The sequence below is a fragment of the Zootoca vivipara genome, chromosome 1 (genome assembly GCF_965207765.1).
Source record: "Zootoca vivipara chromosome 1, rZooViv2.hap1.1, whole genome shotgun sequence".
Taxonomy (NCBI): Eukaryota; Metazoa; Chordata; class Lepidosauria; order Squamata; family Lacertidae; genus Zootoca; species Zootoca vivipara.
Window position 1 is genome coordinate 130,442,505 of NC_142582.1, and position 257,908 is coordinate 130,700,412.

At 47.8% G+C, this 257,908-nt stretch overlaps 5 protein-coding genes, 2 long non-coding RNA genes and 1 other non-coding gene across 11 annotated transcripts; 6 read left to right on the forward strand and 2 right to left on the reverse strand.

Moving 5' to 3' along the window:
- The first annotated feature begins 1,895 nt into the window (after positions 1 to 1,895).
- GNG2 (G protein subunit gamma 2) lies at positions 1,896 to 60,962 on the forward strand. 3 transcript variants are annotated; one of them, XM_035100568.3, is made up of 4 exons: positions 1,943 to 2,136; positions 53,080 to 53,160; positions 53,922 to 54,054; positions 60,057 to 60,962. In XM_035100568.3, exons 3-4 carry the CDS (start codon positions 53,968 to 53,970, stop codon positions 60,183 to 60,185), a joined length of 216 nt encoding a protein of 71 aa, XP_034956459.1. In that variant the 5' UTR covers positions 1,943 to 2,136; positions 53,080 to 53,160; positions 53,922 to 53,967; the 3' UTR covers positions 60,186 to 60,962. The 3 variants fall into 3 exon arrangements, with proteins under 3 accessions (XP_088512032.1, XP_034956459.1, XP_088512027.1); XM_088655901.1 differs by lacking the exon at positions 1,943 to 2,136 and adding an exon at positions 12,461 to 12,498; XM_088655906.1 differs by lacking the exon at positions 53,080 to 53,160 and having other exon boundaries at positions 1,896 to 2,136.
- Positions 33,000 to 33,072, forward strand: TRNAK-UUU (transfer RNA lysine (anticodon UUU)). Its single transcript has one exon. It is a non-coding gene; the product is annotated as a tRNA-Lys (tRNA).
- Positions 60,963 to 64,845: 3,883 nt separating the features above from the next.
- RTRAF (RNA transcription, translation and transport factor) lies at positions 64,846 to 76,907 on the forward strand. Of its 2 annotated transcripts, none has more exons than XM_088655884.1 (8): positions 64,846 to 65,005; positions 67,778 to 67,905; positions 69,329 to 69,428; positions 70,752 to 70,838; positions 71,284 to 71,372; positions 73,219 to 73,287; positions 74,841 to 74,889; positions 76,552 to 76,907. In XM_088655884.1, exons 1-8 carry the CDS (start codon positions 64,936 to 64,938, stop codon positions 76,704 to 76,706), a joined length of 747 nt encoding a protein of 248 aa, XP_088512010.1. In that variant the 5' UTR covers positions 64,846 to 64,935; the 3' UTR covers positions 76,707 to 76,907. The 2 variants fall into 2 exon arrangements, with proteins under 2 accessions (XP_088512010.1, XP_034956319.2); XM_035100428.3 differs by having other exon boundaries at positions 64,846 to 64,996.
- On the reverse strand, positions 66,091 to 66,543 carry LOC148687763 (uncharacterized). Its single transcript, XR_015946648.1, has 2 exons — positions 66,418 to 66,543; positions 66,091 to 66,258 (listed from the first exon to the last, which is right to left on the reverse strand). It is a non-coding gene; the product is annotated as an uncharacterized LOC148687763 (long non-coding RNA).
- Positions 76,908 to 77,156: 249 nt separating the features above from the next.
- On the reverse strand, positions 77,157 to 138,587 carry NID2 (nidogen 2). The gene is given in 22 exon segments (XM_060270836.2): positions 77,157 to 77,954; positions 78,575 to 78,687; positions 79,133 to 79,256; positions 80,766 to 80,923; positions 83,009 to 83,180; positions 84,985 to 85,114; positions 87,446 to 87,615; positions 89,208 to 89,429; positions 91,197 to 91,427; positions 92,955 to 93,074; positions 95,989 to 96,132; positions 101,388 to 101,516; positions 102,478 to 102,621; positions 106,757 to 106,950; positions 106,952 to 106,988; positions 108,901 to 109,101; positions 111,103 to 111,348; positions 112,077 to 112,226; positions 114,740 to 115,449; positions 124,676 to 124,902; positions 134,713 to 135,018; positions 138,241 to 138,587. Coding segments are annotated over 22 exon segments (4,149 nt in total). The 5' UTR covers positions 138,451 to 138,587; the 3' UTR covers positions 77,157 to 77,943.
- A 32,372-nt stretch (positions 138,588 to 170,959) lies between these two features.
- On the forward strand, positions 170,960 to 209,643 carry LOC148687764 (uncharacterized). Its single transcript, XR_015946649.1, has 2 exons — positions 170,960 to 171,211; positions 205,611 to 209,643. It is a non-coding gene; the product is annotated as an uncharacterized LOC148687764 (long non-coding RNA).
- PTGDR (prostaglandin D2 receptor) lies at positions 187,111 to 209,643 on the forward strand. Its single transcript, XM_035140985.3, has 2 exons — positions 187,111 to 188,108; positions 203,837 to 209,643. The coding sequence occupies exons 1-2, from the start codon at positions 187,197 to 187,199 to the stop codon at positions 204,068 to 204,070; spliced, it is 1,146 nt and encodes a 381-aa protein (XP_034996876.3). The 5' UTR covers positions 187,111 to 187,196; the 3' UTR covers positions 204,071 to 209,643.
- A 10,782-nt stretch (positions 209,644 to 220,425) lies between these two features.
- LOC118076958 (prostaglandin E2 receptor EP2 subtype) lies at positions 220,426 to 241,378 on the forward strand. Its single transcript, XM_035100235.3, has 2 exons — positions 220,426 to 223,229; positions 238,167 to 241,378. The coding sequence occupies exons 1-2, from the start codon at positions 221,748 to 221,750 to the stop codon at positions 238,413 to 238,415; spliced, it is 1,731 nt and encodes a 576-aa protein (XP_034956126.2). The 5' UTR covers positions 220,426 to 221,747; the 3' UTR covers positions 238,416 to 241,378.
- The last annotated feature ends 16,530 nt before the right edge of the window (positions 241,379 to 257,908 follow it).

Genomic DNA, 257,908 nt, shown 5'->3' on the forward strand with positions numbered 1-257,908 from the left:
AGCAAGTGAATATGCACATATATGAGCTCATTGCTACAACTACCAATTAATTGTGGGGTTATCTCGAATACCAAGATGGTGTTTGCAGAGCTTCAAGAACTGTTCGCCTTTGTTTCACTGCCAGATTTACTAAACATGCTATAGCTTAGGTCCCCACTCTCTTAGGGGCCCCTAAAAAAAATTTAAAGGAAAAAACAAACCTGGATGTACATTTCCAAAATGTAAGATAAGTTTAACAATTACTTTGATAAAATACATATTTTGTTGTGTGCGAATTGCTTTAGTACCTATTGGGTCCATCAATTACCATATAGCATATATTCAACACAAAAAAGAGTGACAATTTGTTGTTGACAAAGGACAGCTGGACATATAAAGGGCCCCATTACCTTCAGTAGCTTAGGGCCTCATCAAAGCTAAATCTGGCCCTGGTTCAATGCACAACCTCACACACACACACACCCCGACTACTGAGCCAGGGCATCTCCCCCAATTTCTTGTTTTCTAAAAGTTGTGCCCCGCAGTTTCTGCATTCAAGCTATATTTAGCCCCACTTCCTCTTTATTTACATAAGACGTCTTGTGCTGAGCCAGACCATTGTGTCCACCTAGCTCTGTGCTGTCGGCACGGGCTGGCAGCAGCTTTCCCAGTCTTACCCGGTAATGCTGAGGATTGCACCGGAGGAGCCCAGAGCCACTGCCCGGTCTACTCCAGCTTAGCATAAAATCATAGAGCTGGAAGAGACCACAAGGGCCATCCAGTCCAACCCCCTGCCAAGCAGGAAACACCATCAAAGCATTCCTGACAGATGGCTGTCAAGCCTCCACTTAAAGACCTCCAAAGAAGGAGACTCCACCACACTCCTTGGCAGCAAATTCCACTGCCGAACAGCTCTTACTGTCAGGAAGTTCTTCCTAAGGTTTAGGTGGAATCTTCTTTCTTGTAGCTTGAATCCATTGCTCCGTGTGTCCGCTTCTCTGGAGCAGCAGAAAACAACCTTTCACCCTCTTCTATATGACATACTTTTATATATTTGAACATGGCTATCATATCACCCCTTAACCTTCTCTTCTCCAGGCTAAACGTACCCAGCTCCCTAAGCCATTCCTCATAAGGCATTGTTTCCAGGCCTTTGACCATTTTGGTTGCCCTCTTCTGGACACGTTCCAGCTTGTCAGTATCCTTCTTGAACTGTGGTGCCAAGAACTGGACACAGTACTCCAGGTGAGGTCTGACCAGAGCAGAATACAGTGGTACTATTACTTCCCTATTACAAAATAAAAAAATTCCTTCAGTAGCACCTTAAAGACCAACTAAATTTTTATTTTGGTATGAGCTTTCGTGTGCATGCACACTTCATCAGATACGAAAGCTCATACCAAAATAAAAACTTTGTTGGTCTTTAAGGTGCTACTGAAGGAATTTTTTATTTTGTTTCGACTCGGACCAACACGGCTACCTACCTGTAACTTCCCTATTACAGATAGCTCAGTCGATAGAGCAGCAACCTCTTAATCTCAGGGTCATGGGTTCAAGTCCCAAGTTGGGCAAAAAGATGGGGGGGTTGGACTAGATCACCCTTGTGGGGGGAGGACCCTTCCAACTCTACGATTCTAATCTCAAGAAGCATCCATTTGCAAGGAACCCAGCGAGATGCCTTCTACTGAGTGAGTGAGTCAGGGCATGGAGTCCACCCGGCTCAGTGCTGCCTGCACGGGCTGGCAGCAGCTCTCCAGGATTTCAGGCGCGGAAGAGCTCACGGCCGAACAGAGAACGAGGCTGCGAGGGAGAATTCAGAAGCATCAGCCAGCAGCTCGAGGAGGAAGCGGTAGTTGCCGTGTTTCCTGTACAACGGGGAGCTGATTTCACACACACACACACACACACACACACACACACACACACACACACACACACACACACACACACACACACCCCGAGCAGACTGGGTGGGGACTCGCATCTGAGGCTCAGCTCAGCTCAGCTCAGATCTCTGGCGATCCAGCTGTTGCTGCTACTCCCGGCTCTGGGGGACTCAGGAAAGGAGGGGGGCATTTTGCTTCTGACCACATCTGGATCCAGGAGGGAAGGAGAGGGACTCCGCTGTGTGCTCCAGTTTGTGAAATCTTCGTCCAGGTAAAGGAGAGGGGGAAAGCCCACTAAACGTGCTCGGGGGGGGGTCTTTATCCCTTTTCTTCCTGGGCTGTAGGTTTTGTTCCTTTTTCTCCAACGCGATGGTCAACGGGCACCCTCGTTTCCTATGCTGCATGCCTCTGATCGATCGATCGATCTATCTATCTATCTATCTATCTATCTAATCTATCTAATTTTCCACCTTTGGGTTTGTGGCGCCTCTGGGGTGGGCTGACAAACCCTGCCCGGATTTCTTGCAAGCAAAATATGACCCTCTGTTTGGGGGAAGGAATCTTGCAACCGGGGAATGTGTCGAGGGAGGGAGTCTTAATAACATGTCTCTCCCCCGCCAGTGCAAGAGAAATTGATGGGAATGTGTGTGGTGGTGTGTTTTTCTTTTCTTTTCTTCATTCAGCCCGAGAACAAAACACACACACACACACACACACACACTTTACGCCTCATGGCTCTTTGCAAAAACTGCATTAAATTTAATTTGGTGTCACACCGGAGTTGATGCATCCCCAGCGCTCTGCCTAATTTGTAATGCACGTGAATTTTTATATAATATTTTTTAATTAAAAAAACCCCCACCCTCCCCTCCTTTCTGCTCGGGATCTTCCTGGGTGGGCGAGGGATCCCTTCCCACCTGGATCCGTTTGCAATCTCTTTGTTCGGAGCAAGTAGCATTTGCTGGCGTGCCTCCCATGTCTCATGCCGGGAGTGATGTTGATCAGGAGAGTCTTGTCTGTCTGATTCAGATACTAAAACTCACGGCAAGCATATTGGGATCCCACCCAATATGTGTATATATTAAATCCTTCTGCTCGGCTTTGTTTCCTCCTTCTCCAGCTGGAGAAGCTGTCTTTTTTAAATTCTTTTAAGTTGGGGCGGGGTGGGGGGGGGAGAGAGGAAAATCTGCGCATTGGCTCCTTCTTCTGGAAATATTTCTCTGGTGTTAGCAGATTTTTAAATTTTATTTTAAGGCAGTGGTAGGTGGTATTACTGCTCTGATGGCAAGGGGGTGGGCAGGAAATCTGGCGAGGGTGGGAAGCTGTGTTCTGCTGGCGGCGGTGCATGAATGCAAGATTGCCAAACTGCCCAGAGAAGGAGTCTGGTGTTTATTTTTTAAGGTGGGTGGGTGCGGGTGGACAGATAAGCTTTAAAACTGGGTGGTGGGCAGATTGAATGGGCAGTCTGACTCAGGGCAAACCAGCCCAGCCTTCTCTTTTACCCCCACACCCACTTCCACACCGCCAGCCCATTCATAAAATGACCTGGGATGGGGACTCTACACAGGATGTTGACATTGTGGAAGAAGCCCAAGCCTCGCCAAAGGGTGAGTGGCCATTGACAAAGCAGGTCATGCCACAGAGTCCAGCCTCTGGGAACAAAGACTGAATTTAGAAGACTTTGGCTGGCCTGCTAATCCTGGATGAATGAGAGCTGGCTCTCCTGCCTTTCATTTTTTTAAAAATCATTTTTTAAAAAAAGAACGAAAACTGGAGATCAGCTTTTCAACCAGCTCCACCACAAAATATATGCGCGTGCGTGCGTGTGCACACACACACACACACACACACACACACACCTACCACTATCCTACAGTACAAGGCAGAACAGTCCAAACTTCGCATTTCTACTCCTTTTTCTTTAAAAGGAGGGGGGGGAGAGATTAATTCTTAGGTGGGTGTAAAGAGGAAGATGGTTGAACCCAGGTCTCTGAGATGGGGAAACGCTTTGAATTCTGATTTCGTAAGGGGCAGATATCTAAGAAGGAAGAAGGGATTGCAGGGGAAACGAGAAGTGAACTCTAGCAAAATAAGCATCTTTTGTTTTGAATGCCGAGAACTCAGCTTTGCAGAGGTGAGGCGGCAGGGTGGGAAGAGAGGAGGCAGAGATTGTGACTCTCGAGATCAGCGGCAGAGATGGGAGTGGGAGGGAAGAAACTTGGGTGGGGATTCAACACCCCCCACGTTTATGAGGCAATTAAAAATGGCACTCCCCTCCGCCTCGTTTGCCGCCTCCCATTAATTTTGCGCTAATCGACTATTACAACCTATAAAGCTCAATGGGCCTTAGCCTCTCCGCTCACAAGTCATCCCAAGACAAAGATACCTGTTGCCTCTTAGGAGGAGAGTTTTGTTAGGGCCTTATTTAAAAAGAGCCTGGGAACATTTTTGCTTCTCCGCAAGGATTGCCTGGCCAGGTTCTCAAACTTGCTGGTCCCTTAAGACAAGAAGAGGTCACCTGCTTTGATTGGTGCTTCCTGCTTGGCAGGGGGTTGGACTGGATGGCCTGTAATAAGCAAAAATCTGCTCTTATTCCCTTATGGGGTACACAAGAGCCCTTATTGGGTTCTCCATCAGTCGGAGAATATAACAGAGGCCAACCAGAGAATTTTGAGAAGCAAAGCCTTTATTTTTGCTGTTGCAACAGGGTCCTTCCCCTCACGCAGGAGAACAAGGAAGGAACCCAGAACAAAAGAGAACCTCCACTTTTATCAGTTTTCCCATCACCAAGAAACACCCCCAAAATACATCATTCCTACATCACAGCTACGTAATCAATACCTCACGAAAAGGGAGGGTTCAAGGTAGAAATCTGAGCACCTTTGACACCTCTCCTAGTCCTCCTCTCACCCCACCCAGGTGTGAATTCCTAAACACAAAGAGAAATTAACAGTTTCTTAAAAGTTGATCACTATCTTTTGTTCTGGGGAGTCTTCCATTGTGAATGAGATGGCTAGTAGTCTGGCACCATTGATGGGGAAATGTCCAGTTGGCAGAGCCTCCGGCTTACAGGATTATTATGGCTCCCAAGTTGATAGTCATGTGGAAATGTGCGTGTGATTCTGATCAGAGAGAGTCAAAATGGTGTCAGTCAGGCCTGTCTTCCTGTGCTGTTTCAGACATGTGCCTGTACATTCATGTACATGTTTATGAACAATTATTATTATTATTATTATATATAACCTTAACATTTACAACAGGCCCTTGTGGTCCCTTCCAACTCTATGATTCTATGAATCTACCTCTCCTTCATTCCAGCCACCATCCGAAAAGAACCCATCAGCTGGGCGGAAAGACCAGCCTGTATTTCAGGGTACATGCTCTCTGTAGGGTGGCTTGGCAACATCTCCCTCTTGATTTCTGGCTCCGCGATGGGGATCCTATACCATACCCACTCGACTGCTCCTTCATATTAACTGGATTTCATGGAATCCTCCAGATTCCAATCCTCTTTTCTGCCATATGGCCGTGCATGGAATTGAAATGCAATTGGCTTAAAGATGAGGTAGAAAGCCACTTGTCCTCTCTCTCTCTCTCTCTCTCTCTCTCTCTCTCTCTCTCTCTCTCTCTCTCTCTCCCTCCTCCCCTTTCTGCTTTTCAGTGGGCTTTTTGCATCACCTTGGTGGGTGTGGCATGATCTGAAAGCCTCCATAATGGAGACAGTGCTAGAGGGGGTTTTTGGTGGGGGGGGGCGACAGCTAAAGAAGGCTTGATAAATGTTTGTAAAATATAACTGCTCTGGAGAAAGTAATATCTCTCCCCACACCTCTGCTGGTTGCTTCTCATAATAAAAAAAGGTAAAGGACCCCTGGACGGTTAAATCCAGTCAAAGGTGACTATGGGGTTGCAGCGCTCATCTCGCTTTCAGGCCGAGGGAGCCGGCGTTTGTCTGCAGACAGCTTTCCGGGTCATGTGGCCAGCAGGACTAAACCGCTTCTGATTCACAGAGGAACATTAGGAAGAACTTCCTGACAGTAAGAGCTGTTCGGCAGTGGAATTTGCTGCCAAGGAGTGTGGTGGAGTCTCCTTCTTTGGAGGTCTTTAAGCAGAGGCTTGACAGGCATATGTCAAGAATGCTTTGATGGTGTTTCCTGCTTGGCAGGGGGTTGGACTGGATGGCCCTTGTGGTCTCTTCCAATTCTATGATTCTAGGACCGTAACAAGTGCCAGAGCGCATGGAAACACCGTTTACCTTCCCGCCGCAGCAGTACCTAGTTATCTACTTGCACTGGTGTGCTTTCGAACTGCTAGGTTGGCAGGAGCTGGGACAGAGCAACGGGAGCTCACTCCATCTCAGGGATTCGAACCGCCGACCTTCCGATCGGCAAGCCTAAGAGGCTGTGGTTTAGACCGCAGCGCCACCCGCATCCCTGCTTCTCATAAAAATTCTTGTTGAGATGGCCCGATTGATGGGGCCCAAAAGGCCCAAAGAAACATGTGCCCGCAAGACGGGGTGATGACAAGGAAAATTTGAAAAGCCGTAGCTCAGTGACAGAGCATTGCCCTTGGAGGCAGGGAGTCCCGAGTTCAATTCCTGACTTCTTCAGATTCTGCTGGGAGAAAAAACCAAGGAAAACCAGTGCAGACAGTGCTGGTTAAGATGGGTCAGTGATATAAGGCAGTATCCTAGTTTCCAAGAATCACAGAGTTGGAAGGGATCCTGAGGATCATCTAGTCCAACCCCCTTGCAATGCTGGAATATGCAGATGTCCCTTACAGGAATCGAACCTGCAACCTTGGGCGTTACCAGCACCAGGTTCTAACCAACTGAGCCAATTTTATTCTAATCCTAAAAGAGGGTTAGCTCTGAATCCATGGAAGTGGGAAAGTCTACCGAGAAAAACAAATTTCCCGAACTGAGTGAGGGTAAGCCTATGTTTGGCTGGATTGATTCACTGAGATCACCTGATTTCCAGGACCAGGAGGATTCTGAGTTGTGGTGGCAGAGCCCCAACTTGAGGTCCCCAACAGGTGGCCTTGCGGACATCTGGAATAGAGGAGTGGTCTTGGGTTGACTACAACTCCCATCATCCACATCCAGTTTAGCCAGTGGTCAGGAATGATGGGTGTTGTAGTCCCAACATTATTTGGAGGGCACCAGGTTGGAGAGCGATTGGAGAGAGCTTGGCACGTAGCTTCCAGGGCTTCTGATCGGATCTTCCCCTGGGCAGATGCTGGAACAGATTTTCTAACTAGCGGCTTGCTAATTTACTGATATGTGTCTTGTGGAAGTCCTATAGTGAGCCTGTTTTGCGGGCAGAAGGTCCCGGGGTCAATCGCTTGCGTCTCCCGTTAAAAGCATCTGCAGCTGAGGAGGGGGGGGAATGTCTACTCCTCTGCCCGAGGCCCTGGAGACCTGCTGCTGACAGTCAGAGTGGGCAATAGTGGGCTCGTCTGACCTAATGTAAAGCAGCTTTTTATGTGAATCACCATGTTAGAAGCTAAAATGGGAACTAGCTCCTGCCTGTAGCCCCTGATTGATTCAACGCTGTTTCTGCGTACAGTATTGTTTCCATAGCTCTCCTCCTTTGCAAAGCGCTGTGTCGTCTTGATTCTATGGGCCTTATAGTTTCATGGGGTGGTCCAGTGGTCTGACTCGGTATAATAATAATAATAATAATAATAATAATAATAATAATAATAATTGTACCCCGCCCACACCCTCCAATATTTCTCCTGTGAAAATAGAGACATCGTAAGGAGAAGTGGGACATTCCAGGATGAAATCAGAAACTGGGATAGCTTCTCTAAATCTGGGACTGTCCCTGGAACATAGGGACACCAGGAGCATCTCTTGGCTGCAAGGGAGATGATGGCTGAGGCTCTGGTGCGGTTTTGCCCTGCTGAAACGGTTGTGTGCATCTGCGTGCGCCATTCAGTTGCAGTCCTGAGAGCTTGGCTGAAGCCAGCCTGTTCAGAGACTGACAGGCGAGCGAAGGGATTTCCTTCAGACGCTGCTCAAAAGGCCACACCTGCTCTGGTGCCCAACGCACTCTTGGCGGAGAGTCTTGACGTGCACAGAATGGAGAGGGACCCACAAAGAGAGCTGTGGCTCCGGCAGGGAAGCACAAAGCAGAGGGAAATTGCAGAGCTGGTCAGAGGGTCACACGCTTGACGTCTTGGAGGAGGCTGAGACGGGGAAGTCAGGATTAGGCTTCTGATATTAAAAGAGAAAGTCGGTTTACATCGGAAGCCCTAGAAATTCACACCCCGGCGACGAGGCACTGTTGCACCTGGATAATAAAGAGTTGTGCCATATGATGTTTCTCTTCTTCTGCCCGCACAGTGGGACTTTGTCTCCCCCATAAAGGTAAAGGGACCCCTGACCATTAGGTCCAGTCGTGACCAACTCTGGGGTTGTGGCGCTCATCTCACTCTATTGGCCGAGGGAGCCAGCGTACAGCTTCCAGGTCATGTAGCCAGCATGACTAAGCCGCTTCTGGCGAACCAGAGCAGCACACGGAAACGCCGTTTACCTTCCCACCAGAGTGGTACCTATTTATCTACTTGCACTTTTGACGTGGCTTTTGAACTGCTAGGTTGGCAGGAGGAGGGACCAAGCAACAGGAGCTCACCCCGTTGCGGGGATTCAAACCGCCAACCTTCTGATCGGCAAGCCCTAGGCTCTGTGGTTTAACCCACAGCGCCACCCAGGTCCCGCTCCTCTCCCCCATGCCTCCCCCCAAATGTGTACTGGGGTTCCCCCAACCCTTTGGAGCAAATTGGGAAAGGGGGGGGGTAAAGCAAAGAGAAGTCCTATTACTCTATGCAGAACATCCTTTTGCTAATGGGGTGACTTTGATGCATCCAGCTGTACTCTGAGTAGGAAATTAATGAACCTATAAAAATAAAAAATCCTTCCAGTAGCACCTTAGAGACCAACTAAGTTTGTCATAGGTATGAGCTTTCGTGTGCATGCACACTTCTTCAGAGGAACCTATGTTTTTGAATCCTGGTGCTGGGGGAGACTCTTGAGAGTCCCATGGACTGCAGGAAGATCAAACCTATCCATTCTGAAGGAAATCAGGCCCTGAGTGCTCACCAGAAGGACAGATCCTGAAGCTGAGGCTCCAATACTTTGGCCACCTCAGGAGAAGAGAAGACTCGCTGGAAAAGACCCTGGTGTTGGGAAAGATGGAGGGCACAAGGAGAAGGGGACGACAGAGGATGAGATGGTTGGACAGCTGCCAGCATGAGTCTGACCAAACTGCAGGAGGCAATGGAAGACAGGAGTGCCTGGCGTGCTCTGGTCCATGGGGTCACGAAGAGTCTGACACAACTAAATGACTAAACAAATGTTAGTCCTGTGCGTTAAGAATATAAGAGGAGCCAGCAGGATCAGGCCAGTGTCCCATCTAGTCCAGCATTCTGTTCTCACAGTGGCCAAACAGTGGGAAATTGGGAAGCAGGATTCGAACACAAGAGCAACTCTATCCTCCAGTGGTTTCCAGCAACTGGGAGTTAGAATTATTGCTGCCCCCAACTGTGGAGGCAGAACATAGCCATTGACTTCAGTGGGTCTACTCTGAGTAGGACTAGCGTTGCATACCACCCGATATCTCTAGAAAGTATCACCACCATGACTTAAGAACTAATCACCTTCTATGCACATCCCAAGGCGATTGACGAACTCGCAATCTAAAACCCCACTAAAAATAGTTTTGAAAACAGGACAAAGCAACAACTAAACTATAGGTTTAAAGCCGTGCAAAATGAACACCTTAAGTCGGAGACCTTTTCATCCTGGGAAAGCTTGTCAAAGCAAAAAAAGGTCCTTCATTGTTTCCGGAAAATGCAGAGAGCACCCGGCTGGCTGTCGTAGCTCAACAGGGTTAGATGAGCGAGATCGGAACTCACGACAGCAATTCTTTGTGTGGGTCGCAGGGAAGGAAATTATCCACAGGTGCTCGGAAGACACAATGCGACATGAAAATGCCCAGTTTTCAGATGTCCATGTCAGTGTCCGCCCCGAAAATAGCCTGCAAATTGTGCAACTGCCGTCTTTCCAGTCTTCCACTAAGTCCGTAGTTCTCGAACTTTTTTGGTGCCATGAACTCAACTCTACACTATAAAAAGCATTATTTTAGAATAAATAACTATGGTAGTAGACCAGGGGTCAGCCAACTTTTTCAGCAGGGGGCCGGTCCACTGTCCCTCAGACCTTGTGGGGGGGGCAGACTATATTTTGAAAAATAATAATAATGAATTCCTATGATGCCCCCAATAACCCAGAGATGCATTTTAAATAAAAACACACATTCTACTCATGTAAAAACACACGGATTCCCGGACCGTCCGTGGGCCGGATTTAGAAGGCAATTGGGCCGGATCCAGCCGCTTAGTTTGCCTACCCATGTACAGTACTAGACTAATCAATAAAAATACAGTGGTACCTCTACTTACGAATTTAATGCGTTCCAAACACACATTTGTAAGTCGAAAAATTTTTTAAGTCGAATCCCATAGGAATGCATTGGGAGAAACAATTCGTAAGTCGAAGCAACCCTATCTAAAAATTCGTAAGTAGAAAAAATCCCATCTAAACCGCATCCAAGATGGCGGACAGAGCTCCATTCGTAAGTAGAAACATTCGTAAGTAGAGTTATTTGTAAGTAGAGATACCACTGTAACAGGAAAGTGACAATGCATAAAACACCACAATATATAAAAGACCATGCAAAAAGACTGAACTGGGCAACAAAGTCACGTAGCAGAATATAATATCTGGATTTTCAATTTTGTATCTCCCCCCCCCCCCCATCTCTGTTCCAAAAGAGTGTGTGTCACTGAGTGCTGGCACTATTTCCCCCCCAAGGCTGGTTATAATGGGATCTTTCTAACAGCACACATATTTCTGTATCATAAAGTTCCTCCGTGCCAGGGCTGGTGCTGCTGGATCTCTGCTCCATTGTTCCTTGTGAAATCAGCGTCATTTAAGGAGGGGGGGAAATCTCATTTCTGTTGCTGCAAGTGGTGACTCTCTTCAGAGGGACAGGGAGTTGGCAATCAGATGCTATTCAAAGTATGTTTGCTTGGGTCTAAGAAAGCAAAAACGCAAATGAATTTTGTGGCACTCGATGGGTCATTGGCCTGATCCGGCGGGCTCTTCTTCAATTTATTGTCGTTGTAGTTATGTGAACCACCCGATAGTGTGTGTTGCAGATAGGGTTGCCAGACTCAATAGTGGCCAGGACTTCTGTGCCTTTAATTGCCCTGCTCTCTTTTGAGTGCTTGAAACCTTAAAGAGAAACCAGCAGACCCTTTGCTTGGAAATTAAACAAAGGGTCTGCTGGTTTCTTTTTAAGGTTTCCAGATTCAAAAGAGAGCAGGGCAATTAAAGGCACAGAAGTCCTGGCCACTATTGAGTCTGGCAACCCTAGTTGCAGATCACTCTTAGAGAATCACCTGTGATTTATTTATTTTTTATCACAAGTGCAGACCCTCCTAGTGTCCCTATTTTCCAGGGACAGACGCCATCCCGGTTTCTGATTTGATCCTGGAATGTCCCGCTTTTCCTTAGGACATCCCTATTTTCATCGGAGAAATGTTGGAGGGTATGGAGTTATGTGACCCCCAAGATACACCCTTTAGAAGACACCTGAAGGCAGCCCTGGATAGGGAAGTTTTTTTAATGTTTAATGTTTTATTATGTTTTTATCCATTTTGGAAGCTGCCCAGAGTGGCTGGGGCAACCCAGTCAGATGGGTGGGGTATAAATAACAAAATAATAGTTATTATTATTTGTTTGTTTATTTATTATTAATAATAACATCCCTATTTTCATCGAAGAAATGTTGCAGGGTATGCAAGTGCAGCTAAGTTTAAGGCTTATGCACAATTTCTTCCGTTTACCTTTGCCTGCAAAGAGCGGTGCAAAAGTTAAGTTTGGATAAGCCCTTAGTTTCAACTTTCTAGATAAATAACTATGCTAGAGCAGTAGATGATGGAACTGATCAGAGGGGAGCTGAAACTGGATTCAATCTATCATATTCAATATATAGAAGCATAGAATTGTAGAGGTGGAAGGGATCACAAGGGTCATCTAGTCCAACCCGTGTGGGACTCGAACCCACAACCCTGAGATTAAGAGTCTCATGCTCTGTTTATGCAAATAGACAGTTGCCAAGAAAGACCAGCAGAGTCACATTTGACGTCAGGAGGAGAAACTTCCCAGAAATGAAGGGACTGGGAAAGAAGAAGTTGAAAAGAAAAGATGAAAGTAGTTAAATCTCTCCGGAGAGCTGGAGGGCTATTCAGTTAATTGAATTAATTATTTCCATCTGTCTACACAATGGAAGATGCAGGGCAGATTCCTGTATCTGAGCAAACTTTCGCAGGAAGCAAGTCTGAGCAACTGAGGTCATGATATCAGGCAAAGTTCTGGGCCTTATTGACGAATGAAAAACAATCAGGTTCTGTTGGTGTCAATCCGACAAGTCACAAAGAACTCAGAAGTGAAATTGCTTCCAAAAAAAGGAACTTTCCCCTAATTTCACTCTCCGTATCTGAGCGATGGAGAACATAGAACACCAGTTATTTAAACGGGATTCAGGAGGTATCCGGGAAATTACAGGTTGGTGAGCTTAATGTCTGTTGCAGGAAAACCCGTGAAAAGCATAATTAAAGATAAGATTCCCAAGTATATAGAAGAAGAAGTCTTGCTGAAGCAGAATCAGCATGGCTTCTGTAAGGTTAAGACCTGTTGCACTAAGCATTAGGAAAGGGATTAGAAATAAAAATCGTTGCCATAACAACGCCGTTATACAAATCTGTGGTGCAGCTGCATTTGGAATACCTCACTTCAAAAAGGATATTGTAGAGTTGGAAAAGGTTCAGAAAATGACAGCTCAAATGTTCAAAGGGATGGAGAGACTCCTATGAGGAAAGCTTGCAGCATTTGGGTTTTTTTAGAACAGGCAAGGAAGAAGGGCCAGGATAGAAATTTATTCCCCTCCCTTTCTCAAAACACTAGGGCTGAATCTAGACACATATTTGTTGTTAAAAATATGTGTTGAATTTGCCATTAGCTCACCATCGCCATCTAGTGTCACGTTTGTATAATGCACTTAAAACATTAGATTTGCAGCTGCAGAGCTGAGCGATAGGAATCGTGGTGAAAGTGAATGTTGGAAGATGCAGGACAGACAAAAGGAAGTACAGGCAACCCCCGTTTTGTGCAGGGGTTACGACGTCCTGGGTCATTGCACCTGCCGGTGGAGAGCACATGAATCTGCCCCACCCCCTTATGCCCTGTCACACCCCCTTCCGCCTCCGAAAAAGGCCCACGCATGTACGGTTGCACATTCTTTGAACGCACGCGAAACAGCTGTTGCCTGTACATCTTCACACATAGCAGGGAGTTAAATTATAGAATTCGCTCCCGCAGGAGGCAATGAGGGCCACCAACTTGGACGGCTTTAAAAGGAGACAAAGTAATAAGGCTACATGGTTCTACCTCAATAGAAGGCCCACCGCATCTTCAGAGGTGTGTTATGCCTTTGAAAACCTTTTCTGGAAGGAACCACAAGCCGTGAGAGAGCAGGATGCAGGATCTGAGGGGCCTTGGGTCTAATCCAGCCCGACTCTTCTTTTGTTCCTGTTCAGGATGATGTCCTTCTGCACCTGGTTGCATGCACACATTCCATTCCTGTTGGGACAGGGCTTCTTCCCCTCCTCCTCCTCCTCCTCCTCCTCCTCCTCCTCCTCCTCCTCCTCCTCCTTCTCCTTCAATAGGCAATAGGAGTATAGCATCTAGATCTAGGGAAGTAATAGTACCTCTGTATTCTGCTCTGGTCAGACCTCACCTGGAGTACTGTGTCCAGTTCTGGGCACCACAGTTCAAGAAGGATACTGACAAGCTGGAACGTGTCCAGAAGAGGGCAACCAAAATGGTCAAAGGCCTGGAAATGATGCCTTATGAGGAACGGCTTAGGGAGCTGGGTATGTTTAGCCTGGAGAAGAAAAGGTTAAGGGGTGATATGATTGTTGTTGTTGTTGTTTAGTCATTTAGTCGTGTCCGACTCTTCGTGACCCCATGGACCATAGCATGCCAGGCACTCCTGTCTTGCACTGCCTCCCGCAGTTTGGTCAAACTCATGTTCGTAGCTTCGAGAACACTGTCCAACCATCTTGTCTTCTGACGTCCCCTTCTCCTAGTGCCCTCAATGATATGATAGCCATGTTCAAATATAGGATGTCATATGGAGGAGGGAGAAAGATTGTTTTCTGCTGCTCCAGAGAAGCGGACACGGAGCAATGGATTCAAACTTCAAGAAAGAACCTTCCACCTAAACATTAGGAAGAACTTCCTGACAGTAAGAGCTGTTCGGCAGTGGAATTTGCTACCAAGGAGTGTGGTGGAGTCTCCTTCTTTGGAGGTCTTTAAGCAGAGGCTTGACAGGCATATGTCAAGAATGCTTTGATGGTTTTTCCTGCTTGGCAGGGGGTTGGACTGGATGGCCCTTGTGGTCTCTTCCAACTCTATGATTCTATGATTCAGAAGGATGACGTCCTTCTGCACCTGGTTGCATGCACATATTCCATTCCTGTTGGGACAGGGCTTCTTCCCCTCCTCCTCCTCCTTCTTTGGCAGTCATTCGTAGCTGAGTAAGATTGTCTTCCATAAACACAGTCTTAACAATGAGCAGGACCAATGGCCAAGGCTGTTGGGAGCTGGAGTCCAACAAGATGGGGAATTCACCATGCCAGCCAGCCACCCCTGGGGTGGAGGAAAAAGAAAGTCCATAACTGCCACGCTGAAAAGCAAGGAGGCCATCTGTCATGTATGCTTTAGTTTAGATTCCTGCATTGCAGGGGGTTGGACTAGATGACTCTTGGAGGTCCCTTCCAACTCTACAGTTCTATGGTTCTCTTATTCTGTCCATCTGAAACCAGATTTTTCCACTTAACAGGAAACAAAGGAGAGGGGGGAGGGAATGTGGCAAAAGGTCTTCATGGGTAGCATCCTTTATTTTATTTTTTTAGTCATCGCAGACTCAACAAAAGTGTTGCACCTTCCCTCAGGAGGATTCCCTCCGGCGATGCAGCCTCTCTGTGCGAAATCTCCGAGGGCTCCAGCAATTGTTGATAATTGTGTTGCGTCTGCATCGCTAGACGCAGAACGCAGCCTGGTCTCCGGAGAGCCCAGGTGGAGACTGCCATGAGACATTGCCCTGGCGGCCTCACCCTGTCAGGAGAAGCTGAGCTCTCTGGATTAATAATTTTCTGCACTCTTTCTCTAATTTGATTTCAGTGTTTCCCCAGTGTCCAAGAGCGCTTACAATATATCCACCGCTGTGTGAGTTTCATCATCGTACTGCATGCATCACAGAAAGTTGGACATAATATTGAACTTGCCGAAATGCCCAGCTTTAGTTTTAACCGAATATGCCAGTTTCTAGTCCTTAAGGTACTCGCTAACTTATGGGATACAGTGGTACCTTGGTTCTCAAACTTAATCCGTTCCGGAGGTCCATTCGAAAACCAAAGCGTTCCAAAAATGCAAGGCACACTTTCCCATAGAAAGTAATGCAAAATGGATGAATCCATTCCAGACTTTTAAAAAACAACCCCTAAAATGGCAATTTATCATCTAATGAGGCCATTGATCCATAAAATGAAAGCAATAATCAATGTACTGTACTATAAAATAAATAAGACAGTATTGTAGATGATTAAAAAAAATAGTTTTTATCTTACCTACACTGATCACAGTCATTGTTTGGATGGGGGCCTTTTATCCATTTCCGCAGCCACACAATCAATCAGTAGCTGAATTGGGTTCCACACAGTCATAAAAACAAATTAAACCGAGAAAGCCTCAAAAACAAAAACGCGAAATAAATAGTAAAAACAAAAGCTCCAAACTTAATGTGTTCCGGAACTCCGTTTGACTTCCGAAATGTTCGAAAACCAAGGCGCAGGGGCCCCGGAAATAATAGCCGGCAGCCGCATTGGGCGTCTGAAAAACATTCGAAATCCGGAAACTTACTTTCCGGGTTTTTGGCATTTGAGAACCAAGGTCTTTGAGAACCAAGGTACCTCTGTATCTTCAAGAGAACAAAACAAAGGCGTAAACTCTACACAAATCCAGAGCGGAGTCCCTGAGATGGTTGGATGGCGTCTTGTACACCTCCTTTTGGCAACACCTGCACCTGTGACAAACGTCTTGCTCTGCTTTCCTTTGGACCACATCTGTGAGGCTGAGAGGAGGGTCTTGTCACAGCAATTTGCCTTCACCTCCAGAGGTGCACTCCATTGTCTCTCGGGACAGACGGATGTCAGCAACAGTTCTTGACTGCAATGATAGGCTTGTGTTTAGTGCCGGGTGCTAGCCCAGAAGCTAGAGAGGGGCAGAGCAGTGAGAAGGGGGGGGGGGGCTTCAGAGACTAGTTAGGAACATGGGAGCCCAAGTCAGACCATTGGTCCATCTAGCTCAATACTGCTGGCATTGACAGGCAGCAGCTGTCCAGGATTTCAGACAGCCTACCAAGAGATGCTGGGGATTGCCCCCCCCCCTCCAGGAAACATTCATTTGCAAGGCATTTGGAGCACTGGAAACTGCCTTATATTGAATCAACCCTGGATCCATCTAGCTCGCTACTGCCCGCACTCTCTCCAGGATTTCAGGAACGGCTTTCCAGAGTTGTAGGCAACCATCTTTGATGACCCAAACTTGAGATGTCCACAAGTGAACACAGGGCCTTCTGCACCCAAAACAGATGCTCTGTGCCCGACCTGAATTGGAATTCTTTTTTAAAAAATGCAAAATAATCAAGAGCCTCGTGAAAGATGGGCAGAGCAGGCGGAAGCAGCTGGGATCAGATCAGGATCCACTCGATCCCCAGCAGGCTCAGTGGGACCAGATCAGGATCCACTCGATCCCCAGCAGGCTCAGCCTGCCCCTGGAATGCCCCCATTTGGGGGCGTTCCTGCAGGTGGAAATTCCTCCAGCGATTCTTCTGCCCCCCCCCGCCCTTTGGGTGGGTGGGTGGGGAATTCGGTGCCGGATACCTGCGTCGTTCTGCAGGTGGAAGCCAGTGGGGGTGCTCTGGCCTCGAGTGCAAGGCCACCCCAAAGGATCCAGGGTTTGCAGCCGAACAAATTTATTATGGCAGAAGCAGCCCGCTCCCTTCGGCTAGTGGAGACAGGAAGGGCGCAAAGGCTCGGGGCAGTTGCTGCCAGTCTGTGTAGGCAATGCTGAACTAGATGGCCCAATGTTCTGGTTCTGTATATGGCAGTTTCCTGGTACTTATTCTCCATATCCTCCAAGTGTTCCTATTTTCCAGGGACAGTCCCAGAATTACGAAAGCCATCCCAGCTTCTGATTTGATCCCGGACTGTCCCTACTTCCCCTGCCTCCACCAAGCTTAAGGAGGAGGATGAGCCGACGCTTGTCCCGAGCGGCAGCGGCTGTGAGAGAGCACCCCATTGCGTCTCCCTGGCCGCTGCTGCCCGCCTCTTCCCTCTCTTCTCGTACCGGCTTCTGGAGAGCAGACAGGGAGGTGGAGAGGCTGCTTAGGCCCAGCCTCCTGTGACGCGCCAGCCCTAAGGTGCAGGCAAAGGGCAGGGCTGCCCTGGGTGGGAAGAAAGAGGGAGCAGAGCGGAACACAGGGAGGCTTGATTTTTTAGAAAAATTAAAAAACGCTTTGTGTGTTTGCATCTAATCTCGACCCTTTCTAAAATACACATATTGGTGTTTGTTTTTCTTTTTGTAAATCTGCCAAGGAATAAAATGAAATAAAATAGCAATTAAGGGGTTTTTTTTCCAGGACGGTGGAGAGCTTGGTGTGTTGTGCCCCGCTGGTATTGTGAGGTTGGCATTTGCCCTTCTTCTAATAGGAAATACTGTGAGGGGCACAAAAATGGGGGGGGGGGACTAAGAGGGTCAGTTTGGGGGGGGGGAGGAATGAGAAATGTCCCTTTATTCATCTGAGGAATGTTGGAGAGTATTTGGCTTAGGGAGCTGGGTATGTTTAGCCTGGAGAAGAGAAGGTTAAGGGGTGATATGATAGCCATGTTCAAATATATAAAAGGATGTCATATAGAGGAGGGAGAAAGGTTGTTTTCTGCTGCTCCAGAGAAGCGGACACGGAGCAATTCATTCAAACTTCAAGAAAGAAGATTCCACCTAAACATTAGGAAGAACTTCCTGACAGTAAGAGCTGTTCGGCAGTGGAATTTGCTGCCAAGGAGTGTGGTGGAGTCTCCTTCTTTGGAGGTCTTTAAGCAGAGGCTTGGCAGGCATATGTCAGGAATGCTTTGATGGTGTTTCCTGCTCGGCAGGGGGTTGGACTGGATGGCCCTTGGGGTCTCTTCCAACTCTATGATTCTATGACTCCTTTGTTCTTTTGGTCGTAGCAGGCAGGCAGGCAGGCAGGGCTCTTGGTTTGCGAAATTTGCAGGCTTGGAGAGTGCAGCGTGTTGTCTTACGAACGACACTCGGGCCCTGCCCTATATCCTCCCGGCAACTTGTGGGCGAGTCAGTTAATTCATGGTGCAGTCGGTATTATTTCCTGCGCTTGTTTATGAGAATGCACACGCCCAGATCGTGGGGAGGGGGGGGAGCGCAGCTTAACGCGACCACAGCTGTTTATAACGGGAGATGATATCTCGCTTCTAAACTGTTTGGAAAGCCTTCTATTAATTGGATTACAGAGCTCAGATCAGCAGTTTTATTATCGCGTGATGCCTCCGCATCTGCCCTACCAGCTACACAACACATTCATAGCGGAGATGTTTAGGCAGAAGCCAAGTCCTCCAAGATGATCACCCTTATTTTTCAGCGTTCGCAGGGAATCAGTTTGGCGTCTTTTGGGTTTCTATTTTTAAGTAATTCAGCCTTTTATTTAAAAGGAAAAATGTAAAAGATGGTGATGGGAGCCATCACTCAAAAAAATAATAATGAGTCATTTTTAAAAAACCACACACACAAGACATCCACCCACTCGGCTCGTGCTGTTGCTATGGCAATTTGGCTCTGCCATGCAAGATGGTCTTCGAACTTCTCCCCCAAAATCACCCGGGGCTGATTGACACAACTGCAATATGGGCTCTCTCTCCCCCCCCCCCCCGCCTTTACAATTCCATGTGGAGGCTTCTGCCAGGAACGCGGCGTTTGTGGCTAGCTGGTTGCACCTGAACAGAACTTCACGCTTGGCAACCAACTCCCGGCTGCCACCGAAAAGAATAATTAGCGTTGCTATTCAGCTTTTCAGCCCCGACATATTTAAATAGGCAATTGTCAATCAATCAAGAGACAAAAAATATGGGGCGAGCTGTGTTGTTGGCAACTTATATCAGCCTTTCCTGGGGAAGGCAGGTGTGGGGGACTCCTTGGTCCTGAATGGGGCAACTGTGACCCTGAAGGACCAGGTGTGCAGCCTGGGAGTCATTTTGGACTCACAGCTGTCCATGGAGGCGCAGGTCAATTCTGTGTCCAGGGCGGCTGTCTACCAGCTCCATCTGGTACGCAGGCTGAGACCCTACCTGTCCCGCCAGAGTGGTGCATGCTCTGGTTATCTCCCGCTTGGACTACTGCAATGCGCTCTATGTGGGGCTACCTTGGAAGGTGACCCGGAAACTGCAACTAATCCAGAATGTGGCAGCTGGACTGGTGACTGGGAGCGGCCACCGAGACCATTCATGATTTTATAAACTCCTACCATGCAACCCTATTACTTGCCTTTTTCCTGAAGCCAAAACGTCCCAGGCTTAAAGCAACCTTTCCTGGCAGAGGCAGCTAAATCTGCTCTTTGGTGTTACGGTAGCAGGTGGCAGTGCAAGGAAACAGGTGCTGACTCTGCAACGGCTGCTTCCACGTCACCGTGCGGTTGGGCTGCTGCTTCCTCCTTTGGCGACTTCCTCCCTCCATTCATCAGAGCAGCTAGACAGGAACCAAATACTTGCTCTTGACAGTATCTCATGGTGGGGGTGGAGGTCCACCAGAGGTGGTCCTCTGGGATCTCACTGAATGGCCTGGTGCCTTAAGGGAGGAGGAGGAGGAGGAGGAGGAGGAGGAGGAGGAGGAGGAGGAGGAGGAGGAGGAGGAGGAGGAGGAAGAAGAAGAAGAAGAAGAAGAAGAAGAAGAAGAAGAAGAAGAAGAAGAAGAAGAAGAAGAAGAAGAAGAAGAAGAAGACCGTGCTCATCTGGCTGAGTTTCCCAAGCCATTCTGGGCGGTTTCCAGACAAATAAATACTGTATTCTTCCGTGTATAACACGCCCCTGTGTATAAGATGCCCCCTATTTTGGGGGACTCCAAATTAGGAAAATGGGGTGTGGCCCCCAGATTTGTTGAACTCTTTTAGGGGGGATTGCGCCTACCCAATTAGCACAACAACAGCAAATCAACACCAGCCCTCACCGCAGCAACCAATAACATGCTAAATAGCCGCTGGCAATCTTAGGCTCGCAGCAGCAACCAATCCCACGTCTTATACATGGAAAAGTACGGTACATTTCTAAAAAAAAAAAAAATCAAGCCTAGAGCTGCCTTCAGATGTCTTCTAAAAGTTGTATAGTTCTTCTATCTCCTTGACATCTGAAGGCCCTTTGCCTGGTTTCCTGTAACTTCGCTTCTCGCTGTGAGAAAACCACCAGAAGATCCTCGGAGGTGCACCACCCCAGGTTCAAATATTTCTGCTCAGGGAAGCCTCTGGCCTTTAAAGGCTGGGGGAGAGTTTTATCATATCTTTTTGCTACTGTCCTGTTTTTAAATATTTTGGTCCTGTGCGGTTCTGATTTTCAACGCTGCTGCTTTTGATTTTGGTTTCGTAGCTCTTGTTTGGGAACCACCATGAACTTTTGTAAGGAAAGTAGAAATATTTTAAACACGAAAATACCCAAGTCGTCAGGATAAGGATGCTTTGGCTGAGATCCCTGCATTGCCCTTGGGGTCCCTGCCGGCTCTGCAATTCTATGATTCCAGGTTCCCCCTCCCCTTCCCGAATGCACCTGCTTCCTTTCCCAGAAAGGAGGATGTGCTTTGCTTTGGAAATAAAAAAGAAGCATAGCCATAGAAAGCATTCTTGGTCCATGTAGCTCAGTAGTATTGCCTACCCTGACTGGCAGCAGCTTTCTAGGACAGTGGTAGAGAAGAAGAAGAAGAAGAAGAAGAAGAAGAAGAAGAAGAAGAAGAAGAAGAAGAAGAAGAAGAAGAAGAAGAAGAGGAGGAGGAGGAGGAGGAGGAGGAGGAGGAGGAGGAGGAGGAGGAGGAGGAGGAGGAGGAGGAGGAGGAGGAGGAGGAGGAGGAGTTGGAGTTTGGATTTGATATCCCGCTTTATCACTACCCGAAGGAATCTCAAAGCGGCTAACATTCTCCTTTCCCTTCCTCCCCCACAACAAACACTCTGTGAGGTGAGTGGGGCTGAGAGACTTCAGAGAAGTGTGACTAGCCCAAGGTCACCCAGCAGCTGCATGTGGAGGAGCGGAGACGCTCTTAACCACTACATCATACTGGCTCTCAGGTAAAGGTACCCATGACAGTTAGGTCCAGTCGCAGACGACTCTGGGGTTGCGGCACTCATCTCGCTTTATTGGCCGAAGGATCCAGCGTACAGCTTCCGGGTCATGTGGCCAGCATGACAAAGCCACTTCAGGCGAACCAGAGCAGTGCATGGAAATGCTGTTTACCTTTCCGCCAGAGCGGTCCCTATTTATCTACTTGCACTTTAACGTGCTTTCAAACTGCTAGGTTGGCAGGAGCTGGGACCAAGCAACAGGAGCTCACCCCGTCATGGGGATTTGAACTGCTGACCTTCTGATCGGCAAGCCCTAGGCTCTGTGGTTTAGACCCAGGACAGTGGTAGCCAGTGGTTTTTTTTTTCTTTAAAAAAATGTTTAGGGGTACTCTCATTTTCCTACTCATATTGACATACTGCCCCTCAATGAGGCCAAAACACTGGTTGTAGCCAACATGATGTAAATTATGTAGTTTTTTTCTCCTCATATTGTAAGCCACTTTGAGCATGGCTTTAACTAGGCTTTCCATATTTCAAAAAGTGAAAACCCAGACACAAAAGTTGTTGAGCATTATTATTATTATTATTTTGCAAAGTTGTTGGCTATGTCTGGGAAATTTTGGACGTAGGGCAACTCTACTTTCGCTATGCAAAGGTTGTGGGTTCGAGTCCCTGTCCCCCCCCCCGGCATTACAGGGGGTTGCACCCGATTAATCTCATGGTCCCTTCCAACTCTATGATTCACTGATACTCCTGTGAATTTTGGATAAAATGCACATATTTGCAAGCAATGTTCTCCTCACCTAATGCGTTTTCCCATTATTTCCACTCCTGCACACATTATTTGGCTGGAGAACCGAAGCACAAAATTCGGAGGTGTGTCCATGTCATCAGGGCAGCTGTGTTTCGGTTTGCCTCCCATTTGGGGAAGTGCAAACTAGGGATGTGAGCACACAGAAATGTGAACAGGACCAAATTTCTCCCTCATATCACTAGTGGCCAGCGCCACCCCGAGGGAGCAAATACCACAATTCATGCTTCCAACCCCGAATATTCAGCTTCCCGGGGGGGGGGGGATCCCACTGGGCTCTAGCATTATGAAAGAGGGAGAAAGGACCTTGTCTGCATCCATTTTCCCTTGGTAATTTTGGCTGTCCTTTTCTGCAGTAGACTTGTGGAGATGTGGAGGCCGGAAATGTGTGGGTTGGTTGCTTCGTTTTGGTAAACCGTCCCCGTCGTTTGACATGTTCTTCGGATGTACATATTTCCTGCAATATACTGCCGATTATAACCAAGAGAAGGTCTTTGAACCCTGTCGTGCAGCCTGTCCACCCCCCAGCCGCCTGATAAGAGACACATAGACATGCCAGTTCCCTTTTAAAAATAAATAAATAGAAAAGCAATATAATTACACCATATTTCATTTCATCTTTTCTTCTGGTTGACTTCCCTTCCTCCTCAAAGCGGTTTCATTTACATCCTTTTATAAACTGTTTCCTTCTTCTTCTTGAGTTCCAATTCTCCCCTTATCTCTTTCATTTCAATTTCAATTTTTACACAGACATGCCAGTTCCGATGGGTTGGCCCCACATTCGAGAGACTGGGTGAGGAGGGACCCAACACGTCAGCCACAAAAAACACACACACACACACACACAAAACGAAGAGGAAGGAGATGTGGAGCGCGGGTTATAATCAGAGAGTCATTTCCAGCGTTTGCAAAAACGAACTTACAGATAAGCCCTTAATCTTCTCAAGCGCTACAGCTAACTCTCTGCCACAGGCTGCCCCCGTTTTCAACCTTCCTCGTTACAGTTAGATTTGTTGTGGGAAATCTCGCTGTGCCTGCCTTCTTGCATTCCTGCAGGTGGAATCTGTGCCCGGACTTGGTACTGGCGACACTAAGATCATTGTGACCTACAAAATGGGGCAGAGTGGGGCGGCTCGCCTCAGGCAGACAATTTGGGGGTACCTTTGGATGGTGCCAGGGGGCAGGAGCAGCAACCACTACCCCCCGAGAGGAGCTCATCCCCCTGCCCACTTGCCCTGCATTAATGGGTTACACTACATAACAGATACATTGGCTCCCAGGACATTTCCGAGTACAATTCAAAGTGATGGTGCTGACCTTGAAAGCCCTAAACGGCCTCAGCCCAGTATACCTGAAGGAGCGTCTCCAATCCCATCGTTCAGCCCGGACACTGAGGTCCAGCTCTGAGGGCCTTCTGGCGGTTCCCTCGCTGTGAGAAGCAAAGCTACAGGGAACCAGGCAGAGGGCCTTCTCGGTAGTGGCTCCCGCCCTGTGGAACACCCTCTCATCAGATGCCAAGGAAATAAACAACTACAGTATCTGACTTTTAGAAGACATCTGAAGGCAATCCTGTATGCGGAAAATTTTAATGTTTGATCGTGGTTTTAGTATTCTGTTGGGAGCTTCCCAGAGTGGCTGGGGAAACCCAGCCAGATGGGCAGGGTATAAATATATTATTATTATTATTATTATTATTATTATTATTATTATTATTATTATTACCTGTTTTCTCCCAGCTTAGAAAAATGCTTCACCCCTTCTGTGCCCCACCATAATTCCCACACCCCGGTGCCAACGCTATTTGAGTGGCAGGGTCCATGCAGAGTTTCAGGTGGAGAAGAGTCACAGTTTGGCTGTAGAGCGTCTGCTTTGCATTCAGAAGGTCCCAGATTCAGTACCCAAGAGTACCCCCTGCCTGAAACCCTGGACAGACCCTTGCAGGCAGGCCAGGCCAAAGGTGGGCAACCCACGGCCCATGCCAACCCTCAGAGGCTTTGTGAGATTGTGCCCAAGGCACCAGCCCCGCTGCTGGGTCAGCCTCAGCGCCCAATTTAACATGCTAATTGTGCTCCACTCAGCCTGCAAAACAGCTGACGGGACAATTGAGAAACCAGGGGAGAATGATAAGATTGTTGTTGTTGTTGTTTACTCGTGTCTGACTCTTCGTGACCCCATGGACCAGAGCACGCCAGGCACTCCTGTCTTCCACTGCCTCCCGCAGTTTGGTCAAACTCATGTTAGAATCATAGAGTTGGAAGAGACCACAAGGGCCATCCAGTCCAACCCCCTGCCAAGTAGGAAACACCATCAAAGCATTACTGACATATGTCTGTCAAGCCTCTTCTTAAAGACCTCCAAAGAAGGAGACTCCACCACACTCCTTGGCAGCAAATTCCACTGTCAAACAGCTCTTACTGTTGGTTGCTTTGAGAACACTGCCCAACCATCTCGTCCTCTGTTGTCCCCTTCTCCTTGTGCCCTCCATCTTTCCCAATATCAGCGTCTTTTCCAGGGAGTCTTCTCTTCTCATGAGGTGGCCAAAGTATTGGAGCCTCAGCTTCACGATCTGTCCTTCCAGTGAGCACTCAGGGGTGATTTCCTTAAGACTGGATAGGTTTGATCTTCTTGCAGTCCATGGGACTCTCAAGAGTCTCCTCCAGCACCATAGTTCAAAAGCATCAATTCTTCGGCGATCAGCCTTCTTTATGGTCCAGCTCTCACTTCCATACATCACTACTGGGAAAACCATAGCTTTAACTATAGGGACCTTTGTCAGCAAGGTGATGTCTCTGCTTTTTAAGAGGCTGTCTAGGTTTGTCATTGCTTTTCTCCCAAGAAGCAGATATAAGAAGATATTACCCTAATAATATCAAAGGTATTTACTTCCCTTGTGCTTCCCTATTAGGGCCCTTGTGCTCGGATCCTGCTTGCAGGCTTCTCATTTGCGTATCTGGTTGACCACTGTGACAACAGGGTTCTGGATGAGATGGGCCATTGTCCTGACCCAGCAGTACTTGTCTTATGTTCTTAAGACGTGATCCATTGCGGCTTACGGTTCCATGGTTCTCTGATGCCACGAAGACCCCAAGCCGCCTTCTGCTCCAACCCAAGTCCGCTTCAATTCCCCGGTGGCTCAGTCCCAAGGTGTGAATAATCCTATAATTCTGAGAAACAGGGCTGTGAGCAGCGATGGGACCTTTGCTGCTGACAGCGAGAGCTGCTCTTTTTGAAAGCTTGCTGTTGCTCGGGCAACGCCTAGCACTATTCTGTGGGTGTCTAGCAGGTAAAGGGGGTGGGGAACCCAGCCAGCTATGAGACTGTGAAATGTTGTGGTGTGTGAAATGCTGCATGTGTGGCACATTTTCGAGCGTGTAGCGTTCGTAGCAAGGTGACACAAGCCGGAATCCAAAGCAGAAGTGCCTGGATTCGGCGGTCGGTACACAATCCAGATCGCACACCAGCGATAACAAAACTCACGGTTAGAGAAAGGAAAAGAGAGGCACGGGTTTTTTGTTCTGCTTAGTTTAGAGCTGGGGTCTCGGTGGCTTAGCCCCAGAATCTATTTTCACAGGTTCCACAGGGGATCTAGTGAAGTAATATCAAAGAGGCTTTTTTCTTCCTTTCTTAGAAAAACTAGTAACTAGAAAACCCAATGTAGGTTTGGTGGTGGTTGTTGTTTTTAATATAATGTTGGCAGCTAGATAAAAAATAAAAAAACCCTCATCCTCTGAACATGTGCAGAGTGCGGTTTGAGAGGAATTGACTCCCAGGGATCCTTGAGGTCACATTTCTGAGTCTAACCTGAACTGAGGGTGATGTTTACCCTACCTGGAAACCCTATTTATGTTGTCTTCGCCTCGATAAGAACCCTCTTGGTGACTGTGGCCACCATCGCCCATCAATTTGATCACCCCCTTCCTACCAAGAAGCAGTGACTTGTTCTTTTTTCTGCTCTAAGTCCAAGAAGAAACAATGCCTTGCTGAGAGGGAGAACGAGTAGGTTGGCAGTGGTGATGCAGAAGGACTAGCTGCCACAGGCACCCGGAGGCTTCCCATCATGTGAAGCCTTGTTAGGCGAATCGAAACACAGCCCAGAGTGAAATATATATCATACACAATCTTCCCTGGGCAACATACAAGACCCATCAAAACTTTTTTTGATTTTGATTACGATCGGTTTCAGCATTGCTGAAACAAAGGCATGGCAAGCATGCAAACTGAATTACCAGAGTGTTGGATTATTCCAAGTTAACATTAAGGCTTTATTGAGTTGCAAACCAGATGGCTCTAATTGTTACAGTAGCCTCTTTGCATACACAAATCTTGATCAGGGAATGCATGAATTACAAAATGGGAAACTTGATTTGTATCAGTTATTCAATTTGCTCCCTCTCTCTTTTTCCACTTGGTTATTTAAATCACGCCGGCAGCCCGCGCCAAATTCAGGTGGGCCAAGTTTTCTTGTTGTCGTTGTTTAGTCGTGTCCGACTCTTCGTGACCCCATGGACCAGAGCACGCCAGGCACTCCTGTCTTGCACTGCCTCCCGCAGTTTGGTCAAACTCATGTTCGTAGCTTCGAGAACACTGTCCAACCATCTCGTCTTCTGTCATCCCCTTCTCCTAGTGCCCTCAATCTTTCCCAACATCAGGGTCTTTTCCAAGGAGTCTTCTCTTCTCGTGAGGTGGCCAAAGTATTGGAGCCTCAGCTTCAGGATCTGTCCTTCCAGGGAGCACTCAGGGCTCTTACTTACTTTTGCATAATTCAGGTTCTGCACAGGAAAGAGTTCCACTGGATTTTGGGGGTCTTGCCAGCTTTTCATTGCATGCCCTACTTATTTTTATGTCTGCGGTCATCAGCGCTAGAACGGGTTTGCAAATAACAATTCACCTGGTGTAGCCAGCTAGTCAAAGCCATTTCCCAGGTGTGACTGCTGTCTCCTTCCTTGTCGTTTGAAACCACTGGTTCAGATCCTGCCCTCTGGAGCAGCAGAAAACAAGCTTGCTCCATTTTCCTCCAGGTATTTGAACCATGGAATCATATCTGCTGGTTATTTACAACAGAGGGATTTTTCAGATGGAAAGCAAGATACCACATTCCTGGATGGAAAGTTAAGAAACTCCAGCTTCGTTGGCGTAGATCCCACCCAAGGTTCCTTGCAAATGCTTTAATTATCCTCCACCAAGTTAATCACAAACACACACAGACACACACAGAGGCTTCTCTTGTTCAGAAGTGGAGTTCCTGCGTCGAGGCAACAGGAGGTTCCGCTTCTGGCTGCCAGAGTGGAAGCGGCGCTGGGATCTCGTGGGTCTTGTCTGCGCTGCTAAACCACTTCCAAGAGAAGGGAAACTCTCTTCCATTTGATCTATGGCTTCCTTCCAGCTGTGCAGCCTGCAATTCCCACCGAACGCTCACTAAAGAGAGATGCAAAGAGGATCAGTGTTAATATGTTGCGGATAGTATTTTCGATGCTGGGGATCCTGCCTGTCTTTGGGGCGAAAGGAATGTTTTAACAAGCAACCGGGGGGGGGGGGGGTTGGCCTCCACTGAGCTTGTTTCCTCCTGCTCTGGAAGGTAGGACTCGAACTCATGGCTTCGAGTTACAAGAAAGGCGATTCCGACTAAACATCAGGAAGAACTTTGGGACAGTAAGAGCCAGTGCCGGATTTATGTATAAGCTGAACAAGCTATAGCTTAGGGCCCCACTCTCTTGGGGGGGGGGGCAAAAAAAATTAAAGGAAAAAATAAAGATAAAAAACAAATAAAACAAAACCTACATACAGCAACAGTGTTTTGTGTTGTGTAGGCTGCTATGATGTAAGTCATGGGCCCCGCCTGCTAGCCTGCTCCCTCAAATATCCCTGGTTTGCTCATTTCTATATACAGTACAGTGGTGCCTCACAAGACGAATTTAATTCATTCTGTGAGTCAGTTCATTTTGCGAAAAATTCGTCTTGCGAATCCCATAGGAATGCATTGAATGTTTTTTTCCCCATAGGAACGCATTAATTGAATTTCAATGCATTCCTATGGAAAACTGCGATTCGCTAGATGAATTTTTCACAAAACAAATTCGTCTTGCGAGGCAACCTCCGATCGCAAAACCGGTTCGTCTAGCGAAAAATTCGTCTAGCAGGGCATTCGTCTAGCGAGGTACCACTGTATAGGGTGCCTCCATTCTGCATGGACTGGTTGCATGGCAACATGTGCAAATGGCTTTAGATACCCATTAGGTCCATAAATTACCATACAGCATATATTCAACACAAAAAACAGCGACACTTTGTTGTCAGCTGGACATATAAAGGGCCCCATTGCCTTCGGTAGCTTAGGGCCTCATCAAACCTAAATCCGGCCCTCGTAAGAGCTGTACGGCAGAGTTTTCTTATATAGAGCTGCTCTTGGTCCCAGAGCTTGGCATTTTTGCGCTGCACAGTCATCATTTCCAGGGCTACACGCTGGGGCTACTTCCATGGGGCACAGGGAGGATAACTGGACCCTTCTCTGTGGGCCCCAATGTTGATAGCGCCTGTCCCCATTTGCGGCTCGGTCTCAGTCCCATCCCCAGCCTTATTAATTAAACCCTGAAGCACCCAGGAAGATTGGCTGTAACCTGGAATGTGGCTTCCCTCTTCCAAGCCGAGACGGGTTGTGTTTCTCAATTCGAAAGACAGCCGGAGGCTGCAGTAGTACAATTTAGTTCCGTTTAATTGGCATTATGTGGGTCATCACCCCTACAGGCACAGAATTAGCAGAGGGACATCCTCAAGAAACCTACTTCTCCAGCCCGTCAAATTTTAGCAGCTTTAAAAGTTAACCATAACAAACGCTGCCAGTATTTGCTTAAAGTTCATAGAATCATAGAGTTGGAAGAGACCACAAGGGTCATCCAGTCCAACCCCCTGCCAAGCAGGAAACACCATCAAAGCATTCTTGACATATGCCTGTCAAGCCTCTGCTTAAAGACCTCCAAAGAAGGAGACTCCACCACACTCCTTGGTAGCAAATTCCACTGCCGAACAGCTCTTACTGTCAGGAAGTTCTTCCTAATGTTTAGGTGGAATCTTCTTTCTTGAAGTTGGAATCCATTGCTCCGTGTCCGCTTCTCTGGAGCAGCAGAAAACAACCTTTCTCCCTCCTCCATATGACATCCTTTCATATATTTGAACATGGCTATCATATCACCCCTTAACCTTCTCTTCTCCAGGCTAAACATACCCAGCTCCCTAAGTTTCCATAACCTGTTGTGCTTTTTTAAAAACAAACAAACAAACAAACTTGGGCTTCTTTAAAAGAGGATTATTGCCATCAAAGGATCCTAAACCTCGTGGCTGGGCTCTGCGTCAGCTTCTGGAGGCCTCTGAATCAGTGGCGTAGCAAGGGGGGTGTAGGGGGCAGTTCGCCCCGGGTGCCACCCTGGAGGGGAGGGTGACACTCGGCGCTCCCCCCCACGAGTGAGCAGCCAGCCGTCGCTCGGTGGCTGGCTGCTCGCTCACTTGCTCGACTGGCACGCTTTGCTTCTTTCTGCTGGGGCGGAGGCGAGGGGAAGGCCAGAGAGGGACGCCCCTCCATGGCCCGCCCCTTGCCTCCACCCCAGCAGGAAGAAGCAAAGCGCATGCTGAGCAGGTGAGCAAGCAAGCTGCAGAGCGAGGCTTTTAAAAAAAATGCTCCGCAGCTTGCTCGCAGTTTGCCCGCGGCGCCACTCCAGCGCCGGGATCCTCTGTGATTCCGGTGCTGGAGCGGCGGCGCCGGCAACCCGCTCCGTAGCGCACTTTGCTTCTTCCGCCGCTGACACCCCTCCCTGGCCCACCCCTCGCCTCCGCTTGAGCGTGCCTGGCAGGTGAGCGAGCAAGCTGCAGAGCGAGGCTTTTTTAAAAAACTTCGCTCCGCGGCTTGCTCACGGTTTGCCAACACCGGCGCTCCAACGCCGGGATCCTCAGCTGTGAGCAGGGGATCACAACGCTTGAGCGCTGCTGCCAGCAACCAGCTCCGTACGGCGCATGCGCAGCATCACTCCATACGGCGTACATGCCGCCCAGAGCGGCGCTGCCCATGCGCCGTGCGGAGTGGGTTGCCACTCCGAGTGCCCCAGCGGCTAGCTACGCTGCTGCTCTGAATACCAATTGCTGGGAATCACACAAGTTTAAAAGGCTGTGCGCTCAGATCCTGCTTTCGAGCTTCCTATACGTATAGCCACCTGGTTGGCCACTGTAAGAACAGGATGCTGAGCTAGATGGGCCTTTGGCCTGATCCGGCAGGGCCCTTCTTATGGAGCTCTACTGCAATAGCAGAACCTACATGCCCAGGCACAGTCTACCCATACCTGCCAAGTTGCTGTCGGAGAAATAAGGGACCGGGCGGAAGTAGCAGGCCGAAAGTAGTGCTGCCGCCATTTTGGAACTGGGCGGAGCATGTTCAGAAGTGACTTTTGATGCTGCTTTGCCCAGTTCCAAAATGGCCGCCACGCCAGAAGTCGCACTGCAGCCATTTTGGAACTGGGCAGAGCAGCATCAAAAGTCGCTTCTAAGCATGCTCTGCCCAGTTCCAAAATGGCCATCGCGCCAGAATAAACCAGGGAAAAACAAAAAAATCCGTTTTTTCAGCTAGGAACAGCTGGGAAAACGGGGATTTCCCGGGGAATACAGGAGACTTGGCAGCTATGAGTCTACCTCTGAATACCAGATGGTACACTGTGGAATTTGCTCCCCGGTTCACAAAGTTATGGAGATCAATGTGCAGTAGATTCTGGATATGGAAAATAAGAGCCTGAGGCTGCCTGCCCCATGCATCTCTCTCCTACAGCTCCCTGCCCCTCAGCACCTTCCGCCCGAGGCAGCTTCCACATTTAGCCTAATGGCAGGGCCGGCCCCTTGTGTGTCCATCTCTGTAATAGCAGGGCGTGCGACGTGTTTGCTGTATTTGAAGCCGTGATGGGGCCCCTGCGGCTGCCGTGCTCCAGGTGCCGCGTGCCAATTAATTAATTCGCCTTTGGAGCAGATACCTAATTAAAGCAGTCCGAAAGGCTTCACGCCAAGGGGACACTCATTCAGGCAGCCTCTTTTGTCGCCGCTGATGTCATCACTGGAACGAATCCCACAGGCCTCTGGGCCAGGTGCGAGTTGCCTTTGTCTGGAGACTACTAAAAATACAGCGTCAATAGAGAGTCGAAGGCGTCCTCCGAGAAGATGATGCAATTTGGCCGAGGGAAGAGAAAGTTCAGGCTACGTTTCCGACAAGGAGGCAACCCCCCTGGCTGCCAGGAGTTGGGTTAGGACCAGAAAGCAGGGAAGAAGTCGACACTTGTTTGGCATGTCTGCCTGAAGTCATTCTCTTTTTATATCTATATTTAATTTTAATTTAATTTTACATTTTAGTTTTACATCCAAACACAGAAGACAATCATAAAATGTAGAATTCTCGGACTTCCTTCCTCCCCTGCGTGGAGTCTGCAAATAATCACATTCCACTGCATATCATATCGTCCTCTATTTGTCCACAAAACTCAACTTTTCCCATTTTTTTTGCACAGTGCAAAAGTTATTGCAGCCCTGTTAATATTTTTAATTGTTTACGGTGTTCTTTCAAGTAGATTACAAATTTTCCCCAGTCCTTACCGAAGTTTTTATCATCCTGGTTTCTGATTCTTTTCCAGCCATTTTGGCTTAGTCCATTGGGTCCTTGGGTCATTCTCAATTGCACAGAATCCTAGAGTCAGTAGGGACACCAAGGGTCATCTAGTCTAACCCCCTCCAAGGCAGGAATCCTGAAGAAGCATCCTCACCCCCATCGTTCTGCCCGGACACTGAGGTCCAGCTCCGAGGGCCTTCTGGCGGTTCCCTCATTGTGAGAAGCGAAGTTACAGGGAACCAGGCAGAGGGCCTTCTCGGTGGTGGCGCCCACCCTGTGGAATGCCCTCCCACCAGATGTCAAGGAAATAAATAACTATACAACCTTTTGTAGATATCTGAAGGCAGCCCTGTTTGGGGAAGCTTTTCATGTTTGATGTTTTCTTGTGTTTTTAATATTTTGTTGGGAGCCGCCCAGAGTGTCTGGGGCAACACAGTCAGGTGGGTGGCATTTAAAGTATTATTATTATTATTATTATTATTATTATTATTATTATTATTAAAACAGCTAACCTCTGGACTTTTTCAAAGCACAATCTCCGGCTCAGCACCTGGCAACCCTTAGCAACCCTCTCTCCCACCTTGGCAGTCTGGACAGGGGTTTTTTGGGGGGAGGGGGTATAACAAGGTGTAACCAAAAAGATAATCTCACCCCATGTATACCCAACCAAACACTGCGCTCTGCCAGCGCTCTGCTCTTGCGGGTGGCTTCTCACTGTAAGGCCCATTTCATTGCTGAAGAAGACCTGGGCTTTTAGTGTGCCAGCAGCTGCCCTTGGAAACTCCCTCCATTTAAGTGTCGGAGAGATGAATTTTAGACTTTGGAGGGTGGGAGGTGGCGTTCCATCCAGTTGGCATGTGTAAGAATTTCCTGTCAGACACAGTAAGAAAGAAAGAAGATTCCACCTAAACATTAGGAAGAACTTCCTGACAGTAAGAGCTGTTCGGCAGTGGAATTTGCTACCAAGGAGTGTGGTGGAGTCTCCTTCTTTGGAGGTCTTTAAGCAGAGGCTTGACAGGCATATGTCAATAATGCTTTGATGGTGTTTCCTGCTTGGCAGGGGGTTGGACTGGATGGCCCTTGTGGTCTCTTCCAACTCTATGATTCTATGATTCTATGAGTACAGTAGTTGTTGGTGATCAAAACGCTAGCACAATCAGCACACTTTGCAAATATCTGCCTTTGTGGCTCAGGTGGTACAGCATGAGACTTTTAACCTCAGGATCGTGGGTTCGAGTCCCACCTTGGGCAAAATATTCCTGCCTCGCAGGGGGTTGGACTAGATGACCCTGGGGGGTCCCTTCCAACTCTACAATTCTGAGTCTATTATTCTGTCAGAGGTGTGCTGCAGCTCTTTGTTCATTGATGGCCACATCTCTCCATTTCCACCCCTGTCAAGAAAGGCTAGGGCGTTGAGTTCTTTCGTTCTGGTCGCTTGTGGGGCTGCGACCCTCCGCTGCTCTGTCAGACTGGGAAGGCAGCCCTGCACAGATCTCAGATCCGTCTTATCCGTTCTCGAGCAACTGACCTCTTTGGGGAGCTGGTCATTTCTCTCTCCACGTTGCTATGGAAACGAAGCCCAGCTTTTAAATCCAGCTCCAAGGCAGTCCTTGCCCTACGCCAAGCGCTTCCCAAATTCCGCAGGCCGAAAGAAACTACCCCAGGCCTCAACCGGGCTGGCTCGCTTCATGTCTGAATCTGCTTATAATCCACTTTTCAAATTCCAAAGCAGCTAGGATAATAGCCAAACAAGAAAACAGGATAGCGTAAATCCGCATGAATTAAATTGGGTGCACGATGGCTCATCATAATCTAAACACGTGATATGCAGGTGAAATACCCTTATAGGCTTCAGTCCTGACATACCAGCTAAAACCCAATAGAATTCACTATTCCTGCATACATTCTCTTGCATGATTCCAGTCCAGTTTTTCAGATTATTTTAAATGGTTTTCAGAAGCTGAGGTACACATTCTGGGACTATATTTAAAGAGGTATATGGCTTGCCTGTGGGCATGAGTGATATGAGCTTTTAAAACAGAATATCCTTATAAAGCAAAATATGATTAGCTTCCCAGAGTCGCTGTGGCAACCCAATCAGATGGGATTATTATTATTATTATTATTATTATTATTATTATTATTATTATTTTCTGTCGGTACCAAATACCCACGACAGTCCCATGTATCTGATAGTACAGAGAAGGGCTTTTTCGATTCCCAGGACTCCCCTTTAGGCACGGTCAATAGGAACCTACGAAGCTGCCTTGTTCTGTGACAAACCGTTGGTCCATCCAGCTCAGCATTGCCTACACTGACTGGCAGCAGCGCTCCAGGATTTCTGGCAGGGGAGCCTCCTGCTTCCGTCTGGAGATGCCCAGAATGAAGCCTGGGGCCTTCTACAAGCAAAGCAGCTGCTCTGCCAACCAAGCACCGACCTTTCCTGTTCATTCGAGGCACCTCTCATTTCAGGAACGAGACTGGCACTTGTACTGTCTCTCCCTTGACTCTGTCGCCCTGCAAACAACATATTATTGCCAGGGGGGCTTTTCTCTAAACAGTTTCCTTGCCAGACACCGCCTGCTCCAGTGAGTCATCATGGTGGTAATCAAAACATCTGCCTTTCCAGGCAAACGCTTTATCGAGCAACAAATCTATAGCTCTTGCTTTTTTTTTTTTTTATGGCACAGATTTGCATGACGTAAGGGTGGCGTTGCCAAAAGTGAGACTCATGTTTGCACAGCATTTGCAAATGCTAACTTATATCTGTGGATGCACCGTTAGAAACAATGACTGTATTGTCGATAGAAAGCTCTTCTTCTTCTGTATTCTGCTCTGGTCAGACCTCACCTGGAGTACTGTGTCCTGTTCTGGGCACCACAGTTCAAGAAGGATACTGACAAGCTGGAACGTGTCCAAAATGGTCAAAGGCCTGGAAACGATGCCTTATGAGGAACGACTTAGGGAGCTGGGTATGTTTAGCCTGTTCTGCCACTGAGGACTTCTTGGATCATTCTTTGTCTAACTCCTTCCCTTTGACCTGTAAAGAAGCTGGTAAAATGTGGGCTAGACAATGCTACCATTCAGTGGATTTGTAACTGGCTTACTGACCGAACCCAAAGGGTGCTCATCAATGGCTCCTCCTCATCCTGGAGAGTAGTGACTAGTGGGGTGCCACAGGGTTCTGTCTTGGGCCCAGTCTTGTTCAACATCTTTATCAATGACTTGGATGATGGGCTTGAGGGCATCCTGAGCAAGTTTGCAGATGACACCAAATTGGGAGGGGTGGCTAACACCCCAGAGGACAGGATCTCACTTCAGAATGACCTTAACAGATTAGACAACTGGGCCAAAGCAAACAAGATGAATTTTAACAAGGAGAAATGTAAAGTACTACACTTGGGCAAAAAAAAATGAAAGGCACAAATACAGGATGGGAGACACCTGGCTTGAGAGCAGTACATGTGAAAAGGATCTAGGAGTCTTGGTAGACCACAAACTTGACATGAGTCAGCAGTGTGATGCAGCAGCTAAAAAAGCCAATGCAATTCTGGGCTGCATCAATAGGAGTATAGCATCTAGATCAAGGGAAGTAATAGTACCACTGTATTCTGCTCTGGTCAGACCTCACCTGGAGTACTGTGTCCAGTTCTGGGCACCACAGTTCAAGAAGGATACTGATAAGCTGGAACGTGTCCAGAAGAGGGCAACCAAAATGGTCAAAGGCCTGGAAACGATGCCTTATGAGGAACGGCTTAGGGAGCTGGGTATGTTTAGCCTGGAGAAGAGAAGGTTAAGGGGTGATATGATAACCATGTTCAAATATATAAAAGGATGTCATATAGAGGAGGGAGAAAGGTTGTTTTCTGCTGCTCAAGAGAAGCGGACACGGAGCAACGGATTCAAACTACAAGAAAGAAAATTCCACCTAAACATTAGGAAGAACTTCCTGACAGTAAGAGCTGTTCGGCAGTGGAATTTGCTGCCAAGGAGTGTGGTGGAGTCTCCTTCTTTGGAGGTCTTTAAGCAGAGGCTTGACAGCCATCTGTCAGGAATGCTTTGATGGTGTTTCCTGCTTGGCAGGGGGTTGGACTGGATGGCCCTTGTGGTCTCTTCCAACTCTATGATTCTATGATTCTATGACCTTACCGCCTTGGGTGACCCTGCTGGGAGTACGAGATTCCCGACGGCTTCGCTCACAAGGGTGATAGGAACATGCAAGCCCACTCACCACGGCAAGGTGCTGATCCAGCGAGTGGGTCGATAAAAATGCAATGCATCTCACCATAGCACAGGGCAAAGTATTGACGAAATTCATGACAGTCACAGCCACACAGCCGTGCCACTTTCTTAGATTGTGCAATGATCTTATAATTATGCAATAAGAATGATTAGGGATGAATTTCAAGGATCAAGGCAGATGGCCACATGTCGCCTTTTCAGCTAGATCTACTGTTTTCTGTGCACAGGAAAATGGTTTGGTGTGCGCCAATATCTTTCAGAGGTATTTGTGTTTTCCTTGGCGCTCCATTGCATGCAACAGAACTTGCCCACCAATGTCTCAAAACCAAAGCACCTTGTTTTTTCAGTGTCCCTAAATGCATACAGAACTTCTCTTACTCTGATCGGCTACAATCTGTGCAAAGGTGGAAATACAGTGGTACCTCGGATTAAGTACACAATTGGTTCTGGAAGTCTGTACTTAACCTGAAGCGTACTTAACCTGAAGCGAACTTTCCCATTGAAAGTAATGGAAAGTGGATTAATCTGTTCCAGACGGGTCCACGGAGTACTCAAACTGAAGCGTACTTAACCCAAAGTATGAGTGTAATTGGTTCTGGAAGTCCATACTTAACCTGAAGCGTACTTGTTGTTGTTGTTTAGTCGTTTAGTCGTGTCCGACTCTTCGTGACCCCATGGACCAGAGCACACCAGGCACTCCTGTCTTCCACTGCCTCCCGCAGTTTGGTCAAACTCATGTTTGTAGCTTCGAGAACACTGTCCAACCATCTCGTCCTCTGTCGTCCCCTTCTCCTAGTGCCCTCAATCTTTCCCAGTATCAGGGTCTTTTTCTAGGGAGTCTTCTCTTCTCATGAGGTGGCCAAAGTATTGGAGCCTCAGCTTCACGATCTGTCCTTCCAGTGAGCGCTCGGGGCTGATTTCCTTCAGAATGGATAGGTTTGGTCTTCTTGCAGTCCATGGGACTCTCAAGAGTCTCCTCCAGCACCATAATTCAAAAGCATCAATTCTTTGGCGATCAGCCTTCTTTATTGTCCAGCTCTCCAGCGTACTTAACCTGAAGCAAACTTTCCCATTGAAAGTAATGGAAAGTGGATTGATCCGTTCCAGTCGGATCCGCGGAGAACTTAAACTGAAAGTACTCAAACCGAAGCATACTTAAACCGAGGTATGACTGTACTTCTCTCAGTAAAAAAATATCATCTTTCCTGCTGATTGGGCATCTCTTAGCAGGACAGGCCCTCTGCAAACCAGAGCACATCCCAACATGTTTGTTCAGGTGCCTCAGGAAAGGACGGAGAAGATGATAGCCCTCTTCAAACATCTGAAGGGTTCTTGTGTGGAAGACGGAACAAGCTTGCTTCCTCCTGCTCTGGGGGGTGAGACCCGCAACCTGTGGATTCAAGGGACAAGAAAGGAGATTCAGGAAGAATTTTCTGAAAGCAAGAGCTGTTTGACAGTGGAACAGACTCCTTCAGAAGGCAGTCCTTCCTTGGAAGTGGCCACCTGTCAGGGATACTTAAGCTGAGATTCCTGCATTGCAGGGGGCTGTACTAGATGACCCTTGGGATCCCTTCCAATACTGCAGCTCTTGGATTCTGTCATGTCACCATTCCGGTCCCCCACATTCTCCAGTACCATAGATAAAGGTTCTGTCTCGTCCCGCCATTGAGCATGGGCGTAGGCAGGGGGGCAGGAGGGGGCAGTTGCCCCCCCTAGAAGCAGGGCCGCTTGTGGCCAGCCTGCCCCGCTGCCCGCCGCCCGGTGTCGTCTTCCTTCTCCCTGGCTGCTGTGGGGCGAGTGGAGGGAAAGCCTCAGAGCGGCTGGCTTTCCCTCCGCCCGCCCCACAGCCAGCCAGGGAGAAGGGAGACGTCCCTTCTAGCCGGCTGGCTGTGGGGCGGGTGGAGGGAAAGCCAGCCAAACGCTTTGCGCAGCTCTGGGACTTTCCCTCCACCCGCCCCACAACCAGCCAGCTAGAAGGGACGTCTCCCTTCTCCCTTGCTGGCTGTGGGGCGGGTGGAAGGAAAGCCAGCTTTTCCTCCACCCGCCCTGGAGATCGTGGAGGGGGAGGAGGGGATCGGAACAGCCCGATTTCGGGCTGATCCTGGCGTCCCCTCGCCCCTGCCGATCATAGCTTTCCTTGCCCCACTGTGGCCCCTCCCCCGTGCCTTGGCCCCGCCACTTGCCACTTGCCCCCCCTAATTTTGATCCTGGCTACGTCCCTGCCATTGAGACACTTCCGGCCTTGCCGCCAGCAGAAGAGAATTTATTTCCTTAAACAACAGGTCCTCCTTCATTTCCTCTAACCAATTGAGTAACACCAGCAGAGGAACTGAATGTGTATCCTGCCTCGCGACGGCTGAGGCTCACCCAAATATCTGCTGCCAAAACAATTATGTCACCAAACAGCTGATCAGAGCCGACAGCAACCCCTTGGGGAAGTGCTTCCTTTGCTGGCGTGGTTTGAAATCAAACCACATGGGCAAAGGGAGCAGGGTTTGCAGCCACCGGCTGTGAGATGGGTGCCGCCAGATCCTAATCTCGGCTCTTTTTCATCACACCCAGCTCGGTCCTCTTCTTAAAAGTGCTCCAGTGTTCATCTGCATCCGCTTCAGACTCTTGGTGTGAAAGGATGTCTCCCCAGCTGGATTTTATTACATTCATGGGCTTTCAGGAATAGCCAGTATCCTGGCTATAGGCAGCTTAACACTGTAGTCTCTAAGAGCATAAGGAGAGCCTGCTGGGTAAGACCAATGGCACATTTAAGTGCAGCATCCTGTTCTCACAGTGGCCAACCAGATGCCCCAATGAGAATCCCCATTGCAGGATCCAAGCACAAGAGCAACTCTCCCTGTTTGCTTCCAGCAACTGTGGGGGTAGAGCAGACCCATCCTGGCTAGTAGTCCTCAGGCCCATCTCCTCCACAAATTTGCCTCATTCTCTTTTTAAGCTATCTAGAGGAGGGAGAAAGGTTGTTTTCTGCTGCTCTAGAGAAGCGGACATGGAGCAATGGATTCAAACTTCAAGAAAGAAGATTCCACCTAAACATTAGGAAGAACTTCCTGACAGTAAGAGCTGTTCGGCAGTGGAATTTGCTCATTTGCAGATGAGCAGGGTATAAATAAAATTATTATTATCATTATCATTATCATCATCATCATAAAAGGAGGGAGAAAGGTTGTTTTCTGCTGCTCCAGAGAAGCGGACACGGAGCAATGGATTCAAACTACAAGAAAGAAGATTCCACCTAAACTTTAGGAAGAACTTCCTGACAGTAAGAGCTGTTTGGCAGTGGAATTTGCTGCCAAGGAGTGTGGTGGAGTCTCCTTCTTTGGAGGTCTTTAAGCAGAGGCTTGACAGGCATATGTCAAGAATGCTTTGATGGTGTTTCCTGCTTGGCAGGGGGTTGGACTGGATGGCCCTTGTGGTCTCTTCCAACTCTATGTTTCTATGATTCTAGGTTGGTGGCCTCCTCCTTCTTCTTTGGTGATCACTCATATAATAATAATAATAATAATAATAATAATAATAATAATAATAATTTATACCCCACCCATCTGGCTGGGTTTCCCCAGCCACTCTGGGCGGCTTCCAACAAAAATATTAAAATACAATAGTCAGTTAAACATTAAAAGCTTCCCTAAACAGGATGCCTTCAGATGTCTTCTAAAAGTCTGGTAGTTGTTTTTCTCTTTAACATCTGGTGGGAGGGCATTCCACAAGGCAGGTGCTACCACCAAGAAGGCCCTCTTCCTGGTTCCCTGTAACTTGGCTTCTTGCAGCGAGCAAATGCCAGAAGGCCCTCGGCGCTGGACTTCAGTGTAAGATTCTCTTTCATGAACACGAGCGGTGTGTCCATAGGTGACTGTGGAGACCAATTCTGGATCCACACATCCTTCCACAGTGGAGACATAGGTTTCTGGGTGAGAGTTTGCCAAACTCTTAGCACGTTTCTCCCTTTCGTCCTGAGTTCAAGCATCTTCCAAGCCCGTAACACCTTTGGTGAAGGCTCTTCTCCAATTGGAGCACTCGCAGGCCAGTGTTTCCCAGTTGTTGGTGTTTATACTACATTTTTAAAGATTTGCCTCGAGGGAGTCTTTAAACCTCTTTTGTTGACCACTGGCATTACGCTTTCCATTTTTAAGTTCGGAATAGAGTAGTTGCTTTGGAAGACGATCATCAGGCATCCGCACAACATGACCAGCCCAACAAAGTAGATGTTCTGCCTCCTGGGGGAGCAAGTTTCATAGTCTGTGCGCTGTGTGACTATACACTTTCCAAGCGACATCCAAGAGTTGGAAGGGACCACGGGGGTCATCCAATCTCCTTCGATGCAGGAATCTTTTGCCCAACATGTGACTCGAACCCACAGCCCTGAGATTAAGAGTCTCATGCTCTACTGACCGATTCCCGTGAGGCTTACTCCCAAGTCAGAGTGCGTCGGATGGCAGCCAAACAGGGTTGAATTAGGCCCTGTGTTTCGAGCTCTTTTAAGTTCCTCGTTCCCTTTTTAAAAATATAATAAATGTCTCCTTTCCAGTACCTGCTAAATCACAGCAGCAGCTCGGCAGGCACACAGCTTGCTCTTTGGACAATGTCCACCTTGTCCTGCCAACAGCATTTCCCCAACCAGATCCTCTGTAGCTTAGTCAAGGAGTTACTGTTTCTCTAACCGCCTCTCTGCTGAGCAGAAACAGGCATCTTTTTGGAATCCCTTAGCAGGAGATTGTAAAATTAAGATGAGGTTTTACTTCAGCATCAATGGAACCTTTGCATTCGTTTTGCTTGGTACGTCTGATTTTCTCACCATGCTAACATTCGCTTCGAAACCTTAAACAAGTTTGCCCTTTTTCTGGTGCATTAATGGTGATTTGTGCTCACTTCCGTGGTACACGAGCCTGCTTTCAGTACTTGTTTGTGCCTGCAAAACTTTTGCAGTGGACATACTTCTTCGTTTCGGTCTATGCACGTCACGTAGGCTCCTGATAAAACCCTGCAAGTTTTTACGATGATATTCCAGTTTGATTTTCGTCCTCCTTTCATTGCGCAGAGCACAAGGGCGCCCTTCACCTCGAGGGCAATAAAGCCTTTACATTGGGGAAGCATTGCAGGACAACATGTAAGCAGACTGTTGAATCCATCACTAAGTGCACTGGCATTGAATCAATGGCGTGTTGTGGAATATACCCAGCCAGTCTGGAAGGGCCAAAAATTCCAGTATCTGATTTGGGAGCTGGGCTTGCAGAAGACAGTGGAAAATACAGATTTTCCATATCAGAAAATAATTTTAAAAATTGGTTTTAGGTGTTTATGAAGGCTTTCTTTATAGCAATGCCTGTTGTTGTTGTTTAGTCGTTTAGTCATGTCCAACTCTTCGTGACCCCATGGACCATAGCACGCCAGACACTCCTGTCTTGCACTGCCTCCCGCAGTTTGGTCAAACTCATGTTCGTAGCTTCAAGAACACTGTCCAACCATCTTGTCCTCTGTCGTCCCCTTCTCCTAGTGCCCTCCATCTTTCCCAACATCAGGGTCTTTTCCAAGGAGTCTTCTCTTCTCATGAGGTGGCCAAAGTATTGGAGCCTCAGCTTCACGATCTGTCCTTCCAGGGAGCACTCAGGGCTGATTTCCTTCAGAATGGATAGGTTTGATCTTCTTGCAGTCCATGGGACTCTCAAGAGTCTCCTCCAGCACCATAATTCAAAAGCATCAATCCTTCGGCGATCAGCCTTCTTTATGGTCCAGCTCTCACTTCCATACATCACTACTGGGAAAACCATAGCTTTAACTATACGGACCTTTGTAGGCAAGGTGAATGTAGCAATGCCTAGCCCTGACCTATGAAGACTCTAGTATAGCATATTGTCTCTGTGGCTCTCAGGAAGTGGAGAACTGGGCGCAAGCTATCAAAATGAATTTCAGGAGGGACAAACGTCAGGTTCTGCACTTAGACAGGAAGAACCAGATGCACAAGTATAAGACGGGGGACACCTGGCTTACTAGCAGTACATGTGAAAAGGATCTGGGGGTCTTGGTGGACCAAAAGGTTAACATGAGTCCACAGTGTGATGCAGCAGGAAAAACAAAGCTAATGTTATTCTAGGCTGCATCAACAGAAGTCTAGTGTCTAGGTCAAGGGAAATAATAGTCCCATTCTATTCTGCCTTAGTCAGACCACACCTGAAATACTGTGTCCAGTTCTGGGCACCACAATTTAGGAAAGATGTTGACAAGCTGGAAGGTGTGCAGAGGAGGGCAACCAAGATGATCAAGGGTCTGGAAACCAAGCCTTACAAGGTGTGCTTGAAGGAGCTGGGTATGTTTAGCCTGGAAAAGAGACGACTGAGAGGAGATAGGATAGCCAGCTTCCAATATCTTAAGGGCTGTTACATGGAGGAGGCAGCATACTTGTTTTCTCCCACTCTGGAGGGTAGGACTCAAACCAATGGCTTCAAGTCACAAGAAAGGAGATTCCAACTAAACATTTGGAAAAGCTTTCTGACAGTAAGAGCTGTTTGACAGTTGAACAGACTCCCACGGGAGGTGGTAGACTCTCCTTCTTTGGAAATTTCTAAGCATCTGTCCTGGATGCTTTAGCTGAGATTCCTGCATTGCAGGGGGTTGAACTAGATGACCCTTGGAGGTCCCTTTCAACTCTAAGCTTCTATGATTCTATGATAGGGGGTCGCTCCATTCCTTTACCTTTTCTTTTTTATTGAAGGTTTATTGTGTTACAAAACAAGCGAATAAGCACGGGAAAGAACATATAGCCTCTCCACTTTCAGTATGAGATACTATTGTTGGAGATATTGGGAGGAAAGAGAGGAGAGGGGGGGATAATGATCTTTTCTTCTATTGCATAGTGTTTGCGCTGTGATTTTTGTGTCGGCGTCATGCAGGTAGGACCTTTATTTGTATAGTTACTTATTTTTGTTGGCACAGCAAGAGATTGGAGGGTCCAGAGAGTTTGGTTTGTTGCGTTTACTGTATTTGGTTTGCAGTATGGTGTGTGTGTGTGTGTGTGTGTAGACCACTGGTGCCAAAATGTACCCACTAGAAAAATTAACCAACAAACTTAGACTAAACAAAGTAAAAAAATTCCTTCCAGTAGCACCTTAGAGACCAACTAAGTTTGTCATTGGTATGAGCTTTCATGTGCATGCACACACTTCTTCAGATACCTGTAACTAAAACTTAGACTAGCACGGGGACAAGCAAAGGAGGACCCTTTTAGCCCGATGTGCAGGGCCGGTGCGTCCGTTTAGGCGAACTAGGCACTTGCCTAGAGCGCATAAATGGAGGGGGCGCAAAAACCCCGCGCTGCCGCCGCCCTCCCACGGTGCGCGCTCCTCACGCCTATGGAGGAGCAATGAATGGTGGCGGCGGCAGCATCCGTAGCTGAAGCCTTCAGGTATGGGCGCTGTTGCTGCCGCCGCCGCTCACTCATTGCCGCCGCCGCCGCTGCTGAAGACCTCACAGCGTCCCCTCCATAGGCGGGAGGCTCGCGAGCCAAAATGAGAGCTCAGCGCCCTCCCGCCTATGGAGGGGACGCGCTGAACTCCTCAGTGGCTGCAACGAGCGAGCGGTGGCGGCGCCCCTGGCGCCCGTAGCTGAAGCCTTCAGCTATGGGCGCTGTTGCTGCCGCCGCCGCCGCTAAAAAGCTCACAGCGTCCCCTCCATAGGCGGGAGGCGCGCGAGCCAAAATGAGAGCTCAGCGCCCTCCCGCATATGGAGAGGACGCAGCGGCATCAGCGGCATTGTGCACGCGTCATGACGCATGTGCTGGGGGGTGGCGCCAGAAGGTGATTTAGCCTAGGGCGCAAAAAGCCCTAGCGCCGGCACTGCCGATGTGACTCCCCTTTATCCCATATCCAGCACAAGAAGACAATGACCTGTGTCCACCCCCCCCACCAGCATATGAATCAATGTGTTTTGTCCTTTTCTGAACTTTCTCCACCCTCTTTTGTGCAAATCCCTATCATTCTTATTTACATATTCATGAGCAGGCGTTGCAATGCCATTTTGAGGCTCACGTGACCAAACGCCTCCAGGCTGTTGTGAGCTGTTGTGCCTGTTAAATCTTTGCTACTTGCCAACATTCGAGGGAGAAAAGCTGCGAGTGCCTGAAAATAACATAAATGTCATCTGTCAACGTTCCAACACGGGGCGTCTCGCTTGCAATCAATTAGCCGGCTGTCCAGATCTTGTTTAACTTAGCGATGCTTCCCATCCGTTACAAAGTTCTGTTTCCCATTTTTCTTTCTCTTTTTTTTCTTTTTGCCAGCTAAACAATGCAGAGACCTTCCATTACGGAGTTTTAAAAACCTCCCAGTACTTTTAATAGCGCGGTCGAGCCTTTGCAGAATGAATATTCCCCCTCCTCCCTTTAAAAAGGGCAGTGGAGAACCAGCAAGGGTTAAGCCGAGCTAGAGCTCTCTGGAGCTTAAGCCCAGAACTTCTTTGCAACAACAACAAAAAAAGCTATACTAAATTATAGGATGCAGCAATCAATCAATCAATCAATCAATTGCCGTGAATTATATAAGCTGGTTTTGTATAGGAAGCATGCATGCCACAAAATCGCTGTGGTAGCCTCTGGCAAGTGGTTTGGTTGACATAACCATGGAATCACAGAATAGCAGAGCTATTCGGTCCTCTAGTCCAACCCCCTGCAATGCAGGAATCCTACCCCCAGCCAACCCTGGGTGGACTCGAACCACCAACCTTCTGGTTAACAGCCACACGCAGTAACCCAGGCTTCCCCAAACTGCGGCCCTCCAGATGTTTTGGCCTACAACTCCCATGATCCCTAGCTAACAGGACCAGTGGTCAGGGATGATGGGAATTGTAGTCCAAAACATCTGGAGGGCCGAAGTTTGGGGATGCCTGCAGTAACCCATTTCGCCATGGGATAAGGGCTGTTTTAAAACTTCCTGCCTTTCCACATGTACTCAGTTGCAGGAGTATTGCGTTGTTGCAGCTAAAGATTCTCTGTGTACATCCGAGGAGTTGGAGATGCATTTCAAATTCCTGAAAGACCTACATTGGCTCCCAGTACGTTTTCGAGCACAATTCAAAGTGTTGATGCCTTTAAAGCCCTAAGCGGCCTCGGTCCAGTATACCTGAAGGAGCGTCTCCACCCCCATTGTTCTGCCCGGACACTGAGGTCCAGCTCCGAGGCCCTTCTGGCGGTTCCCTCACTGTGAGAAGTGAGGTTACAGGGAACCAGGGCCTTCTCGGTGGTGGCGCCCTCCCTGGAGAACTCCCTCCCATCAGATGTCAAGGAAATAAACAATCTGACTTTTAGAAGACATCTGAAGGCCGCCCTGTTTAAGGAAGTTCTTGATGTTTGATGTTTTATCGTGCTTTTAATATTCTGTTGGGAGCCGCCCAGAGTGGCTGGGGAAACCCAGCCAGATGGGCAGGGTATAAATAAATATATTATTATTACCGGTATTATTATTATTATTAGGGTGGATTCAAATGGTTCTTTTGCATGTTGCAGAATTCCTACAATGAGGGCACTTTCCTTATAGGAGATCATCTGTAATCCAGCCTGCTGGCAAGAGCTGATGGGAATTGTAGTACAAAACATCTGGAAGGCACCATGTTGGCAAAGGCTGATATAATCTGTCCATTGAGCATCATATGCTAGGGCAGCGATGACCAAACTTGGCCCTCCAGCTGTTTTGGGACTACAACCCACATCATCCTTGACCACTGGTCCTGTTAGCTAGGGATGATGGGAGTTGTAGTACCAAAACAGCTGGAGGGCCAAGTTTGGCCATCCCTGTGCTAGGGCCATGCTAGGATCTTGTTGGGAAGCCACGCTTGGCATTTTGCAGTGTGTGAAGTGGCCTACGTTCTGCAGGAGAAGACAGGCAATATCAGCTCTCGAAGAATGGAACTGGTCTGAAAGCACAGGGATGTGTAGCAAGCTGCAATCGGAATCCATCTAGCCCAGTATTGTCTGCACTGACCAGAAGCAGCTGCTCCACAGGATACGAACCTAGTACCCAGAAACCGGATCAGCACCTGGACATTGTGAGAGAACACCATACAGGTGAAACTCAGAAAATTAGAATATCGTTGAAAAGTGCATTTATTTCAGTAATGCAACTTATTATTCTTTATTATTCTTTTAATTTTTTACAAATGCTTTCTTTTGGAAATTCCACAGTAATAAAACAAATACCAGTACTAGTTACAATAATACAAAAATAAACCTCGCTATTACATTTCATTAATTACATTCCATTTATGATTGACCCGCCTAACGACAAATAATTACAATTACAACAAATAAAGGCTTGACATAGCTTGCTTTGCATGTCATGCATCTATCTCATATATTGGTTTCACCTTTTAAGTTGCGTTACTGAAAAGAATGCACTTTTCGACGATATTCTAATTTTCCGAGTTTCACCTGTACATTTGAAGCTCCGTGGTATCACTTTGAGTCGTGGCTCCCCCCACCCCCCACCCCATATGACCCTGGGAGCTGTAGTTTTTTAAAAAGGTGCCAAGTTTTGTTAAGAGACCCTGTGCCTCCCAGAGAGCTGCAATTCAGAGAATCATGGAATTGTAGAGTTGGAAGGGACTTTTGAGGGCCATGTAGTCCAGCCCACTGCAATGCCGGAATCTCAACATGTGGTACCCCATCCAGTTTGGAAACATCCTGGACATCTTTACAAATTGTGCTCGCGATTTCATTGCTGTGCCCCTAGGTGGTTCTATTCCCAGAGTTTCCAATAATAATAATAATAATAATAATAATAATAATAATAATTTATTATTTATACCCTGCCCATCTGGCTGGGTTTCCCCAGCCACTCTGGGCGGCTTCCAACAGAAAAATGAAGTAAAATAATCTATTAAACATTAAAAGCCTCCCTAAACAGGGCTGCCTTCAGATGTCTTCTAAAAAATCTGGTAGCTGTTTTTCTCTTTGACATCTGATGGGAGGGCGTTCCACAGGGCGGGCGCCACTACCAAGAAGGCCCTCTGCCTGGTTCCCTGCAACTTGGCTTCTCGCAACGAGGGAACCGCCAGAAGGCCCTCGGCGCTGGACCTCAGTGTCTGGGCAGAATGATGGAGGTGGAGACGCTCCTTCAGGTATACAGGACCGAGGCCATTTAGGGCTTTAAAGGTCAGCACCAACACTTTGAATTGTGCTCGGAAATGTAATGGGAGCCAATGTAGATCTTTCAAGACCAGTGTTATGTGGTCCCAGCGGCCACTCCCAGTCACCAGTCTAGCTGCCGCATTCTGGATTAGTTGTAGTTTCTGGGTCACCTTCAAAGGTAGCCCCACGTAGAGCGCATTGCAGTAGTCCAAGCAGGAGATAACTAGAGCATGCACCACTCTGGCTAGACCAGGGGTCCCCAAACTACGGCCCCCGGGCCGGATGCGGCCCAATCGGCCTTCCAATCCGGCCCGCGACGACCCCCGCCGCCCGCTGCCGCCGCCCGCTCTCACGGCGCGCGGCGCAGCGGCGATCTAAAAAATCGGCAAAAAATCGCCGAAAATCCTTTGTGCGCATGCGTACAGGCCTCTCCCGACCCGGAAGAGGTCATTTCTGGTGCACTTCCGGGTCGGGGGAGGCCCATACGCATGCGCACAAGCGATTTTCGGCGATTTTTTTCCGCCCGTGTGCGTGTGCGCATGCGCACGGGCGCGCACTCCCCCGCCCTCCGGCCCGCTGCGCGCGCACTCCCCTGCCGTCCGGCCCACCGCGCGGGCGGCGCGGCGGGCACCGGCCCGCCGCTCGGTAAGTCTGGGGACCCCTGGGCTAGACAGTCTGCAGGCAGGTAGGGTCTCAGCCTGCGTACCAGATGGAGCTGGTAGACAGCTGCCCTGGACACAGAATTAACCTGCACCTCCATGGACAGCTGTGAGTCCAAAATGACTCCCAGGCTGCACACCTGGTCCTTCAGGGGCACAGTTACCCCATTCAAGACCAGGGAGTCCTCCACATCTGCCCGCCTTCTGTCCCCCACAAACAGTACTTCTGTCTTGTCAGGATTCAACCTCAATCTGTTAGCCGCCATCCATCCTCCAACCGCCTCCAGGCACTCACGCATGAAGAGGAATTGATTATTAAAAACCCTTTTTGAATTGTGGTTCCGGGAGCGGAATAACAGCTCTCAGCACTCGCAACAAACTACAACTCCCAGGATTCTTGGGGGGGGGGCATGACTGTGCAAAGTCATATCATGGCACGTTAAATGTATGCGGCAAATGCAGTGTTCAAATCAGGTCGTTCATCTGAGTTTTTATGATTTTTCTTCTCGGTGTGCCCTGAAATAAGTGCAACTGTCCTGTTTCCAGTTTATCTTCTCTGTTCCCCTCCTGCATATATAGCATCTAGATCAAGGGAAGTAATAGTACCACTGTATTCTGCTCTGGTCAGACCTCACCTGGAGTATTGTGTCCAGTTCTGGGCACCACAGTTCAAGAAGGAGACTGACAAGCTGGAACGTGTCCAGAAGAGGGCAACCAAAATGGTCAAAGGCCTGGAAACAATGCCTTATGAGGAAAGGCTTTGGGAGCTGGGTATGATTAGCCTGGAGAAGAGGTTAAGGGGTGATATGATAGCCATGTTCAAATATATAAAAGGATGCCATATAGAGGAGGGAGAAAGGTTGTTTTCTGCTGCTCCAGAGAAGCGGACATGGAACAATGGATTCAAACTACAAGAAAGATGATTCCACCTAAACATTAGGAAGAACTTCCTGACATTAAGAGCTGTTTGTCAGTGGAATTTGCTCCCAAGGAGTGTGGTGGAGTCTCCTTCTTTGGAGGTCTTTAAGCAGAGGCTTGACAGGCATATGTCAAGAATGCTTTGATGGTGTTTCCTGCTTGGCAGGGGGTTGGACTGGATGGCCCTTGTGGTCTCTTCCAACTCTACGATTCTATAATTCTATGCAACTTTCTGGTTTTGAAATAACCTGCTTCCGACTGCTCAAACTCCCATCGCCTTTCGGCATCTTTTGAATTTTCAGGGGGGAATTCCTCTGAAGGTGGGAAAGAGAGAGCGAGATTGGAACTCAGCGCTGCCAAGTCAGCAACAGTTACAGTCCCCTCCTTGTTTCTGCCGAGACAAGGAAAAACATACATATATTTCTTTTGCCCGGCGCAACTGGGGGGGGAGCTATTTCTTCTCCTCTTGCCAACCCCTTTTGAAACCCCGCTTCCCCGAGATGCGCTGAGCAAACCATCGCTGTACGCCAGCATCCTAATGAAGCCGTCTCCATGGAAACGGGCTCATTACCACTCATTTTTGCTGGCCCCTTTCCAGTTGGGCTCCGCTCGTCTCTCAAAATTTCAAACCGCACACGGTAAATAAAAAAGGAGCTTTTATTATTTATTTATTTTTAAATGCCAACGGCTGAGAAAAAAAGAAAGCAAAAAAGCTGAATTGCGAACAGGCTTCCTTGTCCCCCATTAAGAAACCTTGTCGGAATCCCAAGACATTTCCAAGTGCTTGGAAGGAGAGGGAGGGAAAGAAACGCAGCTTGTGGTTTTCAAAACATTTGTTCCAACCTTGATGTAAGGGCTTGCTGGGCAGCCAGCGCTCTGTTTCCAACAGCAGGTAGCCAAAAACTGACAGGCGGAGTATCGCAGGTAGACTGCGCACAGACATGGAGGTTCTATTTAACTCTCATCTCCAGACTCTTTTTTCCCCCCCTCCATGCGGGAGGGGAAAAGCCATTTAAGCTAACAGTGACTCAGAGTGGAATGTGAAGGAACCGCTAGGCTAAGCTGGCCTCCTCTTCTAAAGATTTGTGATACAGTACGTTGCAATGTTTAAGTTGCTGTCATGTTTAAACTACGCTTGATATTAGTTACAACACAGGCTTTGAAGTTTGAAATGTCTTCTTCTTTTCCTCTTATGTGTTTACTTCCTTGGCTCCCGTGTGTGTCCTCTGTTTGGGTTCCCTTTTATATTTCGCTTACTTTTCAAGTATACACACGTATATTAATTGTAAACAGACGAATTTTTTGCCTTCGTTGGAAACCAGCAGCAATGACTCTTTTGCAAATCCGACTAAATATTAGGAAGAACAGATACAAATATATTATTTCGGTCACAGACCAGTTCCAGCTCACATACAATATCAGGGAAGTCATAAAAACACGATAGGGATCCATTTAAATTTGCAATAGGGTATAACAGGGACAATACAGATTTAACAGCAGTTAAAAATATCAAAGTTTAAGAATTAAAATTAAGAATTGAGAATTAAGAATTAAAAATTAAGAACTTTCTGGAGGTTGGAGCCATTCGACAGAGGGGCAAGCTCCCTCAGAAGGTGGTGGACTCTCCTTCCTTGGAGATTTTTAAACAGAGGTTGGGTGACCATCTGTCAGGGATTATTTAGTGGCAATTCCTGCACTGCAGGGGGTTGGACTGGATGACCCTTGGGGGTCCCTTCCAACTCTACGATTCTGTTAAATAAAAATTGTGAGCAGGGGTGGGGGTGGGAAACCTGCTCGCCATCACCACATCTTGGGACGGTGAATTCCACAGGTGGGCACCCCATTGTGCAGGGTTGTTGTTGTTTAGTCGCTCAGTCGTGTACGACTCTTCGCGACCCCATGGACCATAGCACACCAGGCACTCCTGTCTTGCACTGCCTCCCGCAGTTTGGTCAGACTCATGTTCGTAGCTTCAAGAACACTGTCCAACCATCTCGTCCTCTGTCGTCCCCTTCTCCTAGTGCCCCCAATCTTTCCCAACATCAGGGTCTTTCCCAAGGATTCTTCTCTTCTCATTAAGTGGCCAAAGTATTGGAGCCTCAGCTTCACGATCTGTCCTTCCAGGGAGCACTCAGGGCTGATTTCCTTCAGAATGGATAGGTTTGATCTTCTTGCAGTCCATGGGACTCTCAAGAGTCTCCTCCAGCACCATAATTCAGGGTTATTCTGTGCAGGGTTATTCCGGTTGAATTATGACCTGCCATGCAGGCGTTAAAGGCACAGGGGCTCTGTTGTGAGGGGAGGTGACAATTGAGGATCAGATCTTAAACAGGACCCAGCTGCCAGCAGTGTAGGGGAGGAGAAAGTAATTAGCCAGGTGGAGCCTATATAAAGAACAAAAGATGTTTCTAGGGCTAGGCCAAAGTATCCTTTTCAAAGCGAGCTGGGGAGCATAGTCCTTGCAGAAACCCCCAATTTTCCTGTCTGAATCTTCAGTTTCTGTGAGTGCATGACAACTCTAAACCTCGTTGTTCTGTAATCTCCTTCCTCGAAAAAGAATATGGAAGTCCTGGGTCCTTTGATTGCAAGGAAAGGCGGGTTTGCAAGCATGTCGGCGTCCCACAGATGAAGTTGGGGAGAGGCATGCTAAGCCAGCCTTTGCCAACTTGGCAGCTTCTGGAGGTTTTGGACTACAACTCCCATCAGCCCCAGCTGGAAGGCCCCCAACTGCCAAAGGCCGCCTTTAATGTGTAGCGAAAGTGGCTTGAACACCAAGCTGCATTTGTTGCTTGCTATTTTATGCCCTTGCTTCAAACCGGACGGGGTTCGTATGCTGCCTGGAGGGGGTGGGCGAACGCAAAGGGTAAACCTTTCTTGTGGCTGGGAGTCTGGTCGGATGACATCCGTTACATTTCGGAACGTGCGCCTCCCGTCTTCACCTGTAGGGTGTCTGTCTGTCATTGGTCCAATGATCCTTGACATAAACCAGCATGATTTGTGGCCAAAGTGAATGCCCCCCTCCGGTTAATCCCCAAGCGCTTAAACCTCCACCTGTGCCTTTGCAGACCTCAAAAAGGTTTATTTGATAGAGGCAGATGTTCCTGGTTTTGCAGCTGGCTTTTAGCACACACAAACCAAACTGTTCTAGAGATCATTGTGTTCTCTTCCTGCTTCTCTGCCCCTGTGAATACATTCATTTCATTTCATTTTATTGCATGGGTGCACTGTGGGAATGTTCAGGGAGGCAGGGGAGGATATATTGTTTATTAATATCCTTCCTAACTTGTGCTAGCAAGTTCCTTTATGTAGCAGAGTTACATTCCCCCTTTGGACATGCACGGCAGGTAGCCGGTTGCAGGCTCGTGTGAGCTTCTCACTGTTATACAATTCAGTCTGTCTCAGATTTTATGTTCCTGTGGGCTGAGAGCTAGCGGAGCAGTCCTAGCTAAAAGCTGGTCAAATGAAGAAGTAAAAAGAGAGAGAGAACGAGTGCTGCGTTACTCGTCCTTTTGTTACCTGGACAGGTTGGCTCACACCCACCTTCTATCACATGCAAAAGCAAGGATGCTCCAGCCAGGAGGAACAGGAAGTTTTTGACTTCTTTTCTAGCATTACAAGGAATGTTGTACTTGACTGCCTCTTCATGGATCACATCCCACATGTACCATCTTTTTTCCTCCAAAGAGCTCCAGGTGACCATACGAAATATGCCTTTGGGATGCTCCCCAGCCACACCCCCTCTCCTCAGGCCCCGCCCCTCGTCTTGAAGGACAAGGCTACCAATGGCTACTGAGCACAGCGGCCGTGTCTTTCCTCCTCTGTCGGAGGCAGTGCATCTTGGAAGAACCACAGCTGGGAATGGCGGGTGGGGAGAGACAAAGTCCTGCCCGCGGACTTCCCTGGTTGGCCACTGTAAGAACAGGATGCCTGGCTGGTAGTGCCTTCGGCCTGATCCTGCAGCCAAGCTAACTTTCCCGTCGGGCGGGACATAATGCTTTTCTTTAGCTCTGATGAAACAGATTCCGATCGCTTCCTTCTGCTTTTCTGCGGGCGCGCAGGTCGCTCTCCCGTCTTTCGGGTTATAAGCTGTTTCAAGCCCCCTTTAAACATTGCGCCTTAGGCTTGCAGCCTGCTCTAAGGCCTTTAAGGTGAAGGGTGGGCAATCAATAATAAAAATAACAGTTAATAATATGATTTGGGGTGAGGCGAGGGGGGAAAGGATCCCCCAGGTGGGAGTTGTGCTTCAAAACATCTGGTTGGGGATGGATAGCAGGGCTTAGACACACCTCACCTTTGCCATTCTCTTTGATTCTACAGGGCTTTGCTTACTCTTGAGGAGTGAACATCCTCGGCTTGGATCATCTCCACACAGAATATCACAGGGGACAGTGACTTCAGGTGAATTGCCCTCATCCCTTTTCTATCTAGCGCATGAGACCCTTAATCTCAGGACTGTGGGTTTGGAAAAACAACAACATTCCTACATTGCAGGGGGTTGTACTAGATCTTCACTTTTCTGAAGTCTTAAAGAGTGGTTCTTACTTTTTTCTTATTGGTAATGTTATTGTTTTCTCTTTTTGGCAAACCACTTTGACAGTGTTTTTTAAAAACAGTCACGCGGCGCATGAATTTTATGAAATAAGTGAAATAAATCATCTTGGACAGGCATCCCCAAACTGCGGCCCTCCAGATGTTTTGGCCTACAACTCCCATGATCCCTAGCTAGCAGGACCAGTGGTCAGGGAAGATGGGAATTGTAGTCCAAAACATCTGGAGGGCCGAAGTTTGGGGATGCCTGATCTTGGAAATCCTTCTGCCTTATCTCAAACACATTGTGGGAGGGAGCTGGTTGTGTCTGAACCAGGCAGAGGGCCTTCTCGGTGGTGGTGCCTGCCCTGTGGGACACCCCTCTGATAGGGGGTATCAGATGTCAAGGAAATAAACAACTATCTGACTTTTAGAAGACAACTGAAGGCAGCCCTGTTTAGGGAAGTTTTTAATATTTCTTGCAGTCCATGAAACCAAACTGTAGTATTTGCATCCTTATTAATCACCGCCCCCTCGATCAGATTCCTCTTTCTCTGAGGATGGCTTTGCAAGCCTAGCAGTTTATTAGCTCCCTGATGGATCACCTTGCTTCATTCTCTCGTCTTTTGCAGCGCACCAGGAGGGGCGAGCACCCACAGGCCCACGAGGAAAGTTCAGATGGCCAGCAACAACACCACCAGCATAGCGCAAGCCAGGAAACTGGTAGAGCAGCTCAAAATGGAGGCGAACATCGACAGAATAAAGGTAAGGACCCGCAAGCAAGTTCTCGGCTCAGACAGGTGGCTTAGGGGAAGGAGATGTTGTTTTTTAAACAACGGATGGTGGGAGTCGGAGTCCGTGGAATTGGACATTTCAGGACAATGAGTTGTTAAACTGTGGAACTCACTGCCACAGGAGGCAAGGGGGCACCATCTTGGATGGCTTTAAAAGACAATTAGTAAAATTCATGGAGGAGAGAGCTATCAAGGGCTATTACCCACAATGGCTCTCCTCTGCTATTGTAGCTGGAAGCAGTGATGTTTCTGAATGCCCGTTGCCGGAAACTGCAGAAATTGAGAGAGCTCTTGTGCTTGAATCCTGCTTGAGGGTTCCCCATTGGGGCATCTGTTCGGCCGCTGTGAGTACAGGAGGCTGAGCTAGATGGGACACTGGCCTGATCCAGCAAGCTCATCTTATGAAGTGACTCCACCCCGGCCATCGAGGAAGAGATCTGGGATCTTGGCGTGGGGGACAATCAGGAGTGGATTTCTTTTGTGACGGGACCACGAGCTCCCTTCAGCTCTGGTATTCATAACGAAGTCCTGGGCTCCGAAGTCTATTCATTTCAAGAGTAGATCCTTTGTTCCTGGTTCCAGTTGGCGGAGATCAGGATTTAAAACACACACACAGAGAGAGAGAGACCAGATCCTGCAAGCCGGGCATCTGCCCACCCATGTCTTGGTAAATGAAACTTTGCCCATGTGTGCCAGCGAATCTTCTTTCTTCTTCTTTGGCGATCACTCGTAGCCGAGTAAGATTGTCTTCCATAAGCACGGTTTTAACAGCGAGTCCGTAAGTGACAGAGAATCTACCATACAGACACACCCTCGATTTACAAATCCTTAAGCCATTTCCATTGCGCTTGCCACATTGTGGGAACTTGGCTCGAGTTAGCATTTCCTAGCTATATTTCTCTGGCTGTGGGTTTTTGTGAAATGGGGTAACCGACCCTGCTATCCATGGACAGAAATTCAAGAGAGCCTTTGCGTTGAAATGTGCTAGATGGCTGCGGCTTGCTCCTTTCTCCCTGCGTTACTATGGCAACAGCAAGCATCCTCCACCGTGGCTTGGCATACTTAGAAAGGCGTCTCGGCCAGCCTTGCGTTATCAAGGGGCTGGTTGCTCTTACACAAAAACACATACGTTTTGCCCAAGGTGGACCTGGTGCAGACAAGGAACACCGGAGAAAATCCATTCCATTTGCCTTTAAAGGCAAACCTACCTAGCTCAGTTTCTGAAACCGTATGTGAGCCAAAACAACAGCCATCCTTTGAGATTCGCACCTTCTGAATTTTGCAATGCAGCTCTCCCACCAACGAATGTGTACCAAAATGCATTGTTTTTTTGGGGGGGTGGCGGATTGCAAAATGATGTGTGCTGGACAAAATTGCATAGCAAAATTGTATATACTAGTGTGAAAAATCAGCACAAAAACGCTGACAATTTTTCACGAGGGCTTCTTGAAAAGAAATGGCAAACAGGTGTGGAAATGTGAGGAATTGGAGATTGGAAAAATGGGTAATGGAGAAGCCAGAATTAAGAGATTTGCCTATCCCTTATGTGTGTGTCTGTGTCTTCTTCCCCACTGCAGAGAGTGGGGATTTCAACGAAGGCATGGTTTGCACAATGTGGTTTTCTGAGATATCAGCCCCCTGAATTTTGGTTTCCACTCTGGTTCATTTGCAGGGGTGGGAGGGGAAATGAGGCTGAGGCTCTGGGAAATTTGGGGGAAAGAGGGAGAGTGGTGAGATTCATCGTGCCACTAGGAAGAAAGAAATTGTGTTCTTTATACTGGGAGCTGGTCCATTAGGGCAAATGGGGCACAGCCCCACCCACCCAGTAGCGTAGTGGCAAATTCAAAAGGGCAGGATCCCTTTCATGATACTGTTGGATCAGTCCATCAACTTCTGATGATTTAGTAGGATGATTTAGTAGGATTGGGTCCGGCATCACTTTCGCTGCCCATGTGTGCCAGTATCCATGCGTCTCAACGCAGCTCCTTCCTTGGAAGCGTCTTTGGGGTTGAAGGTACACACAGTAGGCAATAAACACTCATGGACGCCATAAAGATTCATAGAATCATAGAGTTGGAAGAGACCACAAGGGCCATCCAGTCCAACCCCCTGCCAAGCAGGAAACGCCATCAAAGCATTCTTGACATATGCCTGTCAAGCCTCTGCTTAAAGACCTCCAAAGAAGGAGACCTCCACCACACTCCTTGGCAGCAAATTCCACTGCCGAACAGCTTTTATTGTCAGGAAGTTCTTCCTAATCTTTAGGTGGAATCTTCTTTCTTGTAGTTTGAATCCATTGCTCCGTGTCTGCTTCTCTGGAGCAGCAGAAAACAACATTTTACCCTCTTCTATATGACATCCTTTCATATATTTGAACATGGCTATCATATCACCCCTTAACCTTCTCTTCTCCAGGCTAAACATACCCAGCTCCCTAAGCCGTTCCTCATAAGGCATCGTTTCCAGGCCTTTGACCATTTTGGTTGCCCTCCTCTGGACATGTTCCAGTTTGTCAGTATCCTTCTTGAATTGTGGTGCCCAGAACTGGACACAGTACTCCAGGTTCAGATTCAGTCAGGTGTAGAGGCATACTGGTAGCAAATATATACAGATATTCACCACTGCCTTGGTCAAGGCATGCTTAGAGTCCAACAAGAGTCCAAGACTCTCTCTGCTTCCCTCACCGCAAGGCTCAAGCAAGGGACTCGCAACAAGTTACAAGTTGCACAGAACCATTGTTATCAGTACTTCCTGTCACACTGCGCAGGTCCAAAGAATGGTTCCCACAGAAAATGTCAATGCATAGACAAAACAAACTCAGCCTTCTGCCTCTTTGTTCTTTGTTTGTGGAACAAATGATTCTCACACACAGAGAGAGAGAATATCCAGCAGATGCAACCACGGCTCCTCACAGCCACCGCTGTGAGATTATGCAAGAACATAAAATAACCTGCTGGATCAGGCCAGTGGCCCATCTAGTCCAGCATCCTGTTCTCACAGTGATGAACCAGAAACCCGCAAGCAGTACCCAAGCACAAGAGCCTTCTTCCCTCCTGCCTGCGACTGTGGTGGCAAAGAACAGCCCTCTCCTCCATGATCTTGTCTGATCCTCTTTTGAAGCCATCAAAGTCGGTGGCCATCACTATCTCCTGGGAGAGAGGGGTTGACTATGCGCTGCATGACAAAGTAATAAGGATGCACTAATAATCAGCATTCCTAAAACCTTCGCTTTGGAGCAAACAGCACTGCCAGAATGATCCCGGGTGCCTTTCCTCACTGGCTGACTGGCTCCAAAGGTTAAAAGAAATCTTATCAGTGGCTTCAAAGCTCCCATTTTGTGCTCAAAAATTCTGTGGTTGTTTTTTTTTAATGTTCATCATTTTCAATATGTAAATTCCAAAATTTAGAACACACAAATTAAAACTACTTCCCTCCCCCGCCCCTTCTGCGGTCCCTTTCATTTCCCCCCCCCTTTACTGCTGTATATCCAAATTATTCCTTAATTATTTTTCTCTCTGTTTCCCCCCTCCAACTATACCTTAACAGCTGAATTTATTCTAATCCTGCTAAGGTTTTAAGTTGCTTACAATCATTTTTTTCAAATACAGCGGTACCTCTAGTTGCGAACTTAATTCACAATTTTCCCCTATTCTCTGTTAAAACTCTTCTCTTCCTGGTTTCTCACTCTTCCAGTTAATTTTGCCATTTCTGTGTACTCCATTAGTTTCATCTGCTAGTCTTCTTTTGCTGGGACTGCGTCTTCTTGCCATTTCTTGCCTTCAGCCCATCTAACTCACAGGGTTGTTGTGATGATAAAATAGGGGAGGAAGACTTGAGCTCATCTTGAGCTCCTTGGAGAAGAAAGGTGGAAAATAATATAATATAATAAATACTGCATTTTTAAAATAAACAGTCCAGGTTGTTGGGCATCCTTCTCCTGGGTCTCAGTGTTCCCTTTGTAGAGGGAGGGGAAGGGGGGAACCTAGAATGAGTTGGGCCTGTCCTGTCACTTGGGATGGGCGGCCGACTAAACTGCTAATCTCCCCTGCAAAAAGAGGCTTCTCTCTCTCTCTCTCTCTCTCTCTCTCTCTCTCTCTCTCTCTCTCTCTCTCTCTCTCTCTCTGAGATCTAGTTACAGGTAGGTAGCTGTGTTGGTCTGAGTCGAAGCAAAAATAAAAAAAATCCTTCATTAGCACCTTAAAGACCAACTAAGTTTTTATTTTGGTATGAGCTTTCGTGTGCATGCACACTTCCTCAGATACTCTTGAAACAGAAGTGTCAGACCCTTATGTATATACAGAGGGTGGGTGGGTGGGTGGGAATGGGTGATGGGCTGATGGGAGAGGTAAACCTGTAGATGGCTGTTAATGACTGCTGATGACTACAATAGGTCCTGCGGGGGAAAAGCAAGGGCTGAGGCGCTAAAGAAAGCTTGATCATGCATAATGAGATAAGAATCCGATGTCTTTATTCATCCCAGGTGGCTCCATGGTTTTAAGCTTGGTAATGAGTTCCAATTCAGCAACTTCTCTTTCCAGTCTGTTCCTGAAATTTTTCTGTAATAAAACAGCTGCTTTGAGATCTTGTATAGAATGTTGGACAAACAGGCCAAACCCTATGCCAAAGGATAAATGGACATAAATCTGACATCAGGAACCACAAGACAGAGAAACCAGTAGAACACTTCAATCTCCCAGGACATTCTATACAAGATCTCAAAGCAGCTGTTTTATTACAGAAAAATTTCAGGAACTGCCTCCCCCCCCCCCAAGATGCAACCTGCAGCGTAGCACTCAATGGGGATCCCTCCCCCCAGGAAGAAGGCAAAAGGCTTGACAAGGCAGAGAAAGCCGTTGCGCTCCTCTTGCATGATGCTCAGGAGACAGCCGCCCTTTCCTTTTGTGCTGAGAACTTAACCCCATAAGAATTTGTCCCAGCACGACTCTCCGCAGCAACAGATGAGTAGTATTCCCATGTGGTTGAGGGATATGGGGCTGACCGCTGACCTGCCGCTCAAACAGTGGCACTCTTCAAATCCCAGAAGGGCTTTTGCACAGAAGAGGGCAGAGAGGTCTTCTCTGCTGTCCTGCAGCATCTCAAACAGGCTTAAATTACAGCAGGGTAGATTTCTGGGACGCGGGTGGCGTTGTGGGTTAAACCACAGAGCCTAGGGCTTGCCAATCGGAAGGTCGGCAGTTTGAATCCCTGTGACGGGGTGAGCTCCCGTTGCTCAGTCCCAGCTCCTGCCAACCTAGCAGTTCAAAAGCACATCAAAGTGCAAGTAGATAAATAGGTACCTCTCTGGCGGGAAGGTAAACGGTGTTTCCTTGTGCTTCTCTGGTTTCGCCAAAAGCGGCGTTGTCATGCTGGCTACATGACCCGGAAGCTGTACGCCGGCTCCCTCGGCCAGTAAAGCGAGATGAGCGCCGCAACCCCAGAGTTGTCTGCGACTGGACCTAATGGTCAGGGGTCCCTTTACCTTTAGATTTCTGTTGCAGTTAGAGGAAAACTCACATTGATCTTGTGCAATGCAGGGGGAGACCGGTGCGAGTTGAGAGTCCATTGAGAGTTTTCTGTTGAGAGTTTTCTGCTGCTCCAGAGAAGCGGACACGGAGCAATGGATTCAAACTACAAGAAAGAAGATTCCACCTAAACATTAGGAAGAACTTCTTGACAGTAAGAGCTGTTCGGCAGTGGAATTTGCTACCAAGGAGTGTGGTGGAGTCTCCTTCTTTGGAGGTCTTTAAGCAGAGGCTTGACAGGCATATGTCAGGAATGCTTTGATGGTGTTTCCTGCTCGGCAGGGGGTCGGACTGGATGGCCCTTGTGGTCTCTTCCAACTCTATGATTCTAATATCTAGGATTAATATCTTCAGGTCTCCATCTTCTGCCTCTGTGGGTTTCCTTGTCCAACCAGCTGCTCTTTGAGAACTGCTTCCCAGAGAACTTGACCTCCTCTCTCTTTCCTACCAGGTGTCGAAAGCCGCCGCAGACTTGATGGCTTACTGTGAAGCCCACGCCAAGGAAGACCCTCTATTGACTCCCGTCCCTGCTTCAGAAAACCCGTTTAGAGAGAAGAAGTTTTTCTGCGCCATTCTGTAAACCTCACAGGAGCCTGACCCCAATTTGGGCCGCCCTGGACACTGATGTAGAGATTTTTCAGCAACGTGGACGTGTTTCCAGAGTCCACCCAATTTAAAACATAAAATCAAAATGGCCTGGAAGTTTACAGAGAAGTGCATGATCAAAAAAAAAAAAAGAGAGAAAACGGCTGCCTTCTTGGGAGAATGCAATGGTGATGTTGACCTACGTTATGAGGCTAAAGATCTTGACATCTGCAGAGTTGTCTGGAGAGGGAGGGGGGAATGTGTAAAAGAGTAAAATTGATGTCCACTTACGCTCTTGCCAGAAAAAAAAACCTTTTGTCTTTTTCTTTAAAAAAAAAAAAGAGGGTTGCGCAGAGCGTGGTTGAAAAAGGTTGTGTATCGGTGTGTGTATGTACATAATATCCTTATTCCTTTTTTGTGTCCCCCCTCAAAAAAAAATGTCACTCAGTTATTTATGTTGAATCGTAAAATTATCGCAGCAGGTTAGATTTATTCCGATGTTCCTTAGCATTTGGGTCTTGTGCGTATGTAGCATTTTTAGAGTAGCGCCACGCGAGGGGGACAGGGGACCAATTTGCAGTTGCTGTTCAGTCTCAGCCAACTTTTGTTCTTTCCCAAGGATTTAACTAAGGATGTGCCATAGCTTTGGAAGGGCCTGGGAGGCCCGACTTGTACATTCCTGACGTAGTTACTACCACTGTTTTTTCTAACACTTGTATTTGGTAGCTTTTTTTGTTTGTTCTGCAAGTAAAAACCGTATGTTGTTATGGGGCATTCTGACTCGTCCTTTTCATCTCCTTGTATCGCGGACATCTGTGATATTCCTATGGTGCAGTTACGGTGAGCGCCACCTGACTGCAGGTAGTTCTATATGCAGTGGTGACCTTCTCAGAAGGCATTGTTGGGGGTGCTTTGCTGGGATAAAGCAGCGGTTCCCAAACTTTCTGGGGCCGCTGCTCCCTTGGTTCTCTGAAGATATCCCGCTACCCTATAGAAAGCATTCAGAATGGTGGCTTGCACGACCCACCAAGGACGATAATAGCACAATAAAATTCAACACACATTTGCACATTCAGAATCCACCCAAAACTACTAATTAACGCAACAAAATGGATGAGCTTGATCCAGAGATACCAGTTTTTCAAAGTCATTTCATAGAATCGTAGAGTTGGGAGGGGCCCTGAGGGTCATCTAGTCCAACCCCCTGCAAGGCAGGAATCTCAGCTAAGGCATCCATGACAGATGGCCATCCAACATCTGTATAAAAACCTCCAAGTAGGGGAGAGTCCACCACCTCCCGAGGGAGAGTCTTACTTTTGAGCAGCTGTTGCTGTCGGAAAGTTCTTCCTGATGTTTATCCGGAATCTCCTTTCTCGTGACTTGAAGCCATGGGTTCGAGTCCTACCCTCCAGAGCAGGAGAAAACATCGTTCATGTGACAGCCCTTGAGATATTTGAAGATGGCTCTCATATCTCCTCTTAGTCTCCTCTTTTCCAGGCTAAACATCCCCTGCTCTTTTACCCAGCTGCCTCTGGGTAACCCCACCACCCCCAGGGGTGTGTGGTACTGACCACTCTTGAAACACACTGGGCTAGTGGAAGAGGGTGCCTGGTTTCCTCCCAGGTTTGCATGGCATGATAGACAAAGTACAAAGCGGGTGGGGGCTGGAGGTTCCCTGGATGAAATGGGCATTGGAAGAGAGACGATCAGAAGCATCTGTAGCTGCTGCCGGCTCTGATGGCTGTGAGGGAGAGAAGGCAGCATGCGTTTTCTCATCCTGCTGGAAATATGGGGAGCCCACAAGCGCTGTGGGTTAAACCACTGAGCCTAGGGCTTGCTGATCAGAAGGTCGGCAGTTCGAATCCCTGTGACGGGGTGAGCTCCCGTTGCTCGGTCCCAGCTCCTGCCAACCTAGCAGTTCGAAAGCACATCAAAACGCAAGTAGATAAATAGGAACCGCTACAGCGGGAAGGTAAACGGTGTTTCCGTGCGCTGCTCTGGTTCGCCAGAAGCAGCTTTGTCATGCTGGCCACATGACCTGGAAACTGTACGCCGGCTCCCTCAGCCAATAATGCGAGATGAGCACGCAACCCCAGAGTCGGTCACAACTGGACCTAATGGTCAGGGGTCCCTTTACCTTAAGGATTAGATTCATGGAAGAGATGGTGTAACCTTCTCCTTTTCCTGGGAAGTGGGGGGGGGAGAGGGAGGGAGAGGGAGAGACCTGGGTGAGGCAAAAGAGAAGAGCAACCTCTGCCATCGTGGCCTGACAGAAGCTGTAGCCCAAAACATCTGGAGGACACCAGGTTGGTGAAGGCTGATCTAAATGTGTCCTGGTAGCAAATAATTGTAGTAATAATAATAATAATAATAATAATAATAATAATAATAATAATAATTCATTATTTATATCCCGCCTATCTGGCTGGGTTTCCCCAGCCACTCTGGGCGGCTCCCAACAGAGTATTAAAAACATGATAAAACAGCAAACATTGAAAACTTCCCTAAACAGGGCTGCCTTCAGATGCCTTCTAAAAGTCAGATACTGTAGTTGCTTATTGCCTTGACATCTGATGGGAGGGCGTTCCACAGGGAAGGCGCCACTACCAAGCAGGCCCTCTGCCTGGTTCCCTTTAACCTCACTTCTCACAGTGTGGGAACCACCAGAAGGCCCTCGGCACTGGACCTCAGTGTCCAGGCAGAATGATGGGGGTGGAGATGCTCCTTCAGGTATACTGGGCCGACTCTGTGTTCCTTCGAAAGTAACATCTCCAAGAAAGATGGTCCCTTGTGTGCTCCATATCCATCTCGCCATCCCGTTATTGGCAGGCATCTGTTATAATAATTTGTGGGAGCTTCGTCTCGATATGACAAGCTCGCCGCAGAGAGCTGCAAGTTGATTCCTTCTGCAAAAAGCCCTCTGCTGGATAGTTTGGGCAAAAGCCCACTGACCTGATAACAACAGCAACTCCAGGGAAGGAAGGAGGTTGTGGCACAGAAGAGAGGCCTCGTTTTGTCTTAGACTTAGATGTAGGATACGGGCTATGGAGACCCAAGTTCAAATCTCTGGAACTGTTTGCTCTTGGTGCGAAAACAGCACGGTGAGGATTCTCTGACCTGAAATCATATATATGAGCGGTGAGCAGATGTTCAAAACATTTCCTCAAAACTTTATTTATTTAGACTAGCATTTGTATCCTACTCTTCAGCCAAAAAGGCTCCCAGAGTGCCTTGCTTACATATAATACCATTGTATTCTGCTCTGGTCAGACCTCACCTGGAGTACTGTGTCCAGTTCTGGGCACCACAGTTTAAGAAGGATACTGACAAGCTGGAACGTGTCCAGAAGAGGGCAACCAAAATGGTCAAAGGCCTGGAAACGATGTCTTATGAGGAACGGCTTAGGGAGCTGGGTATGTTTAGCCTGGAGAAGAGAATGTTAAGGGGTGATATGATAGCCATGTTCAAATATATGAAAGGATGTCATATAGAGGAGGGAGAAAGGTTGTTTTCTGCTGCTCCAGAGAAGCGGACACGGAGCAATGGATTCCAACTACAATAAAGAAGATTCCCCCTAAACATTAGGAAGAACTTCCTGACAGTAAGAGCTGTTCGGCAGTGGAATTTGCTACCAAGGAGTGTGGTGGAGTCTCCTTCTTTGGAGGTTTTTAAGCAGAGGCTTGACAGGCATATGTCAAGAATGCTTTGATGGTGTTTCCTGCTCGGCAGGGGGTTGGACTGGATGGCCCTTGTGGTCTCTTCCAACTCTACAATTCTATGATTCTATGATTCTTTATCTGCTCAGAAGTACATCCCACTTAGTTCAATGATGCAGAAATCCTAGTTGTGGACATACAGCTGCAGTCTAAGACAGCATTGGTATCTGAAAGTTATAAAAAATCCAACAACAAAGTATCATCCAAAACAAACAAACAACTATTGATTTTTTAATGTTCTTTTGTAAAATAAAAACAAGAGTGAGCTTTAACTCCACCTGGCCAATAAATCACTTTTGAAAATGGATCAGACTTTTAAAAATCAATTTATATCTTCACTGGCCTGAACTGTGGAATATCCTCTTTTGAAAAATGGGAAGGGAAATACTTTGACTTCATCTCACTCGCCATATGCCGTTAGCAGGGTTTCTTAAAGCACAGGCAAACAAAAATCTAGACAGCAGGCGGATATTGAAGAGGGGAAGCTTTCGTCCTTCCTGTTGCCCTCCGTCTGCCGCTAAAGCCTTTAAATAAAACCATTTTGTTTAGAGCAATCACAGATGCCCCCAAACCCATGAGTGTCCCCACTGATTTTTATGGTTGGCAAAAGAAAGTGTTGAACTGGCCCCGGAATCCAGCCCTCCGTCTACGTCTACACGTTACAAATCTATGGCTCCGTCCTCCTCAGCATCCCTTTCCTTCCTCACAAGCCTCCTCCACCTCTCGCCCCTATTCGTCAGGGCGGCTGTCAGTTACGGTCTTCGGCGCCCCCTTCTCGATCATTTTTCCTCCTCTTAACTCGCGCCCATTCTCTCCTCCAGCTAGCCCAGCCCACTCGGCTCGGCACGAGCACCGATTGGCCACCGCGTGCTATAACCCCCTCGCAACCCCGCCCACTCCAGCCTCTGCTGCGCAGGCGCGCTCAGCCTCTCGCTGTCTTCTTCGCAGCGGCTGAGGCGCTTCTCGGTGAGGCGGCGGCGGCGGCGGAGGTAACCGAGCCGGGCAGAGGCTCTCCCGAGGCGCGACGCCATGTTCCGGCGGAAGCTGTCAGCGCTTGACTACCACAACCCGGCCGGGTTCAACTGCCGAGGTGAGGCGGGTAGGCCCACGCAAACTCTCGTCGGCTCCTTTCCTCTCCGTCGTGGCCGGCGGCTTGCCACGCAGCGCGCATGCGTGCGCACGTGGTCCCCTTGGCGCCGCCCCTTGGCGCCTTTGCTCTTGTTCCTCTCTCCCCCATCCCAGCTCGATTCACATGTTACTTTGACTCGCGTGTGCAGTGCTCAATTAATGCACATTTTATCATCTTCATCATCATCACTACCCACTGCCTTGTGGGGCACCTTCATGAGAAGGAAAGGCTGCTGTTAATTATATTTGTACACCACCATTAATCTGTAAGACTCAGGACGGTTCACAACATAAAACTACAAGATAAACAGAAAATATATAATGAGAACAAGAACAAACTAATACACAAACACATTTAAAAGAGCATAGGGTGTTAATCAGGCAAATACATATTCAACCAGGCCTTATGGGAAGTGGGGGCATTAGTTTGTTCTTGTTCTCATTATATATTATATATAAGCTAAACAAGCAATAGCTTAGGACCCCACTCTTGGGTAGCCCCCCCCAAAAATTTCACTATTAATATACTTCTTAATCGTATTTCAGTTCAACAATTACTTTGATAAAATACATATTTTGTTATGTGCAAATGGCTTTAGATACCTATTAGGTCCATCAATTACCATATAGAGCATATATTCAACACGAAAAACAGTGACAATTTGTTGTTGACAAAGGACAGCTGGACATATAAAGGGCCCCATTACCTTCAGTAGCTTAGGGATTCATCAAACCTAAATTCGGCCCTGAGTAAACCCTACACAAATCTGGAGTAGAGCCCCTAAGGGAATTGCATGGCACCTTGAACACCTCCTTCTGGCAACTCCTGCAGCCCAGCTGGTGCCAAACGTGTCTCTCTGCTTTCCTTTGGACAGATCAGCGAAGCCAAGAGAGGGGTGTTGTCATTTGGGCAGCTCAAGACCTCCATGCACGCTGTCCAGGCTGGTGCCCTGGGGAGGTCACTTCGTTGCTGCTAACGCAGCAAAAACAATGCAGGAAGCCGTTGTGAGTTACTGGTCTCTGCAGCTACAGCAGAGGGGCACTCGTCTCCCCCCCCCTTTTTCCCTAATAGGGACTCAAGGTGTCATACAGCTACAATAGAAACAGCTACAAACACCCGGGTGGGGGGGGCAGTAATTTAAAAACAATTAGTAAACATTTATAGAATATAACTAAAACATTACAATAAAAGCATCACATAAAGTAGTAACAGCTGAGTAAGACCTGAAGGGGACGACAGAGGACGAGATGGTTGGACAATGTCCTCGAAGCTACGAACATGAGTTTGACCAAACTGCGGGAGGCAGTGCAAGACAGGAGTGCCTGGCGTGCTATGGTTCATGGGGTCACGAAGAGTCGGACACGACTAAACAACAACAAGACCTGATTTGCAGGTGTGTGGCCCTTGTCAATTGGCCTTCAAAAGTTTAACACAACAGTGATCCGTTCCCTGGTGAATAGACTTGTATAGAAAAGCCAAATCTTAACAGCGGTAGCATCTATGCTTAAACAGGGGTCAGCAACCTTTTTCAGCAGGGGGCCGGTGGTCCACTGTCCCTCAGACCTTGTGGGGGGCCAGACTATATTTTGAAAAAAAATATGAATGAATTCCTATGCCCCACAAATAACCCAGAGATGCATTTTAAATAAAAGAACACATTCTACTCATGTAAAAACATGCTGATTCCCGGACCATCCGCGGGCCAGATTTAGAAGGCGATTGGGCCGCATCCGGCCCCCGGGCCTTAGCTTGGGGACCCTGCTTATGAAAATGTGTCAAAAGGTGGGATGGAGAATGACCTTGAGTAGACCTCATTTGAGTAAACTTACCTGCCCTTCATCATTAGGTCCCAAGGCAGGTTAATGCAGTGTAAAGATACTGTACTTTACTGTATTAAAATCAGTTAAAACAGCTTTCAATTGGAAGAATACAGTGTGTCCTAAAATACATCGCAAGTGTCAAAGACAACTGTGTACAGGTATAGGACAGCAAATGTAATCACATCATTCTTAAGGTTAAACAATCCAGTAAAAGTGTTTCTGGCGTGCCAGTTCAAATCCACATGAAACTGGAATATAAGTGCTGTATACAATATAATGCAGCTGTTGAAATAAAAAGATAAGTAATGCAACTATTGAAATCATGGGAAACTGATGCTCCCTTATTTTTGCTATTGGAATGTCTTTTTTTGTATGTTATATTTGCTATTGTTTTGTTAGGTTATGAAATTGTTGCTATGTTATTTTGCTATGATATGAAATTGTTTTTGTAGTGTTTGTTTCAAATGCATCCCTGTTTCTTTGTTGTAAGCCGATTTGAACATGATTTTTGGGTAGAAACGCGGCATACAAATAAAATGAATGAATGAATGAATGAAATGAAATACATTTTCTTTTAATGTGTTCAATGGTCTTCTGGTACATCCTCTGTTAGTCTGCATTGTTTTCCTTATTCAGTTCACCCTTCAGCCCAGAGCTTTCCAAACTGTGTGCTACACGTTAAGTGTGTCAGCTGCTGTGTGTAGGGGTGTCATGCAAACGCTCCCTGCTTTCCTGGAAAGGGGTTAGTTTAACCTCTGGTTTGCTAGTAAAACTAAATTACAAAATGATGCTTGTGTAAAAAGTGTGTCACCGACATGAAAAGTTTGGAAAGCTCTGTAGTGGCATAAATCCTTTGGTGGATTCTATGACTTGGGATAGACTTTGACATCATCAATGTGACTTTATTAATCTGTTATCACAGATGAAACTGAATTTCGAAACTTTATTGTTTGGCTTGAAGACCAGAAAATCAGACACTACAAAATTGAAGACAGAGGGAATCTGAGAAACATCCACAATGCTGCAGAATGGACAAAGTCCTTTGAAAAGGTAGTACTTCTTGAAACCTTAGTTGATGCTAACAGTTATTATTTCCTGTCTGGAAATCCTTATCAGTGTGATCTGTCTCTGACAGCTCCTGCCCAGGATGGATAAAAAAATCAATGATTTTTTTAAAAATAAAAAAAATCGGATTATTTTTAAATCTGATTTTTAAAATAAAATGCTTTTGGAGGGAAAATATTTCTAAAGATAGTTTTCTATTTAAGATACATTATACAGTACGGTAGTCCAAAGGCTATTCATCAGGAATTAAGGATTTGTTTTAAGTTTTTCATGTGTGCTAAAACTCAGTCTAAGTTAAAATAAAAATTTTAACCACATCAGTTAACAAACATGGATACATATAATGTTATTGTTTTAGTTAAATAAATTGTTTAAATTGGTATTACGGAAATGATTAGTTTTCTCCTTCCAATAAAGTACAGCAGAAAAGTTGTCCAAATATAAACAATAATTTCACAATTATCTGTCTTTGTATTTCTAATAGTATAACCAAATCAGTATTTTTTTATATAACTGTAAAAACTACTCTGAAGATTTATTATTCCAAAAATGAAACCTTCATCTGGTTGTAAATATTAAGATTATACCAGCAAGAATGAGGTTTTTTGTAAAAAACAATTATTTAAATCAAGTCTTATTGACTAGTGATTTAAATCATGATTTAAATCGATTTGATTTAAATCAAATCCACCCTGCTCCTGCCCCCAAACCCTTTGCTGTGAACAATGTCATTCTGCATTCCTTTGCTGCCTTGCAGAGGCAAGATGCCCAATTCATCATTTCTTTGAGAACGTAAGCAGAGCTGTGCTGGATCAGGCAAAAGGGACCATCTAGACCAGCATCACTGGCCGGCCAGGTGGCCCAATTGGAAACCCAAAAGCAGGACCCAAATGCAAGACCACCCTTCCCTCCAGCAGTTCCCAGCAGCTGATATTCAGAGGCATTTATTGCCTCTGACAACAGGTGCAGAACATACCCATCACGGCTTGTAGCCATTGAGAGCCTTTTCCTTTGTCTGTGTTAGATTTATATCCCACCTTTCTTCCGTGATGAAGTTCAAGGTGTCATAGATGAGGTTCCCAAGTGATCTTCCATCCTGGCATTGGCCAGACGTGTTTAGCTGCAGACAAATTGTTGCAGGCCAAAGGCAAGGGTGTGGCTTTTGTATGCAGTTTGTGTGTTGAGCCCTTACAAACTGATAAATGTTAGGTTTACCCAGACAAGGAGGAGCAGCAGCAGCAGCAGCAATAATTTTCTATTTCTGCCCCCCTCCTCAATTCCTTGGTGCCACCCTCCAAGTCAAGATGCCCATCGCCTGGGAAACTGCTCTCCCAGACAAACCTGCAGTGTTTGTTAATTTCTTGTGAATCCTTGAAGGTTCTTAGTTCCATCTTCTTATTTTTCACAGTACCTTAAAGATGTGAATTGTCCCTTCAACGTCCAAGAACGACAAGAAACCATTGACTGGCTTTTGGGACTGGCAGTTAGGCTTGAGTATGGGGACAACGGTATGTTTGACTTTTCACTCTCCCTTGTCTTCAAAGGCAGTATAGATCCCTTTCCTTTGCAGTTCTGTTTTTCAAGCTAGGCCAGAAAGAGGCCAGAAAGCACGTGTCAATTAACACTGTAATTTACTGTTAATTTGTGGCTGTAGTTTTTTAAGGTGCATAAAGGGAATACTCCTTTTATTTCATTCCAAGGCTAGAGTCTTTAAAAGGGCAACACCTTGGCTCAGAGTGAGTGTCGTTGATCTCAATAAAACGTGCCTTGGGGGGAAATGCCCGGGATTGAGCTGTAACTCTTCTGTTAGGGCTTAAGCTTTATTTCATACTTTCTCAGTGTTGAATCTCGTGCCATTGCTGCAAGAGGTGCAGGGTGAAGGGAGCTCACACAAGGCGGCATTAAAAGATCTGAATGCGGAGAGACTTCACACGTCTATATCGCTTGGAGGTTAGCAGGATTCAGTCACTAGGCATCAGCGAGGCCACGGAAGCTGAGAGGCTCAAGCACACCCAAACTTTTCCAGTTCAGAATAAGTCTGTCCTGTAAGGCTGTCAATCTTAAGCAAACCGATTTGGAAGCCGCCTGAGTTCTGTCATCATCAGTGGGACGTTGGCTTGAGGGAAGTGGGCTTGAGAGTCCAGAGATTTTTGACTCACAGGTTTGCCCTTGATTATCCGCAAGCCTGAGTTTCCTATCACACTCAATTACTGCATGTGACAGACACTCAGGATTGGGAGCCTGGCTCTCCGTCAAATAACTGCAAGGGGGGAAATATTAAGTCTTTCCCCGCCCCCAATAGCTTTTTCTCTAAACCACCGCCCCAGCTTTTGTCGTTCGTTTTATTAACCTGGCCAGCCCATGGAATCCAAGGGTTGCAAGGAACAGCAAGGAGAGTAAAGTTTTAAGGGGACATAAATACCCTTTCCCTGCCTGCCATTTCTCCACTTTGCCAATTTGCAACTCTTCTGCTGACGCCCACACCGGGTTCTTTGCCAATTGTTATAGTTCCGGCCTCACGTTTTCCTGCGTTTGGGCAGTGCTTCTCAGTTTCCCGCATTGTTCAGAAAAATCTGTTGTTTTCTTTCAATGTTCAGCTGCTACTTAAGTGTCATCATTTTTATTAGCAATTGACAAGCTTCTGATGCAAAGGCTGCTGGCATCTTGGACAGCTGCTGCCATTCTGTGCACAAGCTGTTCTCACGGAGAATAATAGTTCAGTGCCTGTTTCCTTTGTTGGCCTGGGGCTGCTTCCTTTCATTTTTAGCTCACCCACAGTCCTCTGAAACCCCTTTGTCACTCACGGGCCAGAACGGCTTTTGTTTCAACAGCTGACAAGTATAAGGACCCCACGCCCGAGGGGGCTAAGAATGCAGACAACGCCTCTAAAAATGCAGAACCCCTCATCAACCTGGATGGTAAGTGAAGAAGCCACCATATTTCATGCTGTGAAACAGAAGAGTGTGTCCAGGGCCACATTCCCTTGGGGTGGGGGTAATCTCTCATGAGTTGTATGCAGGCAGTGGGTGGGACCAAAGCCAGCGGTGGGAGGGGCTAGAGCCAAAAGTGGGCGGGACCACCCTTTCTCCCCACACACCTTCCCCAGGCTGCCAGGAAAGGGATAAATCGCTTTTGCCAAAGGTATGAACACGAGAAGATCCCCTCCCCACCAATTCCTTCAATTGCTCCATCCATCTCCGCTTTCTTCCGGGCTTCCCCCACCTGCATGAAATTAGGCTAAGAGCCACAGGTTCCCCCCTCTTGCTATAAAAGGTGGCACCTGGATTCAGCAATTCCAAAGAGAATTTCATGCTGTTACTATTTTCGAGGGGAATCAACTTGTGTGTGTGTTTTTTTCCACAGTAAACAACCCTGACTTTAAGGCTGGTGTGATGGCTTTGGCGAACCTCCTTCAGATCCAGCGTCATGATGACTATTTGGTGATGCTCAAGGTTAGCTCATTAGCAGCCTGTTCTTTCTTCATAAATACAAACTGCAGTAGATTAAAGGTGGTTTTTAAATGGTTTGTACAAGCATGACCACTCTCCTTCCCCCCCCCCCAAAAAAGCTGCTAAACGTGCTAATTTTTCTATTTTAATTGGTAGCCTAGAATGAGTTTGGGGTGAGAGGTTTCGAAGAGGAAGGGGACTTGTAGGGCATATTGTCCAGCCTCTGTCCTTCACCCTTCACAAATCACTGGTGCTTTTGAAAGTCCTTTCTTTACCTACTCCTGCTCTTTGTAGTTAAAAGATTTTTCCCATAGCACACCTTTCAGTGGCAGGATAATTACTTATTCCAGTTATCAGCTGCATTTAAAGCTAGGAAATCATTCCTAATGTAGATCTTCACACTACCATCCTGTCATTGAAAGGGGTGCTTAAACATATTTTTTAAAAAACCTTCCTGCCATAAGAGCAGTTCATCTAAGAGAGAGCTTCAGAAGTTTCCCAAGTAACTGACTCAGTCCAGAGTGTGTTTACACACAAGTAAGCCCTGCCAACTTAGCTTCATTCTGTGGGACTTAGGAGTAAATGTGCTGTGACCTGGCTCCTGCTTCAGGTAAATCTAGGTTTAGCTGTGAGGTGGGTGGCCCTTGCATTGAGGCTCCTGGCCTCTCTGCCCTTTACTGAGACACAAATAGTAAAGACCTTTGTAGCCTTGGAAACAAGCATGGCGGTTGGTTGTGCTATTGCCACCATTTCTCTGTTGATATTTGGTGCTGCCTTTTCCCCATGGAAAGAGATAGAAGCAAAACCGAGCTTGTTGACCATGTCAGAAGACTGGGAACAGGCAGAAGTAACTGATGACCAGTAGTTCTCCTTTCTGGCATCAGTTCTTTAAAATCCATCTTTGCTGCAATGGCAGACTTTGTGCAGGGTGTCCCAAGTCAGCACAAAACAAAAGGAGTTTGTCAGAATTCCAAGCCCATATTTAGCCATGTGATAGTCGTGGTTTATGCCTGTGGGACCTGCCTGGATTATGTACCCAGCACCTCCACAGTCATTCAATTATCCATTCACACTTGTGTGGAGGCCTAGCCTATATGGCCAACCTAAATATTTATGTGCAGATAATGTTTTTAAATCCTAGAGGTTGCTTTGTTTAGGGGAAAGCAGTTCTGGGAGAGTAGTTTAGAGCAAAGCAGAGGCCAAATAGTGGCATTCCTGACATTTTTCCACACTGTAAATCTTCCCTCCGCAAGCTGGTTTTCCCTCTGCAGGCTCTGGGTACACGTGGAAATACAGCAGGTGGGGAAAGGGTGAATGTACGTCGCCACCTGGTCACTCACAGTCACCTCAACCATGAACAAATGCTGTCGTCGGGATTTTTAAAAATGCACATTTACTGTTTGTGACATCTTGTTTGGCCTGAGAGGCAGCAGCTTAAGGGGCAAGAGCTTTTGTGCCTGAAAAATCTCACCCATTATTTCCTCACTCCCACCTCTGCTCTCAGGGGCTACTGCAGAATCAAAAATGGCCAAGTGGAGGAAAAGGATAGGGACTGGTGGAAAGGGAATGTATTCAAATATTAGGTCAGTCGGAACAAAACTTGGCCACCTCTTAGGAAGGCACAACCTTGGAAGACACCGCTGAATTATTATTTTGTGTGTGTAAGTTCTTCATAGTAAGGATCTCCCTCCCCTCTGCCAGCTTAGGCACCATATGCCCTGATCGCATTGCATCATTTGCCACCGTATGTCATGCTGGCTTCTGTAAGCTCTTCCAGATCATCCTGGGCCAGAGGGGAACCCCCAGTGCTTACGTCATATGCCTCCTCCTTCTTCTTTTTCCTTCCCAGGCAATTCGCATCTTGGTTCAGGAGCGTTTGAGTCAGGAGGCTGTCGCCAAGGCAAATCAGTCCAAAGAGGTATGTCTAACTCTCTGTCTCTGTACAGCCTGTGAATCCTTTGCCTGAATTACGGCCACTTTCCATGGCTTGAAATCCCTCTGCATTAATAAAGCTGGCAGGGTGTGAGACCAGCAACAGCCCAGGCGATCCTGCGCAGAAAGGATGCAGAGAGAAGGCCGCCTTTCAGAAGTAGCCACATTACATGACGGTTACCGTAAATGAAAAGCACTGCTTTTCATAGAGGTGCTAGGCTACACCTATACATAGTTGGTGTGAATGAGCTAAAAGCACTCAGAAACTCCTGTGGCACAAGCTGCTTTTAGCAGCACATGGATTTGCATAGGAGTGCTGTGGGCACAGCCCCTTTCCAGAGCTGTGGAGCTAAATAAATGCCAATTTTTTTCGTGTACTGTATAAGACTAGGTTTTTCCCCTTAAAAATGTCAAAAAAATAGGGGGAGTCTTATACCCTGGGCCATCTCTCCCCCCCCCCCCATTTTCTTAAATATGAGTCCCTCAAAATAGCGGGTGTCTTATACACGGGGGCATCTTACAGATGAAAAAAATACGGTAGTTCTGTAATTGAACACAAGGATTGCTGGAATTAATGCATCCATGAAAATAGTCAGACCAGGGATGCAGCAGGAAACCCACAGCGGAGCACATTCAGAGAGGGAGGAGTCACGCTGTGTTCTGCTGTTCTAACATCTCTTACTGAGATCAGCCGCTGGCAGAGTAGGTGGAGGTCAGCTGATAAAATTCTTCCTAGGCAACTCAGTGGCTGCTGAGCAGCTGGCTGCACTTAGAGACCACATTGCCGACTAATCTCTCTTGACAGGTTCCTTCGTGGCAACTTGCCCTGTGCAAGAATAATGCCAGAGCCCTTCTCTTGTCCGCTGCCTGAGACCACCAGACCCCTGATCCTTGGGTGGTAGCAATGAAGGCTATGAGCCCGATGTGATAGATTAGCAGGCAATTAGCTGATAAATGGGAAGTGGTTTTAATTGGGGAAGATGTTGGGTTTTTTGCTTCTTGCTATGGAATCACACATGACACTCGTAACAATTAGGGGTATGTATGTGTGGTGTTTTGACTTGGAAGTCCTCTGTAGATTCTGTAGCTGAATCACAGGCGGGAAGAGTGCTCTTGTGCTCAGGTCCAGCTTGCAGACTTCGAAAAGGCACCTGTGAGAATAGGCCTTGATGGACCTTTGGATTTGATTCTGTCGGCTTGTCTTGTGTTCTTAAAAGACCTGGATTCATCAAACAGCCCCTTTGTGGAATAAATTAATTTAAACTTCTTCTAAGCATCTTCCTTTCCAAGGGCCTTAGCTTCTGAGGCCACAGTCCTGCCTACCAAATATGGGAGAGTTGCTTGGTTGAAATCTTTGGAAGCAGAAGTGAGGAAATGCTGGTCATCAAAGTAGCTAGCAACTGGAGCGTTTTTATTTTAGGATTTGCAGGACTTAAGTTGAATAAATGGAATCAACACCACCAAATTTGATGACTTGGAGAGATTCAGTTGTTGAAGAGACGGCATAACACTTCCTTTTCTCCCTTTTCTTTCCCCAAGGGCTTGCCTGTCGCCTTGGACAAGCACATCCTTGGCTTTGACACAGGAGGTAAGTGTGTGTGCTTCAACACAGCAAATGTTCTTTTGGGGGGGGGGGGAGTTTCTGTGCACATCCTTTGAAGAGACCGTGGTTTGCATGCCGAGCAAGTGTAGATGCATGAGCATCATGTTGTGTGCAAGCTCGTCACAAAGCATGTCCCACTTTCCTCTTGTCCTGCTGTTACCAGAACTGTTAGGGGGCATTGAGTCGCCAGCCTCATCTCATCCTTACATACTTGGGAGAAAATACTCTCTCCATGAGAGTAACTTATTAAAACTATACAATTAAATTAGTGGAGAGAATGTTTCAAGGAGGGAGTAATCCGTAGTCCTGTGGGTCAGGGCAAGCCCTCCTTTGGAGGCACAGAACACCTGGGAAAAGCGTAGTTTATAGGGAAAATAGGAACCCAGGGGAACTGAAGCATATATCCCGTTTCTTCTCCCCCCCCCCATCATGCCCAAGGCAGGGCAAGATGAAGACCTCTCTAATCCGTGTTGGATTTAGGGAGAAGGGAGCCCAGTTAGAGCTAGTTCCAGAAAGGAGTATGATGCCCTTCTCTCTTCCGCTTTTAATGTCAGTGTTGGATCAGTGCCCCTCCCAGCCCCTCAAATGCATGGGAACTGTGTAAGGAGATGCCACTATGTTCACCTCCAACTGGCGGAGAAACACTGGCCTAGAGAGGCGTGTTCACAAGCCAGAGTTCGGCCCCTGAGATTTTACTCGCCTTCTTGGTATGGGATGCTGTACTGGCTCTCTGCCCATCTTTTGGGAGCTGGGCACCAGGGGATATGGGGCCTTTGCTAGCCAAAGAAGACCTGCAGGCCGTCCAGGTGTGTCTTTCCATTATCATCCAGCTTCAAGCTGGCAACCCAGCCATATGGGCAGGGAAAACGTATTATTACAGTATTATTATCGTTGCCGTTGCTTTAGTTCACTCTGGTGCTCTGGGGCAATGCTAGAATTTGTGGACATCCAGCTTAACATGGAAGAGTACTTCTTCACACAGCACTAATTAAGTTATGGAAGAGGTAGAGATGGCCAACAAGTTGGAGGACCTTAAAAGAATAAGGCTGTCAATGGCTGTGTTCCCTCCACTGTCGGAGGCACCATGCCTCTGAATAGGGAGGTTTTTAATGTCTGATGTTTTATCGCTTTATTATTATTATGAAGAATACCAGTGGCTGGGAATCACAGGTGGGGAGAGCATTATTGCACCCGGGTCCTGCTTGCGAGCTTCCCATTGAGGCACCTGCTTGGCCACTATGAGAACAGGATTCATCCCTAGGCAGGCCTTTGGCTAGATCAGGCATCCCCAAACTTCGGCCCTCCAGATGTTTTGGACTACAGTTCCCATCATCCCTGACCACTGGTCCTGTTAGCTAGGGATCATGGGAGTTGTAGGGCAAAACATCTGGAGGGCCGCAGCTTGGGGATGCCTGGTCTAGATCCAGAAACAGAGCTCTTCTTAATGTCCTTATCTGTAAGGCTCTCCCATATCGGTCTGTTACCTTCCCACAGTGTGACTCCTTCTCCAAAGGTGCCGCCCTCCATTGTCTCCCGAGAGAGACGGATGCAAGGGCTGACTTCAGGGTTGCTTCAGCTGCTCTAGGCCCAAGGCTTCGTCCTAAAGCTTGATCAGCCCTTTCCTTTTTCTCTTCCCTTCCGCCCCAGATGCCGTTCTCAACGAAGCCGCCCAGATCCTCCGCCTTCTGCATATAGAAGAGCTCCGCGAGCTGCAGACGAAGATCAACGAAGCCATCGTAGCGGTCCAGGCGATTATTGCCGATCCAAAAACTGACCACAGACTGGGCAAGGTGGGGAGATGAGCAAGCAGGCAGGTTCCTGGCTCTCCAGCTGCTGCTGCTGCTGGCCTCACCCTTAGGGGAACTCCCTCCAAGCTGAACCTCGCATGCAGTTGAGAAAAAAGGATACGGCTGCCATGTTTGGAAAGAAAACAAGGGCAGCTGCCAGCACATCCGCTCAATATCATTTTTTCTTTACGTGAATAAAAGCTTGGATTAAAATGATCCAAACCGTCATCCTTTAGTGTGAGGCTGCCAAGGACAACAGGAGGGGCCTCAGTCCCTCCGCTGAGCTCAGAGAGCATATTGCATGGGATAAGCGATGCTCTGCTTTCAATAGCCACTTTCTGCAAACTTCCAAGGCCCCACCGCAAATGTGGAGTGTTCCTTTTACCCCCAGCCCATTTCATTGTGCTGTGAGCAGGAGAAGTTCCTGGTAGTCATGTCAAAAACAAAAGCCTTGAAACGGCCTAAGAAAATTTAGAAAATTCATTTATTATTATTAAATTCATGGAGTAGCCTAGAAAAGACCAGAAGTCTCAGACAGGTGTTGACACATACTAATCACTTGCACAGAACGGGGGGGGGGGGGGGGGTTAAATTTGAGCCACTTCATTCTAGCATATTCTCATATAAATACTAAAGACAGTCAGAAGAGGCGAGAGGTGGACGTGGGGATTGGATTTTGCAAAATACCTTCAACAGCTTTGCACGGCTCCTAAACTACTTCCACCTTTCTCATACAACCGGAACATTTTTTTAAAAACAACATGGACTTCTTAAGGCACTTTTGCAAAAGCCATTCCTGTACATACAGATAGAGTCCCTATACAGATTGCTGCCACGCCACCCGTTTAAAAGCAGAGAGTGTCTTGTGTTTTCTAATAAAATAACAATAGAGTAAGGATTAGTGTATATGTCCATAATTATTATTATTTTTTACAAAGTTGCTCCCATCAGCAAAAGGGTATAGCACCATTTCATCTTGGCAATACATAAAAAAAATGTTTTCATTTAAAAAAAATACAGTAGTAAAAAGATTTGAGGTATAACTTAAAAAAATACTGGATAATTTTGCTCTAAGTTAAACCGCTTAATTCCCTTCAGTACATATTGCTGGTTGTCTTCATGTAGTTGCGAGAGGGGTCTTTTGCACTCTGTACAATAATATCTTCTCAGTGGGAGTCTCCTTCCAGCTGCCACAATGGAACTCCCCCCCTCCCCGGCCGCTGCCCTTTCTTCTGCCCCAAGTACCAGTAGCTTATTTTCTTCCTGCAAAAAGAGAAGCAGCAAGGGTTACCTTGAAGGAAGACAGTTCTTAAGTTAAAGAAGATGCAAACTCTCTCCCAGCTCTCACTCTCTCTCTCTCTCTCTCTCTGTGTGTGGAGTTCAAAGGTTAGAGGTGATGTGCCTCTCTGATGGCCAAAAAAACATCTTTTCTCTGCTGAATAAAAGACACAAAATGGTGCACTTCGGAGGAGGCCAAAATGTTCTGTGAAAAACATCCTGCACCTACAGGGTTTCTATAACTTCTTGCAAGGCCCCCGTTTGGGCACCGTTTAGTTTTTAGCTGGATCCTCTTTTTCACTCTGTGCCCAGTCAGGAATCCTATCGATGTGCTGAGTTCACAGCACATTTCTGCCAGGAAATCCCACAGTGCAGTTCCGATAGGAATTAATCAGATGTAGAGGTAAATTGCCCTCAGTCCCGATAGGAAGACAGGGACGCTTCTATTGCCATGGCTGTTTCCTGTTCTACTGCACTATGGTGTCAGCAGCAAGAATAGTTTTGCAGCAGCCCTGAGAAAAATCACTAAAAAGAAGAATTTTCCCAGGGAGCAAACAAATGCTTGTGGTTAAGAAATACATTTCTGGCAAAACCCCAGATCTTACCTCCTGGGCAGTATGGGTGAACGGCTGTTATTCCGTAGAGATGCGTTCGCTGTTCTGGAAGATATTCACCTGTAAAAGCACCACTGTCTTTGTTCACAGCTATAACGCCATCCCTGAGCAGAAAATTGGGGAGGGAAAATGGTTTTCATCCAATGCAACATCATTCCTTCAAGAGCAGTGGCTAGCTGGCCTATGCCAAAGTGTGAAAAGTCAACAGGTTAAGAGGCACAATGAAGAAGCTAATGCAAGACTCCTTTAAAGTGTTGTGAATGGTCGGAGTTAAGTCTGACCCCCCTCAACTGGCCCAAGTTCCCCAAACACCAGCGGGTGGGCCATTTTTTGAGGCCTGATTCTACAGTTCTTCCCAAGACAATCTTCCTTTGCAATGCAGGAGGAGACAAACTCCCCGTAGTGACTTTTCCGCATCCAGAATGCTTGGGCCAAGTGTGTGGGTACCTTCACAGTGCGAGAAGAACATCAACCCAAACTTGTAGGTCACTTAAATTGGAATCAGCTTTGTGTTGAAAAGAGGCTTTCCTCCCAGCCCTCGGGACCTACCTTCTCCAGTCCGTGTGGTAGAAGTGATTGGCATAGCTCACAAGACTGAAGGGATAGTTGAGGTGGTTCTGAATGACGCGACGCCCCGTCCCGTTAGGCAGGGTGCATTCCAGCTTCTTGGTCCCTTTTTCCAAACCGAAAAGAGGGAGAGTTAAATTGGGGCTTTCTCTTCCTTGCTCTGGTCCATAATTGCAAATAAAGGTAAAGGGGGCCCTGACCATCAGGTCCAGTCGTGTCCGACTATGGGGTTGCGGCGCTCATCTCGCTCTATAGGCCGAGGGAGCCAGCGTTTGTCCGCAGACAGCTTCCGGGTCATGTGGCCAGCATGACAAAGCTGCTTCTGGCGAACCAGAGCAGCGCACGGAAACACCGTTTACCTTCCCGCCGGAGCGGTCCCTATTTATCTACTTGCACTTTGATGTGCTTTCGAACTGCTAGGTTGGCAGGAGCTGGGACCGAGCAACAGGAGCTCACCCCGTTGCAGGGATTCGAACCGCCGACCTTCTGATCAGCAAGCCCTAGGCTCTGTGGTTTAACCCACAGCGCCACCTGGGTCCCGTACTGGTCCATAATTGCAAATATTAGCCTGAATATGAGCCTCACTTTCCCCCCAAATTCGGACTGTGAAAAGTTAAAGTGCAGCTTATATTCGCAACCTTACGGTATGCAGCCAGGAGCGCGGGGCAAACAGCACCAGGAGTATTTTGTCTCTTTTTCTCTCCCCCCCCCAATCCAATTTTAACGGTGCGGCTTATATTCGGGCCAATACGGTAGATGATTCGGATTGCAGAATTGGACTGACTTTAAGTGAAGGACTGACTTGTGCATCCCGTTTTTTTGGGGGGGGGGTGTACATTGTGAGTGGAGCATTAGCCTAAAAAGATGGGCTGTGGGCAGAAAACGCCAGAATGCTTACAGGAAGGGGACGGAGGTGTCTTTAGTTAGGCAACGGGAGACAAGCATTCCTGAAATATCATTTCCCCAACGCCTGTGCATCACCTTTGTGTGTCCCAGGTTATGGTCTAAAGGTACCCATAGCCACTGCCTTGCTCAGGGGTAGGCAACTTAAGGCCTGGGGGCCGGATACGGCCCAATCGCCTTCTCAATCCGGCCAGCGGACGGTCTGGGAATCAGCGTGTTTTTACATGAGTAGAATGTGTCCTTTTATTTAAAATGCATCTCTGGGTTATTTGTGGGGCATAGGAATTTCAAAATATAATCTGGCCCACCACATGGTCTGAGGGATGGTGGACCGGCCCACGGCTGAAAAAGGTTGCTGACCCCTGACCTTTGCTGAAGCTAAGCGGGTCCAGGTCTGGGTCAGTGTTTTGGGTGGGTTAGTGACTGGACACACTCTGGCTTCCATAATGGAGGAAAACGGGGTATAAATGCAAGGGAACATAAAATGTGCCGCACAGTCAGATCCTTTCTGGTTTTTAAGAGCACACGCTCAACCTTTATAGTCAAGGTTTATACGCACAGGTTTAAAGGAAATAAATAAGGTTCTATGTTCAGGCAACCCAATTATACATGAAGTGCAGCCCTGAATGTGGTTGATCTTGACTGTTGGGTCCTTAAAAGCCCGATTGTGATTCCACACCCCCTCCGTTTCTCTCTGCAAAACGCCCCTTACCTGCATCTGCCCAGCAAATCAGTTTGGAAAAGGGGTTGAAGGTCAAGCCATTGGGCAGCCCAATGTCTTGGTTGACCAAAATCCGCCTGTGTTCCCCAGTCACAGTGGATGTCTCGATTTTGGGCGCTTCGCGGTTCCAATCCGTCCAGTACAGATTCCTGGGGGGAGATCCCAAAAGCAACTATATTTTAATATTTTGTTGGAAGCCGCCCAGAGTGGTTGGGGTATCCTGGCCAGATGGGCGGGGTATAAATAATAAATTATTATATTATTATTATTATTATTACTATAACTATGGCTGGCTGTGCATCAAAGTGGTTACACAAACAAGGTGAGGCCTGAGATTTTTGTGCCGGCTACTCCCATTATTTCAGGAAGTTCCTTCATCACCTCTTCCCACGTAGGGGTCAACAACTGTCATGGACATCAAACAGGCACACACATACCAGAACCAAACCTACACCGTCATTATTTTATTGGCTTCAACAGAAAAGCTTCTTCCACAAATTGCAATGAAGATTCCTGCATTGCAGGGGGGTGGACTGAATGACCTTTGGCGGTCCCTTCCAACTCTATGATCCTGTGAGAGCCTGGGAAAGCTTCTGTGAGCACCTCTTGCACTTGGGGAATTCCTGAGATCTGCACCACTGGCTGACTCCCTTTGAACTTTTGGAAAGAAGGCAAAAATGCTTTTTGTTGTTGTGTTGCCAGACCTCTGGGGATTAATACCTGCTGGTTAGAGTGCTGGTCTTGGCATTTGACTTTTGTTTTGCTTTTTTTACAGTCGTAACAGAAAAAGGGGGGAAACAAATAACAACGGGAACATTTCTTTTAAAAAATCAGCTGACACTTACAATAAGAATATTCCATCAATCTCGCTAATAGTAAAGTAAAAGTAAAGGACCCCTGGACAGTTAAGTTAAGTCCAGTCGAATTCGACTATGGGGTGTGGCATTCATCTCTGCTTGCAGGCCAAGGGAGCCGGTGTTTGACCACAGACAGTTTTCCGGGTCATGTGGCCAGCAGGATTAAACCGCTTCTGGTGCAACGGGACACCGTGACGGAAACCAGAGTGCATGGAAACGCCATTTACCTTCCCGCCGCAGTGGTACCTATTTATCTACTTGCACTGGTGTGCTTTCGAGCTGCTAGGTTGGCAGGAGCTGGGACAGAGCAATGGGAGCTCAGCGGGTGGCGCTGTGGTCTAAGCCACCGAGCCTCTTGGGCTTGGTGATGAAAAGGGTTAACGGTTTGAATCTTGCTAATTTAAGCAGTCTGAATAGGCATCTGAGTGAAATTGACAATACTAGTGAGCTCCTGTAATGTTTTCAAACGCTGAATTGAAAAGCCTCCAGGCTGGATCTCTCCTCTGCCTGTAGCCTCGACTCTCTAATTGTAAGTAAGATGGGGATAATGACAATACTGGTCTACCCTACAGGGTTGTTGTAGGGGTAACAAAATAATGAGATTGCACTTCAAAATTATTACCAATACATGTGCACATCTGCTCAGTGATGATGTGGCACAATGGGCCAATGTGTCTGGCTGTTACCCAGAAGGTTGGCCATTCAAACCCACCCAGGGATGGCTGGGGGAAGGAATCCTGCATTGCAGTGGGTTGGACTAGACTCTTGAGGTCCCTTCCAACTCTACAACTCTATGATAGAGGGGTTGTGCCCTCCCCTTGTTCATTTTGTTTGCCCTTTTCTTTTCCCCTTTTTTATTTTTCTGTGTATAAGATGACCCCTTTTTTTAAACCCAAAATTAAGAAATTTGTTTAGCTTTTGGGTTGTGGGGGGGGGAGGTCACTTCTGCCAATCGCTCACCTGCCTGCCTGCCACTGCTGATCGCTTGCCACAGCCACTGCCGATAGCATACCTCGCCGCAACCGCCAATTGTCTGCCTGCTCACTGCCACTAACAGCCCACCTGCCCAATTGCCGCAGCCATTCGCCAGCAGGCCTTGCCACAGCCACCAATCACCCGCCCAATCACCGCTGCCAATCTCCTGCTTGCTGCTGCCATTCATCACCCCTCCTTTAAAGCAAATGCATTGTCTTATACATGGAAAAATATGGTAAGTTCAGCGTGGCTGCTCTCAAATAAGAAGGTAAAAGATTGCAGCCTAAAGCCCGCACAAACCCTGTTTTGCAATTGATGCCAAGACGGCTGAAGGACTGTGTCATTTTAACAAAACTACTTTACAAATTTCCCTTCTGCTTCTCTGCGGGGCCTGCCACTCACCCGTGAATGGGATCCACCGCGATGGCACGAGGGTTGACGAGGTCTGTGGCGAAGAGGACGCGGCGCTCTGTGCCGTCCAGCCGCGCACTCTCGATTTTGTCCAAGCCACTGTCTGTCCAAAACATGGTCCTTCGGAGGTGGTCGATGGCCAGGCCTTCTGGACTCATCAGCCCTGAGGGAGAAGAAGTCCAGAAAAGACTTTGATGGAGGCTCAAGGATTCATTGAGCTCGGGGGTTTTAAGAAAGGGATACACCCTGCATGTTCCCTGCTGCTCCCAGAAAACTTCCAGGTTTCTGGGAAGTGAGAAAACCTATAAAAAGCATTATGCACAAGTGCGGTTTGCACAATCCACTAAGGAATCGTGCAATGCGATTCAAAACGGTCACAATTGATTGCACATTTATTCAACATCCAGGTAAAACTTTTTAGCTTAACTAATTCAACAAAACTGATGATCCAGCTTTAGCAGCTTTTTGAAGTCCTCCCTGCCTCTTGGTGCCCCTCTATGAACATTATAGAAATGCAGTTTGGCATTTACAAAGGATGCCCTCCAACTGCCCCCCCCCCCGGGCATTGCATCCTGCATCTATCCTGCTTCCTCCAGAACAATCCCTGGACATGTGCAAACTTCCTTGGAGCAGGAATCTGTCTAGTTTCCCTTTTAGGGGAAGTTTCCTGACTGCAAATATGAGCAATCCAACACCAAAAGAACCTAGGTCACATACAGTTCAAGCATAAACCACACAAAAAACGCAACCTGTTGAGAAAATTACATACAATATCTAATTTATCTCCACATAGGGGTAAACAATGTAGTGAATAGCAGTGGCACTCAACCGCTCTGTCATGTAAGTCCAAATAAAGTATTGGCTTCTTCTTCTATTCCTTAGAAATAATTGTATTCCTGGTTATAATCTTATGTTGGTATGTATTTATAATATTGAATAGATCATTTGGTTATATGAATGTATAAGAAGAGATTTTCATTCGCAATTTTTTTACATCATTTAGGCCTCAAGCGGCTGAAGAAGCCAAAAGGCGAAACAGGTTGTTTTTATTTCGGAAAACCTTGTTCTGCTTGAATCTACTTATGGACTTTGTACTTCATAGGATCCACATATATTGGGTCCTGTTTGAACATTTGTTGTAATACTTTATTTGGACTTACATGACAGAGCGGTTGAGTGCCACTGCTATTCACTACATTGTTTACCCGTATGTGGAGATAAATTAGATGTTGTTTAGTCATTTAGTCGTGTCCGACTCTTCGTGACCCCCATGGACCAGAGCACGCCAGGCACTCCTGTCTTGCACTGCCTCCCGCAGTTTGGTCAAACTCATGTTCGTAGCTTCGAAAACACTGTCCAACCATCTCGCCCTCTGTCGTCCCCTTCTCCTTGTGCCCTCAATCTTTCCCAACATCAGGGTCTTTTCCAGGGAGTCTTCTCTTCTCATGAGGTGGCCAAAGTCTTGGAGCCTCAGCTTCAGGATCTGTCCTTCCAGGGAGCACTCAGGGCTGATTTCCTTCAGAATGGATAGGTTTGATCTTCTTGCAGTCCACGGGACTCTCAAGAGTCTCCTCCAGCACCATAATTCAAATAATAATTCACCATTGAATTATTAATTCACCATTGATCCTTCATGGATCAATGCCTTGTCGTGGCGAAGGGGCTTGAATAACTCAGAGAAGCTATGAGCTATGCCATGCAGGGCCACCCAAGATGGACAGGTCATAGTGGAGAGTTTTGACTAAACGTGATCCACCTGAAGAAGGAACTGGCAAGCCACTCCAGTATCCCTGCCAAGAAAACTCCATGGACCAAGACAACAGGCATATAAAAGAATAAATTAGATATTGTATGTAATTTTCTCAGCAGGTTGCGTTTTTTGTGGTCTATGCAAATATGAGCCGGGGGGGGGTGTTATTTCACGACCTCCAATGCAGACTGGGAACCCAGAGGAAGCAGACACATACCCGACTGGATAATAGTCTCTGGTTCTGCCCCTTGTTCCAGACTCGCCCGGCTGATGGTCCTCCCGGCGACATCCGTCCAGTACATCATCTTCTCCCGGCAGTCGTAGTCAATTCCCACCACGATGGAGCCCTAGAGGGGTGTACACACAGAGGAACAGCCAGACACTGAGGTCAGGCCATTTCTCAGGTTCCAAGAAATCCGGCCACTTATTTCCTGCTTCTGGCACTTACAAGGAACCGCCTGCTCGCTAGATGAGTTGTCAGTACCTGACTGCACTGGTTTAATTTAGAGGCCAATGCGAAAAACCCTGAATATGCATTTCGACCGGGCATTAAACAGATTCAGGTGTTTGCCTCAGACATAAGAAGAAGAGCCAGCTGGATCAGGCCAGTGGCCCGCCTAGTGCAGCCTTTTGGAAGCCAGCAAGCAGGACTGAATACAAGAGCTCTCTCCCCTCCTGTGGTTTCCAGGATTCAGAAGCATCGCTGCCTCCAACAGCAGAAGCAGAGCATAGGGCTAGTAGCCATGATAGTCCTCTCCTCCACGAATTTGTCTAATCCATCTAGGTTGGTGGCTGTCACCGCCTCTTGTGGGAGGGAGTTCCGCAGGATGACTTCCTTTTATCTGTCCTGAATCTTCCTACGTTCAGCTTCACTGCATGTCTACGAGTTCTGGCATTATGAGAGATGGGGGGACGGGACTTCTATCTGCCCACTTTCGTGCATGATTTTATGAACTTCGGCCCAGAGGTTTTGAATGCTACTAAAGCACGATAAATGCAGTTGCTTAGTTATTTTTGGATGGCCTGTGCCTGTCTACTCCCTGCTGCGTTTTGTTTGCTTGGGGGCAGGGGGGAGCACCCTGAAAAGAGCCCTGCCGCAGGATCAGGCCAGTGACTCTTCTATTCCAGCGTACTGATCCCACAGTGCCCAACCAGATATCCCAATGGGAAGCCCCAAAGCCGCCCAGAGTGGCTGGAGAAACCCAGCCAGATGGGCAGGGTATAAATATTATTATTTTATTATTATTATTATTATTATTATTATTATTATTATTATTATTATTATTATCTCTCCCCCGCCCCTTGTGGTTCCAAACAACTGGCAATCAGACGCTTCCCAACTCTGATGGTGGAGCACTTTGGGCACCCTTTCTCAGGCACCAAAATGTCCTGGCACAGTCCTGCAAATAGCTTCAAAAATATCAGCAATTTTACCAAACAATTCCGTCTATTCTGTCCCCCCCTCAACACACACACACACAGTTTCTTTGGAAACTTTCTGTTTGAGAGCAAGAGAAGTGTTAAAAATGAGTCCACAATCTCCAGCGAGCTGCATCTTCGGGAAAAACTTTTGCTCAACTGGTGATATTCTTCCCCGCGGAAACCCTGGAGGGAGGTCCTGCTCTCTCTCTCTCTGCCTGTTTTAATTTTCTGCAAATTTGCTCGATTCCCCACTGGGCTGGGCTTTTGTTTTATTTCACGTTTAAGGGCTCTCTCTCTCTCTGTACATGAAGAGGTGGTCTGGAGAACAGCAGCCTTTCGCTGAAAACAAGCGAAACAATAGTTTCCTGGAGGCTTTGGTTGCCAACACTTCTTGGCTGGGAGCTCCTTAAAAATCTGGGCAAATAATATTAACCGTTTGAGATGGGAGGAAGAGTCTCTGAGAGGGAAGCTTCAGAGAAGTATTTAAAGGCACAGGAGGGTTTGCAGAAGGAAGGGGGAAAGACTCCCAGACCTTTTCCCATGGTGGGACCAGAACCCAAGTTTGAACGCTGTGAGTCAGTGAGACAACTTTCACTGTGAAATCTGTCTCTCTAGATTTTCTTCATTTTAACACCTTTCAAGGGCATGTACTCAAAAAGGGTTTAAGTTGTGAAACATATTGGGGGGGGGGTAAAAGATAGAAGGCATAGCTAAGTGCCTTAGGCTTCCTGTTAATTATGTCTCCAAGATATCTGAAATATTGGGTTGGCATATAGTGTGATAAGCTCACAAAAGTTGTTGAGCTTTTTTTGGCAAAATCGCAAAAAAAAACCAATAATGAAGTTTTGGAGCTATTTTTAAGGTACAGTGGTGCCTCGCTAGACAAATTTAATTCATTCCGCGAGTCGCTTCGTATAGCGAAAAATTCGTTTTGCGAAGCGGCTGCCATAAGAACGCATTGAAGTGTGGTTTCCCATAGGGTGCCTCGCAAGACAAATTAAAAAAATTCGTCTTGCGAGGTACCCTATGGGACAAAAAAAAAATTCATCTTGCGAAGCGCGCCATAGGAAACTTCGTCTTGAAATTGCAAAATGCTTTCGTTTTGCGAGTTTTTCGTCCTGTGAGGCATTCGTCTAGCGAGGTACCACTGTAAATTGTCAGAGAGGCCTTGCCAACCTGCCAGCCCTCCCACGCACAGAGTCACCCATTCTTCCCTTGCCCCCCACCCACCCCCAACCCCAGGAAAAATACTTTACATGTAGGGAGAGCAGGGTCTTTGCTGCCTCCTTATGAAGCCTGGTGCCGTTCAGAGGCAGGTAACCGATTTGCTGGCCCTGGGCGTACAGCAGGAACGTCCCAGCCGAGGGCGGACTGACGTCAGGGCGCGGAGAGGGACGGACGGTCGGAGGGGCGACGCTGGGCAGGCCTGCAGGAGAATTGTAGAGTTGGAAGGGACGCCTGAGAATCATCTGGTCCAGGCATAGGCAAACTCCGGCCCTCCAGGTGTTTGGGACTACAATTCCCATCATCCCTGACCACTGGTCCTGTTAGCTAGGGATGATGGGAATTGTAGTCCCTCACATCTGGAGGGGCGGAGTTTGCTTGTGCCTGATCTGGTCCAACCCCCTGCAATGCAGGAATACGTAGCTGCCCCATAAAATGAAAACAGTCTTTCAGATCATCTGCTGCATGAATATCTTGCAAGTCTTAGGGGCTCTTCCGGTCTCTTTATCTTACCTGCCACTTTCCGCACCCTCTTATCTGCTTTTAAAAACTAGCATCGGTTATACCAGGCATCCCCAAACTTTGGCCCTCCAGATGTTTTGGACTACAATTCCCATCATCCCTGACCACTGGTCCTGTTAGCTAGGGATCATGGGAGTTGTAGGCCAAAACATCTGGAGGGCCGCAGTTTGGGGATGCCTGGGTTATACCCTCTGGAACTCCCCGCCTCTTGACACCTTTGTACTCTTTTTGGCACCTGCTACCAACATTTCTGCTTGGGGAAAAAACCTGCCCAGATACTTAACATGCTGGCGTGCTTTTTATTCTATTGCTGTTTTGAAATTAACACTGCAACTGTTTTCACTAACAATCTCGCTGTGTCCTTTTTTGCAAACGGTTTTGCGGTTTTCCGCAATCAAGTAATAATCATAATAATAATTTATTATTTATACCCTGCCCATCTGGCCGGGTTTCCCCAGCCAGTCTGGGCGGCTTCCAACAGAAAAATAAAACTCAATAATCTATTAAACATTAAAAGCCTCCCTGAACAGGGCTGCCTTCAGATGTCTTCTAAAAGTCTGCTAGTTGTTTTTCCTCTTTGACATCTGTTGGGAGGGCGTTCCACAGGGCAGGCGCCACCACCGAGAAGGCCCTCTGCCTAGTACCTTGCAACTTGGCTTCTCGCAATGAGGGAACCACCAGAAGGCCCTCGGTGCTGGACCTCAGTGTCCGGGCAGAATGATGGAGGTGGAGACGCTCCTTCAGGTATACTGAACCGAGGCCATTTAGGGCTTTAAAGGTCAGCACCAACACTTTGAATTGTGCTCGGAAACGTACTGGGAGCCAAGTGGGATATAAAATTGGTGTGTGTCTAAGTAAGTAAGTAAGTATTCTATTTTTCCGTGTATAAGACTAGGTTTTCCCCCTAAAAATTAATGTCAAAATTTTGGGGGCGTCTTATACATGGATACATCTTCCCCTCCCCTTTCTCAAATCTGTTTCTTATACAAGGGGGCGTCTTATAGCTGAAAAAATGCGATAAGTAAAAGCAAATGTGGCTCCCACAACGTTGACTAGAAGGGAATGTGGACCTTGGCTGGAAAAAAATGTCCCCCCAGCCCTACAGCATTTCTTTCCTTGGCTCCACCAACCCATCCCCGTGTCTTGTGCCACGGAGTCCCTTTCCGTCCACAAACAGCCATGCTGCTTGTGTTCTGCCAAGACATCTCCCCTTAAGGCTTCCTTCCCCCTGGAAGCTCTGCAGAGAATGGCTTCTGACGCCGTAGCACTTACATGCGGGGGGCACTCCCGGCTCCGACCTCGTCCCTTGGACCTCGCGCCCATGCTCGTCCACACACCAGCAGTAGCCGCTGTTCCCGTGGCATTGCAAGGGGGTGAATTCGCCCAGGGCGTCGCACTGGGGCACGTACTGGTCGCCCCTCGGGCTGCCCCCATAGTGCTCTAGAAGGCTCTGCCTCCAACGCTCGCACATGGTCTGTGGCCTCTGGGTGGGCTCTGGAGGACGAAAGGGAACAAAAACAACCAAGAGGGGGTAAATCAGTGTTTCTCAAACTTGGGTCCCCAGCTGTTTTTGGACTACAACTCCCATCATCCCTAGCTAGCAGGTTGAGTGGTCAGGAATGATGGGAGTCGCAGTCCAACAGCAGCTGGAGACTCAAGTTTGAGAGACGCTAGCTTAAAGTGTGGGCACTAGGGTGATGACTTTTTCATTTTCCCCCCTCAAAAATTATTTCCTGTAGCACAAATGGATGAACTTTTGCCTATTAATGACTAAAATGAGGTATATTCCACTGAAATATTAAAAAAGGTTACGCACAAACCGTTTTTAATTTTTTTGCATGCCGTTTCATCATTTCATAAAATTGTATTAACAATTCTATATATATTACATATCAAATTTGGACACAACACCACATTCCACAATGGGGAGTGTTCTTAGCAACATAGGGTATACAAATGTCACACCTGTGCAAGGTAAAAGCCCCTTTTTGGGACCTCAAAACTCGGCCAGCAGACCCTGCCGGGCATGCTGGGAAAAGAACCTACAGGAGAGGTAGCAAAACATCGTCCTCTAGCGGCATCTATACTGTTACTACAGCTAAAAAAAGCTTCCTTGTGTGTTTGGTGACCCTATATAATGTTGTATATATGTGACTCTAAAGTTTGGGTTCAATTTTATATCTGCTTACAGTGACTTCAAAAATGGTCAAAAAACTGATAAATATAAATGTTTAAATCATTTTGTGCGTGAGGGTTTTTTTTTATCAAATCTCTTTGAAAGTAATATTTTATCTAATCTTTAATGAAAGCTCATCAAATTATGATACAGGGAAATGAGTCATCACCCTAGTGGGCACGTGACCCACATCACGGTCTGCAAAGCTATAAAACCTTGTGGAAGAGACCACAAGGGCCATCCAGTCCAACCCCCTGCCAAACAGGAAACACCATCAAAGCATTCCTGACAGATGGCTGTCAAGCCTCCGCTTAAAGACCTCCAAAGAAGGAGACTTCACCACACTCCTCGGTAGCAAATTCCACTGTCAAACAGCTCTTACTGTCAGGAAGTTCTTCCTAATGTTTAGGTGGAATGTTCTTTCTTGTAGTTTGAATCCATTGCTCCGTGTCCGCTTCTCTGGAGCAGCAGAAAACAACCTTTCCTCCCTCCTCTGTATGACATCCTTTTATATATTTGAACATGGCTATCATATCACCCCTTAACCTTCTCTTCTCCAAGCTAAACATACCCAGCTCCCTAAGCCGTTCCTCATAAGGCATCGTTTCCAGGCCTTTGACCATTTTGGTTGCCCTCTTCTGGACACGTTCCAGCTTGTCAGTATCCTTCTTGAACTGTGGTGCCCAGAACTGGACACAGTACTCCAGGTGAGGTCTGACCAGAGCAGAATACAGTGGTACTATTATTTCCCTTGATCTAGACGCTATACTCCTATTGATGCAGCCCAGAATTGCATTGGCTTTTTGAGCTGCTGCATCACACCGTTGACTCATGTCAAGTTTGTGGTCTACCAGGACTCCTAGATCCTTTTCACATGTACTGCTCTCAAGCCAGGTGTCATCCATCCTGTATTTGTGCCTTTAATTTTTTTTGCCCAAGTGTAGTACTTTACATTTCTCCCTGTTAAAATTCATCTTGTTTGCAAAAAAGTTTGCCGACCCCTGTCCTAGACCTCCAGAGAAACAGCACCCACCTTTGTTTCCCCCAGATTGTTTAGCATAGCAAAGGGCAAGGGAGGCACTAACCTGGAGCCCTGCAAATTGGCAGGGAAGTCGATGGCGGCACCCGGCTGCCGGGAATCTCCTTGCCATCTGTGTCCACGCACCAGCAATACCCGGTGCTGCCGTGGCATTGCAGTGGCCTGTAGTTCCCCTGGTCATCACACTCGGGTACATGGGGGGCCCCCGGGAAGGAAGCGCCTCGCTGGCTGGCGTACAGCCGCTCGTGTTCACAGCGGGTCATCCTCTGCACGCTCCCTGCCAGCCGGGAGAAAGAATAATAGAACTGTAGAGTTGGAAGGGGCCCCCAAGGGTCATCTAGTCCAACCCCCTGCAATGCAGGAATCTCAGCTCAAGCATCCATGACAGATGGCCATCTGACCTCTGCTCAAAAGCCTGTTGCCTCCCTTTCCATCTAGCTAGTCCATGGCAATGGCTTCTGAAAGGAGGATTGGGCAAATTCTCGGAGGGGAGGGCTGTCAATGGATGCTAGCCATGATGGGAGTTGGGAGGCAGCAATGTTTCTGAATACCAGTTGCTGAAAACACAGGAGAGGAGAGGGCTCTTGAGCTCGAATCCCGCTTGCGGGTTTCCCCACAGCCATCTGGTCGGCTGCTGTGGGGAACCAGGCAGAGGGCCTTCTCGGTAGTGGCACCCTCCCTGTGGAACACCCTCCCATCGGATGTCAAGGAAATAAACAACTACAGTGGTACCTTGGTTCTCAAATGCCTTGGTACTCAAACAACTTGGAACCCAAACACTGCAAACACTGTTCCAGTTTGCGAACTTTTTTCGGAAGCCGAACGTGCTCCGCTTTGAGTGTTACGCTGAGGTCTGTCTGTTTTTGCTATTTATTTTGCGTGTTGTTGTTTTTTGTGGCTCTTTTTGTTTTGTTTTTGTGACTGTGTGGAACCCAGTTCAGCTACTGATTGATTGATTGATTGTGTGACTGCAGTACATTATTGCTTTGATTTTATTGTTCAACGGTCTCGTTAGATAGTAAAATCCACGTTAAATTGTTGTTTTAGGGGTCGTTTTTAAAAGTCTGGGACGGATGAATCCATTTTGCATTACTTTCTATGGGAAAGCGCACCTTGGTTTTGGAACGCTTTGGTTTTGGAACGGACTTCCGGAACAAATTAAATTTGAGAACCAAGGTACCACTGTATCTAACTTTTAGAAAACATCTGAAGGCAACCCTGTTTAGGGAAGTTTTTAATGTGTGATGTTTCATCGTGTTTTTAATATTCTGTTGGGAAACCCAGCCAGATGGGCGGGGTATAAATAAATTATTGTTATTACAGGATTGCTGGACTGAATGGGCCACTGGCCTGATCCAGCAAGCTCTTCTTACCTTCTTATGTTATTTTTGGACCTGGCTAGAAATTTAGGCCCTAACCCTTTCTGACTTCTTAATTTATCCCCTGTGCATTGTAGCTCTCAGTCTGGAAACCTAGAATCATAGAATCATAGAGTTGGAAGAGACCACAAGGGCCATCCAGTCCAACCCCCTGCCGAGCAGGAAACACCATCAAAGCATTTTTGACATATGCCTGTCAAGCCTCTGCTTAAAGACCTCCAAAGAAGGAGACTCCACCACACTCCTTGGTAGCCAATTCCACTGCCGAACAGCTCTTACTGTCAGGAAGTTCTTCCTAATGTTTAGAACTTGGCCATGACCTCGAGACCTACAGCCGAGCTCCCCACCGGAAGGGGTGCTGGGTGGGTGGGCCGCTGAAATGTCACGATCGAGCAGTGTCAGTTCTCCAGCCCCTGAGGCCGTACCTGGAGAGCAGTGGAAGCCGTCGCCTTCGTAGCCAGCCCGACAGCGGCAGGAGAAGGAGCCGGGAGAATTGTAGCATTCGGCTGCTTGGTGGCACCTTCCCTCCGCACATTCGTCCACATCTGTGGGGGAGGAAGAAAAAGACTGGGAGTGTCCAGGGAATAAATAGCCTGGGCAGCGGTTTGGACACAGGGATGTCCCAAGACGTATTGGGGTCCAAGGGAGGAAAATAAGAATTTCCCGCCTAACTACTGTTGTCTATGCTCTGCTAACCTCAAGGTTAGATTATTGCAATGTGTTATACGTAGGGCTTCAATCAATTGATGCTTTTGAATTCTGGTGCTGGAGGAGACTCTTGAGAGTCCCATGGACTGCAAGAAGATCAAACCTATCCACTCTGAAGGAAATCAGCCCTGAGTGCTCACTGGAAGGACAGATCCTGAAGCTGAGGCTCCAAGACTTTGGCCACCTCATGAGAAGACTCCCTGGAAAAGACCCTGATGTTGGGAAAGATGGAGGGCACTAGGAGAAGGGGACGACAGAGGACAAGATGGTTGGACAGTGTTCTTGAAGCTACGAACATGAGTTTGACCAAACTGTGGGAGGCAGTAGAAGACAGGAGTGCCTGGCGTGCTCTGGTCCATGGGGTCACGAAGAGTCGGACACGACTAAACGACTAAACAACAAACAACAACATACGTAGGGCTGCCTCTGAAGTCAGTTTGGAAACTTCAGCTAGTGCAGAATTCAGCGGCCAGGTTGCTCACCGGAGGAAGACGGTTTGAGCATATTACACCGATCCTGGTCTGACTCCAGTGGCTACCAATTAGTTTCCGGGCCCAATTCAAAGTGCTGGTTTTGACCTATAAAGCCTTAAACGGCTCAGGACCCCAATACCTCAAGGACCTCCTTTTTCCATATGAAGCTAACCGGACTCTGAGATCATCTTCTGAGGCCCTCCTTCGTGTGTCTCCTCCTTGAGACGTCTGGAAGGTGGCAACAGGAGAACAGGGCCTTCTCTGCAGTGGCTCCCTTTCTGTGGAATGCTCCCCCCAGGGAATTTCATCTGGCTCCTTCGTTATACACCTTTAGGCACCAGGCAAAAATGTTCCTTTTTAACCAGGCCTTTGGTTGACCTGATCAACATCCCATACCCTTTAAAATGTGGCTCTTTTTTGGGAGGTATTATTGGGTTAGTGTTTTTTGGGGGGGGTATTATTGGGTTGTGGGATGCAGGTGGCGCTGTGGGTTAAGCCACTGTGCCACTTGGGCTTGCTGATCAAAACGTTGGCGGTTCGAATCCCTGTGACGGGGTGAGCTCCCGTTGCTTGGTCCCAGCTCCTGCCAACCTAGCAGTTCGAAAGCACGTCAAAGTGCAAGTAGATAAATAGGTACTGCACTGGCGGGAAGGTAAACAGCGTTTCCGTGCGCTGCTCTGGTTTCGGTGTCCCGTTGCGCCAGAAGCGGCTTAGTCATGCTGGCCACATTACCCGGAAAAACTGTCTGCGGACAAACGCCGGCTCCCTCGCCTCGTAAAGCGAGATGAGCGCCGCAACCCCAGAGTCGTTCGCAACGGGACTTAATTGTCAGGGGTCCCTTTACTTTTACCTTTATTATTGGGTTAGTCAGTATATAAATTTTATACACTGTGATCTGTTTATGTGAATTGCCCTGAGGGCTCCAAGTATAGAGCGGTATATTAATTCAATTAATAATAATAATAATAATAATAATAATAATAATAATAATAATAATAATAATGCTCTAGCAACTGAGCTATTTGCCTCCAGCTTTCAGAACTGCCCTTGAATTCACACAGTCCTTTTTCTCCCCACTTGCCAGGAATAACCAAATTGTGCTTCTCAGTTTCTCAGTCTGTGAAATGGGGGAAGAGGGCATTTCGATTCAGTCCTACAAAAAATGCCATGCAAACTAACACGACCGCTAGTCTGGTATCCTAGAGGAGAGCCAGAGCTTCAAATCAGGAAGTCTCCAGTGCAACTCTCTCACTCCTTTGGCGCGAATTCAGAGGACCTGAGATCACATGGTTGAGAAGGCAGGTGTTCCCCTCCTGGGAGTTTGGCGTCAAAAGCATAGGTGAAAGAAAGTATGTTGAGCCCCTAAAATCTCCAGAGCCGAAAAGCCACTAAGCCCTGCTCTGACGTGGCCGGAGGCTCCTCACAGAACTCTGCTACAAATACTCTCTTGGTCCAAAAGTGGTACAGGGCGGAGACTGGCTCAAAGTTTCAAACGTCAAGTCCGAGAAGCAATAATGGACTCTCAAACTAATATTATTTAGAAGGTAATAAGTGATGATGAGTTAGCGTAGGGAGGGAGAGAGAGAGAAAGAAAGAGAGAGAGATGAACAAGGCATCAGTTTTAAAGCACGTCCCATTCAGATTTATAGGAAAAGGAACAGGTTTTTTGACCATTTTCACACACACATCACAAGAGAGAAAACGCAGGATGCACTTTTCACAAACTCTGTGGCCATGAACTTTTAGCGCTCTGCCTTTAGTTGAATGACATGAGAGCTTCTATCTCCAAACCTCAATGTGTCATTTTTTTTTCTGGCAAATTCTTGAAGGATGGGAATTGTCGTCGATTTTACAAAACTGAGATATTTTGCAAGAACATGTTTAAACGGCATTGCATTGAAATCATCAGTTTCTTAATCAATCGAGGTCTTAATTCAATTCTCAAGTGCGATTGGTGTTCCAGTTCTGCACCATCTGTAATATTTTATTTCATTAGTTTTTTTGGTTTGTTTGTATGCCCCCGTGTCACAATAAATATATCAAAGCAGTTTATAGCAATAAAACCATAAAGAAAGAAAAACAGACATTCATTAACCATTGTGGGAGAATGTATCCTTAATTAGATGCATAGGCCTGGGGGGGGGGGGAATAAAAGTTTTCAGCAGGTTCTTAAAGCGTCCGCTGAATCTCTAGTGGGGGAGAGTTCCAGAGGACCAGACCTCAGAATCACCGAGGAAGGACAAGGCAAAGCCCAAGGCCAACCTCTTCCTCCACTTACCTGTGCAGTTGTGCCCATTGCCCACGTAACCAGTGATGCACACGCAGCTGAACGAACCCCCTCCAAGGTAGACGCATCGCACCTGGTCGGACGAGGCGCAGGTGTGAGTGCCGTCTGTGCAGGGATCGGATGGCGGGGCAATGGCTGGAAAGGAAGAAAAGCGGGAGTCAGCTGTTTCATCACATCCTCCCTCGAGGAAAGACAGTGGAAAACCTACTGGGAATGTGCTCGGCCCGGAGTCATGCATTAAGCAGACACACTTCAGCAAGAGATAGGCTCTGATCACGTTTTACATGGGGGATTAAGGACGCGGGTGGCACTGTGGTCTAAACCACTGAGCCTCGTGGGCTTGCCAATCAGAAGGTTGGCAGTTCAAATCCGCACAACCGAGTGAGCTCCCGTTGCTCTGTCCCAGCTCCTGCCAACCTAGCAGTTCAAAAGTACGCCAGTGCAAGTAGATAAATAGGTACCACTGTGGCGGGAAGGTAAACGGTGTTTCCAGGCGCTCTGGTTTCTGTCACAATGTTCTGTTGTGCCAGAAGCGCTTTAGTCCTGCTGGCCACATGACCCAGAAAGCCATCTGTGGACAAACACCGGCTCCTTGGTTGGACTGGATGGCCCTTGTGGTCTCTTCCAATTGTGTGTGCGTAAGCAAGTGTGCAGGCTTGAGGCGATGGCAGTTGAAATCCAAAACAACTGGAGGGCACCAGTTCGGTGAAACCTGTCTCAAAGACAAGCTGGTGTGTTAGCTCTCACAAATGTAGAGAGGCAGCTACCTATATGGATCTATATTTTAGGGAGCTGTGGTCCTTGGGCTTGCCGATCGGACGGTCGGCGGTTCGAATGCCCGCAAGGAAGTGAGCTCCCATTGCTCTGTCCCAGCTCCTGCCAACCTAGCAGTTCAAAAGCATGCCAGTGCAAGTAGATAAATAGGTACCACTGCAGTGGGAACGGCAAACGGCGCTTCCGTGCACTCTGGCTTCCGCCACAGTGTCCCGTTGCATCAGAAGCGGTTTAGTCCTGCTGGCCACATGACCTGGAAAGCTGTGAACAAACGGCAGCTCCCTTGGCCTGAAAGCAAGATGAGCTCCGCAACTCCATAGTCGCCTTTGACTGGACTTAACCATCCAGAGGTCCTTTACCTTTACGTGGGGGTTTGAGAAACCCAGTGCAAAAAGAGCTTTTGAGCTCCCTGCCCATACCCTCCAACATTCCTCAGATAAAGTAGAGAAATTTCTCAGTCACTCAACTGACCCTTCTCAGCCACCCATTTTTGCCGTTCCCCCCCCTCCCCAAAAAAGCATTTCCTATCAGAAGAGAGTGTGCCTCCACCACGACACCATCGGGACACAGCACAAACGCCCTCCGCCGTCCTGAGAAAACACCTTAATCCCAATATTCTTTTATTTTACTCTTGGGCAGATTTACAAAAAGAAAAACACACACCAATAAATGATTTTTAGAAAGGGGCAAGATTAGACATGGATGCACAATGCATTATGAGCTGCCCAAGGGAGGAAGCCATGGAGAGGCAATGGGATGCCCCTTGATATAATAATAATAATAATAATAATAATAATAATAATAATAATAATAATAATAATAACAATAATTTATTATTTATACCCCGCCCATCTGGCCGGGTCTCCCCAGCCACTCTGGGCAGCTTCCAGCAGAAGAATAAAACACAATAATCTATTAAACATTAAAAGCCTCCCTGAACAGGGCTGCCTTCAGATGTCTTCTAAAAGTCTGGTAGTTGTTTTCCTTTTTGACATCTGTTGGGAGGGCGTTCCACAGGGCAGGCGCCACCACTGAGAAGGCCCTCTGCCTGGTTCCCTGTAACCTCGCTTCTCGCAGGGAGGGAACCACCAGAAGGCCCTCGGTGCTGGACCTCAGTGTCTGGGCTGAACGATAGGGGTGGAGACGCTCCTTCAGGTATACTGGACCAAGGCCATTTAGGGCTTTAAAGGTCAGCACCAACACTTTGAACTGTGCTCGGAAACGTACTGGGAGCCAATGTAGATCTTTCAAGACCGGTGTTATGTGGTCTCGGCGGCTGCTCCCAGTCACCAGTCTAGCTGCTGCATTCTGGATTAGTTGTAGTTTCCAGGTCACCTTCAAAGGTAGCCCCACATAGAGCGCATTGCAGTAGTCCAAGCGGGAGATAACTAGAGCATGCACCACTTGAAACTGCCGCTGCTGCTGCCGCCACAACTCAGAACAAGAGCCGGCTCGTCCTCCTCCCTGAGCTCAGCACTGGCGGGGGAAACTGCTGGAGCTGGGGTGGCTTTCATAATTCCCGGGACCGTCCCTAGAAAATGGGGGCCCTGAGAGGGGATGATTGCCTTGCTTGGAGGGCAAGGTCCATGATGTCTGCCAGCTGGGGATGCTCGCACAAGATCTCGTGGGAACCTGGGACGACCCCACAGGATCTCGAGAGCACCCCAAGAACCGGTGCGTCAAGACGGCCTCCCCCCCCCACACACACAAGCAAGGTGGAGGGCTTAAAACGTCTCTGCCTCGCTTGCATGTCACTGGCAGAATTTCAACTGCGTGTGGTTGAAATTGCGCAAGTTAAATGCGTGTACGATGATGCAATTGGGCCGTACAAGAGGAATCTGGCTCCTGCTTGCGCTGCATTTTTAAAGTCCAGAGTGAAAGGGTGGGGAACCTTGTGTCGTCCCCCCCCCAGGTTGCTGTGCTAACTTATCTCAGGACTTCAGGACGTCCCACGAGGCTGCTCCCCACAGTTGCAAAAGCATAGAAATCTGGTGCTGAATTCAGCATTTCTTGTTGCTTTTAAAAAGTTATGTTTCTAGTCCTTATGGCCAAATTCAGGTGTGCCGTATCCAATAAAATCTCAGGCGCTGAGAAGCCAGCAAAGGCTCTCCAAGCTTCCCTTCTTTTCCAGACTTAATACTGTTCCACTGCATGCTTTTCTTCACAGCTAGCTGTAGCTGCAAATGGAGAGTTAATTGATACCATGCCGGAAAAAAACCCCAAAGTCAAATTTTCCAACTGACATCAGCAGAAGCCTGGGAAAAAAGAGGTTCCAGAGATTGTGGTATTTGTTACGCCTGCAAAGGCTGACATTCCCAAGACCTCCCCCACGAGAAATGAGTTAGGCAATGATGAGGACTGTGCACAGACCATAATTAACAAGCGCACAGGGGTCTCACAGAATATGGTTGTTGCCTGAGGAATTCAGCTTCCTGAGAAATTCTGCTCTCATTAGGGGAAAAACAAACACCAAGGAGCTAGTCCTCATGGTTATCCCTGAAAGTGCATGCAGAAAGGCTCAACATTTGCACCAAAATAGTTCCCTCAGCCTTTCCTCATAAGTAACCAAAACTGCAAGAAAGATAAAAATAGCAAAATATTGCAATTTATGGTAAATGGTGCGAAGATGATCAATTTGCATAATATATGCAGGTTACAGAATCCAGTCACAGAATTTTTTTTACAAAATGTATGTATTTATAAGCGGCCCTGGGATTCTCTGCATCAGAGAAGAGGACACTGACAGAGGTGTGTCACAATGCCCTGTACCATTTCAGATGGCAGGCATTGCGGGGAGGAGGCGCTTTTGTCCATTCCCTGCATGCAGAAAAATAGCTCATCAGGGACCTGCTAATCTAGCAGGTGATGCTGAAGTTCTAAATCAGCATGTTATTTCCAGGAATAAAGAACTGGGCAAAGTGTGTTTGAACAGGAGTAGCCACCCTGCAACCCTCCAGGGGCTGTCAGACTCCAACTCCCATCAGCCCCAGCCAGCAGGACCAATGGTCAGGGCTGATGGGAGCTGGAGTCCAACAAGATGGGGAATTCACCACGCGAGCCACCCCTGGGGTGGAGGAAAAAGAAAGTCCATAACTGCCATGCTGAAGAGCAAGGAGGCCATCTGTCATGGATGCTTTAGTTTAGATCCCTGCATTGCAGGGGGTTGGACTAGATAACTCTTGGAGGTACCTTCCAACTCTACAGTTCTATGATTCTATGAAGGAGCTCAAGGCCACTTTCAGAGATAGGTGGCTATGTTGTTGTTTTTTTTATCTTGTATTTTTTGTGTTGTGAACGCCCGGAGATCTACGAACGGAGGACGGTATACAAATAATCGTCACAATAAATTGAATTTGCTGGTGCATTCAAAAGTGCTAACAGAGGAAATCCCATTGCAAAAAAAAAATGGAAGGGTGGGTGGGTGGGTGGCTAAACAGCAGACGAAATGCAGGCAATTGTTCCTTTTCCGAGACAAAACAAGAGCCCGGACGTGCACCCATATATTGAGGCCCACCCAGAGCAATGCAAACCAACTCTTGAAGCCAAGAGAAGACTTGTGGAGAAGACACACAAGGGAACATGAAATAAGGGGTCAAAGGAAGACTCCCAGCTGGCCGGCCTGGCTCGAGACATTTCAGGCACCTGTGACACAAATCCAAAACGACAGCCCCCCTCACACTAATCCACATGGGGCAGGCTCCATCAGGAGGCTCTCTTGAGCAGGCATAGGCAACCTTCGGCCCTCCAGATGTTTTGGACTACAATTCCCATCATCCCTGAGCACTGGTCCTGTTAGCTAGGGATCATGGGAGTTGTAGTCCCGGAACATCTGGAGGGCCGAAGGTTGCCTATTCCTGCTCAAGAGAGCCTCCTGACGGATCCTGCCCCATGTGGATTAGTGAGCAAGCCTAACCAAAACAATTTCTTGGCAGCTCAGCGACAGAAACCAAGTTTGCAGGCAGAAGGACCCAGAGAGCAAGCATTGGGAAAGAGGCCTTGTCTCCTAGAGTTCCCAGAAAATTGCTGCCAGTCAGAGCAGCCAATACTGATCTGGATTGTTTTCCTATTCATTCCATAAAAAATTATATACCGCTTGTTCGTTAAACAAACAAACAAAAACAAAACCTTAACGCAGTTTATAAAAAAACAAACAAACCAGAAAATCAATTAAAAAAATATTGCAGCCATACATACAGAAATGAAAAAACTAAAACCCACATTAACCGTCTGGGGGGAGGGGGGGCTTGTCTCAACAGGAATGTTTTTAGCGGGCGCCGAAAAGAGTAAAGTGAAGATGCCTGCGTGGTCTCAAGAGGCAGGGAGTTCCAAAGTTGCCACACTAAACGATCCAGACAAATGCAGAAAATGGGGACTACTGTATGTGGCACCTGCAGGAGTACCAAAGAACAAAAGTATAAGGCAGCTTCCAAATTCTCTTCCCGCCCACCCGCCCAATTGGCCCTTAATGGCAGAAGGTAAGTCGCAGGTAAGTCGAGGGTTGCCACTGTCCACAGTCGCCCAATGCCTTTTTCTCCCCATCGCTTACTGCCCAGATTTCGGAGTTTGTGCCTCCCTCGTTGAGGACACGCCTTCCTCACCAGGGACTAGCCCCTTACCTACGCAAGTGGCCCGGTCCTTTGCGATCTGGTATCCACTGGGGCACTCACACCGGTAACTGCCGGGGGTGTTGACACAGACGGACTCCTGGCTGCACCTACTGCGGCCCTCTTGGCATTCGTTGACATCTGAGGAGGAGGGGGGGCAGGATGAATGGGGAGTAAAACGCTCGGGCTGATTCTTCCAGGCGGTTCCGGGGTCATTTCACATTATCAGCTGCACAGCCGCCAACTCCCCAGCCCCAGCCCCCCACCCCGACCTCCACCTCCCCATGGCTCGTTCCGGCCAGGACGTTCATCCCCCATCCAGCTACAAAAACATCACCAGAGCCAAACAGATCCAGATGTTTTCCAGGGAAAACAAAGTTCCAAGGCTTAACCTCTTAAGCGTGCTAAACACACACAGATCGGCTTCAAATCACTCTAGCTGCGGGGGCAGAAGTTCCCATCCTTCGCCCCCCCCCCCCCCGCTCCTTTACATTAGCACAGCTCTGGGCACAAACATAACTCTGGGAAGATGCATACATTGGTATATTTTTATACAGGGAGGACATTCACAAATTGCTGATCAGAAGGTCGGCGGTTCGAATCCCTGTGACGGGATGAGCTCCCGTTGCTTGGTCCCAGCTCCTGCCCACCTAGCAGTTTGAAAGCACATCAAAATGCAAGTAGATAAATAGGAACCACTACAGCGGGAAGGTAAACGGCGTTTCCATATGCTGCTCTGGTTTGCCAGAAGCGGCTTTGTCATGCTGGCCGCATGACCTGGAAGCTATACGCCGGCTCCCTCGGCCAATAATGCGAGATGAGCGCGCAACCCCAGAGTCGGTCACGACTGGACCTAATGGTCAGGGGTCCCTTTACCTTTAGCTTGGTGGCCATCCCTGCCCCCGGCGCTTCGAATCCCCACGTGGCCTTTTAGGCTCACTAGGTGCCCTTGGGGCAGTCACTATCCCTCAGCCCAGTCTCCCTCGCAGGGTCGTTGCGAAGGCAAGACGCGGAGGGGAGAATGACGGGTCCTGCCTTTACCTCCTTGGTGGGAAAGTGGGAGATCAATGCTGGGGGGGGGGGAAACAGCAGCAATGCTCACCCGCACATTCCTTGCCATCACCCCAATATCCGGCCGAGCATTCGCAGCTGTAATCCAGACCGGACCCTGGCTGGCAGCGGGCCGTCGTGTCGCATGAGTGGGTGCCATCGTAGCAGGGGTTCAAGGTGACTGTCCCAGAGTCCTCTAGAGGTGACAAGAAAAGCAGAGTGTGTATGGTTTTTTAGTTACAGGTAGGTAGCCATGTTGGTATGTTTTTTTTAGTATAGCTTACATTAATTGTTATTAATTTTGTTCAATGTCATATAATGAGATCTCCCAACCAAGAAGCTGGTGTTCAGGCAATGCAAAACAACAAAGAAATAACCTAATTTCTCATCCCGGACTACCGTTTGTATAGAAGGTGATAAACTGTTTAAGTCAGGCATCCCCAAACTTCGGCCCTCCAGATGTTTTGGACTACAATTCCCATCATCCCCGACCACTGGTCCTGTTAGCTAGGGATCATGGGAGTTGTAGGCCAAAACATCTGGAGGGCCGCAATTTGGGGATGCCTGGTTTAAGTTAACCAATAAGTGTGCGGAGAGTCTCCTATTTTCATTTTTAGCTAGGGACAAAATATAAAGCTGTGCCATTCAATAACAAAGGAGTCTTTGTGCTTCAGGCCCTGCACCAATGTTATTTGATTATTTTATTTTTCCACAGGCGCTATTGGCCAGACTTCACACAGACAGGTATTAAAGAGAAGGTGCAGAAGGAAGTCAGGAAGACTCAGAGCTTGACACCCCTCCCTCCGCCATCCCCTGTATTTCTTTGGGGGGGGGGCAGAAATGGCTGCTTGGTTTCCGTGCTACATTTATATACTCTCCTTCCTCCAATGTACTCCGGAGAATATACCAGGTGTGGTCTCACTTTAATCTGACAACAACCTTGCAAGGTAGACACAGATTATCTAGCCGTCACAGAGTCTGCCTTTAAATACCAGTTGCTAGGAATCACAAACCAAGATCATGGCCACTGGTCCCATCACCTCCTGGCAAATAGAAGGGGAAGAAATGGAGGCAGTGAGAGATTTTACTTTCTTGGGCTCCTTGATCACTGCAGATGGTGACAGCAGTTGCGAAATTAAAAGCCGCCTGCTTCTTGGGAGAAAAGCAATGACAAACCTAGACAGCTTCTTAAAAAGCAGAGACATTACCTTGCCTACAAAGGTCCGTATAGTTAAAGCTATGGTTTTCCCAGTAGTGATGTATGGAAGTGAGAGCTGGACCATAAAGAAGGCTGATCGCCGAAGAATGGATGTTTTTGAATTCTGGTGCTGGAGGAGACTCTTGAGAGTCCCATGGACTGCAAGAAGATCAAACCTCTCCATTCTGAAGGAAATCAGCCCTGAGTGCTCACTGGAAGGACAGATCGTGAAGCTGAGGCTCCAATACTTTGGCCACCTCATGAGAAGAGAAGACTCCCTGGAAAAGACCTTGATGTTGGGAAAGATGGAGGGCACAAGGAGAAGGGGACGACAGAGGGCGAGATGGTTGGACAGTGTTCTTGAAGCTACGAACATGAGTTTGACCAAACTGCGGGAGGCAGTGGAAGACAGGAGTGCCTGGCATGCTCTGGTCCATGGGGTCACGAAGAGTCGGACACGACTAAACGACTAAAGAACAAAGGAATCACAAGTGCAGGGCAGGGAGGGGGCACTCAGGTCCTGCTTTAGGCACCTATCTGGCCACCGTGGGAAAAGGATGCTGAACCAGTTGGGCCTTATACCTCAAACAGCAGCCAGGGGCAGCTGCTTTTGCTCTTTCTTCTATCCTATGGTGACACCCAGCCCTTCTCCCGGTCTAAAGAACACATATCAAGATTGCTCCAACTACAGATAGCAAAAGCAGCCAGTTTGATGGAGATGGTAAACCACATCAGACTGCCAATGTACGCTTTAAATAATTGATAAATCTATAAATCTATATCAATATATCCCTGCTCCTAGAAATCTAGTCTGTCAAGGAGGCTTCCTTCTGCCTTACATTCTAGCTTTCTAAAGACAGGGATGGTTTTTATATTTTGGTACAGAGGAGCATTCGGTTACAGGAACAGCCTTACCTGCAGTCTAGGTTGCTAAAACCCAAAGACCAGTTCACAGAGAGCTCGGCGAAAGTGTCGGACTGAGATTGCCATCAAGTCCAGCATCCTGCTCTCACAGTGGGCCAACCAGATGGCCATGAAAGCCTGCAAGCAGGATGTGAGCACAAGAACCCTCTCCTTTCCTGTGGTTTCCAGAAACTGGGATTCAGAAGCCTTGCTTCTATGGAGGCAGAGCCGAGCCATCCTGGCTAGTAGCCATTGATGGGCTTCTCCTCTATCAGTTTGCCTAGTCCTCTTTTAAAGCCATCCAAGTTGGTGACCATCCTGTGGCAGGAGTTCCATAGTTTAACTGCATGAATCTTCCTGAATCTTCCAAACTTTTTTCTTTGTCCACTTTCTCCCTGACGCTTGTAATTTTATAAACTTCTATTGTGTTTCCCCAGTCACTCGCCATTTCTCAAACTAAAAAAGTCCCAAAGGCAAATTCCCACCTTTGCACTGTGACCAGAGCTGTACGCAAAATCGTAGCACGGCTGCAGAATGTTCGGAGGAGGCGTGTTAACTCCCTAGAGAGAAGGGGGGGCCTCTCTCTGAAAACCTCGCAGGGCAGGCAGGATCTCAACCAGCCTGCAACACGAACCCCACATCTGATGTTACGAAAGCAAAACAGGACTACTGCATCTCCTTCCAGAATCTTTGCAAGTTGCTCATGTCCCTCTCGCCGTGGCCAAGCTGACCTGGTTGTCCTCCCAACCATCTCCCGGGTCCTGCAGTTGTGCAAACAGCTTCATCCTCCTTTGGCTATTTTAACAACCGGGTTATAAAGAGCTTGGATTACTAACTCAATATCTGGAACTCATTTGTGCATTTACGGAGGGAGCAAGGAAGGGGAGGAGGAGGAACAACAAACTGCATCTTTTTGTTGCTAGAGATGAAGCTGTGGGCAGTAGACCACCCCAACTCTCTCCCTCCCTCCTCCCTCCCTCTCTCTCGTGGGAATCCTACCTCTTGCCCCTCAAACATTGAAATCGCTGTATCGCTACCAGGAAGAAGCCTCATCCATTCTCCAGGATTGCTCCGTGGGAAAGCCATTTTCACAGGCTGCGTTTGCAAAACCCGGGAGACGAAGGAGATGGCAAGCAAAAGCCCCACAAAAGCACCAGGTTTATCATTCCCGCCCTGTGGAATGCCCTCCCATCAGATGTCGAGGAAACGTACAACTATCTGACTTTTAGAAGACATCTGAAGGCAGCCCTGTATCAATAAGTTTTTTATGTTTGATGTTTTCTCATGTTTTTAATATTCTGTTGGGAGCTGCCAAGCGTGGCTGGGGAAACCCAGTCAGATGGGCGGGTATAACTAGATTATTATTATTATTTGTTGTTGTTGTTTAGTCGTTTAGTCGTGTCAACTCTTCGTGCCCCCATGGACCAGAGCACGCCAGGCACTCCTGTCTTGCACTGCCTCCCACAGTTTGGTCAAACTCATGTTCGTAGCTTCGAGATCACTGTCCAACCATCCTCGTCCTCTGTCGTCCCTTCTCCTAGTGCCCTCCATCTTTCCCAACATCAGGGTCTTTACCAGGGAGTCTTCTCTTCTCATGAGGTGGCCAAAGTATTGGAGCCTCAGCTTCAGGATCTGTCCTTCCAGTGAGCACTCGGGGGCTGATTTCCTTCAGAATGGATAGGTTTGATCTTCTTGCAGTCCATGGGACTCTCAAGAGTCTCCTCCAGCACCATATTCAAAAGCATCAATTCTTCGGCGATCAGCCTTCTTTATGGTCCAGCTCTCACTTCCATACATCACTACTGGGAAAACCGTAGCTTTAACTATACAGACCATTGTCAGCAAGGTGATGTCTCTGCTTTTTAAGATTGCTGTCTAGGTTTGTCATCACTTTCCCCCCAAGAAGCAGCCGTCTTTTAATTTTGTGACTGCTGTCACCATCTGCAGTGATCAAGGAACTCAGGAAAGAAAAATCTCTCACTGCCTCCATTTCTTCCCCTTCTATTTGCCAGGAGGTGATGGGACCAGTGGCCATGATCTTGGTTTTTTTGATGTTGAGCTCAGATTATTATTATTATTATTCTCCACCACCCAAAAAAACCATCCCTGCAGTGTCGTCTGTGGCCGACTCAGTGAAAATGTGGTTTGGTGCAGATTCCCAGCAACTGGCATTCAGGGGATTCCTGCCTCTTCTGTGAATCTGCCTGAGCCCCTTTTGAAGCCAACTTACCTCCCAAGGGTCCGATCTGGTTGGTGACGGCATAGCGAAGCACGCTCTCCTCCTCATTGTACAAGGCAAAGATGCGGTCCACGGTTAGCTGCTGGGCGGCAGGGAAGAGCCTGCGGTGACGGGCATGCGGACACTCTTGGTAGGTGATGTTCTGGTGCAGGCGGTAGGAGAAGGTTTTGGTTGACGTTTCCGGAAACCAGGGAATATTCCCGATAGGACGTGGAAGTCACAACTGGGAAAGAGAGCAAAGGGGGTGTTATGCTGGGTTTGTCTTAGAAAATCACTGACAGTTGTGCCTCGCTTAACGAATGCCCTGCTTAACGAAATTTCCGCTTAACGAAAGGATTTTTCGAGTGGAGCTTGCCTCACTAGACGAATTCGTTTTATGAAAAATTCGTCTAGCGAATCGCGGTTTCCCATAGGAATGCATTGAAATTCAATTAATGCGTTCCTATGGGCAAAAAAAATATATCAATGCATTCCTATGGGATCGCTAGACTAATTTTTCGTTATAAGAAAAGACCCGTGGAACGAATTAAATTCGTCTAGCGAGGCACCACTGTATCCTCTACAAGTGTGCGTCGCAGAATCATAGAACTGTAGAGCTGGAAGGGACCATTTGGGGCCATCTAGTCCAACCCCCTGCAATGCAGCAATCTTTTGCCCAAGGTGGGACTCGAACCCACACCCTGAGATGAAGAGTCTCATGCTCTACCGACTGAGCTATCTCGGTTGTACAGTTACTGTAATCACCCAGGAGTATGTCAGACCGCCTTCCTTCCTTCCTTCCTTCCTTCTTTCCCCCAGGACTTTCCTTTATGGTGTTTTTGGGTGTTTATTGTTTCATATACTAAGATGCTTCCAACCCACCTTAAGAACAAAGGCTAACATGACAGATTGCTTCCTCGAGCCCAGCTGGTGAATTGTTTGTGCCGTGATGGGAATTGCTCACCAACCTTTTATTTTATTTTGTTTAAATTTACATACAACCCTCAAAACACCAGATCAAAACACGAAATGCGTAATAAAAACACGAACAACAACAGAACAATAACGCCCCCTCCCACAAACACATTTAAAAGAATATGGGGTGCCATTTAAAAGAATATGGGATGCCATTTAAAAGAATATGGGATGCTAGCTCCAGCTAGAAACATAGGCAGCCACCTTCTACAGAGCCAGAGCATTGGTCCATCTAGGTCAACACTGTCTACACTGATTGGCAGCTACTCTCCAGGATTTCAACCACAAGTCTCTCCCAACCCCACCTGGAGATGCCGGCAGATTGAACCCGGGGCCTTTGGCTCGCAGGGCAGATGTTCTCCCACGGAGCTATGTCCCTTCCCTCAAAAAACTAGCTTTTGCTGTGATAGACTGCACCTGAGAAGGGAGGTTTGATTGAGGCCTGGGAAGGCCTCAAAAGACTCCATTCCAGGAAGCCAGGCATGTGTGTCTATTTCATTGCATGCATATCCCCACCTTGTTCTCCAAGGAGCTGAAGGTGGCACACGTGGTTCTCCCTTTCCTCACTTAATTCCACAACAACCCTGTGAGGTAGGATAGGCTGAGAGTGAGTGACTGGTCCAAGGTCACCCAGTGAGCTTCATGGCCAAGGGGGGGATTCGAACCCTGGTCTCCCAAGTCCTTATCCGACACTCCACTGGATCTAAGCTCAGAAGCGTTGAAGTTTAATGCAACCCAGTGTGGCTGGGGAAACCCAGCCAGATGAGCAGGGTATAAATATTATTATTATTATTATTATTATTATTATTATTATTATTATTATCATCATCATCATCATCATAAAAGGAGGGAGAAAGGTTGTTTTCTGCTGCTCCAGAGAAGCGGACATGGAGCAATGGATTCAAACTACAAGAAAGAAGATTCCACCTAAACATTAGGAAGAACTTCCTGACAGTAAGAGCTGTTCGGCAGTGGAATTTGCTGCCAAGGAGTGTGGTGGACTCTCCTCCTTTGGAGGTCTTTAAGCAGAGGCTTGACAGCCATCTGTCAGGGATGCTTTGATAGTGTTCCCTGCTTGGCAGGGGGTTGGACTGGATGGCCCTTGTGGTCTCTTCCAACTCTATGAGTCTATGGTTACACAGCTTCTTACGGACAAACTGAGCACAGGCTCGCCCCCATACCTGAATCTGAGTAGTGGTAGATCTCCTTGAAAGGTGCAATGTGGACAGTGAAATCCTCTGGGATGTAGGGCACCTGACCTTGAATTTCAGTCCGAACGCTGAGGTAATTCTCTGCATCCAGCCCGTCGGCTGTCTGCTTGACCGAAACCTTTTCCTCTCCTGGATAGAAAGTGGCTTCGAAATGGTGAGTGAATTTAGCACCTATTGCGGGGAGAGGGAAAGACCCGGAATATTTCATTGTTATTTACATTTTAAAATTATCTTTCTGACCCACCTTTTGCCATAAGGTTCCTGGGGCAACATAACCATGCAAGTAAAAACACCTTACACAATTATTAAAACAACGTTCGACAAAAGCAATTCAGTCCAGGTAAACAGGTGTGTCTTTTGCACAGGGTAGAGGCAGACAATGAAGGTGCCAGGTGCAACTCTGTGGGGAAGGAGCCCCACAATTTTAGGGGCCGCCGCAGAATCCCAGGCTGCCACTTCCCACCCCTCTGCCGAACTTAACCCCTGAGAAGGCCTGTAGAGAAGGAGCTCGCTCGGACTGCCGCAGCCTCTTGTAGCTCTTTGCCTCTCCCCCAAAGCAAGCAGAAGTGAAATGAATAAGGGAAATGGTTCAAATCTGCTTCATCAGCTGGGATTCCTGCATGGCAGGGGGTTGGACTAGATGACACAGGGGGGCCCTTCCCACTCTACAATTCGATGAAACCAGAGAAGCTCCATCGGGAATGCGAAGCATTTGTTTGCAGAAACTGGAATGCATCCTCCAGGAGGGGGGGTAACCCCTTTGCAGTCTGAGGGCCACATTCCTTTCTGGAAAGGTTTTCGAGGGCCACATGCCAGTGGTGGTTGTGGCCAGAGGCAAAAGTGTGTGCAGCAAGTGGTGTTAATTTCCCCCCTTCGGGTTCATATATTGCAAACCTCTAATAAAACTCTATAGATAGAATAATTTATAGATAGATGATAGATAGATAGATAGATAGATAGATAGATAGATAGATAGAATAATTTATTGGCCAAGTATCAACCATACTTGGAATTTTGCTTCGAGTACATTGCAATGTAAAGAAAAAATGTACCTCATGCAAACACTATGCCCCTCACAATACAACAGCACAGCGAAAAGACCCCGTACCACCAACTGCCCTCCCTTCCGCCCACAACCACACATTCAACAATTTGATGGCACAAGGGAAAAAAAGCTACGTATATTCCGGCGTATAAGACGACTGGGCGTCTAAGACTGTAGAAAGTGATTTGCTAATTGTATTATTGAGCCAAATCGGATCCTATAAGTTTGCATTGCCTGCATTGTATAATTCTGACTGTGTGGCTTAGCCCCATATTCCTGGGATGCTTTTTCCCCCTAAAATGCTTTCCTCTTTGCCTCTATGCCTCTATGTGTCAAAGGTTGTGTGCCTCTGTGTGTGCCTCTGTGCTATCAAGGCTAAGAGCTGACCTTGTCTGGAACACAGAGAAAGGCTCATCAGCCTGACGCTGGAAGCTGCTATGCTTGACGCATAGTCTTACTGTTGAGTCAGCATGTGCTTGTGTTTACAAGAAGAACAGGATACGGATCTCCCTAATATGGACTTGCAATTTGCGTGCGCACACTTACAGAGTAAGGGGGGGAAAGGAGCATCAAGAAGTGTATAAAAGCCTCATGTAAAATTGTCTTTTTTACTCTTGTCGTGGAACTAACCACCTTGAGTCTCTTATTAATAAGAAATTAAATTCTTTCTCTGGAACTCAACCCCGGTGTCATTTGACTATCTCTGTCCTGCTTGGGTGCAACTTAAAGGACCCCTAATAGCTGATAAGGCTACAAGACGACCCCCAACTTTTCCAGTTAAAATATAGAGTTTGGGATATACTCGCCATATAAGAAATACGACCCGGCGTATAAGACAACCCCTGACTTTTGAGAAGATTTTCCTGGGTTAAAAAAGTAGTCTTATACGCAGGAATATACCGTAGTCCTGTGCCTAGACGTTTTTGTATATAGAGTCCTGTACCGACGTCCGGATGGGAGTAAATCAAACAGGTGATGACCAGGATGTGAAGGGTCTACAGCAGGGCTAGTGAGGGTTGTGGCCTGGGGAGAGGCCGGAGGGATGGGTTGAGAGGTCTGGCGGCCCCCAGGCTTGAAGTTCCCCCGCCCTTGGCGTCCACCCTTGTCTGTTCTCCCTGGAGACTCACCAGCGATCCTGAAGCCATTTTTGTAGCCCGGTATCTCCAGAGCAAAAAGCCAGCCAAAGAAGCCCCCGATTGGAGCCAGCGGCATCAGAGACCTGGCGGCCGGCTGAGGGATGTGGCTGATGGCCGTGTAAGCCCGCCCGTCGTTGCCAACAATGTAGGCATGCATGTCCACTTCCCCGAAGCGCAGCGGCGTCTGCCCCACCAGCAGGTCTCCGCTCACCTTGCCGTTGAGACGGTGAGCAGCGCCTGAGAAAGTCAGAGGAGTCTTTTAGCCAAAGCAGAATCATCATCACCATCGTCATCATTTTATTGTTTGCACCCCGCCCATCTGAAAGGGTTGCCCCAGCCACACTGAGCGGCTCCCAACAGAATATGAAGAATATTACACATTAAAAAGCTTCCCTGCACAGGGCTGCCTTCAGATGTCTTCTAAAAGTCAGATAGTTGTTTATTTCCTTGAGATCTGATGGGAGGGTGTTCCACAGGGTGGGTGCCACCACCGAGAAGGCCCTCTGCCTGGTTCCCTGGAGCTTTGCTTCTCACAGTGAGGGAACCGCCAGAAGGCCCTTGGCGCTAGACCTCAGTGTTAGGGCTGAACGATGGGGGTGGAGAGGCTCCTTCCGGTATACTGGTACGAGGCTGTTTAGGGCTGGCATCCCCAAACTGCGACCCTCCAGATGTTTTGGCCTACAACTCCCATGATCCCTAGCTAACAGGACCAGTGGTCGGGGGAGATGGGAATTGTAGTCCAAAACATCTGGAGGGCCGAAGTTTGGGGATGCCTGGTTTAGGGCTTTAAAGGTCAGCACCAATACTTTGAATTGTGCTCAGAAACGTACTGGGAGCCAATGTAGGTCTCTTAGGACTGGTGTTATATGGTCTCACCGACCGCTCCCAGTCACCAGTCTCCCTCCCAGGAAATGGGGAGCAAAGCAGCACTTGTAAACACCAGCGCTCCTTCTGCAGCAATGTACCTTCTGGCAAGCAGTGTCTTCCGTTCCCGTAGAACTTAGACTGGCAGTGGCAGCAGAAGCCGGTGTTGTAATCTGTGCAGAAAGCATGCAGGGAGCACTGGCGGTGGTGGTCCTCGCAGGTCTCCACGTTGGTAGTGCTGTAGGTGAACCCTAAATGAAAAACGCAAGTTGTTTTATATTCTATATATCTCAGAGGGAGCGGGGGCTGCCGCAACTGTGTCCGCTTGCCCTCCCGCACACAGCTCAGAGCTCGTCCTGCAATCCAACCCCCTTTGGGCTCAGAATCCCACCTGGCTCCGGAAGAATCGGAAATCAGGAAGGCCAACATTTTAATAAGGAACGGGGAAAACTTATAACTTAACCTTAAAGACCACTAAAATTGTTAGGAGGATTGGAATATCACCTGTAGTTTAATGGTGAATTTTGGATACAACGGAGAGATAAAATATTTGGATTATTATATAAAAGATGCAGGAGGAAATGATTAACAGCAGAACCCACAAAGGGGAAGAGGGAGGTTCAAGAGATTCCTTGGAATCTTGCTTTTATGCTGTATGTAACTTGGCTTCTCGCAACGAGGGAACAGCCATAAGGTCCTCAGCGCTGGACCTCAGTGTCCAGGCAGAATGATGGGGGTGAATATAAGGAAGCTTTGCTAGAAGACCCACAGCTGAGATTCCTGCGTTGCAGGGGGTTGGTCTAGATGACCCTTGGGTACCTTCCAAGTCTACAGTTCTACAACTACGACCAATGATAAGACAGTTTCTTACGCTCCCATTTTCACACAGACCTATGTTCCACCGCCTGAGGACATTGCCGTCCATTTTTTGTTTTTTGTTTTTAATGATCTTAGAAGCGGTGCTTCTCATTCATCAGCCTCTGCTACTCACGCCTCCGTTGGCATTCAACTTCATTTACGCAACTCAGAGTTTCCAGGGTTGAGGCTTGCAAACCTCCGCTGAGCCCCTGCCTTCCCACGCTCACCTCCGCGGGTCAGGGAAGGGGAATCTCCGAACGGCCAGCCGTTGCGGCACTGCATTTCCCTTCATCCCCGAGACCATTTAGCCGAGGGTCTCTGATGCAGATCTTCCTTCCTCTTCCCCACATCTCTGCCCCCACCCCCCAATCGCACCATCAGGTCTGGCCAGATACGCAGCTGCCTCAGCACGCAAGCCCCAGACGTCCCTCAGCTGTGGGGTATCCCGTTTCGTGCGGACGGAGGGCTGCGACCACCGGGTTCCCTGCGGCCACTAATGGCTTCTTAATTCTTCGCACGGCGGTTCTTGAGAGACAACAATCTAAATATCCACCAGTTGGTCTGGAGCAGATCCCTGAAGGGCCAGCTGTCATGGTAGGCCAACAGCCGTCTCTAATGCACACCCTGCCCCAACCACCACGAAGGGCGGCATTTGCCGATTCTCTCTGGCTCTCTATCGCTGTCTCTCTCAAATGCACGCACCCTCCTGCAAACTCTTCCCCTGTTTCAGGACTAGAGGAGTCCGTGCCTCATGAGAACATCAGAAGAGGTTGCTGTATCAGGCCAATGGACCATCAAAGTCCAGCGCTCTGGTCTCCCAGTGGCCAACCAGACGTCTGTGGGGGAACTCTCAACCAGGATTCGAACACAAGACCCCTCTTCCCCTTCTGCGGTTTTTCAGAAGCACTGATGCCTCCAAGGGTGGAGACAAAGCACAGCCATCCAGCCTAGTAGCCATAGATCAGGGGTCCCCAAACTTATCCGGCTTCAGGCCGGTTCCTCCGGCGCTGATCACGCAGCGGGCCGGAGGGTGGGGGAATGTGCTCCCATAGGCGCGCACACTCGCTTTTTCTGGCGCGGCACCGGAAATTGCTTCTGCGCATGTGCAGATGTCATTTCCGGTGCACTTCCAAGTCGGCGCGGCACCAGAAATAGCTTGTGTGTGTGTGTGTATGGGAGCAAGTTCCCCTGCCCTCCGGCCCGCACGTGCGCACAAGCTATTTCTGGCACCGCGCCGACCCGGAGATGGGCAACTGCACCGCGGTGCGCCGATAAGAGCAGCCGGCAGCAGGGGTTGCCGGGGGGCGCACAATTGGCGTGCACGGGCCACATCCGGCCCCCGGGCCTTAGTTTGGAGACCCCTGCCATAGATAGTCCTCTCCTCCCTGAATTTGTCCGATCCTCTTTCAAAGCCATCTAGGTTGGTCGCCATACCTGCCTCCTGGGAAAGTGAGTTCCACAGTTCCACTATGTGCTGTGGGGAAAAGTCCTGCTTTTTACCCATCTTAAATCTCCCAACCTTCAGCTTTCTGGGATGCCTGCGAGTTCTAGTGTTAGGAGAGAGGGAGAGAAACTTTCCTCTGCCCGTTTTCTCCACTCCACGTCCATCATTATTTGATTTCATATAATTATTTGATCAATTTATATTCCGCCCTTCATCAAAAGATCTCTGGGCGGTTCACACGAAGAAAATGCAAGAAGGAAGCAGAAATAAATGGCGAAAGCAAAACCAAGAGAGCAATATTTCCCCCTCCCACAAACACATTTAAAAGGCTGCGGAATAATAATCGGCCAAAGGCTCGTTAACGAAACTCCACTTACTGCATATGCTATTAATTCTGCTGCCTAAGAATCTGCAGTTTCAGAGACTGAGGTCTGGCGTAAGGAGATGCTCTCGGGAGCTTACCGTCTGGGTTGAAGGGGAGGTCTTCGTCCACACCGACAACCCGTCTCCTGTGGCTGAAAGGAGGGGGGTCTGGGAAGCTTTCGAGGATAACTTCGCCCTCCGGATAGTCTGGGAAAATGTCCGGGTCCGTTTCCGAAGCGTCACCCGTATCTTCTCCCTCCGGGGCTAGGCTGTCCCCGTCTCCACGCTGCCTCAGCAGAACGGCTGTGACGGCTTCAATCGGGCTCTCGTACACCGGCGGCAGGGACGGGGTCCTTGCGTTTTCTTCTAATACAGAAGGTGGCGTCAACTGCTCCGCCAGGTACAGGAGGGCCGAATCCAGTTCGGGGTACGGAGGGAGGCGGCTGGGTGCTGAGTAGAGCGAGGTGGGCTCCAGCTCAGAGTCCAGACTGGCACCCGAATGCCTTGGCTCGCTGTAGTCGACCTGCGCATCGGGGTTCGACGCGGCGCTGGGTCTGAGCGGCAGCTCGGTGGGCACCACAGGCAGGTACTCGAAATCGTCTTCGCTGTCGTCGTAGAAGGGATCTGCATAGTCGAGGTTGGGGTCAGGGTATTCCGGCTCCAGGAAGTTGTGGCCGGTGGAGCTGGTCTCGGGGAGTTCCGGGGGAGCAGCGGGGAGCCCGCCGAGTGTGGCAGGGACTACGTTGCCCAGCTGGGAGGCACTGCCAATGTGGAAGGCCCAGACACCAGGAATGCCCATGTTGCTCAGCCTAAAGGAAGAGGAAAGAACAGGGCTGAATTAACCGTTAGGACATCAAGGGACAATGGAGCGGGGAGCACCACAGAAATTTCCCATTGCCGGATTTTTAACCTCAGCCAATTGCTCAGTTGAACATTCGTTTTCTCAGTTGAAGGATGTTTAAAATCCCAACAGAGCAACTATGCAACAAGGCAGGCTGGGAGCCTTATCTCAAGTACAGAAGCAGGTGTGTTACATAAGATTAGTTTTGGGAATCTGATAATAGAATCAAAGAATTGTAGAGTCGGAAGGGGTCCCCAGTGGTCCTGTAGACCAACCCCCTGCAATGCAGGAATGTCAGGCATCTCAAAGACTTTGGAATTAGAACAAGTAGGAGAAAAAAAATCTCAAATACAAATAAAGTGGAAGTATACAAAAAGAAACACTATTTTCCATCTTACTGTAGGTTTTTCTTCATTTTGAAAAACAAAAAAATATATTTTATGGTTTATTATTGTGTATATTTTGAATGGGGACACGGGTGGCGCTGTGGTCTAATCCACTGAGCCTCTTGGGCTTGCCGATCAGAAGGTTAGCAGTTCGAATCCCCACGATGGGATGAGCTCCCGTCACTCTGTCCCAGCTCCTGCCAACCTAGCAGTTCAAAAGCACACCAGTGCAAGTAGACAAATAGGTGCCACTGCGGTGGTAAGGTAAACGGCGTTTCCGTGCGCTGTGGTTTCCGTCACGGTGTTCTGTTGCGCCAGAAGCAGTTTAGTCCTGCTGGCCACATGACCCAGAAAGCTGTCTGTGGACAAACGCCAGTTCCCTCAGCCTGAAAGCGAGATGAGCTCCGCAACCCCATAGTCACCTTTGACTGGACTTAACCATCCAGGGGTCCTTTACCCCTTTACCTATATTTTGAATCCCCTTCATGGATCACTGCCTTGTTGTGGCAAAGAGGCTTGAATAACTCAGAGAAGCTATAAGCTATGCCATGAAGGGCCACCCAAGACGGACAGGACACAGCCGAGAGTTTAGACTAAATGTGATCCACCTGGAGAAGGAACTGGCAAAGCACTCCAGTATTTTGCCAAGAAAACTCCATGGGCATAAAAAAGGAAAAGCTTTGAGAAGAAAGTGAGAGTTTCCAAGGCATGCGCTGGTTCATGGGGTCACGGAGAGTGGAACACGACTAAGACGACTAAACGACAACAACAAATATTTTGAATAAGATATATATATATACGGAGGCACCAAAATCTTTCCAGTGCTTAGGGCCTCTAGAGATCTTTCTCCAGCCCCAAGGAAGAAGGGTGAAAGCCCAATGGCTACTGATTGACAACCACCTTTTTCAAATAAAATAAAATAAACTTCAACATGAAGGGTGCGAATGCATGCAACAAGACCCTCCTGGAGCCCACTGCCCTCTCCTGCTGCTGCTGCTCCTCAGAAACTGGTATTCATATAGATTCATGGAACTGTAGAGATGGAAGGGACACTCAGGGGCCATCTAGCCCAACCCCCGCAATGCAGGAATCCCAGCTGAAAAATCCATGACAGTGGGCCATCCAGGAGCATACAGGCTTTTATTTGGCATTAGTTCAATACTCACGCTGTGCCTGAAGATTGGGGGGGGGGCAAAACCGAGAGGCAGCCTTACCCGCAGGGCTTACAGTGTAATAAAGCATGATTCGGAGGAAAGGGGGAGTTTATGACAACCGAGGAATTCCTTTGGGGCTCAGGACCAAGGCATCTCAGCGCGTGTAATTGCCTTGGCGTGATGACCGCCGACAAGCGAAAACAATGTGGTCCGGCTCCATCCCACACTGGCAGAGTCTGGATATCCGTGTCGGATGGGTAGCCCGGATCGTGTTACTAATTGCAAACAGCAGAAACAGCTCCACTGCAGAGGAAACGCCGGCATGGGAAGCAGTGATGGGTTGGCCACACGATCAAAGGACCAGGCCCTACCGAAGATCGCGGGGGAATTTGCTCTTCAGAGCCCAGCTTGGCAGAGCTCAGATTCTCTTGCTCCTTCAACCCCCAAGTAGCATCAAAAATATGCATGTACAGTAGACGCTCAGGTTGCGAACGTGATCCGCGCGGGGGGCACGTCCACAACCCACATCTGCGCATGCGCGGGTTGCAGTTTAGCGCACACGCAAAGCGTGATTTAGCACTTCTGTGCATGCGCGCGCCGAAACCCGGAAGTAACCCATTCCGGTACTTCTGGGTTCAGCGCGGAGCACAACCCGAAAAGATGCAGCCTGAAGCGGCCCTAACCCAAGGTATGGCAGTTGTTCCAAATAGTAACACCTGTCGTGGATGCTGCAGTTGAGATTCCTGCATTGCATGGGGCTGGACTAGATGACTCTTGGGGGTCCCTCTACGATTCTAGGAAGCTGCCATAGGAGGGTGCAGCAGCAGGTGCCACCCAGGTGGTGTCGACCCATGACAGGGTCTTTTCGGTGGTGGCTCCCCATTTGAGGAATGGCCAGGTGCTTCTCCTTTGTTATTAATTTCCAAGAAGGATTCTGAAAGATTCCTGTTCGCTCAGGGTTTGATGGCTGAAAGATGCTGTTGCTGGCAGCCTTGACCTTGTGAGCTTCTAAATTGTTTTCAGATGCTCTCAATTGTTCTTGCTTCTAAAATGTTTTCACTCATTTAGCTTTTATTTTAATTGCATGGCTTCGCTGCGTTCTTGTTGGCCTCCCCGGGGTCCCTCAGGAGGGAGGACGGGACAGAAACACGATAAATAAACAAGGCAATGTTCAGCTGCTGGAGGCAGTAAATGTCTCTGAACGCCAGTTTTTGGGAATCGCATTGGCCTGATCCAGCACAAGTATCCACATAGAGAGCTTCTCTCACGGTCTTATTTCAGGAATGTTTGGACTGCTTGGCTTTGACATACTGACTTGCGTATGTCATTATTATTTGGGCATTGTATATGTTGTCTAAGATTTCTTTTTGTGTGTGTGTATGTATAATTTTTATTACGTTTTCTATTTTACAATTTAAAATATTCATTAAACAACCTTAAAATGTCAGTGGCGTCCCTTATTCTCTTTCCATGGTTCAATTTGCATATCATAAATCCCTGCATATTTTACATGAATTAAACTATTCAGTATTCCATTATTACATCCATCAAAACTTGTTTACACTGTTGAATTTATCTTAATGCTACCAGCATTTTCAAGTGTACACAGTTTCCCCCCATATATTCAATAAACATAGAATCATAGAATCATAGAGTTGGAAGAGACCACAAGGGCCATCCAGTCCAACCCCCTGCCAAGCAGGAAACACCATCAAAGCATTCTTGACATATGCCTGTCATTTCCCAATCTTCTTTAAACATATGTTCTTCCTGTTCTCCTATTCTATATGTTAGGTCCACAAGCTGCGCATATTCCATCAGTTTAAGTTGCCACTCTTTTTTGGTTGGTACTTCGCTCATTTTCCATTTTTGGCCTAACGAAACATGGGCTACAGTAGTGGCATACATAAATAATCTTTTTTTACACCTGGGAATTTCCATCTGAATTATCCCCAACAAAAAGGACTCTGTTTTTTTTTGGGGGGGGGGAGTACTTTCAAACATTTTTTTCAATTCATTGTGGATTATTTCCCAATACTCTTTTACCCTTTTACAGGGTATATGTGGTATCCACCACATATATTATTATTTAAGATTTCATATAATGCAAGGTGTTGAAATGCTGGAACTTGGTTAGAGAGACCTAGAAGAATCAAAGAATCAGAGTTGGAAGGGACCCCAGGGTCATCTAGTCCAACCCCGGCAATGTAGTAATCTCAACTAAAATGTCCATGACAGGTGGCTGTCCCACCTCCCCAGCCAGCATGGCCAATGGGCCAGGATGATGGGAGTTGTAGTTTCAACATGTTGTTGGGCTCCCAGCTTCCAGCAGCCTCAGGCAGCCTGGCCAATGTTCAGGGAGGATGCTTGCTCATTCTAGCGACATCTGCAGGGCGCCACATTGGCTACTCTCGAGTAGCAGCTGTGCGCTCCAAAATAAATAAATAAATAAATAAATAAATAAATAATTTATTCCCCAGATTAAAAATACATTAAAACATCCGTCATAAAAAAAACTTCCCTAAACAGGGCTGCCTTCAGATGTCTTCTAAATGTCAGATAGTTGTTTATTTCCTTGACACCTGATAGGAGGGCGTTCCACAGGGCGGGTGCCACCACCAAGAAGGCCCTCTGCCTGGTTCCCTGTAACTCCGCTTCTCCGAGCTGGACCTCAGTGTCTGGGCTGAACAATGGGGGTGGAGACACTCCTTCAGGTATCCTGGGCCGAGGCCGTTTAGGGCTTTAGAGGTCAGCACCAACACTTTGAATTGTGCTCGGAAACGTACTGGGAGCCAATGTAGGTCTTTCAAGAGCGGTGTTCTGTGGTCTTGGCAGCCGTTCCCAGTCGCCAGTCCAGCTGCTGCATTCTGGATTAGTTGCATTTTCCGGGTCACCTTCAAAGGTAGCCCCACATAGAGCGCATTGCAGTAGTCCAAGCGGGAGATAACTAGAGCATGCACCACTCTGGCTAGACAGTCTGTGGGCAGGTAGGGTCTCAGCCTGCATCCCACATGGAGCTGGTAGACAACTGCTCTGGACACAGAATTGACCTGCGTCTCCATGGACAGCTGTGAGTCCAAAATTAGTCCCAGGCTGCGCACCTGGTCCTTCAGGAGCACAGATAGAGCACTACATCAGGAAAGAGTCTAAGGGAAGCTCTTGCACAGGCCCTGGGCAAGGAAGAACTGGTGAAAGGAAGAGAATTGAGAACTGATGGGTTTCCTATCTGGGTGGCGAATATGTGGCCAAGTATGGTAGATAAGACGCCTGCTTCTTGGGTGAAAAGCAATGACAAACCTAGACAGCATCTTAAAAAGCAGAGACATCACCTTGCCTACAAAGGTCCGTATAGTTAAAGCTATGGTTTTCCCAGTAGTGATGTATGGACATGAGAGCTGGACCATAAAGAAGGCTAATCGCCGAAGAATTGATGTTTTTGAATTATGGTGCTGGAGGAGACTCTTGAGAGTCCCATGGACTGCAAGAAGATCAAACCTATCCATTCTGAAGGAAATCAGCCCTGAGCGCTCACTGGAAGGACAGATCGTGAAGCTGAGGCTCCAATACTTTGGCCACCTCATGAGAAGAGAAGACTCCCTGGAAAAGACCCTGATGTTGAGAAAGATGGAGGGCACAAGGAGAAGGGGACGACAGAGGACGAGATGGTTGGACAGTGTTCTTGAAGCTACGAACATGAGTTTGACCAAACTGCGGGAGGCAGTGCAAGACAGGAGTGCCTGGCATGCTCTGGTCCATGGGGTCACGAAATGTTGGACACGACTAAACGACTGAACAACAAAATGGTAGATAAGATGCCAGGCTGGGAATGAGAGGAGGGCCAGGAAGGCAGAGATCGCGCACATTCTCCGCAACTTTCTTCCATGACAGTTGTGCAAAGCGGGCAGATTCCAAGCTGCAAAAATAGCTGGCAGGCTGCAGGTCCCCCAAGCATCTAGAAGCAAACAAGATCTCCCTTCACAGCCCCTGAATGCTCCTCCGAGGCCCCGGATATTCGCACATTCCTCTCCCCTTCCCTCATGTCAGCCAGCTCCAAGCCAGAGAACAGCTGGCATTTGATAACAGTGGGAAACGGAGACGGCAGCTGCGGTTTTACAGGCCCGGCTCCTCGAGTCGGTCACGTTTCAAGGAAATTTCTAAATACCCGCCTCCCATCCCAGTCCCAAAACTCCTTCTAACGCCAGCGGAGGCTGCTGGGAAGGATCGCTGCTGGGAATGTCCAGATCAGGGGTTTGGTAAGGGAAACATACCCTCAGACCTTTTACGAGGACCGGCTGTGCCATTAGGAAGCAGGTTTGAGAAAGGCAAGGAAAGGTCAATTGTTAAATTTACTGGCAGCCTTCTGCCCCTGTGAGGATACAGCACTGAACTAGGTGGGCCAGAAGGGTCCTTATGTTCTTACATTAGGATTCTTCGGCAGATACGTCATTATAGAATCACTAGTGTGTTCAGCCCGTTAAATAAACGGGCGCTAGAACACATGTGAGCGCTGCGCGGAGCACCAGATCGAGGAGCCGGTCTGCAGAGTCAGCGCCCAGCAACGCCGTGCTGGATTGAGGAGGCGATGCTCCGTGTGGCGTTGCTGGGCGCTGACTCTGCAGACTGGCTCCTCGATCCGGTGCTCCGCGCAGCGCTGATCAGCGCCGACCCGGCAGGCCGCCAGATCAAGGAAGTGGCCTGCCGGGTTGGCACCCAGCAGCGCTGCATGGAGCACCGGAAGGCAGGCAGGCAGGCGCTTGTTCTCTTGCCTGCCTGCATTCCCCACCGCCTGTCACACGAAGATCGGCGGGCGCTGCTTGCCAGGGCTTGTCAACCCCGGCAAACAGCGCCCGCCGATCTTCGGCTCTGTACCCCGATGCGCTACGGCTCGGGGAAGCAGGCAGGGAGACGGCAACAGCCCTGTCTCCCTGCCTGCTTCCCCAAGCCAAAGCGCGCGGGGGACGGAGCCGAATTGCGGCGCGGGGGGGGGCTTTTCGCTGTTTGCCTTCCCCGAGCTAAGGGGGAGGCAAACGGCGAAAAGCCCCCGCCACGCCGCAATTCGGCTCCGGGACTGGCTTGGCGGTGGCGGGAAGAAGGGGAGGAATTCCTCCCCTTCTTCCCGCCACCGCCAAGCCATTCCGTAGCGGGGGCTTTTCACCGTTTGCCTTCCCCCCAGGGGGAGGCAAACGGCAAAAAACCCCGCAGCGCCATACTTGGGTTCGGGGACTGGCTTGGCGGTGGTGGGAAGAAGGGGAGGAATTCCTCCCCTTCTTCCCGCCACCGCCAAGCCAGTCCCGGAGCCGAATTGCGGCGTGGCGGGGGCTTTTCGCCGTTTGCCTCCCCCTTAGCACGGGCAAGGCAAACGGCAAAAAGCCCCCGCCACGCCGCACTTCAGCTCGGGGACTGGCTTGGCGGCGGTGGGAAAAAGGGGAGGAATTCCTCCCCTTCTTCCCACCGCCGCCAAGCCAAAGCCGGCTTCCCTAGGCACCCGCTGCCGCTTCGGCTTCCTTGGGGAAGGCAAGCAGGCGGGCTGTCTGCCTGCTTGCGTTCGCCGAGGAAGCGCCGTGCGGCGGTTGGCGGTTGTCTCTGCCTCCAATCCCTCTGTTCCTGGGGCACATGTGCAGTAACCCAGGGACACACGGAAAACTTGGACGCAGGGACACAGGGACTTTATTATATAGGATAGAATTGTAGAGGTGGAAGAGGTGGAAGATCATCTAGTGCCAGGGTCGGCAAACTTTTTCAGCAGGGGGCCGGTCCACTGTCCTTCAGAGTCCTCCTCTCTGGAGGGCTTTGGAGAGGGGCTGGCAGCAACAAAGCCCGAATTGAGCCTGCTTACATTGGCGGCCGCTTGAGCGCTAAGGCTGCTGCTGCTGGCACCAACAAAGCCCAGCTCCTCCTCCTCGGCTCTAGGCAGGGCAAGGAGAAGCCAGGAGGAGGGGAGGAGGGAGGGAGGGAGGAGGCGCCGCTGAACATGCGCGCCGGGGCAGCCCAAACAATCAGATCCCCGGCGATCCCTGGACCGTCGGCGGGCCGGATCCAGAAGGCAACTGGGCCTTAGTTTGCCTACCCATGCAATAGTGCAACTCCCTGCAATGCAGGAATATGCAGCTGTTCCGTATGGGGATCGAACCTGCGGCCTTGGTGTTATGGAACCTGGCATTTCCCAGTCCGCCTCCCCTGCTCTTTAAGTCCACAACTGACATGGGGGGGGGAGTAGGTGCAGGGCTGGGCTGATTGCCAAATAGGAGACCCTCTGGCCTCCTTGCTTTTATACCTTTCCAATCTTAAAGGCACATGGCATCCTTCAGATTGGGCATCCAATGTAGACACAGTTTATAATAAAATAAAAAGAGGTAAAGGACCCCTGGACGGTTAACTCCAATCAAAGGCAACTATGGGGTTGCGCCGCTCATCTCACTTTCAGGCTGAAGGAGCCGGTGTTTGTCCACAGACGGCTTTCTGGGTCATGTGGCCAGCAGGACTAAACCGCTTATGGCACAACAGAACATTGTGACAGAGCGCATGGAAAGACCATTTACCTTCCCACCAGGTCATGTGGCCAGCAGGACTAAACCGCTTCTGATGCAACGGGACACTGTGGCGGAAGCCAGAGTGCACGGAAACGCCGTTTGCCGTTCCCACTGCAGTGGTACCTATTTATCTACTTGCACTGGTGTGCTTTCGAACTGCTAGGTTGGCAAGAGCTGGGGCAGAGCAACGGGTGCTCACTCCGTCGTGCGGATATGAAACACCAACCTTCCGATCGGCAAGCCCAGGAGGCTCAGTGGTTTAGACCACAGTGCCACCCGCGTTCACAGTTTGTCCCCAGTTTGTACCACATGGCAAGAACACATGCCACTCAACGGCAGGACGCCGTCAGTCAAAAGAGTGACCTTAGCAGGATGGCAACAACATCACCATCCGAGAAGGATGTTTTCCCACAGGTTTTCCACACAGTGCTGGCCTCTCTTTGAACCCAAATTTGGAAAGAGGGGCAGAACAGCAGATATCACCCAGCAGGCATGGCATTATCTAAGGAAACAGCCAGCTAACACAAAGCTTGCATGTGACATCTGAGACCAGATCCAAACACAACTCCGCTTTCTGATAAGGCAGGCTGGCATGCCTGTGTGGTGTCAGGAGTGCAAGAGGTTCAAAAACAAATCTAACCTTTTGGCTGTGCAGCTTTAAACACAAATAAACCAGAACTCTTCTCCAAATTCTGCACCCAGAAGTGTTGGATTCTGCAACCTGTAATGAGCTAGGCAAATGTGCATAATTTTGCAGACGTTTCATCATTTGTTTTGCATCTGTTGCAACATGGGGAAGCCTCGCTCCCTGGAAATGCGTTCAATGAAAGCAAAGTTCTGCGGAGGGCAGATTCCGCACCCAGTGCCAATTCCTTTGTTGGCAAACTGTGGTGGTTCCCAAACTGTGGACGACACCAAGTTATTCGCCTCCAAAGGGGACTCCTTTTTGGCAGAAAATGACTGGTTCCTTCCCCTCGGTGGGCAAGCAGCCCTGACCTAAAGGCCGGGTTCTCCCCTGGCATTTCCCTGCCAAAAACTTCAACAATATCAACATTTGGCACACACACCCGCAAACTGCAAAGGCAGAAGGAAATTTAGATGCCAGAAGCACACCAGTTACTTACTGGTAGAGGTTTTTGACGGACTGCTCACTGCTGGTGACGCTGTGGTACGGCCCTTCCCGGCGCTGATAGTCCCCTCTGCTGAAGCCAACTCTGGCCGGCAGCTCCAGGTGGACATTGTAGGATTCTTTGGGCCGCGTCCCAAAGAACTGGACCCCATCCTCAGGGTAGAGGAAGAGCGCATAGGCATCCGAATCGCTGTAGGCCAAGACTGCTTGGAAGGTGTTGCGCTGCAGAAGCAAAGTGCAGAGACCCAAAATTAATCCTATTCAGATCGAAGCAGAGTACGTACAGGCATCAGGTGTGGGGCAGGATGAGGCTCCCAGGGAAAAGCTAGGGGCATAAAGTGAGCTCCTAGAATCATAGAATCAAAGAGTTGGAAGAGACCACAAGGGCCATCCAGTCCAACCCCCTGCCAAGCAGGAAACACCATCAAAGCATTCCTGACAGATGGCTGTCAAGCCTCCGCTTAAAGACCTCCAAAGGAGGAGACTCCACCACACTCCTTGGTAGCAAATTCCACTGCCGAACAGCTCTTACTGTCAGGAAGTTCTTCCTAATGTTTAGGTGGAATCTTCTTTCTTGTAGTTTGAATCCATTGCTCCATGTCTGCTTCTCTGGAGCAGCAGAAAACAACCTTTCTCCCTCCTCTTTATGACATCCTTTTATATATTTGAACATGGCTATCATATCACCCCTTAACCTTCTCTTCTCCAGGCTAAACATACCCAGCTCCATAAGCCGTTCCTCATAAGACACTGTTTCCATGCCTTTGACCATTTTGGTTGCCCTCTTCTGGACACATTCCAGCTCGTCAGTATCCTTCTTGAACTGTGGTGCCCAGAACTGGACACAGCACTCCAGGTGAGGTCTGACCAGAGCAGAATACAGTGGTACTATTACTTCCCTTGATCTAGATGCTATACTCCTATTGATGCAGCCCAGAATTGCATTGGCTTTTTTGGTTCTTCCTTCCCACACAGAGCTGTCTGCCCGCGCCAAACAGTTGATGAGAGCTGGCAGGAAAGCCCCCCCCCCTTGGGGATGTGGGATGCTGGCTTTGAAGTCTGTTTGCAGGAAGCAGTTGGGGATTCAAAGCCACTTTCTGCAAACAGGGCATATTCCCCCTGCAGAGGCCTGGAGCCGGTTGCGCGCCTGCTCATTTGCAAAACTGACGCTGGACATCTCAAAATTGGGCATTAAAAGAAATAGATTGCTTCCTGCATTGCAAGGGCCTTGGGGCGCTTGGGAGCCCTTCCAACTTCATAGTTCTATGAATCTAATTCTGCACCAGATACAGAACCCAGCAGTGGCATGGCCCTAGATTATCAGATCAAGGGAGGGGGCAGCTTTGTTGCACAACTCCAGTTAAGGAGTAAAGGTCTGCCTGGGCAGATTCCATCTCTTCCGCTCCTCCTTTCCCAGAAGGCTGCTGCTCAAAACACCCTGTAAAACTGCCCTGTTTGGTATCATTCAACTCTCCTCCCTCCTGTCTTATCTCCCTGCCTTTTAATCTTGACTCAGCTGCAAGGAAGGGAAATACATCCATTTTCCTGCATTGGATTATCTCCCCCTTGGGAGCTGCAAGAGAGATTCCAATTTTCACCTAGCTCAAGAGACGCAATCGTCGTTTCCCAAAAAAGGGAGAAGTTGTGGATTCAAGCTTGCTTGGAAACAGGCCCTCGGACTCAGCCCAAGCGCCTGGGTGGAGGCTGGTCTTGAAAACCAATGAGGACAACACAAAACTCTGCACATGCTCAGAGGGACTTCTTCCTTGTCCTTAAATCTTCTCCTTCTCCTCCACACACACATTTTCCAAGAGGGATTTCCTTCCCTTTCCCTGTGGGCCTCTCTGGTCTTTTTTGGGCTCCATCCTTTCCATTTCCTTATATGCCCTATATCGCTTTAGATCAGGCTCTGCCAACCGGCAGGTTGAATTCACCCTTTAAACTACGGCCCTTGATAGTTGTGCCAAACTTAGTAGAGAAAAAACCCTGCGTGGCAGAACATCTCTCCCACAGTATTTCAGAAGCGTAAGGATTTCCTCTCCTTGACTATTAGACCGGCACTGTATCCTGTATCCTTTTGGGGCGCCTCCTTTAGACCTTCCTCTTTCAACAATCCTTTGAAGCCGAGATCTTTCCCACCCAGCAATCATTTTAAAGATGCTTTTAAGATGCGTTCTCATTTGTCGGTTGCTGCCCTGGGCTCCTTTTGGAGGAAGAACAGGATATGCATTTTACTCTGTATGTAAGCAACAATTTGTTTCTTTTAAGTATTTATAAGCCGTCCTTCACCCATAAGGAGAGGCTGCTGGATGAAGCCAATAGCCCAGGCACCCCAAAACTCGGCCCTCCAGCTGTTTTGGGACTACAACTCCCATCATCCCTAGCTAACAGGACCAGTGGTCAGGAATGATGGGAATTGTAGTCCCAAAACAGCTGGAGGGCCGAGTTTGGGGGTGCCTGCAATAGCCCATCTAGACCAGCATCCTGTTCTCACAGTGGCAGACCAGATGCTGTGGGGAACCCGCAAGCAGGATCCGAGCACTAGGGCAACTCTCCTCTCTTGTGGTTTCCAGCGACTGGGATCCAGAGGCAATGTGGTCTCCAACCATGGAGACAGGGCAAAACATCATGGCTAGTAGCCATGAACCTACCCGGACCCTTGGATCATCTTCTGAGGCCCTTCTGCTTCGTGTGCCTCCTCCTCAAGAGGTCCGGAGGGTGGCAACACGAGAACGGGGCCTTCTCTACAGTGGCTCCCCGTCTGTGGGATGCTCTCGCCAGGGAAGATCGCCTGGTGCCTTCATTATACACCTTTAGGTGCCTGGCAAAAACATTCCTTTTTAACCAGGCTTTTGCTTGATCTGATTGACACCCTATGCCCTTTTAAAATGTGGGGTTTTTTGGGGAGGTTTATTATTGAGTTGTTGTTTTATTTTTATTAGGTATTGCATCAGCCAATGGCAGAAAACCATGGCGAGAAAAGCCACTGCTTTAGGTCTGTCACCCACCCAACTCTATTGCCTGGGATATGAAGGTGCCCTAAAGACCTTAAAGCAAAGACTTTGGGATAATTCACACAGTGATCTACGACATCAATCACTTGCGATCTGCAGTCCATTGGCAGTAGGAGTACAATATGGGCATGTCTTTAAGCCAGCAGCCTATATTCAAAACTTGACAGTGCCAAACTACCGAAGGCTGTTCACAAAAGCAAGACTGAATGTTTTCCCCTCTGCAGTGCTGGAGGGCAGGATGAGAGGAGTACCCTACCAGGAAAGACTGTGCTCGTGCACCCATGATGCAGATTCTATAAAACACATTGTGCTGCACTGTGGGAAGTTTGAGCAAGCTAGGGCTGAAGTGATTTCACCCCTGCTAGCCTTGCTCCCAGGAAAATCAGAGGATTTCTATATCAGGTTCCTATTGGAAGACCGGTCAAATTCCGAATTTGAGTAAGATGTCTGAGTGGTTTGAGGGCGGGGTGTCCCAGCTGTGTATCGCTTGGTAACGAATTGATGGGTCTATGGACCGTAATAAAGATTGTTGTTGTTGTTTATTAGGTATTGTGAGGGGAAAAGAGTACAGAGATCCCCCTCCCATCTTGAGAAGCAGCTCTTCCACCAGCAGTAGCGTCAGTGGGGAGGGGGAAGAGTCCAGTGAGGAAGGAGGAAGAAGGAGACAGGGCTCTGGCAGCATAGGAGAGCCCCTGCTGCACGTGGGACAGGAAGAGAGAGGGTGGGAAGAGGGGGAGAAGGCAAACATGGAAAGGAGACCCTTTTTCCCTCCGGTTCCAGAATTACACAGGAGGAAACGCGGGAGGAGATTTGGGGTGCCCCGACTCTTATGTTGGAAGAAAACGCGGGAAGCGCCATTCCAGGGTTCTGGGTCAGACTGAGAACATGTATCCTGTACAGCTCTAGCACTGTAAATAGCCTGCACTCAATAAAAGCATGAAAAGGCAAAGGTGTGGAGAGTCAAAATAAAAAAATTCCTTCAGTAGCACCTTAAAGACCAACTAAGTTCATATTTTGGTATGAGCTTTCGTGTGCATGCACACTTCTTCAGAGTCGTTACTTTAGAGTAGTCGCAACGCACCTCCTGTGACAGGTATTTTGTGGTTTTATATCTTGATTTTATTCTGTGAACAGCCCTGGAACCCCTGAGACCCCCGGGTATAGGGCGGTATAATAATAATAATAATAATAATAATAATAATAATAATAATAATAATAATAATAATAATAATAGTTGTTGTTGTTTAGTCGTTTAGTCGTGTCCGACTCTTCGTGTCCGACTCTGCCTGGCGTGTTATGGTCCATGGGGTCACGAAGAGTCGGACACGACTAAACGACTAAACAACAAAATAATAATAATAATAATAATAATAATAATAATAATAATAATATGGGAAAGAAGAGACTGAGAGCAGACACAATGGCCATCTTCAAATAGCTAAAGGGCTGCCACACAGAGGATGGAGCAAGCTTGCTTTCTGCTGCTCCAGAGAGGAGGACCCGAACCAAGGGATTCAAGTTACAGGAAATGAGATTCCGACTCAACATCAGAAGAACCCTTCCCAGGCCGTACTTTTCCATGACACAGCCCTGCGCCTTCACTGAGTGTTTTTTAGGTGCCTTTGAACTGCAAGAGCCTCCTACGCGCAAAGGATGCGGGTGGCGCTGGGGTCTAAACCACTGAGCCTCTTGGGCTTGCCGATCGGGAGGTCGGCAGTTCAAATCCCCGCGATGGGATGAGCTCCCATTGCTCTGTCCCAGCTCCTGCGAACCTAGCAGTTCGAAAACACACTAGTGCAAGTAGATAAATAGGTACCACTGCGGCAGGAAGGTCAACGGCGTTTCCGTGCACTCTGGTTTCTGTCACGGTGTCCCATTGCGCCAGAAGCGGTTTAGTCCTGCTGGCCACATGACCCAGAAAGCTGTCTGTGGACAAATGCTCCCTTGGCCTGAATATGAGATGAGCGCCACAACCCCAGAGTCGCCTTTGACTGGACTTAACCGTCCAGGGGTCCTTTACCATTACTTTTTAACCTATGCACAAAAGGTAATGAGTCACACCTTTGACCCCACCTGCTTGTGCCTCAGGACCCCGCCCACCCCTGGCATGTGGCCCCCCGGAGGCTGACCTCGAGGGAACGCGGCCCTTTGGCCTATTAAAGCTTCCATATGACATTAAAGGATGTCATATGGAGGAGGGAGAAAGATTGTTTTCTGCTGCTCCAGAGAAGCGGACACGGGGCAATGGATTCAAACTTCAAGAAAGAAGATTCCACCTAAACATTAGGAAGAACTTCCTGACAGTAAGAGCTGTTCGGCAGTGGAATTTGCTGCCAAGGAGTGTGGTGGAGTCTCCTTCTTTGGAGGTCTTTAAGCAGAGGCTTGACAGGCATATGTCAAGAATGCTTTGATGGTGTTTCCTGCTCGGCAGGGGGTTGGACTGGATGGCCCTTGTGGTCTCTTCCAACTCTATGATTCTATGATTTCCCCAGCCCAAGAGGGTAGTTCTCTGCCCCGAGGAGTTTACAATCTGAAATGGCCTGGCGTTACCGTCTGGGGTTCTTCCCAGAGAGGCAAAGGATTGAAGCCACGCTTCCTCAGGGAGAGAGTTTCTCAAGAAGCACACAGCCTCCTCCTTCACTGATAACCTCGTGTTTCCTGAGCAAGCACCTTCTGCACCCAATAAGACCTTCGTGCTAGAGGGTATCGGCATTATTGCAGGGCCGGAAGGCAATGCCTGAGGCCGTCATGGCCCACATCTCCAAATATGTGCCTGAAGAACTGGAATGCAGAAGCTATGGACATCCCCGCTCTGGCTGATAAGGGTTTCGGCAAGAGCCTTTGGGGAATATTCCTCTCCAACTCGAAAAGAACAGCTTTGCAAATGCTAAGTAAACAAATAAAAAAGATAATATCGTTGGACGTAGCCAAGGGCTGAGCTCTGGCTCTGATGAAGCCATGGCTTTGTCAGAACAAAAAAGGAGAGGGGGGGGAAATCTCAAAATGTGTAGCAACCACATTCACAACATTCCCTTGAAATTTTCCTTGAAAATTCAGATGTTCCAGACAGCCACAAGCTTTCCTCCAGGAGCGGACATGTTTGGGAAACTAAGACAAGCTTTCATTTCTATTGACCTGCTTAGCTTCAGATAAGGAGGCGGCCTGACGAGCCCAAGAGCAAATCCAGCCTTTGGTCTATCTAAGCAGATAGTTCTGGTTACAGGTAGGTAGCCGTGTTGGTCTGGGTCGAAGTAAAATAAAAAAATTCCTTCAGTAGCACCTTAAAGACCAACTAAGTTTTTAATTTGGTATGAGCTTTCGTGTGCATGCACACTTCTTCAGATACAGATAGTGTCTGCTCTGGCTGGTAGCAGCCCTGCAGAGCCCCAAGGCCGCCCCAAGACTTTTGCTTCTGAGTAACGGACGCTGGAAACCACAGGAGGGAAGAGCTGCTCTTGTGCTCAACACTCCCATTGTGAGAACAGGATGGTGGACTAAGATAGGCTTTGGGCTGAACCAGCAGGCTGTTGTTATATGAAGAAGAGATTCCTCTTTTGCATTTTTTGTTAACGTTTCCCCTTTATTTTGCTTTCTTTATTTTCTCTTTCCTCTCTTTATTTCCACGGTTCCTTTCTTTCCTTCTTCTGTTTTTGTTCTATATCTTTGAGAGCTGCAATTTTACTGTATTATGGGAATATCTCAATAAAAAATTATTATTACAGTGGTACCTCAGTTTAGGTACTCAGTTGGTTCCAGGGAGCCATTCGCTCCCCGAAAAGTACTTAAACCGAGCACCGATAGCGCGCATGCGCGAAGCGCCGATAAAGCACTTCTGCGCATGCGCGAACACTTCCGGGTCCGCGGAGTACTTAAACCAAAAGTACTTAAACCGGAGCATTCTGAAACCGAGGTATGACTGTATTATATATATAAAAAAACCAACACTCACTCACATGAACTTTCTAAGCATCTGGGTGGGCTCGTCTGAACAAGAATGTTTTTCGCAGTCGTCCAAAAGAGTACAGTGAAGATGCCTGCCTGATATCAAGAGGCAAGGAGTTCCAAAGGACATGATCTGCTGGGAATCTCACCCCTTGCCTTTCCCACATTCATTTCAGCAGAGTTTCCAGAGGAGAGCATTCCCTGTGGATTCTTCCCTTAAGCAAATGAACAAACTGAGCGCAGTGTACAACAAATGAGTCTCGTTGCACAAGGAAGTCCGCATGCACAATGGGGTTCTCCCCCCTTCCCCAAAATTGGCTGGAGAGGGGGGGATGTTGTGAGAAATCCCAGAACGTCATGCAGTGAAGAGGAGATAGGGGGGGGTGTTCCATCCGGCAAACGGAAATGACAGAACGGTGGCCTCAGTGCAAAGTTGGTTTCTTCCCGGAGGTTTCCATCTAAACACGCAGGATTAAGCCCACAGTTAAATGGCAAAGGTGACAGATAACAGTGTTCCGGTGGGGTCAAGCGTCAAAGGGAAAGGGCAAAGGTCAGCTTGACTTGCTTGTTCCTAAGCCACCCTCAATGGACTCTGAGAGCACCCGACATTTGTTCAAAGAGAGGCAGAGGGCAAATTCTGCCAGCCAAAATCTGGTTTCCTCAATTCAAGAGGGCGGCCGAGACCCAAATCTCAACGCAGAATGTCTGGCAGCCTACGCCAGTGGAACGATCTTCTTTGGGAGGTTGTAGATTCTCCTTCCTTGGAGGTTTTTAAGCAGAGCTTGGATGGCCTTCTGTCAGGGATGCTTTAGCTGAGATTCCTGCATTGCAGGGGGCTGGACTAGATGACCCTTGGTGCCCTCCCAGCTCTACGATTCTATGTCGCACCCCGTGGTCTTTGACAGGAAGAGACAGCCTGGCACTCTGAGGATCTGGGGGGCCTGAAGGCAAACAATTCTGCAACAATCTCGGGCCAAGGAGCTCGCATTGGCTACCTCCACTTTAGCATGTTCCCTGGCATTTTAAAAACACAACAGCGCGCCAGGGTTATGTGACATGGGAAGCTGCCTTATGCTGAGTCAGACCACTTGCCATATACTGCAGTGTTACCCGCACTGACTGGCAGCTCCAGGGTTTCTTGCAAGGGACATTCGCAGCCAGATCTAGCATCATCTATCTACAGCTATATCTATATCTAATCTATATCTATTCATCCATCCATCTATCCATCTGTCTATAATTCTATTCAAATTTAATTTACATTTTAACAGTTATCTTTTACAGTCGCACCTTGGTTCTCAAACATCTTGGTACTCATGATAGCCATGTTCAAATATATGAAAGGATGTCATATGGAGGAGGGAGAAAGATTGTTTTCTGCTGCTCCAGAGAAGCGGACACAGAGCAATGGATTCAAACTTCAAGAAAGAAGATTCCACCTAAACATTAGGAAGAACTTCCTGACAGTAAGAGCTGTTCGGCAGTGGAATTTGCTGCCAAGGAGTGTGGTGGAGTCTCCTTCTTTGGAGGTCTTTAAGCAGAGGCTTGACAGCCATGTGTCAAGAATGCTTTGATGGTGTTTCCTGCTTGGCAGGGGGTTGGACTGGATGGCCCTTGTGGTCTCCTCCAACTCTATGATTCTATGATTCTTTGATTCTATGATTCATCTGTTTTGGCTCCCGAAGGTCGGAAACTTAGAACGTTTTCGATTTTTTTTCAGAAGCCGAATGTCTGACACAACTTCTGCTTGAATGCAGGAAGCTTCTGCAGCCAATCGGAAGCCGCACCTTGGTTTTCAAATGTTTCAGAAGTCGAATGGACTTCCGGAATGGATTACGTTCGAGAACCAAGGTACAACGGTATATGTTTTAAGCATTTTGCATTATATCTGTGTCGATTTCATTTGTGTAAGCCGCCTTGAGCCTTGGTTTGGGAAGAAGGTGGGAGAGAAATAACAACAACAACAGGACTTTCTGCATGCAAACCAGAGACACCACCCCTAAGTTACAGCCCTTTCGTGTTGTTTTAAAATGTGCGCAAATCGATTTAAAAATAGATATATGCAGACGTACCTCGTTAAAGGAATGCCATTAGGGCCTTCATTTCCATGCATGGCGGAAAATCTGAAACATGCTCTTCGTTCCCAACAGACACGGGGATGAATCATTCACAGAGCCATCCCCCACCCACCCAACAAAACAACACTGAGGTTAAAATGGTTAACAAAACAAAAGCGGTCAGACTTTCCCATAATGGAAAGCCCTCTTTGCCTTTTCCTAGGCAGCTGCCTTAAACTGAGCCTGAGGCTGCTGAGCCATCTAGTTCAGCACTGACCAGCAGCCTCTCTCCAGGGCAGGCATAGGCAAACTCGGCCCTCCAGATGTTTTGAGACTACAATTCCCATCGTCCCTGACCACTGGTCCTGTTAGCTAAGGATGACGGGAGTTGTAGTCCCAAAACATCTGGAGGGCCGAGTTTGCCTATGTCTGCTCCAGGGTTTTAGAGAGCACTGAGTGCTGCCAGCTCCGGAACTTGTGCTACCAGGAAGAGTTGCTGGGATCACTAAGTCTGAGCGCCAGAGCAGTCCTTGTTTCCTTGAATACAGCGTTAACTTCACTGACACCATGTGTTTTATTGTTGACTTGGTCCTGACACCCAATCACCTTTCCATTTCCATCCCAATGACAGCAGTGGCCGTCTGCATCTTGAGACACTCATCTCAAAACACTCCTTGGTAGCAAATTCCACTGCCGAACAGCTTCCTGACAGTAAGAGCTGTTCGGCAGTGGAATTTGCTACCAAGGAGTGTGGTGGAGTCTCCTTCTTTGGAGGTCTTTAAGCAGAGGCTTGACAGGCATATGTCAAGAATGCTTTGATGGTGTTTCCTGCTTGGCAGGGGGTTGGACTGGATGGCCCTTGTGGTCTCTTCCAACTCTACGATTCTATGATTCTATGACTCTATGATTCTATGAGACTGTCTCTTCCCTCTCTAGTCTATCAAATGCCCTGTAGGATCCCAAGAGCTTGGCCATGCAGAAATGGCCAGAAATGCCGGCGTCACAAACCATCGCCTCACCTGTTTGGAAGGCTCCGAGTTCCGGCTGACTTCTTCGTAGGCCCCCACGTTCTCCCAGGTAGCGATGAAGGTGTGGTGTGGGGCAAAACCGGCCGCGCTGGGGAATCCAGCCTGGATTAGCTGGGCGGCCTGATCCGTCACCTCCCTGGAGTCGTCCAGGCGGTAATAGATTTTGCCCCTCCCGCCACTGGTGTCGATGTCCGATAGGAAAGGAGCAACTGCGGGGAAGTCCGTGGGGAAATCGTCGTCCACATACTGGGTCTCTCTAGGGAAGTCCTGGGTGGAAATGATCCCGTTGGTCCCAACCTGTCAGAGAGCCAGGTTAAAGAAGAATGGATCAAGTGATCCAATAGCAAATGCAGTGGAAGACTAACGGTTTGTACAGTCTCGTCATAAAATTTCATTTAGTTTTACAAATTAAAACTTACATTCAAAATCATAAATCATAAAAAGATAAACAAAGATTCAATTGAATCTCTGGACTTTCCCCCACCCCTCCATGGGTTCCATCACTTTTTCCGTTGCATATTTTAAGTCACTCCAATTTTTTAAAAATATCCCATGTACTCCTAGATCTTGTTACATTGTATGTGTTATTTAAATCCTGCTAAGGAGTTCAACTACTGGTTTTCCCAGTAGTGATGTATGGAAGTGAGAGCTGGACCATAAAGAAGGCTGATCGCCGAAGAATTGATGCTTTTGAATTCTGGTGCTGGAGGAGACTCTTGAGAGTCCCATGGACTGCAAGAAGATCAAACCTATCCATTCTGAAGGAAATCAGCCCTGAGTGCTCACTGGAAGGACAGATCCTGAAGCTGAGGCTCCCATACTTTGGCCACCTCATGAGAAGAGAAGAATCCTTGGAAAAGACCCTGATGTTGGGAAAGATGGAGGGCACTAGGAGAAGGGGAAGACAGAGGACAAGATGGTTGGACAGTGTTCTTGAAGCTACAAACATGAGTTTGACCAAACTGCGGGAGGCAGTGCAAGACAGGAGTGCCTGGCATGCTATGGTCCATGGGGTCACGAAGAGTCGGACACGACTAAACAACAACAAGGAGTTCAACTGTTTACAGTGGTCTCCAAGGTAAGTTATAAATCCCCCCATTCTTTATTGAAATTCTGCTCTTCCTGGTTTCTGAATTTCCCAGTCATTTTCGCCATCTCCACATAGTCCATCAATTTGATCTGCCACTCCTCTCTGGTGGGAGCTTTTTTCTTCCTTCCATCTCTGGGCTGACAACGGTTTGTACAGTTCTGGTTTCCTCGCCTCGAAAGGATACGGTAGAGTTGGGAAAGGTTCAGAAAATGGCAACCAAAATGATGGAGGGGACGGAGCAACTCCCCTTTGAGGAATGGTTGCATCTGTTAGGACTTTTTTGTTTAAAGAAAAGGCAAGTAAGGAACAACATGATAGAATTTTATCAACTTATGCATGGCATGGAGAGAATGGAGAGAGAAAAAGCTTTCCCTCCCTCTCTCGTAACAAGAAAACTTGTGGACATCCAATGAATGTTGGAAGATTTGGGACAAGAGAAAAGATAGTCTTTACACAGCACAGAGTTAAACCCTGGAACTCACTTCCACATGAGGCAAAGATGGCCCCCCGACCTAGAGGGCTTTAAAAGAGGAGTGGGCAAATTTATGAATTAAGTGAATCGCAGGCATCTAATTGCTTACTCGTAGCTGGATGGACAAATGTAAGAAAGATTTAGGTCCCAGTTGCTGGAGAGAGATAATCAGGGAAATTAATAGTGACTGGCCTGTGGAATAAGATCAGTTGGTGTCACTACTGGGGAAAGTTTGGAGTGGGACGGCCTTCTCAGTGGTGGCTCCCAGATTCTGAGCTCCTTCCCTTGAGAAATGCTGCTGTCCTCCTCAATACTGCCCTTTATGCGCCAGTTATGGACTTATTTTATTCACCTGAGCCTTCAGGGATTTAGCATCCCAGGGACCCAACAGTTGCAAATGTTAGATTGCAGTTTTTAATGCAATTGTGAAATATTTTACGGCAGAGATTTTACTGCATGATAAACTGCCTTGCGCTCCCAGATGGGAGGAGGTGTAGGTACAGAAATAAAATAATATGCCTGTATAGTGCTTTAAAACTTCACTTGCAAGCAGCACATGAAAATAATCACAGCATTCTGCAGGAATCCCTAAAACAACCCTGCAAGGAAAATTCCCCATATTAAGTGGGAGGCAGCTAGGAAAGTGGAGGTTTGCTTAAGACTGCCTGGTGAGTTTACAACTGTGGATAAGAATGGAGCCTGGGAATTTCCAAGCTCAACAATAAGGACCTTACTCACAAGGAAACTATATCTGTTTCTGCCACAAGAGGCAGGCTGCTGCTTTCAGCCTCAGTTACTCATCCATAAAATGGGAGCAGCAGCAACTCACTATCAAGGCTGAGAAAGGGTGGTGGTGGTTGTTTTTAAGAAAACATGCCTGCAAATGAGCTGTTGATTTTATTTCCTTTTAGTTATTAAAATCTAGCAGGTTTTCAGATGCATTTCCCCCCCTATTTTTCAAATAAGTAGATGTGGAGAGAGGAAGCTCACGGCCGTTAGCCTTCAATTGGTGGATCAGGACCAGCTGAAAAGTGGGCCACGACCGTAGCACAACAACCCTACATTTACACAGGGTTGTACTGTACTTGGAACAGAGCATCAAAATTAATTTACCCAAGTTTGCTATGTCTGTCTGTTTCAATGCAGCTACTCTGAGCAGGGCTAGCATTGGATACCTCCAGCTGCATTGGGGGGAGGATCTCAAGATAGGTCCCCGGTTTGCAAAGGCCAAAGGCCACCCAGCTAAATGGATGTGTCCTTTGCTGCAGTCGCTCTCGAGAGGATTTGGCGACAGAGATTTGGCAGGGTGTGTCGAGAGACGGAGCGCCGGGTTGGAAAAAGATATTCGGAAAGGGACACACAGAGTTCTTATTGAGTACCCAGGAATGTCCTGGGCAAATAGATGCCCGGCCAACCAAGGACCCCTCCCTCCCTGCCTCTGGCATCTGGCACAGCTCTGGGCTGGCTCAGCAGAGTAGTGGTGCCATGGGGGGGGGGGGGGAGTCCTTGGCTTCTCTCTGGGGCTGGTTATACCATCCTCCAACCAGGAGCCTGACACCAGCCTCTGCCAAGCTGGCGCCCTCCAGATGTTGATGGGTGACAACTCCCACCCACCCCAGACAGCCCATCTGGAGGGCACCAGGAAAACGCCGCCAGCCCCAACCCAACATCTGGAGGTCACAGCGGCAACACCCAAACGCCCTGCCCACCAAAATCTGGAGGATACAGCCCCATGCAACATCTGGAGGGCAAAGACAACCCCTTGTTGGCCCCATCGAAAACACCTGGAGGGCACAACCCCCATCAGCCCCGCCCAACATCTGCAGGGCGCATCCATCCCCGTCCCGTCCAGCAACACCTGCGGGGCACCCGCTTGGCGAAGGCTGCCCTAGACGGATGCCATGCTCCTCTCCCCCCCTCCCCCAATCTCTCTCTCTCGATGGGGCGTCGGACTTACATAGACCTGGCTGAATCGGGTCTCGTAGTAGAGCAGCGGGCTGGGCAGCTGCACGGGCGCCGAGGTCTCGTCGTCGCCGTCGGGCAACTGGCGGTCGCCGCGCGGGGGCCCGAAGGGGAAGAGCTGCGCTCGGGGCAAGGCAGCCCCCCAGCCCGGCAGCCGCAGGAGGAGGAGGAGGAAGAGCCCGGGCAGCGCGGCTTCCCCTAGCATGCTGCTTGGCCCTCGCAATGGACTTGCTCCGGGAGGAGGAGGAGGAGGAGGAGGAAGGGGAAGCGGGCGGGGCGGGCGCAGCTCCGGAGCGGGAGGCGCGAAGCCCACGGCCGCCCCCTCGAGTCCCGGCGCTGGCCCAGGGCAGGGCGGGGCCGGAGGCGCCTCTCCCGCCTCTCCATTGGCTGCCCGGAGTCCGGGCAGCGGCCAATCAAGCCCTCCTGGACGAGAGAGGATACCAGTTAAACCCCCCACCCCACCCTACCCCCGACGGCAACATCTGGAACTCGTTAGAGGCTCGGCGGGCGCAGCTGCTGCAGCGCTGCTGGCTGCCCGCCCCGTCGGGGATGCGGCCTCGGTGCCCGGCGCGCATCGGAACAGCTGGATCCCGCTGCTTGGGCGCAGGCACGTCGCGCAGAGGGGGGCGCAGTGGACCAGCCTGGCTGCCGGATCAGGCCATGGTCCATCTGGTCCGGCGGCATCCTCTTCGCACAAGGGCCAACCAGACCACCCCCCCAGGGGAAACGTACAAGTGGAACCCCGGCCGGCACTTTCTCCCCTCCTGTGGTTCCATCTGAAATTCCTTTCTTCGGAAACGGCCACCTTAAGCTCACTGGCAATATCGTCAGTGTTGATAAAATACTGAGGAAGATGGACCAGCAGTGTGACTGGATCAGGCCACTTCCCATGTTCCTTTGTCCCTCTCATGCACCCCACCTACTGCCGCCCTCCGGCCCCCTTTTATATGGAGGGTCATAGCTCAGTGATGGAACATCTGCTTGGCATGCAGAAGGCGCCACATTCAATCCTTGGCATCTCCAGGTGAGACTGGTAATAGCTTCTGCCTGAAACCCTGGAGAGCAGCTGCCAGTCAGAGTCTCTTCTCTTCTTCTCTTTGGTGATCATTCGTAGCCGAGTAAGATTGTCTTCCATAAACATGTTTTTAACAATGAGTCCGTAAGTGACTGTGGAGGCCAATTCTGGATCCACACGTCCTTCCACAGTGGGGGCATTGGTTTCTGGGAGGGAGTTGATCACAGTGTGGATTTGCCAAGCGTGCCTTCCTCTTAGCACCTTTCTCCCTTGCGTCCTGAGTTCAAGTGTCTTCAAAGCCCATGACACCTTTGGTAAAGGCTGCTCTCCAACTGGAGCGCTCGCAGGCCAGTGTTTCCCAGTCGTCAGTGTTTATACAACATTTTTATAGATTTGCCTTGAGACAGTCTATAAACCTCTTTTGTTGACCACCAGCATTATGCTTTCCATTCTTAAGTTCGGAATAGAGTACTGTAGTTGCTTAGGAAGACGATCATCAAGCATCTGCACAATATGACCAGACCAACGAAGTTGTTGTTGAAGAATCATTGCTTCAACACTGGTGATCTTTGCTTCCTGTCTTCTCAAGTGATGTGTAAAAATTTTCAGAGACACCGTTGGTGGAATCTTTCAAGGAGTTGGAGATGGTGTTTATAAGTGGTCCATGTTTCACAAACATATAGCAAGGTTGGTAATACAATAGCTTTGTAAACAACATTTTGGTTTCCCTGCGAATGTCCCAGTCCTCAAACACTCTGCACTTCAATCGGGAGAAAGCCGCGCTCGCAGAGCTCAGGTGATGCTGGATTTCAGCATCAATGTTCATCCTTGTGGAAAGATAACTGCCTAGGTTGGAGAAGTGATCAACATTTTCCAATGTTACACCATTGAGTTGGATTTGTGGCGCTGCAGAGGGGTTATTTTGTACACTTTGATTTTTTGGATGTTGAGTGATATGCCAAGCTTTTCATAAGCTTCTGCAGAGATATTTAGGATGGTTTGGAGGTCATCCTCTGAGCGTGCGCACACTACGTTGTCATCAGCATACTGAAGCTCTATGATGGAAGTTACGGTAACCTTACTTTTTGCTTTCAGCCTGCTCAGATTGAAGAGCTTTCCATCTGTTCGATATATGATTTCTACTCCGGTGGGGAGTTTCCCATGGACAAAGTGTAGGATCATGGCAGTGAAAATAATGAACAGAGTTGGGGCAATAACACAACCCTGTTTAACACCTGATCCCACTGTGAATGGTTCACTTTGAGAGCCATTGTTATCTGCGATTGTTGCTGTCATATTATCATGAAGGAGCCGAATGATTTACAAATTTATCTGGGCAGCCAATTTTCAGAAGGACAGTCCACAGGGCATTACGATTTACAGTGTCGAAAGCCTTAGTCAGGTCAATAATATACAGGGGTTGGTTTTGCTCTCTGCATTTTTCTTGAAGCTGTTGAGCGGTGAAAATCACGTCGACTGTCCCCCTAGAAGGCCAAAAACTATGAATGACTTCTGGAATAAGATTTATAATGAGCTCAAGAAAGTGCTAAAAGGCACATTTGTGAAGAAACCAGAGGCATTCCTAGTGGGCATTGTAGGGAAGGAGATTCCCAAGGGAAAGATATCTTTTTTCATGTACGCCACTGCAGCAGCGAGACTTTTGATTGCTAAATACTGGAAGCAGCAAACGTTACCAACGATTGATGAATGGCAGATGAAGATGATGGAATTTATGGAACTGGCAGAGATGACCGGACGAATCCGCAACCGGGGAGAACAAGCAATTGAAGAAGAGTGGAAAGATTTTAAATTGTATTTAAAAAATTATGCTAAAGTAATATTTTAAGAATAGAAATTAAGTGGTAAATAAATCTGTGGATTAGGTGAAGAGGTTATTTTAGAATAGAAATTAAGAAATTTAACATTAAAAGTGAATAATTAGAGGTAGAATTTGCTAAAACTAGAAGTCTGTTTGAGAAACACAGGGATGGGAACCCGAGGAGGTCCCAATTTACAATGTGATAAAAATAAGTTACATTGTTTTTTATCTTTTTATTTTGTGGTTTTTCCTGTTCTTTTATTGATTTTTGTATTGTGTATCTTTGCTTTTTGTATCCATGTTTTCCCCAATATTCTAATTTTCTGTAAACCCCCTTTTTACTGTGAAAAATCAATAAATATTTAGTAAAAAAAAAAACTATTTTGGGATTCAGGAAGGGTCACCTTGGATATTGTTAAGAGACGGTTTGCTAAGATCCTTGCAAGAATTTTGCCTGCTGCAGCTAATAGAGAGATGCCTTGATAGTTTCCACAATCAATTCTGTCACCTTTTACTGGGTGGACCCATAGACTGCCTTGGTCTATAAGGCAGTGCCTTTGTTCCGAGCTGTTTCAACGCTTTTGTCTCACCTCTCCTTTGAGTTCCAGAAAGCCGCTGTGTTTTTCTGTCACTTGTAATATGTTCCTTGACGTGCTCCTGGGTCCAGTTACAGCTGAAACCCCAGACTATTCCCAGCTGTTTCCCAGTGACACAAAGAACATCCTTTTATAATTACAAAAAGAAGAAGAAAAGGAACCGTTGTTCAGTCATTTGACATGCATTTGCAATGCCCTGGGGAGAAATGGAACATTTCCCCTTCCTTTAACTTTAGTACAGTGTTTAATTAATTCTTTTAGGGTGCAAAGGCCAGAGGCACAGGCAGAGGGGAGAGACACAGGCCTGCATTTTACTAAATAAAAAAAAATGAGAAAAAGCTGAATTCCATATCAAAGAAAACGGCAGTCTTGCACTCCGTACAAACTCTGCAGTTTGCAAAAAACCTGCATGCGTTTCCCCAGGCATGACTTAATTTGCTTCCTTTTGAAGAAATATTGTGAGGAGGGCAGTGTGAAGTGAGGACCACATTATTCATTCTGTAAACAAGCCCACAGTAATTCAATGGAACATCCAAAGTCAGGAGCAGTTTATCTTGGATTCTCAGATGGTACTTTAGCTTCGCTCTTCCACCTTTTGTCATATCCCTTTAGCCTACTTTGCCTCCCATCCATGGCCCTTCTTTAAAGCAACTGATGTGAAATGATTAAATAAAATGCCTCTGAGCATATGCAGAGTACCTTTCCCTTTCCACTGAGCTTTGCATTAGAACCACTGATCTAAAGGTTTCGATACAGTGGTGCCTCGCTTAACGAATGCCCTGCTTAATGAAATTTCCGCTTAACGAAAGGTTTTTTCAAGCAGAGGTGGCCTCGCTAGACGAATTCATTTTACGAAAAATTCGTCTAGCAAATCGCGGTTTCCCATTGGAATGCATTGAAATTCAATTAATGCGTTCCTATGGGCAAAACAAAATTTTAAAAAAATTCAATGCATTCCTATGGGATTCGCTAGATGAATTTTTCGTTATAAGAAAAGACCCGTGGAACGAATTAAATTTGTCTAGCGAGGCACCACTTGTATAATGGTGTGCTTCTGGAGGAACTGTTTATTGACTATTGATTCTGCATTGCTTACAGAGAGGTTACATGTTGTTGTGTCAAAGGAACCACAAGTTAATACTTTCCAGTTCCTTTTCCCATCAGTTTACATGCCATTCAACAGTGGGGACATAGGTTTCCGGGCAGGAGTTGATCATGGTGAGGTTTTGCCAAGCGTGCCTTCCTCTTAGCGCATTTCTCCCTTGCGTCCTGACTTCAAGCATCTTCAAAGCCCATGACACCTTTGGTAAAGGCTGTTCTCCAATTGGAGCTCACAGGCCAGTGTTTCTCAATTGTCGGCCTTTATTTTACATTTTTGAGAGGGTCTTTAAACCTCTTTTGTTGACCACCAGCATTACGCTTTGCATTTTTAAGTTCGGAATAGAGTAGTTGCTTTGGAAGACGATCATCAGGCATCCGCACAACATGACCGGTCCAACAAAGTTGATGTTGAAGAATCATTGCTTCAACACTGGTGATCTTTGCTTCTTCCAGTACACTGACATTAGTTCGCCTGTCTTCCCAAGTGATGTGTAAAAATTTTCAGAGACACCATTGATGGAATCTTTCGAGGAGTTGGAGATGGCATTTATAAGTGGTCCACGTTTCACAAGCATACAGTAGGGTTGGTAGTACAATAGCAGAGGCCTTTGTGGGTCAAAGCAGGCTCTTAATTGCTCGGAGATGAAGGAATGCACTCTTTATATGCTCAGAGGTACTACTCTTTATTACTATCTGTTTTCTTTCAAGATAGGGTATATGGTCAATAACTAATAACCTCTCTGTAAAGATTGCCACTGTGAAGACTGATATTAGATGGACTTCAGGTCTTGAAGCAGATGTACCCTCACTGATAGAGAATCTACCGCAGGGGTCCGTAAACTACGGCCCGCGGGCCAGATGCGGCCCAATTGGCCTCCCAATCTGGCCCACGATGACCCCTGCCGACCGCTGCCGCCGACCGCTCTTACACCGCGCAGCGCGACGGCGCACTTCCAGATCGGAAAAAGCACCGAAAATCGTTTCTGCGCATGCGTATGGGCCTCTCCTGACCCAGAAGAGGTCATTTCCGGTGCACTTCCAGGTCGGGGGGAGGCCCATACGCATGCGCACAAACGATTTTCGGCAATTTTTCCGACCTGGAAGCGCGCCACCGCACCAGTAAGTGTGTGTGCGCATGCGCACAGGCGCGCAATCCCCCGCCCTCTGGCCCGCTGTGCGCGCACTCCCCTGCCCTCCAGCCCAAAGCCGGGTAAGTCTGGGGACCCCTGATCTACCGTAAATACTCTAGAAGACAAAGTTGATAAAGCTGAAAGGACTACACTAAAGAGCATAGGGTCTCTCCTTACAAACAGAAGAAGAAAAAAGGAGGGGAAGGGGTATTTGGTACATGGTCAAATATTGGAAGCTGAAGGGGTATGGCAAAAGAATTTGGTTGGGGCTGGAACATTAGAAGTAGCTGCGAGAGATTATCTCCCCCTCCCCTGCACTACGACCCACAACCTGATGTAATAAGCTCTGATCAACAACTGTTGAAAAGCCAGAGGCTGACTGAGTGAGGGGCTGACACAATCTTTCCAGCTTCATCATGTACACAGAAGAAAGAGGCTTTATGGGGGGGAATTGCTATGACGTTTCTGGTTGCCGCTGGTGCAGCTTGTTTAGCCTGGTAAGGAGGAAGCTGAAGGGAGATAGGATATCCATCTTCAAATATCTCAAGGGCTGTCATGTGGAAGAGGAAACCAGCTTGTCTTCTCCTGCTCTTGGAGGGCAGGCCTCGAACCCACGGCTTCAAGCAGCAAGAAAGGAGATTCCAACTAAACCTTCGGAAAAGCTTTATGACAGTAAAAGCTGTAAGAAAGCGGAATGGTCTCCCCCGGGAGGTTGTGGACTCTCCTTCCTGGGAGGTTTTCAAGCAGAGGTTCAATGGCCATCTGTCATGGATGCTTGAGCTGAAATTCTTGCATTGCACGGGGTTGGGCTAGATGACCCTTGGGGATCCCTTCCAACTCTACAATTCTGTGGAGGCAGAGCACAGCCATCATGGCAAAGACTAGGGGCCATCAACAGCCCTCTCATCCATGAATTTGCTCTTTTAAAGCCATCCAATCAGCGACCATCACTGCCTCCTGGGAGTTCCATAGTTTAATTCTGCATTTTTCTATTTTTTCTGTCTTGAATCTTCCTCACAGAAGAGTCACTCCACCCCATTGATCATTTTTGTGACCCTTTCCAGAACCTTTTCAAACTCCAGTCGGGTGGGCAGCTTATAAATAATAAAATTATTATGATTATGATTACCCTCCAGCATTTCTCCAATAAAAATAGGGATGTCCTAAGGAAAAGTGGGACATTCTGGGATCAAATCAGAAACATAGCTGTCAATTCCCTTATGCTGAATAGGCTTCCTCACGAGAAAAGGGAAAACTTGACAGCTATGAATTCAGAAACCAGGGTGGCTTCTGTAAATCCGGGACTGTCCCTGGAAAACAGGGGCACTTGGAGGCTCTGAAACTACAGCTCCCAAGATTCTCTGGGGCAAGCCGTGAGATGTTTAGAGTCGTGGCCAAAGGAAGCCCAGATCCAGGGGCCCCAGAGATCCCCTCAAACTTGGGATCTCATATGCTCAGGAAATCAGGGAATTTCAGAACCTCAGTGGAGCTGACACCAGAGTTGTTGTGGCTATTGCTGTCCGTTAACAGGAGAACCGAGACTCTTTCAGCGCTGAGTCCTTATCACTGTTGTGACAGGGTCCAGGCTGCAGGCCATGCCTGCTCACCCTGAAAATATGTTGCCCGCTCCACAATGTCCAAGACTACCGGTCCCTGATCTGCAGTGACGTCAGTCACCCAGCCAGGGAGGAGGAGAGGCAATGAATGGCCATGAATTTCTGGATGGTTATGCTGGTGCCGCCACCCCACAGGTGTCACTGTGTGCCTTTTGACCACCAGCCATCATCACCAGGCTGAAGGAAGGAGGAAGCTGCTGAAATCTTTGGGGGTTTCAAAGGCAAAGGGTCTTGGAAGGCCTTGCACGAGATGGCGGGAAATGATCAGGAGCAGAGAGAGGAAGCACAGAATACATGTTTGCATGGTGTGTGTGTGTGTGTGTGTGTGTGTGTGTCTCCCTCCCTCCTGTTCTCTCCCCTTTCGTAATCTCTTGGCTTATAAACGTGGTCCTTACAGCTGCTCAGTCGTCCGGCTGCGCCAAAGACCATTTCTCCCCTTGTTTATCTTCCCAGCGTCCTCGTAATTCTTCAGGAATAAGCAAAGGCCGCTAAACCAGCCTTGAGCAGAAGCAGATTCATTCTTCCCCTGCCCCAAGCGCTTGGATATTTAGGGGGGAGGGGGGCGTCTTAAGGGCACTGGAGACACAAGGCTCCTTCAGTTGAACTGCTTTTTGAGCATTCACCATGATTTGCTTGCACTAAAGCTGATGTGAAGGTTAGATGTTGTGTAGTTAGTTTGCTGGTGGTGCTGAGAGTTATTAGGCAAGGCCTGCTCTCCTCTCCCTGAGCTACAATTCCCAGAGCAGTTTACTAACCAAGACCTCCTTGTAAGCTTGTCTAAACAAAAATGTTTTTAGCAGCGTACAGTGAAGGCATTTTGCCTGGTATCAACTGGCAGGGAGTTCCAAAGTGTGGCTTCTTGTTTTGTTGTTGGCATCTGTCTGCCTTGAGAGACAATGGAGTGTGCTTTCTAGGGGTGAAGTCAAATGGCTGGAAAATCACAGCACCTGCTGTGGCTGAGGAGACCAGTAACTTGCAAGTGCTGCCTTAGCAGCACTGAAGTGACCTTCCCCGGGGCACGAGCCTGGATGGAGGTCCTGGGCTGCCCAGATGACAAGACCCACCTCTTGGCCTCGCTGATGTGGTCCAAAGGGAAGCCGAGCAAGATGTTTGGCCCCAGCTTGGCTGCAGGAGTTGCCGGAAGGAGGCATACAAGGCACCATCCAACAGCCTTAAGGACTCCTCTCTGGAATTGTGTAGGGTTAACTCATTCCGACAAAGGTCCGTATAGTTAAAGCAGCTATAGTTTTCCCAGTATGGAAGTGAGAGCTGGACCATAAAGAAGGCTGATCAAAAGAATTGATGCTTTTGAATTATGGTGCTGGAGGAGACTCAGTCTTGAGAGTCCCACGGACTGCAAGAAGATCAAACCTATCCATTCTGAAGGAAATCAGCCCTGAGTGCTCACTGGAAGGACAGATCGTGAAGCTGAGGCTCCAATACTTTGGCCATCTCACGAGAAGAGAAGACTCCCTGGAAAAGACCCTGATGTTGAGAAAGATGGAGGGCACTAGGAGAAGGGGACGACAGAGGACAAGATGGTTGGACAGTGTTCTCGAAGCTACGAACATGAGTTTGACCAAACTGCGGGAGGCAGTGCAAGACAGGAGTGCCTGGCATGCTCTGCTCCATGGGGTCACGAAGAGTCGGACACGACTAAACGACTATACAACAACAACAACAAAACTCATTCCTTTTCCCAAAGATGTCCTGCAAGGCGGTGGGTATGGAGTTTTCCTAGGGGTTTGCTCCTGAAGCCTTTCTCATGAATGAGTAAAACTGCAAGGCAGCGGAGGTTTAGGACCAGAGTTTTCCTTCTCCTAGATAGGCCACCTTCCCAGGTGGACAAGCCCCATCTGCCCCTCCCTTTCCTCTCCAGCACAGTCAGAAGCCATCTTCTTGACCATTGGACCTACTCTTGGTCTCCTCCACTCAATTCTTCTTCTTTCTTCTTCGGCGATCACTTGTAGCCAAGTAAGATGGTCTTCCATAAACATGGTCTTAGCGGTGTGTCTGTAGCTGATTGTTGGGGCCAATTCTGGATCCACACGTTCTTCCACAGTGGGGACATAGGTTTCCGGGCGGGAGTTGATCATGGTGAGGGTTTGCCAAGCGTGCCTTCCTCCAAGCGTGTATCCTGAGTTTGAGTGTCTTCAAAACCCATGACACCTTTGGTAAAGGCTGTTCTCTAATTGGAGCACTCGCAGGCCAGTGTTTCCCAGTTGTTGGTGTTTATACTACATTTTAAAATATTTTCCTTGAGAGAATCTTTGGACCATTTTTGTTGACCACCAGCATTACACTTTCCATTTTAAAGTTCGGAGTAGAGTAGTTGCTTTGGCAAATGATAATCAGGCATCCGCACAACACGACCAGTCCAACAAAGTTGATGTTGGAGAATCATGGCTTCCACTCAATTCACCAGAGGCTGTCTTTGCATGCAGAGGAAGTTCCTAACTCACTGGGAGTTTGAAACCCGTTGGCTCCCCTCACCTGGCTTAGCTGGCCAGTCAAAGCCATTTCCAGGGTGTGGTGGCTGTCGCATGCTGACCACTTCTAGGAGCCACTGGTGATGGCTGAGTGCAGGATGAGGCCCAAAAGTGGACAAACCTCCCCAGAAGGAACACCATGTGCCCCCCACCAGAGGTACCACCCCTCCTCCAAAACCCCTTCCACCCACCTCCAGAATGTGTGTGCTGTCACAATAAAAGATCTGTTTGTTACAGATACGGAGCGGGTCTTCTGTGGCACCTGTGACAAATTCCATAGATCGGAAGAAGAAGAAGAAGAAGAAGAAGAAGAAGAAGAAGAAGAAGAAGAAGAAGAAGAAGAAGAAGAAGAAGAAGAAGAAGAAGAAGAAGAAGAAGAGATGTTGTTGTTGTTTGGATTTGATATCCCACTTTATCACTACCCGAAGGAGTCTAAAAGCTGCTAACATTCTCCTTTCCCTTCCTCCCCCACCACAAACACTCTGTGAGGTGAGTGAGGCTGAGAGACTTCAGAGAAGTGTGACTAGCCCAAGGTCTAGCAGCTGCATGTGGAGGAGCGGAGACGCAAACCTGGTTCCCCAGATTACGAGTCTACTGCTCTTAACCACTACACCACACTGGCTCTCAGAAAAGGTCTAGTGGGCATATATGCACAGAAAGGCAATCTCACCGACAAACTGGTTCCGAGTTCTTAATTGTGAGGAGGGCGGGAGAGTCAAATGTGAGCAGCTATGAGCAGCACAATTGGAAAGTATCCATTTGTGGCGGCTTATTTTCCTGCTCCTGCAAATTACTATGATTCCTAGGCCCTCCCTACCCTCCTTTTCTGCAAGAGAACCTTGCCGTTGTCTGTCAAAGAGAGCTCTCCTCCAGCCACAACTCAGCACCGATTCTGCCTGCTTTTGGATCAGATTCCTCTCCATCATCCCACACATTTTCCATGCTGTTGTGGCTGCAGCTGTTACATGAGAATTGCGGGGGGGGGAGGTGAGGGGCATGGAATTTGTGCGTCTCCCATAATTAGCTCTCTTCATTGTTGTCCTCGGGGCTGGAGCAAAAGGAACCAGAAAGCACACACACACCCTTTCAGAGGAAGGATCTGGAACGCTTTATCAGATCCCGTGTCTGTGAAAATGAAACGAAGAGGGGACTGCCCCCATCAGAGCAACGCAGACATGTTTTCCTGTTAATTGAGCCAAGCTTTGTGGACAAGGACAAACAGAATACAAAAGGAGAAGCAGATTTGGGGTTTTTTTCCCCAATTACTTTTTTTCAGTGTAGGGACAAGTCCTTCCCTCTCCTAAGAACACCCTCCTTCTAATTTCAGCTCCCTTTTTGGCCATTGATGGGGGCCAATCCCACAATCCCAAAGATGCCATTTCAGAAGAATGAGTGCATACCCTCCAACATTTCTCCAATGAAAATTTGTTGTTGTTTAGTCGTTTAGTCGTGTCCAACTCTTCGTGACCCCATGAACCAGAGCACGCCAGGCACTCCTGTCTTGCACTGCCTCCCGCAGTTTGGTCAGACTCATGTTGGTGGCTTTGAGAACACTGTCCAACCATCTCGTCCTCTGTCGTCCCCTCCTCCTTGTGCCCTCAATCTTTCCCAACATCAGCGTCTTTTCTAGGGAGTCTTCTCTTCTCATGAGGTGGCCAAAGTATTGGAGCCTCAGCTTCAGGATCTGTCCTTCCAGTGAGCACTCAGGGCTGATTTCCTTCAGAATGGATAGGTTTGATCTTCTTGCAGTCCATGGGACTCTCAGGAGTCTCCTCCAGCATCATAATTCAAAAGCATCAATTCTTCGGCGATCAGCCTTCTTTATGGTCCAATGAAAATAGGGACGTCCTAAGGAAAAGCGAGACATTCTGGGATCAAATCAGAAAGCGCGACAGCTTCTGTACATCCAGGACTGTCCCTGGAAAATAGGGACACTTGGAGAGTCTGTGAGTGGGGGGCAGTTACTCCCCCCTCTGTGTTTTAGGTCCAAAACAGACATGGTGGAGGGGATCCATCACCAGCTTTTCCAGGGTTTTGTACAAAATTAGAGTTGGTGAAAGGGGTTCTCGTGGTGTGTGGAGCGACAATCCAATGTGCTTATCTCTGTATTCCTGGCTCTGCCTTCCTCCAATCTTCATGAAAGAACAAGATGCTGGACTATATGAGCCATTGGCCCAATCCAGCAATCTCTATTTACGCTATTATCTCAGCGACTGGAATCTGGGGGAAGACTTCTACCTGAAGGTCTCGACTGGCCTTCTGTAGGACTGGTGATATATCGATATATCGTTCCAAACTGGTTTGAAATCCATAGCATGATATCAGTTTCATAATTTTGAACTGGAAATAGGAAAGGTAAGGTAAAGTAAAGGTAAAGGACACCTGGATGGTTAAGTCCAGTCAAAGGCAACTATGGGGTTGCGGCGCTCATCTCGCTTCAGGTCGAGGGAGCCAGCATTAGTCCACAGACAGCTTTCCGGGTCTTGTGGCCAGCAGGACTAAACTGCTTCTGTCACAACAGAAACACCAAGACGGAAACCAGAGCGCACAGAAACGCCGTTCACCTTCCTGCCGGAGCAGTACCTATTTATCTACTTGCACTGGCATGCTTTCGAACTACTTGGGTGGCAGGAGCTGAGACAGAGCAACAGGAGCTCACTCCACTGCGGGGATTCAAACCGCCAACCTTCTGGTTGGCAAACCCAAGAGGCTCAGTGGCTTAGACCACTTCGCCAACTGCGTCCCTCCTTGACCTGGAAATACATGGCGTGTGTTTGTGTGCTATACTAAAATCACAACGCGGGGGAAACCGTGAAGCCAGCCAATGCCTCTGCAACATATCGGTATATTGTGATATTTAACTGGTGATATATCTTGATGTTGAAAACCAGATACTGCCTAACCCCCTAATCCCCTGCAGATGTGCCCCCGAGATTTCTCATGTTCACCTCTAATCTAGCAATCCCCTGACTTGTCCAAATGGCATTTGAAGCAGCAAGGAAATTCTCAGGAACAAGGGCAATGAAGTAGCTTCATTTTGCAAGAGCCTCAGTCCAGGGCCGGATTTAGGTTTGATGAGGCCCTAAGCTCCTGAAGGTAATGGGGCCCTTTCTATGTCCAGCTGTTCTTTGTCAACAACAATTTGTCACTGTTTCTTGTGTTGAATATATGCTATATGGTAATTGATGGACCTGACAGGTATCTCAAGCCATTTGCACATGTTGCCGTGCAAACAGTCCTTGCAGAATGTAGGCACACTATATATAGAAAGGAGCAAACAAGTGATATTTTAGGGAGCAGGTTAGCAGGCGGGACCCATGACTTACATCATAGGAGCCTACACAAGACGAAACATTGTTGCTGTATGTAGGTTTTATTTTTATTATCTTTTAGTTTGGAAATGTACATCCAGGGGTTTTTTTTCCCTTTAATTTTTTGGGGGGCCCTCCAAGAGAGTGGGGCCCTAAGCTAGAGCTTGTTTTGCTTATACGTCAACCCGGCACTGCTCATGTCCCCATGTCAAGTGGGGACACTTCCTGTTTTTGCAGCATGAGATGTTGTCCAATGGAATCCAATATTCTAAGGGTTTCTCTTTGGGAATAACACATATTCCTAAACAACGGGGGAGCAGGGTAGGAAACAATGCAAAACAGATATTGCTGGCTGTGCAACGGCTACACCCTACGTGCAGATGTGAATAAGAAACCAATCTAATGCCTTTCAGGGTTTTTATTTTTTATTTTAAAAAAGAAAAGCACCAGGGAGGGGGAAATGAAGCAGCAGCAAGGGGAGGAAGCGCTAAACTTTTGGGCACATCCAGGCAACCTTTGAATTGAGCCTTCATGCTGCTTTGTTTCCAGGGAGATTAGACAACATCCAACCTGGAGTCTCTAGACAAATGCTGCTGCTTGAAGTCTTTTTTTCCCCATTCCTGCTTCAGTCCAAACAGAAACGTTAAGACGCATTCACTCCTGAAAGATCTACATTGGCTCCCAGTACATTTCCGAGCACAATTCAAAGTGTTGGGGCTGACCTTTCAAGCCCTAAACAGCCTCAGCCCAGTATACCTGAAGGAGCGTCTCCACCTCCATCGTTCAGCCCGGACACTGAGGTCCCTCCCTGCGAGAAGTGAGGTTACAGGGAACCAGGCAGAGGGCCTTCTCGGTGGTGGCACCCGCCCTGTGGAACGCCCTCCCATCCGATGTCAAGGAAATAAACTACTATCTGACTTTTAGAAGACATCTGAAGGCAGCCCTGTTTAGGGAAGTTTTCAATGTTTGATGTTTTATCATGTTTTTAATACTCTGTTGGGAGCCGCCCAGAGTGGCTGGGGAATAAATAACAAATTATTATTATTATTATTATTATTATTATTATTATTATTATCCATACTTCAGAATGGTGTGGACATTTTTATATATGATTCAGGTAGGTAGCCGTGTTGGCCTGACGCAGTTGAAATAAATAATTAAAAATTAAAGTGGACATTTTTTTTATTTTTTTAAATCTATAACACAGTAGAAAAGGGTTTGAACGAAAACACCGTGGAGATGTGGTTGGGAAGTCAACTTACAAAACAATGTCATTATTTGATTTGAAATAAAATTTAAGAAATTCATTTTAAAAAAAATAAAATAATATTGCAATACAAAAAGAGAGAGAATGGCGTCAACATTTCAGGCAAGCATCACGCATGTGCAGATGAGAGCTCACTTGTTGAAGAGGTTGTTTAAAGACTCGTGTTTTGGAATATGCATTATTTTTATATGCTGTGGGTAAATCCCTCTCCTCTAATCCAGGGCCTCATTCATTCTTGCTCTTAGAACAAGCAGCTCTGGAGGAGAAGCCATTTGCATCTGGTCTCATATTTTACCCAGCCCTTTTGGCCCATCATAAATTAGTCAGGGGTCAGGAGCATTCTTCACATTTTTCTGCTGATATTTAACGGTGCCTCGGAGCAGCTCAGCTTCTAATTGGGGATTTGCATCCCACTCAGTATCTGTCCCGGATTTGAAAGGGTTTTTTAATGTACGCAACAGTTTTTAACTTGCTTAGACCCAACCGTTTTGTAGGCGTTCTGAACGGGCGCTGTGAAACGGCTTGGTGATCCTGCTTAGGAAGCGATTCATAAATGTCATGATATTGAGGTGTCCTGGACTCGATGGATTGTTTGAACAAAAGACTCTGTTCCGATATGCAAGACTGGATCCAGCCAGGCCAAGACCAGCCAGCCCCTATGGAAGGAGGAGAAACCTTGGCCAAAGAAGATAAAGAAGAAGATACCGAGGAAGATTGGACAAATAAATTACTGAACTATGCATATTATTACAAAAATAATATTATTACAAAAAAGGACAATTGTTCAATGAATATTTATTAAGCTTTGTGTACAGACTTTTACATTAGTAGAACTTCTAAAAGTCAGCCCTTGCTTTTTTCCCCGCAGGACCAATTGCAGTCATTAGCAGTCGTTAACAGCCATCAACAGGTTCACCACTCCTATCAGCCCATCACCCATTCCCATCCCCCCCCCCACCCTCTGAATATACATAAGGGTCTGGTTGATTCTGTTTCAGTGTATCTGATGAAGTGTGCATACACACGAAAGCTCATACCAAAATAAAAACTTAGTTGGTCTTTAAGGTGCTACTGAAGGATTTTTTTTTATTTCACTTGTAATAAGATGAAGAATGTTTTAAAATTGGATTAAGTATACTATAAGGTTTTATGGACATGCATAAACAAGTATATTATAATAGAACCAAAAGGGGGAGTGGAGGGAAGTCGACAAAAAATTTTATGGTTTAATCTGTTTATGATATTTTTCTTTTTTTGTTTGTTTTGTTATTTTTGGAAAATCAATAAATTGTTACATACAGTATATGTAAAAGGAAGTGATTCGTAAATGAACCAAATAAAGTCATCATGCCCGTTGCTGGGAACCACAAGCAGGGAGAGAGATTTGCTGTGCTCTGATCCCTCTTGCAGGGGTCCCAGGGGGGCATCTGGTTTGCCGATATAGGAAATAATAATGATCCTGGATGCCACAAGCCCTTGATGTGATCCAGCAGGAGTCATCCGACATTAAAAAACAATTACTGTAACAACAATAATATCTGAAAGGTCGCCCCAGACACTCATCTTAGCATTCTCATTTCTGCTTTGCTCCAGCGTCTTCCCCGCATGTTTTCCCGTGGTAACAATAACTGCAGAAAAATTCCACCCTCCACTCCTAAATAGGAATTTTGCAGCCCCCTTTCCTGCGCACTGCCAGAAGAGCAGAGATTCTGCAATGGCAATTGTGCCCTCTAGCGCCACAAGAAGCTGTATGCACCAGAGTTTCAGAAAGTTGCTGTGACTTTTAATTTCTTTCGGTTTCTATTGTATTAACTTTTTGCATGTTTTTATTTATTGGTGTAAAAAAAAAATAGTGATCATTTTATTGTTTTGTCTTTTTTGTAAACCTCTTTGAGGCTTTTTCTACGATCGAGTGGCCTATACATTTTTTGAAATATATAAATACATACATGAGTGGAGAGGCCTGAGATTCTTAGAAATCAGAACATGGGCTGGAACTACATTAGAATAATAGAATAATGGAGTCGGAAGGGACCCCAGGGGTCATCTAGTCCAACCCCCTGCGATGCAGGAATCTCTGCTAAAGCACCCACGACAGATGGCCATTCAAACTCTGCTTTAAAACCTCTAAGGAACGAGAGTCCACAACCTCCCAAAGGAGAACATTCCAAATTTCAAATGACTCTTACGGTCAGTAAGCTCTTCCTAATGTTTAGTCAGAATCTTCTTTCTTGAATTTTTTTATTTCTTTCCCGCAGTTACATTTAGATGGTGTTCTGTTTACTAGAATGCTCTGTACATTCTGCGGTGGATTAGTTTATGCTTACGCCTGAGCGTAATTATGAATTATGGTGCTGGAGGAGACTCTTGAGAGTCCCGTGGACTGCAAGAAGATCAAACCTCTCCATTCTTAAGGAAATCAGCCCTGAGTGCTCCCTGGAAGGACAGATCCTGAAGCTGAGGCTCCAATACTTTGGCCACCTCATGAGAAGAGAAGACTCCCTGGAAAAGACCCTGATGTTGGGAAAGATGGAGGGCACTAGGAGAAGGGGACGACAGAGGACGAGATGGTTGGACAGTGTTCTCGAAGCTACGAACATGAGGTTGACCAAATTGCGGGAGGCAGTGCAAGACAGGAGTGCCTGGCGTGCTCTGGTCCATGGGGTCACAAAGAGTCGGACACGACTAAACGACTAAACAACAACAACGCCTGAGCATTCTGGAATCCTGATCTGGAGCAAGGAGTGGAACCAGGTCACATTCCAGCCCGCCCACCCCCTTTTCTGAGCAAAGTGGTAACTATTCTAGGGCAGGTTCCCAATTATGTTCCCCCTCTATGGTAGGCATGGAAAACTAGATTTTGGACTACCATCCATCTGTGTGTATAGTGTACAAGCTTGGTGGATCAGGGGAATGCTATGTACATAGTGTATCTTGATTTTGGTAAGGCTTTTGACAAAGTCCCCCATAATATTCTTGCAGAGGAGCTGGTACAAAGTCCTTATAAAAAGACTTGAATGAAGGATTTGAGGGGATGCTCATCAAATTTGCAGATGACACCAAACTGAGAGAGGGAGCTAGTGTCGCAGAAAAGAGAACCGGGATTCAAAATGGCCTTAAACAGATTGGGCGCCAGCTAACAAAATGAATTTCAATAGGGACAAATGTCAGGTTTTGCACTTAAGGCAGGAAGAACCAGATGCACAAATATAGGATGGGGGACACCTGACTTACTAGCAGCACATGGGAAAAAGATCTAGGGGTCTTGGTGGACCACAAGCTGAACATGAGTCCACAGTGTGATGCAGCAGCAAAAAAAGCTAATTCTATTCTAGGCTGCATCGACAGAAATATAGTGCCCAGATCAAGGGAAGTAATAGTCCCCACTCTATTCTGCCTTGGCCAGACAACACTTGGAATACTGTGCCCAGTTCTGGGCACCACAATTAAAGAAGGATGTTGACAAGCTGGAAGGTGTGCAGAGGAGCTGGCCGATCAGAAGTTCAGGGGTTTGAATCTCCGTGATGGAGTGAGCTCCCGTTGCTCTGTCCCATCTCCTGCCAACCTCGCAGTTCAAAAGCATGCCAGTGCAAGAAGATAAATAGGTACCGCTGTGGCAGGAAGGTAAATGGCGTTTCCGTGCGCTCTGGTTTCCATCACAGTGTTCTGTTGCGCCAGAAGCGGTTTAGTCCTGCTGGCCACATGACCCAGAAAGCTGTCTGTGGACAAATGCCAGCTCCTTCGGCCTGAAAGCGAGATGAGCGCTACAACCCCATATACCCCTTTGGCTGGACTTAACTGTCTAGCGGTTCTTTACTTTTACCCCCCCCCCCCCCCGCAACGATTCTATGTTCTGCAACAGTAAAGAATGAAAGCTAGTGGCAAAATTGATTTGGGGCTGCAAATTTCCCACCATTTCCAATCAGGCTTTCCTAATATATTTTTGTTGGAGTTCTGTGCCTAGGATGTCACGGCAAATTTTGCAGCTTAATTTTTGCCCAGTAGATGGTAGCACGTCCTCAGGAAACCTTTGCATTCTTTCCCTTGAACATTCCTTGGCGGAGGCATGCTTTGCTGCCTGGGGCTAATGGGAGTTGAAGTCCAAAGTACCTTGAAGAGCTCCAGGTTGGTAAAGGCCTTCCAGCTGTTTTGGGACTACAATTCCCATCATCCCTGACCAGTGGTCCGGTTTGCTAGGGATGATGGGAGCTGTAGTCCCGAAACAGACTCTATGGCCAATTGCAGCAAACCAAAGAGCCAACATTCTTGGATTCACGCGTTGAATTGTAGAGTTGGGTGGCACCCCCAGAGGTCATCTAGCCCAACCCCTGCAATGCAGGCACCTCAAATAAAGTACACAGTGCAGGAATCTCAGCTGACAGATTGCCACCCAACTGCTGCTTAAAAAACTTCCAGTGAAGGTGTGTCTACAATTTCCCAATCTTTTGCCCCGAGAAAGTTCTTCCTAATGTTTAATCGGAATCTTCTTTCTTGCCATTAGAAACCCATGGTTCTGGTCTGACCCTCTGGAGCAGCAGTATTGCTCAATGGTCACTGCTAGGGCGACATGTGTTTCTGTTGAAAATATAGCGGTTATTTGTAAGTTGCATCTATGTGTCGCAATCTGCCTGTGCAATTTTGATGCCAATCTGTGTTTTTGTTTTTTCAGTGACATGCCAGCGGCTCCCCTCCACTTGTAACTGAGCAGGACTTGGGGGCAGAGCCATCAATGGGCAGAGCCGATAAGAGGTCTTGGGGCCGAGTCGAGAGAGAGAGAATCCTATGCTTTTTATTAGACGCAGGGAGGGCACGCCAGCAGGGCATTTTGGGTGATTTCAGAATTGGAAGCTGCAGTGAGTGAGATCCTGTGCTCGGAGATCTGCACTGGTTGCCGATTTGCTACCAGGTCGTGTTCAAGATGTTACTATTAGTACTTATTTGTTTTAAATTTCTGTACTGTCCCTCACCCGAGGATATGATAAAGGTAAATGTATGCCTGACCGTTAGGTCCAGTCGCGGATGACTCTGGAGTTACAGCGCTCATCTTGCTCTATAGGCCCAGGGAGCCGGCGTTTATCTGCAGACAGCTTCCGGGTCGTGTGGCCAGCATGACTAAGCCGCTTCTGGCGAACCAGAGCAGCGCACGGAAATGTCATTTACCTTCCCGCTGGAGCGGTACCTATTTATCTACTTGCACTTGACGTGCTTTCAAACTGCTAGGTGGGCAGGAGCAGGGACCGAACAACAGGAGCTCACCCCCTTCGTGGGGAATCGAACCACCGACCTTCTGATCGGCAAGCCCTAGGCTCTGTGGGCTGTCACATGGAAGAGGGAGCAAGCTTGTTTTCTCCTGCTCTTGGAGGGTAGGACTCGAACCAATGGCTTCCGGCAAAACATCAGGGAAAACCTTTTGACAGGAAGACCTGTTTGATAGTGGAACGGTCTCTTTCAGAAGGTGGTGGACTCTCCTTCCTTGGAGGTTTTTCAGCAGAGGTTGGATGGCCATCTGTCAGGGATGCTTTAGCGGAGACTCCTGCATTGCACGGGGTTGGACTAGATGACCCCTGGGGGTTCCTTCCAACTCCACAGTGCTATGCTTCTATGACCACAAGGCAGTTTACAACATAAAAACATAAATACATGCCATAGTTACAAACAAATGGAATACCCCTTCCCAATACAGTGGAACCTTGGTTTATTAACACCTCGGTTTACGAATTTTCGGTTTACGAACGCTGCGGACCCATCTGGAACGGATTAATTCGCTTTCCATTACTTTCAATGGGAAAGTTCGCTTCAGTTTCTGAACGCTTCAGTTTATGAACGCTGTAAGAAATTGGCCTCTTAGCGTGGCAGAAGCAGCTATACTTTGGAACTCCCTGCCAATTGATGTCAGGCAGTCGCCTTCACTGTCCTTTTGCACCTGCCAAATACATTTTTGTTTAGGCACGCCTTACCCAGACACGCAGAAGGCTGATGTGCATTGACATCTGGGGTTTTGCTTGCTTTTGGATGTTTTAAACAGCTGCTTTGAAACATTTTTAAACGGAGCGTTTTATCGCACTGTTCATTTTGTAAACCGCTTTGAGGTTTTATTACAACCGCGTGGCATATAAATCTTGCGAAACAAATGAATAACAAGAAACAAAAGCTGTCTGGTCATCTAAAACAGCCTTCACCAAACTGATGCAGCCCAGTTGTTTCAGACTCAATTCCCATCAACTGCGCTAGCCAGGGCTGCAGCTCAAAACATCTGCAAAACAACTGGGTCTTGTCGCCTTCCCTTCCTTGCAACAGGCCCAGCATTTCTCCCCAAGTGCCCCAGCTGTTTTGCTTGCTTGCTTCTGGCTGGTTGGAAACTGTCGCTGAGGCAACAGGGTTCCAGCCTGCAGCTCAAGCCCAGATGTGGCTGATAAATGGGCTTTGGTGCAAACTATGAAGTGCACAGGAACACGGCAAACTGCCTTCCATCGACTCAGATATTTGCTCCATCTAGGTGAAGTGGCTCTCTGGGGTTGGACTTGATGACCCCTGGGGGTCCCTTCCAACTCTACGATTCTACGATTCCGTGATTGCTGGCGCCTGTTTGTCTGGAGAAACAATGATGATGATCTGTGCTTTTTTTATATAGAAAAATGGTGCCGGTACTCACCACAAGTAGGTGCCGTACTTTTAACTTTGGGGGGGGGGGGTTGCCAGCAGTACTGCGTGCCCTCAAGTAGCCCCAGAAAAAAGCACTGATGATGATATATTATTTATACCCCACCCATCTGGCTGGGTTCCCAATCGATTATTAAAAACAGAATAAAACGTCAAACATTAAAAACTTCCCTAAACAGGGCTGCCTTCAGATGTCTTCTAAAAGTCAGATAGTTGTTTATTTCCTTGACATCCGGTGGGAGGGCATTCCACAGGGCGGGTGCCACCACCGAGAAGGCCCTCTGCCTGGTTCCCTGTAACCTCACATCTCTCTCCTCGGAGCTGGACCTCAGTGTCTGGGCTTGGACGATGGGGGTGGAGACGCTCCTTCAGGTACAGTATACTGGACCGAGGCCATTTAGGGCTTTCAAGGTCAGCACCAACACTTTGAATTGTGCTTGGAAATGTACTGGGAGCCAATGTAGGTTTTTCAAGATGATGATGATGATACATACAGTGGTACCTCTGGTTAAGAACTTAATTCGTTCTGGAGGTCCGTTCTTAACCTGAAACTGTTCTTAACTTGAGGTACCACTTTAGCTAATGGGGCCTCCTGTTGCCTCTGCGCCACCACACAATTTCTGTTCTCATCCTGAAGCAAAGTTCTTAACCTGAGGTACTATTTCTGGGTTAGCAGAGTCTGTAACCTGAAGCGCCTGTAACCTGAGGTACCACTGTATATTTATATACCCCACCTTTTCTCCTGATGGGGCTCAAGGTGGCTTAAAAGTAAGAACTGCTCAAAACACAGAAAAGCAAATCATTAAAACATACTTAAATACAGACAGAATTAAAGCCACATGCATATGTATGATCTGTTTAAAACAATAGAAACAGCATAGCACCACTGTGCTTTCCTTAAAAGCAGTCAGTTCCCAAAAACCTGTTGGAAGGAAAAGGCCTTCAACTGCTGGTGGGAGGGAGGGAGGAGTCTAGCTTCTTTCGGGAACTCCAAAGTTGTCTGGGAGGAGCCACCACCAAGAAGGCCCTCCCCCCCCAGTGTGCCTGGTAGGGTGGCAGGACAGAGAGAAAGGCCTTACGTTCCCTGGCAGGTGGGTATGAGGGAATGTAGTATTTCAGATAGCTTGGACCTATAATGCTGTGTAGAGCTTCATAGCTCATAACCAGAACTTTGAATTGTGCCTGGAAACAGACATATAATCTTGGAGCTGTTGTAACAAGCATGTTCGCCTCCAGGGGCGAAGTCCAACCGTTGTGTTAACAACACCAAAGTAACCTCCCCAGGTTGTGTATGGGGTTTTTGTAGAATCATAGGATTGTAATGTTGGGACCCCCAGAAGTCATCTAGTCCAACCCCCTGCAGTGCAAGAATCACAGCTAAAGAATGGCTGGCATATGACCATCCAACCACTGTTTGAAATCCTCCAAGGAAGGAGAGTCCACTTCTGAGGTCTTCCGTTCCACCGTTGAACAACTCTTGCCATCAAAGAACCTGCCGCTTGGACGCTGCCGCAAATCACGGTCTACACATTTAGCAAGGAATGGGAATGAGCATAGCAGCTTGTGAAATCACTCCATTTTATGGCTGCCTTTAATCTTTCAGTGCCCTTAAATCAATTCCACACCGGTTTATTTGATTTTTTCCCTCCTCTTTCAAATGATCTGTAGCATTTGATGGCTCACGATCCGCCAAGTTTAAGAGAGGTGATTAAGCAGCATTCAATGTGTCCTGTGCATTGCTCGGGACGGAACGAAGAATCCGTCCTAGAACATTTGTTCTCTGTGCTTGTGTTCCTCGTAAAAACACCATTTTTAGGACGTTCGCTCAGTGGGAAAGCAGAGCCGGGAGCTGGAGGAAAATCCAGGGGGAGGAGGAGCCGGCAATTGAGAGTCTCCCGTGAATTCGACACTGTGCTGTTATGCACAGTCTCATCTTCAAGATGTGATATGTGGTATTGTTGTATTCTGCCTTGGTCAGGCCTCACTTGGAATCCTGTGTCCGGTTCTGGACACCCCAGTTTAAGAAGGATGTGGACAAGCTGGAAGGTGTGCAGAGGAGGGCGACCAAGATGATCAAGGGTCTGGGAACCTAGCCATATGAGGAACGGTTGAGGGATCTGGGGATGTTTAGCTTGGAAAAGATGAGACAGAGAAGAAATATGCTAGCCATCTTCAAATATCCGAAGCGTTGTCACACGGAAGATGGAGCGAGCTTGTTTTCTGCTGCTCCAGAGGGGAGGGCCTGAACTAAAGGATTCACGTTACAAGAAATAACATTCCAACTAAATATTAGGAAGAACTTTCAGACAGTAGGAGCTGTTTGACGGTGGAATGGACTCAGAAGGTGAGGTGTCTGGGTGACGTTACCTCCAGCCAAGGAAGGGGGAGGAAAGACACGCCCACTTTTGTCCCAAGAGTTACCACCTACTAGTTTCCATGCCAACATATTTCCTCTAGCTTACGTAAGAAATGGAACAATGGACACACCTGTCTGGTGCTATTCGTTTTGGGAAAGGAACTGGTTTGGCATTTCATACAGACCATCCTTTTCTACAGGAACCAATGTTACAACTACAGGACAGTGGTAGCTCGGTCTTCAACCATCTTGGAAGTCGAAGGTTTTGGTTTTTTAATGCCAAAATCCCGGAAGTAAATGCTTCTGTTTTTGAATGTGCCTCGGAAGTCGAACGGCTTCTGCTGAGGGTTCTTCAATTTTCTCAATTAAATTTGCAGGCTGCCCTTTGCACCTTGGTTTTCGAACGTTTCAGACGTCGAACGGTCTTCCGGAACGGATTACATTTGAAAACCGAGGAACCACTGTATTGAATCATAAGTTTGGAGGGAATCCTGGGGGTCATTTGGTCCAAGCCTAATCACATAACAATAATACAACAATATATATACCAATATAACAGTATAACATTAAATAACAATGATGTAACGTTATAGCATTTATACAGCACCTTTTTTTTACTTTTTGCATCTTCAAAGTGCTCCAGACACACAATCTCAACAGTCCTCCCAACAAACCTGTAAGGTAGGCCAGGATGATTGACGCACAGACCCACCTCACTGAAGATCAAATGATCCTGCAGTCTTTTGAGAGTACAGTGGTACCTCGGTTTACAAACACAATTGGTTCCGGAAGTCTGTACTTAACCTGAAGCGTACTTAACCTGAAGCGAACTTTCCCATTGAAAGTAATGGAAAGTGGATTAATCTGTTCCAGACGGGTCCGCGGAGTACTCAACCTGAAGCGTACTTAACCCAAAGTATGAGTGTAATTGGTTCCGGAAGTCCGTACTTAACCTGAAGCGAACTTTCCCATTGAAAGTAATGGAAAGTGGATTAATCTGTTCCAGACAGGTCCGCAGAGTACTCAACCTGAAGCTTACTTAACCCGAGGTATGAGTGTAATTGGTTCTGGAAGTCCGTACTTAACCTGAAGCGAACTTTCCCACTGAAAGTAATGGAACGTGGATTAATCCATTCCAGACGGGTCCGTGGAGTACTTAAACTGAAAATACTCAAACCGAAGTGTACTTAAACTGAGGTATGACTGTAGATTGAGAGCATATTGGCAGGCACGGTGCTAGGGCTTTTTGCGCCCTAGGCTAAATCACCTTCTGGCGCCTCCCCCCGGCACATGCGTCATGACGCGTGCACAATGCCGCTGACGCCGCTGCGTCCCCTCCATAGGCGGGAGGGCGCCGAGCTCTCATTTCGGCTCGCACGCCTCCCGCCTATGGAGGGGACGCTGTGAGCTCTTCAGCGGCTGCGGCAGCGAGCGAGCGTCGGCAGCAACAGCGCCCATAGCTGAAAGCTTCCGCTACGGGTGCTGCCGCCACCACCGCCACCGTTCCCTCGTTGCAGCCGCTGAGGAGCGCACAGCGTCCCCTCCATAGGCGGGAGGGCGCTGAGCTCTCATTTCGGCCTGCGCGCCTCCTGCCTATGGAGGGGACGCTGTGAGCTCTTCAGCAGCAGCGGCAGTGAGTGAGCGGCGGCGGCGGCAGCAACAGCGCCCATAGCTGAAGGCTTCAGCTACGGGCGCTGCCGCCGCCACCGCTCCCTTGTTGCTCCCGGCGCGGGTGGCAGCGCGGCCAGCCGGCGGGCAGGCTCGACAGCGCCCCCTCCATTTCTGCGCCCTAGGCCAAGGCCTAGTTTCCCTAAATGGAGGTGCCGGCCCTGCATATTGGTTAAATTGTAGTCAAGGGGGGAGGGAGTCATGCTGGGGAGAGAGGGAAGTTTTGGAACCCACAACTGCATATTTTAAAGGTCCAACAGACTGTATCTCCACGCTTTACTTTGATGCATGTTTTGTGATTTTAAATCTCTGCTGGAGTTCTCTCACCAAAGAGTACCTGCATCTTGGCATCCAGGAATTCTTTTATACCTGTATTTTTCCTTGAAGCAGGATAACCCCCAGAATAGCATGGAGAAGGGGAGAAGAGAAAAGGGGGTTTGTTTTCTCTGGCGTGCTGGAATGTTTGTCCTGACTGAATGATCAACATAGCACAATGTTAATCTTGCAGGAAAAGAAAAACAGAGTTTGCCCAAAGGGGGCCGGCTGCTTCTGCAGGATTTCACCCTTAGATGGGAACGCAGCTCAAACATTTTGAAGGCTATGAATGCTGGGCGTCGATAAATGAGATCTGGGTTCAAATGCTGGGGGGGGTTGGGGCGGGGAAACACCTTGCCTAAGAGGAGGGCAAGACTATCCATGGATATTAGCCAAGAAGGCTACAATGTTCTCCCCAGGGTGCATTTAAATTACTGTTTTTAACTACAGTGCTGTCGTTTTTATTATTCTGTATTTTATAACTGATGTTATAAAACTTGCCTCGGTGAAGCCTGCAGAGCCAGGCGGAGGGAGGATAATGCTTGTGCTCACACCTCGCCTGCCTAGCTGCTTGATATATTGAGGTGGTTGCTTTCGCATGCCTGCACATGTTGCAACTTCCAGCTGTCTCACACTTTGGGAATGCACAATCCCAGAGCTCAGATGTCACAAGCCACATTTCCAAGAACCTGGAGCGTCCTCACAATTCAGTGCTTTAAAGCAGAGATCTTTCACCATCAAGGCTGTTGCTGCCCTGTTGTATTCCAGCTAAGGTTTACCAACCCAAAAGAGCACCTTCATTCATTTGTTCGTTTATTCCTTCATTCACTCCCGCCCTGTGGAACGCCCTCCCACCAGATGTCAAAGAGAAAAACAGCTACCAGACTTTTAGAGGACATCTGAAGGCAGCCCTGTTTAGGGAAGCTTTTAATGTTTAATAGGGACCCAGGTGGCGCTGTGGTTAAACCACTGAGCCTAGGGCTTGCTGATCAGAAGGTCGGCGGTTCGAATCCCTGCAACGGGGTGATCTCCCGTTGCTTGGTCCCAGCTCCTGCGAACCTAGCAGTTCGAAAGCACCTCAAAATGCAAGTAGATAAATAGGAACCGCTACAGCTGGAAGGTAAACGGCGTTTCCATGTGCTGCTCTGGTTTGCCAGAAGCGGCTTTGTCATGCTGGCCACATGACCTGGAAGCTATACGCCGGCTCCCTCGGCCAATAATGCGAGATGAGCGCGCAACCCCAGAGTCGGTCACGACTGGACCTAATGGTCAGGGGTCCCTTTACCTTTACCTTTACCTAGATTGTTGTATTTTAATACTTCTGCTGGAAGCCACCAGAGTGGCTGGGGAAACCCAGCCAGATGGGCGGGGTATAAATAATAAATTACTTTTATTATTATTGTTGTTGTTGTTATTCCATTTACGTTCCACCTGCCCTCCAAGGAGCTCAAGATGGTGCAAATGCTTCTCACTTCCCCACTTTTCCTTAGAACATCCCTATTTTCATCGGAGAAATGTTGGAGGGTATGGAATTATCCGACCCCAAAGCCAAGGAGATAAGTAACTACAGTATATAAGCTTTAGAAGATATCTGAAGGCAGCCCTGTATAGGGACGTTTATTTTAAAAATGTTTATTGTTTTATTTTGTTTTTATATATGTTGAAAACCGCTCAGAGTGTCTGGGGCAACCCAGTCAGATGGGCAGGGAATAATAATAATAATAATAATAATAATAATAATAATAATACCCCGCCCTCCCCAGTCAAAACTGGGCTCAGGGCGGCTAACACCCATAAAATTACAATAAAACATAAAAAGCAATTAATTAAAATACAGATTAAAATACAGTATTTAAATTTAAAATGCAGCCTCATTTTAAGTAGTCCATAAATCCAAGCCGTGAGGGAGGAAAAACACAGGGGTCAGACTAAGTCCAGCCCAAAGGCCAGGCGGAACAGCTCTGTCTTGCAGGCCCAGCGGAAAGATGACAAATCCCGCAGGGCCCTGGTCTCCTGTGAGAGAGCCTTCCACCAAGTTGGGGCCAATACTGAAAAGGCCCTGGCCCTAGTAGAGGCCAATCTAGCCACCTTATGGCTCGGGATCTCCAGAATATTGTTGTGGATCTTAAGGTCCTCCGCGGGGCATACTAGGAGAGGCGGTCCTGTAGGTACGAGGGTCCCAAGCCGCATAGGGCTTTAAAAGTCAAAACCAGCACCTTAAACCTGATCCTGTACTCCACCGGGAGCCAGTGCAGCTGGTAAAGCACTGGATGAATGTGATCCCGCAGCCGGGACCCTGTAAGGAGCCTCGCCGCGGCATTCTGCACCCGCTGGAGTTTCTGGGTCAGCTTCAAGGGCAGCCCCGCGTAGAGCGAGTTACAGTAATCAAGCCTGGAGGTGACCGTCGCATGGATCACTGTGGCCAGATCAGGGCGAGAGAGGTAGGGGACCAACTGTTTGATACGGCGGAGATGGAAAAAGGCCACCTTTGCTGTGGCTGCAACCTGCGCCTCCATGGAAAGGGAGGCGTCAAAGGTTACACCCAAACTCTTGACAGAAGGCGTTGGCACTAATTGAGCCCCTGCAAGAGATGGGAGTTGGCCCCCCAACCCCATGTCGTCCCGACCCAGCCAGAAGGATTGAGCTTCAGCCGACTCCCATGTAACCATCCAGCCACAGCTTCCAAGCACCTGGTCAGTGTGTCCGGGGCCGAGGCAGAGCAGCCGTCCATCAACAGATAGATCTGGGTGTCATCAGCATATTGATGATAACCCAGCCCAAAACTCCGGACAATCTGGGCAAGGGGGCGCATGAAGATATTAAAAAGCATCGGGGAAAGGATTGCGCCTTGCGGGACTCCACACACCAAGGAGTGCCGCGGCGACAACCCCCTCCCTAGCGCCACCCTCTGTCCCCGACCTGAGATAAAGGAACGCAGCCATTGTTGGACTGTGCCCTGAATCCCCACGTTGGCAAGGCGGTGGTCTAAAAGTTCGTGATCGACCATATCGAAGGCTGCTGACAAATCTAAAAGAATCAGCAGTCCTGACCCTACCCAATATTTATTATTATTATTATTATTATTATTATTATTATTATTATTATTATTATTATTAATGGAATAGGGCATCCCTATTTTCCTCAGAGAAATATTGGAGGGTATGCACCATAAATACAATAAAACAAAATAATAATAGCATAATATAATTCAAAACAGTCACAGTTAATTGCACACTTATTCAAAATCCACTTGAAACTGTGTTGTTTAATTAAGTCAACAAAGCTGAGGGATTTGATCCAGTGATACCAGTTTTTTTGAAGTCTTCTGATCTTTTGCACCTCGAGGAACCCCTCGCTGCCCTTTCTTCTTAGCACCCCTCATGTAATCCGACCGCCCACTTTGGGAACCACTGAGCTAAATAATGCTCAAATGTGGACAAGACCAAAGTCCGATTTTTAATTTCAATTTTAAAAAGCAATACATCAAACAGGATGGAGAAACCAAGAAACAGCAGAGCGGGGAGACAACAGCTGTATATATTTAGATTGCTGGAAAGTGTGATATGTTCAGACTTACATCCCATGCAACAGCCAAGCCATAAAGACATCATGAGATGCTTGCAAGGTCAAATCAACCTTCCTCTGTCCCCATGTCTTGCTCGGACAGTGGCCTGTTCCAAATGTACCAGAGAAGCGAACAAACGCATCCAGTTCTAGCAGAGTAATCCCATCCCCAATAATTGCTTCCAGCTTCTGATACTCGGAGGTTTATAGCCATGCTCTGTGAGATGATGGATTCAGAGCTTATTTCGAGTCCCTTGGAATGCCAGAGCCGAGCTCTGGAACATGCAGAGCAACAAGAAATATGTTCAGCTTTGGAACGGGCCCAGAGCTTTGTGAAATAGACATACATTTCGGAAAGCAAAAAAAGGACCAGTCCCCATCGCACATGGGAGGTGCCTCTTCAACTTCATGTCTGCCCACCGTCAACTCAGGAGAAACGGTTGTGTGAACAAGACTAGATTAGAACTCATGACCGCCCAGTGAAGCTGAACGTCAGAATATTTGTTGTTGTTGTTGTTGTTTAGTCGTTTAGTCGTGTCCGACTCTCTGTGACCCCATGGACCATAGCACGCCCGGCACTCCTGTCTTCCACTGCCTCCCGCAGTTTGGTCAGACTCATGTTTGTAGCTTCAAGAACACTGTCCAACCATCTCGTCCTCTGTCGTCCCCTTCTCCTTGGAATATTCACAGCAGATCAAAGAAAGTACCATATTTTCCCGTGTATAAGACGCCCCCATGTATAAGACGTCCCCTATTTTGGGGGACTAAAATTAAAGAAGAGAGTGGCCCAAAGTTGTTGAGCATTTTTTAGGGGGGACTGCACACTCGCCAACAGGGCCGTTGCTGGGGGTTGGCAAAGTGGGCAGCCACTCCCCACACACCACTGCGGGGAGCGCCAGCTGCCAATCAGCTGGCTGGCGGGCAGGGCTATTCCTAGGCCCGGGCTGGGTGGCGCAAGGCGCCAGGGCGCCTGGCCATCAGGGGCGCAGAAGGGGCACACCTGGAACGGACACATCAGGGGCGCAGAAGGGGCACATCTGGAACGGCGCGGACCCATCTGGAACGGATTAATTCACTTTCCATTACTTTCAATGGGAAAGTTCGCTTCAGTTTATGAACGCTTCAGTTTATGAACAGACTTCCGGAACCAATTACACCCATGCTTCGGGTTAAGTACGCTTCCGGTTGAGTACTCTGCGGACCCACCTGGAACGGATTAATCCACTTTCCATTACTTTCAATGGGAAAGTTCGCTTCAGTTTATGAATGCTTCAGTTTATGAACAGACTTCCGGAACCAATTGTGTTCATAAACTGAGGTACCACTGTAATGTGAGATGAGCGCTGCAACCCCAGAGTCGGTCACGACTGGACCTAATGGTCAGGGGTCCCTTTACCTTTATTACTATACAAAGGCACTGTTTACAGCAACAAAACATGCAGCAAAGAACACGAACCTTAAAACAATCTGATCCGATACAAAAAGCCATACTGGAAGATAATTTTAAAATGGAGCGATTTTTAAAATGCGCAATAACCTATTAGAATATAATAGTACAATCATTGCTTTTATTTCTAATGTTTTGAATCTGGTTTATATTTGTTTTATGGTTCTCTTTTGTAAGCTATCTTGAAAATACAAATTTAAATGCACGTGTCCAAATAAAGACTTGTTTTTAAAAAACATAAAAAAGATATACGGTAATAGGACGCAGTAAAATTAACTCTCAGAAAACCAGCAAATAATAAGCAGCCATTCACAATTACAATAATTACTAAACTATTATCAATAAAAATAACTGCAAGTCACAATGCCTAAAATACCACAATAGGTTCAAACAGAGAAACAAAGACACACACTTATAAAATTATTGTTTTTTTAATCCCTGCATTCCTCTTCTCCCTTCACAGTTGCTTCTGCTGTTCTTAAACTCATGGTCTGGGAGAGGCTAATTGCTCAGCTCCACGTAATGAGAGTCAACTGGCTGGCAAAGACTTGTCTTAACAGAATTGCACCTTCCATCCCATGAAGTGTATTTGGGACACATCCTTCCCCAGCCAACCTGCAGGTTCACCAGTGCCAGATTTATGTATAAGCTAAACAAGGTATATCTTAGCTGGACTAGACGGGCCATTATCCTGATCCCACAAGCTCTTATGTTCTTCTGTTACATGATGCAGACCATTTCAGGTGCTGCAAAATAGCTTCATTAAGAACCCTTTCAGGTAGGCAGCCAGGAGTTTCCGATGCAAATCTCTGAGCCAAAAAGCGGGATTTTTCGGTCCATCTGCCTTTGTTGTCGTATCTCCTCCCCTCCCATTCTTCCAAACCGGCTAAGTTGGAAGAACATAGGCTTCCTAAAACGTTTCCTGGATCAGAGTTCCAGGAATGCCTGGAGCCCAGTCCTAACTGTGAGCCAAAGAACATGCGATGCGCAGTTTTATGTAGTTCTTATTCCAAGGTTTTTATTTATTTTCTCCCCCTTTTTGCCAAATCTAGCAGTGGTGGCTGCAATCTGGTGTAGAAAACCATATTTTTTCTGCCCAGGGAAGAAAAAGTAGCTGAAAGAGAGGAGGTTTTTTGTGTGTTTTTTTAGCAGAACAACCAGAAGAGGGGAAAGAATTCAGAATAAATAAAATTTATTCAGAATAAATAAAATTTATTCAGAATAAATAAAATTCACAATAAAATCGACAAATACATGTTCCAATGGAAGCAGCTGAAAAAGTTTGCAGGGGGCCGGTCCACTGTCCCTCAGACCTTGTGGGGGGCCGGACTATATGTTGCCATGATTTTCATTGACCCACATTTTTGGCAAAAACCCTTATTGGGACCAACCCCAACATTGCCCACATGTGATTTTTTTTTGGGGGGGGGGGTGTTGTTCCCTCACACACCCACGCTGCTTCCTTTGCATTTTACGCATTGACAGTAATTATTTCTCTCGTAAGGCGGGGTGGGGGGCTGAGGTAAGCGTGCCATTCTTGTCAGCCATGGAGAGCGTGTGCGCATGCGTGGGTGAAGGGAAAAGCCATTGGCCACGCTAAGTCAGGCCAGCGCCGCTCAAGCAAAAATGTTCCTTTTTTTATAATAATTTTTATTGGGTTTTACAAGAAAAAAAATACAAAAAGTAGCAAACAATATATTCCCTAAAATTCTTCGCATATAACTAACAATAATATAAAAAGGAAAAGAAAAAAAAGAACAAAAGATTATTCATATTACACAACTTCAAATCTAAACATTTTGGACTTCCTCATTTCCCCCTCTTGAGTTCTAAATAATTCTCTAACTCATGCAGTTTCCAATTCTAAACTCACATTCTTTCTTCCAAATTATAACTTCTTTTAAATTATTATCCCTTTGCACACAAAAATGTTCTTTTCCCCGTGTGAGGGAAGACGAGGCGGTGGCGGCTATTTACCTTTCCATGGCTCACACGCACCGTGTAGCTAACAAGTGACCTCCCCAGCCGAGCGCAGATGTGCTTTGGAGTGCAGCCGCCCAGGCACTCCCTGCTTCATCTGGCGGGGAGCACCGCCGCCACAGACACCAGTGGCCATCGCTCCTAAGGCGCCTCCGAGCCCCTGCCACCACAACTGCCCTTCCTGAGGTCAGTTGCCGGCAGCTAAATGGTGGAAATCCAAACTGTGGCTCCTTTTACCTCTTCCCCACCCCACACCCCGGAAGAAAAGATTGCTGTGTGTGTGCGACATACGGAGAAAGGGTTTGTCTTGTGCAGCTGCCCGCCTCACTTTTGACCCCCAAGCTTGGCTGAGTCGCAAAAACCATCGTGCGCGCACAATGCCGGCTGCCTGGATTCCCAGCGTCCGCAATCCGGATTTCATAGAATCATAGAATCCTAGAGTTGGAAGAGACCACAAGGGCCATCCAGTCCAACCCCCTGCCAAGCAGGAAACACCATCAAAGCATTCTTGACATATGCCTGTCAAGCCTCTGCTTAAAGACCTCCAAAGAAGGAGACTCCACCACACTCCTTGGCAGCAAATTCCACTGCCGAACAGCTCTTACTGTCAGGAAGTTCTTCCTAATGTTTAGGTGGAATCTTCTTTCTTGAAGATTGAATCCATTGCTCCGTGTCCGCTTCTCTGGAGCAGCAGAAAACAACCTTTCACCCTCTTCTATATGACATCCTTTTATATATTTGAACATGGCTATCATATCACCCCTTAACCTTCTCTTCTCCAGGCTAAACATACCCAGCTCCCTAAGCCGTTCCTCATAAGGCATCGTTTCCAGGCCTTTGACCATTTTCGTTGCCCTCTTCTGGACACGTTCCAGCTTGTAAGTATCCTTCTTGAACTGTGGTGCCCAGAACTGGACACAGTACTCCAGGTGAGGTCTGACCAGAGCGGAATACAGTGGTACTATTACTTCCCTAGATCTAGATGCTATACTCCTATTGATGCAGCCCAGAATTGCATTGGCTTTTTTAGCTGCTGCATCACACTGCTGACTCATATCAAGTCTGTGGTATACCAAGACTCCTAGATCCTTTTCACATGTACTGCTCTCAAGCCAGGTGTCTCCCATCCTGTATTTGTGCCTTTCATTTTTTTTGCCCAACTGTAGTACTTTACATTTCTCCTTGTTAGAAGGATTTAGAAGGCAATTGGGCCTGATCTGGCCCACAGGCCTTAGTTTGCTGACCCATGGTGTAAACTATACCCCTATTTTTAATGGTGGGTTGTTGTGTCCGACTCTTCACGACCCCATGGACCAGAGCACGCCAGGCACTCTTGTCTTCCACTGCCTCCCGCAGTTTGCTCAAACTCATGTTGGTGGCTTCGAGAACACTGTCCAACCATCTCGTCCTCTGTCATCCCCTTCTCCTTGTGCCCTCCATCTTTCCCAACATCAGTGTCTTTTCCAGGGAGCCTTCTCTTCCCATGAGGTGGCCAAAGTATTGGAGCCTCAGCTTCAGGATCTGTCCTTCCAGTGAGCACTGGTGGGTTATTCAATCCTAAATGCCAGCAATTAAATGAAATAAAACCTTGCATTATCGTATAAATGCCTAGACAGAGAAATTGCAGTACCCCTGGGGACAAGCAAATGGCTACTTGATGACGCGTAAATACCGTAAATAGCAATATCCATTATGGAAGCGACCATTGCAACAGAGTCGGGAGCACTAAAAATAACAGTGTTCTTTTTGCAAACCACCAGGCCAGGCTGAGATTGCCCCAACTTGACTAAACGTTAACCAAAATGGTTAACAAATCAACAGCACGGTCAAATGACGGACTGGTTCAGTAAAGCAAACCCCTTTCCTAAATCAAGACATAACATCAAACCATAACATAACAGCAGTATATATCATCCCGAAAATTGCATGGGGACGATTCTGCAGAATGGATTTCAGGAACCAATACATCCTCAATAGTTTTGATTCTATTGAGACCCTAGATTAGTTTTTTATTTTATTTTAACTGGGCTCAACTTGTTCACAACGCACTCCCTATTCCGTAAACGGCATCTGAGAGTCTACACCAAATCCTATTATCCCGGACGAGTATGCTGCCAAGTTGTCGAAATTTAGAAGGCTCTCTGTGAGTCACTGTGGTTTTCAGCTCAGCCCCAAACAGCCATAAATACTTTTGCTTTCCGTTCTGCATAAGCTACAGTTTGTATTGGCAGCAAAGCGACAATGTGCACCTAAGATTTGTGGGGGTGTCAAAAACTGTGCAGTTGATAACAGCTCCACTGACAGTGCCCATGGCCAGTCAGCACTCCAACTGCACTTTTTGCACTTTTAGGGGTTTTTCCTTTTAAAACAAAAAAAGTAACTACCATGGGCTGGTTTGTTTTTTTGCCAAAAATTCATACTGCTCTACAACAGTGGCTCCCAAAGTGTGTGGCAACCGGGATTGTGGGATAACTGGGAGGGGGGGTAAGAGGAAAGGGGGAAGCAGGAGGTTGCTAGCAGATTTGGAAACAGTGGTATCGCTGGATCAAGTCTCTCAATTTTAAGGAATTAACCAAACTAAATAGTTTTAACTAGATTTTGAATAAATGCACAATTAATTGTTACTGTTTTGAATTTCGTTGTGTTATTATCTAGTGTAGCGTCCCAGTTAAGGGAAGTTATAGACCCCACTTGGAATACTGTGTCCAGTCCTGGGCGCCACAATTTAAGAAGGATGTTGACAAGCTGGAATGTGTGCAGAGGAGGGCAACCAAGATGATCAAGGGTCTGGAAACCAAGCCTGATGGGGAATGGTTAATAATAATAATAATAATAATAATAATAATAATAATAATAATAATTTATTTATATCCCGCCCATCTGGCCAGGTTCCCCCAGCCACTTCCAACAAAATATTAAAATACAGAAATCCATCAAACATTAAAAGCTTCCCTAAACAGGGCTGCCTTCAAAGGTAGCCCCACGTAGAGCGCATTGCAGTAGTCCAAGCAAGAGATAACTAGAGCATGCACCACTCTGGCAAGACAGTCCGCGGGCAGGTAGGGACTCAGCCTGCGTACCAGATGGAGCTGATAAACAGCTGCCCAGGACACAGAATTGAGCTGCGCCTCCATGGACAGCTGTGAGTCCAAAATGACTCCCAGGCTGCGCACCTGGTCCTTCAGGGGCACAGTTACCCCATTCAGGACCAGGGAGTCCTTCACACCCGCCCGCCTCCTGTCCCCCACAAACAGTACTTCTGTCTTGTCAGGATTCAAACTCAATTTGTTAGCCACTATGGTTGAGGGAGCTTGGTATGTTTAGCCTGCAAAAGAGGAGACTGAGAGGAGATAGGATAGCCAGTTTCAAATATCTCAAGGGTTATCAGATGGAAGATGGAGCAAGCTTGTTATCTCCCGCTCCGGAGAGTAGGCCCCAACTCAATGGCTTCAAGTTACAAGAAAGGAGATTCTGACTAAACATCAAGAAGAACTTTCTGATGGTTTCCAGTTCCTATCTGCCTAAAATGGAGGCAGTCCTCACAACATCGCGGGGATGGAAGGCGGAGAAAAATAAGAATGATAGAGGAAATTCCTTCCAGGGAAGGAAAGGGCTTCACTCAAAGTCCGTCTCGGTACCTGACTCTCATTCCAGCATGGAATGCGGGGGGCAGGGAGCCGCTGAGTGTAAATGCACTTTGCCCACCTCTCCTCTTCAGCAGCTTCAAGGTCAGGGCTTCCCTCTTTTTTCTCCTTCCTCTTTCTCTCTGTTCCTTCTCCTCCTCTCCTCCTTCTCCCTGTGTCAGGTTTTCCTGGCCCCGGAGTGCCACTGGGCGAGTGGCCAGGTGCTCTCGCTCCCGGCTCAATTTGGGTCGTGGGGTGTGTGTGTCAGCGGTTCCCCCAGTTGATGCGCCGGGCATCCCTGGTTCCCCCTTGGCAGTGGCGGCGGCAGCGGCAGTCTCAGCAGCCCGGAGCCAGCCTGGTAGCGCAGTTGGCTCTGGCTGGCTTCAGGAGCTGCTCGCTGCCATGGCGCCTGCCATTTTGCCTCGCTGGAAGTCCCCATATGATGTGTCTTGTGCAACATTCATTCCCTACTAATAAATCTACAAAAATCCAGGGACATTAATGAAATCCGGGGACATTCCGGGGACGGATTTGTAAATCCGGGGACTGTCCCCGGGAAATGGGGACATCTGGTAACCATAGACTAGATGACCGTTGGGGTTCCCTTCCAACTCTACAGTTCAATGATCTATGATTCCTTAGTGGGTCGTGCAAACCTCTATTCTGAATAATGCTTTCCACCAGGTAGGTGACGCTGGGAATGAGTTTATTGAACCCCCAAAATGTTTGGGAAGCCCTGGTCTGCAGCAGCTTCAATTCCTTGCAGTGAAGGTGGCGTGGCCATGCCTTCATAGCTTGAAGAGGCTCTAGATTCAACCCCCGGGATCTCTAGGTAGGTCTGAGAAAGCCCCACCTGAAACCCTAGAGAACTTGCAACAAAAGCAATCCAGGTGCTAGACTTGCCCAATACAAACCCACGAAGAGCCTGGCCACTGGATCAGACCAAAGCCCCATCTTTCATTCAGCATCCTTTCATTCTCACCGTGGCTGGTCAGGTACCTATGAAAAGTCCACAAACAGGACCTGAGCACCAGAGCACTCTCTCCCCATTCTCAATTCCCAGCTACTGGTCTTCAGAAGCATTTACTGCCCCCGTGTTCTCTCTGCTGAAATGCGAGAGGCTCCATCAATGTCAACATTGTGCCAGCTCTAGAAGACACTCCTGTCTGGACAAATGATCTCCTGATCTCCAGGCTGCTTTAATTATTGTTTTGACTGTTATGCTACTTTAGAAGGCTTGTTTATTATAGTCTTTTAATTATGGGTGTTTTCATGTTCTGATGAAATGGTTTTTGCCACGTTCTGCTGTGTATTTTTTATTATTATGGGAAGCTACCTTGGTATTTTTTCTCAAAATAAAATGTGTTGTATAAATCATTTTACTACTACTATAACTAGTAGTACTAGTAGTAGCAGCACCATTAATACTAGTAGTAGTAGCAGCAACAACTAGGAGCCATGGGAAACTTCATTACTCTCGATCTCCATTCTTATGGGTTTTTAAATGTTCAAACTGGACTTGGATTAAAGAGACCTTTAAACAAAGGACACCTTCAAATAAAATATTTGCCATAAGACATGTGCAAATAAAAGATTTGCCATAGGTTTAGCAAGCAGCTCTGAAAAGATGGCTTCCATGTTAGGGAAAAAACTGCCATGGCATAAAAACTGCCATTGTTGTCATAGTCCATGTTGCAACCAGGCCTAAGATTCCCTACTCTTGGCTTAGCGCCACATGCAAATCCTGCTCGGCAGCTTAACTATAGTTTGTTTACTGCCAACAAGCCACCATCTGAAGCCATGATTTCTTGCTGGCTTACCAAGCGTTTGTTTGTATTAATCATGGCTTGGCGTTATTTGTGAACACAACACCCATGCTTTGTTTCGCTACCCCACCCGAGAAATGTGCCGATCTGCTATGGCAAGGGCCAAGTGGAGCTGGAGAGCAAAAGAAAACTTTTGGAGAACAAGGTTCTCCCCCCCCCCCCAAATATATTTATCTATATATGTACTGTATATAAAAATGTAAAAATCTGGAAATTGTTGGCAGCACTTTTCTCCGTAACCGCTTGACCGATCGTCCTGAAATTTTGACACAACGATCCAGGCCACTCCCCGAGCGTTGTTGGGGACAAAAATCCCTGACATCACACACCTGGGCAGGTATAGACCTGGTTTTCCACCAAGTCAAACAGCGCCCTCAATTGGCGTTATACCAGACAACCCACAGAGTCAGGCCAGGGCCAAGGAATGGAGAGACAGAGCGGAGGCCTCGGGTCACATTTAAATACTAGCCCAAGCCAAGGCCTCGCCTCTACTTTACAGCCTAAAGACTAGGCCTTGGCTCCATTTTACAGACCAGGCCTCAGCTCTACAGCCCTTTAAATACTATCCCGAATGGAGCCCTGGATGGTAGGTGGGGGGAGGAGGAGCCCAAATAGGTAGGTCATGGGCTGACATAGGGTGGGGGGAGCAACTGACCAACAACCAACAACCACCAAAACAGCCATTCCACCCCCAAAGCCCAAGCCCAAAGCCTCTCCCGGCGGCTGCATTAATAAACGCCTGGCAGCATTAGGCAGTCGTTCATCATTTCTCCTAACACATGCTTGGGGGCACAGCGAGGGGTTTTCGCTTTATAATTCAGTGGGCGTTGTGTCACATGCGAGGCTCCGGCGGCCATTTTAAGTAAGGGCAGTCGTGCCCCTTTTAACCTAGGCTTCAATTCCTCCCCCCCCCCTCGATTTACAATCCCCTACCTTCCCCTTGCCACTTCCTGGGTTTTTTTATGGAACTGAACAACTCGGGTGCTTCAGAACGCACCTTCTGTTGCCAAGCCCTTGCAGGGCCAGAAAGAGGCCAGGGCCAGGTAGATAATGTGACCCTGTTTTTAACCCTTTTGTTACTTTTTCCATTTTACTGATTGTTAATATGCTTACCGAGGCCCCCTTTAGATTCAGAGGCCCGCGCCAAGTGGCCCATATGACCCCCCTCCTTCTGTCTGGACCTGTCTGTTGCTACGGGGCTGTGGGGCTTCGCTATTTGACACACACCCCCGTTGGGATTTTTAAAGTAGTTCTCTGGGTCCCAGGGTGCATCATCACCCCCGATCCTTAATCTAAATATATAGAAATGTTCACAATGTCTGCGCAGGGGCCAATGTATGGAGATACAGGGGGGAGGGGACAACAGAGGGCTCAGACAAAAGTAAATACTGGGAAATGGAACCCAGAAACTGACAGTTCCTTCTCCAAGGGTGGGGGCCAATGTAGGAAGATACCGGGGGTAGGGGCCAACACTCCCCAGGGACAACAGAAGGCTCAGACAAAAATGCATGCTGGGAAATAGAACCTAGAAGCTGACAGTTCCTTTTCAAAGGGTGGGGCCCTAGGTATGGCGGTACAGGGGGGAGGGGCCAACACTCCCCAGGGACAACAGAGGGAAGGGTATCCTACCGAAACACAGGGATGAGCCGGGGTGGAGGGAGGAGGGGCAGGATACGTCATGGATCGGGACAGGGGGGGGGATCACAGGAAAGAACCACAGTAACGCGTGGCCGGGTCAGCTAGTTCAGCTAGTCATATATAAAAATGTTTAAATCGTAAGCCTGGGATTATGATGCGGCCTTTGAAATCCTTCAATGCAGGCTGTGTGACGACAGCCTTCCATTTTTAATGTATACAGTATATGGGAAGAAAAAGGAAGAGGGGAGGCAAATAGACAAAGCAAGGGATGGAAAATAAAAGACACCTGTTGGTTCAAATCTATCTAACGCCACCTCGCTACTTACCAACAAGCTTCTGGTCTCCTCTGGAGCAACACAGCACAGATCGTTGCTGGTTTTCTTATCCTTAAAGGGGACCCCTGACCATTAGGTCCAGTCGTGACCGACTCTGGGGTTGCGCGCTCATCTCGCATTATTGGCCGAGGGAGCCGGCGTACAGCTTCCGGGTCATGTGGCCAGCATGACAAAGCCGCTTCTGGCAAAGCAGAGCAGCGCACGGAAACGCTGTTTACCTTCCCGCTGTAGCGGTACCTATTTATCTACTTGCACTTTGACGTGCTGTTGAACTGCTAGGTTGGCAGGAGCTGGGACCAAACAACGGGCGCTCACCCCGTCGCGGGGATTCGAACCGCCGACCTTCTGATCGGCAAGCCCTAGCCTCTGTGGTTTAACCCACAGCGCCAAAAACTGCCGGCCCACAGCCCACCCATGTTGGTGAGAGTGACAGCTGGCACTTTTCAGCCAATCAGAGCACATGCCAGGTAACCATTGCAACATCTTCCCAGGATTTAGGGACATGGCAAACGCCCTTGTGGGCAGGGGAAGATGCTTTTTCCTGGTGGAAATTGACACCGGGACTTTTTCGATCTTCTGCCAGACAGAAACTATCCTTGTGGATTCAGAAACTTGGCTGAAGTGCTGTGCCTGGATCGCTCAGGCTAGATGGGATGGCAAGAGACCAGGGTTTTCCTCCACTACTGATCTCTTGAATTAAGCCTAGAGAAGATGGTAAAATCCCAAAGGATTGTCTGTTTAACCAGGTTTCTTTCAATAATCCAGAAATTAATCCACAAACCCGTCACTTTCTCGATCCAATCCACAATTATCCCAATAAATGATTGTGGAAGGACTGAGGGACTTTTCAGACTAGTTGGGGGTTATTTTTGGTGGTATTCTGCAACATGTCATTAATGCGGTAACCGCACAACTGCAGTGGATTTATACAATACTGGATCATCCAGACATCATTCCACTTTGGTTAGTTGTTCCTCATAGCTCCCAGTACGTTTCCGAGCACAATTCAAAGTGTTGGTGCTGACCTTGAAAGCCCTAAGCGGCCTCGGTCCAGTATACCAGAAGGAGCGTCTCCACTCCTATCGTTCTTCCAAGACACTGAGGTTCAGCTCCGAGGGCCTTCTGGCGGTTCCCTCCCTGCGAGAAGTGAGGTTACAGGGAACCAGGCAGAGGGCCTTCTCGGTGGTGGCGCCCACCTTATGGAACGCCCTCCCATCAGATGTCAAGGAAATAAACAACCGTTTGATGTTTAGAAGACATCTGAAGGCAGCCCTGTTTAGGGAAGTTTTTAATGTTTAATGCTGTATTGTGTTTTAAATGTTTGATTGGGATCATGAGCACAGATCATCATGAATGCACCATAAAATGAAGTGTTGGTTACAGGTAGGTAGCCGTGTTGGTCTGGATCGAAGTAAAATAAAAAAATTCCTCCAGTAGCACCTTAAAGACCAACTAAGTTTTTATTTTGGTATGAGCTTTCGTGTGCATGCACACTTCTTCAGATACAGTGAAATGGAAGTTTCCAGGCACTTATGTAGAGAAGGGGTGGGGAGGGGTGGGGATGGGGAGGGGGGATCACTCAGAAGGGTGGTGGAAATGGGTGATTGACTGACTGATAGCTGTTGATGACCGCAAACGACTGCAAATGGTTTTGCATGAAAAAGCAAGGGTTGAGATGGCTGAAGATCGCTTATCATGTATAATGAGATAAGAACCCGATATCTCTGTTCAAACCAGGTCCCTCCATGGTTTTGAGCTTGGTGATAAGTTGCAATTCAGCAACTTCTCTTTCCAGTCTATTTCTGAAACTCTTTTGTAGTAAGACAGCTACTTTGAGATCTTGTATAGAATGTCCTGGGAGATTGAAGTGTTCTCCTACTGGTTTTTCTGTCTTCTGGTTCCTGATGTCAGATTTATGTCCATTTATCCTTTGGCGTAGGGTTTGGCCTGTTTGTCCAATATAGAGAGCTGAAGGGCACTGTTGGCATTTGATGGCATACACAATGTTAGAGGATGAGCAATTAAATAGTCCTGAGATGGTATGTTGGATGTTGTTGGGGCCAGTAATGGTGTTGTCTGGGTGTATGTGGCAGCAAAGTTGGCATCTGGGTTTATTGCAGGCTCTGGTACCAGTGTCCATGTTAAGTCTGGTGGTTGTATTATTGTGGGTGAGGAGTTGTTTAAGATTGGGTGGCTGTCTGTAGGCAATGAAAGGTCTTCCTCCCAGAGCTTGAGAAAGGGAGCGGTCATTGTCCAGGAGAGGCTGTAGATCTCTGATGATGCGTTGTACTGTTTTAGCTTGGGAGCTGTATGTGATGACTAGTGGTGTTCTGTTATTTTCTTTTTTGGGTCTGTCTTGCAGCAGGTTCTCTCTAGGTATCTGTCTGGCTCTGTTGATCTGTTGTTTAACTTCATCAGGTGGATATTTTAGTTCTAAAAAGGTTTGCTGTAGATCTCTTAGGTGAGATTCTCTGTCTGTAGAGTTGGAACAGATGCGGTTGTAACGTAAGGCCTGGCTGTATACGATGGATTGTTTGGTATGTTTGGGATGGTAGCTAGAAGCATGTAGATATGTTTGTCGGTCAGTTGGTTTTCTGTATAAGGTGGTGTCTATACGTCCATCCTGTATTTTTATAGTAGTGTCCAAAAAATGTATTTCTTGCATAGATTGGTTCATTGTTAGGTTGATGGTGGGGTGAAAGTCATTGAATGTCTGGTGGAAGGTTTCCAGGGTCTGTTGTCCATGTGTCCAGATAATAAAAATATCGTCAATGTATCGCAGGTACAGGAGAGGTTTGAGTGGGTAGGAGTTAAGGAAACGTTGTTCTAAATCTGCCATGAAGATGTTGGCATACTGTGGGGCCATGCGGGTGCCCATGGCTGTGCCGCTGATCTGGAGGAACAGGTCATCACCAAATTTGAAGTGGTTGTGGGTAAGGACAAAGTGGCAGAGTTTGGTCCGCTGTGGTTTTATCTGAAATGGTGTTCCTTATGGCTTGTAAACCATCATTGTGTGGGATGTTGGTATATAGAGATTCCACATCCATAGTGGCTAGTATAGTATTGTTAGGAAGATTGTTCAAATATTGTATTTTCCTCAGAAAATCTGTGGTGTCACGTACGTAGCTGGGAGCACTGATAGCATATGGTTTCAGAACAGAGTCCATATAGCCGGAAACACCCACTGTAATGGTGCCAATACCTGAGATGATGGGGCGTCCTGGGTTTCCTGGTTTGTGTATTTTGGGTAGAAGATAGAAAGTTCCTGGCCGAGGTTCCGCTGGTGTGTTTGTGAGGATCTGTTCTTGGATGTGTAGGGGTAGCTCCTTAATAATCTTGTTCAGTTCTTTTTTGTATGCTTGTGTGGGGTCTGAGTCCAATTTCATGTAAAAGGCAGTATTGGAAAGTTGTCTGTGGGCCTCTTGGATGTAATCAGTTTTGTTCATGATGACGACAGCTCCACCCTTGTCTGCCTCTTTAATTATAATGTCTGGGTTGTCCTTTCAGCATGGTTTAGATTTTGTTGTAAGCGATGGTGTTTTCTGGTCACATCCGTTTGGATTCTGTGGCGGAAGCATTCGATGTACAGATCTAGTGTGGTATTGCGTCCATCAGGAGGGGTCCATGTGGAGTCCCTTTTTGTGTAACTTCTTTTCGGTGGTAGTTGGTGGTCAATGTTCTGTTCATTGATGCGTTTGGAGGGTGATGGTTGTTCCCCAGTAAGTTGAGAGGTGTTGTGTTGTGGGGATGTAGTTTGTTCTACTTTGTCTTGTTCTTGTGTGTGATGAAAATACTCCTTCAGGCGTAAACGGCGGAAAAATGCTTCCAGGTCCCCGCAGAACTGAATCATGTGTTGGGATTTGGCAGGGCAGAATGATAGTCCCCGTGAAAGGACGGATTCCTCAGCTGGGCTGAGTGTTTGCTGTGAAAGATTGACAATGTTGTTGATCTTGTTTTGATTGGTGGCCTGTAGGTTGGAAAGGTTGCAGAGTTTTTTATTTTTCTGGTTCTTCAGTAACTCCAGTTGAGAGTGGTAAATGGTTTGTTTTTCCTTGTGGAACTTCTGCCAGGCCGGGTGATTCCTGATGGAGTTCTCCAGTGCAGAGAGTTCCTCCTTTATTAACTTCTGTTTGGAATACAGAACGCCGATAAGAGATCTACAGCAAACCTTTTTAGAACTAAAATATCCACCTGATGAAGTTAAACAACAGATCAACAGAGCCAGACAGATACCTAGAGAGAACCTGCTGCAAGACAGACCCAAAAAAGAAAATAACAGAACACCACTAGTCATCACATACAGCTCCCAAGCTAAAACAGTACAACGCATCATCAGAGATCTACAGCCTCTCCTGGACAATGACCGCTCCCTTTCTCAAGCTCTGGGAGGAAGACCTTTCATTGCCTACAGACAGCCACCCAATCTTAAACAACTCCTCACCCACAATAATACAACCACCAGACTTAACATGGACACTGGTACCAGAGCCTGCAATAAACCCAGATGCCAACTTTGCTGCCACATACACCCAGACAACACCATTACTGGCCCCAACAACATCCAACATACCATCTCAGGACTATTTAATTGCTCATCCTCTAACATTGTGTATGCCATCAAATGCCAACAGTGCCCTTCAGCTCTCTATATTGGACAAACAGGCCAAACCCTACGCCAAAGGATAAATGGACATAAATCTGACATCAGGAACCAGAAGACAGAAAAACCAGTAGGAGAACACTTCAATCTCCCAGGACATTCTATACAAGATCTCAAAGTAGCTGTCTTACTACAAAAGAGTTTCAGAAATAGACTGGAAAGAGAAGTTGCTGAATTGCAACTTATCACCAAGCTCAAAACCATGGAGGGACCTGGTTTGAACAGAGATATCGGGTTCTTATCTCATTATACATGATAAGCGATCTTCAGCCATCTCAACCCTTGCTTTTTCATGCAAAACCATTTGCAGTCGTTTGCGGTCATCAACAGCTATCAGTCAGTCAATCACCCATTTCCACCACCCTTCTGAGTGATCCCCCCTCCCCATCCCCACCCCTCCCCACCCCTTCTCTACATAAGTGCCTGGAAACTTCCATTTCACTGTATCTGAAGAAGTGTGCATGCACACGAAAGCTCATACCAAAATAAAAACTTAGTTGGTCTTTAAGGTGCTACTGAAGGAATTATAAAATGAAGTGTGAAAGGGCCCTGACACATTTGCACGATTCTCTTTTCCGCGCTGGACAAATATCTTTTTTTTTCATATTCTTTTCTCCAGCTTTTAAAAGGCCTCACCACTCATTGTTAATGCTGCTTTTGAAGTTTTGTTTTGTTTTCCCCTTGACGTTTCAAAAATCATTTCATCTGTCAAGTGCCCTGAAAACTGCGGTTGAAAGGCCAAATAAACATCCCTCAAATAAATAAAAATGTCAATCAATGCTTAGCTAACAGCTCCTCAAACTGCTGTGGAACTTGGCTCACAGATCATATAGGGATAAGTGAGGCTAACGGGGACATTCAAAATCTAACAGTGAAATATATTCCTTTCCTAGATTTCAATAATGGATTTGTTGCAATGATGCCCAATTTACAGCCATTCCTGACCTTTGTGGTTTTATGTTTCTTATTGCAAAATGATTAAATCCATCAGGCAAATTCTCCTGAATAAAAAGTTATTCCACCATGCCTCTGTCATTTAAAAAAAAAGTCATTTGAACCTTTCAATCTGCCTTTTATAGATAATATAACCCAATATTGAGTTGTTTTTGTTTTCTCCTTTTTTTCTGCCTTTGCAATATACAGGGGACGTAAACATTATGCTTATATTTATTTCATTTAAAATATCTGCACTTTAAAAAATACAGCTCTGAAGATAAGACGCAAAGAAATATTTTCCACAATCGCAACAAGCACCAGGACAGTAATTAAAAGCAGGCTCCAGCATTAATGCCCAGGAAATGCCCGAGGAAACAAATATTTCTTTAGCTGGTGACAAAAACTCATGAAGGTGGCCTTTCCGCCTAGTGGGAAGCCCCACTAGGAAGGTCAACTCCAAAGATCTCAACACAGAGACAGGTCTGTATGGAAGAAGGGGCTCCTTCATAGAATCACAGAATAGTAGAGTTGGAAGGAACCCCAAGAGTCATCTAGTCCACCCCCTGCAATGTAGACATCTCAGCTAAAGCATATGGGGGCAGGGAAATTTGCACCGACATCTACAGTAATTCTTATGATCACATTTCCCTGCAGACTTAGGGTTTCTGGATTCCATGCTCACCCCACACCGAAGATCGATAGGCGAGTCGTTTCCAGGTTTATTTTATTGTCGAGTTGGGAAAAGTTCAGAAAAGAACTGCCCAAATGATCGAGGTGGAGGCAGTACTGCAGGGTCACAGCGAGAATATCCTTGTCACCAAAACAATGTCACCCGGGGGACCAATTTTCGATGATTCTGCAAGCAAGGCTCAGATTTCCCTGCACTTTCCTATAGTCACGAAGTGTCTACAAAGCTTGTTCCTGTCAGTAATCTTTGTTTTCCATCTGAGCTCCCAGCTCCACAGAAAAAACAAACATGATGGGTGGACAGGAGCAAATATTATTGCTCTCTTGTCACCAAGGGGAGAGGGCGCTACCTCCTCCTTGCTCACAAGTAGCCAGAGATGTTCCCTTTCTTTTAGTGTGTGACAGGGGAGAAAGCTAGCTCAAGGATTAAAACATCTTCCTTCCAAGCAAAAGGTCTCAGGTTCAGTCCCCAGCATCTCCAGGAAGGGTTGGGAGAGGCTAGACTCTGTCTGGAAGCTGCTGCCAGTCAGTAAAGACAATACTAAGGTAGGTGGACCAATGGTCTGATTCAGTAAAAGGCAGCTTCCTCTACATGGTGGTGAGCTTCCTGAAACCCTGGACGACCACTGCTCCAAACTTCAGAGATTTCAAAGAATCCTAGAATTGTAAAGTTGGAAGGGATCCCCAAGGGTCATCTAGTCCAACCCCCTGCAATGCAGGAATCACAGCTGAAGAATCCCTGACAGGTGGCTACTCAACCCCCCTCCAATGAAGAAGAGTGTCCACCACCTTCCAAGGGAGTCCGTTCCACTGTTGAACAGCTCTTACTGTCAGAAGGTTCATCCTGATGTTTAGTTGGAAGGGCTTACATTCTGGAGCAGGAGAAAACAAGATCGCTCCATCTTCCATCTGACAGCCGCTGAGATATTTGAAGATGGCCATCCTATCTCTTCTCAGTCTCCTCTTTTCCAGGCTAAACATACCCAGCTCCTTCCACCATTCCTCATACGGCTTAGTTTCCAGACCCTGGATCATCTTGGTCACACACATTTCAGCTCGTCAACCTCCTTCTTAAATTGTGACACCCAGATATGGACACAGTACTCCAGGTGTGGTCTGAGTAAGGCAGAATAGAGCGGTACTATTACTTCCCTAGAACTGGAGACACTATACTTCTGTTGATGCAGCCTAGAATAGCATTGGCTTTTTTTGCTGCTGCATCACACTGTTGACTCATGTTCAGCTTATGGTCCACCAAGACCCTCAGATCCCTTTCACATGTGCTGCTACTAAGGCAGGTGTCTCCCATCCTATATTTGCACATCCGGTTCTTCCTGCCTAAGTGCAGAACCTGACGTTTGCCTCACTGAAGCTTTTAATGTTTGATGTCATACAGTATTGTGTTTTAATTTGTTGGAAGCTGCCCAGAGTAGCTGGGGTAACCCAGTCAGATGGGCGGCATATAAATTATTATTATTATTATTATTATTATTATTATTATTATTCCATTTACGTTAAACAACTAGAGGGTGGAGGGCTTAGAAGGCCAATGAAATCTGCAAGTTCACTAGTCTTGCCAGCGCTGGTATTTGTGTCTTCCCTCCTCTCCAAGGCCAGCTTCCCAGGTAAGGCTGGACATCCCTCCCTCTTGGCCCAGTATACCTGAAGGAGCGTCTCCACCCCCATCGGGTCCAGCACCAAGGGCCTTCTGGCAGTTCCCTCACTGCAAGAAGCGAGGTTACAGGGAACCAGGCAAAGGGCCTTCTTGGTGGTGGCGCCCGTCCTGTGGAGCGCCCTCCCATCAGATGTCAAGGAAATAAATGACTTTATCTGATGTTTAGAAGACATCTGAAGGCAACCCTGTTTAGGGAAGTTTTTAATGTTTAATGCTGTATTGCGGTTTTAATATTTGGTTGGGAGCAGGTTCCTTCAATCCTACTTGAAGAGGCCTGAGAGTGAACTTTGGACTTTCTGCATTCAAAGCAGATACTCTCCCGGTCACCTATGACCCTTCCCCCCCCCAAAGAACCAGTTTTTGCAAAGCCTCCCTATCTGGTCACCTGAGGGCAATTCATACCAGGAAGCTGCCTTATTCTGAGTCAGACCCTGTGCGTTACGTGCGTTACGTGCTCTGTGCGTTACGTGCTCTGAATGGCAGCTGCTCTCCGGAGTTTTGGACAGGGGTCTCCCCCCCCCCAGTCTTACCTGGAGATTCTGCCAGCCAGGGACTGAACCTGGGACCTTCTGCACGCAAAGCAGATGTCCTGCTGCCGCACTGCCATCCTATGCGCCTTGGACTCGCGAAATCCCCGCCCCAAACACCTTGAACCCTGATCTGGATCCCCTTTTCCGAGTTACTGCTGCACACATCCCGGACAGAAGTGGCGGCGAGGCACGTGAGGACGGGCAGAGTGCCTCTGGGCATGTGCAGTGCGTCCTGGTCACTGGCAACCTTTCCGCAGGCCCACTGTACCCAACCTATTACCCTTCTCGGCGCTGCAGACGAGGGTTTTTCTGGGGCAGAGAAGGTGCCTTGCCAGGCAACCCTAAGCCCCGGCACCTCGCGGTTCCTGAACCCTTTTCCGCCTGCCGTCTAGAAGGGGACTCCCTCCCTCTCGCTTGCTTCAGCCCCTACTTCCCACAGACAGCCGGGATTCCTTCCCCGCTCCCCGTGGGAACAAACGGCCCCTTCTCCGCCCTCCCGGCGTGGCTTGCGCTTCCTTCTCTTAACCCCCGCCCCACCTCTCTGGCTCTCTTGCTCCCGCCCCGTCTGCGGGAGGCCGTCCACCCTCCTGCCCATCCTCCCCGCCCTGCGCCCCTTCATAGGCACGGCTCGCCGCGCCGCGCCGCCCCACACGCGTCCCGCCCAGCCCGCCCCGTCGAGGCGCACGCTCTCGCCCGCCGCCGGCTCCATGGACGGCGGCGGCGCTTACCGCTGCCGCGCCAACCGGCACCTGGAGGGCGGCCAGTCGGCGCTGCCGGGCTCGCTGCTCTTCGCGGCCGGCCTGCTGGGCAACGTGCTGGCGCTGGGGATCCTGTGGCAGCACCAGATCCGCGCGCGGATGCAGCGCGCCGGCGGCTGGGGGCGCCCAAGGGCGTCCGCCTTCTACCTCCTGGTGAGCGCCTTGGCCGCCACCGACCTGCTGGGCAAGTGCCTGCTCAGCCCCATCGTCCTGGCCGCCTATGCGCGCAACCTCAGCCTCAGCGAGCTCTGGCCGCCGCCAGCAACTGCCGTCGGGGAAGACGCAGCCGCCGGCGCTGGAGACGCGAGCCCCGGGAGCCTGTGCCAGCTCTTCGCCTTCCTGATGGCTTTCTTCGGCCTGGCGCCCACCATGCTGCTACTAGCCATGGCCCTGGAGTGCTGCCTGTCGCTGGGCCACCCCTACTTCTACCGGCGCCACACCAGCCGGCGCCTGGGCGCGCTGCTAACCGTCGCGGCGGGCGCGCTGTGCTCTCTCTTCTGCGCCCTGCCGCTGCTGGGCTTTGGTGCCATCGTGCAGTACTGCCCGGGCACCTGGTGCTTCATCCGCATGGCCGGCGGCGGGCGGGCCTACTCGGTGCTCTACGCCAGCCTCCTGGGCGCGCTGGGACTCGCCATCGGGCTCTGCAACCTGGCCAGCATGCGCAGCCTCTACCGCATGGCGCGCCGGCAGCCCCCGCGAAGGAGCCAGCCGGCCGGAGCGCACGGAAGCGGCGGCAGCACCAGCGCCCCGTCGGCCGCGACTCCCGGGCCTCCCTGCGCCGGCCGCACAGAGGAGCTGGGCCAGCTGGTCTTGCTGGCTCTCATGACCGCCCTCTTCACCGTCTGCTCCCTGCCCATGATCGTAAGTAACGCAACGGGGGGGACGGGAGAGCTGTGTGCCTTGGAGAGGGACTGGCCATCGAGGGAAATGCCCCGTCGGAAGGCGCGCTCTGTGCGCCCAGAGAGCACCATAATAATAATAATAATAATAATAATAATAATAATAATAATAATAATAATAATAATAATTTATTATTTCTACCCCGCCTATCTGGCTGGGTTTCCCCTGCGACTCTAGGCGGCTTCCAACAAAGGATTAAAAATACATCAAAACATCAGTCATTAAAAACTTCCCGAAACAGGGCTGCCTTCAGAATGTCTTCTAAATGTCATATAGTTGTTTATCTCTTTGACATCTGATGGGAGGGCGGTCCACAGGGCCTCTCCAGGGAATCTCCAGCCAACTCCGAGGAACCGGATATATTTGAGGGGGCCGGGGGCCCCCAAAGTTGACGGGCATTCAAATGGTGTGCGTGCCCCACATTATGTGATTGATTATGTGGGGCAGGGCTTACCTGGGCTACCACAATATTTTATTCAAGTTGGCACCCCTGCCTCCAGCATTTTGGTCCTTGGTGGGGGCAGCCCCCCCCGCCACCCCCCATGTACATCTAGATGCCTAAAGAGCATGGAAAAGCTATCTCCAGTAGCACATTGTCATGGGCCTCCCAAAGGCCACCTGTTCAACCCTTGGCATCCGCAGGTGGAGCTGAGAAAGACTTGGGGTGAGTGGAAGAGCAGAGGGTCTCCTCGTGCCAGCCAGCCGTGGACCAGGCTGAACCCAGCATCTTGTGGGGCCCAAGACAGAAGGAAGATGGTCCACCCCCTTTTACAAACACTTTCGGCCAGAACACTGCCATGGTCACACTTACAGGTAGCTAGATTTTAAAACTAAACTGAGGACTGTGTGAAATGAGGTCGGGAGAGACAGAATCGTCTCAGTGCTATTTTTCCGAGGAAAAGAGGTGCCAGAGCTCACCTTGTTCTCTTAGAATGGCAATGGTGCCCACCTGAGAGGTGCCGGAACTGAGTTCCCAGGGTCATCTAGTCCAGCTCCATGCAATGCCCAACGTGAGGCTCGAACCCACAACCCTCAACCAGCTGAGCTGTCTGGATCTACCCTAGTGAAGGCAGCACTGACAATAATGAATGGTGAATTGGGCTTTTTTGCTTTTTGTTGGACTGATGTGGATTTTACTGCTTGTACAGTCATTCCTCAGGTTGTGTCCGCTTCAGGTTGCGTCTTTTCAGCTTGCGAATGCAGCAAACCCGAAAGTGTTTACTTCTGGGTTTCGCCACATGCGCAGAAGCGTTCTGCGCACTTTGCACATGCGCAGAAGCACTCTATCACGCTTTGCGTGTGCGCAGAACCACCGCTCTGGTTGTGGACTTTTCGGGGATGCGAAGAGCACCCTGGAACGGATCGCGTCCGCAACCAGAGGTACCACTGTAGTGATATTCCTGTTACCGCCGTTATATTCTCGTTTTTACTTTGCTTCTCATTGTATATTCTTTGTGGGACACCTTGAGATTTTGTCAGAGAGGTGCTGAAGAAATTTAATAAAACTAACAACAGCAATAATAAATTAGCACACTTTAATATTAAGGACACCAGAAGAATCATAGAATCCTAGAGTTGGAAGAGACCACAAGGGCCATCCAGTCCAACCCCCTGCCAAGCAGGAAACACCATCAAAGCATTCTTGACATATGCCTGTCAAGCCTCTGCTTAAAGACCTCCAAAGAAGGAGACTCCACCACACTCCTTGGTAGCAAATTCCACTGCCGAACAGCTCTTACTGTCAGGAAGTTCTGCAGGAAGAGCCTGCAGGATGAGGCCAATGGCCCACCTGGTCCAGAATTCTGTTCTCCCAGTGGCCAACCAGATGCCTTTTGGAAACCCCCAAGCAGGCCCTGATCCCAACACCCCAGTTGTGATCCCCTGCAACTGGTAGACTGCCGCCCAGAGTGGAGGTTCCACCCTTTTAGTCTTGCCTGCAGGGGCACAGATGCCACACGCAATGATCTGCGCACCTGATTTGAAGAGTGCCAGCGACTTCTGCTAGCAAAACGTGCCTTTTCCATGGATCCCAAGCAAGCCTGGTCTCTCCTTGTGTGGCACAGAATGTAACATCCCTCCCTGGACAGTTTGAGCTCTAATCTCCCCTTTGCATCTCTTTGATAACTGCGCACCGTCCTGTCCCTTCTGCCGCAGCCCTCACAGATTGTTTAATTTAACAGAAAACAGAGCCTTGGCCATAGCAGGACTGCGGTGATAAATGATATAGCAGCTATTAACACGGGCTGGAATTGTTTTAGGAAAGGGGGGGAGGCAGAGATCTTACGCCGGCTGCTCCTTGGAGGCAGAATTTTGAAAGAGGAGGACTTCCACACGAGACGAGTTTGATTCTCCTTTCTAACATCCTCATTGGCCTGCCCAAAATATCCATGACATATGCCTGCTTTCACCTTTGGGGGTGACAGTTTGGCGTCTGTTTTCCATCCACGTTGCAGTCAGTCTCTAGAACAAATTGGTTAGAGATAATGGCCTGGCGGTTGAGGGTGTTTTCTGCAGCATATTCTTGACACAAGGATAGTTCATTAGCGGTGGATTTATCTCACTTTGGCTTGCTCTGTGACTCTGTGACTCTTTCCCAAATCATACCACATTTGGCCGCAGTACGGGGGAGACTCTTGAGAGTCCCATGGACTGCAAGAAGATCAAACCACTCCATTCTGAAGGAAATCAGCCCTGAGTGCTCACTGGAAGGACAGGTCCTGAAGCTGAGGCTTCAATACTTTGGCCACCTCATGAGAAGAGAAGACTCCCTGCAAAAGACCCTGATGTTGGGAAAGATGGAGGGCACAAGGAGAAGGGGACGACAGAGGACGAGATGGTTGGACAGTGTTCTCAAAGCTACGAACATGAGTTTGACCAAACTGCGGGAGGCAGTGGAAGACAGGAGTGCCTGGCGTGCTCTGGTCCATGGGGTCACAAAGAGTCGGACACTAAACAACAAACAACAACAACGTCCAAAAGAAGCAAAGAAAATGAAACCGAACATTTGTGGTATAAACAAAATTCAAGGATTTCAGCAAGAAGATATGCACCGACTGGGAATGATCAGCCTCAAAGCTTTTGCAGGTGCAACCGGCGTTGAAAGTGTGATGACGTGTGACCTCCCTGATACCATCGTGAGCGCAAATCATCATGAATGTGTATTTCACATCCCAGATTAGCTCAGCAGCAGTCTCCCAACCTGAAGTTTTGCAGCTTTCCCTGCGACAGATGTTGTTGGGTTTAAGGGCTTTAGAGAAACAGGACATATATAATCTACTCTAGGCTTTTAAATAAGGAGAAAATGCTAAAAGTATCGCTTTATGCTTTGTAGTGTGTGCAGTTTGAGCTCAGTTTATAATCAAATTACAAAGCGAAAATTTGAAATGGAGGCTGCAAGATTGGATGCTCTCTAGGGAGTAAGTCGTATGTATGCATGCATAACTAAGGGGGGGGACTTTTCCCAGGCTGAGGGCCGCATTCCCTTCTGGGCAAGAACATGAGGGCCGCATGCGGGTAGTGAGCTGAACTAAAAGTGAGAGAAGGGGACACAAGAAATGCCAAATTCACCCCTTGCAGTAGGCTACTTTCTACAGAAACTAACACCCCCCCCCTCTGTCATTTGTAGAAGATTTTGTAGAATCGTAGAGTTGGAAGGGACCACGAGGGTCATCTAGTCCAGCCCCCTGCAGTGCAGGAATCTTTTGCCCAACGTGGGTCAAATGCCTCCAGATTTTTGAAACGGTCCAAATGTAGGCTCCTCTCCCGGCCTCTGATCCACCTGCCCTTCCTTTCTCCCTAGCTTTCTGAAATTACTCGTGTTCTCTTAAGACTAAAGGAGAATTTGATCAGGTCGCTGTAACTCATTCCCCCCCCCTCTGCTCCCCCACCAGAGAACAGAGGCTTTTTATCTCCCAAGCCCCATAGCCATTGCCCCGTAAGTCACACCCCAACCCTGCTACGGTACATCACAGCAGACCTTGACTGTGCCCTCGTTGTTGTAGCTAAGGGCTCTGAACCCTGCAATGGTTTTCCTGAGAATCATCACATCGCACCTCTCTGAGATTAGCACAACAGCAGGGATGGAAAGAACAGCTGCCCTCTGGGGTGTTTGGACGTGGGAAGCTCTTCTGGGTAACAGAAAGGGCTCGCTGCTGTTCTCTCTTGGTTAAGCTGCAAAACATTCTGGCTGGGTTTCTCGGAGCACCCAAAATGACAAGTCTCAGATTTATCAGATTCTTTGCAGCTTGCTGCGTCCCTTAGAAGTCAAAAGCTGCTGACTAATTGATTTCTGGAACGGGACTGCGAGAAAACACTGACTAATATTGATCCATTTGAGAACTTGCTTTGGTTACTTGCACACAGTCGGGTGAATGTTTCGCGTTGCCGGCCGACAGCATCCATTTTTTTTAGCCAACGCGCACGGCATGTCTGGAACAGAGCAAAGAAGATTAAGACAGATCTGTGGTCATCAAGGCAGCCCTGCTGCGCCCGACAAAAGAGACCATCAACTCCAATATCCTGTTTGCGGCACAGATGATGTGCTGGAGCCACAAAACAAGACAGCGTGACGACAGCAGCCTTCTCCTCCTGTAGCAGTGGCTCGCCTGGTGCGCTTCTCGGGCAAGGCGAGGCCTCTGTTAGGAAAGCCAGATCGCAATCTAATTGTGTAGCCCTGCCATGTGTGGTTCAAGGGCTTTGAGACTGGCACATCTAGCCATGAGAGCCAAGGCTGAGCAAACGAGCATAGAATCATAGAATCGTAGAGTTGGAAGGGATCCCTGAGGGTCATCCAGTCCAACCCCAAAGATCATCTCAACCGAAGCATCCCTGACAGATGGACAACCAACCTCTGCTTCAAAGCCTCCAAGGAAGGAGAGTCCACAACTTCCAGAGGGAGACCGTTCCACTGTGAGGAAGTTCTTCCTGATGTTTAGTCAGAATCTCCTTTTTCTCGTCACTTGAAACCATTGGTTCGGAGTAGTAATAGCTGTAATAGTTCACATTTATTACAGTGCTTTCTGTGGGAATGTTGTGGGTAGTAGGAGAGGATATATTGATTAAATATTATCCTTCCTAACTCATGTTAGGATTGCCCAATAAGATTGAGCCCAAGACAGAAACCTGGGGTGCCACAGGATTCTGTCTTGGGCCAATGTCTTATTCAACGTCTTCATCAATGACTTGGATGATGGGCTTGAGGGCATCCTGAGCAAGTTTGCAGGTGACACCAAATTGGGAGGGGTGGCTAATACCCCAGAGGACAGGATCACACTTCAAAATGACCTTAGCAGATTAGACAACTGGGCCAAAGCAAACAAGATGAATTTTAACAAGGAGAAATGTAAATTACTACACTTGGGCAAATTTTTTTTGAAAGGCACAAATACAGGATGGGAGACACTTGGCTTGAGAGCAGTACATGTGAAAAGGATCTAGGAGTCTTGGTAGACCACAGACTTGACATGAGTCAGCAGTGTGATGCAGCAGCTAAAAAAGCCAATGCAATTCTGGGCTGCATCAATAGGAGTATAACATCTCTAGATCAATGGGAAGTAATAGTACCACTGTATTCTGCTCTGGTCAGACCTCACCTGGAGTACTGTGTCCAGTTCTGGGCACCACAGTTCAAGAAGGATACTGACAAGCTGGAACGTGTCCAGAGGAGGGCAACCAAAATGGTCAAAGGCCTGGAAATTATGCCTTCTGAGAAACGGCTTAGGGAGCTGGGTATGTTTAGCCTGGAGAAGAGAAGGTTAAGGGGTGATATGATAGCCATGTTCAAATATATAAAAGGATGTCATATAGAGGAGGGTGAAAGTTTGTTTTCTGCTGCTCCAGAGAAGCGGACACGGAGCAATGGATTCAAACTACAAGAAAGAAGATTCCACCTAAACATTAGGAAGAACTTCCTGACAGTAAGAGCTGTTTGGCAGTGGAATTTGCTACCAAGGAGTGTGGTGGAGTCTCCTTCTTTGGAGGTCTTTAAGCAGAGGCTTGACAGGCATATGTCAAGAATGCTTTGGTGGTGTTTCCTGCTCGGCAGGGGGTTGGACTGGATGGCCCCTGTGGTCTCTTCCAACTCTACAATTCTATGATTCTATGTTAGTGAGTTACATATAGTAGAGCTTATTCCCCTTTTACACAGCAAGAAGCTAGTTGCAGATTCGTTTGAAACTCTTTAGTTAAGCAATCCAATCTGGGCATGCCCAGATTGGAGTATATTCCTGGTAAGACCCCTCCTAAAAAGAATAAAGACACAAGAAACTTCAGCTCCATCTGGTACGCAGGCTGAGACCCTACCTGCCCATGGACTGTCTCACCAGAGTGGTGCATGCTTTGGTTATTTCTCGCTTGGACTACTGCAATGCGTTCTATGTGGGGCTACCTTTGAAGGTGACCCGGAAACTACAACTAATCCAGAATGTGGCAGCTGGACTGGTGACTGGGAGCGGCCGCCAAAACCATATAACACCGGTCCTGAAAGACCTACATTGGCTCCCAGTACATTTCCGAGCACAATTCAAAGTGTTGGTGCTGACCTTTAAAGCCCTAAACGGCCTCGGTCCAGTAGACCTGAAGGAGCGTCTCCACCTCCATCGTTCTGCCCAGACACTGAGGTCCAGCGCCGAGGGCCTTCTGCCAGTTCCCTCGCTACGAAAAGCCAAATTACAGGGAACCAGGCAGAGGGCCTTCTCGGTAGTGGCACCCACCCTGTGGAATGCCCTCCCCCCAGAGGTCAAAGACTTTTAGAAGACATCTGAAGGCAGCCCCGTTTAGGGAAGTTTTTAATGCCTGATGCTTTATCGTGTTTTTAATACAGTGGAACCTCGGTTTTTGAGTGTCTCGGAAGTAGAACATTTCAGTTTTCGAACGCCAAAAACACGGAAGGAATTGCTTCTGTTTTCGAATGTGCCTTGCAAGTCGAACGGCTTCCGAAGTGCGTTTCTCAATTTTCTCCATTGAATTTGCCAGCAGCCCATTGCTCCTCGGTTGTCGAACGTTTCAGAAGTCGACAACGTTTGACAACCGAGGTGCCACTGTGTTCTGTTGGGAGTCGCCCAGAGTGGCTGGGGAAACCCAGCCAGATGGGCAGGGTATAAATAAAAAATTAGTAGTAGTAGTAGTAGTACTGATGTTGAGTCAGAATCTCCTTTCTTGTAACGTGAATCCACTGATATCCATCTTAAATTTAGATTTCTCTGCCCATATTTCAAATTTGGCCACCAGAGCAGGGTTGGGGTGAGAACCATCTGGTCTGCCAGCCTGTCCCCCCTCCATTCCCCCCTTTAAAGGACATTTTCTCAAGGAGACAGCAGAAGGAAGTCAAACAATCAAAGGCAACGGGAGATAGCGATATCTGCCATCTTATCACCGCACAGTCAGCAGAGCCCAGCCTCAAGAGGAGAGCAGGAAAAATATTCAGCCAAAGTGTCTTCTCAGAACGGAACGTTGAGAGTACAGTGGCCCAGACACAACAGGAACCCTGTTAACATGAGAATGGATGCTTGCCAAGCAGTGTAAAAGTCTTCAGGCTTTTGGCTAGATTTGGTGCCAGATCTGATTCGTCCGGCAGATTGTCAAATGCAGGCCGGGTCTCTAGAGCGAGAACGGTGATTATTGAGCCGCTGAGCCCATTCTGAAATCGCCCTTTCCTGTCTTCTCCTGGGCAAGGTTCAAGGCTCTTGGATCAAATGGCAAGGCCCTTCCCAACTTGGGTCCAGGATATCTCAAGGGATGGATGCCTGGTCGAGGGAGTTACTGCTGGTAGTGACCTGGATCCACCAGCAGCTAGGTTAGAAAGCGGAGTCTTGAGAGGAGATAAGAGAACCAGGGCTTTTTTTTTCTGCCGGCACTCAGTTCCAGCACTTTTCAGGTGGGCGCCATTGCCATTCTAAGAGAACTCGTGGTGAATTCCGGCACTACTTCTCCTCCTCCTCCTCCTCCTCCTCCTCCTCCTCCTCCTCCTCCTCCTCCTCCTCCTCCTCGAAAAATAGCACTTATGAGAACCACCTTCCAATATCTCAAGGGCTGTCACATGGAAGATGGAACAAGTTCATTTTCTCCTCCTCCGGAGGGGAGGACTCGAACCCATGGCTTCGAGTTACAAGAAAGGAGATTCCGATTAAACCAGGGGTCCCCAGACTACGGCCCGGGGGCCGGATGCGGCCCAATTGGCCTGCCAATCCGGCCCGCGGCGACCCCCGCCGCCGCCCGCTCTTACGGCGCGCAGCGTGGCGTGGCAGCGCTCTTCCGGGTCGGGGAAAAAAGCGCCGAAAATCCTTTGTGCGCATGCGTATGGGCCTCTCCTGACCCGGAAGAGGTCATTTCTGGTGCACTTCCGGGTCGGGGGAGGCCCATACGCATGCGCACAACGGATTTTCGGAGCTTTTTCCACCCTGGAAGTGCGCCGCCGCGCCAGTAAGCACCGTAAGAGCGGGCGGCGGTGGGGGTCGTCGCGGGCCGGATTGGCAGGCCAATTGGGCCGCATCCGGCCCCCGGGCCGTAGTCCCCCGCCCGCCGGCCCGCACAGGCGCGCGCTCCCCCGTCCTCCGGCCCGCCGCGCGATCGGCGCGGTGGGAACCGGCCCAAACGCCAGTAAGTCTGGGGACCCCTGGATTAAACATTTGGGGGGGGGGAACTTATTGATGGTAAGCGCCGTTCAACAGTGGAACAGACTCCCTCGGGAGGTTGTGGACTCTCCTTCCTTGGAGGTTTTTAAGCAGAAGTTGGATGGCCATCTGTCATGGAGGCTTGAGCTGAGATTCCTGCATTGCAGGGGGTTGGACTAGATGACCCTCGGTGTCCCCTCCAATTCTATGCTTCTCAGATTCATTTGGTATTGAGACCCCAGCCTTATGGGAACTCCCTCCCAACTGAGGTCAGGCAGGCCCCCTCCCCAGTGAAGCTCCACTGCCTACTGAAGACTTAAAAAATAAAACCCAGAAGGCATTTTAACTGCAACCTGATTTATTACATTTATTTATTACAGTTATATCTCACCTTCTTTCCTCTGAAGAACTCACGGCGGCGTACATCCTACCCTTCTCCCCACTTTATCCTCACAACAACCCTGAGAGGTAGGCTAGGCAAGGAGGAAGCGATTGACCTCCCCCCCCCCAGGTCACCTAGTGAGTATTTGAACCCTCTTCTCCAAGGTCCTAGCCCAGCAGTCTAACCACAGGGGCTCTACAGTGTAGGGTGGTTGTTTTTTTAAAACAGTTTTAGCTGATTCTTATCTGGAATTACAACAAGGCTTTGAAGCTGAGATCTTTCCGAGAACGGCCTCTGCAATGGAATTGTTTTGGAGATGTTTCGCTGCGTTTTGTCTGGTGCCCTGGCCTCATTTGAGACAAATCTACTAAATAAATAAACGGTATATAAATTGTGGAAATCAATACAAGAAACTTGTGCCCTCCTGGAGAAACTTCACTGGGAGGAGGGAAACAAGGGTCCTTGGAAAGTACTGTGGTACCTTGGTTCTCAAACTTAATCCGTTCCGGAAGTCCGTTCCAAAACCAAGGTGCGCTTTCCCATAGAAAGTAATGCAAAACAGATTAATCCATTCCAGAGCAAAACACCAAAGGAATATGGAAACCCATGTAAATCAGGGGTGAGTACTTTTCCCCAAGGAAATGTTGTTGGGACTCCATGTTCCATCATCCCTGGCCATGCTAGCTGGTTAGCAGATGGGCTTTGTAGTCCAACAAACATCTCGAGGGCCACCAGTTAGCTATCCCCGATGTAAAGTGTGCCTTGGCCTGAATTTTAACAGGAGCGAGTAAGAGCTGACAGTAAGAGCTGTTCGGCAGTGGAATTTGCTACCAAGGAGTGTGGTGGAGTCTCCTTCTTTGGAGGTCTTTAAGAAGAGGCTTGACAGACATATGTCAAGAATGCTTTGATGGTGTTTCCTGCTTGGCAGGGGGTTGGACTGGATGGCCCTTGTGGTCTCTTCCAACTCTACGATTCTATGATTCTATGAGAAAGGAACGAACCAAACTTAAAAAGAACTAGCCAAATAATTAAAGGGTTGGGTTGGAAAGCGAGACAGCAGGAGAAAGAAGGAAGGAAGTAATCTCTCCAAACGGAAAACAGAATACAGTGGTACCTTGGTTCTCAAACTTAATCTGTTCTGGAAGTCGAAAACTCGGAAGTGAGTGTTCCAGTTTTCAAACGTTTTTCGGAAGCCGAACGTCCGCTGTGGCTGTCGGCTATTGTTTCTGGAGCACCAATCAGAAGCTGCACCTTGGTTTTCAAATATTTCGGAAGTCAAACGGACTTCCAGAACAGATTAAGTTTGGCACTTTTATTTTTGCTATTTATTTTGCGTTTTTGTTTTTGAGGCTTTTTCGGTTATTTTGTTTTTGTGACTGCTTGGAACCCAGTTCAGCTACTGATTGATTGATGGTGTGACTGTGGAAATGGATAAAAGCCCCCCGTCCAAACAATGACTGTCATCAGTGCAAGTGAGGGAAAAAATTCATTTTAATTTTTATCATCTGCAATATTGTCTTATTTATTTTATAGTACAGCACATTGATTATTGCTTTCATTTTATGGATCGATGGTCTCGTCAGATGGTATAATTCATGTTAAATTGCTATTTTAGGGGTTGTTTTAAAAAGCCTGGAATGGATTAATCCGTTTTGCATTGCTTTCTATGGGAAAGCGTGCCTTGGTTTTGGAACGCTTTGGTTTTGGAACGGATTTCCGGAACGGATTAAGTTTGTGAACCAAGGTACCACTGTAGTGGGATTTGGAATAAATGTGAAATTAACTGTCACCATTTTCGATTTTGTTGCGTTATTCTCTTCCTTACTGGGTGTTGCAAACCACAATCCTGAATAATGCCTTTGGAGGGGGGGGCATTGGGGATGAGTTTGTTGAACTAAGGAGGCAGTGGCTCCCCGGGCCTTACAGCCACCCCTGAACTTGGCCAAGGCTGGACTCTGACGCACCGACTTCAACATTTGCTTTTCTCGAAAATGTCTCCAATGACCTCTTGACAACCTCCAACCTCCTCTCCTCGTAATCTTGGCCTTAAAAGGGCTCAGAATGCCCACGTGAGGCTCTGGTCCTCCGCAGGCATTTAAGAGCTTTCCAAAAACAATGTAACTGCAGCGGTCCTGTTAAAACTCCCCCAAACTGCTTTCCGGCTAAGAGATCTGACGCGAGACAACAAAAAGCTGAAGATGCTCAGAGTTAAGGCTCTGCTCATATATACCATCACTTGGGGCGAGCAGATAAGCAGATAGTCCCTTTCCTGGATCTGCGGTTCCCAAATGCTTTTAGCAGGCGCCAGAAAGAGCACAGCAGCAGAGGCGCCTGCCTGGTATCATGAGGCAGGGAGTTCCAAAGTGCACGAAAAGGTGGAGTTCTTGCAAATGCAGAACGGGTATTGTGTGGCACCAATAACAGCGCCAGTGCCGCAGACCGAAGCAGTCCGGCGGGGATATATGAGGTGCGGCGATCTTGCAGGTAAACTGGTCCTGAGTTGCTAAGGACTCCTAACACCTTGAACTCAGCCCGGTAGAGACTTGGCAACTGGTGCAGACTTCCGAGCGCAGGTGTTACCTGTTGGCAAGCCCTCACTCCTGCCAGCAGTCGGGCTGCAACATCCTCCCCTAGCCGCAGCTTCTGGGTCAAGCCCAAGGGAAGCCCCACCTAGTTCACAATGTTGTGATTCTGTTTTTATTAATTTTATTTATTACATTTGTATACTGCCCTCCATCTGAAGATCTCAGGGTGCTTCACAGCCTTTCTGCTGTCCTATCATGCCTGAAACAGCCCTTATTTTTAGCACCCGCCACAACTGTTACAAATTGGCCAGGCCCAGCTTCACAGACCTTGCAGGGGATCTTATAAATCAGGCATCCCCAAACTTCGGCCCTCCAGATGTTTTGGACTACAATTCCCATCTTTCCCGACCACTGGTCCTGTTAGCTAGGGATCATGGGAGTTGTAGGCCAAAACATCTGGAGGGCCGCAGTTTGGGGATGCCTGTTATAAATGGATCTACAGTGGTGCCTTGGTTCTCAAACTTAATCCGTTCCGGAATTCCGTTCCAAAACCAAAGCATTTCAAAACCAAGGCACGCTTTCCCATAGAAAGTAATGCAAAGCGGATTAATCTGTTCCAGACTTTTTCAAAACAACCCCTAAAGCAGCAATTTAACGTGAATTTTGCTAACTAACAAGATCCATAAAATGAAAGCCATAAACAATGTACTGAGGTCACACAATCATTCCATCAGTAGCTGGACTGGGTCCCACACAGTCACAAAACCAAAACGAGAAAGAGCCGCAAAAACAAAAATGCAAAATAGATAGCAAAAACAGACAGACCTCAGCATTAACACTCAAAACCGAAGTGTGGCACTCAAATCGGAAGTGTAACACTCAAAATGGAGCACATTTGGCTTCCGAAAAATGTTTGCAAACCGGAACACTTACTTCTGGTTTTTCAGTGTTTGGGTTCCATGTTCTTTGAGTACCAAGGTGTTTGAGAACCAAGGTACCACTGTGCTTAGATACATAGCAGTATGACCCTCCTGGAACGAACGCAGGGAGACTCGGAGCCAATTCTCATGTTCCAGAAAGGCACCTGAGAAGCACTTTAGACTGCAGGTGTGCATATGAAAATAGGGATGTCCTTAATAATAATAATAATAATACTCCGCCCATCTGACTGGCTTGCCCCAGCCACTCTGGGCAGCTTCCAACAAATTATAAAAACATAATAAAACATTAAACAAAAAAAACACCCCATCCTTATTCAGGGCTGCCTTCAAATGTCTTCCAAAGGTGGTACGGTCTCCCTCAAGAGGTGGTGGACTCTCCTTGCTTGGAGGTTTTGAAGCAGAGGTTGGATGGCCACCTCTTAGGGATGCTTCAGTTGAGATTCCTGCATTGCAGGGGGTTGGACTAGATGACTCTGGTGGTCCCTTCCAACTCTGATTCTACCCCTTCAAAGAAAGTTTTGAGACTGAGCAACCACCATCTTTATCCACAAGGGGGAGCTCTTTACACATGCAGACAGCTGAAAAACCAAAGCAATGGGTTTATGCCGCAATTCTTGCTTGCAATATTTCAGTGGCTTTTGGGATAGCGAATCTCCAGATCTTGCTATTCATTACCGATTTATTCCATAAAATTTATACACCGTGGGGTTGTTAAAAACCATGCATCCCAGTTTTCAGTCTCCAAAAGTTGTACGGTATGATATGCCACCTCCCCGCCCAACTTTGCTCAAGGTGGCCTGCATAATTCTCCTCCCCATTTTATCCTCTCAACAACCCTGCGAGGTAGGTTAGGCTGAGAGGCAGTGGTTGGCCCAGGGTCACCCATGGCTGAGTGGTGAATTCGAACCCTGGTCTCCCAGGTCCTAGTCATGCGCTCTAACCACTACACCTCCACTGCCTCTGCAGTGTAATGCTGAAGATGTAGCTCTCTACCCTGGCCTTTGATGGCCAAGACAGGTGTTTCTGGGACACACCCCTTCCTTGTCGTACATAGAATCATAGAGTTGGAAGAGACCACAAGGGCCATCCAGTCCAACCCCCTGCCAAGCAGGAAACACCATCAAAGCATTCTTGACATATGGCTGTCAAGCCTCTGCTTAAAGACCTCCAAAGAAGGAGATTCCACCACACTCCTTGGCAGCAAATTCCACTGCCGAACAACTCTTACTGTCAGGAAGTTCTTCCTAATGTTTAGGTGGAATCTTCTTTCTTGAAGTTTGAATCCATTGCTCCGTGTCCGCTTCTCTGGAGCAGCAGAAAACAATCTTTCTCCCTCCTCCATATGACATCCTTTCATATATTTGAACATGGCTATCATGAGTACCAAGATGTTTGAGAACCAAGGTGCGACTGTAAAAGATAACTGTTAGAATGTAAATTAAATTTGAATAGAATTATAGACAGATGGATAGATGGATGGATGAATAGATATAGATTAGATATAGATATAGATATAGATAGATAATGCTAGATCTGGCTGCGAATGTCCCTTGCAAGAAACCCTGGAGCTGCCAGTCAGTGCGGGTAACAGCTCTTACTGTCAGGAAGTTCTTCCTAATGTTTTAGATGAAGTGTTTTTCAGTACGTACCAAGTTTTAAATTGGTGTAAATCTGCCCTGGGACCTTCCTGTGAATTCCTGGGAGTTTACCGTACCTTAGTGAAGACCTCACTTGGAAAAACAATATAACTCAGGTGGTTAGGAATTCCCAACAGAGACTCCATTTCCTCAGGGTCTTGCGAAAGAACAATGTTAAACAACAATTGATGACCTCCTTCTACCGGCCTGCAATAGAAAGTGTCCTCTCATATTGTATCACAGTGTGGTACGTTGGCTTGACAGCCACGGGCAAAAAGTATTTACAGAGGGTGGTGAATGATGCCATGGGCTGCCCCCTGAGCCCGCTAGATGACAGTGCAAGAGATCGATGCCTTAGGAGAGTGAGAAAAATTCTCAGGGACGATTCATACCCCGGCCAGCACCTCTTTAATCTTCTACCCTCGGGCAGGAGATATAGAAGCTGGAACGTGTCCAGAAGAGGGCAACCAAAATGGTCAAAGGCCTGTAAACGATGCCTTATGAGGAACGGCTTAGGGAGCTGGGTATGTTTAGCCTGGAGAAGAGAAGGTTAAGGGGTGATATGATAACCATGTTCAAATATATAAAAGGATGTCATATAAAGGAGGGAGAAAGGTTGTTTTCTGCTGCTCCAGAGAAGCGGACACGGAGCAACGGATTCAAACTACAAGAAAGAAAATTCCACCTAAACATTAGGAAGAACTTCCTGACAGTAAGAGCTGTTCGGCAGTGGAATTTGCTACCAAGGAGTGTGGTGGAGTCTCCTTCTTTGGAGGTCTTTAAGCAGAGGCTTGACAGGCATATGTCAAGAATGCTTTGATGGTGTTTCCTGCTTGGCAGGGGGTTGGAATGGATGGCCCTTGTGGTCCCTTCCAACTCTATGATTCTAGAAGTATAATCAGCCGTACCAACAGGCTAAAAAATAGCTTCTATCTGTGGGCTGTTAGGCTGCTGAATGGAAGATAATATAGCGAAATTGACTTGTGAGGTGGTGTGTTCCATAAGAGATGGAGTGTTTGTGGAGGGAGGAGGCTTGGTTAATTTCATTGTACACAGGTCGTACAATGACAATAAAGATATTATTACAGTGGACGCTCGGGTTGCGAGCGTGATCCGTGCAGGAGGCACGTTCGCAACCCGCGTCTGTCCATGCGCGGGTCGCGACTCGGCGCTTCTGCACATGTGCAAAGTGCGATTTAAGTTTCTGCGCATGCACGTGCGCCGGAATCCGGAAGTAACCCATTCCGGTACTTCCGGGTTCGGCGCGGAGCGCGACCCCAAAAGACGCAACCTGAAGCAGCTGTAACTCAAGGTATGACTGTATTATTATTATTATTATGGTGAAGAAGAACAGGTAATGAACAAACCAACTGGAAAGCTCAGTTGGTTACAGCGTGGTACTGATAACGCCAAGGTTGCAGGTTCAATCCCCGTTTGGGACATCTGCATATTCCTGCATTGCTGGGGGCTGGACTAGATGATCCTCAGGGTCCCTTCCAGCTCTACGATTCTATGAAGTAGTAGTCACGGTAATATTCAGCCGCCCCAATCTGTCACAAGTGAGTTTTTCAACCTGTCTCCCTCCCCTCCCACAGGTCCGTGCTTACGTCGGTGCGTTTGCCCCGGATTTCGACGAGAAGGCGGACCTCACCGCCCTGCGCTTCTTCTCTGTGAACTCCATCGTGGACCCCTGGGTCCTCATTATTTTCCGGACGTCCCTGTTCCGCAGTTGCCTCCGCCAGGTTTCGAGGAGGCTGAGCTCGAAAAGGGCCCCAGACTCTCAGCTGCTGGAAACTTGGGAGCAGAAAGGGTCCGATCCTGTGCAGTGAGGCATTTCTGCCTTCTGAGGAGCTGGTTCTGGAGGGGGTCCAGCTGGACTCCACCCCCCTCCCCAAAATCCTGGCCCCATAAATCATCCATAGTCCAAGGAACAGGACGAAGTGCTTGCAAGCAAACATTTTCCCTGGTCAGAAAGAAGTGGCTGGCTTGACCTGCATGGTTAACCTTTGGAACTCATGCCCACAGGAGACGGCGATTGCCACCAGCCTGGGTGACTTTGAAAGAAGACTGGACAAATTCGTGGAAGAGAGGGCTGGCAATGGCTACGGGCTAGGCTCTGCCTCCACGGCAATGCTTCTGAATAACAGTTGCTGGAAAATACAGGAAGGTCTTGTGTTCAAATCCTGATTGTGGGATTCCCATTGGGGCATGTGGTTGTCCAGTGTAAGAACCATATGCTTGCTGGACTAGATGAGCCACTGGCCTAATCCAGCAGGCTCTCCTTAGGTTTTTAATGTAGTGACCGCACCATCATTCATGGTTTCTGCTCTTTTAAGATAGGTGAAAAATCCAAGAAGCAGTCACCAAATTGGGGGGACGGGGGACGGGGGACATTGCACTCCCAGTGTACTTGACCTGGGGAGATTCCCCCCCCCAAAGCATTTAGCGACTGGCTCATGCCAAGCCTGCAAGCAAGCTGATCAAAGGTACTAGACGGTTTGCGTACTGCCCGCGAGGATTTCAGCCACTTGTGGGCAGGCCTGAAAAGTTAAAGAGAGAGGAGTCCGCTCTCTCCCAGCTTGCAAGGACTTTCCTGCCAGGTCGCCTGGAGGCCATGGTTGCTCGCCAGTGGCGACCAGGCGAGTTGTCTGGCCTGATAGGAGAATCACATAGCTACGTGGATATGTGGTGCTGCCACGAAAGGGCAACCCCCCCTCGTATTTCTGCCCACAGGCCTGCGAGGCGACAGAATCCGGAGTGACCACCTCGACCATTCCCAGTAGAGCGGCTGTGATTGGAGCAGTATGTACATTCCTAGTTACGCCCATCTCGAAATAGGAGACTGTAGATCTGGGGAAGGGGCAGAAACAGGCAGGCAAAATGACCAGGGATAAAAAGATACATGTGACTTGCCTTTTCTTGAAGAGGAGGGACGGTGGAGTTGATCTGCCCTCAACTAAATCCTACTTTCTGTGTTTAAATCAGGAATCTCCACACACACACACACACACACACACACACACACACACACACACACACACACCGCTTTATACATGAATGGTGCAGATGTCATCAAGCCAATGTTGGGTTTCATCCAGCAAATCATTAGCTTGCATGGCGGGGGGTTGGACTAGATGACCCTGGGGTGTACCTTCCAGTTCTTATTCTATGAATCATAGAATCATAGAGTTGGAAGAGACCACAAGGGCCATCCAGTCCAACCCCCTGCCAAGCAGGAAACACCATCAAAGCATTCTTGACATATGGCCGTCAAGCCTCTGCTTAAAGACCTCCAAAGAAGGAGACTCCACCACACTCCTTGGTAGCAAATTCCACTGCCGAACAGCTCTTACTGTCAGGAATGTTTAGGTGGAATCTTCTTTCTTGAAGTTTGAATCCTGAGCATTGCTGGGGAAGCTACGGAATGGTGAGCGTCAGTCAGGCCAGGACTGAGAAAGGACAACTGAAACGATGAAAGGGCCTGGAGCCCTTGACGAAAAGGTTCGGATATGGAATGCTGAGCAAGGGGTTGGAAATAAGAACCTCCCGACTGCGTTGTGTTATTCTGCAACATTGGGGCGCATCCAGCCGTGCGTCATTTGAGGGGCGAGGCCTGCCTGGAGGGGCCCATTGTTCCGTTCCCGCCAAGCTCAGAAGAAACCTGACGGTGTTTGCCGATTGGTTGGTCCTTATGGCAATCACAGTCACACACCCTCCCAGGAGCAGTTTTTCACCTTGGGAAGACCGGTTGGTTTGCTTTAGCTGACCAAACAAATGTTTAGTCTGAGACATCTGCCAAGCGCCTGATATTTTTATAACTTTTATTTATTTTCCATTTAATAATATACATTCACATCATCAATAGTAACCTTTATATCATAGCGATTTGTACGTTTTCCAATTCTAATTAGACTCATTACAAAATGACTCAAAATTTAAATAAATATAGAAAGGTAGAAAATTTCTCATTACAAGTCTCCAGACAACCCTGCTATAGTGATGTTAATTGCTTGCAATAGTCTTTCAGATATCATATAAATTTACTCCAGTCGTTTTGGAATACTTGATCCTGCTGGTTTCGGATTTTCCCTGTCAGCTTCGCCAGTTCTGCCAGCGTATCTGAAGAAGTGTGCATGCACACAAAAATCTCACACCAATGACAAACTTAGTTGGTCTCTACGGTGCTACTGGAAGGATTTTTTAAAAAATTTGTTTCAGTTCTGCAAAGTCCATCATCTTCATCTGCCGCTCTTCTTTCGTTAGTATTTGTTTCCATTTTGGGCGCTAAAAGCATTCTTGTTGCATACATAAAGAGCCTTTTATCTTCCCTTGGTATCTCTTCGCCCACTATACCCAATGAAAAGGCTTCTGGTTTTTTAACAAAAGTATTTTTAAACATTTCCTTTAACTCATTATATACTGACCATTAGGTCCAGTCGCGGACGACTCGGGTTGCAGCGCTCATCTCACTTTACTGGCCGAGGGAGCCGGCATACAGCTTCCGGGTCATGTGGCCAGCATGACTAAGCCGTTTCTGGCAAACCAGAGCACCGCACGGAAACGCCATTTACCGTGTTTCCCCTTTTTTAAGACACCATCTTATACCTTTTTTTACTCAAAAAAAACACACGGTGTCTTATTTTCAGGGGATGTCTTGTGCCTTAAGGCCTCCTCGGAGGGGCCAGGCCGCTGGCTCGGGCTGCCAGTTCCAGGCACCGAGGCGGCAGGCCGCTGGCTCGGCGCTCTGCCCGGCACTGCTGGGCGCTCTGCAGCCTCCGTTTCTGGCAGTGGGGCAGCAGGCCTCCTCAGCCGGGCAAAAAAAAAAAAAAGGCCAGGCTGCTGGCTCAGGCGCTCCATGCGTTTGCCAGTTCCAGGCCCCTCTGGCTGGCTGGGTCCCGCTGGCTGGCTGGGGCACTCAGTGGTCTCGCTCTACATGGCATGGAGGTATGTCTTTTCGGGGTGTGTCTTATATTTCACTAATGCTAAAAAAATGCTGCCATGGCTTACTTTCTGACTACAGTGGTGCCTCACTTTACGAATGCCTCGCACAACGGAAAACTCGCTAGACGAAAGAGTTTTGTGTTGCGCGAGGCATTCGTAAGACGACAAAATTTTCTATGACCGCCACTTCGTCTTACGAAGCGCGGCCATAGAAAGCGGCAAAGGAAGATCAGCTGTCAGCGCGGGAAGCTGACAGCTCATCTTTCTTTGCTAGTGGGGACGGAGCCAAAATGCGGCGGTGCGGCGGCTGCCCCTGTCTGTCTTCCCCTTGGCTCGGGGAAGACAGGCGGGGGCAAGCAGCACCCGCTGCGATTCGGCTCCGTGCCCCGGAGCCACCGCCCCGCCCCGCACCACCGGCACAGAGTGCAACTTCGGAGGCCTCCGAAGTTGCGCTCCGTGTCGGGGGAGGCAGGCGGGAGGCAGCGGCGGGGGAAGACCTTCTCCGGCCGCCGCCTCTCGCCCCGCACCCTCGGCGCGGAGCACAACTTCGGAGACCTCCGAATTTGTGCTCCGGGTCGGGGGAAGCAGGCAAGGCGGTGGCTGGGAGAAGAGAGCTTCTCCCCCTGCCGCCTTGCACACAGCCGGCATCGGACGGGGCTTCGGAGACCTCCGAAGCCCCGTTGCATGCCGCTGCCAGTCCCCCAGAGCCTATAAGAACGCATTGATTAAGTTTCAATGCATTCCTATGGGAAACTGGGACTCGCTAGACGAAAAATTTGTTACACGAATTGACCCGTGGAAGGAATTAATTTTGTCTAGCGAGGCACCACTGTACGTATTTTTAAAAAAGGGGAAACACAGTATTTATCTACTTGCACTTTGACGTGCTTTCAAACTGCTAGGTTGGCAGAAGCTGGGGCTGAACAATGGGAGCTCACCCCGTCGCGGGGATTCGAACCGCCGACCTTCTGATCAGCAAGCCCTAGGCTATGTGGTTTAGACCACAGCGCCACCCTGTCCCCTTGAATATATATCAACACGGAAAAAGCGACAAAGGACAGCTGGACATGCAAAAGGGCCCCATTACCTTCAGTAGCTTAGGGCCTCGTCAAACCTAAATCCGGCCCTGATCCTATTATACGTCATCCCTGTGCTGGCTTTCTGCTTCTGAATTCCTCCAGGGAGTGGTACCAAAGGAAGTGTTACCCTTTGAGGTTTCTCCATGGGGAACTGAGTGCGGATTTGCTTCTCCATGGCTCAGCTTGTTCCTACGGTAGGTGAGAGGCTGGAGCTGGAGGGGGGGGGGCGAGTTAACCAGACTTCCCAAGTTATAGGTGGAATGCTGTGTCCATGATGAGCAGGTGGAGGCAGTCTATAAACACCTACCCAGTGTGATATTTGGGTGGGTATTTTCTGATCTTGCTCTTTTATATTGTTTTGATATATTTGTTATATTTTTATTGTAACTTTTTTGGTATTAATATGCTGTTCATTGCTTTAGAGGCCTTTGAACCATAGATAGATAGATATAGATATAAGTCCAGTCAAAGGTGACTATGGGGTTGCAGTGCTCATCTCGCTTTTCAGGCCAAGGGAACTGGCATTTGTTCAGCTTTCTGGGTCATGTGGCCAGCAGGACTAAACCGCTTCTGGCGCAACGGGACACCGTGGCGGAAAACATAGTGCACAGAAACGCCGTTTACCTTTCCCGCCGCAGTGGTACCTATTTATCTACTTGCACTGGCATGCTTTCGAACTGCTAGGTTGGCAGGAGCTGGGGCAGAGCAACGGGAGCTCAGTCCATCGCGGGGATTCGAACTGCCAACCTTCCGATCGGCAAGCCCAAGAGGCTCAGTGGTTGAGACCACAGCTCCACCCCTCCAAGTGTCCCTATTTTCCAGGGACCTCCCTGATTTAGAGAAGCAGTCCTGGTTTCTGATTTGATCCCCGAATGCCCCACTTTTCCTTCAGCTGTCCCTATTTTCATTAGGGGAATGTTGGAGGGTATGGCAGGCTTTCTCAGGACTCCTGCATGCCTGTCAAATCTCCTCCCTTCTGCTGCCCCCTTCATTCTCGTACCCAAAGGGAGCAGCAACTCTGTCAAGTCCACAATTGGCTCCCTTGGTCTCCTCCTCAGTCTCCCCTTTGCAATGCATGAATGGATGGTAGATCAGGACCTAAAAGGCCAGGCGCCTAATGAAATGTGCTTCAGCACCCAATGGGCCAGTACTTCAGATATTTGTTGCAAGCAGTGTTTTTTTATGTTTAGGGGTACTCTCATTTTCCTACTTGTATTGAAATACTGCCCTTCAATGAGGCCAAACTTAAATTCACAGAATGTTTAGGGGTATGCGTACCCCTGCACACACACACACACACACACCAGAAAAAAGCATTGTTTTCAAGCGACTCCATTCTGTGTGATGCATTATGTTTGTGAAATAAATTATTTTAACCTGCATGGCGTTTTCTGCCTGGTTTTTGGAAAACAACGTAATCAACGGTGGGGGTTGCTTTTTGGTGCGTTCAACACCTCGAAAGATTTCAAAGCCCGGTGGCATGACTTTCTGCTTGCTGTTATTTGGCAGGAGCATGGGAATGTTGCAGAATGCAGCATTTATTTATTTTTACATCGATTTCAGATCCCTCAGGATCTCTGCTTTCGCAAAGAAGCAAGCAAAATTCTAGAAGCTGTGTGAACAAGGACTTTGCAGAATTCATAACTGGTTGCAGAAGTCAGCTTTTCCCAATGCAGAATTTTACTCATTTATTTTAGCACACATCACTCCCGCCTCTTTAAATGCAGGCAAACATTTATTTGGGATTGTTTGGGGACAAAAGCCACTTACTTTGGGGGCAATTCAGAGTGAGGAAATGAGATAGGGACAGAGTCTAGAGCTGACTCCACTCCGGCTATTGCCACCTTTTTTTTAAAAAAAAAAAAGCAAAGTTTCCAGCAGAAAGATAACAAGTACAAAAAATAGGAACGACAAAGCAATAAACTCAGCAACTAAGTAATCGCTGGCCAGGCTTTGATTGCTCTTCTGATGGCAGCCGCATTTCCTGTTTTAAAATGTCATGTGAGTAATGTTAGCAAGTCGCAAGACCATCCACTCTGGGCTTCGCCTCCACCGAAATTACTTGAGTGGTTTGTGAAGTGCAGTTTGATTTTCTTCTCTCTAAACTTAACAATGCCTTCAGAAAAAGGAAGGAGAAATATGGGGAAATTATCACAGATTATACAGAGAGAGAGAGAGAGAGAGAGAGAGAGAGAGAGAGAGAGAGAGAGAGAGAGAGAGAGAGAGAGAGAGAGAGAGAGGAAAGAAAGAGAGAGAGAGAGGAAAGAAAGAGAGAGAGGGAAAGGAAAGTGAAATATACTCGGAGTCGAGAGTGAATTTCATACTCTTTATTCAGCTCATAGTCATCAAGGAGAAGAATGCCCCTTTCCCAAAACCATCTGCTTATATACATTATTTACACAATGGGCTTTGCGTGATTGGCTACTTCAGGGCTACACCTGTGGGCCAATCAGGTTGTGGATTGACTTCTGCATGCAGCCTGATTGGCTGCTCCTGCAGGCCAATCAGGTTGCGGATTCACTTCCACCTGGAGTTGGATTGGGTAGCTCCTGCGGACCAATCAGACTGCTGATTCTGAATCCTATTGTTCTAGGATTCAGCTCAGTACATAACAGAAAGAAAGAAAGAAAGAAAGAAAGAAAGAAAGAAAGAAAGAAAGAAAGAAAGAAAGAAAGAAAGAAAGAAAGAAAGTAACACTCTGTGGTAGACAGAAAGGACCCCTGGAAGGTTAGATCCAGTCAAAGGCGACTATGGGGTTGCGTCACTCATCTTGCTTTCAGGCCGAGGGAGCTGGTGTTTGTCCACAGACAGCTTTCCAGATCGTGGCCAGCATGACTGAACCACTTCTGACACAACGGGACACCGTGACGGAAGCCAGAGCGCATGGAAACGCCATTTACCTTCCCGCTGGAGCGGTACCTATTTATCTACTTGCACTGCTGTGGTTTCAAACTGCTAGGATGGCAAGAGCAGGGACCGAACAACAGGAGCCCACCCTGTCGCAGGGATTCAAACCGCCGACCTTCTGATCGGCAAGCCCAAGAGGCTCAGTGGTTTAGACCACAGCGCCACCTGCATCCCTATGGCTAGTGGTCCCTCCCAGCTCTGCAATTCTATGATCCCTGTTTACCTGGGCAGCAATGCTGAGGACTTTGTTAGATGCATCCGGTGGCTCACTATGCTCACGGGACGCTGTGGTTCTCTGGCACCAACTTCAAAGCCCCCATGAGCCTGATGAGGCCCTCCAGGCCTCCCCCTATTTGGTCCATGAGTCCATTTCACAGAACACCAGGTGTGGGGCAGATAGAAATGAAGAAGGCTGTACCTTTGCCTGCCTGTGTCAGGGCTGCGTGCGACGATCGGTGTCCCCCTATCCCTTGTGGGTTTTACAAATAAAATGAGAGTACTTTTCCAGCCCAAACGTGGCCCGGTATCTTCTTAAGCTCTGGGGTGAATATGAGACTATTCTTAGTGTACACACCAGTAAGGGGTTCTCCTCACTTGAGCTTTCCCCACTGTGAAGCTTTCCTCCCTCCTGAGGAAACTTTGTGTCACCCTTGAACCAGTCTCCCTCTTCCTCCCCCTCTCAGTGCACTCAAGGGACAACAAACTATCCTTTCTGCCTGGGATAGGGGTTTTGTCCCTTTTAATGAGTATCCCTACCAGATGAGCAATAGATACCTCTGCTGGAAAGAACACACCGACGGTAGTTTAAATGGCACTTTAACTTAACATTTAATGTCTTAAAATCTTAACGGTTGCATTCAAGTTCCATGTGTACAAGCATGTGGTTTCAATAGAACTGTTCTTGTTAAGCAAACCTAACCAATTCTTCATCTACACCTACTCTAGTAACCTACTCCAAAACCTCCTACACGCTCACGCTCCCAAAACCCTCTCTCCCTGAATTAACGGCTACCCATCCTCTTTAAACCCTTGGCTGTCCCGCCCCTCATGGAATGGAATGCCGTCAATCAACTAAGAAGCTGGGTTTAAACACTTAACACCCTGAGTGCTCCCTGGAAGGACAGATCGTGAAGCTGAGGCTCCAATACTTTGGCCACCTCATGAGAAGAGAAGAATCCTTGGAAAAGACCCTGATGTTGGGAAAGATTGAGGGCACTAGGAGAAGGGGACGACAGAGGACAAGATGGTTGGACAGTGTTCTCGAAGCTATGAACATGAGTTTGACCAAACTGCGGGAGGCAGTGCAAGACAGGAGTGCCTGGCGTGCTATGGTCCATGGGGTCACGAAGAGTCGGACACGACTAAACGACTAAACAACAACCCTGGAGTTCTACTCAAGCCAGCCCAATCCATCACACTGCGCATATCAGGATTGTGGCCTCAGCCACACGATAGGTGTGTGATACTGTGCCGCCGATCCTGCGTGGCTCATTCTGCTTGGGCGTGGCTGCAGCTGAACAGGGATTCTTACGAGGAAGCGACCTTGTAGATTCACTATTGTAGAGAATCCCTCCAGGAAGGCTCTTTTCCCCAGGCCAGAGCTCAACAATGAATAACCCTTCCGCCCTTTGAATAGAACAGGATTCTAGCCCTTCGCATTTTGCTGCATCATGTTGATGAGTCACAGGTGAATTTCTTGCTTTTGTTTTTGGAAACTGTATACTTAACGAATTGGTAACCACTGCCTTAGATATTTTGCTGGATATTACAGAACAATTAATGATTTCACCCCATAGGTGGCAGCATTTGACAGATGAGGGAAATGACAAATCTTGATCCAACCCAGGATTTTTTGTTGTTGCTAAACTTATGTATAACACTTTTCAAGTGTGCAGAATGCTTCTGCGCATGTGCGCGCGGTGGAACCCGGAAGTAAACACTTCCTAGTCTGCCGCGTTCTTAACCTGAAAGTACACAACCTGAAGCGTACTTAACCCGAGGTATGACTAGTTGTTTATTTCTTTGACATCTGATGGGAGGGCGTTCCAGAGGGTGGGTGCCACTACCGAGAAGGCCCTCTGCCTGGTTCTCTGTAACTTGAGTGAGGGAACAGTCAAAAGGCCCTCAGCGCTGGACCTCAGTGTCCAGGCTGAATGATGGGGGTGGAGACGTTCCTTCAGGTATACTGGACCGAGGCCATTTAGGGCTTTAAAGGTCAGCACCAACATTTTGAATTGTGCTCGGAAATGTACTGGGAGCCAATGTAGATCGTTCAAGACTGGTGTTATGTGGTCTCGGCGGCCGCTCCCAGTCACCAGTCCAGCTGCCGCATTCTGGATTAGTTGCAGTTTCCGGGTCACCTTCAAAGGCAGCCCCACGTAGAGCGCATTGCAGTAGTCAAGCGGGAGATAACCAAAGCATGCACCACTCTGATAAGACAGTCTGTGGGCAGGTAGGGTCTCAGCCTGCATCCCAGATGGAGCTGATAAACAGCTGCCCTGGACACAGAATTGACCTGCACCTCCATGGACAGCTGTGAGTCCAAAATGACTCCCAGGCTGCGCACCTGCTCCTTCAGGGGCACAGTTACTCCATTCAGGACCAGGGAGTCCTCCACACCCACCCGCCTCCTGTCGCCCACAAACAGTACTTCTGCCTTGTCAGGATTCAACCCCATCCTATTCTCTGCTCTCCAAGCAGCTCCCCGATTCTGTTTGGGATATGATTAAGTCATTCATTGCTTCTCCCACTGTGGCTGCCTCTCTCTTCACCTCTAGGTTGAGTTCATTGAATTATTTCAGTAGCCCCAGCACTGTAAGAGGCTAAATGTGTGAGTCAGGAAATCCCTGGTCCAAATCCCACCACAATCATTTCCTACTCTGGACTTTTACCCATCTTAATTTAACTCTCCCAGCTTAAAAAGGTTAGATCAGCCGCATTCCCGTATGCCATGCCCCTGGGATAACGGCCAGTGTGCCCACGAGGCAGCAAAACAATAAATAAATCTCCCGTTTCTCGTGAGCTCAAACTGCATCTGTGTGATTCACTCTCTCCTGACCTTCAAACAATTAGCCTCTGCTGGAAGTGGGCAGTTCTGCCGTTCTTTGCATCGGGCGTGTCGGGGTCATTCGGTGCATTTGGTGCCACAGAATTAATTGCCCCTGGAGGAGGGGTCTGCTGTGTCTCTGCATGAGTCACTGGGCACCTGGGCAAAAAAAAACCCCAACCAGCTGTGGGGAGGGAATTTTCAGGCAGTAACTAGGGCATGGGAAAGTCCGTTCCCCCAGGTTATGAAGGCTGGAGCTTGGAGAGCAGAGTAGCAACTTATATAGGTGCTACAGGCTCTGTGATCAAGGAGACAGAGCGACTCTCCTAAGGGAAAAAGTTACAGCATTTGGGATTTTTCCGTTTAGAATCATAGAATAGAATCATAGAATCATAGAGTTGGAAGAGACCACAAGGGCCATCCAGTCCAACCCCCTGCCAAGCAGGAAACACCATCAAAGCATTCTTGACATATGCCTGTCAAGCCTCTGCTTAAAGACCTCCAAAGGAGGAGACTCCACCACACTCCTTGGTAGCAAATTCCACTGCCGAACAGCTCTTACTGTCAGGAAGTTCTTCCTAATGTTTAGGTGGAATCTTCTTTCTTGAAGTTTGAATTCATTGCTCTGTGTCCGCTTCTCTGGAGCAGCAGAAAACAATCTTTCTCCCTCCTCCATATGACATCCTTTCATATATTTGAACATGGCTATCATATCACCCCTTAACCTTCTCTTCTCCAGGCTAAACATACCCAGCTCCCTAAGCCGTTCCTCATAAGGCATCGTTTCCAGGCCTTTGACCATTTTGGTTGCCCTCTTCTGGACACGTTCCAGCTTGTCAGTATCCTTCTTGAACTGTGGTGCCCAGAACTGGACACAGTACTCCAGGTGAGGTCTGACCAGAGCAGAATACAGTGGTACTATTACTTCCCTTGATCTAGATGCTATACTCCTATTGGTTTAGAGAATAGATGAGTAGGAGGCAACACAATAGAAGTTTATAAAAATTAGAAAGAAAGTGGCCAGAGAAAAATTCTTCTCCCTCTCTCATAACACTGGAACTCATGGACATTGAATGAAGCAGAATAATGTATATGATTCAGGACAGATGAAAGTTCTTCTTCATGCAGCGCAGAGTTAAACTATGGAACTCCCTGCCACAGGAACTGCAGGAATGGGGAGCGCTCTTGTGGTCGGATCCTGCTTCCTGGTTTCCCAATAAGAGGCATCTGGTTGGCCACTGTGAGAACAGGATGCTGGACCAGATCAGGCTAGTGGCCTGACCCAAAAGGCTCTTTTTATTCTCTTACGTTCCTGCTCTTCAATTCCCACCCCTTTTCTGTGCAAAAGACCTCCAGCAAGTGCGCCCGTCTGTTTAGCTTCAGAGCAGCTCACAATTAATAGAAGCAAGCTGGGATTTCATGACAGCTAGTGAATCCCCATGATTTAAAGGAGCCGGCCTGCGGCCACAGTAATCCAGAAGACAACAAGCTCCCTTAAGAAATGCTCAGATCCCAGCTTTTGTTATGAAAACGTCTCTTGAACAGGCAGAACGTTGAAGTTGGATGGACTGCACTGTTGCCAACTGATATCCATTTTCTTGGTACATTTTGAGTGGAGCTCAGGGCAATGTTGTTGCATAGGACCTTTTCAAAAGTCCATACACAGCCCACAACACTTAACAAATCCAGAACTCTGTGGTGCCCCATAGCCAACACCGATAAAAGGAGGTCCTTCCTCACTCAGCACATAGTTAAACCATGGAACTCCCTCCCACTGGAGGCAAGGAAGGCAAGTTGGGTAGCCTTAAAAGAGGTTTAGACCAGGCATAGGCAAACTCCGGCCCTCCAAATTTTGGGGACTACAATTCCCATCATCCCTGACCACTGGTCCTGTTAGCTAGGGGTGATGGGAATTGTAGTCCCAAACATCCGGAGGGCCAGAGTTTGCCTAGGCCTGGTTTAGACAAATTCATGGGGGAGTTGAGAACTATTGACCTGCCTCCATGATGATGCTGGAAACCACAAGAGGAGAGAGGTGCTCTCGTGCTCAGGTCAGGCCAGCAGACTCTTCTTATGATCTGACAATGGCCACACTTCTTGCAAAGCCCATGGACTTAGAGAAACTCAGGGAATACAAAGGAAAACATAGAGATATAAGATACAGAAACCTCAGAGGAACATAAGCTGTATGACAGCCCCAATTCACGTAATGGCATCACATTCCAAGACAAGGACAGAACAGAACCACTCCGTTTGGCCTTATTATTTGGCCCACACAGAGAGCTGATCCCCACCCCTCCTGGTTAATACTTTGACTTCAGTAATTTAGCTATCACACTAGTGTGGCTCCAGGTTTGTTAACCTGGATTAAATACTGCGGCCAGTATTTAATTTGTGGGAGGTATGTTTAGCTTGGAGAAGAGAAGGTTAAGGGGTGATATGATAGCCATGTTCAAATATATGAAAGGATGTCATATGGAGGAGGGAGAAAGATTGTTTTCTGCTGCTCCAGAGAAGCGGACACGGAGCAATGGATTCAAACTACAAGAAAGAAGATCCCACCTAAACATTAGGAAGAACTTCCTGACAGTAAGAGCTGTTCGGCAGTGGAATTTGCTACCAAGGAGTGTGGTGGAGTCTCCTTCTTTGGAGGTCTTTAAGCAGAGGCTTGACAGGCATATGTCAAGAATGCTTTGATGGTGTTTCCTGCTTGGCAGGGGGTTGGACTGGATGGCCCTGGTGGTCCCCTCCAACTCTATGATTCTATGATTCTATCACAAACATAGAACTCCCCCAAAGGCAAATACAAGCAGAAATCAGCGGTTTTCCTTTCTGCTGCAAAGGGAGCTCAGCTTTCCTCTGCCTTCACTCCTTCACTTCAAACATACAATACATAATAAAAACCAAAACAACCCCTAGAATCCCCCTCCACTGTAGGCTCTGGATTTATATACAGTATGTGCAAATAACACATATCTCTGCCCAGTCTCTGCTGTGTCTCATTCCCAAAAAGAAACACGGACTGGTTAAGTGCTCAGAAATTGGAGTGGCGTGCAACAATGGGATATGTTGTGTATGTACTTATTGTTCTTCCGTTGATTAGTCATGTCTGACTCTTCGTGGACCATAGCACGCCAGGCACTCCTGTCTTGCACTGCCTCCCGCAGTTTGGTCAAACTCATGTCCGTAGCTTCGAGAACACTGTCCAGCCATCTCGTCCTCTGTCGTCCCCTTCTCCTAGTGCCCTCAATCTTTCCCAACATCAGGGTCTTTTCCAGGGAGTCTTCTCTTCTCATGAGGTGGCCAAAGTATTGGAGCCTCAGCTTCAGGATCTGTCCTTCCAGTGAGCACTCGGGGCAGATTTCCTTCAGAATGGAGAGGTTTGATCTTCTTGCAGTCCATGGGACTCTCAAGAGTCTCCTCCAGCCACACACATACGAGGCTCCAAATCCAAATAGCAATTCACATTTTTTCCTCCTCTGAGAGGAGTGACAAAATGCCAGGCGGCACTCACCACAGGGCCCGCAGCCTGCCCAAGCCATGCGTCTCTCCTGGGAGTGAAGCAGTGGCATGGGTGCCCGCAGGCTCCGCGCTGCCCCAAACAGTCTGCCTGTTGCCTCCCCTCAGCTGTAGGGCGGCTGAGTGGGAGGAGGCAGGCAGACTCCTCAGAGGCCCCACAAAGGTCCGGTTCCGGCTGGCCCCGCCTCTGGGCACAGGGCATGCGCACACCCCAGGCGCCCGATCGGCTTGCTCCGCCACTGCCCAACAGGCTTTCCAACTGCCTCTGTGCACCTCCTTCAATACTGCAGCCCCCAAACCCACTCCAAGACACCTACATAATACCCTCGGATGTTGGCACCCCAGTTCCCTCTGAGATTGAGATGATGCCATCTTCATTTGCCCCAACTTGCCTTCCTTTTCAGAAGCCGGTGTCTTTCTTTCAGGTCATTCACTTATTATTTAAATTCCTACCCCGCCTTTTCTCCAAGGAGCTCAAGGAAACCTACTTGTATTCTGCTCTGGTCAGACCTCACCTGGAGCACTGTGTCCAGTTCTGGGCACCACAGTTCATGAAGGATACTGACAAGCTGGAACGTGTCCAAAGGAGGGCAACCAAAATGGTCAAAGGCCTGGAAACGATGCCTTATGAGGAACGGCTTAGGGAGCTGGGTATGTTTAGCCTGGAGAAGAGAAGGTTAAGGGGTGATATGATAGCCATGTTCAAATATATGAAAGGATGTCATATGGAGGGGGGAGAAATATTGTTTTCTGCTGCTCCAGAGAAGCGGACACGGAGCAATGGATTCAAACTACAAGAAAGAAGATTCCACCTAAACATTAGGAAGAACTTCCTGACAGTAAGAGCTGTTCGACAGTGGAATTTGCTACCAAGGAGTGTGGTGGAGTCTCCTTCTTTGGAAGTCTTTAAGCAGAGGCTTGACAGCCATCTGTCAGGAATGCTTTGATGGTGTTTCCTGCTCGGCAGGGGGTTGGACTGGATGGCCCTTGTGGTCTCTTCCAACTCTATGTTTCTATGATTCTATACTTTATTCTTCCCCTCCCTCCATTTTATCATCACACCAATCCTTCGAGGTGGGCCAAGCTCAGAGCAATGGTGGCTGGTCCAAGTTTTGCTGAGGAGGGGGGATTTGAACCTAGGTCTCCCAGGTCCCAGTCCAGCACTCTAACCACTACACGAACCAGGAACCACTTCACAGCTGGAGAAGGAAAGCCATGTGATGTTTTTACAGAGGTGTCTCTTAATAAGCCAAGGCTTGTGTGCTGATGGATCCTTGCTCAGACCGAGCCCTGGGATGACCGTTGCAGCCCTGAGCAAACTTTCTTTTGGTGAGAAGATGGTCATTGTTCAGGTGACAATACGTGGCAGCTCTAACAGATGGTGCCCGTCCCAATAACCTTCCGGCTAGGCAATGGTTTGCATCATTGCTTGTTTTTCTACAGGGTGTGTCTGCCGCAGGAAGGGAAAAGGTGTCTTTAAGACTCTTTACCATTATTTTTTTGTAGCTCAGGACATTGCTGCTGTTCTTTGACCCCTTCTACTTGCTCAGGTAGGAGGGGAACTCCCAGGCTGTGGCTATTTTCAAGCGGGATTAGGGGTCAACTGCTGGTGCCAGGTCAACAGACACAGCAAAGAGCCTCACATGGTTTTCAACAGTATTCCCAAGTAGTTGGGAAAAAGTCTAGCAGCGATCAACAGTGGAACAGAAATTCCAAAAAGCAGCTTGCTCTTCACACAGAGTGCAACTGGAAGAGACTCACCGCTGCAGCTTATTCAGTAAAAAGAAGTGGCATATATTTTAGAAGAGGTATCCCACAGACTGCTTGGTCTGTGATTCTGGGAATGGAAAGGGCCGATCCTTCTGAAAAATAGGGTACATTACACTTTCCAACCTGGAGGAACTAAACCAGTCAGAGTGATCTCGGTGTAACAGCTTAGCAAGGACAGGAGTCCACCAGTTGAAGTAGGTTTTAAACCTTTCTGGGGGGCAAGAAATGTTGACTTGGGAGAAACATCTTATTATATGCTGTAGTAGCGGCCAGGACACTTATAGCACAAGGATGGAAAGGGGAAGAGACACCGACAGTATGGGATTGGCAAATTAAATTAATTGAGTATATGAATTTGGCAAAGATGACAGCCTATATAAGAAATACCCCGAAACAGAAAGTCCAAAGCGAATGGAAATTATTAGAGGAATATTTAATAAAGGAGGGATTGAAATCGGATTTGGTGATATGCTTAAATTAAATGCCGCATAAAGAGGAAATACATATTAGGTAAAGTCAGGCAAATTTACCCAGTAGCGGCCGGGTGAGAAAGCTGGAAAACAACAAGCAAAGAGAGGAACATATTGTAAGATACCAGTCTACAGGCAATCGGAAGTATTTTTACTCTTTTCATTCTTATTTTTATTTTTTATTTGTATCGTTATCTATATTCTTTCCATAGTATGATTGATAGTAGGCTTATGAGTTATGTTATGTTATGTTAGATTTTTGAGTTATTATATATATATATATATATATATATATATATATATATATATATATATATATATATACTTTTTTAGTATTATTTCATTAGTATAAATGTGATAGTATGTATGGAATTATAATTTTAGTATGTATGGATAGGTTTATGCCTAAGTTTGAGATTTTGTTTATGTAAATTTATGTATAATTTTTCTTTTTCTTATTTTTTCCTTTTTTGTGTTCTCCTATATATGTAACTTCAAAATTTTGAAATAAAGATTTTTCTATTAAAAAAGAAAAAGAAATGTTGACTTGGGAGCCTTATTAAGTTTAATCAGACCAATCAGTGATTTAACTTGGTGTGAGGTTGTTGGTCGGTCTGTCTGTCTCGGGAGACAAATGGAGGAGAATGTGCCTTTGGGGGTGAAGTCAAACAGTTGGAAGGCTACACTGCCTGCTGTGGCTGTTGAGGCCGATACTGGAGAGACATGTTTAGTGGCAGCTGGGGCAGAAGAAGGTGTCCAGCCGTGTTGCTGCAGATGCACCAATACATTTCTTCTCTCTGTGCTTCTCCCAGTGGTCATTCCTCCTCTGGTCACTGCTGTGGAGTCACAACCTGACTGTGAGGTTGCTGGATCCCACATAAGAGAAGCTCCATAGTCTACGCAAAGCTCAGAACTGCTGGAGAACTATAATTTAGTAAAATAATAATTGGTCTAGTCATCAGTTGAAATCTGGGCTCCAGTGATCCCTCTCATCTCAGATGGGCCATGGGCAGCAATATCTCAAAATCTAGGCTCATTCTTTTCTATAGCAACCATATGCAAGGCCTCCCACTGAGTTCTGTTATATCTAGGGTATGTTTGTGTCAGAGGCATTTATAAGACAATGTGAATTTGATGAGCCCTTGAGTGGCTACTTCCGTTATAAGATGTTGTCTAAAGAGATGGCCCAATGTTTGCTTAACATTCTGGCAATAATTTATCAAACCATGAGAATGTTAAGTCAGAAATGTTATGTGGGTGGGGTTACAAGATGACATCAGAGTTTCATTCTGCCTATGTGTTAGTGCTTAAAAGAAGAGCTTCTTCCCAAAGGCGATGAGAACAAAATAGTACCAATTCCTTAGCCCTCGTAAAATTAATCAAGGCCTGAGAAAAGGGCTCCATCTTCTGGACCCCCAAACCTGCCCTTTCAATTATGCAGGTGTGGGTTTGAGGTCCAGCAATATCCTAGAAAAGCGCAAGAGGATAAATACCGGTAGAACTCCAAATCATCCATTTCTTTTCTGCAATCAAGCAAGGAAGGGCTATGGTAGCAGAACCTTTTTTATCTACTTTAATTGCACTAAACTAAATTTTGGATATGTGCCTGAATCCCTCCCACTCCCACACAAAACAGTGACAGTCTGGAGGCAACGTGAAAAGAGAACTGTGGATTTTGCCTGAAAATCCTCCACCAATAGTGGCAGAGAAAGAGCGGAGCAGCGCTCTCTACACATGCTCAGAGACATCAGCCTCCTTCGAGGCGGCAGGAAAAATGGGGAATGTCTTAGTAAACCCAGAGAAAAGGTCTCCACGCCTCTCCACTCACCCAGAGCTGCCCTGGCCGCGTCCCCCGCCGCGTGTTTTCAGTTTGCATCTACCAATGGACCCGCGTGAAGGAGACCCACGCACGTGTAGCGCCCAGGGACTCCGCGGAGATCGGGGGCTGCCGCATCGCCCTGTCGAGGGCGAAGCTGGGGCTGCGGTGGGAGGACGGGATCCTTCCCGGCCCTGGAACAAGACGGCTCGGATGACTTCACACTGTACGGCGTTGAAAGCAGTGGCAAAGGTGCTCCACCCCGTGGGTGAGGAGTATTGGCAAGGTGCTCTGGGTCCCCGTCGATTCCTTCGTGCGCCTTGGGGATGCCGCCGTGGGCCTCGGCTGCTGGCGAAGGCTTGGGGAGGCCGGCCGACGCTCCGCCCCCGACGGGGCACCCGGTGTCTCTCCGGCACCCTAAGAGGGAGGGAGGTGTCGCCTGGTCCCGCCCCCGCCGGTTTCCCCGCCTCCGTCTGCCTTCCCTCCCGACGGAGTGCATTGGGCACAGTCCTTCCGATGAACAACTCGAGCTGCGAGGCGGCGCTGGAGCTGCGCCTGCCGCCGGGCGAGAGCCCGGCCAGCGCGGCGCTCATGTTCGCGGCCGGCGTGCTGGGCAACCTTACGGCGCTGGGGCTGCTGCTTCGGGCGCGGGCTCGCCGTCGGGCTCGCCGGGAGCGCCTGGCGCCCTTCCACGTGCTGGTGATGGCGCTGGTGCTGACGGACCTGCTGGGCACGTGCCTGCTGAGCCCGGTAGTGCTGGCGGCCTACGGGCGCCGGCGGACGCTGCGCGGGTTGTCCGACGGCGGCGGAGTGTGCCTCTACTTCGCCTTCGCCATGAGCTTCTTCAGCCTGGCCACTATGGGATGCTTGGGCGCCATGGCGCTGGAGCGCAGCCTGGCCATCGGCGCGCCCTACCTGTACGAGCGCCTGCTGAGCGCCCGCCCCGTCGCGCCGCTCCTGCTGGCCGCCCTGCCGGCCCTCTACGCGCTGGCCGCCGCCTTCTGCGCCCTGCCGCTGCTCGGCTTCGGCCGCTACGTCCAGTACTGCCCGGGCACCTGGTGCTTCATCCAGATGCACTTCCCGCGGACCGGCGGCGCGGCTGAGCTGTCGTCGGGGGGCGCCTTCTCGCTCCTCTACGCCTCGCTGTTGCTGCTGCTCATCCTGGCCGTGCTGCTCTGCAACCTCAGCGTCATCGTCAACCTGCTCCGCATGCAGCGGAGGGGAAAACCCACCCGACGGGCGACCGCAGCTGCCGCCGCCGCCACTTCGTCGTCGTCCTCCTCTTCCTCCCAGCTCCGCCAGACCGAGTCCTCCGACGGCCAGGCGCCCAGCCCCAGGTGCGCGGCCAGGAAGCAGCTGTCCATGTTCGAGGAGCTGGACCACCTCATCCTCCTCGCCATCATCACCATCACTTTCGCTGTGTGCTCTCTGCCTTTCACGGTGAGTGGGAAGGGAGGGTGCGATTGGTACGCCCCGGGGGAGCAGTCCAAAATCCTGGGGCACAAGCAGCCAGCTGTGAGCTGGCGGGTGTGTGTGTGTTGCGCTGCCATGGGGTGTGAAAGGGGCTCTTAAAGAGGCTTACAGTTGTAGAATTGTAGCACTGTACGGTAGTTTTGGAAGGGACCCAACCCCCTGCAATATAGGAATCTCAACTTCTTCTTTGGCGATCCCTCATAGCAGAGTAAAATTGTCTTCCATGAACACAGTCTTAGCAGTTCTGAAGAAGTGTGCATGCACACGAATGCTCATACCAATGACAAACTTTGTTGGTCTCTAAGGTGCTACTGGAAGGAATTTTTTTTTATTTTGTTAGCAGTGAGTCCGTAAGTGACTGTGGAGGCCAATTCTGGATCCACACGTCCTTCCACAATGGGAACATAGGTTTCAGGGTGGGAGTTGATCACGGTGTGGATTTGCCAAGCGTGCCTTCCTCTTAGCATGTTTCTCCCTTTCCTCCTGAGTTCGAGTATCTTCAAAACCCATGACACCTTTGGTAAAGGCTGTACTGGAGCGCTCACAAGCAAGTGTTTCCTAATTATTGGTGTTTATATTACATTTTTAAAGATTTGCCTTGAGACAATCTTTAAACCTCTATTGTTGACCACCAGCATTACGCTTTCCATTTTAAAGTTTGGAATAGTTTAGTTGCTTTGGAAGACGATCATCAGGCATCCAAACAACATGACCAGTCAACGAAGTTGATGTTGGATAATCATTGCTTCAACACTGGTGATCTTTGCTTCTTCCAGTACACTGGCATTAGTTCACCTGTCTTCCCAAGCGATGTGTAAAAATTTTCAGAGACACCAACTAGGGAGTCCGTTCCACTGCCGAACAACTTGTACTGTCAGAAGGTTTTTCCTGATCATAGAATTGTAGAGCTGGAGGGGACCACGAGGGGCATCTGGTCCAACCCTCTGCAATGCAGGAATCTTTTTCTCCAACATGGGATTCGAACCCATGACCCTGAGATGAAGAGTCTCCTGCTCTTCAGACTGATGTTTAGCTGGAATCTCCTTTCTTGTCATTTGAATCCGTTAGTTCAGGAGTTGCATAAATCAAGCCTCTTCCATGTGATCACAGCCATTCAGATATTTGAAGGAGGCCATCACCTCTAAATCTTCTCTTCTCCAGCCCTTTGATAATTTCGGTAGCCGTTTTTGGAACTGTTCCCAAAAGTACAATATCCTTTTTGAGGCGAGGCAACCAGAACTGTGCACAGTTAGGATCCATGGGTCTTCTGCTGGCTGTGGGGCCCTAGCAGATGCCCAGCTTGAGCACCCTCTGCTGCTGGCCCCGAAAGCAGCTGGGATTGACTTTGCGGCCTTCTGCATGCATAGCAGGTGTTCTCCCAGTGAGCTCTTGGCCTTCCCCAAAGACCCTGCAGCCTTTTGACGTAGCACGGCTGATAAGGCAGCTTCCGATGCCCCAGAGCCTTGGATGTTTAGCGTTAAGGGCTCAGCCATGCAAACTATGAAGCAACAGTGAAAGTTACAGGTAGGTAGCCGTGTTGGTCTGACGTAGTTGAAACGAAATATAAAAATTCCTTCCAGTAGCACCTTAGAGACCAACAAAGTTTGTCATTGGTATGAGCTTTCGTGTGCATGCACACAAAAGTGTATCTGAAGAAGTGTGCATGCACATGAAAGCTCATACCAATGACAAACTTAGTTGGTCTCTAAGGTGCTACTGGAAGGAATTTTTTATATTTCGTTTCAGCAACAGTGAAAGACAAGGAGGACTCTTAAAGGCATGTTAAATGTGAGACATCAATCCCTTTCCTCCTGAGATTTATGCCAGTGTCTAACCACTCTTCCTCCCCCATAAATTTTTATTAGTTTTCATACAGTTTAACCAATACAGTTTAACACAACATAAAAAGGGGAAACTCTTTAAAAGTGCAATAGAATGCAAAACATTTAAATGGCTTACTGTTTATATGGACACTGGTACCAGAGCCTGCAATAAACCCAGATGCCAACTTTGCTGCCACATACACCCGGACAACACCATTACTGGCCCCAACAACATCGAACATACCATCTCAGGACTCTTTAATTGCTCATCTTCTAACATTGTGTATGCCATCAAATGCCAACAGTGCCCTTCAGCTCTCTATATTGGACAAACAGGCCAAACCCTACGCCAAAGGATAAATGGACATAACACTTCAATCTCCCAGGACATTCTATACAAGATCTCAAAGCAGCTGTTTTATTACAGAAAATTTTCAGAAAGAGACTGGAAAGAGAGGTTGCTGAATTGCAACTCATTAGCAAGCTTAAAACCATGGAGCCACCTGGAATGAACAGAGACATAGGATTCTTATCTCATTATACATGATCAAGCTTTCCTCAGCCCTTGCTTCCCCCCCCCCCCGCAAGACCAATTGCAGTCATTAACAGTCGTTAACAGTCATCAACAGGTTTACCACTCCTATCAGCCCATCGCCCATTCCCATCACCCCCATTCCCACCCTCTGAATACACATAAGGGTCTGGTGGCTTCTGTTTCAGTGTATCTGACGAAGTGTGCATGCACACGAAAGCTCATACCAAAATAAAAACTTAGTTGGTCTTTAATGTGCTACTGAAGGAATTTTTTTATTTTGTTTATATGCGTTCGTTTTTATGGCATGAGATGAGCAAGCCAACTGTGTAAACAAGGCTGAAATCCCAGGGAGCTGCTAGCAATAGAGGCTGCACAGCAGCCAGCTCAAATTAGCCAGAGGGCGGCTTTTTACAAAATAAAAATACCACACATGGAAAAGCCAGAAGCAAATGCTGAGTCAATATATATGACTAGGAGAACCTTTGGGCTGGTTCACACTTCCTCCGCTTGTCCTGTGTGCAGGTCTGAGTGGTTTCCCACTTGCCCCGCTTCATTCCCAGGGAAAAGCCGCTGTCCGGCTCTAAATCGGAGCGAACGTCAACCCGGAGAAAACCCGAATTGCCGTTTGCACTTGGACAAGAGGAAGCAGGGATAAACCGTTCCTCTCCATTGCTAGTATAGATCACCAATTTGCTGTGGTTTATATCGCATCACAGCCCTTGTTTATATATTAAGTATTATTATTATTTATTAATATTAGATAGAAAGATGATAGAGATAGATAGTTTCCGAGCACAGTTCAAAGTGTTGGTGCTGACCTTTAAAGCCCTAAATGGCCTCAGTCCAGTATACCTGAAGGAGCATTTCCACCACCCCCCATCGTTCTGCCCGGACACTGAGGTCCAGTACCGAGGGCCTTCTGGCGGTTCCCTCGTTGCAAGAAGCCAGGTTGCAGGGAACCAGGCAGAGGGCCTGCTCGGTAGTGGCGCCTGCCCTGTGGAACGCCCTCCCAACAGATGTCAAAGAGGAAAACAGCTACCAGATTTTTTAGAAGACATCTGAAGGCAGCCCTGTTTAGGGAGGCTTTTAATGTTTAATAGATTATTTTATTTCATTTTTCTGTTGGAAGCCGCCCAGAGTGGCCTGGGAAACCCAGCCAGATCAGCGGGGTATAAATAATAATAATAATAACAATAATAATAATAATAATAATAATAATAATATATTATTATTATTATTATTGATATAGATAGATAGTTTATATATTAAGTATTATTAATTGATTAATTAAATGTGTGTACTGCCCTTTGTCTGTAGATCTCAGGGTGGTTCACAGCATAAAAATACATGAGATAAAAACACTAAATACATAGGCAAAGCTAAACAAAACAATAACTCCCCCCCCCAATATCCTCTCACACCCTCCCAAGAGGTGGGCAGTGTTTGCGTGGGATCCCTTTGCTGCAGGGTGGCCATCGCCCCGCCCCCATCTCAGCAGGACAATGGGCTGGTGGCTGGGGGGAGGGGCAAGGGCCAGGGGGAAAGGCCAATGCCCTTCGGCCCAGACTCACCTGGCTTCCTTCCAGATTGTTGTTGTTTAGTCGTTTAGTCGTGTCGGACTCTTCGTGACCCCATGGACCAGAGCACGCCAGGCACTCCTGTCTTCCACTGCCTCCCGCAGTTTGGTCAAACTCATGTTCGTAGCTTCGAGAACACTGTCCAACCACCTCGTCCTCTGTCGTCCCCTTCTCCTTGTGCCCTCAATCTTTCCCAACATCAGGGTCTTTTCCAAAGTATTGGAGCCTCAGCTTCAGGATCTGTCCTTCCAGTGAGCACTCAGGGCTGATTTCCTTCAAAATGGAGAGGTTTGATCGTCTTGCAGTCCATGGGACTCTCAAGAGTCTCCTCCAGCACCATAATTCAAAAGCATCAATTCTTCGGCGATCAGCCTTCTTTATGGTCCAGCTCTCACTTCCATACATCACTACTGGGAAAACCATAGCTTTAACTATACGGACCTTTGTCGGCAAGGTGATGTCTCTGCTTTTTAAGATGCTGTCTAGGTTTGTCATTGCTTTTCTCCCGAGAAGCAGGCGTCTTTTAATTTCGTGACTGCTGTCACCATCTGCAGTAATCAAGGAGCCCAAGAAAGTAAAATCTCTCACTGCATAGGTAAAGCTAAACAAAACAGGTAGGTAGCCGTGTTGGTCTGAGTCGAAGCAAAATAAAAAAATTCCTTCAGTAGCACCTTAAAGACCAACTAAGTTTATATTATGGTATGAGCTTTCGTGTGCATGCACACTTCTTCAGATACCTGCACACGAAATGCATGCACACGAAAGCTCATACCATAATATAAACTTAGTTGGTCTTTAAGGTGCTACTGAAGGAATTTTTTTATTTTGCTAAACAAAACAATAACTCCTCACCCCACCCCCTCCCAGAAACAGCCAAAGTTCTGGGAGGAGAGGAATGTTTTTGCCTGGTGCCTAAAGGTGTATAATCAAGGCGACAGGAAAACATCTGTAAACGGTTCTCCTGTAGAAAGTAGATCAGCCTCTGACAAACCAATGCTCTTCAGATGTTCTGGAGTCAACATTAAAACATAAGGAGAGCCTTGCTGGAGCCGGCCAATGGCCCATCTAGCCCAGCACCTGGTTCTCACAGCGCCCCTCAAGGGAAAGCAGCAAGCAGGATCTGAGCACAAGAGCCCTCTCCCCTCCTGTGGTTTCTAGCCACTGGGACTCAGAATAATAATCATAATCACAATCATAATCATAATAATTTATTTATACCCCGGCCACTCTGGGCGGCTCCCAACAGAATATTAAAAACAGAATAAAACGTCGAACATTAAAAGCTTCCCTAAACAGGGCTGCCTTCAGATGTCTTCTAAAAGTCAGAGAGTTGTTTATCTCCTTGACATCTGGTGGGAGGGCATTCCACAGGGCGGGCGCCACTACTGAGAAGGCCCTCTGCCTGGTTCCCTGTAACTTCACTTCTCGCAGGGAGGGAACCACCAGAAGGCCCTCGGAGCTGGACCTCAGTGTCCGGGCTAGACAATGGGGGTGGAGACGCTCCTTCAGGTATACAGAGCCAAAGCCATTTAGGGCTTTGAAGGTCAGCACCAACACTTTGAATTGCGCTCGGAATCGCTGCCTCCAGATGTGGCAGAGGAGAGCCATCATGCTAAGTAGCCATGGATAGCATCCTCCACGAATTTGTCCAGCTCTGTTTTAAAGCCATCCGAGTTTGTGACCATCGCTTCCTCCCAGGAGGACAAAGGAGGAGAGGAGAGACCGGTGACTTGTTTGCAGGCAACAGATTTGACTGTTAGGTCACTTCCCGACAAGCGTTTGACGGAACATTCATCCTGACTTTTGTTTGCAGGGAGATTAGGCAGCCTTTTAAAAATGAGTTTTTATTAGGAATTTTCTTGCATTACAAAAGAGACAAATAAACAAGGGAAAGTACACATAGCACCTCCTTTTTCCGAATTCATAGTCTTTTTCACAATTCAGTGTGAGGCACTTATATTGTCTTGCAGTTGGGGGGGAAAGAGAGGGGAGGGAGGGAGGGAGGAGGCAATTTTCTTTTGTTCTATTGCATAGCGTTAAGGTTGGGTTTTGTGTCAGCATCGTATGTTGGACCTTTATTTATTTATAGAGTCAGCTAGTAATTTTTATTGGCCATGTGTTGCGTCAAAGCGAGGGTTATCTCACACTTTCCAGTGTACCTTCCTACTTTTCTCCTGACTGCAAATGTCCGATCTTTGGGGGGCGGGGAGCAATATTTGTTGCGAAAGAGCTCCAAATCGGCTTTAATAGCACATCCTGAACATTCCAGTATCGGATTGAATCCCACCTGGAAGGTGGTAAACTCATTCACTGGCAGTTTTTAAGCAAAGGTTGGGGTTCTTTGCATCCCCTCTGTGGTATTTCATTTACAGTGGTACCTTGGTTCTCAAATGCCTTGGTTCTCAAACGGCGAGAACCCGGAAGTAACTGTTCCAGTTTTCAAACGTTTTTTGGAAGCCAAACGTCCAACGTGGCTGTCGGCTATTGTTTCTGGGGACCCCGCACCAATCAGAAGCTGCGCCTTGGTTTTCGAACATTTTTGAAGTCAAACGGACTTCCGGAACATATTAAGTTTGGCGTTTTTGTCTTTGCTATTTATTTTGCGTTTTTGTTTTTGAGGCTTTCTCGGTTAATTAGTTTTTGTGACTGTATGGAACCCAGTTCAGCTACTGATTGATTGATTGATTGATTGTGTGACTGCGGAAATGGATAAAAGCCCCCCATCCAAACAATGATTGTCATCAGTGCTGGTAAGAAAAAGAAATTAATTTTAATGTTTACCATCTACAATACTGTCTTTTTATAGTACATTGATTATTGCTTTCATTTTATGGCTCCATGGTCTCTTAAATAGTAAAATTCATGTTAAATTGCTGTTTTAGGGGTTGTTTTTAAAAGTCTGGAACGGATTAATTTGTTTTGCATTACTTTCTATGGGAAAGCACGCCTTGGTTTTGGAACAGACTTCCGGAACGGATTGTTTGAGAACCACTGTATTCTGTTTTCCTTTTGGAGGGATTACTTTCCTCCTTCTTTCTCCTGCTGTCTCGCTTTCCAACCCAACCCTTTAATTATTTGGCCAGTTCTTTGTAAGTTTGGTTCGTTCCTTTCTCGCTCCTGTTAAAATTCAGGCCAAAGCACACTTTACATCGGGGATAGCTAACCGGTGGCCCTCGAGATGTTTGTTGGACTACAAATCCCATCTGCTCACCAGCTAGCATGGTCAGGGATAATGGAACATGGAGTCCCAACAACATTTCCTTGGGGAAAAGTACCCACCCCTGATTTACATGGGTTTCAATATTCCTTTCTTCAGTGTTTCGCTCTGCTTTGGGGGGGAAAGCAGTCACAGTTGCAGTTAGCAGCAGGTGAAGGGCAGGTCCGAAAAGGAGTGCTTAACCCTTTCCCTGCTTCCTGCTTCCCTCACTAAATACCGCCCCTGTGTGCTCATTTTCTCGCTGTTGGGGAAAAGATATGTAAACATATTCTCTCTTATGGGATAGGCAGCACATTGGGAAAGGGGTAGTTTGAGTATGAAAAAGGCTGGACGGCGGTCTGCCTCGGATTCTTTAGTTATGATTCCTGCATTGCGAGGGGTGGGACTAGATGACCCTTGGTGTCCCTTCCAACTCTGCTATTCTATGATTCTGCAGAACAAATAGGTACCAACGTTTTAAGGAGTCTTTTCTCTCTCTCTCTCTTTCTATCCTTACAGTCTCATCCCAAAGTTTATTATAACAGGATATTGACATTTGACTGTTGGCCCCCAGTATTTAGCGCTGGGTCTCAACAGCCTTGAAACATCTTCTCCACTTAATTTGCTTCCCCCCCCCCAATCCGGCTGAGTCATAATTGGAGAAGGTGCAGCTGGCAGAGTTGTGGTGGGCCAGGTCGGAAAGGGGAGGCTGCAGTTGTGCGTTCTTTTGCCTTGGACTGCCTGGGACTTTCTTAGCCGGCATCTAGCACAGTGTATCGTTAAAGCTATGGTTTTCCCAGTAGTGATGTATGGAAGTGAGAGCTGGACCATAAAGAAGGTTTTGATGCTTTTGAATTATGGTGCTGGAGGAGACTCTTGAGAGTCCCATGGACTGCAAGAAGATCAAACCTATCCATTCTTAAGGAAATCAGCCCTGAATGCTCACTGGAAGGACAGATCGTGAAGCTGAGGCTCCAATACTTTGGCCACCTCATGAGAAGAGAAGACTCCCCTGATGTTGGGAAAGATGGAGGGCACAAGGAGAAGGGGACGACAGAGGACGAGATGGTTGGACAGTGTTCTCAAAGCTATCAACATGAATCTCACCAAACTGTGGGAGGCAGTGGAAGACAGGAGTGCCTGGCGTGCTGTGGTCCATGGGGTCACGAAGAGTCGGACACGACTAAACGACTAAACAACAACAAGCACAGCGATAAATCACTGTCCTGAGTCTGTGTGAGAATTCCTGCTTTCCCAGTGGGACCTTCTCCTCCCATAAATCTGCTCTGGGGGCTCCCACTACACTCCGGAGCAGATTTTGGCAGAGGGTGGAGGGCCAAAGGGAGAGAGATGGGCGGAAATCTCGTTTCGCAAGCAGAAATCCTCTGACAGTTGTTTGTTGCTGCCTTGGGTTCCAGTCATTTAGTTCACGGGTGCCCCCATTACTTTCGGTTGGGGGGGAATATAAAACATTGAAAGGAGGGATAATAGTAGATCACCCGTGTCGAAGCAATGATTCTTCAGCATCAACTTCGTTGGACTGGGCGTGTTGTGCGGATGCCTGATGATCGTCTTCCAAAGCAACTACTGTATTCCGAACTTAAAAATGCAAAGCGTAATGTTGGTGGTCAACAAAAGAGGTTTAAAGACTGTCTCAAGGCAAATCTTTAAAAATGTAGTATAAACACCGACAACTGGGAAACACTGGCCTGCGAGCGCTCCAGTTGGAGAACAGCCTTGACCAAAGGCGTCATGGGCTTTGAAGACTCTCGAACTCATGACGCAAGGGAGAAACGTGCTAAGAGGAAGACACACTTGTCCAATGTCCGCACTGTGGAAGGACGTGTGGATCCAGGATTGGCCTCCACAGTCACTTACAGACTCACTGCTAAAACTGTGCTTATGGAAGACAATCTTACTCGGCTACAAGTGATCGCCAAAAAAGAAAGAAGTTCATATATTAATAATAATAATAATACCCACCCATCTGGCTATGTTTCCCCAGCCACTCTGGACGGCTCCCAGTAGAATATTAAAAACACGATAAAACATCAAACATTAAAAACTTCCCTAAACAGGGCTGCCTTCAGATGTCTTCTAAAAGTCAGATAGCCCACTAAAAGTCAGAGCCCACTTATTCTTCTCAAAACAAAACAAAAAACCCAGAGGAATCGTGTCTGCTCATTTCATCTCGTAACAGGTTCTACAAATGCTGGAAACATTCTCTTTTTTTACTTTTTACTCTGTTGTTATTTATTACAGTTAAATACAGTTGTAGAATTGGGAGGGGCCACGAGTCCCTGCAATGCAGCAACCTTTTGCCCAACGCAGGAATCGAACCCACGAGCCTGAGATTAAGAGTCTCTTGCTCTAATGACCGAGCTATCCCAGGTCATGTGTATACCACCTTTTTTCGCCAAGGAGCTTAGGATGGCCTAAGGGGCAGTGACTGACCCAAGGACACCCAGGAAGCTTCATGGCCGAGTGGGGATTCGAACCCTGCTCTTCCATGTCACTGCCAACACTCTAACCCATGGGTAGGCAAACTAAGACCCGGGGGCCAGATCCGGCCCAATTGCCTTCTCAATGGCCCGCAGACAGTCCAGGAATCAGCGTGTTTTGCATGAGTAGAATGTGTGCTTTTATTTAAAATGCATCTCTGGGTTATTTGTGGGGCATAGGAATTCGTTCATTCCCCCCAAAAAAGAATATAGTCTGCCCCCCCAAGGTCTGAGGGACAGTGGACCGGTCCCCTGCCGAAAAAGTTTGCTGACCCCTGCTCTAACCATTACACCGCACTGGCTCTGCCCTACATCAGGCTCTTCCAAACCACGGTGGCAGAGAGGGCTATTAAAGGCTCTACAGGAAGCCATGGACCCCAAACTCCCATCAGCTCCAACCAGCACTGGGCAATGGTCAGAGATACTGGGGGCTGCAGCCCAACAACAGCCTGGAAGGACAAAGTTTCCCCACCCCTGGTTTGAACGGTAAATAAACTGAGGCATGGATACATGAGGACTTTTGCAGGTCATATTGCTTCCAGGGCTTCCTGAACGCCACGATTCTGCAGAGGAGAGGGCAGGGTGCCATAATGAATGGAGCTTCCTGCGAATCTCAGAATTTTTTCTGTGAATTTTCAGAAGGGGGGGTATTGTTTTGTTGTTTGGGTTTAATTATTGACTTGTGTTTTGCATTTTCTTCTGTGAGCTTTTAATGAAGGGCGGTATATAAATTTAATAATAAAAAATTTAATAAGAAATTTAAATTTAATAAGAAAAAATAATATTTTTATAAAACCAAAAGTAAGTTTCTTTTTATATATATATTTTTTAAATTACATTTCCTGTTATACAATTTAAAATACTCACTTTAACATCCTTAAAATATCAGTGACTTCCCTTCTTCTCCTTCCATGGTCCATTTTGCATATCATAGATTCCTGCATATTTTACAAAAACTAAACCATTCACTATTCCAGAAATGCATCCCTCAAACCTTATTTACACTGTTAAATTTATCTTAATGCTGCCAACGTTTTCAGGTGTACACAATTCCCCCCCCCCATATTCAATAAACGTTTTCCAATCTTCTCTAAATGTATGTTCTTCTTGTTCTCTTATTCTATATGTTAAGTCTGCAAGTTGTGCATATTCCGTCATCTTATATCGCTATTCTTCTTTGGTTCGGACCTCGCTCATTTTCCATTTTGGGGCTAACAAAACACGGGCATACATGAATAACCTTTTTTAACACCAATAGAAACATCCCCCCCCCAATTCATTACAGATTATTTAGATACAAAAGTAAGTTCCTGGTCCTCATTGCTGCCGCATAGCAGGGAAGCCTTTGGCTGATGCTGTCTTATACTTCACAAGCCAGTAAGAATTCTAGTGGTGAGGTTGGGGGGGGGGGTAGGGTTGCTCAGAGCCTTGCATAACTCCTTCCTTTCCCAAGAAATAGCAAAATGAGACAAATGATGGAAAGCATTTAAGTCCAGCTGGATCAGGCCAAAGTCCCATCTACAGCATCCATTTCTCATGGTGGCCAATCAGCTGTGAGAAACTTGCAAGGCGGGTATAAGCAGAAAAGCACGTCTCCCCCACTTGTGACTCCTAGCAACTGGTGCATGCTGCAAATTGGGATCAGTGACGCATATTTGTCTAGTTCGCATCATTCTGAAGTCAGCTGTGGGACTAAGCTCTACTGAATAGAGCTCTACTAAGCTCTCTTCCTCATCCTGGAGAATAGTGACTAGTGGGGTGCCACAGGGTTCTGTCTTGGGCCCAGTCTTATTCAATATCTTTATCAATTACAGGTAGGTAGCCGTGTTGGTCTGACGCAGTCAAAAAAAAAAATCCTTCCAGTAGCACCTTAGAGACCAACTAAGTTTGTCATAGGTATGAGCTTTTGTGGTATCTGAAGAAGTGTGCATGCACACGAAAGCTCATACCTATGACAAATTTAGTTGGTCTCTAAGGTGCTGCTGGAAGGATTTATTTATTTTTATTTTGATCTTTATCAATGACTTGGATGATGGGCTTGAGGGCATCCTGAGCAAGTTTGCAGACGACACCAAATTGGGAGGGGTGGCTAATACCCCAGAGGACAGGATCACACTTCAAAATGACCTTAACAGATTAGACAACTGGGCCAAAGCAAACAAGATGAATTTTAACAAGGAGAAATGTAAAGTACTACACTTGGGCAAAAAAAATGAAAGGCACAAATACAGGATGGGAGACACCTGGCTTGAGAGCAGTACATGTGAAAAGGATCTAGGAGTCTTGGTAGACCACAAACTTGACATGAGTCAACAGTGTGATGCAGCAGCTTAAAAAGCCAATGCAATTCTGGGCTGCATCAATAGGAGTATAGCATCTAGATGAAGGGAAGTAATAGTACCACTGTATTCTGCTCTGGTCAGACCTCACCTGGAGTACTGTGTCCAGTTCTGGGCACCACAGTTCAAGAAGGATACTGAAAAGCTGGAACGTGTCCAGAGGAGGGCAACCAAAATGGTCAAAGGCCTGGAAACGATGCCTTATGAGGAACGGCTTAGGGAGCTGGGTATGTTTAGCCTGGAGAAGAGAAGGTTAAGGGGTGATACGATAGCCATGTTCAAATATATAGAAGGATGTCATATAGAGGAGGGTGAAAGGTTGTTTTCTGCTGCTCCAGAGAAGCGGACACGGAGCAATGGATTCAAACTACAAGAAAGAAGATTCTACCTAAACATTAGGAAGAACTTCCTGACAGTAAGAGCTGTTTGACAGTGGAATTTGCTGCCAAGGAGTGTGGTGGAGTCTCCTTCTTTGGAGGTCTTTAAGCAGAGGTTTGACAGCCATCTGTCAGGGGGTTGGACTGGATGGCCCTTGTGGTGTTTTCCAACTCTATGGCAGGATTATTGTAATAGCCTGCAGTTTTATATGAGTATATATTTAAAACAGATGAATAAATGAGCAAATTAAGTTAATTTGGATATGGAGAAGTTATTAAAAATACATTTAAGGAACTGCAGAAAGAGGGGGAAGGAAGTCGAGTTTTGAACTGTTAAAATGATTGTAAAGTTCGTGAAATGTATAAACCTGAAAAGCATAAATAATTTTTTTTTTTTTAAAAAAAGAAGAATTGGGAAGGAGCAGCGAAGGCAGACTCAGAGGCCGGAAAAGGAGGCTGGCATAGGCCTGGAGACAAACCACAGGCACAAATTCACCCTGACTGTGAGCCAGACCCTCAACAATTTCCTGTGTTCTGCTCCAACCTTATAATGAACCTTCTCACTGCAATGCATTTAAGTCAACACAGAGCATCGTTCGAAGCATTTCCTGTATTAGGGGTGCTTACGTAATTCTCCGCAGCCTTTTCCACCCGTAAAACGCTTGAGGTTCAAAAGCAGATCCCAACATGCCTCCATTTAACGAATATTCCTGGGCGTTCTGCCGTATTTCCCTTTTCTGCTACCCTGTGAAGTTTTGACACCAGGCCTTCGCTGTACTCTTTTCAGCAGCTGCTAAAAACATTCTTCTTCAGACAAGCCTACCCAGAACATAAAAGCCTGCTGGATCAGGCCAATGGCCCATCTTAGTCCAGCATCCTGTTCTCACAGTGGCCAGCCTTTTGCCAAAGGGAAACCTGCAGGCTGTTTCCAAGCACAAGACCAGTACTCTCCTCTCCTGCGGTTTCCAGCGACTGGTATTCACAAGCATTGCTGTCTCCAAGAGTGGAGACAGGGCATTGCTGTCATGGCTATTAGCCACTGGCCATCACTGCCTCCTGCGGAAGTGAGTTCCATAGTTCGACATTCCATGTAGAATGTTGATATAGATGTTTCAATGTCTTGGACTGGTTGGACGCAGAGGAATGGTGGAAGGGACCAGTTGGGGAACCCCCAAGGTTCAGAGCCCAGGGATTGAGTGGTCACAGGGAGAAGATTGGGAAGAGGAGGTGTCGGAAGCTGAAGGGGTAACAGGACTCGGTGAGCTGGGAGAGTCTGTGGCAGAGAGAAGTCCAGAATCGGAGGCAGAAGCTGAAACAGGCGAGTGGGACAAGGGAGGTCAAGAGGCAGAGATGGGTGGAATTTTACAACTGCAGCCGGAGGAGTTGGAAAACAAAGAAAGAGAGATCTCTCTAGAGCAGGCAAGACCAAACTTGGCCCTCCAGATGTTTTGGGACTTCAACTCCCACCATCCCTAGCTAACAGGACCAGTGGTCAAGGATGATGGGAATTGTAGTCCCAAAACATCTGGAGGGCCAAGTTTGGCCATGCCTGCTCTAGAATGACACTGAGACAAAAAGACATAAGGCATGAGGGAGACCAGGAAAAACCAAGATGGACATACTATTTGGCAAAGACCCAAAGGAATAATTGGTTTAAATAAATACCTCACACAGGAAGAAGAAAGGAGAACTTCACTAGCGGACTCATGAATGATTAAATGTGCTAATACGAACTGAAATTAAAACATTGTAGCTGTGGTATAAGGGATTGTTATTAAGATTGGATCGCAATTAAAGGGAATTATTAAACCTTGAAGGCTAGCATGCGGGGGGGGCACCTAAATTTTATAATTGGCTATTTGATTGACTTGTATTCAAATTGGTGTTGTAATTTGGTATACATATAATAAGGCATATATTGGGTTTTTGTAATTGAAAACGAATAAAAATTATTTATAAAAAAGAGAGAGAGGGGCAGAGATGAGTCAGGCTGGTGAAGAGTCGCAGGTATCTCCTCCTCCTGCTGTGACAAGCTTCCCCCTGGTCTCCCAGGGCCAGAAGAGGCATGAAGAGGGAGGAGCAAAGGCCGGAATGCAGGCACAGTCTCCAGTTGCTTGGGGGGAAACCCTGGAGAGGAGACGACTTAGGCAGCTGTGGGGAGGTGGACACCTTCAGTCTCAGCAACTGCTTCATGGGGGCAAGACTTACCGGGACAGAGTTGCTGTGCTCATTAGGCCTGACACTCTGCCAGGTCCTTGCAGATCGTATTTTTACCAATAAAGAGTTAACTCCGATGTGCATGGTGTGATTTACTGCTAGCTTGCTTCTGACTGTTTTCAGTTTATTGTTGGCTTTTTTCCTCCTGAATGTTTTAAGGACTTGTTTTTTTACTGACGATGTCACTGTTTTGTTCTCTTTGTAAACCACTCTGGGGGAAGTTGCTGTCCTTACCAATAACATGGCGTATAAGTTCTATGAAATAAAACCAATAACATTTTAAGCCTCGTGTGCTTTACAATTGCTAAACAGTGTGTTGTTATTCTTGCCTCTTTCCAGGTCCGTGCCTTTATGAACCATTTCGACCCGAGCGTAGATTACAAGGAGGACCTTCAGGCAATGAGGTTCCTGTCCTTCAATTCCATCATTGACCCCTGGGTGTTTGCCATCCTCCGGCCCCCCATCCTGAGGTTGATACGCTCTGTGCTCTGCTGCCGGATGCCCCTAAAACCACAAACTACGGACAGGAAGAGGCCTCCCTTTGCCAAACCAAAGCCCATCGAACAGGCTGACATTTGCAGGCAGTGAATGGTCTCCTGCTTTTGGAGAAGAAGTTTGAAAGTCCATCTCTGGACAGTTCCTCAGGGTAGTTCCAGGAGAATGACTGGAATTTTCCATTCCCATGTTGGCATGCCCGCCGGACATCGAAGTGTGCTCTGTCCTGCATTTCCCTAGGGTGATTGTCCGAAATGACTCCATCCTAGAACTGTAGAGTTTGAAGGGACTCTTAGGAATCCTAGTCTAGTCCGATGTTCTGCCAAGCGGGAATCACAGCTAAAGACTTCCTGACACAGGTAGGCAGCCTTGCTGGTCTGCCGTAGTCGAAACAAAATAAAAAAAAATGGACACAAATCTGACATCAGGAATCACAAGACAGAGAAGCCAGTAGAAGAACATTTCAATCTCCCAGGACATTCAAGACAAGATCTCAAAGTAGCTGTAATATTACAGAAGAATTTCAGAAATAGACTGGAAAGAGAAGTTGCTGAATTACAACTTATTACCAAACTTAAAACCATGGAGAGACCCAGTCTGAACAGAGACATTGGATTCTTATCTCATTATACATGATAAAGCTATTTTTAGCTATCTCACCCCCTTGCTTTTTCCTGTAAGACCAATTGCCGTCGTTAACAGTCATCAACGGGTTTCCACACCTATCGGCCAATCACCCATTCCCACCACCCTTTTGAGTAATACCCCTCCCCACCCTCTGACTATACATAAGGGTCTGGTGACTTCTGTTTCAGTGTATCTGAAGAAGTGTGCATGCACACGAAAGCTCATACCTATGACAAACTTGGTTGGTCTCTAAGGTGCTACTGGAAGGAATTTTTTTCTTTTGTTTCGACTTCCTGACAGATGGCCATCTATCCTAACTGTTCACCAGGAAATACTCGGGTGGCAACATTGGAGACAGATCAGATTGGAGACAACATCGGATCATTGTTCCATCTGGCTCATTAATGTCTATGCTTCCTGGAATCTTCTCTTCCGGATTTCAGGCAGGGGTCTTTTCCAGCCTCACCTGGAGATGCCTAGGATTGAATTTGGGGCATTTTGCATGCAAAGCAGGTGATCTTAGGCTTAGATGGGTCAACCTTACGTTGCACTGAGAGAGAGGGAGAATTATCTCCCCGAGGAACCATTATTTGTTTGCAAAACACTCTGTAGCCAAAGGTGTCGTCTTGGCGTGTTTTTTCTCTCCGACGAAGCCAATGCAAAGAACATGATGCACACTTTATCAATGGCTGTTGAATGCAATTGGATATATTATCTTTGAAGCCCACTGTGTCAAGGGGTTTTCTCCCTCCTGTTTGCTTTGACTTCAGATGCTATACATCAGTAGAACTGTATTTGGTCATTGGTCAATGTGGTAAAATCCGTATTAGCTTGCGTTATCTTATATGAACCATTAGTTTTGTCGTCTGCGCACTGAAATCAACACCTTCAAATCCAGAAGGAAGATGCTCTTACCTGAAGCAGGTAGAGGCATAATTTACTAGTGCAAACTATGCACAAAATGGCCAGTAAGTGTGCAAAGCAGAGAGGAGGCAGAATGTGGAGACGTTCGCTTCTGAGAGGCTGGGTCTCTAAATAGCAGAAGAACAATAATAGCTCGGCTGGGTCAGGCCCCTGGCCATCTGGTCCAGTATATGGTCCTCACAGTGACCACCCAAATGCATGTGAGGCACTCAAAAGCAGGATCCAAGCTCAAGAGCCCTCTCTCCTCCTGCGGTTTCCAGCAGCTGAGATCCAGAAGCACCGTGGAGGCAGGGCATAGCTAGTAGCTGCTGATAGCCCTCTCCTCCAAGAATTTTATTTATTTTTACTATTATTTATTAAATTTGTATGCTGCCCTTCATCCACATATCTCGGGGCAGTTCACAGCATAGAACTACAAGATAAAAACACAAAATACATTCAGCCTCATTGGACGTCCTTAAGTTCTAGTGTAATGAGATAGGGAAGTTTTCTCGGTCTAATTTCTCCTTGCCATGCATCATTTTGTAAACGTCTTTCATGTCACCTATCACTCACCTTTTCGCTCAGTTGAGAGTCCCAACTGCTGCAACCTTTCTTCATAAGGGGGACAGTTTCTGTTTATTACGCATGATAGCAAATGGAGCCTCCATGTGCATGGGCAGTTTATCTTTGAATACAAGATGTGGAGACAAACAACGTCGGTGTTCGTAGGGCTTACGATGCTAAGCCAAGGAAGTTCACAGCAGCCCCATCTTACCCTGGTTAGCATTCAACACTAAACCATGGCCTATTCAACCATGGCTTATTAAACCATGTCTTAATACAGGTTTGGGGAACCTTTGGCCTTCCAGATGCTGCTGAACTACAACTCCCATCAGCCCCAGCATGCCAGGGGTGATGGGAGCTGTTGTTCTGGAAGGCCAAATGTTCCTCACACCTGGTTTAGTGGTTTAATAAACTTTACAGGTGGTGTTATCTGCCCAGCAACTTAACTATGGTTTGTTTATTGCCAACAAACTCTGCTCTGAAGCCATGGTTTGTCGTTGGCTGTCAGACAACTTGTTTTAGCTTGCTGCTTATTGAACTAACTGTGGTTTAAGCAAACCATGGTTTAGTGTTACGTGTAAATCAGGACATTATTCAGGAGGGCGCCCAACAGGCTGCTGAAATGCAGATGGGCGGAATCACAGAATTATAGGGGTGGAAGGGACACAAAGGGCCATCTAGTCTAACCCCTGGCAATGCTCATGCTGTGAGGGGATGAGAACTTTTCAGTTCATTAACCTCCTTGAGAATCGAAGCTGTTGTTTTAACATGATACTGCATATTGTTTTTATAACCTGTATTGCTGTAACACCACTCTGGGGACTTTTAACGGCAAAGGGGAGTGTAAGAAACCTTATCATTGAAATAAATTTGAAAGGATGCAACGGTTTGTTCCTTTTGAGATTCTGTTTCAGAAATATTTAAGTAAGAGGTGCAAAATAAAACTTTGTTTCCTCTTTGGTCTTTTGTGTTTTTGCTCTTCCTCGTGTCCCCTCCATATTTCTCTGCTCCTCCCTGTGGCTTTTCGGAAGATAAAAATAGTGCTGCCCTGAGATCTAAAAAACTTTTCTTCCTCTGAGAAAGGGGCCGCCTGCCTCACTCGCATGGCAACTTGAGAATTCATTTGGGGGTCTGGAGTTTACTCCTCGAAGAAATATTTCCCCCCTGGGCGAATTGGGAGGGTGAGGCATAAGGAATAAACTGCTATATAAAAGCAGCCGGGTGTTTTTCAACAACGAAAGTAATCCTGCTAGGATTTCATGGCGGGACGGCAACAATCCTGTATAAATGCTTCCCGCTTTATAGTGGCCCAGCTCCTAGGTTACAGGAATCCAGTTGGGCTGGAAGTTTAGAAATATTGCTAACATCTGATGACTCTTAATGGCAAGTCTTAGGTCTCCTTTTCTTTAAACAGCTTTCCGCTAAGTGATGTTTTCCAGCTGTTTCGGACTACAGCTCACATAAGCTGATGGGAATTGTGGTCCAACGCAGCTGGAGGCCTAGGATGGGAGAGAAATTCAATTTGGTCCACATTTAAAGGCAAACTGTACCGCATTTATAAGAACCCGATCGTTGAGTGTGGCAGAGCCAACACTTTGGAACTCCCTGCCTTATGAGATCAAGAAGGTGCCTTTTGTATGCAAAACACTGCATACAAAAATCGTATATCTGGAGATTTTTCCCCACTAAAATGGTGAGGAATTTTCATGAGCACAAACTGGCGTGGAAATGCAGAGAACAGTATTTAAGATTACAGTGGTACCTTGTTTCTCAAACTTAACCCGTTCTGGAAAGTACCAGTAATGCAAAATGGATTCATCCTTTTCAGACTTTTAAAAACAAACCCCTAAAACAGCAATTTAACATGAATTTTACTATCTAGCGAGATCATTGGTCCATAAAATGAAAGCAATAAACAATGTACAGCAGTCACATAATCAATTAATCAGTAGCCGCAAAAAGAGCCGCAAAAACAAAACAGAAAATAAAGAGCAAAAACAGACAGACCTCAGCGTAACACTCAAAACGGAGCACATTCGGCTTCCGAAAAAAGTTCGCAAACCGGAACACTTCCGGGTTTGCAGTGCTTGGGTTCCAAGGCGTTTGAGTACCAAGGCATTTGAGAACCAACGTACCACCGTAGAGAAATGAGAACCTGAACTGGGCAGGATCCTCCCTCCGGCAGTCACCAGGTTGAGGGAAGCAGCTTCAAAGCATTTTTTTGGCGTGATTTACTTGGGAGTAAGCCCCCCCCCCCTGATCTCAGCAGGCCTTATCTCCGAGCAAACGCACATAGGCTTACACTGTGAGAAACCGCAATGGCATTTGGAAAAGAAATACTACAGGTTGTGCATTTCTGTGCACTGTAAAAATATTTACATCTGTGTGCGCTCTGGCTCCCATTAACCTCCAAGGAGATTGCGACTCCCAAGGGAGACAGTTGATTAAATACACGAAAGCAGCGGGCCTTATTGGGAGAGCGCTTTGGCCTCGGGCCAATATCTACAGGATGTCCTCTGGCCTTTGTAAACGTGTGGGTGGGCAGGAATATTGAGCAACCAACGCAGCTTTCTCTTGACTGATTTAATCATAAATGGTTGCTTTAAACTGTGGTAAGGGAGAACGACAATGATCTTCTTTGCATGCGGTGTCCCTTTTTTTACTATAATTTCATCAGTGGTCCAGACTCAATCCAGTGACCCTTAGCTGGTGCCTATCTTTATGAGGTCAGGAGAAAGACTGTATTTATCACAGGCACCCCCAAGGGGAGTTAGAATCATAGAATCATAGAGTTGGAAGAGACCACGAGGGCCATCCAGTCCAACCCCCTGCCAAGCAGGAAACACCATCAAAGCATTCTTGACATATGCCTGTCAAGCCTCTGCTTAAAGACCTCCAGAGAAAGAGACTCCACCACACTCCTTGGTAGCAAATTCCACTGCCGAACTGCTCTTACTGTCAGGAAGTTCTTCCTAATGTTTAGGTGGAATCTTCTTTCTTGTAGTTTGAATCCATTGCTCCGTGTCCGCTTCTCTGGAGCAGCAGAAAACAACCTTTCTCCCTCCTCCATATGACATCCTTTCATATATTTGAACATGGCTATCAAGTTGCCCAGTTCACATATAACACTAAACCACAGTTGGTTTGTTTTTATGAAATATGTACATAAACCTCCCTGGTGACAAAGCTTTGTTATAAGTTGAGTGCTAGACACCCGAAATTCCTGGATTTAATAGGTGTAAGAATTTAATCAAAGCTTGTAGTGTTCAAACCAGGATACAGCCAGACCCTGGGCGATATCTGGTTTTCAACATTGTAATATATAACAATGTCTGGAATAAGGTTGGACCTATGTAGAGGTATTGGCTGGCTTCAGTTTTTCCCTCGTTGCAATTTTTACATAGCGCACACACACACCTGGTCAAAAATTATGAAACCAATATCATGCTTTGGACTTCAAACTGGTTTTGGATGAAATATCGATATATCGCACAGCCCTACCCTGCTTATTAGATGTGTGTGTGTTAGGCCAGACATGTATGTATTAAGCTGTGTGCTAGACAATGCTAACCCTCTGAAATCAGCATGTGTTAAGGGCTAATTAAGTCAGGCTGGCCACCTGTCTGAGCCCGGGGAGGTGCCATTTGTAGGACACAACGCATCAGAGGGAAGTCTGTGCGAGACGGCAAAAGGAGCGGGGCCTTTCATGCCACAGGTGAAGCAATGCGAGTTAGACGCTTGGGGAGGAGTTCTGTGGTGGGGAAGCAGAAAGGCAGGAGGCGGGGCATCTCTTTGGACCCTAAGCTGCACCCATGGGGGAAGCAAGACGCTATTGGGGTGTAAGGCTTGCATCCTGCTTGCGGGTTTCCCACAGGCATCTGTTGGGCCCCTGTGAGAACGGGATGCTGACCTTCGTTGGCGATTGGCCAGACCCATCAATCTCTTCTTGTGTTTGGATGTCTTGGCGATCAGGGGTTTCCTTGACACAGGCCCAGCTCCTGTCCCATCCGTAACCCACTTGGCTGACCCTGTTCTAACAACCAGCCTTGCATCTACTTGGCCGGCCTCCTCCGCCTGGTGCTGGGACATCCTCTCTGTTCATTTCCCCTCTTTCTATTACTTCCTCAGAAAAGCAGCCGCCACCTTTGTACAGCCTTCGGGATGTCTCCCTGAGGACTCCTCAGCTTCCATCCTGTTGGGGCTATTTACAAGGGGGTTTTCCGTCCACGTTGCGGCTTTGTTGCACCTGCAGCAGCAGCAGAAAGCGTGCAGCAAGGCGACACAAATGCAGGAAAGTCAAGTTGTTCTGGGGCAAAGGGAACATTACCTGTTGAAGCCACTGACTCCGACTCTTGGGATGGCAGAGAGATTTGGTTCAACTGACCTAATTCACACCTTCTGAAACAATATGAAACACATTCTTCGAAATTCATTCTTCTCTGAATTTTTCAATATTTATTTATTTATTGCATATCTACACCATCTTTCCTCCAAAGGACCTCGCGGTGGCTTTTATGGTTTCCCCACTCCCCATTTAATCCCCACAACAACCCTGTGAGGTGGGTTAGGCTAAGAGAGATTGACTGGCCCAAGGTCACCCAGTGAGGCTCACGGCCAAGTGGGGATTCGAACCCTAGGCCTCCCGTGTCCTAGTCCGACACTCTAACCACTACACACCAATCAGACTTTCAGTGAAATCCTATACTGGTCTACTTAGAAGTCAATCCCATTGAGTTCACTGGGACTTACTTCCGGGTATGGTAAGTGGGCTTTGGTTTGCAACGTTAATCCTTTTTGGTTTGATTGGTTTTTGCTCTCCTTCGAAAAGAGAAAGAAAAATGGAATTAATGGATGCTGCACAGTAGTGGTCTGCTGCATTTATTAATTCTTATGGCCTTGAGCAAAAGAACAAGTCTCTACATCTATTATTATCACCAAGGGATCAGATCTCTTTGCCTCCTACCTGAGGCCCTGTGCAGGGCCAGATTTAGGTTTGATGAGGCCCTAAGCTACTGAAGGTAACGGGGCCCTTTATATGTCCAGCTGTCCTTTGTCAACAACAAATGGTCGCTGTTTTTTGTGTTGAATGTATGCTACTAAACACAAAACACTGTTGCTGTATGTAGGTTTTATTTTATTTGTTTTTTTATCTTATATTTTGGAAATGTACATCGTTTTTTTCTTTACTTTTTATTTTTTGGGGGGCAAGAGAGTGGGGCCCTAAGTTATAGCTTGTTTAGCTTATACAGTGGAACCTCGGTTTATGAATTTTCGGTTTACGAACACCGCGGACCCATCTGGAACGGATTAATTCACTTTCCATTACTTTCAGTGGGAAAGTTTGCTTCAGTTTATGAACGCTTCAGTTTATGAACAGACTTCCGGAACCAATTACACCCATGCTTCGGGTTAAGTACGCTTCAGGTTGAGAACTCCGCGGACCCGTCTGGAACGGATTAATCCACTTTCCATTACTTTCAATGGGAAAGTTCACTTCGGTTTATGAACAGACTTCCGGAACCAATTGTGTTCATAAACCGAGGTACCACTGTACATAAATCCAGCCCTGGCCCTCAGGATCTACTGAAGGGCTGGGGAACTGCAGGATAGGTGGAAAGATATGGCCTCTTTAACTGGCCCATAAGACTGTCCCTAGCCCCACCATCTCTCAATAGGCCACACCCCCTCAGTGGCCCCGCCCTGAACCCTCCTGGAGTGCTTTTGCCTGCCTGGACTGTGTCACTGAACCCTGATGATGATTCCTGTTTGCCTGAATGAAGGACAGAGAGGTTCGGGTGGTTGTCTAGAAACTACGAAGGCAGAACTTCATTAATTTCTCCCCCCACTTTTGCTTCTGTCCCCGCCAGAACTGGCATGTGGCCCCCAGAGGGTCATGCAGGAAGGAATGCAGCCCTCAGGCTGAGAGAGATTCCCTGTTGCAGGAAGTACAGTCGTACCTTGTGTCTCGAATGCCTTAGCTCACAAACAAATTGGCTCCCGAACGATCAAAACCCGGAAGCGAGTGTTCCAGTTTCCGAACGTTCTTTTGGAAGCCGAACTCCTGATGGGGTTTCCGCGGCTTCCGATTGGCTGCAGGAGCTTCCTGCAGCCGATCAGAAGCCGTGCTTTGGTTTCTGAACATTTTGGAAGTCAAACGGACTTCCGGAACGGATTCCGTTTGACTTCCAAGGCACGACTGTACCTTACTTTCCCTGCTGCCAGGGCTGAATCTTGGAGAAGCTCAAAAGAGCAGGAAAACACACGCTTTAACCCAGTTACCATACAAATAAGCATTCAAACAGCCCTGGAACATTTCTCAGTAGAATCATTGAATTCCAGAGTTGGGTGGGACTCCAAAGAGTCATCTAGTCCAACCCCCTGCAATGCAGAAGAACCCCTGAAACAGCAACAGATTGTTTGCTCCATTTCTGTCTCTCCTGATGTCCACAGGAAAATCAGATTTGCTAGTGGAGCTTCTACTGGCTCTTGGGCCCTTGTGGAATAGCAGATTTTTAAGAGAAGTGGTTGCTCACTTTCATGCCTTTGCGTCAGTTTCCTCCATTACGAGTTGCAAATGCACAATTCCTCCATCGTCGCGGCAGATTAGATCAAACCCAGAGCTCTTCAACTGAAGCTGGGGAGACGTTTAATGGGGCTTTAAACCCCCCAAGCTAGCCCATTAATGTCAAAGGAGCTTTATTGATTTGTGACTCACTGTCTGAGCCAAAACAAGAGTCGAAGAAGATCTCAGAATTAGAGCTAGTGAGAGACTAGTGAGTCTGACTCCCATCTATCAGACCTCACTTTCATTCTGAAATCAACGGAGATTGAGATCTTGTGTTTGTTCGTTTCCTACGCAGCCCTCCACGCAGAGTTTGGGTCTACTACTGCATTCCTCCTCACCAGGGCCGGTGCTAGGTTTTTTTGCACCCTAGGCGAGATCACCTTTTGGCACCCCCAGGGGGTGAAAGGGGGAAAGAGAGAGTAAGGGCGGGAGGGAGGGAGGATGGGGTGAGAGGGAAATAGCGAGAGAGAGGGAGGGAGGGAAGAGAGAGAGAAGGAAGGAAGGAAGGAAGGAAGGAAGGAAGGAAGGAAGGAAGGAAGGAAGGAAGGAAGGAAGGAAGGGGTGGGTGGGTAAGAGAGAGAAAGAAAGAAGGGGGAGAGAAAAAGGGGGGAGGAAGCCGCGAGGGAAGGCTCCGTCTGGTCCGCTTTCCCTCCCCCCTCCCCACAGTGAGCCGGGGAGAAGGGAGACGCGGCCGCCCACCCCTGCGAGAGGTGGCAACAGGATCAGTGCCCCGAAAACGCTCCTTTCGGCGCACTCATCCTGCCGCCGCCTCTCGCAAGAGCAGGTTTCCTCCACCCCCCCGGCAGGCTGGCCAGCGCGCGCCCCCCCCATTTTGGCGCCCTAGGCAACTGCCTAGTTCACCTAAATGGACACACCAGCCTTGCTCCTCACCCCCGAAATGTGATTCTTGAGAAACTGATTTCGTTCTGAAAATGAAATGTGGACAACTGAATTTAGATTGGCAAAATGAGAAACTGACAAGTTTGCCCATCGGCCTACTCTCCTTTACAAAAAGAATTTGCTAGGACCTTTAAAAATCCACTAATCTGACCAACTATGCCTCATGTACCCTAAATCTATACTGATGAAAAACCAGTTGACAGAAATCTCAGAATCGCAGACCCCTGAGGAGCAAGAGACCCTGAGAGATCATCCACCACCAAAAAAACCCCAATCCATAAACAAATACTCACTCTGCCGTGACACTCACTGGGTAATCTTGACCAAATGGCCTCTCACAACCTCACCGACCTTGCAGGATTGTTGTTGGGGGGGCATAAAATGGGAGAGGGGAAGAGGTATACGGGGTGGGGAACCTCAGGTGCAGAGGTAGAGACCATGCCCCTTGATGCTCATGCTTTGCACCCTCTTCAAGAGCAAATGGCTGGCCAGAATGTGTCTTTCAACTGTGATGAGAAGGCAATGTTGGCCACCAACTTAGGCAGCTTTAAAAGTAGATTAGACACAGGCCCGCCTTACCTATAGGGGCTAGTGGTGCAGGGCGCCAGGGCGCCAGGTTCTGGAGGGCCCCAGGCGAGAGTCCAGGGAGCACAGAACGAGCACACTGAGTGAGCGAGGGTGTGTGTGCTGCTCCCACTGAGTGTGCCGGCTTGGTTTTTTCCCTTTTAGCCTGCAGGCGCCGAATTCTGCGGGGCGCCAGAAGGCTAAAAGGGGAAAACCCGAGCTGACGCTTGGTGGGAGCGGCGCACGCGCCCTCACTCACTCGGCACAGGCCCACTCGTTTGTTGTGCTGCCTGCCGCGGCCACCGCGGCATGAAGCGGCCAGCTAAGCTGGGAGGCGCAACGTCCAGCCTCTGCCTCTTCCCCGCTGGAGGAGCTACCATCCAGTCACTGCCTGCCTCCTCCAGCCCTTAAAAATGGTCAACAACTCTGGGAAAGGGGGGGCGCCGGAGAGATCTTTACACCCCAGCACCGGATATGCTTAAGATGGCCCTGATTAGACAAATACATGGAAGAGAGGGCTCTTCATGGCTGTGCTCTCCTTTCACAGTCAGAGGCAGCGATGCTTCTGAATACCAGTTTGCTGGAAACCACAGGAGGAGAGTGTTGCTCTTGTGCTTGGATCCTGCTTGCTGGTTTCCCATTGAGACAGCAGGTGATCAATAAAGGGGAGGAGGGAGACATCTTGAGGAGCTGGTTGATGGTGCTAATTTCCCAGTACCTGCAAAGTCACTCGAAGAAATAGAACATTTATTTTACAATTGGCCCGTTGTGGGCTGGTTGGACACGGAGGAGTGGTGGAAGGAAACAGCTGGGGAACCCCCAAGGGAAGAAGACTCGGAACCCGGGGAGTGGTGGTCTGATGACAATGAGTGGTCAGAGGGAGAAGAGGTAAAAGACTGGTGAAAGGTAACAGGCCTTAGTGAGCTGGGAGAGTCTGTGGCAGAGAGAAGTGGAGAATCAGAGGCAGAAGCTGAAAGAGGCGAGTTGGGCGGAGGGGAGGCCAAGAGGCAGAGATGAGTCAGCTTGGTGAAGAGTCACAGGTGTCTCCCCTTCCTGCTGCAACAAGTTCCCTTCCTCCCTTGTCTCCCAGAACCAGAAGCGGCATGAAAAGGGCAGAGGGCAGGTTGGCTTCATGCAGGTATAGTCTCAGATTGCTTGCCAGGAAAACCCTGGAGAGGAGGGAACTTAAAGGGCTGTGGGGAGGTGGGAACTTTCAGTCTTGGCAACTGATCCGTGGGGCAAGACCTTCTGGAAGTGAACTGCTGTGCTTATTATGCCTAATATTCCGCCAAGTCTGCACAAATCATGTTCTTGCTAAGAAAGAGTTAACGCCTCTTTGCCCAGTGCGATTTACTGCCAACCAGCTCCTGACAGCCACCCAGGAAGGGTGCAGAAAGGGAAACCCACAATGTGGTCCTGTGAATAATTATCATCCATTGCTTTAATTGGAAGGTGTGATAGCATAACTTCTAACCTGGCATGCCCAGGCCCCCTTATCTCTTCAGCTACAGATGACAAAAGTGTTTCCAGAACTCCACTTTCCCTGGTGGTGGTTATTCTGGAGCCTCTGCCAGTTAACAAAACTTTTCTCACGAATTGTCACTCGCAGAACCTGAAAGAGGAACAGAAATCTGGGCAGGATTGGCATTTTTATAGCTATGAACCTGCCTCGCCTCAAAAAGGAGAAGGTTCAGAAAAGGGCAGCCAAAATGACAGAAGGGATGGACCCACTCTCCCCGTGAAGAAAAGTTGCAGCTTTGGTATTTTTTAGTTTGCAGAAAAGGGCAGTAAGAGGATATTTTATAGAAGCTCATTTAAAAAAATTCATGACATGGAGAAATTGGACAGAGAAAAGCTTTTTTCTTTCTCATAACACCATAACTCATGGACACCCAAGGAAGATAAATGTTGGAAGATTCAGGACAGATTGTATTCTGTATTCTACTCTGGTCAGACCTCACCTGGAGGTGTGTCCAGTTCTGGGCACCACAGTTCAAGAAGGATACTGACAAGCTGGAATGTGTCCAGAAGAGGGCAACCAAAATGGTCAAAGGCCTGGAAACGATGCCTTATGAGGAACGGCTTAGGGAGCTGGGTATGTTTAGCCTGGAGAAGAGAAGGTTAAGGGGTGATATGATAGCCATGTTCAAATATATCAAAGGATGTCATATAGAGGAGGGAGAAAGGTTGTTTTCTGCTGCTCCAGAGAAGCGGACACGGAGCAATGGATTCAAACTACAAGAAAGAAGATTCCACCTAAACATTAGGAAGAACTTCCTGACAGTAAGAGCTGTTCGACAGTGGAATTTGCTGCGGTGGAGTCTCCTTCTTTGGAGGTCTTTAAGCAGAGGCTTGACAGGCATATGTCAAGAATGCTTTGATGGTGTTTCCTGCTTGGCAGGGGGTTGGACTGGATGGCCCTTGTGGTCTCTTCCAACTCTATGATTCTAAAGAAATTGCAGTGCATAGTTAGACCGTGGAATTCCCTCCCACAGGAGGCAGTGAGAGTCCCCTTTAAAAGAGCAATAGGCAAATTCATGGAGACAGATTAGACAAATCCATTCTTGTTCCTTTCAATTTCTACAACCAATTTGGGCAATTTTGTTTAAAATCCCCAGGTCTCCCAAGACCTTCTCGTGGCTTGCAGAGTGGAGTAAGATTATTTCAAAATGCCATTGTTGCCTGCAGCTTTAATGGCCCTGTGGGCATGGCGCACTTGGATTCAAGGTGCCCTTGTGCTCAGTCACGAGCCACACTTTTCATTGACAAAAAGCATTGCCAAGGCAGTTCACAACATAATAGAAACAATATGTAGGGTTTTTTTTGGGGGGGGGGACCCACACTCTGTAAATGTGTACATGCAGTTGTGATGAAAGAGAAGAGCTCTAAGGAAGAACGGGACGCTAAACACATGGGGTGAGATCCAATGTTAGACAGGCTCGGAGCAGACCCACCCAAACCAAATTGCATCCACTGATGTGAATGGGTCTACTCTGACCTAGGAGTAAGCATAGTAGAGACTGATCCATGAGGATGAATGGGACACTGCCAGGGCATGTCATTTTAGAGGGTGGAGCTTAACTTTTGTAAATTTCTTCAGTGGCAGGTCTTAAAAATAATTTCTTTTTTTGGTGCGAGGAATTCAAGTCTGCTATTTTTATTGTGCTTGGACAATATTTCGCTTGGTAAGTCTACGTTTGATGAAGAAGTGCAAAAACTGCTTTCAGAAAGCCAAATAATTTTAATTTTACCTTCTGAAAATGTCAGGTAATGCTTAATAATAATAATAATATTTATATGCCGCCCATTTGAATGGGTTGCCCCAGCCAATTTGGGCACCTCCCACCAAACTAGAAACATTAAGCACAGAAAAGTATCAACCATTAAAAACTTCCCTAATAATAATAATAATAATAATAATAACAACAACTGCAAGTACTTGGTAATCATTCTTAATTATTTATATGTCACGTTAGACACATTTTACTTCCCAAGCAAAACTGAATTGGATTAATTTCACCAAAATATATTTCAAATTCTCAAGTCACATGACAACTTTTTAGCACCCCTCATTCGGAGAATCCGAAAGTTGAAATATTCAGCACGCCCTACTGCTATCCTGCCCAGTTGAGTCTGCCCTCATCCAGACCCCACCTGCCTGTCTTCTTACACTCAGATCATCTGCCTGCCAGCTTTTTCCACCTTACTTTCAGTATTGCTCCTTGCACAACTCAGCAGGGAGGAGGACCAGGAGAAGTGTAGTTGTCTCTGCCTGTCATCAGCTCTGGCGCCACCTACTGTTGGCCTCCTTGCCTTCCGCCCAATGGGCACAAGCCCACTCACCTGGCAGGAAGCCCCACCTGGGACCTACCTCTGAGCACCCATGGTCAGGATTGCACCATACGTCCAACTCAACGGACAAGAACCGTTTTTGATGAGTAAACAAGCCCAGGCTCGTACTGCCAAAGTGCTGTGCATTGCCGCTGCCAAACGAAACATAGCAATCGCCTTTTCAAATGGATATGGTAGAAATGAAGTCTGGTTATTTTCAAAGTCACGAAACTTCAAGGCTTCTGCCTCGGAATATATATTAAAATAAAAATAAACAAACAACCCATCTCCCCTCCACTTGCTGCTTAATAAAATAATGTTGACATTTTAAATTACAGACATTTTTTCCCCTCTGTATGAGAAAAATTGCTTGAAGGACACAGTGGAAACGCAAGTTCACTCCAGGATCTGGCATTTGGCTTCCAAAAACCACTGTTTATTTATGTAGAATTATGCAAACACTTTCCATTCATGAGGTTGCCGTGTTATCAGTCGGAGGCTTTAAAATGCAAGATAAAGAAGCTCAAATCACTCCCTTCAACAACCTCCCTCCATCCACCCACGGAAATTGCTTGCAAAAAGTGCATATTAGACAGTGAACAATAATGCACATATCAAGATACATGCATGCAAAAGGCATAGGGGTTTTCCCCCTTGCAGACTTCTTAAAAATGTGAACTGATGCAGGAACGGGGCGAATGGAAACAACAACAACACATAGTTAAAGTATGGAACTTGCTTCCGCAGAAGGCAGTGATGCTCACCAATTTGGATGGCTTTAGAATCATAGAATCATAGAATCATAGAGTTGGAAGAGACCACAAGGGCCATCCAGTCCAACCCCCTGCCAAGCAGGAAACACCATCAAAGCATTCTTGACATATGCCTGTCAAGCCTCTGCTTAAAGACCTCCAAAGAAGGAGACTCCACCACACTTCTTGGCAGCAAATTCCACTGTCGAACAGCTCTTACTGTCAGGAAGTTCTTCCTAATGTTTAGGTGGAATCTTCTTTCTTGTAGTTTGAATCCATTGCTCCGTGTCCGCTTCTCTGGAGCAGCAGAAAACAATCTTTCTCCCTCCTCCATATGACATCCTTTTATATATTTGAACATGGCTATCATATCACCCCTTAACCTTCTCTTCTCCAGGCTAAACATACCCAGCTCCCTAAGTCGTTCCTCATAAGGCATCATTTCCAGGCCTTTGACCATTTTGGTTGCCCTCTTCTGGACACGTTCCAGCTTGTCAGTATCCTTCTTGAACTGTGGTGCCCAGAACTGGACACAGTACTCCAGGTGAGGTCTGACCAGAGCAGAATACAGTGGTACTATTACTTCCCTAGATCTAGATGCTATACTCCTATTGATGCAGCCCAGAATTGCATTGGCTTTTTTAGCTGCTGCATCACACTGCTGACTCATGTCAAGTTTGTGGTCTACTTTAGAAGAGGATTAAATAAATTCATGGATGACAAAGCTATCGATGGCTGTGCTCTTCCTCCATGGTCAAAGGGAGCAACGCTTCTGAATACCAGTTGCTGGAAATTGCAACCACAGAGAGAACAGGGTGCTGGACTGGATGGCCCAGTTGGCCCGATCCAGCAGGCTCTTATGTTCCTAGGAAATCGCGGCTGGAAAAAATGAGAGATGAGTCCCACGAAGGCTTCCCTGATGATTACATTTACACCAGCCTTTGCCAAGCTGGTGCCTTTCAGAGACTGTTGGACTACAACTCCCATTGTCCACCGTGGTGCGATGGCGGTGGATGATGGGAATTGTAGTTCAACAACCTCCGGAGGGACACCAGCTCGGCAAGGGCTTGTTTACGCCAAGGGTCTGAAACAGCAGTTTTTTCCTCCAGAAGCAACAAAGAAGCTCGGGCCAGGTGGTCGGGTGAAACTGGAGGTCAGGGTCTGAAGAATAATTGAATCCCAGAATGGTAGAATTGGAAGGGACCCCAAGGGCCATCTAGTCCAACCCCCTGCAATGCAGGAATATTTAAGAATCCCCGACAGGTGGCTATCTAACCTCTGTTTAAAAACCTCCAACAAAGGAGAGTCCACCACCTTCTGGGGGGATCCGTTCCACCACTGAACATCCTATTGTTTAGTTGAATCTCATTTCTTGTCACCTGAGTCCTTTGTTTTGGGTCTTCCCCTCCGGGAGCAGCAGAAACTCCATCATCCATGTGACAGCCACCTTCAAATATCTGAAGGCCTATGATATCACTTGTCAGTCAACTCTTTTCCAGGCTAAACATACCCAGTTCCCTCAGCCGTTCCTCCTAAGGCTTGGTTCCCAGACCCTTATCATCTTGGTCGAGGACAGAGGAGATTTCAGCACAATGCTTGGTGGATTGGGCCCACACAAGGGGAGGGGAGGGGAGCAAATGGGCAGCAGTAAAGAGAACAGTTTGTCCGAGGGAACTCCTGAATGTGGAAGCACCACTGGCTGGGTGCCTGCCTAAATAATGTATTTTCCCCGCTTTCCAGCTGAATCTTTAATTCACGTTCCCTCTCCAAATAAGGCTGAAATTCCTCTCTGGAGATTTGGGGGATGACTTCTTCATTAGGTCTCCCGTTGCGAGCCAGATTGGCCAGAGGTCTCGCCAGCACTACAGGGAATTATTGACTTGCTCTCTGCAGCAACATCCTTTGCAAACAGTTCCCTCCCCCCCACTGCTCCCCCCCTCACCTCCCCCTCTGAGATTTCTCATCCTCTGGAGTCCGTGTCCGGTCCATCAGCCAAGAGCTGCTTATGGTCTAATTATCCCTCCTCTCTGGAAGCTGGCAAGGAGAGGCACGAATTAGCAAGGATGTTTGTCAACCAAAACAAGGCCCTAATGACATTAAAAGGCTTCTGCAAAAACGGCTGGTGGGCAGCAATGGGAGATAATGAGCCCATCAAGGCAGGGGCTGCTTTGCTGGGAACGTTCCGGCCAGCTGGAGAGATAGTCCCTGAACGGCTCCTGCAACTGGGAGCCACTGGCACCTGGCAGAGCAGAACTTAAAAGCATCTGTGCTTTAGGGGAGTGGGAAGCCAGGATGGAGAATATCCAAAGTCAGGCATCAGGAATTGGGGAGCAAGCGAAGGAGATGATTCATTAGCACGCCCCACTGCATTCATTCCTTGCATTTACATTCATTTAATTAATGAAATTTACTTTTATTGTAGAAAAAGCCTCAAAGCGGTTTGCGAAAAAGATAAGAGTTATCACATCCATAATTTAAAACGTTGTTGTTGTTGTTTAGTCGTTTAGTCGTGTCCGACTCTTCGTGACCCCATGGACCAGAGCACGCCAGGCACTCCTGTCTTCCACTGCCTCCCACAGTTTGGTCGAACTCATGTTTGTAGCTTCGAGAACACTGTCCAGCCATCTCATCCTCTGTCGTCCCCTTCTCCTAGTGCCCTCAATCTTTCCCAACATCAGGGGAGTCTTCTCTTCTCATGAGGTGGCCAAAGTATTGGAGCCTCAGCTTCAGGATCTGTCCTTCCAGTGAGCACTCGGGGCTGATTTCCTTCAGAATGGAGAGGTTTGATCTTCTTGCAGTCCATGGGACTCTCAAGAGTCTCCTCCAGCACCAGAATTCAAAAGCATCCATTCTTCGGCGATCAGCCTTCTTCATGGTCCAGCTCTCACTTCCATACATCACTACTGGGAAAACCATAGCTTTAACTATACGGACCTTTGTTGGCAAGGTGATGTCTCTGCTTTTTAAGGTGTTGTCTAGGTTTGTCATTGCTTTTCTCCCAAGAAGCAGGCGTCTTTTAATTTCGTGACTGCTGTCACCATCTGCAGTGATCAAGGAGCCCAGGAAAGTAAAATCTCTCACTGCCTCCATTTCTTCCCCTTCTATTTGCCAGGAGGTGATGGGACCAGTGGCCATGATCTTGGTTTTTTTGATGTTGAGCTTCAGACCATATTTTGCGCTCTCCTCTTTCACCCTCATTAAAAGGTTCTTTAATTCCTCCTCGCTTTCTGCCATCAAGGTTGTGTCATCTGCATATCTGAGGTTGTTGATATTTCTTCCAGCAATCTCAATTCCGTCTTGGGATTCATCTAGTCCAGCCTTTCACATGATGAATTCTGCATATAAGTTAAATAATCAGGGAGACAATATACAACCTTGTCGTACTCCTTTCCCAATTTTGAACCAATCAGTTGTTCCATATCCAGTTCTAACTGTAGCTTCTCGTCCCACATAGAGATTTCTCAGGAGACAGATGAGGTGATCAGGCACTCCCATTTCTTTAAGAACTTGCCATAGTTTGCTGTGGTCGACACAGTCAAAGGTTTTTGCATAGTCAATGAAGCAGAAGTAGACGTTTTTCTGGAACTCTCTAGCTTTCTCCATAATCCAGCTCATGTTTGCTATTTGGTCTCTGGTTCCTCTGCCCCTTCGAAATCCAGCTTGCACTTCTGGGAGTTCTCGGTCCACATACTGCCTAAGCCTGCCTTGTAGAATTTTAAGCATAACCTTGCTAGCGTGTGAAATGAGCGCAATTGTGCGGTAGTTGGAGCATTCTTTGGCACTGCCCTTCTTTGGGACTGGGATGTAGACTGATCTTCTCCAGTCCTCTGGCCATTGCTGAGTTCTCCAAACTTGCATAGGGAAGGTTAAAACCACAATAGAATAGATTAAAACCAATTGAAACTCCTACAAACTTTCCAAACACCTGGGAAGACTTGATTAAATAAGAATGTCTTTAGCAGGTGCTGAAAATAATGCAGCAGAGGAACATACCCTGAGCCTCTTGAGTTTGCCTATTGGAAGGTCGGTAGTTCGAATCCCGCGATGGAGTAATAAGAATTATTTATTATTTATACCCCACCCATCTGGCTGGAGTGAGCTCCTGTTGCTCTGTCCCAGCTCCTGCCAACCTAGCAGTTCGAAAGCATGCCAGCGCAAGTAGATAAATAGGTACCGCTGCGGCGGGAAGGTAAACGGCATTTCCGTGCGCTCTGGTTTCCGTCACGGTGTCCTGTTGCGCCAGAAGCGGTTTAGTCCTGCTGGCCACATGACCTGGAAAGCTATCTGTGGACAAACACCACCTCCCTCACCCTGAAAGCGAGATGAACGCCACAACCCCATAGTTGCCTTTCACTGAACTTAATTATCCAAGGGTCCTTCACCTAGGAGGGTCCTTTACCTGTGGAGTTAACCAGGGCTATTGACTGTTTGGCTCCGAAGCGCCCTCTCCTATTGCATGGAGCCCGGACAGCCCCGTGGTTCTCCACGGATCTGAGGGCAATGAAACAATTGCTGAGACGGCAGAAAACTCATTCTGAATCAGACCGGACACGGGTTAGAGCTCAACGTCGAGCCTACCAAGTGGCGGTAGCGACGGCGAATAAGACTTTCTTCACCGCCTCTATTGCATCTGCGGAAAACAGCAGCAGGAGACTCTTTCAGACGGTTCGCAATTTAGCGGAACCACCTGCTCCATCGGGGCCCAGTATGGGCTACATGATCTCCTGCAATGATGTTCTCCCTCCACAGCTGGATGCAGCATTGCTTCTGAATACCAGTTGCTGGAAGCCGCAGGAGGCGAGAGAGCTCTTGTGCTCTGATCCTGCTTGCAGGTTTTCCAATAGAGGCATCTTGTTGGCCACTGTGAAAACAGGATG

Excerpts from the sequence above, each read along its gene's own strand:
- LOC118076958 (XM_035100235.3), top strand. The coding sequence starts at position 221,748 with ATGGGGAATGTCTTAGTAAACCCAGAGAAAAGGTCTCCACGCCTCTCC. Across the intron at positions 223,230-238,166 it reads TGTGCTCTCTGCCTTTCACG|GTCCGTGCCTTTATGAACCA; the intron begins GTGAGTGGGAAG and ends GCCTCTTTCCAG.
- GNG2 (XM_088655906.1), top strand. The coding sequence starts at position 53,968 with ATGGCCAGCAACAACACCACCAGCATAGCGCAAGCCAGGAAACTGGTA. Across the intron at positions 54,055-60,056 it reads CGAACATCGACAGAATAAAG|GTGTCGAAAGCCGCCGCAGA; the intron begins GTAAGGACCCGC and ends CTTTCCTACCAG.
- PTGDR (XM_035140985.3), top strand. The coding sequence starts at position 187,197 with ATGGACGGCGGCGGCGCTTACCGCTGCCGCGCCAACCGGCACCTGGAG. Across the intron at positions 188,109-203,836 it reads TCTGCTCCCTGCCCATGATC|GTCCGTGCTTACGTCGGTGC; the intron begins GTAAGTAACGCA and ends CCCCTCCCACAG.
- RTRAF (XM_088655884.1), top strand. The coding sequence starts at position 64,936 with ATGTTCCGGCGGAAGCTGTCAGCGCTTGACTACCACAACCCGGCCGGG. Across the intron at positions 70,839-71,283 it reads ACCCCTCATCAACCTGGATG|TAAACAACCCTGACTTTAAG; the intron begins GTAAGTGAAGAA and ends TTTTTTCCACAG. Across the intron at positions 73,288-74,840 it reads AGGCAAATCAGTCCAAAGAG|GGCTTGCCTGTCGCCTTGGA; the intron begins GTATGTCTAACT and ends TCTTTCCCCAAG.